This window comes from Thunnus albacares, chromosome 2, assembly GCF_914725855.1.
Source record: "Thunnus albacares chromosome 2, fThuAlb1.1, whole genome shotgun sequence".
In the NCBI taxonomy this organism is placed as follows: domain Eukaryota; kingdom Metazoa; phylum Chordata; class Actinopteri; order Scombriformes; family Scombridae; genus Thunnus; species Thunnus albacares.
In genome coordinates, this window is record NC_058107.1 from 16187009 (window position 1) to 16475366 (window position 288358).

The following is a 288358-nucleotide window of genomic DNA, read 5'->3' on the forward strand; positions in this document are numbered from 1 at the left end:
TGGTCTAACAAAACATCTGTCACAATGTTTCTGCACAGCTGTAACACACAATCAAACAGCCTACAGTACCTGTGCTGGGCTAATTGCAGATTACTGCTTTTGATAGATACTGGCAGGCAGCACTAATCTCAATTACCCAAAGATTAAAATGTGATTGGGATAAGCTCTGGCTTCTCAGCAGTGACGTAAGAAGTGGTTGGTGTAGACGTTATGCTTCAGAACAGTCACCAATTTGTTGAGTCTAATCGCCTCAGGAAAAAAAAAAACCTCAGACAATTAAACCATAAAACCTTTATTTACTGTATTGCAATGTGACAACATTTATTTCTTATTTCGCATTCATCAGTGAAAACATTGCACTACACTGTTTTTATATAAATAATGGGGCATGTGCTCTCATTTATTACAATCCCCTCACAGCAGTGATATGACAGCTTCTGAAAATGAAGCCCAACGTAAATATATGCAACGGTTTCCAACGTAATCGTCAGAGAGTCCAACAAAAGCATTTCAGCAGGGCTTTGAGAGATTGATACTCTAGACGTTAGAGCAGGATGTGTTTTATAGGATTTCCCAACAGTGACAAGACACGTATTGCACTATTATAGCTATTAAAGGCTACTTGTCTCGCAATATGAATATGAGGCAGAACAATTTGGGAAAGATGCACACACACACACACACACACACACACACACACTCGCGCACGAAAAAACCAGACCAATCCAGCTGGGCAGTACTGTGCATTCTCACTCTCAACTGCATTAGTGCTCCTTTCTCTAATTATAAATTGTATTGCATTTGATGTTTCTGTAGAAACTGCGAGTGCTTATATCATTTAACAACAATTTTTTTTAAAAATGTGATCATGCACCTAAAAAGGCATACAGAAAGGCAAATGCCCACATGTAAATACAAAACAAAATAAAAATAGCCTCTGTGATTGATTTGTCCAACTTTGTGAAATTCAAAGTACAGACGACCTACTACACACTGTATTTATTTTGGCATGAAAGATTATGTATTGAGAGAAGTTGTGTAGAAGTAGAAATAAAACTGAAGACACCTGGAGGCAGCTGCCATTTGAATATGACAAAGGAGTATGTGGCAAGCAAGAACATGATTTTGAGAAAGACATTTTCATTATTAAACAAAATAACTTAAATACAAATATTCTCATGGCTCAGTTAAGCCTGAAGACTCACATAAGATCTTCCTTATTTGTCCAAGTTTCAGTACCATCTTTCTGTTAAGTGAACTTTACCAAAACTCCGTTTTCAGGACAGCAGCCTTCAAAAGGCTCACTGAATAAGCAGAGGGCCTAAGAGAAAACAGCTGTCCAGATGTTACGTACTACAAAGTTTAGAGGTTGATAGGGATTGTGGGTGAGGCAAGGCCTTCTTCCAACCACGGTACAGAGGAGGGGGTGCAGCGCTGCGCTGTCCGCCGATGGATCCGGCGAAGACGCAGTAAGTACAGCATAATAGACAACAACACAATGAAGAAACACGCCAGGAATAAGTAGTGGTTGTTGACAAAGGAGAAGCTGTGCCGCCAGTGAGAGTGTATTCCTTTCAGGCTTTCCTGTTGGATGTCCCTGGAAGAAAAAAAAAAGATTTTTCAGTTCTTGTTTTTTTTATTTATCTCGAGCTTTCATCTAAACAAGTCCTTCAGCTCAAACCTGTAAAACGAGATCTATGAATGCAACTACGGTTCTATAAATTCTAGATGACCACAAGAGATGGCATGTAATACCTGGATCAGGATATGTCCTTCAACTCCCACATAAAACAAATTTCAAGGACTGCCTTTTTTCACTTACGTAGTATTGCAAAAATCAGGCACATCCTGTCTCAAAAAGATGAAGAAAGACTAGTCCATGCATTTGTCACTTCTAGGCTAGATTATTGTAATTCCTTATTCACAGACTGCCCTAACAAGTCCTTTAAGACTCTCCAGCTGGTCCAGAATGCAGCTGTACAAGTACTGAGAAAAACTAGAAAAGGAGATCATATTTCTCCCATTTTAGTTTCGCTGCATTGGCTTCCTGTAAAATCCAGAATAGAATTTAAAATCCTTCTCCTCAACTACAAAGCCCTTAATGGTCAGGCACCATCATCTCTTAAAGAGCTCATGTACCATATAACCCCACTATAACACTGCACTCCCAGAATGCAGGCTTAATACAAATGCACATAGATACAATGTTGATGTATTTATGTTTTTCAAAACTGTAGGTCATTAATAAATCACCTTGACTACAAGTTTGATTTTCAAAGATCACGTCTTAAAAGAATTATTGATAGAAGCCATAGATAGATTATGTTGGGAAAAAGTTGCGTTTACCAGAGATATCACCGGATGAAATAGAGGAAATCCTAACCTCATATAACAAATTATTGAAACTCCATCATTGTAAGACCTATTAAGTACTTATTCAACCCATCTCTGCAACAAGGAAAGTTTCCTACAGAGTAGAAACATGCAAAAATATGTCCTGTTCCAAAATGCTAAAACCACTTTGACTGCATGTAACAGCCATCCAATCAGCCTGCTCTGATCACCAAGTAAAATCCTGGAAAGAGTTGTGAATGATCATATATGGAAATACACTGAAAACAATCTTTTAACCTTGTCTCAGCATACATACCCTAAAAATCATTCTACTGAAACTGTGAACTATGACAGACGACTGCCCTCGATCAAGGAAAATTTGTGTCCCTTTTGATTTGATTGACCATACAATAGTGCTCAAAAAAATAAAATAACTCATTATGGTTTTAATAAACAGCCAATTAACTGGTTGACATACTACTTAAGTAAAAGAAAGCATTTACATGAATGGTTCCTACTCTTCACCACGCATGCTTACCTGTTTCATCCCACAGACTGTTGTTGTTTATTATTTATATGAATGATCTTCCTTTAGCTTTAGCTAATTCAAATGCTAGTGTGTTTGCGGATGACACAACAATTACAGCAATAGCAGATTCACAAACTTTACAGCAATTATCCACCAAAGTTAAATTTATTAAAATATTCAAATTGAAGTTAAATTATCGGGAATCAAAATACAGACCACTGTGTCATGGACAGCTCATATTAGTGACCTCATATGTCTACAGTATATGATGTGTATGTGTGCTGTAGGCCTATAGTATTCTGAAAATGTTTTATTGCAATTTTAAGATGGACTCTTAGGAGATTAGCCTTGAGCTCAAAAAGATCCAAATAAACACATAAATCCCATTTGCTGGGCTTTAAACTATGAACTTTAAATGATACTGGAATTTAACAGAAGCTGGTGATCTCTCATGTCAGAGTGTGGATAGTCTGCCATTGACAGAGTTTAATTACATAAGTGGGATACGTTTTAAGTTAAAAGTTTCTGACTCTATAAGCCTTAGCACTATGCCCTCTGTCAGCCAATTCTAAGTAGTGATGATGGTTTCAGCTCTCCATTCATTCTCAAAATTAAAGTGTACTGTTATCAAATAAAACTCTGACGGTTAATAAATGATTCCTCCACTTGCATTTGGAAAATAAAATGAGCTAGATGAGACTTAAAATGATCATTTTCAGCTGGATTAGTAAAGTGATACACTATGAACAGGTTACCTGTGAAAGAAAATCTAACTCACCTCAAAGGCAAAAACCGTGTTCTGTAAAGAATAGCTCCGAGAGTCCACTGGACCTCCTTATCGTACACCAGAAGGGCAGTCTTCAGGTTTTTGTAATTAGTTGGGAAAGAGAAGCCTGAGTGCAATACTTCATACATCCATGCTGATTTAAAACACTGGTACCTGCAGACATATACATAAAACCATTGATAAACAACCATCTTTTTTTTTTTTTACAGTATGCTCACATGGTTAAATGAGATTTACAAGGGGTTTGATCAGCCAAGACTTACTTGAGTCTGTGAAGATCAGCATGTGAGGCATACAAGCCAGAGTCAAAGCGTTCCCTCAGAGTCTTCCACTGGGTAGCACAGTAGCTCTGGAAACATCAGGAAGGTTTCAAGCATTAAGACGTCAACAAATAGTACAATGTTGCTCCCAAATATCATTATTTCAAAACTAGCAATATACTAATTAAATTCAAAGGCAAGTCAGAGCTCAATCTGCCCAGTTAAAATGTATTCACACATTCACATGTTGGACTAAAAGTTACTTTTGACAAAACTGTGATGATGATGTGATGTCAAGCCTTTTGACAGGCAACATTTGGCTGAACTTTAGTGGACTTTGACTTTCAGACTTGGTGTTTCTAACAGCTGTGATGCATTTTTTTTAACTGAGGCTAAATCATTCTGAAAAATTTAGAGATCAAAAGTTACTCATTGACGCAAAGAGATTTCATAAGGTGCCAGATTTTTCACTGTAAGATTTACCTTGGCGGCCTGGGAATATTTAGAAACATTATAATCTCCGCCCATGCGCAACACATCCTCTGTGCAGTAGTAGAACTCAGAGAAGCCATAGAACTGGCTGTTGCTGTAGTCGATGGCTGGCTGGTAGATCCCACTCAAAGAGGTTTGAGTCTCATTGGTGCGGTTGAGGAACGGCTGCAGAATCTGTCGGCACTGGTCAAAGTCCCCTGTGCCTCGCAGATACAGCTTCTGTGTAGACGGACCAATCTCATCCTGTAGGTCTGTGGGTAGACAAGGATCCAGGAGGGGAGACTCTGCTGTCTCACCAATATGCTGACCTAAGAGCCTGGTGAAATTAGAAACACGGTGTAAATACACCCAATAGTGTGTTCTGACCGGTTGGAAACATTTTAAAAAAAATGAAATCAAGCTATTAGATCTATCTGTGGCTCTCACTTATTTCGAGTGGCAGTATTTCTGATGATGCTCTCCTCGTATCTTTGGCGTGCTGCATTTCCTCCGAAACCCAGGAAGGTGGACACGTAAACACGATAAACATGCTCTGTGCGATGTGCGTCACACCCCAAGTTGAATTCTGCCAATAAATTCTTTGCAACTTCCTCCTAAAAGACAAAAAAAACCATCAGCCAGGGAAAAATGACACCTTAAAATTATAGCCTTGTTTATTTATCAATATGCGTTAAGCAGCGCTGACATGCGTCAGATATTTTAATCATCAAAGCAGGTGACCTATGTTTAAGGCCACATAAGCTCAGAGTTCAATAATGGAATGTCAAGTCTAATATATTTCAAAAGGCAGAAGCTGGAACTATCTAACAAGATGAAAATTCAATTACATATCACATGGTGTAATGGAAAAACAATGACAGCAAAAAGGGAGAGCAGCTTATATGGCACCTGCGGTACATCCATCACTAATTCTTGACAGGGATAATTTCCATTACATTCAACTGTCTACATAAAAGACATAATGTTCTCAGTCCTAAATCCTGCTATGGACTCATGCAGCAGGCTTACAGTATGCCTTCAATAGTGATGAATGGAGAGCAGATCGTCTCCACGGGACAAAAATGGTGCATACAGGTTTAACCAGGGAATGAGAGAGGTTTGGAAGAGGGAGAAGAACAAAGGGTGAGTGACAAAAAACAAAGGCAGCACAAAAACAGAATTGGTTGTGGATAATAACCTGCTGTGGAGAAGCAAAGCTTACAGTTTTGGGCACTTCGTATGCGATCTGTGTGGAGACCCCACCCATGTCCAGGACGCCAGCTGTTCTTTTCCTCACCATCGCCTCCTGCTGATCGCTGCCTGGGACATTAACCTCTACTACAGCTTCACCATCTTGAAAGATTGACAGAAGACATTATGTGATGACTGTTTTACTACAGATTTGTCTCCCTTGGAAAGGCCCCCAAAATAGCACTTTTATGGAGGCTGGTTAACATGTAACACATCAGTTATTGAATGTCCCAAAAACTTAACAAAAATTAACTTTTTCAATTGTTGAAATATTACTTGCAAGTGTCCTTACCATTGTGCACATGGTTAAACCTCCCCAGGACAAAGTTTATTCCAATCCATGCATAGACACCTAAAACCCAAGACAACAAATTTTAACATTTTATTATATATGTTTTTATCATCATCTTCATTGCTGCATACATAGGAGAATACTACAACTGCAAATTTTAAATTAATTTTTATCAAATATGTCATTACATGATCAAGATATTCTAAAAAGGCATTAAAAATACAATAAGGCTGCAACTGCAATACATTTTAGTTGAACATAATGTCTGTGTGTTCTTATTATTCCTTTTCATTTACCTTCTTGTTTTCCAGAAATCACTTCTACGTGGGAATCTGAGAAGAGGAAGTTGAAGTGGACTGGGATGTCTGTTCGCAGATCCTCTAGAAGAGCTTCCTGTTGACTGAGTAAATGAACACAGACACTTTATAAAATGTATAGCATATTAAACATTAATAGTTTTCTCTTTCAAGTGTTATGCTGTTTAAACTTGGGGTCTGAATATTTCATGCAGCTATATTTATATCCAAGGCTTCTGGATGTAGTATGAGATGATGCTCATTAGACCATATTGTACCTTTCAGGAAGGATTCTCATTCCAGCTGTGCACAGGATGTACAAGGGTGTTTCTTGGTGCTTATTTTTGGGGATGTGTTGTGCTGCAAAGCTCAGCAGTGGATAGATATAATCACTGGCCTTCTCAGGTGTTTTAGCCAATTCAGAAATGCCTGAAAACAAAAACATAAAGAAAAGAGCTCTTATACTAACAGAACTAAATGATAATCGTTTCTCATTTTATACTTAAGTCTTATAACAAACAGTACCAATTATTCAGTATTTAATGCTCATAATCAAGCTATTATTTAAATGATCTTTTATTGTGATTATGGGGAGCCAAGCACTGCATATCTTACCCGGCTTTATCTTCATGACCACTGGTTTGCGATGTTGATCTCTCATTTGCCGGATATCCAAGAGTTCATGGGGATTACCATTGTGCCGGGGCCAGCAGTACACAAACACCCTGGAGCCGCTGCTGCCACAGTCCACCACCAGGCCATAGTTCAGGTTGGGGTTGCTTGTATCTGTTGCATCCACATCAGTCACCCTCGCCAAGTGCCTTTTGAAGAGCAAAGTATTGTTCACATTAAGATAATAGTGCCTGTGTCAATAATAATAACACATGCACTTAGGTAAAAGCTATTAGTTTACCTGTGAAAGTGGTTTTCTTTTCTGATCCAGCTGGCGTGCCCCTTTCCAGTGACAAGCAGCAGATAGAGGAGTCCTATGAGGCAGAGCACCAGGCCGATGAAGAGCAGCTGTCTGAGGGAAGGTATCAGGAGCCGAGGAAGAACCTGGGACGACAGGCTAAAATGCCATGAGGCGGGGAAAAGGCACGAGAAGCTGATCCTGTCGAAAGATAGAAGAGAGGAGAGCCTGAGCAAAGTGTGCCTAAGATGTCAAAGATATGACAAGGTTCATGAACTGCATCCCCTCCACATATGACAACAAACCAACCTTCCCATGATGCAGATTGTCTTCAACTTATTGGTTTATTTAATATGAATCATCAATCAGTCAGCTGAAGGAGGGAGGTTTTGTATAATCCACGGCTCCATCCCGTTTTCATTCCTTACCGCCATGACCTGTTAAGGGAAAATATTGGACATTTTAACGTCACTCGGCTAACATTTGCTTGTTAGCTCTCGTATGAGAAAGGCCTAACGATATCGTGGTCTGACTGGTGGACATACTCGGTACACTTCGTTGTTATATTCGTGCTTAAAGGGGGGATTTAAACATATCTAAATTGTCAATGGTAATTAAACTGATTTCAATGATGGCTAAGAAATGATATTGTTAAAAAATATAGCAGACAGGGTTAGCTAACGTTAGTCTCCTTTGCGTCTGAGGAGAGTGAATATCGTATGTTTGGCAGTGGAAGACAGCTAAAAGACAAGGATTTGACATATTTTCACAACTCGTCAGCGTCAACAAAGTATACTTATACGTACGCTGCCTTTAACTGAACTGATACTTACTAACAAAAACGTAAAAGTCCCCTCCTCTGCGGTAAAATGGACATTTGTGAGCTGCCAGATGCTAACCGCTGGCTAATGTTGCGAGAGTATGTGGCAGCAAGTCTCCGGTGAGTGACGTGGTTGTCCCGATGGTGTGTTTGATTTTTGTCTCCGCGTTTCCCGGATAACTAGTAACAACATGGGTACATCCAAAACCGCCCAACATTCTTCTTCTACTAATGAATTTCCGTCAGCCTGTAACCTGAAAAGCGTAATACTGCCCTCCACAAACAGAGATTATGTATTTATCCTTTATTAGTAATGTAGCTGTAATGTAATGTAGTGTAGTGTATGTATAGTGTATTATTATGCAAAATGTCATTGTTGCTGTTGTCTTTTTTTCTTACACGCTTACTTAATGTAACTTCATGTCACATAACAGTATGCTTTGGTAAGAATGTATTTCATTATGTTCATGCCAATAAAGCAAATCTGAATTTGGTTGCTTGCCTATTAAATTTTACTTTTATTCTGTTAAGAGTGCCCAACCTCAGATATGATGTTGTCCTGTATGGTCCTTCTCCCTTTTAATATCTACTGAGCCAAAGAGTGTTAACAGTCAAGGAAAAACGTTTTCCCCTCCTTTATTGCAAATTACAAAAGTACAAGAAAAAGGGGAAATAATCAATGTATCTTCTGTTCAGTGCATATCAGTTCTGAAATATAAACTTTGATAACAAAAACAAAATAAATATATAGACTTATTTCTTATCATTTCTTGTAATACTAATAGTGTGCTTCATTAGTTGAACTGTTATATAGAGTAAATGTAACCAATATACAAACAGCTTTCTACATTAGAAATGGTGTACTCGCTCACAAATTACATATTGTCTGTTTATACACCGCACCATAACCTCAGAACAACCTGATCGTCAAAAGATGTTTTTTAAAACACAATACCATTCATTCAAGGCACTGTAGGAATAAGTCCCACATGGGACAAACTGTAACCGCAATACCAGGCAGAAAGGTCAATCTGTCTGGGAGTTTAGTTACAAAAATAACCAAATTTATAGTGTTGTAGTCATAAACTCGTAGACATTAAAACAATTGACTCTGTAAACAACATGCACTGTATTTTTATTTGAATACTTTATCCACCTTCAGCAGTGTTGCTCCTGTATCAGAGCCTGCCAGTCTCTTCACTACACCCAGACAACTTGGACTTTACTGAACTTCTTGCTGTCTAACCACTCAAGCTGACTGATTTGCCAGCAGTAACTCACATCTACATACTTAAGTCTCTTGCTCCGTTGCATTATGCTTTTCACAGTTATCATCTTCACATCTGTCCGTGGCAGGTTAAGATGTTGTACCCGTCCAAGCGGCATGGGAAGACAGTGATTCAGGTCCAAGTCGACTACGCGCAGTACATCCTGTAAAACGCAGTTCAGAGGGCATGGCAAGGACACCAGTGAGAGCTTCTCCAGTAAAGGAGAACCAGTCAGGAGACACCTGAGCGCTCTCCTCAGGGACATCCAGGACATGACGGGCTTCATTTGGCTGTGCTCATAAGAGAAACTGTAGTGACATGGGAGACACAAAGAAGATGAATTGATGAATGAAAGAAGATTAATAGGTTAAAACAGGTTATTGTTAAAGTGTCACAATGTCCTGTGCACAGCATCCTTTCATGCGAAAGGTCCAATTTAATACGCACTGTATCATCAACAGTAGACTTACTTGAGTGTGAAAGAGCAGAGGTTAGGCAGGCGTGGAAGATCCTGATCATCCCGCTCATTTTCCTCTTCCTCTTCTTCCTGTGGTGTGGTGGGAGGCTCAGCGGAGATGAGCAGGTCTCTGAGTTTGGGACAGGCCTGGACGACCTCCAGTAGAGGGGTGTGAGGGCTGGTTTTCACCCCCTCCAGGGTGAGAGAGACCAGGGAGGAGCCTGCAACTTGCAAGGCAGGAAGGAGATCCACCAGAGGGCCTGGGTAGTGTACTGAGAGGCTCCGCAGCTGGCCCGACCAAGTGTAGAGGCCTGTGGCTAACAGAGACCCCTGGCTTCTTCCTCTAGTGTCCTCATTATCATCACAGTTGACAGATAAGGAATAGATGTCTGGACATAAATGGCCTAAACTGTCCAGTGAGTCAAAAGTTAAGCCCTTGACTTCCCTCAGGCGCAGGGTCAGACGTTCGTCACCTGACTGTGACAAAACTCTTCTTCGCCTTTTTCCCTCTGCTTGGTTCTGACAGCAGCTTGGCCTTTTGTCTCTGCTTGCATCCTCCTCGCTCTCACTACTACACCCCTCCCACAATATGCTCTCCCCCTTGTCTTCATCCTCATCATCTGCTGCTCCTTCCCTCTTGTTCCTCCAACTATCCATGCCCTGCCTGTGCCTCCTCTCCCTCCACACCTCGTCCAGCCTGGAAACTCCTTCTCTATCGGTGAACTCATCTGTCTGTCCAAACTCTCCGTGCTGGATGAGACAGCATGCCCCAGAAAGGCCGTCCATGGCCACTCTCTCCAGGCAGGGCAGGGAGAGGAGCAGGTAGGCTGCAGCCGCCACAGCATCTCCCTCCTGTTCCCCAAACCCAATATGAAGAGCCAGTAGACTACCGAGGGGGAGAGGAGACAGAGGTGTGGAAACGGAGGAAGAGGGGTCAGAGCAGGAAGGGGAATTAGAGGATTTAGATGTAGAGGTGCAGCGAAAAGATGAAGGACTGCTAGAGAAGGAACAGAAGGGCCCACCTCCAAGAGGAAGCAGTGCAGCGGGGGAAAGGAAATTACAGCGGGATACATCTAGATGGCGCAGGAAAGGGCAGTGGTGGGTGATGGTCCTGATGACACATCTGTCACAGGACGTACCAGACAGGGAAAGTGAGCGCAGGGCAGGTAGATGGCGGAGGGTTTCAGACAGGATTTTTGAAGGCAGCTGCTGTGCTCCTGATAGGTCCAGACTGTGCAGAGCCTGAGACGAAAAGAAGGACACATCCAGGGTCTAAGGACAGATGATGTTGTATTGCTATACAGATTGTAAAGACTCCTGAAGCAAATTTGTGATTTGTCATATCGGGCTATACAGATAAAGTTGACTTGACTTGACACATCAAGACATTAAAGAAATACACGCTGAACTCAAGAGATCAACAGAAACAGAACCATTTTTACTATCTACATCACATCTATAAACAAACATGGCACTGGAGACTACTTTCTGTCTGACCTGGCAACGTGCAGCAATGTAGCCACAGACAGCGGAGGTGGCCAGACCAGGACACCTTTCCAGAGACAGACCTCGTAGCTGGGGGACCAGCAGGAGATGGAGGGCTGCTCTGGACAACTGCTTCCTGGTACACAGCAACCATGTCAGCTCTTCGACCAGCTCACCCGCTATAGGGAGAGATAAAGAGTAGAAAAAGAGACAGATGGGGAGATGTTGTAGCGGGATAAGAAGTAGTCAATCACTCTGTAAATCATTTAATCTGTAGACAAAATGAACACATTGGAAAGTACATTACAAATTATAAGCTCACTTTCATTTTCATTAATTATTTAGGCAATACAGTGTGTACCAGTGGATACCAGTTAATCAGTATATGGCATTTGCTAAAATTCACTTCATTGATGGACATGTTACCTGTAAGGGAGGGACAACACATGCAGTCACTTCAACTATTCACAGTAACACCTGTATGTTGGTGCCTGACAGTGGTAGTGGGAGCAGGCAGATGATTGTTTTCTAACTATCTGGTTGAGTGTTGAACAAACCCTCACTCACGCAGTAAGTTGAAAGGCCCCATGATGTGCCTGAATGAGTAATGATCCAAGTATTTGTCAGCATAATCTTTCACCCACACTTCCTTCATGTTGTCTGCGAGGCTCAGCAGACACAGCCTTGTCAATGAGGGGACAGAGCCGTCTTCATCTGTCTTCCCGTAACTCCCCGCCCACTCCGTCTTCCTCGTCCTCCTTCGTCTGGGCCGAGCCTTCACCCCACGCTCACCCGAGGCCCGAAACAAGGGCATCACTGGACAGCAATGGCTGGTTTCAGTGCTGAAGTGGGTGCTGGATCTGTGTGATGGGGTGGCGTCTCCTTGCTGCTGGAGGGCAAAGAGAACATACTGTATATTCACCAGTGTAGACCAGTAGTTCCCAGTCTAGGGCTCATGAGATTATTAGGAGGATAGGAACCATAAAGAGCATATTTCTGACTTTCTTCTAAAATTTGCAAGTTTTCTAACAAATTACTGTATGATTTCACCTCTTCATGCCTCTAAAACTAAAGTAAAATAACTTTTTGGTTGGGCTGGTCACAACCGGTAGTTATATGACAAAACTATAGATTGCTTTGTTACATAGGACAGGGAGGAAAGGTATTATGTGATTTATATGCTGATATTAAGGTTTTGGCATATTTTATTTTTGGCACATATACTCAAATGTTTTCATCGTTTTCATCAGCAATGTCACAAAAAAGTAAGTTAAACAAGGCAGTGTGTACATGTTTTACTTGTGTTGGAAGAAGGTTCAGATATAAACAGTTAGGCTAGTAGATTGTGCTTGATTTTTACTTCATTAATTTTTGTTTTATTTTAAGAAGAGAAATTAAACTGTGAGACACTAAATTGTGTAGCTACCCTCACTAATGTTTACTATTCCGAGTTGATTAGTATTAATGCCAATATCAAAACAACATCATCAAATGAATGGATAGAGAGATAGAGGTAAACTGTCAGGCGTACAGTGTCATATCGAAGAAGACTTTCTGTTGCTTTAACCCTTACCTGCCAGGTTTAATGGCGCTGGAAGTGTCTTGACGCCCAATAAGGGAATAAATGCTGGGAGCAAATGAAATTGTGCAACAATCTTTCCACTGCGTGACTCTCAACAGCACTTCCTGACTGTAGGCTAGTTGGACTGTAGCCCTGAGTTTAGTCTTTCAGGCACAACTTTCTCTCAAGTTGTAGCCAATAAATCAAAACACACAGCCTTGAACCCCAGCCACGGTCTTAATCCTAACCACACATAACCAATTTACACTTCATGAAGTGAGTGACATTGATTGATGAAGCGGCGGCCTGGGGGGTAGTGTCTCAAAGAGAGACCGAACTGAGGGCAAAAAATCACTTGAGCCTGAATCGGAGTTATGTTCAAGGCAGATATGCGGCTTCAAAACATACCTGTAAGCACCATGGTGAGAACATAGGCAGGCAAAAAAATTCCCATTTTCTTATGTAGACTATAGGTCATGTTTAAAAATAACTGTCAACCTGATTTATTTATTTATTTATATTTTCAATTATTCCCTTTAACAGAAAGTGTGCTTAACGCTAAGTGAAACCATATTTTCTCACTTACCTCTACTGGTATCAAGCCATGCCGATAGCTTCGGTTTATGTTTATGACATTAAAATAAAAACAAAAACAAAAAATAACAGTCTATGTCTCCAGGGGCAATACACAATCTCATACATAATGATGGTTGTTCACTATATGTATGAAAGGGTTACTTATAGGCTAATTAACCAATGTATCAATACTGAGTCTCAATTAGAGAGTTGATCTTTCCATATTATACGTTTGTTTTACAATTTGCAATCCACAGTTTTTGTTGGAAGCTCCTTAAATTTCCTAGTTATATTATAATGTTATTATAAATAGATTTTACTGAAACTACCATTGATCTCTAACCTGGGTTACTATCTTTATCAATAAGGTTGATTGAAGGTGATAGATTAGAGAAATGTGTAGGATTATTCCAAAAAATGTGAAAACTAGGCTATAAATAATCTGTTTATTTTAAACAATTGCCAGATTTTGGTCTGGCATATAGCAGTATTTTATCTATGGAATGATGAAAAACCTGATAAACTTCTTCCTGGACAAGTTCATAATAATCTAGTGGTTAACCATGCTTCTTCCTATGTTGGACATATATCTACATCCTTCCTCCACTCCACAGATTTGACATGTTGAATAACTCTCGGGACACTGTAAGCATTAGTTCTGTGGAGGAAAACTTTTTATGCATCATAAAAAGCTGAACTGTGCTTGTGGTGCTCACATAAAATTAATCTCAGAATCACACAACATGGCAACTTAAATGTTCTTATTACTGACTATTGGTTACATTTTTATAAATCTTTAATAAGGATACTTGATATTGATACTTGATTAGAAAACTGTCTGCATGGCTGGATATTGGAATCGTGGGAAATATATTTTTGGGTCCTGTGACATCTTGGTAACTGGAGGTATGAGATATGTGATGAATTTGAAGTTCAGTGCTCCCCTCTAGTGGCTGTGACTGTATGATCTCTTCTCAGTGCACAGGCTCTATCTGAGACGGAGCAGATGCTTTGCTGTCAGTAGGACATGACAATAGACATCCTCATGTTTCAGCTGTCTGGCGCAGGTGGTGAACATAATCTATTAACAGAGCTGTTGACTGGTCTGTTAGTGGGTTGCAGGGTCAATTCATATCTTTTGCCTACATCCTGGGTGATGATTGTTGTGGATATTTCTGAGCGATGGTCGACACTTCAGTGGAGAGAAGCACACACGAGCCTTTGATGTCTTAATGCTGAGAATGTTTATTGAAGTTACTTGATCAAGGAGAACCGTAAACAGCGAACATCCAAGCTGGTGTAACTTGGATGCTGTCTCTTCCCATTCTATCTTCTGAAAGTCTGTGTTAGTCTTTAACCCAAGCAGATTAGCCTACAATATTAGTCTAAAAATTAGTCTAATTGGTTCACTCGTTTCTAAACAAAGGACTGCACTTTACCCTTGACATCTTAAGTCACGTTGCATTGAGCTTTAGGTCATTGTCAACACATTTTGGCTACACATTCCATCTATCTGTGTTGTCTTGAAGGGTCCTCTCTGGCTTTGGCTTACCATAGCAATGCTGATCTATTCTTTGTCGGAGAGGTTTCTGCTTTCAGCAAAACATCACAGACAGCTGACGTCTCGAGGAGAGATTAAGAATTACAGCGTGACCTCAAGGCTTCGTTTTGACCCAGTATCACTCAAACCTGTAACCCCTAACGATGGACAATTGCATAACAATGATCACTCATCAATACCTGCTGCGTAAATAACAGCTGATGAAATTTGAACAACATAAAAAAAACAGACTTGGTAGTATTCTTTATTTCAATCTCACATAACATGAAACACCAAAGAGTACAAAAAGTACCTTTAACGTATAAAAAATGTACTATTACAGGATATGCTGTCGTATAAATTGGCTATAATCAGTAGAAAAGTAAACTTATCTTAAATACAGTCTAATTTATCAAGACAAACACATAATCAGCAATCAATCCATTTAATTTCCCTTAATTTCCCAACATTCATAAGACAATTTGTAATGTTTGCAATTTTGTACAGTCTATAAAATCAAAGATCTCAGTGGTAAAAAAAAACATTTTCAGTCATTAATTATTAATTAAAGATTAGTGCGAAAAAATATTACAATAGCAGCTGATTCTGATAATAAGGCACCAGGTTAAGTGCAGCATCACTTTCCACTGAGTCAAATCAAGGTGCAGATTTGAAGTGAATAAGGCAAGGGTTTGTGTGGCTAAATCTTAGATAAACATATCATTTCAGTCCGTACAGAGAACAGTCATACCACTGGAATGATACCATGAGTGTCCAGTTTCACCACACTGAGCTCTTCATTCTCAAGGACACTGTACTGCATAAAAAACTGAATGTGTTGTACTGAAGTCAAGAGAATACTATAAAATACTGTAATAGAATCAACCTTTGTATTTTAAGCACCTGAACCGAGGCATTTGAATGGAGTGTAAAGTGTAAAATGGATTTATGATTATAAGGCAAGTCCATTGCAGTCTTCTGATCATATAGCATTTTCTAGCTACGCAAGCATGAGAACGGGATCCACGGGTGCCACTGTAGATAATCAAGTCAGGCACTGCGGCTACATTTAGAACTGAGCTACTTTATGTCACCAGTACAAAGTCCTTCTGTATGTTACTATGCCAATCAAGTCTATGGACAATTGTCCTGTTCAAATTTCTTACAGTGAAGCAGTTTGATAATGACGTGGTAGAATTTATTTTTCTTAACTTATGGTAACACATCACAGAAGCTACTTGTATTTGTATATTTGTAAGTTTCTACGGAAACCTGTATAAGTAAATAGAACAAAAAGTTATAAAAAAAAGTCTACAACAACATGTACATGAACAAAGAGAACTTAAAAGTGGCTTGTTAATTATCAAGCCATTGCAGCAAATTTGGTGATTTTGAATTAAGTGTTCCTTGATAGAGAAAATGTTCCCATTTCTTAAGTTAAGTAAACAATTTCAAGCACATCTGCATTTACAGAAAAAGTGCAATGTTCACAGAACCTAATAAGTCCCTTATTTCCTTTTTAAAAGCCCTGTAATTGTATTAAAAGATGTGAAAGACAGCATGAATTTGAGCTGAGCTTCATTAAATATCATTAAAAACATGTTGCCTTTGCTGTCCTCTGAATTTAGCGGTAAAGTATTTATGTTGATGATTAATTTCCCACTTATTTGTTTTAGCAACAAATGATGAATGTGCAGCAGTGTTTCAAGCTAATCATTGTTATGCAGTACATATTGTGTCTCGTTTTACAATCTAAAGTCCTCTTCAAACTAGGGAGTTTAGATAAGTGAAGGTGTGTGCAGGATCAACAGGTTTACTCTTCTGTTAACTCTGTGAATGGTACCACCTTCTTTCCAGCCACATACACCTCCACTATATTCCGGTCGTCACCTGTAAGAGAGGAAGAAGCAGAGACGAACATAAAGTAAATGGTAGGCTGCACTCCTGAGTCTGAAAAGTCTGAAATAATCTGAATTTGACACTCACCCATATTCAAGAACTTTTCCAACAGAATCTGAAATGAGAGTGATGAGGATTTTTTTTTTTTTTTTTGCTTTATTTGATTTATGTGTAAATGTGCTTGTTTATGCCACCCAATAGATTCAGACAGTGCCCTACTACCAACCTTTGGTCCCTCAGGCTGGACCAGGTCGATGGGTCCATCAGGAGCAGATACATTCACCCTCAGGGCGTCAAAGTCTTTGCCTACTTCAAAGTTTCCTGTTTGGTTATCCAGGGACAAAGCTAGAGAAACAACATATATTCAAAGACACTGTTATATTCTTTGCCCTCCTGTAAAATTGCATCAGTCATCATTAAAAATGTCTTTTTCCCAGAGCTGCTGGTGTATTAAATCAGGCATTTCCACTGCTGCACTCTCATACAGAGTGACTTCATGTCTTTAATACAGACACTTGAGCGAGAAAATTTACTGTTGGTGTAGAATTTGTCTGACAACTGTCACTTCTACACAATGCTCCCTCTGTTTCTGAGTGACAGCTGGTTTTGCGTCTTACCTTGGCTGCCTCCCAGCGTGGCCAGCCTGAACACCTCCTCAAAGGTGAGCGTGTCATGTTTTGGGTCCTGGATGGTCAAGAGTTTGGATGTTTCCACAGCTTTCCTCACAGCATCCAGCATAGAGGCCGAGTAGCCGCCCGCCACGTCTGATGCAGGACCACAAACACATCAGATGGGTCAAACTAACACGAGCAATCACAAGCATACATGTCCATTTCAAATTTTCAGATTTTTCCTGCCTTGAGACATTTTGTTTGTTTGTTTGTTTTTTACTTTCAGACAGATATTTAAACCAACAAAATACAAATGAGGTGATCAGCTGATGGTCAGCTGACCGACCAAAACATTCAGCTGACTACACTCACTAAAACAATAAAATAGCTGCTCTGCTCCCACCTGTTCCCAGACCCAGCTTCACTTTGAGGTTCAGGACATTTCTGACATTCAACAAACCACTGCACAACCTGGGTAGATGAAGAGAGATGACTAATTATACATGGATCAATAAAGTCTCATCTGTTTATAAATGTTCAACTGCTGATTTTTGCATTCAGGCATTTAAATATGATATACATATTAGGTGCTATTCAATTGGAAAAATCTGTGTTCTACAAAGCTTCCTGAACTTTAGTTCAAGGCATTTGGCCAAACAGGCGGGACTTACGAGATGTTGGAGTTGGGGCAGTGAGACAAAGAGGCTCCTGTCTCTCTGAACAAGACCAACTCTTCATCGCTGAGGTGGCAGCCATGGGCCATCACTGTCTGTGAATCATCACCATCATGAATAATATCGACCATGTTCGGCATTTATTTCAACATTGATGTTTTTCTACAAAAATGTCTCACCTTGTCAGTGAGCAGGTTGAATTTGTGGTAGACTTCTGTGTAGGACTTTGAATCACGGAACAGATCCTTAACAAGCTTCACTTCCTCCACGTTTTCACTGATGTGACTCTGGAAATAGACAAACACACTATCATATGTCAGACACCTGACTGTAACTCTCACAGAATCTGAGGCGCCGCCTTTGTGAAAAGCTGTAACAGGATAACTAATGTCAAATGCTATTCTACAACACTTGATTTAAATTCTTTCATGTCAGCTTTCTGTTTTTGAAAATTGTACGCCTGTGTATTAATTTCATTCTTTGAAAAACCCCACAGGTCCAACGCCAAGTGGTCTCTATGGCAACTGTCCCCTGTGGACATAGCCTGGTTTGGTTGCCACGGTGAGCTCACCTGAATGTGCAGGTTGTTATTCTTAGCGATTTCTCCCAACTCTCCGAGCAAGGCTCCTGTGCAGGATAGAGCAAAGCGGGGAGTCACCACTGGTTTCACCAGAGGGTACTGCCAAAAAACCAAGAGGGAGGAGACACAGGAATGGGTAAACAGAACAACGTCCTTTGGATATTTCTTACATTTTCTGTTATTGCCATGTTTATTGAATTGATCATATCATAGAATCTTACCTTCTTTTCCAAGAGCTCTGCAATGAACCTTGAGGGGAAAAAATAATAGTTATAATTCGTCTGGGTCTGCCACATTCACAACATCTGCAGGGGATTGTGGTTGCAGAGATATTTCTCTCTGTAAAATGGATACACTCATAGTTTTAGCAACAAAAACAGGCATATGAGGCAAATATTACTTCAGGATCAGGTGCACATTCTCTGTGATGTGCACATACATGTTTAAAAAGGGAGCCTACAGATGAACTGTTACCTTACATCATGGTACCATACTGTACATCCCAACTATATGTCACATATCTGTTGTTTTTGTCGCTATCTATGACATATTCTACTAGATGCAGTGGCTTTAAGCACTCAACGGAAACTTGCCCGCCTCTGCCTTTTCTCTGAGACACATTGAATAAATTCAGCGTAACTAAAGTTGTTGCCTCTGGGAATTTCTCCTCACTGAAAACGTCTTCAGTATTCAGCATGTTCTCACTAAAGTAAAAGGCCCAGTATTGTACTGATACATTAAACAAAAATAAGACTCATATCTCCATCATATCCTTTCAAAGGGCAAAATTAAGACTCATATCCTTTCAGCACACTGATACCTACAGATCTACAATACATGGAAATTACACGGTTGATACTCACCGACGGGTTTCCTCATGAGACTCCTGAGAGGACTCTTTGTAATGTTTCACAAAATTGTTAATGTCCATACACACCTTGCCCACCAAGGCACGCTGTCCAAACTTATCTACAAGAAAAATAAGGATAACAAGACTGTGACCTTTAGTATACAATATCATGTTTATATATGCTTGGAGTATCTAGGACACATATTCAAGAGCTATAAAATCTAAAGATTAATTCTAAAGAGGGTTATAAAGTGGAGTACTATATTTCTGTGTGTGGCAGTGCCAATCGCTTATGGCCATAAAACCCTGAGCATGCTTGACCTTGTTTGAGCTCAGATGCTATGCAGGGTCTAGTCTGGTTAGTATTTGCACGGGAGACTGCCTGAGAATACTGTGTGCTTTCAACATTTGGGGCTTTTTGTTATACATTCAACAATGTGTTTCTTTCACAAGAGCAACAACTGTCCCAACTTAAGAAGAGGAACGACAGTCCAAACCCAACAAGAGCTTTGCACTCACACCTTCTTTTCTCTGTAACACTTAACGGAAGAGTTCCTCTTCTCTATGTTTCATAATGCCCAGTATGTAGTAAGTAACACCTATTTGAACACATCCCATCTGCTCTGATCTCAGATGCTAAGCAGAGTCTGGCCAGGTTAGTACTTGAATAGGAGACTTCTTGGACATTCTAGGTGCTGCAAGCTTTTACACTTTTTGTTATACATTCAACAATAAGTTTTGTCCACAAGAACAACATACCCAATAGTCCCAACCAGTTTATGATATCGCAGCTTAGATTGCCCAGGAGGTGACAAATATTTGAGAGCTCTAAATTATACATGCTAACTCTAATGAGGCTGACGAAGTGCAGAACTTTGTCAATAGTGTTTGTTAATTGCTTACTGACATAATGCCACGTCCAATAGTCTAAGAGTCCAGCCTGGTTAATAATTGGATGGGAGACTGCCTTGAAATACCAGGTGCTATAAGCTTTTAGGCTTTTTATTATTTCCTTGTCCACATGTCTGTAGCATAATACAGCATTTCAGGTCTTTTGCATGTCAGAGTTAAACTTGCTGTCACTCACAAGCCCTAATCCTTGTTATGTTGTATGAAATCACATGCAGACACACATACTATACATGAAATACAGCTAGCTAGATACATATTGCACAAGCGCATGCACAGACTCTTACACGCACAGACATGCACAATAAAACCTATCATTTAAACTCTGTAAGTCTTTAACCTCCATCCCCAGTGCAGAGTTAAGATAATGTTTTTATTTCTATCCTGTCAAATATGCAAGCCTATACTTAAAGCTAAATGTAGACAAGTAAAACTGTACATCTGGGCCTCTTTACATGAGACTTATATGTATATGCCAGAGCTCAAGAACCAGTGCATTAAAATGTTAACATGTTTTAATTTACATGTAGTCCTTTCACAAATATACTTGTTGTAATTGTGTTAGGTATACCTCTGCCCAAGTTTTTGCTTGTGCAGAAAGGAAGAGAATTATAGATATGTAAGTCATGCAGGCTACAGTTTGGGGTTTCAGTTCCTGATTGACTAAATATATAACAGGAAAATGTGTGTGTTATACGAGTTTGAACATGGTATGACAGTTATGCAAATAACAGTTGATTACAACAGGGGGATCCTGTAGTGCAGGGCCAGATTAATCCGCGAGACAGCCTGGTGTTATTCTAGCAGATTAGACAAAGTTGAGCAGAGATAATAAGGATGGTAATGTATAAACTGACCTGTCCTAACAGATGCAACAAACAATCAAGTACACTGTAGTCCTGAGAAGAGCTCAGACAAAATAAGTGAAAACACCTGTGTGGAGGTGGAGGTATAGGAGCTTTATGGAAGAATATAGACATAAACTTAATATCATCTGAAATGTCTCCAAAAATCTTGAAATACTGACAAAGGACCTCTCTATAAGAAGGCTTTCAATGATGCTGCCTTTTCATTCCAGTGGTATTTGCACTTTAGTGGAGATTAATCTTCCAATTTCCAGAGGAACCAACTAATTGACACACATTATAGAGCAGTTTTGGGATGAGGAAAAGCAGGAGAGCTCAGCATGAACTACATGATGAAGTCAACATGTAATAATGACATTTTTCACTGCAGAAATGCTGTGTCATGTTGTAGCAGAAAAACCCCAGGTGGAACTAATGTCTGTTCCATGAGGACTTCACTACCACAAGCCTAAGTGGAATGCAGTACTAATTCACACTATTAGTTATACCTGCACTTTTCCTGCTGTAACATATCAAAATGGCCTCTGTAAAAGAGGTCTGTGTCCCGTGTCCCAGTGGAACGTTTCTGGTGTCTTGTTGAATCCATAGCGAACGTGTGTTATTTGTACCAAAAAATAAATAAATAAATGCTGAGTTAACAAACAAACAAAAGATCAGACGGCTGTGTTACTGTAAGACAGAAGATATCCTGGTTTATATCATTTGACTCAACTCAAATTATTTTATTGTCACCCAAAATGCTGAGATGATGACACTATGAGTTAAATAACCATATTATTAGGTTTGCCAATGTAGTTCTGCCCAACTTCAACTTATGATCATGTCATATCAAAATTTTGATAATTAATCATTTTCAACTTGTAAATAGCATTCATGTCAACATTTACGTCACTTCTGAAGCCTCCAATATATCTGATTTGGTGGTTAATAATACATGAGCACATGAACACTTCAATTTCATACACTTCAACTAGACTTCAACTTTTGTAGGTCTTACATTTTCTCTGCTATTTCAGCTTCTTTCAGTGTTGCTATTTTGAATGCCATTTGAACTATGACTTCAACTGTTTTGGTATTTCAACTATTTTAAGTGTTTTGGGGCTTTTCAGCAGAGCCCATAAGAGTTCACTTAAATGTTATTCAGAAAATGTAGCCTTTTCTAGTTATCATTAATTCTATACATTGGTCATATTTATATGAATTTCATGTCAGATTTTGCTTGGTAGGGGGAGCATGTGAGGGTGACGTCCACCAGTTATAACATAACTCCATGAAACGAATGGTGAGTTATGTACTATATATAGCGTTCTGCTGCAACCAGTATGGTGTTACAGATATTGAACATGATCAGCAGGTCATTAAACAGTTCCAGTCAAGTACAGCAGAACATGTGCGTTTAAATCAGACTTCTCCAGGACCTTAGACTTTGGACCTTACAAGATTGTTGCATGAGAAAATTTTAAATACATGTATTAGAGCTAGAACTAGAACTACAGAAAACCAGCCTTCTTCTAGGTTTCTCTACGTCTCACTGTGATGTCTTTTACAATAAAAAGTTAACATGTACCCATGCGCACACACAAACACACACACTGAAAAACCACGATTTTCAGCAAAATGAAACAGCCGCTCAGAACAGGATGAAGGTGAAGGTTCAATGACCCTAAACACACAAAAAGACTGCGTAAAGCTTCCAAAGCCAGTGTGCAATTCAGTGTGGTTGTATTGTTACGTATTTATGTGAGTGCTCAGTAATATGTAACATGACACCAAGGTGATGAGGACGAGGCATAAAGGTGAACAAAATAAGATTGTTTCTGACCCAGCTGCAAAGGGAAACAGCCACAGTGGGTAGAAAAACATATCAGACCCATGAATCACATATTGAGCTGCTGATTTGATTATAATAATGAGTATACAGACAAGGCACAAGTGCTGACTGAGGACTCTCTCTCTGTTTCTATTGACAAAGATAACATTTACAGAACACACTTACATTACTAGTATTTTCTTCTGTTTATCATAGGAGCAGCTCCCACTTTTTACTAGTTACTAATACAAACTGGCAACTTCAAAACAATCCACTGTTCATTGTAATATACACTAATAATAATAATAATAACAATATAAATGATTGGATCAAAATGTGTGTGTGTGTGTGTGTGCGTGTGTGTTTTGATTGTGGGACTTCTTACGTGCAATGTCGCCCAGCAGGAGAGAAGCATCTGTATGTATGGTAGCAAAGTAACATGCAGTGGTTGTTCCGTTTCTCAGCGTCCTTCTCTGTAAAGCACAGGGATCATTTTACAGGATTAAGACAACATTTTTTTCTCTTCTCTATGTGTTGTTAAGACACTGAATTGTTCTCAAATCACAGGCTGTGTAACAATAGGCTGTGTCATTGAATTTTTCACTTTCCCAGTTGTTCCTGAGGCAGCTTGTAATGCCATCAGCTATAGTTTACCATCATAAACATATCAAACCTCTCGCAGTGTGCCACAGGACTCCGTTTTGGCTAACTGTATGTATTTCATTCAAAAGGCATAATGCTGGCAAACTCACCACTACTTGATTGTAAACTTTTCTGGCAAAGTCCATGTCCTTGAAGCGTGACTCCATCGGAAAGGTGTATGTATTGAGCCACTCCAGTAACGGCATGTCCAGGGCTGTGCCAATGTAGCTGTACTGGGGTGCATGGATGTGGGTGTCCACCATCCCTGGCATGAAGAACTCACTGCGGTGCAGCAAGCCATGAAAATGGTTAAAATATATTGTTTTTATGTCCTAAATTGTTCTAAATGATCCACTGTAAAAAAAAAAAATTAAAAAGTGATGCATGCTGATATTTTATAGTAGAGTAACAGATATAATATCATTGTTGATGCAGAAAATACAGGTCTTTGACTTATTGAAGTCAACAAGTATAAAGCCCTGTAAATGAAAATTATATCCAGTAAATAATTTATACATTCTACTTACTGTTGTGTCAGTTGAGTGACTTCAGATGGGCTGAATCCAAAAGCCTGAGACACTTTGTCTAGCTCTTCGCCTTTCCGAATGAAAGCAATCTAATGGCAGAAAGGAAATCAATTAATGGTTAGGCTGTATGAATAAACTACAACTACAGTGTGTGGATGAGTGTTTGGATGTTAAAAAAAAAAAAAAAAAAGAATAAGCTGTGAGAGCTGAAAACATCATACATGTGTACTTGTATCTAATTTTTATCTAAACGAACAACTTCTGTAGCAAGTTGAGTGTCTTCCTTATGTAATGTTATAAAACCTTTTTGTGTGCATGTCTCTGAGGGTGTTGATGCACAGTTCTTTTCATATCTCTATCCACTACATAATTAATTAATTCATTAATAACCAGTCTATGACTTCCTTGTGTATGAGTATGGAGCCAATACAATTTTTCTTTGGATGGCTTAACGACGTTTTTATGAATTTGAATCCCCCTTGTTGTATTTTAAGAGGCTACTTAAGATTGTAATGATAGGTTTGTGTTTAAGGGCGTAGTGTTGGCCAAAATGTGAAAGCAACAGCTGTTTTTATTATGTAACTGATTCACACATTTGATCAACTCTGACGTCTTTTATACCAAATTGTTAGTGCGCAACGTTTGGAATAACTAGATCTATAAATGTTTATCAAACTATAGCCAAAGGCATATGTAGATGAGCCCACGTTTTTTCAAACAGCCAACTTCTCAATCATACCAAAACCCGTTATTAGATTTGTTTTTAGATATTTTAGAGTCAAACCTTTCCCTCCGTATCCACTCCCAGGAGCGCATCTTCCAGGATCTGCACCGCTGTTTGCTGGGTCGCGTGGATAAATGTTCCTCTGAAGATGTGCGCAGTAGTCGTGGAGGGTCTGTTAGAGTTTGCCATCCCTTCACCAGATCAGGTCGGAGTCGGGCTGTTAGACCTGTCGCAGCAACAGCGTACCGGGGTTTTGTTTTCTGGGAACTGTGATCACCACGACACAGGGGGACGCAATGATCCACTTGACTGAAATGACAATCAACAGCCAATGGGAGCGCGCAGAAATATGGGGTGTGTGTAAGGGTTTTGCAGGATCGGTCAAGAAGATAAGTAGCCTTCTCCCTGTATCAACGCACGTCAGCGGTGTACTTGGAAACGTGTCAAGGTTTTGCTTTTGTCTTACAGCTTGTGTTCAAATGCGGATGTATCTGAGAACTGTCTGCGCCTTTGAACTGTGTCGGTTTAATAATCAATCAGAGTGACCAATTAGCCTAAATTACGTGTCAGTCAAGGTGCTGCCAAGAAACTTAATAGCTGTTGCTATTTGGTGGGAAATAACATCAGGCCAGATGCAGAGACACCAAACGCGCAAATGTTTCAAACGTTTCTTTTTTGTAGATTAAATAAATAAAGTGTGACTCCGCATCACTCTTGCTTAAATCTCAGATAAAATGAGGGCAGAGAAAACCGTGGTGTCCCCAAAATTAATCAAAAAGCTCATCTATCATTTCATAAGTAGTTTAGAGAAGGTTCAAGTTCAAGTGGATCTGCGACTTCTTTACTGTGCAGCAACTTATTATATTTATTTAATTCTTTTAGCCCTCAAAATGCATTTAAGCAGCATAGGCTATGAATAAATTACCTTAAAGCACAATATGTACCATCTGTCTTTCGGAGTGCCAACGGCAGGTTAACGTCGAAACATTCGCATATGAGCACTTCCTCTTGTGAATGAACTTGAATTTTGAAATTACTATGTGACGCAAACGCCGCTAGAAGTCTGAGCCATGTGAGGATACGTGGCAGGCAGCACACGCACGTCTCCTCTGGGTCTCTCTTTGGTTTGTTATGTGTTCCTTTTAGTCAGTTTCTCACGTGCGTCACTTCACGTTTGGGAAATGTTGTCATGATTCCGGGACTTTCCCATTAGACATAAGTGGCACCTTACTTCTTCATAATAACACAGTAATCAAGGAGGGAACAGTGTAATAATAGGGGTAAGTGCAGCGGTAAGTATTATATTGGTAATAACACTGAGAATATCCTCTCAATGTTTGGGTTAGATTTATATTATATCTTAAGGTAACAACGGGCAGGACACAGCAGTGACACCGTATAGTAATAAAACACACAGTATAGTGGGGTTAGAAAACATTTAACATAATACCTTCATAAACCACAGATGAAATTTCTCTTCCCATATCATTCCATCATTGTCTTTTGTCATGTTCATAATATTACTTTAAATGCTCTTAATTCACCTTGAAAACTGTTTGCTAACCACAAATTAGGACTGGAAAATGCAAAACCACCAAATTTATCCTTAATTTCTCTTTTTATAGTCTTTTTTCACTGATGATTTTTTACATGTCAAATATTTTTCCATATTTAGCATTCTGTAATGAACCCAATCAAGTTCACACCTCACTAAAACAGTTTCAACACAAACTGAGCACTATAACCTTCATGAATGTAAGATATATTGCAGTACTGTTATATAGGACCTAAGCTAGATACTATATCAACATTGGTAACAGGATGTAAGTTTATTGTTGGTGTGTCATTGATGTAGCAAACACCACTGGGCTTTTAGTTTTGTTATTACTCATTGGGTCTGTTCCAGACCGCAGGTTGAATGGGTATCTGGATAATTTTGACTCAAAATAACAGATACTTAAGTAAACTTGTTACTTGGAAAAAACTAGGGGATTTCCAAAACCAGGTCAATATGAGGTTGGCGTTAAGTCATGAGTGTAAAAGGAGAGCAGAGACAGAGGATCACACCAGGCACTGAACTCAAAAATTAATCCATTCATATGTCCTGATGCCACATATGAGGAAGTAAGGACTGAAATATTGTCACATTCTTTTAAATTTATCAACCATTTGATGAATGACAGCACATACTCATCTTGGTTGACACCAGCACACATGTAAGACTCATTTCTGTGAATAACTTATCAAGTGACAGGAAGTGTCAAGGGTGGCTGAGGATGAAGAAAAACGAGAACTTACACATGTCCAAAGATAACTTCCTGCCAAAAAGGTTTCCATAAAGATTTGGGATTACACACTGTTCCAGCACCAAACAGAAAAATCTCTCAGCCATGCAGTAGTGTGCAGATGGGATGAGAAAACAATACATGTGTAGGTTACAGATGGTGTGCAGAAATTTTGGTGAAATTTGAACAAATATAGCAGATTTTTAATGAACTTTCAAAGACTTCTACACCAACAGTCAACAATCAGAACTGTGCCCATATTTGATGTACATTGTCTGGAAATTACATATCAGCTTTACACACCAGTTTTAATATTAAGGAAGGAATTCAAGATATAGCCTACTTCAAAAATGCAGTTATTAGCTTTATGAGTTATTCTGAGGAAAATCAGTTGATATTTTTACTGAATTTAGTTATGTTTAGTGTAGAGGCAATGACAAAAGGGAAAAGGGGTGGGGGACAGGCCTAAAATAGTGATATTTTGCAACATTTAGTTGATCCAAAAACTTCATATGTCAGAAAATCTCATCTACCACAATAAATACACTGCTGTAGAGCTGCTGGTTGTGTGGTCAATATTTCACTGTCAGTTCTAATGTCTTCACTGTTCCTTCCTTCTTCTTCTTCACTTCTACTCTTTACAAATCCTCCACTTCTTCCTTTTAGTGACACTGATACTTGATTGCTTCTAAGTTAAAAGGGGTTCTCCCCGTATCTTCCAGTAATATGCAGGTGCTTCTCAGATCAGGGACAGCAAACATTAGAGAGAAAAGACCGGAGTAGATTAATTGATCTGCAGCCATTAACAGTGCAAACAGACTAACATTTTGAAATGACTGTCTTTATCAGAATTAAAAAAAGACTTTAAGGCTTCTGTTGGTTCAATTATTGTCAAAAGAATAAATAGCTTGGGTAAATGTATCTAAATGAATGTACACAGCGTGCAGGTTTTTATTACAGTACATTCAAATACTGAATATATATATCTAACTGGTATTGCTTGTGAACGGACTGGAGAATGTACAGTACATTATACAGCCCATTCATCACTTGACAGGCTTTCGATGGAGACCAACTCAAATAAAAAAAAGGATGTACAATCATTCAAAAGCTTTCTGAATCATCTGGGAGCTTCTGTTTGCTCAGCTGTTGTTGACATTAACTTATCATCCAGCAATGTTGTTAATTTGCTTTAGTTCATTTGAGAATGGTCACATCACGAACCACATACTGTATATAGATATGAAAACTTCTTTTGTATACACTGTATGTAAAAACAACAGAAAAAGTCCACTTGGCACATTAGCCTTTCTTTGTCTTTAGTCTTTAATCTTAACTTGGGACACATCTGGAAGTACAGCAGACTTGTTCTTCTGTGTTTTCTTTGGTCCTGAGTCACTGTCAAAGTCTTCATCATCATCTCCAAGGTCACCAAAATCATCATCATCATAATCATCATCACTGTCCAAGTTATCCGTGTCCTTCTTTCCTTGCCCACGTCCTTTCCTTTTCTGTTCTCCATCTTCTTCCTTCTCTGTGTTGTCCAGGTGTGAGTTAACTCTGCAAAGTGACATAAAAACAACATGAGGTGGTGTCAATGGCTATCTTTTTTGTGCTCTTACAAGAGACAAGAAAAAAAACATTTATGTTCTGTTATCTTGTCATCAGGCAGATAAATAAATAATGAGAATAAACGCATACAATATGTGAGAGGGGAATTAAATGAAGATGTAAAGACTGAAGGTAAAATGCTGTCAATCAGTCCAAAGTCAATTTAAAAAAAATAAATAAATAAATAAAAAATGTTGTAATGTGTCTCATGTCCACAAGATGGCAGACTTGCAATAAAATTAACTGTTTGTGCTAGTCAGTCAGGAAAATTACAATCTTTTTTTCTTTTTACTTCATAATAAAAATAATAATATTTCCAGCCAACCTATAGAAAATGAACACATGTACCATTGTGAATCATTTAATTCATATACGATTAGAAGACCAGCATGGCCACACTAAGCAGAGAAAGATTTCCTCAACAGTAAGCAGAAAAGGTGAAAATGTGTGCAAGGTCAGAACACAAAATGACTTAACATTCATTTGCACACACATATTTTTAATAATACAGCAGCGCTTACGGAATAACAATGTCCTCTTTCTTTCCACACTTGCAGCAGATGTCGAGCTGAAGAGAACAGGGCTTACAGATGATGTGATACGCATCCTTCACACTCTTCTGAGAACACTTGACACTGAAATATGAAAATATGCAAGCACACATCAATTTGCATACCAGAGACAAACTACAAACAGGCAGCTCTCTGTTGTTTGTTTCCCACAAAATAAAAACAAATAACAAATCCAAGAAGCAACACTTCACTGCACGTACACAATTGATGGACACACCTAAACATATTGTTCGGGCACCTCAGTTGAATGAGAAAGTGTGTCCAAACTTCTGACCTGTACTGTATGTTGCAGGGAAATTCATGCATGAGTCTGGTTTAAATTTACAGTGGCGTCTTTTAATCAAAGTCTGCCTCTTTGTTGGGAGTTCAAAGTATACTGTAACATTTCTTATGTCTTATACCTGACCAGTAGCTTCATGTAATAATTTATGATGGTATGAATCCGGGAAAAGTTGCAAATCTTGGCTGTTGTGAACCTGTAACTTGCTTAAATGAATGAATGCATTAACTAGTTTATTAGCATAATTATACTCCATGTTGAAGTTGCTTTGATGATTAATCAGTTCAGCAGCAATTACTTTCTTCTTTACTGTGACAGATCAAATGAGTGGGGAGCTGGGGCTGGGTGATATGGATAAAATCAAATATCACAATATTTTTTGACTAAATACCTTGATATCAATCTTGTAGGGATGACTATTTGTGCTTTCACAAAATATTTACACAACGAGATTTTTGATAAATAATCATTAGTAATCAGTTCAGAAAATTATATCACTTTACTGTAATGCAGCCTTTAAACGCACAATATGTCATTTCTACCGCTAGGAGTCTCTCAATCAAAACAATAACAAAAGGCGGAGCGTGATGACGGTGTGAAGTAGCGTGGAATCATGGGAGCTGTTGTCTTTATTGTTGAACAACCAGTTTACCCAGGATTACTTCAGTGTCCATCATTCAGGATGTTTTTACTGGGAGCCAAATTATCTGCAGAGGTCTCCTCCTCTCCAAAACAAACAGGTCCGGTGATTAAAACAGGTAAAAACACTGAATGAAGCAGTTTCACATTAAAAATCAGTGATCTCCGACGCTGTTCCGTGGACACAGGACGCCCGGTAGGGGCTGCGAGCCGAGCTGCTGTAAACGTTTGCTTAGCTTGCTTCTCTGATAACTTAAGATACAGATGTTCAGCAGGTTTTCACCGTGGGCCGAATAATCCGCAGAGGTCTCCATCTCTCCAAAACAAAAGTACACTGGGAATAAAACTGGTAAAAACAACTCGGGCTGCTAGCCGAGCTGCTGCTAACGTTTTCTCAGCTTGTTTCACTGATAATTTAAGATCCAGACGTCCAATGACTAAAATCCTTTATCAGGTTAAAAGATACAGTTAACAATGGCCAAGATCTAAAAGGTTTATCATAAAAATGTGGCTTGAAACTGAATAAAAGTTAATTTATGTCAATTTATTTATGCTTCTGGTGGGCAACCATAATACCGACGTATTATCTTGTGCAGGTATGCTCTTTCGTAGAGGGGGTATGACGCCATTGGCAGGCGACCAAATGAAACAATTGATTAGCCTAATATTACTGATTTCTCTGGGTTTGAAAATTGTTGGAAACATTTGAGATAATGTAAGCACACAACTCAACAAAATACATAACATAGGTCTAGTTGTTTTTAGACATTTTAATGCAGAATAGTTACGTATTATAGTTTCAAAACCAGGAAAAGACTACACTTATATTATATCACATATCACAATATCCAAAATCTAACACCATATATCGTCTCATATCACGATATTGATATAATATCAATATATAGCCCAGCCCTAGTGGGGATATTCATGAACAGAAATGGAAGTGCAGCTGCAATTAATTAATGGGTGTAAACCCAGGTGTACTCACCATTTTCGGGGTTGTGTTAGTGTCTTGTATTTGTTGTACTTGACTTTCCACTCAAGAATATCTTTACAGTGTTGGCAGAGCCCATCGTGGATTTTCGATTTTGCTTTCTATAATTGAGATCACATGAGCAGAAACATGATGATAAAACAACAGGTTGTGGCAGCATGGCTACTGACAAAAAACAGCTCTTTATTAACTGTGTGAAATATACAATGTAACTTTAATTTCAAAACTGCTGTCACGTAGTTGAGCCGTGTACCTCAGCAGACTGACTACACATCACATCAAGGCGGTTCACGCACCTTTACTTGCACAGTCGCTCCGTATTTGTCGTTTTTGAAGGCGACGGTGTTTTGATGCTTCTGGGCTCGCGACCGAGATGCATTACCTTTCTGAGAACTCATCCTATTTTCTGATTTCTAGTTACACATGGTACATAGGTAGAAGACTCGAACAACCATGCCAGAAGGAGCGCTAACCCGGAAAGAGATGAAACGTCATTGAGGTCAAAACACGAACCCTCCACTTTTTCTCAAAAATGGTTAAAATAAATAAAAATAAAAAACAATTCGTTAGAATAAAAAAATACACGTATTGCGCACACTGCTTCTGCATGAACAAATACCGTAAATAAAGTTGTTATTATGTCAATGACGTCACCAGTTACTGATTGAAACGCCTTGATCGGTGCTGATTGGGACGTTGTCCCGAAATAGTAATCTCTGATTGGTTTTCCTAAACGTCAATCAAAACAATTTGTTCAATTCGCTTGTTGACAGGGGCCGCCCATAAATATCCACACGTTTTACGATTGGTCGACTCGTTTCAGCAACTTCTTCGCTATTGGTCCGTAAAGCGGCCAATCACCGCCTCTCCTTCCGCAGAAGCCAAGATAACAAGCTGAGTGATATTTTCACAACGAAAGCGGTGATGTTTCAGAGGCAAAGAGATACCGCTGTGAACAGTTTTGGCAAGCCACCACGGACGTGAGACAAGAATTTAGTTTCTTTTAGACCTTTATTGAATGTATCCATGTCGCTGTACAGCTATATAGATGTTAACGTTTTGAATGAGTCGACCTCGTTATCATTCAGGACCATATGTTGAGAAAACCGAGCGGAGGAAAAAGAAACGACAGTTTGAGAGGCTGTCTGGACCTGGAGGACGAAGCAGTTAGCCTTATAGTAACTTACAACTGTGCTGCCAACAGGGATACACACACTCCAAGTGACATCGCCAACGCATAGCACACGGAACAGAGGATAATCTGGCCGAGGATAACCTTGTGAATCTCCTGGCGTCGAGAAGGAGATATATTAGTTGGCTTGGTGCGAAGATAACACCTGACTACGGCGACGTTTGCCAATACTGTCAGCTCAGAATAGATAGAAAAACAAAACAAACGTCCAGCCACCGTCCAGGTAATGTTACCGATCAGTTTTCTGCTCTGTTTTCGTAAAACACACACACACACACACACAGGCACACTTGCATGTTTAGTATTGCTGACTTATTGGCTCATCACACTTGGAAATAAACTGTATCCAACCTTAACAAACCAGCTTGGAATCAATGTGATCTCCTTAAATACACTGCTGCCTTCACCACCATTTTATAGTAAATCGATGCGTGGCACCATTCTGTCTCCATGGCTGGGAGATTATGGACTATTTTGGGAAATATGGGAAGCAAATGTATGTATTTTACTGCTGTATGCTCCTTTAGGGTTGTGACAGCACCCTGCAGAAGTAGTATTCATAGATTACAAGTGGCTATAAAAAGCAGTCACTCTAAATTATCTCAGGTACACCCAGTTGTTTACATAAGTGGCAGGTAATTAAGCTGAATTAACGTCACCTGTGTGTACTCGAGATGTGACAAGTCTTAATATACCTGTACCTGGAGGGTCTAAAAGCTGGTTAGCCAGTTTTCTTTCACTTGTCATAAAGCAATGGACCATTCCATTGAAAAACATGCATTATGAAGTTGTTGAAAAATACCACTTACAGGGATGATACACAACATTTTCAAGGCTTTGAATATCTCTCAAAGTATTGGCAATTATGAAAGATGGAAACAGCTGTAAGTCTGCTAAAGGTAGTTTAAAAAAGTGTCTGTTCATGACTACTGGTGAGGGAGGCCACCAAGAGTTCTGTGGCAACCCTGTGCCTCCTTTAGATTTACCACTTTCATGGATGAGATCAGAACCAGGCAACAGTAATCATTTATAGTCTTAAAGGGGAAAGCCAGTGTTGGAAAAAAAACTCACATGATAGTTGGACTAGTGTTTGCCAGAATGCATGTGGAAGACTCTAAAATAAAGTGGAAAACAGCTCTATAGTCTAATGAGACCAGAAATTTCGCTTGCAGGTATAGGCCAAACATCCCACATTAGCAGAAACACACTATTCCCACTTTGAGTGGACACACCATGCTGTTTGGATGCTCTTCTGCAGCTTCACCTGGGAAGCTTGTAGGGGGTATAATGAAAGTAGCAAAATGCAATTATAGCAAAAGAATAGCAATTTTGGGACAGCAATTCCTAATATTAAACCAAACCTGCACAGGAATGCCTTTTAACAGTCCTGGAGTGGCCACATCCAGCCCTCAATCTAATCAAGAATCTGTGGCAGGATTTAAAATGAGCTGTTTACTCACAGTTCCCATGAAACTTGTAAGAGCTTTAGCAGTTTAGTGACTAAAATATGGAGAAAAGGTGCTTTGCATGGATGTGTGATGGTGGGAAATATAATCCACAGCACATTGTCATAATATGACATAATGATCCATTTCTCCCTACTCAAAAAGGCTTGTGTAGTTATGCCAGGTCAAATTACAAAGTGGTTGCTAAAGAAATATGATGAATGAGAATAAATCGTTGCATTCCTGGAGGACATTTTATCATCTTGACCAACCAGTTTTGGTGTCACCAAAAAGGTGCTCTGTTGACATCTCCAGTACTGGCTGCTGCAATTCAAAGACACCTGGAATATCTAAAGGTTTGCCTTGGGTGGGGGTCCAGCTGCAGGGTAGAAGAGGGAAACCCTTTTAAGTCAATACTGTCTGAGTGGTTGTGGAGCCTCGAGGCAGGCGGGGAACAAACACTCATCAGGGTCAGGGCTATATCTTTTTTATTATCCCGGCTGGAGAGGGCCATGCGTTCCGGAGAGGGGAATTGATAGTGTTTTTTAAAAAAGGCAGCAGCCTGGCTTTTGTCCGCAGTCCCGGAAAACCCCTGCTTTTTCACTTTACAAAAGACAAGTGAATGCTTAGAGAGAACATCATTCAAGAGTGCTGTGGCATGCATCTGCTCTTGTGGTGTTTTCCGTGTGATGAATCTGCTAGTGTGGCAAATTTGTGTTTCACTTGTTTTAGAGAGCCCAGATGCTCTTTCGAGGAGGTTATTTCTGTTCTCTCGCTCACTCTCAGCTCTCAAAAGCAATATCTACAGTTGTGACATGGATTTATGTCTCTATTTTAACCATTCTCACTCTCTTATCGCAGTGTTTTAAGGATGAACCACTTATCCCTCAGCGAGCTATGTTGCCTGTTCTGCTGTCCACCGTGCCCCAGCAAGATAGCCTCAAAGCTGGCCTTCCTGCCACCAGAGCCCACTTACAGCCTCATGTGCGACGAGAGCGGCAGCCGATGGACGCTTCACCTCTCAGAGCGTGCTGACTGGCAGTACTCGGCCCGCGAGAAGGACGCCATCGAGTGTTTCATGACGCGCACCTCGAGAGGGAACCGGATTGCCTGCATGTTTGTCCGCTGCTCACCCAACGCCCGTTACACACTACTATTCTCCCACGGAAACGCAGTGGACTTGGGCCAGATGAGTAGCTTCTACATCGGCCTGGGTTCACGGATCAACTGCAACGTTTTCTCCTACGACTACTCGGGTTACGGGGCCAGTTCTGGGAAGCCCTCAGAGAAGAACTTGTACGCTGATGTCGACGCCGCCTGGCAGGCACTCCGGTCACGGTAAGAAGAGATGATGAGGATGAGGATGAGGATGGATGGATGGATGGAGGAGAGATGAGAGAACTTGTACATAGATGTTGGCAAAGCCTGTAGAGTGATTGATCTGTAGAGATAAATGCGCTGAAATAAGAGTAACCGAAAAGCACATAGACCCTGATATTGATTTACTTTGGAGTGGAGATATGAGCCTCTCAAGTGTAGCTCCTCTGTGTGAGGCACTCAGTGACAGCAGGAATACTTAAAGTCAAATAAAACGTAAATGGTGATGTAGATCAGGCTTGACAACCACCAAGCTTCGTTAACCCAGTTAAGATTATCAAATACATTGCATAATTGTAGTTTTTATGTAATCAAGTTTGTTAAAATTGGGGAAGAGGAAGTCACTCAACACAGATGTAAATAGGTGAAAATAAAAATTGTGTAAACCTTCCCGGACAATGTGTTACAATAATTTCAGTGGCTTTATAGTGTAGCAGGTTAACTCAGGCCTGTCGTAATTTTTCCTCCACATCTCATAAGCCATAAATTAAACTGTCAGCTGTGTAAACAGTGAGAAAAGATTCATATTAATAGCAGCTCCCCGTTCATGTCATTCTGGTTGACAGCTTTGCATCGGTAGCAAGAGATGATGTTATGAATAAAAACAATGGGCCAGTGTTCTTGTTTTTTCAAGCTGTGCACGTCCACAGCTACGAAGACGTTTCACTCAGTGCCAAATTAAATGGGGGACCGCTGAAATAAAAGCAGATGTGATACAAAATCAGAAGAAACCACGCTGATTCGATTGTTACAATTGAGAAATGATAGCAAGGTAGATGAACTAAATCAGAAACACAGAGAAACAGGACAAGTGAGAGTGAGAAGATGAAGCGAAGAGTCTACAGAAGGAGCCGGGCGGATGGATGAATGGATCGGACCTGATAAAATCATGGGTGGAGATGACGAAGAATGGTAGTTTAGTAGGCAAGACATGATGCTCCTGTGGGCGATAACGAGGGAGCGTGGTTTCTAGGACTATGCTGGCCGACCATGTGTAGGTGTGAGTGGGTGCTCCGCTGCATCTTATTGCTCTGTAGGCTATGAATAGACTAAAAATCAGTTCACTGATACATTTATCGTCTTCCGCTGATTGGTTATCAGTATCTGTGATTTTTGAGCTGACACACCTTCAGATTACTGCAGTTATGTATTTAGTTTTGTAGTGAACAGCTATTAAGTACTTCAATCTGGTGGTGTCTGCATTAAGTAACCTGTTTTTATAGGGCTGTAATGACAATGAAATAAGTCGATACCTGGGCTTATCAGTGGTTAAACATTGCCGTCTAACCACTGATACCAACTGTCTAAAGGAATATTTCTACAGCATTTTAATTCATATTGTTGAAAAAATGGATTTAGAGTAAACTCATAGAAAACATATGTTCTTATTCTACCTCCATGATATACCAAAATCTATAAAATTAAAAGAAATGACAACAAAAAAGACAGTATGGGTGGATAGATGTTGCGTCTTTGAAAAATCCCTTAGTCCTTTCTCCCATATAAGGGGGAAGGACCACAGGATCAGCAAAGTTCACCAGTCTGTCCGACACCATCTCCCTCACTTCCTTCCATACATGTATCAGAACCTTTGCTGTATCGACTTCCACACTCTCGTCATCTCCTTCTATTGTCCTTTGTAACTTGCCTCTTTCTATTTGTATTTCTATTTGTCTTCTGAGCTGGTTGGCCAGAAGGGCATCTATATCGGGGGTCCCACAAACCCATAATACATTCACATACAGTACTGTGCTGACATTTAAGGCACTTTTAGATGTTTAAATTCTGCAGCATGACATCAACCCCAAACATAAAGCCAGACTCATAAAGAACTTCTGCAGTGACAAGAAGAATACAGAGTCCTAATCTCAACACCATCAAGTCAGTTTGGGGTTACATGAAAAGCAACAGAGACAACCTGTCTGCCAAGTATCTTGACAAAGGTTTTTTCAGTTTATTACACTTCCTATGAAGTTAAATGATAAATAAAAACTATTCATTGCATTATGTTTGAAAACATACTCGGTTTTAGTGCCTAAAACATTTGCACAGTACTGTATGTATGCAAGACACATACGCTACACACCTATTCTGACAGGACAGGATTTGGAGGGGGAGTGGAAGGTGTGTCTGTGTGTGTGTGTGTGTGTGTGTGTGAGAGAGAGAGAGAGAGAAAATAATGTGTCCATCATGTTTGTGCCCTTTTGTTTATGTAGATGAGGGGAAAATAAAAGTTCATCCAGTAGGCCTGGTTGTTTTTGTATACTTCCTGCTGGAAGACAAACAAATGACTAGGAGGAGGAGGAGAGAGGGGGTAATATCAGCTCAAGGCAAATTAAAAAGGCTGGACAAGAAGAGCCAAAGTACTGTGAATCAATCACAAGGAGAAGTAGGCTCGTAGTGTGGAGTGCTCCTCCTGTGTCAGTGCTGACGTGGGTGTAAACTCTCTCTGTGGTAAATGCAAGTGTTGCACTGCAGAAATGTAAAAGTGGAGATAGAGAACATCGATAATCGGTAACAAAATGTTAATGTTCCTGTGTCAGCACTATTTCCAGTTTATAGAATATACCAGTTGGTCTTCTTTTTAAATAAGGAAGCTGGCAAGTTAAACAGGAAACTCTTGATCATAAAGGTACTGCATACAGGAAATAGGCCACTGCTGTGAAGAAGAACCAGCTTTTCTTGGGATCAGACATTGTCTACGTGCATTTGTATGCAGGATCCAGGACATTCCTTCGCTTCAGCGTTTAAGCCTTAATGCGTCTTGTGTTTTAATGCTTCATCGCCATGCTGCCACACAAACAGTTTTGTCAAAGCTTCAAGTTAGTTGTTGGATCTGAAAGGACAGCAGACCAAAGCATATGACAGGCCTTCAGGACAGCATGAAACCCTTCTCCTTTTTTTTTTTTTTCTTTCCATAACGTCACCACACTTCTCAAATGCAAATGGACTGCAGTGTGTGTTTAGCTACTGTGTTCTGCTCTTGGTTTTTCTCATTTTATTCTACTTTTCCAGCTTACTTTTTTTTTTTTTGGATACACCAAGGAATCTCCTGCACCCACATAGTCGTGACCACCAGTGTAGAATATTAGTTTAGAAATCTCATTTAATCTGAGCTGTGCAGAACATCCGCTTTATCAAATTATGCTTGGTGATTTGTGTGCGGGCCAGGTCATTGGTAACAGCAAATGCAAAACCTTACTGTTAGCTGTTTTAATGTTAGCTTAGGCATATAGTTTTGATAAAAATTTTGCATGTGCATGTTTGAGACAAGTTCCTCTGACTCACGTCTTGTTTGTCTGGGTAAGTGAAATTTGAATAACAGCACTAAGATCATAGTCCAGCTCCATACGGCACTACCTAATTTGCTCAGGCCAGCGTAACCTTTACACTTAGATCAGGGGTGAAACTGAAGCCTCTGCGTTCGTAATAGCTATAACACGCACTTCTGCTTCTGTTTATCAAAAGAAGCAGAGCAGGTATCGGCCCTACATCAGTCTCAGACTGTGTATCCATGCCTTTTGTAGGTTAATCTCAGGGGATACCTCTTCAGAATCAAACGAGAGGCTTCCAGGAACAGGGGAAATAACTTGATATTGAAGAAGCCTCAACATGTGTGCATGCTGTATGTCCCGTGCCTTGTGGTCTCATGGTTATCAGCCCCTCAGCGAAGTTAGACTGAGTTCCCTCTGGCTGTCACAGTAAAGACGTTGTTCCTCGTTCGCAATGCCTTGTTATGTGTTTACACAGTTGTAATTATACAGGCGTCTATCAGTCTTAATGTCACTGTCCAGGATCAGGTCAGGAGATACCGAGGCAATGCGAGGTTTTAGGATTTTGTTTCTGTAGATGATTCATCTTAGCAAAGTCAACTTATTTGTGAATATCTGATCCGAGTCTGAATCTCAACCTGTGGTGACGTTTACTTTCGGGAACCTCATCCCACTCAGTCCTTAGTGAGAGAGCTCAGAAGAATAAATGTCAGAATGATGGTGATCGGAGATCTCAAAAGAAAACTGCTTGATGTTAGACTGTACCTCGACAGAAATCCAGGCATTTGGAGACACCACAATACAGACACTTGCAATAAATTGAACTGACAGAGTATCACAGGGTTCAAAAAGGACTTTCAGCAATATTATGTAATGAGTTGATATGGCTGCTTTTATGGCACACAAGGCACTTTGGAGATGGGGCCAGGCACAAGGATATCTTGCTCTGGACATTTTATTTATCCTACTCATACCCAGAAATAGAAAATGATAAAGATAAGACCACAAGTTTGTTCTCAAAGTCCATTTTGCATACTTGTTTTGGTCTAACCAAATGATAAATGTAAAGTTTGTGGCTGGGATACATCAATCAGCAGTAACAGTCTCTTTTTCCTTTGTTGCCACATCCGTGCCACTTTATCTTTCCATGAGAGCTCTGTCTCTCCAGTTATATACTATATCAATGTCCCCGCTGTCAGAATTATCAACACTAGCTTCTTATGTTTGCCACTCATCAAACTTTTTTTAGTTGGTGATACTCTGCTAAAGTCTCCAAACACCTGACATAGTATCAGCTCAACACAGAGAGAATGAAATTAAGGATGTTTCATCAACCATTCAGGGATAATTGTCAAAATTTTAAAAAAAAAAGAGACTCATGGCTCATTCATGGACACAAAATAACAAGCTCAGAGGGATTTATTAACAGAAAATGTGAAAGTAACCTCATTAACTGTTCTTTGAATATTTAGTTTCCTTCCACACTTGGCCTCTTTTTGTATGTGGTTAATCTTTTAATTCAGAACCTACACAGCTTAGTAAAAAAAAAAAAAAAAAAGGGCCCTTGTATCATGTATTATCTGCCTTTTTGACTCAGCTGTCTGTACCAAATTCATAATTGTGTGATAGAGGGAGCAGTCTTTTGACCTTGCTGAACATGAATCAACTAGATTGTGTTTATCACATCAAAAGGTCTCCCTGCACGGCCTCGCATTAGTCGGCAGCCTACATCCCCTCGTGCAAGTCTCTCATGTTAGATCAGACGCACAGCCTGAAGAAGAGAGAGGCCCTCGCATCTCTCTCTCTCACTCTCTCTCTCTGCTTGTAGTGCTGTCTGTGTCTCTCTGTATTTTTTTTTTCTGATTATTTGACATTTTGAGCACACCAGATCTTGTTTTTTTTTTTTTTTTTTTCTGCTTCTGTTGCTGTTTTTCAATCTCTTTTTTCCCCTTATGATTCAGCTGATAGAAAGTTCACCCTCTCTTGAGTGTTGACACACTTGCGTAGGATGCTTTCGCTTTATTCCATAGTCATATGACAGCAGGCAACCACCTGTTTGACTACTGTCTATCCAGAGCTGCTCAGCCTGGCACGCAGACACACACACGCTCCTCCCGCGTTCTTTTGTTGAGGCACGGTGGATGAGGCACTCCCTTCACCTGAGCAGGGAGTGGGTCATATGATTCACTTAATGTGAGTCAGCATACCACGGATTACACATACTGACAGGGGGGATGTGTCAGGTGTGCGTGTCTGTGTGTGTGTGTGTGTGTGTGTGTGTGTGTGTGTGTGTGTGTGTGTGTCTTGGACAGAGTTTCACTGTATCATTTTCTTTGCCCTCTGCGATGGAGGCGGGCCAGCAGTCAATCCTGCAAGTCTAATATTGAGTGGTAGCCTAGCAACCGATTTCCAATGAGCTTTCAGACCAAGGTCTTCCCACACTGCAGCCAATAAAAACAAACGGGGAATACTCACTTCCTGGTCAATCATCATATTGATCCAAATCAGAACGCCATCCTTCAACTCAGGTGGTCAATGATGAAGAGAACTTCTCTCAAACATGGACAATCCATCATGTATATGAATTGTGTACTTTACTCGACTCGAAATATCTGTAGACAAAGGCTGCAGTGTCTGTTGGGTGGAGCGCCGTCGCTCACCTGATTGCCCTCTTTACCACAGAACAACAGGAGCAGAGCTTAGTAGCATTTGCAGATCATATACTGTAATTATTGTCCTCATATCTTAATATTAAATTCACTCTTACTCGCTTTTTTAATGTGTGTAAGCATCGAGTAACAAATACACTCTTAAGACAAATCTTAATGGACAAACATAGAATGGAAAGAAATGAGTAATAGGCGCTAAACAAAATAACAGATCATTGAAGGCTTCAGTGAAGGATCCCCCGCTGTAGTGCAGATGGTACACTAATCTGTGCAAAATGCCTGTACATATGTTCAGGATATCTTCAAATATCTATTAGTCATAGTGAGTGCTATGGGATGAGAATATTTTTGGTCTTCGGGGAGCAAGAGGTGGGCAGCCAAGAGGGAGCGAGAGACAGAATAGGGGAAGGAGGGAGGATGTGATGCATAATAGATTGGATTTGTGTCAGGAGACTAAATTGATGAAGGTTTGGGGGGAGGGGTGTAACCATGGAGCATGGCTGGCAATGGCTCGGCGAGGTCTATTCAAGCTGAAATGCAAAGGAGCAAATTGTAGGCTTGTGGTAGCCGGTCCGGGGGGTGGGGGGTGGGTTGGTCGTAGTGCCGTTTAAACATGAGTGCAGCTGTAGATCTGTGCTGCAGTTGTCTTCCTCCTTTGCATGGCCTTCTCTGGATGTGTGAGAGGAAAAAGCCACAATGATCTTCCAACAGTGCCAAGAGAACACAGTGGGAAAGTGCTTAGAGTGACCTTGTCATATTCATCGAGTTTCTATGTGTGTCCTCAAGCTGAACACTCCCACTCGCCCAGTTGCTCTGGATAATAACATCGGTTGTGTGCTATAAGACAACCACGCCAATGTATGTTTGGGGAAATCATGTCATGTCACCTGATGGATCAGCCTGTCAAATGGTTTCAATTTACCCTCCCTGCATAAGCCTCATATTGTTGTGACATCCATGTGGTGAGGTGTTTATGTGTCTCAGGATTGGTCAGGCTTTAGTGGCCTGATATAGTGAAGAACATTGACTAGATAAGCATAAGTTAAAGGTGATAACAGATAACATTACACTGATAAAAATATTCATAACAGTAAACAAGTGATAATCTGTAGTGACGAGAGCTCCAATCTGTGACTCTTGTTAACAGGTGACAGCCAGGAGCGTTACAGTGCTCTGTTGAGCAAATTAAACACTCTGAATGTATAATGATCGAATGCTGCCTGTGAGCAGTAAAAGGAAAGTAAACAAGCAAACAGCCCCCTAACCAAGCAATTTACTGTCATCTCTCCTGGGAGGAGTTCATATTGAAACATCTATGCCTAAACCAACAAAATGGCGGTCATCTCTCAGACTGCTTTACTTGTTCTGGTCTTTGTCTGTCTACCTCTCAGCAGAGTTCACAGCTCCCAACAGCAGGAAGTGAGATGGATTTTATCGAACATCCCCCTGTTCTTAAGCTGAGTTAGCACCTAACTTACCTGTCGCTGTCTTTTAGCTGAGCCTAAACCTTGTTATTCAGACTTCACTTTACTAAAACTCGCTAAGCCAAAGAGGAGTCAGTAACTTTTTCTTTCTGTCACTGTTTTTGTCAAATTAACACAAAAACATATAAAAGTAGGATTGAAATTATCTGCTCGTCATCAGGGAAGTGGATAATTGTTGGGATGAAGGGTTTCTACCTCTCTCCGCCTGTTTTCTAGACACTTTTGAAGCTGAATGAATTCTGCATTCACATCGGTTAGGCTTTTTTCTATGGCACCTTTTTGAAATTTCACAGTATATGGTATATTTATCTGCAAATAAAATGTTTGAATCAGTTTTTCGGGGAGTTTTTTTCCAAAGCTGTCAGGCCACATCAGAAACGACAAAGGTGTCACTTTTGAAACAGTTTGTAAAAAGACTTGAGATTTTTGGCCTCACCCCCTCTATTCTTCACCTCCCTTGAACAGCTACATTATTTTGTTTAATGAGAGATAAGCTTTCAGCCCACGAAAGCTGTGTGTATTATATTCAGTCAACCTTGAGAGTTAATGGTGCTGTTAACACAGCATCACCCAAACGTCTGCGGTAACACTTTCCCATGCCATGCCAGTATTTTCACCCCTATTTATACTCCGCGAAGGCCAACTGACACACCAACGGTAAACAAGTCCTATATTCCTACTAATGACATCTGTGAGCGAGACTGCGCCTGCGTGTGTACATTTCCATACTCCGTCTGAAGTCGATGCGCCTGTGCTTATGTTAAGTCTTTTGGCACTTTATAGTAGCAGGCCTACATTACTGCAGAGTACTTCTGCAAAGGTTGTGTATGTATAGTTCCAAATTATAATAATCCATCTCAGTTGGATGTGTCAGACTTCAGGTGCTCATGTATTGTTCATCACTGTGTATTATAAGACTGCAGCGGCAGAGGCTTTAATGTTAGGCCTGTAATGTTAGTGTTCCTAATTTTAATAATAGCGTGCAGAGGTTTTGTCAGGCTGGTTGTAGCTGTTTACTATACACTATCCAGCAGTACAGTGGTAGAGACAGTGATGCAGTGTTCTCAGACTAGGTTTCAGGTCGTCAGCTGACTAGCTGCTTGCTAGAGTGGGTCACGTTCTCTATAATCAGCTGTGGAATGTCTTCCCTTTTTATTCCTCTCTCTCTCCGTTTCTCCCTCACTCTCAATCTAGTATCAGTGTCTCTTTCGCTCTCTTTCTGCTCATTTTGCTCTCGTTCCCCTCCTCCCCTTTTGGAGTCACGGTACTACAGTGGGGGGTCTTCTATTAGACTGCTTTGAAAAGTGAGAACCTCGCCTGTATCGCATCTTTGTGCTTGTTTCAGGAGGCCGTACAATCACTGAGTCAGGCAGGATGTTTCATCCGATAATAGAGAATGAGTAAGTCTCAGTGAGCACACAGGTTTGTGTTTGCTTATAGAACAGCGTGTAGCGGAAATGAGAGAATGACTGGACACTAATTAACAGTGTGAATGTACCATGTGATGGGTAAAAAGCAGAACTGGACCATCGTGATTAAAGCGAGCAGCCGGTTTGTCCTTTTACTATGAAAATCACATTTCAGCCTTTCCTCTTTCAATTTTGCCAGCCAAGCTGCTCTTTATCATTATCAAAAAGGCCAACCTGGACGCCTGCCAGCGTCTGGTAGAGCAAACAGATTATCTAAATATGGGTGGATACTAGTAGTGTAAACATCTTGTTCCTGATCACCGAAAATGTGATATTCACATATTCTGTGTCTCTCTCTCGCAGGTATGGCATTCGGCCAGAGAACGTGATCGTGTACGGTCAGAGCATTGGCACCGTGCCCTCGGTGGACCTGGCTTCTCGCTATGAGAGCGCCGCAGTCGTCCTCCACTCCCCGCTCACCTCTGGCATGAGAGTGGCCTTCCCTGACACCAAGAAGACCTACTGCTTTGACGCCTTCCCAAAGTGAGTGCACTGTACAGACAGATGGCATGTGTGAAGGCCAGGCTAAATGTATCACATATTGCATTCGCTGAAAGGCACACAGCCTCCCTGCACAAATAAACAGAGTACACATGCTTTTAAAATACAGCGCTGTATGAATGAACTTGCATCAAGGAAAAAAACACACACACACAAAGCTTGTAAAAATGGTCCATAAATTTAGATGTCAAATCAATTCCAAGTGTTTTTTTTTTTTTCTTATTGAGTCACAGCTCTTAAAAAAAAAAAAAAAAAAAAAAATAGACTCAGTAGCTCCCTCTGGTGGGAGTTGGCGAACTAGTTCTTGGTGAATTTTAATTGATGGGGTTTATAATGACAGTACTCATTTATTTTTCTTTTATCTTCACGTGTTTCCCTACATAACCCGTCGTTTCCTTCTCTCCCCCAAAGCATCGACAAGATTTCGAAGGTGACGTCACCGGTGCTGGTGATCCACGGTACAGAGGACGAGGTCATCGACTTCTCCCACGGCCTGGCGCTGTACGAACGTTGCCAGCGCCCCGTGGAGCCGCTCTGGGTGGAGGGGGCCGGACACAATGACGTGGAGCTCTATGGACAGTACCTGGAGAGACTCAAACAGTTCGTCGCACATGAGCTGGTCAACTTGTAGAGGAGCTGGGGGGAAGGGGTGGGGAGGGAGGAAGAGAAGAAAGCATTGGTTTGTCAGGAGAGGCTGGATAATGGACAGGGGGTGCAGTTTTCTTTTTTTTTTCATGAAGTGATGCAGGTGGTGTTTGTCTGTGTAGTACTGAAGCTTTGGTGGCAGGATTCTCTCATTATCACCTCTCTCCCCCCCTCCTTGGAGCTCCAGTTCGCCCAGGACGAGAGCCTGTCAGTACCGTCCACTCCACATGCTGCAGCTGTGAACTTATTAAAAAAAAAAAACACCCATCTTTTGGAAACCCATTGTTTTGTTTTTGCTATTAGATTTTCTTTTTTTTTTTTTATCACGTTGCACAGTGCTTCAGTGTGTGAATGCAAGAGAAAGTAGACAACATACTATGTACAACCTGTGTATGGGAGAGCGTGTGTGAGTATGTGTGTCATATTTTTGCTGCCTTTTGAGAAGGACGTGGTCCACTGTTCTTAAGGGGGACCTCTGATCGGCCCTCGAAGCTTTTGAGGTTCAGAGAAACAGCCTTGCTTTAAACTGGACTGGACCAAAGTGGACCAGACTCTCTCTCCAACCCAGCTGAACTCCATCTGACTTTGAGGTCAGGTTTGGTCCTCCACACTGCAGTCACCATGAGTTTATTTTTGTTTGTTTGTTTATTATATTTTTATATATTATACATGATATTTGCACGTATCAGCTGTCACTGAAGAACTCAAGACAAACTGACTTATTATCTAGCTGTGCCAGTGTTGCCAAATGTTTAGTATAATATATTACAGAGACTTAGACTCACAAAGAAGTGTACTTTGTACAAATAAGACCCAGAAACATCTCCGAACCTCTGACAGCTGTATCCGCTCTCTACTTCTTTGTTTAGTCTTACAATTTGATGTTACAATCCGCAAGATTATGATGCAAGATGGAGCTCAGTCAGCGGCTCATGTAGCCAGTTGAAGGGCTGAAGCTTTATACCGTTGAGAAATTACATGAGGGTGTCGTTGCCACATAAAACATTTCCACAGTTCTTACTTCTGAGTTTACCTTCAACTGTGGTTACTTTAAGATCAGTATCACTAAGCTGTTTATGATGATGAACTTGATGTTTTCAGGCAAACTACCATAAATGCTGGACGGTTTTATGGACACAATATCAGACCCCTCTCTGAAAATAACAAGTATTCGCCTTGATATAGTAACTGTTCTGAAGCCCAGTTTTGACAGTGTTATTTCTGTCTTTTGGGTCTGAAGATATTGAGTTAAATAATCTAATATAGTTATTATTACAGATCTTGCTTATGTACTTGGATCAGATCTTTCTTGATGTATCTTTTTATATGATAAAAATGTAACTACTGTTTGTGCTCTGATCAAGACTTATACCACTAATGCCAATCAGGACTGAACGGTGAACATGATTAACGCGGTCCGTGTTAATATGTTTTCAGTTCAGTGAGTTGAAAAAATAAAAATAAAAATGTTTTGTTTTTGAGTTATTTAAAAGCAGTTTTGTTTTCTTTAGTATCTTTGAGCTGAGAATGAACAGACACCACTCACAACATGTGTACAGGGACAACGGGTTGTGTCAGCATACATTGCTCAGCATTTTAAGGCCTCCATCCCTGGCTGAGTGTTTCTCTTTTGTTTTTGTCTTAACTTGATCTTTCTGTCTGCATGGTATTTCTGGATCCGTTGTTGTTTTGTTGATTTGCCCTTTAAATGCTGAGTGAGGCAAAACAAAGCATTAACCAGCTGCACTTTTATTGTACTGATGACTCCATTAAGTTTCTTTCATAACCCTGAAAAGCAAATGTCAAAGTGCTACTGCATGCCACATATGGCTAGTTTCTCTTTTATTTTTGGCCAATATAACAGACAGAATTGCATAAGAAATCTCAATGAATCACTTTTACTATAGGTATTTTAAATACCTTTTATTACACTTGAGCCTGTGTTCACATAAGGGGTCTAATAATGTTAAGTGACAATTGACCAATAAGCCAATGGGTGCTACAGTAAACCTTCAGGTCTGATTACTTACAGGTTGAGAGGAAGCAATGCTCGTTTGTCAAACTGACCAAGATCCATCAGGATTGGTAGCTGTTGTTTGTCAGGTGATTGTATTTTGTCATGGAAAACTACTTTTTTTTCCACAACTCATTTCTGTCTTAAAAACAAAGTTATTCTTTCTTTCATTTTCACTTTGTAAATACTATTTGTACTGGACATGATGTTATTTTTATTTGTCTTTCACAAGCTTTTGTCATCATCTCTCAACTCTAGTTCTTTAACTCTTGATATGACAACTGTTAGACCAAGGTAGGCCATCATTTTGGCTTTTCAGATGACCTTTATAATGGTCACCTTGACTAATGTCATCTCTGATTTGATTAGATTTTTTTGTACAGCATATTTCAATACAGAAGGAACTTATATGTAATAACAATATTAATATAGTAATTCAAATGTCGATAGAGAAAATAAAAATGGTATTTGAGAAGCAACTCAATTTGTGAGTGAACGTTTGATTTTGGGGGGAAACATTTTTTTATGCTGCTTAATTTTAGGTCTGTATTATTGATGAAGATCATGGAGGGTCATCTTGTGCCATGATAACAAGGAATCACATGCTCTCACATGTGATCGAGACTGAACAATACAGTATAATGGAGTCCTCCTCCAGACATGATGGGAACTGACTCTTATTGTGATGAAGGAGAGCTGATGATCCTGGGACAAGAGTGTGCTTCTATATTGGCAGAGCTTGAATTTGGCTACATTACAGCAAAGTAGGTTGATATTTACTGTCAAGAAAACACTTCTTCTGTCCTGAGTGATGAAGGTTTTAACTCACAGGGATTACCAAGTGTTTGCCGTAACACTGAATTGTAAGATTCTACTTGGACACATTATCAAACACCTGTGCAATTTAATGAAATCCAAAACAACAGCCCTCCATCACATATTACATTTGTCAGAGGGAGGTAATATTTGAAGATGTATGCTGTGGTACTGTTATTGTTCATAACACTGTGCCATCTTCATTTAGATAATATTGTAGAAAGAAGCGTATTCTGCACAGTGTGTTTTTCTGGCTCGGAAGCACACAGTAGGGTACTTTCCCTAGGTCAAATTGAAGAGATGATATTTCAAAGCAGACTCCATTGAAGGGGAGAAATGTTAACTTGATACTGCTTCAGGTCAAGAGGTCAGCCCTGCTGCTTGGGCTCAGGGACAGTAAGAGTATTAAATAAGGAGATGAATGGGAGATTACAGAGCTTACGAGGAAGGATGTGGGGAAAATCCTGCAGTGAGACTCCAATTAAAATGAGAGATGTGAAAGGTATGGAAGAGGTTTATGACTGTCTATTTCTCACACTCATAAAACCGTTACTGTGTTTGTCATCTTACGTGTATTTAATATTTAAACTTAAACATTTTTATTCAGCCTAGGGAGAGATTTAGCTAATTTGGCAATATCAAGGTAAAGGCTCTGCTACCTGCCCCTAGTGATCTTCTCTTTCACACCAGCAGGCGGCAGTGTGGCTCAGATTTAAGCCCCTCCCCTCAATCCATGCTGCTGAAGTGCTCCTGGTGACACATTCAGTAACTCCTCGGAAATCCCTGTCTTCTTATATTAAGTCACATAATAAAAGTGGGGCCTGTCTCACCTTCAGATCCCTAAGAATAGAAAACACACAGGCCACAAACTACAAATTCAGTAGTTGCTTTATAATATGAGTAAGAATTACAGAATTACAGTGATAAAATATGCTTGTGCACATTGTACAGGAACATACCATTTCTGTTATGGTACATCCACACATTAAGCCTGTACGGTTAATTTCACAGGTTATTACTGTTCTGAGGTCATGTGTTGATAGGGAATCAATGGCATACAACAGTATACTCTAGGACTCCTCTCATTTCTATCAAGAGAGGCCTGTAGTGGTGTTGTTGGTGGTGTACCCATTCTCAAAATACTAACAGATTCCCTCACCACAGTCACCACATCACATGTGCAGCTTTTGGTGTCATGCTGTGTATACCGCAACATAATTTATTCACATAAAAATACATCAACAGATCACATTGTAGTGGTAGTCTAGATGTACTAGCCATTACCACTACAACGTTGATGGCAACAATTATTACTACTACTACCTCTACCACAACTACTACTGTTGCAGCTACCAGGACATTAGTGCTGATGTCCTCAGGATTGTGATGTCCTCAGGATTGTGCTATATTTAAATTTGACCACTAGGCCAACCAAAGACATAAATAAACCTTTTTGTTTGGAAACAGGATTACATTTTATGAGGGTGGAGGGATGAATTAGGAGGGCGGATTTAAGATTGTAGTAACAGACTTTAATAACATCCTGGAAATGCCCCTGACAACTTCTACCACCACCACCACCACCACTACTACAACCATTAATAATAATAATCATCATCATTTTGTGTTCTTCACTATCTTAGGCTACATCTGTCCCATTTGCCGCTATTTCCGACAGCCTGTGAACGCATCATCACTTCCTCTCTTCCAAGCCGCGCCTGCTTCTCCCCCTCGGTGGGACCGGAGGGGCTGACCGACGGACGGACGACAGCCCATCAGCAGAAAAAAACACCATGTGAAGAACAGGTATATAAAAAAGGGACACGGAAAGCAAACTGCGAGGGTGAGAAGTTATTCGTCTCACCACCAACACCGGGTCAACGTTTTTAACGGCTCGGCAGAGAGCGAATGGACAGAGCGGGAGAAGAGCAGGACAGTCTCACCGACGGTACGACCGTGTACATTGTGTCTGTGTCTGTCTGTCTGTCAACTGTTGGAGGTGATAAGAGGTCTCACCGGGTGAAGCCATTGATTTGTGGGTTGTTTTCTTGTGAAAAGGCTTATCAATAGGTTTTTTAAGCGAGTGAAAACAGTCTAAGTTTGTGGGAGGGTTTTGTCTGTGCCCTAATCTGGTGTCTAAAAGTTGTTTTCAGTCTGTTGCTAACTAACTAACTACGTGTCCCATCCATAACCTATCCTGTCAAAAGTGAAAAAATGTAACTTTAACGCTAGCTTGCATGAACAAAATGAAAAACAGTATAGTTTATCTATAATTCTTATATAGTTATCAGTTCGTGCGTAGCTAACTTATACTATACATTATCCCCAAGGGTTCCTCTTCTGTGGTGACATTTCTCTGATGGACTGCTTCTCAAATATGCAAGTGTTTCTTTATAGTAAAGAAAAGGTCGCGTGGAAAGAGGAACTGTGACCAAAAAAAGCCCATTAATCATCATAAGTCATGAAAACCCCCACCTTTTAACCTCTGTTTAACCTTGATATCGCTTAATGTGAGCTAACGTACTCACTACACTACTATCAGTGATGAGAAGGTGACTTTTGAATTGTAATGGGTTACAGATTGCTAGTTACCTTGTTAAAAATGCAATAAGTAATGTTTTGATTACTTCATCAAGGTAAAGTAACTTAATATATTTGATTACTTTCCGATTACTTTTCCACAACAACAACTAATGTTTTAAATTGGTTCAGTATAATTTAATTTAAGACAGGAATGCTTTGATTTTAAAACACAACCACCAAAACAAATCACAAGTATGTAGATTACAAACATTAAACTGACCGCAGTAAAGGAAAAATGTAAGCATAACCTCAAACCAAGTCCACAACTATCAACTCCATGCTCAGTGGTGACAGAACTAACAATAGGGATGCTGCTGTTCATCATTTTTTGACAATGGTTCCTGAATGACTCTTTTTCAATACCTCTTATTGATCACAGAAAATTCTGAGGTCATATACAGATTTAAAATGAGCAAAAATCTTTGCATAGCTTCTAAAACAGTGATTTTAATAAAAAGAAAATTACAAGGAAAGATGTAAAGCAACAGAATGAATGTTATATTCTACATATAAGCTTTTTACCAAAAAGAATATATTCATATAAACCCCTTTGTAATCGACAATATTTTAATTAGTAACCGTAATTTAATTACATGTTTTTTCTCAGTAACTAACAGATTACAATTACAGTAACTAGTTACTCTGACTACTGTAAGTGTGTAGTACAGTTGTGACACTGCTGCTTCAGCATATAGTTTTTTCAATGACTATAGCGAACACATGGCTTCCTGATGATTTCACTGCCAATGTCGATTTCTGAAGAAGCTAAATGATGATTTTACAGCTTAGGTATGTGTGATGGTCTGTCCCGCTTTGACTCCAGTGTTTCCCTCACATCTGTTTGATATTCAGTAGCTCTGAAATCAGAACAATATGAGAGGGAGGGAGGGAGTAATGACTCCCTGATTGTTAGGAAATACTACATGTCCACGAAGTGCTGTGCAGCCTTGTGATCGGTATAATTTCCAGACGCTGAGTAGCCCTAAGGTGAGTAAGTCCACAACTCTTTATGGTCTGACAGGTCAGTTTGTACCAGAGGAGCAGGAACGGCTTGGCCCTTTTATGGTGAGGAATGTGAATAAAAACATAGCCTGAGATAGGGTTATAAAAAATGATGCCCGAGGGTTCATCCCATCACAGCGGTCGCACTGAGTCTGTGCAATGTAGGGCACAGACTGTGAGAACATCCAGAAGAAGCTGTAAGTTGCATGCCTTTGTTGATGACATTCCAGTTTAGATTAAGATGGAAAATTATTAGTTTAACTAAAAAAAAATGGTTTAGAGACATTGTAATGGGGGAAAAACTGGCAACTCCAGTGTGAGGATTATCTGCTTTTCTGTTTTATATAATTTAAAACTGAATATTTTAGGGGTTTGCACTAAACAAAACAAGACATTGGACAAAACAAGACATCATTCTGCTCTCTGGGAAACTGGGCATTTCTTACTGTTTTGTGACTTTCAAGGTAATAGACAAAACAATTACTCAAGAAAATAATCATCAGATTAGTCCACAATGACAAGAATGGTTAGTTTCAGCCCTAAATTGGATAATTCACAAGCTTATATTGTGGCCTACATAAATGACTGAGCCCTTGTTGAGCAGTCCTTGATTGTATATTGCTTTGTTTATGAGTTGAAGAGGTTTGTTGTCCTCTGGGCTAAAATGATGACTAATTGGCTTGACAAGACAATGGTTTGTTTTCATGTTTCTGTGGGTTGGCACAGGACTGCGTGTGTGTGAAGCGTTGATACCAACCCGGGTGATCTAAAGACTTTTAACAAGACTGGGTCATTGTTGAAGTCCTATGGCTTGTACTTGCTGACGTTTTGTTTATGAAGACATAAAGTAGCAAGAGGTTATGTCACTACAGTGGTACAGGCTGTTTGTTTAAAGGAAAAATGCCATTAAAGCCCTTTTTCTGCAGTGTCATTTCCTCTACTTCTGTGTGTTTATATGTACAGGTGTGTGTCTATATGACCCTTTTTGTGCACGCGCGTGTGTGTGTGTGTGTGTCTCCATGGCTGCAGCTCAGTTAGTACTACTTTCTCTATTTGTGTGATATACAGGGAGCACAGCACACACTAGAGCTGCAGCACTCCTTCCCTACTGTAATTGGTGCCATCTGTTTTGGCTGTGTTAACATAGTCTCAGGAATGTTGCGATCCATTATTCACAAGCTCCTTCGTTACTGTGGTCAAGAGCACCCTATGTCACTCTGTTCAGACCAAAGGAGAAAGAAGTCAAAGGAGAAGTTGACTGTTTTTGGAGGATTAGATTAATAGTCTACTTAAGGCTGATTTCCAGCATTGTTACCTGGAAGTCCATGAGTAAGATGCTTGGTGGCTTATTGCCTGTTTCCACAGAATCAGTCCTTTTTTCTCTCTTCGCCTCCTACTGTTTTTACTGTCATTTTATGTGTTCTTTTAGTGTCTTCTTCCTTCTCTTTGACCTCTTCAGTCTGATCTCTTTTTCCTTCACTCCCTCGTCTCATCCCGTAAGACTTAATTTTCCTATTTTACCAACTTATGGCACCATTGTAGGAAAATACAAATGCTGTGTATGATTCAAAAACTTTTACTAACCCTAAGTCCTAGAACTTGAAAAACTGTCTAAGAAACATTTTGGATGTGATTACTACTGAGACAACTGAAAGTCTTACACTTTTTCTCATTGGCAGCAACAAATCCCAAATTTGTCTGAGGATGCCAAGAAAGAAACATCCTCAAAGACCTCATTGTTGAAACACACATTGTTAATGAATGTTTATTTTTTTCTCGACTCTTACTTTCTATCTCTCTTTAGCCCTAACCCTCTTTCATTTTTTTGTCCTCTCAGGTAGCAGACACGTATACCATGCCGACAAGTGATGGCCCTAGCCGCTTCCCAGTTTTTGTGGCTCCGCCCCACGGCAACCACCAGCGGTCTCCGGGTTATGTTCCCGGGCGAGTGGCTCCGGTCCGCTCGCCGCCACCTGCCAAAGCTCCACCGCCTCCACCGCTAAAACCTCACGGTCCGCCACCAGAGCGACAAGCCACTTTCAGCCTGTCAGAGGAGAACCAGCGCCGGGAGCGTGCTCAGAGCCTCCAGCAAAGAAAGAACACACTGATCTGTTTTGGAGTGTCGATGGGTGCTTTCTTCCTCACCCTCATTCTTGTCCTTAGTCTCACAAATGGAGACGTTTTAGACGGTTAGTGTTACAAAGCACTGATTCAAATTTTTATGATTTTTTCCACCTATCAGCTATCGTTTAAAAAAACGATTTGCATGCCAGAGAGCCTTGCCTGATCCCTTTGCTGTTCACTCTGTTGCTGTATGTGTTTGTTTCCGCTTATACTCTCTCTATATATTTATGTACAGTATATCGCTGTTTAATGACATGTACAGTATATGAGGTTGTCTGATTTGTTACTGATTGGTCATCTTTCCAGAGAATTGTCCGGATCACAATCCATCCCTGAGTAACTGGAATCCAGGCCACCAACCAGAGAAGGCTGTGGTTGTCAGGAGGGGAGACTTGTTTAGATTAGAGGCTTCGGCCACCTTCCATTCACTAACCATCCAGTCAGGAGGTAAGCGCATGAAGTGTTAAGTAGCATTTTGAGTTGTCATATTGATGGATTCACTTCATTTGTTAAACATGACATTGTTCCACAGGTTAAGTACAGTTTAACATACAGCATGCAAGAACTTATCTTTGTCTCCCTCTGACCCCTCATAGGTCGACTAGTTTTTGCAGACAATGCTGACGGCTCCAAAAACATAACATTGAAAACACGACACATTCTTATAGAAGCTGGTGGAGCCCTTCACATCGGTGCGCCCAAATGTCGCTACCGTTCTCTTGCCACCATAGGCCTCGAGGGCCGCTCCGACGACAAGGCGGTCCCTGAAATACCTGGCCTGGGCCGCAAGTTCATCGGCGTCATGAGCGGCGGAACTCTGGAGCTACATGGCACTAAGAGAGTTTCCTGGTCTCTGCTGACACGAAGTGTTCCAGCCTCTGGTCTGGCAACAGGGGGTTATGCCTTCCAGCGGAACTTCAGCCGAGGCATCAACCTGCGGGTGGTGGACCAGGACACAGCTGCTGTGCTGCTCTCTGAACGCTTTGACACACATGAGTCCCGTAATGACAGTCGACGGCTCACCCAGCTGCTTCGGTTCCTACCGGCGGGTCGCATTGTCACACTGGCTGTAGGAGACTCTGCTGTCAAAAGTCTTCTGGATGAAACCAAGAGGGCAATTGAAGAGAAGCTTGGCAGCAGCTTTGTCCATGACCTCAAATACAGGTAAATAACAGTTCCAGTTTATGAATGTAAGAGATGTACAAACTTTTATGCTAGAAACTTATTTCATTGTTACATACACTGGTTTCTCTTCAGGGTCATAAATAACATGAACTGATATCAATAGTAATTAAAAGATAAGTAATTACATATAAACTGAGTCCAACAAAACAGTGCATAATAACAGGTGTTCATATCCGATACAGATGAAAATACACCTCCATAGATTGGTGTATGCCGTTGTCCTGGCCTGCGTGTGTGTTGTTAAACTGTATTAAAATATGCATGAGTGCATCTGAGGCTCAGCTGTGTTGCAGAATGTGCCAGCTCTTTAAAAGTTTGTATTGGTTCTCCATGGTGTGTTGTCTGTTGCATGTCTTTTGGAGTGTTTTGTTTATTCCTGGTCTCCAGGGGCTGATAAAGAAGGTTTATGTGTTTCGTTTAACCACTGAAGTAAGGGCCCTCCACCTTTGAAACAGCAATACTTGGACTGACAATACAAGCTTTTTGTTCCAGGTCCATCCCCCCTGTAAAAATGTCATCTTTTATGTATCTTTCTTTTCATTTGGGATGCTCCCTCGAATTGTATCTATGTATTTCTCTTCCTGTTTCCCCTGTGTTTCCGCTGTATGCTGTTCTGCCAAGAAAGGATGTACGTATGGGATAACAGGGTTAGGGTCGATGAGTTTCCAGGATTTGTGCAAAATGTGGTGATTCAGGAGATTTTACGTCCACAGTTCTTATTCCCTCAAAGGGCAAGTACCGGAATTTTGACATAGGATGTAATCCTGTTCATGTGGGCTCACACTTTCTGTATGCTCATTAAGTGAAAAAATTGGATTATAGCTATTGGTCTTCTGTTAGGCTGCTGTCACTCAAACACATGTATAAACACGTGTTTCTTTCAATGGAAAATCTTAAGTGCAGCATTTAACTGTTATTTGTTGCTTGGCCTGGTTTGGTCCGTGGTTGGCTGAAAAGCAAAGTGCTACGCCAGATTCTCCCGTGTCACGTTTCACCTCTGGGGGTGGGTGCCAAGGCAGCACACAGTCTTCAAACAAATCCCCTACAATCCACAGCACAGTGTTTTAAATGGATCAGATGATAGAGCCCTGCGTATGTTCAGAAGTGTTTGTGTGTGTGCACCAGTAACGTAACGGTGTGCACACTCTTCTTATCCTTTCACCATTTATTGGAGGGGGGATTTTTATCTTAGCTTTCTGTGGATTTGCTTGTGGTAGGAGGAAACACATAGCACAAATTTATGAGACAGCATGCAGTTTAATGTCTCATTAAAGTCATACTAAGTTAGGCTGAGTGATTTTTAGACTGAGGCAGCTGGGTGGTAAAAGCATGTAACCATATAGGATGTAATGATGAAGCAACGGTCAAGTGATGACATGTGGCGTGTTGTGGAGAAACAACAGGGGATAGAGCTGGAACGTACTAGGAACATTTTTTTATTATTTTGCGTCAATGCCTTACACCTGGGTTCCCCTGGGGCATGATTCATGACCCTCTTTAACCCTTTTTGATCTCCAGCTCATGCTCACTTTCAAATAAACATTAACAAACTAGCACATGACCCAGATACTTAAGAGTTTCTGTAAGTTCACCTCCGTGGCGTCAGGAAGCCGTCCTTCCTGGCACAGACACAACAAGTGTGTCGGCTTCTGCCTCATGCCTGTTGACCCCTCTGTCTTTAATCTTTTGTCTCTCAGGAGAGCACTCACACACACATAAACACACGTTCACGCTGGTCTATAGTGAATTCACTTCTGGACTCCACACATTGCTATTTCCGATCAAACAATGAGGTTGTTAAAGGGCTGATGAACATCCACTTGGGGATGTGGCTCAAGGAAAAAGTACAAGTACTTCTCTTTTTCCCTTTGTGTGCCTCCAACTTTTGCTCTCATCTGTCTGTCATAGAGTGCACACTCATACAGGATGCATATCAGCAGCCTCAGGATAAAAAGGGGGCCTTCCTTGGGGTTTTTTTTTTTTTTTTTTTTCACAGAAAGCCACACAGTGGGGCTGTAATGACAGAACAGAGTGGGGCCCTAGATGGATCCTGTTTGTGTATCAGTGGGGTGCACAGTGACATGGCACAGGGGCTCTTTCATCTACAAGAAGATGTGTTTAGGTTATGAGTATGTCAGTGGGAGCATTTATTATGTGCAGGGACAGACAATAACACAGAGACAAATTGGAGTTTATAACATCACTGCTTCTAATAGTTCAGGGAGACTTTGTAGGTAATAAACGAGCATCTGAAGTTTCTCCAGTGGTCATGGTTTATTTTCCTTGATTGAATCATTACCAAGATAGAGTAAGCTGTTTATCACTTTTGTATGGTGTTAAAATGTGCCATGAGTTGACGCCTTTACTGCAGATCCATCATAGCGTTTGTTAAAACTGAGCCAGAGAGTGAAGTGTAAAGGTGAATTTGGGAAATAGCCTCTGGCATTGTTAAGTCTATGTAGAATGAGCCAAGTAATGCCTTAGTGGAAACAACAGACTTGCGTAGAGATTAATTTCCTCTTGTCCTCGTGTTATTCAGAATGTTTAAGTGCTTGTCCAGATGAGATTCCAAGGGTTTAAAAATACTGATTGCTTGCCTGTGGATATTATTATATTTGTGACCTGTGAGTCATCATTATTCCATCATGGGAATGTCAAATTACGGGCCATGAAGTTATCATTACAGTCAGAGCTGGGTAGTATCCAAAATCCTCAGCTGATGTCTGCATTGTAATGTAGAGTGAAGTGTTATGAATCGTTAAACGGTGCCAGAACGTCGTGTTGGTCAGGGGCGGTTTGTGTTGTGTTTAAAGGTCATGTAGTAACAATGGCCTAAAAATATTATGTTATATCCATGAATAGCAAGAAGTGTTTAAGCTTGTTTGCAGTCATTCAGCTAATGCAGGATGACTAAAATGCAAGAAGTTATTCCAAAGAAGTCAAGGGCTTGACATTTAATATTCAAGACAGCAGGTTCAGCACAGTATCTTGTGTTAGGTCAAACACCCTTAAACCCACGCCCAATCCCTTTCGTTGTCCACACCCTCAAGCTCCTCCGCTCAAATGATTTCAGTCTCTCCTTCATATTTAGTCATTGTAATCTCATTTTAAAATAATTTTCTTGACATTCTTGCTTTATAAGATATTGTTCAATGTAGTGAGGAAGGAGGACATGGAACAAAAGTAAAAGGCTGGATTTGAATGAAGTTTCTGATGTGGAAGGTACACCCATTATTCCTCTGAGCCATATGAACACCCTCTCTGAAATCTTCTGTCATCATTTTAATAATCACTTGACTTCTCTGATATCCTTTCTTTAGTTTCCTATCTCTCTATTACTTTTTAATTATGACATGACATTTACTCATTTATGCAGTCGTCTGTTCCTGTCTCACTTCTTATCCTGCGTCAGGCTTATTACTGGCATTTGCTCTGCCTTCAGAGCTTTACGCTAGTGACTAGTTTAATCTCTTTTTCAAATATCCTGAGTATGCACCTGTCTGTTATGATCCGTTAAATCCCTCAGTGGAAGAGGTTTGTGGTGATATCTTCAACCTGTTGCCTTTTATACACTTAACCCTGAATGATTACTGGAGTAATACACACACTCAAACACAGACAAACTTTATCATGCCACTTAGGTCACAGCCTGTATCTAACTCACTGTGCTGTCTGTAAGATGTTACATTTAACTGACATGAATGTCTTGTTTATATTTTCACTCTCCGCTCGACTAACAATGACACTGCATCTAGCTACTACATCTACGATCACTTTGATTGCGTTAAGATTTTGGTTAGCATTGTTCTTCATATTTCATGGGTCATGTACAAAGTTATATCGTCTTGAATAGCTGTGCATCTGGTGACTGGTGACTTCTCATTGGGCTTTAATTAAGTTTATTTCTGTGTGTCTGTGTGTGTGTGTGTGTGTGTGTGTGTGTGTGTGTACTTGTAGAATTGAAGGTGATTCAAACTCACAACCAAAGTTGTGAGGCAGATAAAAGATGCAACAAGTGATGTAATGTATAAATGTCGAGTGTTGAATGAGTTTGCAACAGGAGCTGCAGCTTAGCTCAACATGCGTCGAAGTTACAATCTATGAAGTTACACTCCAAGGCCATTTTCATTAATTAAAGTTGTCTGATGTGGATGTGTGAAACTAGTCTATGTAATGTCTGAAAAACACTTCCTCTCCTCTCTGTGTCTCTCCCACTTTTCTCTCTATCCCTCTGGTCTCCGCAGACAGGCGTGGGCTTTGGTCTCTGTGGTAGGCGGCGGCAACGCATCATGCTCTGAGGACGTTAGGGAACATGAAAACCATGACACTGGAGGGAGAGCTCTGGCAAGACAGAACTTCAGCACCGTGGACGGAGTGGGCTTCTCAGTCACTGCCTACAGCGAGTGGAAAAACGGTGAGAAGCAGTTTCTGGTGTAATCAATAAAAAGCAGTTGAACATATATGGTTCAGTGATGACAGCCATTAAAAATAAGATAATGATCTGCTGTTTATTTTAATGCTTGTTTGTCAGCTTCAGATCATGGAAGTAGTTCAGGTGAAATTTTTCCAGCTTTGGGGCAAAAGGTTTGGAGGAAGGTGACAGGGTGAGGAATGAGGTTTACCACATGCTAACTGCTTTGCAGATCAATCATCTCAACATGAAAGACATTCTTATGCCTATGTGGGTGATAATGTTTTTGTGACCATGTCGTTATGACAAATACCAGGTCTTGAGGCAGATGTAAGTGTTTTTGTGTATGTGTGTGGTTTGGGTGAGGCACTAGTACACACTTTGAGCTGTTTTCTTTATTTATTGCGACCATACATGCCCACACCTTGTAAAATACATTTCGACAGTGACTCAGTTTCAGTGGAAAATGATTATATTTCATGAGGTTAACACCTTAACTATTTTTTCTCCACAGAATTATTTTCAGTGATACTGCCCACCATTGAACACTATAAATAACTGCTTTTTACTGCTATTTAGTTCTCTTCCATATACCAGTGTAATAAGAGTTTGCTACTGTTGGTATGAAAACATTTAAGTCCATCTAAAGGGATGTGTTCATTACTTGAAGAGAGCCTTTAAAAGATCTTTTATGACTACTATTTCAAATTTTGTTGTATAATGTCAAAAATCATAATGACAATTATCTGTAATTTCCAGAAAAAATATGTTACCTATTAAAGATATTAACAATGCAGCATCATTTTTCACCCCGTTTTCTAATTCCTGTGTTATGCTTTGCTATGCCCTCCCAGGTTTCCCCATCTCAGGCTTCCAGGTGGATGCTGTGGACCAAGTGGTGCTGAACCTGCAGGATGAAGTGCAGCAGACCTGGAAACCTGGGAATCAGATTGTTGTTGCTAGTACAGATTACTCCATGCACCAAGCTGAAGAGTTTACCCTGCTGCCATGCCCTCACTGCACCAGCAGGCAGGTCAGGATACAAGGTGAGAGGTGTTTTCCTGGGCTGCAGAGTAAAACTGTCTTTGTCTCTGTGACTGTTTGTCCTATGTTGACCCACTCCTATCATGTGTGTAGCTGGTACTGCAGGTATCAGCTATAACTTTTTATAGCTATACTTGTAAAATAGGTAGATGAACAGAGAGGGAGATACACAGCACAGACATATAGGATGTTATATTAGGAAGCTTGTGAGAAGACTGATAACCAATGTTGTTCCAGGAGCATAAGAAGACAAGGATCTTATGCTAATTATTACTGTTGTTGTCAATAGATGCGATAAGCAGATGAACAGTAGTGTTACTAATACCCAGGTCCAGAGAGATTATAACTTCCTGCTCAGCTGTTACAGTGATGTAAGATTATTCAAGGAGGCTAAAAAGAGATTATCAGCTTATATTTTGATAGTAACTTTATCTTATAATAAGCAGAGTGCTTATTGGATTTGGATACATTGTCACTGCTTCTTCCTACTTCTGCTCCCTTCTCCCTCCCCTCATTCCTTAATCTTTGTCCATCTCTCTATCATGACATGTTTCCTGATCTCATTATTCTGTTGTCGCCAACTCCCTTCCTGGAGAGAAGAGTGTATTAGTGTGTGTGTGTGTGTGTGTGTGTGTGTGTGTGTGTGTGCGCCTAGTTTTGTGTTGCCGCTGTGAGGAAGGCCTGAGCAGCTGGAGCACTGCTGTGCGAATTTAACACTGGCAGCTGCACCCTGTGGGCAAGGGTGCTTTCCACATCGTAGAAAAGCTGATTATTTTGTGTTTCATTTGTATTTGATTTCTTTTGCTTTTACATGTCTATTATTTTAGTTGGTTGTTTTTTTGGGTGTGGGCAGTTGTTTACTTGGTGTTTCAGTGTGTGCTGCAAGGCATACTTCCTGTGGTTGACAGTTGACGGCACAGCATTTTCAGAAATAAAAAACCAAAGTTTAGATCAACTGCCACTACCTGTTTGTTTCAACATTTTCTGCTAAGTGCAATAACAAGATTTGAGTCTCAGTATGACTTGTGCCACCTGAAAAAGGTTGCGCAAGAGTTTGAAGCCAAATTGTTTTGCACTCTGCTGTTAATTTGTCTCCTCTGCTGTTATTCATTTCGACTTTTCCTTCCATGTTCATTTTCATTTCTGCTTTCTTTGGTCGAGATGGAATGCAGTGATTGACATTTGTATTTATCCAAAATAATAACTTGCACCTTTTCCAGATATTGTGCAATTGTGTTGGGGATTTTCCTTTAAAATGTTCAGCTAGTCATATTATTTTTACTCTAATGATTGAGAATCTACCTGTCTGTGCTGCACAGGGAAGCCTCAGTACAACCATGTTGGAGAGATCATAGATGGGGTCGACATGCGTGCTGAAGTGGCTCTGCTCTCTAGAAACATTCTCATCTACGGAGAAATGGAAAACTCCTGCTACGGTAACAACATGTGCCAGTTCTACAGCCACGACACCTATGGAGGCCACATCAAGGTGTGTGTTATATGTGTGTGTGTGTGTTTGTGTGTGCGTGTGTGTTTAATTTCATAGCACAGGCCCTTGTTTAGACTCTGTGCTTTATGTCTGTATTGGCTGATGTATGTGTCTGCATGTTTCAGCAACATTCTTGTTAAAGGTCACTGTGTCTGCAGGAACCTGCGTGACAGTTTCCATACTGCATAGAGCTAAAGAGTGCATACATTCTATATTTATATGCCGTCCTAAGTGAGAGGGGTTATTCATGTTCCCAGGACAGTTTGTTATGTAAAGCACTTCTTGGTTCCTCACCAACTACTTCTCTCACTCCCATCTTTTCTCTGTTTTTCTCCTCATATGTCAAGTTTTCATTTCAATGGCTGACACTAATTCCTCAGTCTTGTCCTTAAATCTGGTCCAACTTTGAAGACATAAGACAGATTAGGAGCATCATATTCTCCCTGACCTACATGGAAGTACACAATGAGTTCACTGTAATTTGATGATTGACGATCGCACAATTTCATTCACATTGATGGCAAACGCATAATAACATTCCTCAGACTCTGTGTAACTGACCCCCCTTTGAGCTAAATAAAAGAAACACTCCTTTTTTCCAACCATGTTAACTGTTTCTTTACCATTTTAACTCCAACAATTATTACACAGTCTGCCTCTAAAATCATCAACCATTCTTCCTCCATCCTCTCTGACCTTAACAATAGAGCCATCACACACATAGCGCCACCATCGTTATCCTCAATCCATCCAGACATTAACATAAGAGTTTTTGGCACTCCTCTCAGTCTTGCCAGTAAATGTATGTATGTATGTATGTATGGTATGTTTGTATATATGTATATGTATATATGCATGCAAGTACTCATACATATGTATATGCAGTAAGAATGATTATATTCAGGAATGTGCATGTGTAGAAACAAGCAAGACTATCTATCATTGCTCATCCGTGGTTATAAGTGTGCGTGCGTGTCGGTCAGAGAGAAAAGGGAGAGTGAGCTTGTCGGTATGTACAGTACGTGAATGAATGTGCGTGTTTTTGTGGGTGAGTTACAGTTAGCTGGAGAGATTGGCCAATACCTCCTTAACAGGAACCAGACCTTGCGGATTATGCCATACCCATAAAAAGACCTCCTAGAGAGCATTGTACAGTTTATTTGTATTGGATTACTTGTTGACGTTCATGTTTTCTCCATTTGTGTTTCGTGTGTGTGCATCTACTATATGTGCAAATATGTATAACACATATAAAAATAATATATGTGTTTAATTTGTGCTTCTGTAACTCCCATCTCTTATTCATCTGGAGGAATATCAGTGGTTTTGGCACAGCTTGACTCACTGGAGCCTGGTGCCAACAGTGCTATAGTACATAACCCAGTGGGATCATAGACAAATACAGAAAATCATACTGTAGACCTAAACTTTTAATTGAAAGAGTGGTTAGACAGTTAGCATGTTTTTGTGGCATAATATAAACCTCGCGTTACACTCCACAAGGCCAGTGTAATTTATTTTTGTGGTGTATAATAGCTTGTAGCTCCTGCTCGATCACTTTCCTCTCCCCCTCTCTCTTGTGACTTATCTTCAACTCTGACCCTTTTTTTGTTGCCTTTCTCCCACACGCACCATCAGATCTTTGGTAACTTCTCATCAGTGCATCTGTCCCACGTGGAGCTGAAGAACATGGGCCAGCAGGGAGAAAAAGGCCGCTACCCCCTCCACTTCCACATGTGCGGGGATGTCGACCAGAAGGGAGGCTACCGGGAGCCCACCTATGTGGACGGACTCTCCATACACCACTCCTTCTCTCGTTGTCTCACCATCCATGCCACAAACGGTTTGCTGGTGAGTAAAGTTTGTGTGCTGAGTAAGTCTAAAATGTATATGAGAAAGAAGAAAAGACAGCTGTAGGCATATTAAAACGTCTGTATGATTGGAGGATGCGTGAGACATCTTTTACTAATGAGCACCATGTGATAATGTCTGGTGCACATCAATTACAGTGTCTCTCACTGGATTACTGTAATGGCTTGTTTCCTCCTTTGTTTTTCTTCCTGTCCCGTCTCCTTTTTTCCCCTAAATCTCTCTTCAAAGCCTCCTGTCTCATCTCTTTCTCCATAATAAAGTGATCTGTATCTTTGGAAGGAGGTTTAATAGTTAAGAGTTAGTCCCCAATAATTAATATCTGACCTTGAGCAAATGTAGATGTTTTATTATACTTTTTGAAGTAAAATCACATGACATTCACACAAGTACATTTTAGTCAACTGCGTAATCACAATGTCTTAATGTGTTTCTGTGTGACCTCTCTGCCAGATTGCTTGTGTGTGCATGTGTGAGTTATGCCCTCTCTTGATGTCATTGTCAAAACGTGATGGGTTAACTTTCGTCCTTGAGGACTGAAAGCACTCGTCCAAGCTGTATCGAGGAAATGGAATTTACAAAGTTTTAGATAACATTGTTTGACTATGCTGTTTTTTCCTATTTCCCTTCTGGCAGAAAGACCAAGTGAATATTCTGTTGTTGTGTATTCTTCAACTGCTCTCTTGATACCATCATTCTCTACATAGCTTCAGATGGGTTTAATAAAAAAATGGTTGTACACTTTCAGGAATTTTAAGTCTTTAAGGAGGTAGGCACATCTAGCAGTTGGAACATGCAGATTTTTTTTTCTTCTTGTGGCTTGTTGATGATTCCAAGCTTGACTATCTAAATATTATGTTGCCTCTTGTTTACCAGAATTTTCTGCATGTTTCCATAAACGGTATCGTCCTAGGAAAGATTACCATAAATGCGATTATAGTATTGTATTTATTTTCTCCTTCTGTCAAGAACTCAGTTGTAAAAATCTTTAACTGACTCCTTCTTTTTCTTCTTGTGGTCTTCTCTCTTTTACCAGGTGAAGAACAGTGTGGGCTATGACACCTTGGGTCACTGTTTCTTCCTTGAGGATGGGATTGAGCAGCGTAACACTTTCTACCACAACCTTGGCCTGCTTACTCGACCTGGGACTCAGCTGCCCACTGACCGTAATGAGACCCTCTGCATCAGCATCAAGGACAAAGTTTACAAGGGCTACACTCCCTCACCCAGCACAGAGTGCAAGTAAGAGACTAGGAGAATGACCTGGTATGTCTCTGGTAAGAGATATGAGTACAGAGAAAACTGATAACGTGAGTTTCTGCACCAACATAAAGAACGTGGCTATAAGTAGCTACTGTTCATTGCTCAACAACCACTGCAAGTCAAGATCTTGGGATAAGGACTTGTAGTTATATCATTGGTGTCCTCTAAAGTCTGGGTATAAAAATCACCAATTTACCAGTTTATATATAAATTCACACACCCATCAAAGTTTATTTAGTAGTTTTAACAGTTTTCAACGTCCGCCACAAATGCTCTGTAGGCATACACACAGGTTTAAAATGACTTTTAACCTAATCTATCCACCCACAGCGATCAGTAACAGCTGCAACTCAGAGACTCTGGGGTCTTGTTAGTCATGAGCCTGAGGATAATTGTAATGACAGATAATAGTAGGGACGCTGCAAACGCACTTGCCAAGCCCTGAGAACTGCAAACATACCTACATCTTTACACAAAAGTAACTTTATATTCATGAGTTAAACAACACTGATCAACTATCTTGTCTTTGAAAACAGTGAACAGCAGAGTCAAATCAACACAAATGTTGCGTGCCACTTTTTAATCTGTAAGTGTGACACTGAAGTCAGTATGGGAAGTTTTTTGAGATAGTGTAGACATAAGTTGAGAGAAGACAGAACTTCGTGCTCATGTGAGAGAGATACTGTAGTTAGTAATAGTGTGTGTGAGAGATACTGGCACGGTGGTTTTATCCATGCAATAACAACCGCTCCCTCCTCTCCATGGGATGTTTTTATGTCGTAACAGGAACAAGAAAAGTGCCTCTGTGAGGGAAGCAGCAATGCCTGTTTCCAGAAGTTTCGTTGTGTGTGTGTGTGTGTGTGTGTGTGTGTGTGTTGGCAGAGCTGTCTCTGTCTAGAGTTTATGTTGGAGAGGTGGATTATTGGGGAATTTTGAAATCAGTGAATTTGTGGATCTCTTACTTCTACTTATTAGTCATGGTCTCTGATATAACAAGGTACTGCCCTTTTAATATCTTTTAATCATTGTGTGTTTGTATACGTGTATGTTTTGTAGGGCAGTTTCAACGTTCTGGATCGCCAACCCCAACAACAACCTCATCAGCAATGCAGCTGCTGGTTCTCAGGTAATAACATCAGAGGTTTATAATTAAAACTGAACTTTAAATCACTTTTTAAAAATGATGAAAAATTTATGAGCTCCTTATTGATATATTAACTGTATTGAAGCCTCACTGGCTTTGCTGTTCCTGAACTTTACATAATGAAAATTGAAGATTTTCAATCTCATAACAAAGTGATCCATCAATAAAATGGGATTTAAGAGGCTTTAGTGTCTGATAGAGGGTTGCAATAACATAGCAAGACCTCTAATATAAGAAAGTAGAAGACCTCTTTTTCATTTCAGCACTAACAGTGTGGAGGTCCACTTGGGAGGACTATGTACTATAGTACTTATTGGTATAGGGGGTATTCAGGTTGTCTGTGTATCTGATGAACTGCAAACTTTAATGAGCTGTTGAGCTTGTATGAACTCTTAGACCTGGTTTATACTTTTTTGTGAGACTTGAGCCACATGCCCTGTTCTCCTCATTGGTTTTCTCTTTTAATTCAGCCCTCCACCTATGGATGATATGTGCATGAGCCCAGATAATGAAAAATTTGCTGTTGACTAGCCATACCAACCATGAACACAACTTTTCCTTGTCTCTTCCCTTATCCTATTCCAGGATACTGGCATATGGTTTGTATTCCACAGCTCTTCAACAGGAGACTCTCATGGGCTGGTACCAGAGACCAAGGCAGAGCTCACTCCCCTGGGGATTTTCTACAATAACCGTGTACACTCCAACTTTAAGGTATCATCAGTGTTGCTTATCTTTAAGCTTTTTTTATTATCAGTGTAGGTTAAAATCAGTGTGCACTTTCTTCCCATCTACAGTTAAGTATACCAGGCTGTGCCAAGCCTTTCGGTGTTGTCTCTTCCTGCATCTGTGTTTTATACAAGCAAGAGAAATATAGTACTTATAACTAAAGAACTGCACATAATTCTCAGCTTACTCATTTGGTTCTTGCCATGAAGAGGCATACACACACACACACACACACACACACACACACACGAGTGGGCTCTACAATAGCCCTCTGTTGTGTAATGACAAGTCGAGTAGGTGAACTGTAAGTTCTTTGTCCAGTCTGACCACAGCAGGCTCTCTTATAGAGGAAGGAGCCCCAAGGTTTAAGACTATACCTCGCTTATACCACAGGACCAACTCAGAGCACAGGTTTCCATATACACAAGACATACACACACACACACACACGCAGACAGACATATTACATTTTTCCTTTAATTCATTTTTGCAGCTCAGTTTTAAGCGACACCAAACTAATCCATATGTTATGAAGTATGTAAATATACATAACATTTTCATACACATAAATGATTCACAGGAATTCTGTTTACCTCTTTCCTTACTTTCTACAGTTTCCTGTACAACACTGATTCTCTAACCTGGGATTTAAATTTAGTCCGTTTATATGCCTCAGGTCCCACACTGTAAAATATACTAGTAGTCTTGTTTATGTCAATCCAACAGAAATAGACCTGTGGCACATACTGGATCTCTAACCATAGTTTTAAAGAAAACTTTTACTGCAATCACACTTTCACCTTTCCAGGCTGGGCTGTTCATTGATAAAGGAGTGAAGACCACCAATGCTAGCGCCGCTGACCCCCGGGAATACCTTTGTCTAGATAACAATGCCAGGTGTGTATTTGTGTGCAAACGTGTTTATTAGTATTTTACTGCCAGCTTTCAGTTTGAGAAATATATAGTCATTTATACTGTGCAAAGAAATATGAATTGCTCTCAAGGGTTTTTTGTGTTTTCTTGAATTGCTGGACTTGTTAGACTTGTTAGAGTTGTTAGACTTACAACTGATTAGTCCATATGTTTTTAGCACAAAGCCTGTGCATGGTTAGAGGGTCTATGGTGGGTGACCATATGTAAACTTACCGCTACAGAGTTACAGAAAGTAAATATTAAGGTATTTGTGGCTTACTAATGTATTTATTTAATGCCACTGTCACTAACTGTGTGTGATTTAAATGATTTATAGTTCCCTACTGTACAGTATATATCTACTACGATATGGCCATTGACTGGGATAGATGGATGTCCTTATTACTACAGTGCTGCTGCATCTTAGTGGAGGGTCTGTCAGGTTTGTGTTGACAGAGTAAACAAGGCTTCACAGATAGTTTCCACTCTTTAGCTCCCTACCCAAATACAGCCCTCAAGTAGACGGAAAAAATCTTATGTGTCCACTGAGACTGCTGGCCACGCTCTCTGTGTGTATGTGAGTGTATGTATGTCTACAGAGGTTGCATGAGAGGGAGGATTTTAAATGTTAAAATGTGTGCTGTATTAATGTTACATGAGAGAAGGAGAGAGAGATGTGTCTGTGATTGTAGGAAACACAAGGAAGAGGATATTTAGGCCTCCAAGCAGCAAAGCTGCTGGAACCCTATTGTATTTGTTAGGATTATTATTATTCTTGTGTTCTAAAAGTATCTGGGTCTCAGATATCGTAACAGCTAAAGTTCCCAAACTTGGCAGATTTTTGGGTTTTTGATATTCCATATAGTTTTAAAATGACACATTTTTAAACCTGTGTCTTTAAGTCAAATTTTACGCAAACACTCATAAATCAAAATTGGTTGAAGCTATTGTAACCAACCTGGGTGCATGTGTATGGATGCTAGGTCTGAGCTTCGCTTCACAATCCAGGGATATTCTGCCACTAGGGGGCTCCACAAAAGTTCCACTGTAGTTCTTAGAGAGCTGAAATTTTTTCAGCATATCCACTGATGCGTGAAAAAACTTTGCCTCACTGCAACCTATGGTCAATTCAGAAGTCCCTCATGCTATAGTTTTCAAAATATGCAAAATCAATTAACATCAAATCTCCACAAGTTTCACTCAAATGCTACTGAAACTGACACATACATTCTTTGGATACTATATATCAAGTGTTTTAAGTAGTGTTCAGATATGTCCAATGACGAGTTCGCAGTGACATTCAGTGTTAATTAGTATTGTATGCACAACATTTTCTATTTTACCGAATGTTTGATCAAACTTCACCAAAGTATTTGACAATACAGTCGAAACCAGCAGAATGATATGATTTTTTTTTTCCTTCAGATTTTTATAACCAACATTTTGACTGTTGTAAGCATTTTAAGGTTAAATAGACAAATAGTCTTGCACAAGTGATGTCATTGCCTCAACTTGTGAGACGGTGTGAGGAAACCATGTCTCACCACTGGTGCACTCAATAAATCATATTTTCTGAGGATACAAAGGTCCAGGGTTTGAATCCCCAGGTGGCCACGTCCTACCTGCCAACAATGTAGCAATTCATGCATGTGGTATGTTCTCAAGTGCTTATAGAGGTCATATTAAGTTGATGGTTGCCTATCGTGACCCTGTGAAAATTTCTTCATATTATTATTTTTCACTGCTAAAAATGTTTTTGCAACAAAAAAATGTAAGACCTAGAAACACCAACAATTGGCAGGTGGGTTGCAAATTTCACCCACTACTCAGGCACATATGACACTCATTGACCTCAAGGTCACACTATAATAATCAAGTTTACATTTTCACAGTTATCTTGAAAACGGCTAGGCCTAGAGTCAAAATTCTTTCATCATTTTAATCTCTCAAGTCATCTGCATGATGACCACAATATTTTTTTTTCAAAGAAAATCAAGAGTTTCGCATCTTGTCAATTAAATAAGAAACAAGCATCCAAATGCTTGCAATCTGCTTGGACCCTGATCATTGCCACTTGCAGCTATATTAGATATTACTATGTCCTTACGATTGATCCCCTGACCTTTTTTTTGTAGCGTCACCAACAGGTCAAAACTTCTCCATGACCAACACTTCTGTCTTATTTTGCAAACCGACAGCCAGATATCCATGACATTTGTGGATATTCATGGTATTCAGAGTGTAAATACATAGCCTTTACCTGAAACATCAAGTCAAAAAAAAAACAAAGCCACAATTTCTTTTGCATAAAACACATCACAAACAAGACTAGGTTAAAACCAAATATATGACTGGACTGTGTATAGTCAGTGTGTGAAATTGTGGCCAATTTGTTGCAGGGATAGTCAGTGATAGTGTCTGTAATGTAAATTCCCGGATATGAAATGTTCATCTGCGATTTTCTGTAGTGGTCCCAGTCAGGGTTGGACTAGGAACAAAATTCCACCCTGGCAATTTTCATCTGAACTGGCCCCATTTTTCCCCAACATACATACTTATGAATTGCATAAAGCAATATCAGGCTATTTAGGCTATTTATAACAATATAGTATATGTTATTAAAACACCCCCTGAGGACATAATCGAAACTGTTTACACAAATTCATTTTGAAAGAGCAACAGCCAATGGGGAAACTCCAACACTGGGCTGGCCAACCAGTGGTGTAACTTTATCACTCAGGCCACAATGTCAAATTTGTACAGAATGTATTTCTTAATCTAAATGGCAGATGACCAATACAAAATTCCAAGAACATTCACCCTCCCAAGTGATGTAAACCTTTTTGTTTTTAATGACACTGTGTCTTCTCCAAAGCAACTGTCGGACACAATATGGGAGGCAATGATCGTTGCAGCCACAAGGGTCCAATTGTGGTGCTTTAAACTTTATGTCTTGTAATTATTTTTGCATGCAGATTTATAATATGATGATTATTGGCTCTATAAGTCATTCATAGGCCACCAAAAGTTAAATTTATTAAATCAATTTTGCATGTGTTTGTGTGTGTATTGTCTAGAGTAACCTTCATGAGGACCACATGTGCAGAAAAATTAGGGGAATAAATTAGTTTGACATTGGTGCGTGTGTGTGTGTGTGTGTGTGTGTGTGTGTGTGTGTGTGTGTCATGTGGGTTTTTTAGATTCCGACCACACCAGAATGCAGACCCTAGCCGCCCTCGGGTGGCGGCAGTCATTGACACACTGATCTCCTTCAAGAACAATGACTTGGGAGCGTGGATACGGGGTGGAGATATCGTCATCCAGAACTCAGGGTGAGACGGCTCACCGGCTACAATTTGACCAGAAACCAGCTTATAGTGTCTTCAAGGGAACTGTGAACAGGGATGTTTCTGATGAAAAATATAGAGGATGTTGTAATCATAGAAACATTAACTGGAAAGATGAACATTTGTGCTGGCAATATTATATAAGTCCAGCCCAATTTCCTGTGAAGACATCATCCTCTGTTTGTGATGAAATGTACTTTTCTACACCCTTATCATTTGACCCAACTTTATGTTCAACATTGGCTTGATTTCCATAGATCTTTAAGTCATAATGATGGATTGATGATTCAATATTTTTGTGAATTACCTTGCATAATTTTTAATATATTGTCAGATCTGATAGGTACTTTGATCACCTCTTTTCTGTTTTATTAATTTCCTGAATGCTAGATAACAAAATACTGTCAAGTTCTTTGACCACTTTGTTACCAGGGTAGGTTCATTGTATTTCAATAACAGACATTTTTTTTCTCTCTGAGCAGCTTTGCAGACAATGGAGTAGGATTATCCTTTGCCAGGTGTGTACTTATCTAAATCACTTTGCTCATATGAGTCTAATGATTTTATTCAGCCATATTTGCTTTTCTTCTTTCCCCGCTAGATGACCTAGCCAAGAACCACGCACTATATGATATATGCTGTATGCTGTGTACTTGAATTATGATTTTTGTACATCTTTATACCCTTGTCGCCCTCTTATTTTGCAGTGATGGCAGCTACCCTAAGGATGAAGGCTCCAGCCAGGAGGTGACACAGTCTCTCTTTGTGGGCGAAAGCCGAAACAGAGGGACCAATGGAGGACAGAATAAATACTGGGGCTTAGGAGGGACTGATGCAAAGATGAGGACGCTGCCTAGAAACAGGTGAGAGGGAGCAAACAGGAAAGAGTAAGTTGATGAAGGGAGGAAGGATAAATGTGAGGAATTTAGGGGAAAATCCAACTCAAACTGAGTTTTCTCAGGAATTTCAGGGGAGGGTGTTAGAGGAGTCGGCAAAGAAAAATATGTTGGGAAAAACAAACAAGGAAGAGAGAACCAGCAAAGCAATCAGGTAGTTGGACAGATGGACACATGAGGCTGCTACAGCTGCTTTAAGCAGTAGGTGGACTTGTGAAAGGAAGTTCTGTGTTGACTGACTTCCCTCCAGTGATATTTTAGGCAGCTTATGAAAAACTGGTGGCAACACTTCAGTGGTTTCGTAGAAAGGGATTACTCATTGTAGCATTTTGATTACTTAAGCATGTTTTTTTTCTGTTTGGGTTATCAGGCTTTTCTGACACACAGTTCTCACTGACAGTGTTTCCACTGAATTTCCCTCCCTTGGCTCTATCATTGACATCATTTGGATTTTTTCCATCATCTTTGGAGGGGAACATATGAAGATCTGACAATGCTCTCACTGATAGATAAACTAGACACTGCATGTGCCTTGAAGTCAATGCCTTAAGTTGGACTTCCATTATCAGAAAGTTTGTTGTCTCAGGGTCTCCTTACAGTTCTCTCTCTGTTTGTCTTTCTTTTTGTCTCATCACATTTTTTTTACACAGAGAGCAACATAAACAAGAGACTGACAAATAGCAGCCTTTTTTCGTTTTAAGAACTACAGCTTATGTCAGTTTGTGACCATTATCACCACTGTGTACAATTTTACAACCATTTTATAGGCTTCCTGACCGCGCTGTGACATCTGGCTCAGTCAGTTAGTCTGTCGTCATGGTGGTTACTGCCAGGACTGCCAACACTTTTTTTTCTTGCCAGAGAGAAAGGATGTGTAATTTGATAATTTAATTAAAACACAGGTCCTAAAAGGTTTCATTAATAGCAATTACATGAGACACATTTTTTATTTGTGTGACTGTTAGTTACGCCCACATAATGAAAACAAATGAAATTGACACTTTATCACTGGTTCTTCATCAGAGGGTTACAAAAAAACTAATGAAAACCTCAACAGGAAAAAAATTAAGTGATGCTGAGAATTGGTGCAGATATGATTATTATCTGAGAGTGTCAGTCTTATCTTAATTATAAATTCACTTGTCTACTTATTGTAAAGTTCTTTCATATATGAATGAAATTTATGTTAATGTACCATTTATCACATGTCCTACATTAAGCAGAATGTCTACATTATTAATGTTAACGTAGTTGGAGTCGCTAGGGAGGAACTGTAAAATTGACTCAAGGATGTATGACCAAGATTTATGGAAGATGTCATGTCTGCTCCATAGTGAGCTCATGGGCTTGCTGAATCGTTTTGGAGATTTAATAACATATTTCTCTGAAACTCCTTTAAAGTTTTGGGTTTTAGCCAGTGCATGGCTAAAGAGGCTGTCCACTTGAATTACAGTCCCTTTACTCTCTTTACTTCTCTCTTCTCATCTGTACTCTTTCTCATTTATTTATTGCTGTCAAATGTCTTTTCCAATCATGGACCATTTCTTCTCCTTCTCCACTATAGGACGTTTCCAATCCGAGGTTTCCAGATCTATGATGGTCCGGTGCGGCTCACACAGAGCACGTTCCGTGGATTTATGCCCACTCCAGAGCGTTACACCAGTGCAGTGGGATTCAGCTTGAAGAACACCTGGCAGCTCACCCCACGAAACAACCTGTCCCAGCTCAACTTCCACTCCACTGTTAGTACACATTTAGGTTTGATGTAACTTCACTTGAGACATCATAAGCACATTTTACAGTTCAGTGTATGTATGTGCACTATTCCAATATTACAATTACTTCTGCAAATTAAAATGTAGTTTGATGTGGAGCCTGTTAAGCAGTCCAACAGGGTGCTGAATGGTTTCAGGCACTATATATAGTTAATATTGTCTATATTTTGTCTTGTTTGACTGGATGACTTGAATTCATGTGACATTTCAGGGTAAAAAATTCCTAAATGTGACTAATTTGTTTGTTCGTTTTTTAACCTTGCTCTCTCTCTTCCTTCCTCTTTATGATCCTGTTGCATCATACTTTGTATCTTTCTTCTCTGCAGATTCACTGCTGTTAAAAATAGAGCAATTGTGAAAACTTTCTTAGAAAGACAAAGTTTTTATTGATCGTAGTCCTTTCTCTTTGTCTCTCTTTATATGTCCATCCTCTTGGTTCCCTTCATCCTATTTGTTTTCACCCCCTTCAACATCAACCATCCCCTCATATTGACAAGATTGCAACTCAGTCACTAAGTTAGCATTTATGTGAAGCAGTGGTTGGATAGAAGGAGAGAAGATAACAGTCAGGACTGTGGAGAAACAATAAAACACTGGTACCCTCTAGTGGCTGTATAGCACAGTGTGCTGCCTTACTTAAACCTGACACTAACAAATCCCTATTGCACTTAACTACTTTACGCATCTCTTAATTTGTATAGTGATATTCACAACACACTCTGTGTATACCATCCTCAGGTGGGTCTGCGGACGTTCTTTGGTCGCCCCGGGCAGTGGTTTGAAGAGAATGACTTGGATGGTGACAAGAACTCAATTTTCCATGATGTGGACGGGTCAGTGACAGGCTATAAAGACACCTATGTCGGCAGAGCAGACAACTTCCTGATCAAACATCCTGGCTGTGTCAACATGTCCCAGTGGAACGGAGTGATCTGTAGTGGCCGCTACTCTCAGGTACAGTGGAGAAAACGGCGTGTCAGCTTCTACACCTTAGTCGTGCTGTCCCTCCACTGTAAAATGCTTCCTTATCACCCTACACTCTTCTTCTTCTTCCTGACTTTACTGCACCCGTTTCTCCTACAGGTGTACATCCAGACCCAAGGAGCTCCCAACCTCAGTCTATCAATAAGCAGAGATGAATACCCCACAGCTCCTCTGGTGCTGAGGGGGATCAACAGCCAGGGGGCGTTGTTCCAGCCCATCCTGATGATGAGCAAGAGCTACACGCTACACTGGAGCGGACCTGCACCCAGAGAGGTCGTCCTCTCGCTCATCAACTTCGACAAGTGAGTCATCAGAGCCAGTTATGTGTAAGCAGGGTTGCTGCAAGTCAACGTATATCTGATATATCTATATCTATTTATATCTATCACTTATCACTGAGTTTAACAAGAATATATCAGAATGTATTCACATCTTCAGTTACATTGTGTGCTGTTTTTGTGTTTAGCAACATGAGAAATATCTTACCTAACCTAAGAGTGTAATAACATTTCTAAATGTTTTTAGTTATGAAGGTCCTGGGGAAACCTTGTGTGATATTAGATGTCTTTCTTTCTCTCCCTCAGAGATGACTGGGTGCTGGTTGGACTTTGTTACCCATCAGACAGCACGTTTCAGATCATAGCCGACATCAACGATAGGCAAAGCAACACTTTTGATCAAATGACAGACTATGGCACCGTGTCATCTCTCGCAGAGCTAGAAAAGAGACCGATGGAGAGGAAATACTTCTTTGACCAAACTACTGGGTGAGTGAAAACATTCCAGTCCTCTTAGTTAGTCCTCTTCTTTTACCCCTCACACACATAATTACACTTGGAAATATTGCAGCATGCTCACAAAAGCAGAAGTGGCTTAAGCTTTGAACTTTGACACAAAGCAGAGTGACTCCTGGTCCTGGTTTGCCCTGACTTACAAACCCTCTGAAATGTTTGTCACTCTGGTTTCCTAAAGTTTATTAACTCTGCCTGTTTTTCCTGTTTTCCTGCCATCACACCAGGTTGTTGTGGCTCTACCTTCGGGCCTGGCACAGTCGTGACGGTCACAGCTACTGCTCAGTGAAAGGCTGTGAAAGAGTGAAAATCATGGCTACCACGAATTCCAAACAGAGTTGTAACTGTACAGCCAAGGCGTACCCCAAGTACTCCAAGACCCCCTCTGCAGTGGTGCCTATGCCTTCCCTCAACACACAACCCTGCAAAGGCTGTGGAGCAAAACAGGTTTGTGTTGCTACATAAAAATAGCTGTACCAGTAAATAAAATTTCTGTCCAGCAGTTGATAATACAGCGTGCAAAAGCCACCCCTGCTTACTGGTGTAGAGATTCTAAGCTCTTTTTCAGATCTTTGTAACCAGTATATATTGTGTCTCAGCTTGTGTTTTCCAGTGAGCCATGGACGTCCTACCTCCAGACACAAATCAAGTCTCTGAGCAGCAAAGAGCAACAGAGAGGAAGCAAAAACATCTCCTTTATTACTGTGAGCATACCAGGCTCCAATTCAAAAAAACAAATTCTCCTTGTAGAAACTGTGTTTTCACGTGACTGGAATTTTTGGGTAATGGTTTTACCTGTCTGACCCCTCTGTTATTTCTGTTCCATGTCAGGTGAATGAGGTGACGATGCCCTTCTCTCAGTCCGGGTATTTCCTGGTGTCTGTGGATGCCTGCTCTGGGAAAGTCACCAAGAAAACCTCATTTGCCAAGATGGACACCAAGATGGCACAGTACCTAAAAACTGGAATACCAAAGAGGTAAGCCAGGGAAAATAAGATGACTCACAGCAACACACTTGCATTTGTGACAAGGACATAGAAACTTTCCTATTTCAACAAATCTTCAATTTTATTTCATTTATTTTTTGTGCCAACAGCACAGTATAGCAGAATGATGCAGATTCTTGTTTAATTTACAGATTTGTTTGTTTTCCTGAACAGGTCGATAGTGCTCATGGCAACACGAGGTCAGCCAGAAGGCCTAACTGGTGTAGCACCATATCTGGTCTCCTTTGGTGTGGCCAAAGTTGCTGATCTGCACAGTAAAGGTTAGTGGCGCCCTCACAAATTGATTCCCGCCTTTGTCTCTCTTGTTACTACATATCTGTCAGGGCAGTGTCTCCTTTTCTCATACACTTTGACTGCTGTCTCTTACCACAGAGAGTCTAGCACTCTGGGGATTCCAGGGCAGTTCTTCACCCCCTCCGTGGGTCTCGCTCCAAGCCGGGCACGATGATGAGTTCCTGGGGCTGCAGGAGCGCTACCTGCCACTTGGTCTGGAAGTATACGGCTGTTCGCCACATGCAGCTAAAACACGCAAAGACCTGGAGCTGCTAAAAAAAGCCACGGGACTACAATGACCAATGTGAACTATACAACTTACCTACCCAAAACACTCTTGCACACAGATACACAAACACACACAACCAGCTGATGAATGTGAACTGCTGAACCTTTAATTTATTAACAATGGCAAAGATGTTTACCAGTTTCAAGCGGAGAGAAGGTATTTTATTATGAGTGGGGGTGAGTATTTTTGTGATTTAGTTTGTGTGTCTGCGTGTGTATGTGTAAGTATGCCTTGGGGCCGTTGAGTCAATGCACTTTCCTTTTTAAAGACACAACTTGCCTTATCAGCAAAAATGATCAAACGGAGCTTTGCAATAACTTTATGGTTTATCTTGGACAACAGTCAAAACAAATCCAAAGCACCCATTAACATCTATTATTATTTATTATGTCATAAATGAAAACACAACACAACAATAGTTACAAACAGGCCAGAAGGAAATTATGGAAATAAATTGCATTGTCCCTGAAAAATGAGACCATGTTCAATTGGAACTGAAAATGAAACGAGATGGATTGGATGTGCTCAGGTCAAAGGGAAATAATGAAAATAAATGTCATTGCATCTGAGAATTAAACAGCTATATTTAGCCAAAACGTGTAGTGTACTAAAACAGAGCCAGGAGCCAGTTAGATATGTAAGCTGTTACCGTTATTTATTGCAAAACACCTATAATTTTTAAACCAAGCCATATTCATATTAGTATTTAAAGAGTCATATAGACATAATAGTTTGCAGTGAATTAAATCTGGTTATCTTGCCTTATTGGATTTGCGTAGCTGTGACATACAAAAAATAGCATTAAAGAGATAATTTAATCACATCTGGAGACAGTATGTAGCCCATTAATCTTTTTCCACACACACACATATTTTTAGTTGATGTCTGTAACAACTGAATCTTTAACTGGAAAACCTCCTCTGATCATCGTGCAGCTGTACAAAAAAAAATACTTTAAGCACCTTTATATGGATTCCTACCTGGATTTACTGGATCTTTTATCTCTCATATGTTTATTTATCTCTTCACAGTGATGGTGTCTCAAGTGCTGGCCACATGTACAGCACAGATATACATATACTGTAGATTACTTTTCTTTTTTTTTTTCTTTTTTTTTCTTAAACAAAATTGAATGTTTAACCTTTCATCTGCCTCATACATGATCTTTTCATGTGCATTATTGCCAAAACAGTATGTTGAGATATGATGCCAGGGTGCATTTTTAGAGGTGGCACCCTGGCTATACAGTAGTTAGCAACAAAATGCATACAGATCATATTCTAGCTGTAAGGCTTTATGTTGATACTTACAGTATATAATCTTTTTAAAGGGTGTTTGGATGTGAGCAGGGCTCCCCCACTGAGCAATGATAAGTACCTGTCTGTGACTGTGTGTGTGTGACTGTGTGAGTGTATGACTGACCATGTGAGATAGAGAGAAGACATTTACCTTGTTGCCTTTTAACCACTCTACTGTTAAAAAGAGCAAAAGAACGAGAGAGAGAAATGTTTCCGAACCTTGCCTTTTGTTCAATTGATGCTTTGAAAATGCACAACCAGAGAGTTCCTAATTTTTTTTTTTTTTTTTTTTTTTTAATTAGACGTGAGCTTTGTAAATAGTGTTCAATGTTATAACTCAAACTGTACATGTAATGGACATGTCAAACAGGTTGTCAATTTACTGTGTGTTTGTTTTTTGTCAAATAATGGAAAAATTGAAGTCAGTTCTTTCAATATGGAAACTTGGCATTTGTTATGAAATTGCCAATTAAATAAACATTTATGCTTTGTGATAAACTTCTACCTCTTCACTGTCTTACATCAGTAGCTAAAGGTGAGTATCAATCTCAGGTGACAGGTCTGACAAATGCAAATGATACCTCATATTCAGCGTGTTTGCTCTTCACCTCAGTAACTTCACCACTTGGGGGCAGCCTAGTATTTTTGAGGAATTCCTGCCTTGAACTGTGAAATTAAATGTTATTCTTAAATGAATAATGTCAGAAAATGAAATCAATACAATTAATTTGTATGTAAGTGATAGTGGAGTAGGAATAGTGTCTGAAAGATGTCAAAAAATATTTAGTGTGTAATTCCTGATCTAATGATACAAATGTTTTTCCAGCTAAGGTGACTTTAGATTTACAAAATAACCATCACTGTTTATTTCACCACATCATTCACCAACATGGGAAGTGGCAAGAGGGATATTACAGAGTTTTAATGAGCCTCTGGAAATCACAGTTAACATATTCTATCAAATATGTAAAGTATGAGATGTAAAGATTTCTATAGTAGCAAGATGGGAAGGAGCATAGGCTTTTACTACGATTAATTATGGATGAAAATTATGAATTCATTATCCACAAGGGGCAACTTGTCTCAAAGTCAACAGTTCGTGTGACAACGAACCACAAGGTACAAACTGCAGGTTACTGGATAAATAATGTATGAATTCAGGCACAGGCCTTATTAGATAAAAACACGGCATACTACTGCTGTTGAGAAACATCATTTCTGTGTGCTTGTGTATGAAAATCTTCGACAAGAAGATGATATAAAAACTGTCACTGCATAAAGACACATGGTGCAATCCTCACAGACCACAGACCACCATATGGCTCAGATAGTGAATCTTCTTGTCTATAAAAGGGCCAATGAAGACTGAGTGTTCCCACAAACTTCACACTATTCTGGAAAAGATGCGACTCAGTTTGCCAGTAAAATGATTCACATGAGGACAGTATCATCTGACTCCCAGGCATCATAAAGAGAAAAAAAAAGACAATGGTTGGATTGCACTGCATCTTTTTCATTGTCTTTCACTGATGGTCTCTGCAGGTCCCTGTTTTTTTTTGTTTGTTTGTTTTTTTAGGTTGGCCTTGACACATTCAAATGCTCACATCAGGACAGACCGTTACAATATTTCCCTCACATCTACCATTGCTGAAATGTTTTCAGTAATATTTATGCTCTTAAAAAGAAAAAAAAAACATTGATGATTGTGTTTCTGTCACATGGACGTGTGTCTTTACAGCTGAGTTTTAATTATGTAATACACAGGCTTTTGAACTGTGCAAATACAATTAGAGAAATGCCAAGGCTAAAAATATGACGCTGTGTGTGTATGTGTGTGTGCGTTGGAGTGTGGGCGGGCGGTCGCCTTTGGCAATATACTGTATATTGTTTCAATGAGAGTACAGCTATAGCAACACACGTTCTACGTTATAGTACATCAGTAACTACTGTATCTGTTCTTTTATTGTTTTTAACACTAACTACTCCTGGGATTTTTCTGCCTTCTAACCTTTCTTTTTAAGGTTAAATGAGACAGAAGAGACAAAGAACAAAAAGAAATTGTAGAAAAAGAGAAACAGGAGATAAAGCTGCCTTACCAATGCAGAGATCGGTAACAACAGTTACTCAGTAACATCAGTAACAATTGAGAAAAAACAAGAGTTTAGTGTCAAAGGATAGGGTCACAACTTTTCATGTCTGTCTTAAAACAACAGTCTGGTGCCCATAAAAACACTAAAAGAGGTTTTCCTCGCTGTAATCATTACTCCTGTTGATACTGGCTATTAAAAGATCCCCTTCAAATGTGCTTCATGATGGGGGCCAAAATCCAGTGTGTCCACACAGTCATTTTGTGCAAAAATGCATTTAAAAGTTTATCTGAGGCTTATATGAGGCTTCAGCAGTCTGAGTTAGTCATATCAAGTGGATATCTGCCACATTTACAGTCTTTTTAACATCAAATTCCCTCTTCGTGTTTCCTCAGACAGTGTTTCCCCAGACAGTGTTTCCCTGTTGAGCTGTGGTAACAATAAGAAGGACCTTGGCACCAAAAAGACTAATGTTGAAAGATATCTACTTGATTTGACTTATTTGGACAGCTGAAGCTTCATATTAGCTTCAGATAAACCTGTAAATACAGTTTTGCACAGAAGGAGGACTGTGGATTTTGTCTCCCATCACTTACATTTTAAATGTATTATGAGGGGATCTTCTAATGGTCAGTATGAACAGGAGGAATGATTATGGCAAGAAATAACAATTTCAGTAAGTAAATTTAAATTTGGCTATCTGGGCTAGCTGGTGAGATAGCTAGGCTGTCTTGCTTTGACTATTTGGCTTTGTTTTGTAGTAACTTTCTTTATGCTATATAAATTATACATTTATATAGCATAAAAATATTTTAAAATATAAATAAAACCAGAAAAGCGCATTCAGCAGAGCGCAGATCTCCACTAGGTGTGTACAATCAAAATGGCGGCAAAGATAACAAAAACGAGGATTTATTCATCTTGTATCAATGCATTATAACATGTCGTGTATGAAATTAATCTGCAGATGCTCCGGTTCAAGATAACACCAAACTTCTATGGATGTCAGTTTTTGAGACAGGACAAGGCCAAAACGAGGCTGAACCATGGCCTTGTTTCTATGCTTATTTCTAGCTAATTGCGACAGGTAGTCACCCGATTTTTCACAAAGAAAGGTGTTGTAGTCCGTGAGTGGTGGAAATTAACCTGTTAGCTTAGTCCATAGTGAAAGAGCCTGCTTTTGCTCCCCTACCATTAGTTACTTAATAACTTCATAGAGTCATTAAGTTCAGAGTGTTTACATTTAAGCCGACATTAATCAATGCAGTAAAAACATTTAGCAAGCTGTTCATACTAAATAAGCTGTCCCTGCTCCTGTCTGGTGCCAGGCCCAACAGATGCAGCTTCAGGCTCGGCAGCCCAGTCCCCCCCACCACTGAACCAGCCCCGCTCCCACGTGAAGGAGGAGGTGAGCAGCATTGTGTTGAATTACATGTCAGTTGGTATAATCGCAGGGGGTCTGTTGGATTTTCTTTTTGTTTTGTTATCATGAAAAAAAAGAAAAATGATTAAATTCTTTTCAATGATAAGTATTGTCAGTATACTGAGTTGGTATGTATACTTAGTTCAAAAATCTGCTGCTGATCATTCCATAGATGATAATGTTAATTTATTTTAGTTGAAGAGGATAATGTGTATTTAAGTTATTCATTAATGTTAGCAAAACCTTCCATCCAAGAATTTTACCATTAAATTAACATTTAGACTGTAAAGATGGCCTTATAGAGGGTGTCAGTCTTGCATCAAATAGTGAATTCCACTGTGTGCAGAATGTTGCATGCATGTCTGCACAGTGTTATATTTACATTTATTATCCCCTCCAAGCCTGGAGGGGATAATAAATGTTGACTAATTATGCAGTTGCTGCATTTTGTCTTTGTATGACAGACGGCATGAGCATCTATTTAGTGGAGGCACCTTGGCCACATGTATGTACATCTCTTGCCTCTTTAAGTCCCAGAGCCAATTTATATTCAAAGTGGTATTCACCTGTCGCAGAAACTGACATGACCACTGACAGAAAGAATAGCTTCCTGCCTGCCTTAGATTAGTGGAAGTGTGTGCAATGTGCATGTTTGCATGAAAATTAAGTAAGTAAGTAAGTAACTTTATGTATATAGCACCTTTTGAGACGTCACAAAGTGCTTCACAGAAGAAATAAAGCATAAACATACATATAGACATAAATCACAATAAAAACAATTAAATAGAGCTCTATAGGTGATCACGAGAACTTTGAATTGGATTCTGAATTTGATGGGGAGCCGGTGAAGAGCATTCAGAATCGGTGTCACATGAGACCTGGTCAACAGTTTAGCAGCAGCATTTTGGACCACTTGTAAACGATCCAGGGATGTTTTGCTGAGGCAGGTGAAAAGGGAGTTACGGGTGTCAAGGCGTGACGATATAAAAACATGAATTTTCATTTCCATCTCTGCTTGAGACACAACAGGCCTGAGCTTTGCTAGCTATGTTTCTCAGCAGGGAAAAACAAGAGCTAGACAGACACTTGACATGTTGATCCAGAGTCAGATCCTGGTCCATAGTGATACCTAGACTCTTATGGAGGATTTAACTAACGAGGTGAGACACCCAAGACCATCCCTTATCTTAGGGACGATGCTAGGAGAGGCAGAGAGAGAGAGAGAGAGAGAGAGAGAGGGGGGTGTGAGCATGGCAGCATATAGTCATTAGCTGAGTCCACACAGCAGTTTTATAGCTCAACAGTTAAGTATATTCAAGTTAAGTTTATCTGGATTCCCCAACTCACCACATCGTATCATTTTTTAATCTCAACATTCAATCGGTTCAGTGGTTCCAGTTGATGGTGGTCCTGAATAATTAAACAATTCTGACTGCCACATAGGGGTCCGTTTCCATGACAACCCTTCTCCTGGTGTCCTTGCTGCCCTGAGGAGTAATGTAAATCTCCTGTCTGCTTAATGTCACAGTAACCGCAGCAGAGTGGCACACACAAAGACGCGCCGGTTGGGGTCAGTGGGAGCTTTTGATTACATGTCCGGTCTTCCGTTTCCTCTCAGCCCAGTGTCGTCACGGAGGAAAGGTGAAGCGGAAGGATGAGTTTCATATGCTGTCATGACTCCAGAAGGTGTAGCAGCATTTTTAACACTGTTGGAAGAAGCCACACACAGTTTTTGACTTTCTCTATCATGCAGTGTTGTAACTGACCACAAACTGCTTCAGTATGTACTGATGAGTCAGTGCAGAAGTGGGTGGGATCGCTTTAAGGTCACAGAGAGAATATTTTAATGATGTCCGTAATCTTTTTCGACAGTATGTTGATACTCTCTGCACCACACACACACACACAAAGTCTCTTGATCCTCCTCACACACAACACTACTCAGACATAGTCAATTACCCTTTAACATCAAATGGTTCATCAGTTCCCCAGCCCATTAGACAGTGAATTAACCTTATCTACCTGTAGATGAAGTATGGGTGTGACGGTAATAGCCTTGTCCCAGTCAGAGCTGTTACTAGAAAATATGCCGTGTACTTTCCACGCAGCACGATACTGGCTAATCAGGCCCAAAGAAATGCAATAAAAAACGGATTATGATGCAGTTATTTATTGTCAAAAGTGCTTATACCGTATTTTAATCATTCTCTCTATTAATATGTGGCTTCGTGTCGTGGTTAAGGACTTGAAAGGGCTGCGAGATGTCTAAATGCGAAAACCCAGCATGAGATTGTTAAAGCCAAACTTTTAGTGAGTCTCGACGGATTTGTTCTCTGTGTTACATGAGTCAGTGGGTGATTCAGAGAGCAGTGAAATGAAATCGCTGTGTGTGTGTGTAAAAAACATTAGAAGGTCCTGTAGTTTGGTTAAATGTAATGATCATTTTGTTTGGCTGTAAAGAGGCCTCGCGGAGGCTGTTAAGGCTCAAATGTGTTGCTTTCAATAGATTCAACAGAGCTGTGTCATTTCCGAGGACTAAGTGAACACTTTTGCAACAAAAAACAAAAAGGCTTGCAACCTAAATGTTTATAGAAATATGAGAAAGGCCATTAGTGTTTGGCAATGATGATGACTGTGAAAATAATGATAACATTTAAGCCCGCACTGCAAGCCTCAATCCCTAAACTAACCCAATTCTTGCTGTGTGGTTACCAAACCAAAATAAGCACCGTTCCCTGGAGAAGCTGCACCAGATTTGTGTCTGCTGTGACTGACCAAACATCAGGGCTGGCTGCTCTGCTGAGAGACGCTGCTCCAGTCTGTCACTGATACATCTGATCCTGGTCAACCGCCAAGAGCCCAGGCTCAAACACAGAGGGATCACAGAGTAAATCCTCTGAGACGCCCCTCTCAGTATTTAGCCTGTTAGCCTGAAGACAGCCTAAAGACATACAGTTATCTCCCTGAAACACACTCAATCTGATAACCGGCTACCTTAATTTGTGGCGCAATTGATCGGCTCTGTGTGTCCTGTATGAAGCGTCCGTGTTGTGGAGGGAGAGCAGTGACATCAGAAAGACCCAAAAACATCACCACACTTGCTGATTAGATATAGATTTTGTGCGTCCATAGGTGAAACTAAGAGGAAGATCATGTATTTTCTGCTCTCACACAGTGTCGATTGATTGTCTATGTTCTCCTTGTTGTTCAATCTCATAACCCACAACAATATTTATTAAAACACCCTGATATAGAAAGACTTTAGCTGAATGTGTGGGTTTTTGTCACATATAAATGTAGTTCTACTCTTCATTGCTGTTTCTTCCTGAACTAATGAATCAGTTGTTAACTGCGCAGGTAAAATAAATCACAAAATCACTTTCTATCCTTTATTGAAGTTTTATAGTTTTCCATTAAAGTTAAAATCCTCATCCTCCCCCTCAGCCATAAATGACGCAAACTTAAGTTTTACAACTTAAGGTCATAATGGTGAGCAAGCTTTTTAATGTCTTCTCTGTTTCCTCACTGTACCATCCACACTGTTCCTCCTCCTCCTCCTCCTCCTCCTCCTCTTCACCCTTGTCATCCAGCCCCTTTTCCACAATTATTATTGTCTCTTCTCATTTGTGGCCTACATGCAGTATTTGTAATAATGAGTTTGTTGAATAGAACCACCCACTCAGAGCCAGTTAATTGATTACTAATTGCTAAGCTGTTGTGTGGATCTATTGTCTAAGATGCTACGCCTCCCTTAATTGCTCTCTCTTGCTCCCGCACCGTCTTCTTAGATCTGTCTCTTTCCTCTCTGATTAGAGCATCTTTAAAATTTATCTCAGAAAACCTAAAGCTCAAGGAGGCTTATTTGTGCATGTGTGTGTGTGTGGATGCGGCAGGTGTATATGACGGAGCAGTGCGGAAATGAGCGAGGCCCTGATCAGTATCAGTTTGTACCTAATGTGACAGTCCGCAATTGGATGAGCCATTTTATAATCTCAACGCTGCATCGGAGCAGACAGGCCGTGACGGGAGAGGGGACAAAGTGGTGAACGGGAGAGGAGATGGATGGAGAAACAAAGAGTAGCGAAGGAGCAGGGAAGAAAGGAAGACTGAGATTTGAAAATGAGACGAAGGATGGAAAGAAGTCAGAGAGCAAAATAAAAGGGGTGGAACTGTTACGGAGGGATTTCAGTGAGCAAAGTGAGACGATATGTCATGCTCTTGTTTCTAGACAACAGAGAGGCATCTCAGGGTACTAAAATGATCAGCGGCTTGACAGGGGCCCCTCACTGTTGTCCCAAAAGACCACTCCTCCCCTCTGTTGCTGTGGCATCCGAGTGATCTCTTCATTAATTCATGGCAGAGCGACGTACTAAATTAGCACTCGTTAGCCACCCGCTGTTTACTTTTCTTTATTTGCTATCATTAACCCTCCTCCTTTCAAACTGTGTTCTTTGTGTGTGTGTGTGTGTGTGTGATTATGTGTGCTTGTGAGGATGGGGGGAGGGATTCGGGGTGGGCATCATAACTCCCTCACCTAGCAACCTGCCCCAGGGAGATGCTCAAAGGGTCCAGGTCACTGGGGGGGCGACGCACACACTGAGCCTCCCACCCCGCAAGCCCCTCAGAGTAACTGTGACTCAGGTGGTTTTTGTGTTGATGACGTTCCACCTGCCAGATGCTCGTCAGGCCCAGACAGCAGTCAGATCTGCAAGAACAGGTCTTTCCTCACACCCCTCTTCTCATCCTCTTCCTCTCACCTCCTCTGAAGCACAAGGCCTCGCCGACGTGCCACAGGAAACGGGGTGAAGACGGGTCAGCCAATGAGAAAGAGCAGAGGAGACTGAAGAAAAAAAAAGACATCATCTTCATCACCTCGGACATTTATTTAATCTCCATGGCTGCCAGATGATCTTCTTCTTCCTTCTAACTTTTCAGGCTCAGGCTTGTCATAACAAGCATTTAAACAAATTAGCAAACACCAATCAGAGAGCAGCTGAGAGCTTCACGTCATTATAATACTTGAGATGATAACAACTGGAGGAAGGTTGATCTGGTTGTGGTGTTGAGGCTGTAAGGAGATGATCGTGGAATATCTGGATCCTAGTCTTCAGCCCAGCGTGTCTCATGGACCTACAGATGTGTTTTAATAGAGACTGACAGTGTCACACACACACACACACACACACACACACACACACGCATGCACACGTACAGAGGTTGCGTCATGCCCTGTCCTCCAACACGCCTCCACTAGCAGAGGGACGTCTTGCCCACCTGTGGCTTCTGACTCCTGGAGCCAGCCATCTTCTCTCAGCCATCGTTTCTCTCTTCTTCCTATCACCTGGTTTGTTTCCTCTTTCCTCATCTGGTTGTAAAATTACCCAGCGTTACACATTTCTGTTTAGACTTTCTTTTTTCTTAAAAAGGAAAGAAGGAGCTTCTCTCAGAAGAGGATTCAGAAGTTCAAGACTCAAGTGGAGGAAGGTGGAGAGGAAAACGATTCCCAAAGGAGCCTTAGAGACTTTCAGAGTGGTAAGACATCGGCCATTTTGAATCTGAATGCTCACTTGGAAATGAAGCTTAAGAAGTTGTTTTAAGGGCTAAATGTATTTATTTAAAAAAAAAAGACATTGAAAAAAGAGTTAACACCTGGACAGAAAGTTCTGAAATCACAAAAAAGAGGAAAAATGTTGGGTTCACTATTGTTGATACTTGTTTCTGTGTTGAACTTTTAGTAGCAGATGATTTAAACTGCATGATGCTAGTAACAGATCAACACTGAGAAGTTGTCGGCTACTGGGGTGCTAAATAAATGATTGTCGTCTCCCTATTCCCTCTCTTTCTCGCTTTGCCCCTCCATCTGTTAACTGTTGGACACTGAAGCAGCCATATGCTCTCTATGTATAAATCATCCTCCATAGCCTGCTCCCTGTTAGTCTGATAAAACATGGATTTAGCACATTTCTCCAGAAAAAAGCCTTTGAGGGATTCTCTATCCATTAACCAACGTGATTCTCTTTTCACTTATGTCTTTCCTTAAATATTGATATTAGGTTTTTGTGGGATTGGGGGGGGGGGGGGGGGGGGGGGGGGGGGGGGGACTTTGAGAGCTCCTTCCTTCCTTACACCTTTAAAGCCTCATTCCCACAACTACAGCAAACACCACTGCTAGCCACATAGCATCAGTTGTAAATGTCAAGTCTTTCTTTTCTCTTGAGTTTTATTTCTATGATGCAAAAGTGACAAAAGATCTGGTCATAACCTGCAGTTGTCCTTCACTGGAGATGGAAACAGTTTTTTTTGCTTGTGCGTATGAGTTTGCACATGCTTTAGTCTCTTCTCTATGATTCAGTGATTAGCGACTTGTCTCCGAGCCGGTCCGTGGCTGTCGTTCAGGCACAGATGAGCTGTCCCTCGTTAGTGTTTGTATGGCTTGACCAGCGAGCCAGTGAATCATTCGAACACACACACACATTACAACTGCATAATTTCGTGAGCATATTGAGGATATCATCAGTTTGCTGGCTGTCATTCAGACTGTTGTCAAATAGCCCGTGAGATGTGTAGGAGTTTCGGCAGCAGTGTGGACACTTTTGGTGACACTTCTCCACAGGAGGCTGCGTTTGCTTTTGACTAATCTGCTATTACAGCTTGACAGCTTGTTGAGTCTTTCCCAGCTGAATCACTGCCAGCTGAGGAGAAAACAACAACAAAAAACAAAATATAGCTCCAATCTTATCATGTATCTATCTTCTTTTTTTTTACACTGTCGATTTCTCTGGTTGTACCTCTGTTGCAGGAGGGTCTGCTGAGGGAAATGATAACTCGCACAGCTGCAGTGTTGATTTTGTGGATGGAAGATCCCTTTTCTGTTTGCATTATTAATACTCCACCAAAATATTGTCTGTAAATATGTACCTGATGCACAAAGCAGACATATATAAGAGAAAATTCACAAATTGTGGCATAAAGAAACACCCATATTGTGTGTGGTTACTGAGCGTGAATTATTGATGGCATCAGCCTGCTTAAAAATGCATCCCCAACCTTTCTGTCGCACAGAGAGAGGAAGCAGTAATTAGTGTTAGGATATGAGAGGAGACAGGCACTAATCATCAGTGGGGTAAACACAACAGCTTTTTTTGGAAGAAACTCTATTGCCAGACTCAGGTACACAAATCCCAAATTCTTTAAATTGCAATAAAATGAATCATAATCCCTCATTTTTGACACATGATCCAGCTGGTTTGGTTTCAGAGGGATGGGTAGAGCTGTGTGTCTTTTCCTTTTGCGCAAGTGAAGAAAAAAAAAAAAAGAGGTTATGTCTGATTATGAAAAGATAAATGCAAAGTCGGAGGAAAGACTCGGGCGAGCCACTTATCACAGACCATTTCATGTTCAAGGACAAGGCGATCCTGAATTCATTACACAAATTTACATTGATTCAAGTGAAGTGGTTACACGCCACACTCTGGCACTCAAAGATGAATAAATATAACAAACTGTGAAAAAATGGAGGGATGTGGAAAGGGGGAAGTGTTGAGAAAATGAAGAGCTGGTGGTGAAAAGTGATGGTCAAATCTTGTGAAAGAAGTGTCTGTCACACCCTGCATTAAAACCTTTGATTATTTGGTATTAATGTGGAGCTCATGGACGAATCCTATTTAAGGGTTTATTGACTGAGCAGAGACTGAAACCAAAAGTAGTATTTTTCATCTAGAAATGGAAAGTTTTTAAAAAACTAAAATATTCATTTATTTGATCATTTGTGTGTTATTATCCCTCTATTCTCTCTCAAATATATCGATATTTGCTGTCATAAATCAAAATATTCCCCACTGTGCTGTCATTATATACTGTATAGTATAGTATGGTCTGTCTAAGGATGGAAAAAAGGGACTTATGGCCGCAGTAATCTGATCATCAGCACCACAGAAGTGGATAAATATAACTGTGAAATCAGATTCGGATAAAAACTGATCTATTAAATCAAATTAAGACTGAATGAAGCTTTGTATACCCAAGACCTGCATGTACAGAGCCTTCTTCTTTTTTTCATAAATTTTTGGTCGCTTGGCACCACAACATTTGGTCTTGACTGTGGCGAGATTTCTAAAACTTTTTTTAAACGTTTTTAAACAAATTTTGTTTATAATACTCTCGCCTCTGTTGAGATGAGGCTTGTTTGATATTAAAACCACATTCTGCAGCTCGCGTCTGTGTATTTGTTTACTTCACTAGTTGGAAACATTAATTCTGTGAAGCACTTTCAATTAGCTGAGGTCGGAAACACTTTCATAACACCTGAACAAAAACCTCTTGAGAGCTAATCCTAATCAACTTTTACAATTTTTTTTCTTTTTAATGCAGTTTGTATGAGGATGAGAAATATCTAAACCCTCCTGGCAACTAAAAACTAACAAATTAGACTTTATCCTTGAAAACATTGTATGCAACAACCTTGACTTCATATCACATGTAATTTTCATGACTCCTTTTACAAAACCAATCAGTTAAGTTAATTCATGCAGTGAATATAAAACAACTGTATTCAGCTAGCAGTGAGAAAACAGAAGGTGTAGATTGAAAAAGCAATAAAAGGATGGAGCAATGGAAGGAATGTGTCAGTTTAAAGCAAATAAACTACCATGAAAAGACTTATGCAACCCATTTTTGGGTGCACGTTTTCAACAAATTGCATCATGCTTCCAGTATGAAGGCTGTAGCATCGACAGATCCTTTGCAAAAGAAAGTATATGACAAAACTAATCGACTGCAGTTTGAAAAGACATTATGCTGGTAACAAACAGTGTTAACAGTATTCACGCAAACATTATTTAAATGTTTTAAAATTATCATTATGTTGCAAATATCACAGATGTTAGTAAATTATGGAATAAAATTGTATTTGATTTCATATTTCACAGATTTGAAGACGACATCATGAAGTAATGATGAGATTTTGGATTGTGTTGATATCTTTATGTTGATGTTTTCTTACTGTCTTCTCTGCGTCTGTTCCTGATTCTGTCCTCCAGAGGAAGATGACGAGGAAATCTCACAACAGAAGAGTACTGACCCCGCTGTGCACAGAGATAAAGGTAGAAGACACACTTCCTGTTTCTTCAACATGACAGACAGATAATGTACAAAAACATGAATGTTACTTTAATAATGATTCATTTATGTAATTTTATGTATATATATATTTATCAGTTATTCATAGTGCATGTATTGACTGCATATATTTATATATACACGTCTTCATTCCTATGCGCAACATAAGCTGATTAGAATCAGAAATTATTTTAATAAGTCATCTGCAAAACTGCCTGAACAGATGCTTTTGCTAATTGACATAAGACGGATGCTGTAATCCTGTAATTAATTACTGACATTTCAGGGGTAAAAAACAAGTTTACAACATTGTACTCCATGTCCACCACTTCAGACAAGGCTAATCTTGAACAGTAAGCAAAAGTGTAAGTTTCCTTAATTTTCCCTCAAAAACACTATAAGGAAACATTCAATATTTTTTATAATTTTATTTTAAAGCCAGAGTGGCTGACTGTTTTTTTTCTTTCTTGTTTTTTTGTCTACATTTTGCAGTGGAAAGATTTTTAATTCTGATATTCATTTTCAGTAAACGTGTACTTTCAGACTGTCAAAGACATGACATTAAAGTGGGTGACAAATACTCCACAGAAGGTTTTAGAAGGCACAAATTTCCAACGCTCAGATTAAGAAAAGAGCCTTCGCTCTGGATGTATGAAAGTTGAATATAGCCGCGTTTAGCAGCAGATGAATAATTTGTTCCACAAGCTTAATTTTTGTATTTAAATACAGTCGAAATAATAAAACCTCAGATTTTGCTGTGGTTCAACGTGGTTGTGTAGTGGTGATAGTTATTACATCAGCAGCTCTGCCACCATGGTTCAGATATTGACTATAAGCCACTTCATATTCAAGCATTCTTATTTTTTGTGGGGAAAACAGATAGACTTTGATCATCAGCAAACTTCAAGATCAGAGAGTATCATCTTGTTTAGAAGGTCTGACAATTAGTATTTGTTTTGGAGATTAGAAGCAGACTGAGCAATTTTTCTCAAGTATTTTGTTATTCCCTCAGATAATGGCAGCTCCATTTGCAGGGGCATGCTTTACTCTTTTCTCTCTTCTTCTGCTGTAACTTGTTAGTCTGAGCTTGACACTCTTCACAACCCCAGAATAAATATCCAGCTAATCAGACAGACAATTAGAAAGCCCCTCCAGAGAAAAAAGTTACTTGTTTAATGAAGTGACCTGAAATTAATGGGTATAGTTTTGATCAGGCAAGCAACTTTGTAGGCCTTTTTTAAATGCATGTATTTTTTTTTACCATTTATATTTCACACTTTAATTAGTTGAAACTGAACAAGATGTCCTCTGGGAAAGTTTTTTTGGCTCAGTATTGCTTTATATTTTTTGTTGTTTTTTTGTTAAACTATTTTCATATTGCGAGCGACATATTTGCGGTCACTGTGGTCATCCAGCATCTGCAGGAAAAATGTCTGGCAACTCGAGATCAGTAAGTGATGAAGTCATGTAACATGGTTGCATGCGTACATCTGTATGAACGTGTGTAAGTGAGACACAGACAGACAGAAACATGACTATTTTTGCAGGTCATTGTGTGTGTGTGTGTGTGTGTGCGTGGGGGAACGTGTGTTTTGTGTGGATGTAATGGTGTGAAATTTTACATGGGTGCACGCGGTGATACATGGGAGGATTATAATGAAACACTGATGATGCAACATCTAATTTTTTGGGTTAGTAACCATGGCAACCACGTAACCCTGTGTAGGTGGGTCTTTGATGTGAAAGAGAGGGGGGTGGGTGGGGGGGTGGTAACTCGGGGGCATGAGGGAGGCAGATGTCAGCAAGTACAGACCGACATGTCCAAACCTTCAACACGTGTCAGATTTTCTCGGAGCTCTTTGGGTGAAATTGACAACTTTTACTTCCCTTTTATTTCAGAGTTTATGGCTTTTCTCTCTATCACAGGATTTCTTCATCTGTTTTGGCCTGTACCCCCATTTTTCCACATATTAAGAGATGTTAAGTTGTCATAAAAATTTGAGTGTGGCATGTCTTTGGCATATTTTTAAAATTACATAACATCATTGTTGTTGTCATCACACCTACTTTAATCAGTGTTTTTACATTAATCACCATTTTTACATTAATGACTAAATATAATGTCAAAGGGATCTGCTGTAGTTACAAAAGCAGCATTAGTGCTGCTTAGTAAATTAGTCTCACACCTCTAATGATTTTTTTTTGCAAATGTTATGCTAATTTCACTGTACACTAATTTTCTGAGTTGGTGGAGAACAAAACAGAGCTAAAAATGAATATAACACTATTTACAACACAATATTACCTATTGTGGATTTATGCAGCTTGGTTGTGGCTTGAGGTTCAGATTTGGTCAGAATATTTTGGCAAATATGTCTAGAATTGGGGAAAGTGTGACTCCCAGTGGTAATATCAAAGGCAAATATCAAGCTATAATCTCCTACAGCTGAGATCCCCCAGGAGGAGACAGAGCTGAAAATGTTGACTGGTCTCTTTTGGTCCCTTTGGTCCGCACATTAGCAAAGATAATGTCACTAAAGTACTTAGACACTGTGTATTCACCATAGTTATCATAATATCATTTTGTCTCATAGCTAGCTAGCTGTGATGTTTTGTTAAAGGCTAAAATTGACCTGTTATGTTAGGCCTACTGTGAGCTGCCCAGAAAAAGATTTCTATTAACTAATTCTGCCAAAGTTCCTCCAAATTCCTCTCAGGTGTTAACCTACATTGCACAATAAACAATAAAATATAATGTTGCTTATTAACAAGTTCAGGTAATATCAATTTGCATCAAGCTGCACATTAATTAAAGGGAAATTCTGGTATTTTTCAACCTGGACCCTATTATCCCATCATTCTGTGTCAAAGTGACTAATGGGGACAAAAATTTTTGGAATCAGTCCAGTATTGAGCAAGAGCACTCCAGCTGGCAGTCGTGAAACGGACAGCAATGTAAGGCTGACTTTCATCACGAGTAGAGTGTAAGAAACTAGTAAGGAAACTAAAAAAACTAAGTTCAATGACGTATTATCCTGTGGACTATTATGAAGATGATCGTGAGTCATTTCACTGGTATTTATTTGAGCTTAAGTACACAGAAAGGAGATAAACAACTGAAAGAGGAAAAACCAAGAATGGGGGCAGAAAGGCAACAGGACTTTCAGTAAGTCAACGTACAGTAACAGTTACTTAAGAGAAACTGCTTTTGTTTACTGAAGAGTGAAAACCTTTTCTGCAGAGTCAGATCTGTTGCTGCCAGACTCGGAAAATCTAGAAGTGTCCACGGATGAGAGTAATCCCAGCTGTGTAACTACTACACATGGATTTACAGCGTTTATCAACATTGTCGTCCTGGAGACTATTTCACCTCCACTGGATGAAAAGAGCAAGGCTGGCCGGATCAAACGTTCAGCTCCACACAGTAAGAAATATGTGATTACAACACGTAACTGTGTGAGAAATTACAGTATGTAAGTCTCTTATCATCCAGTGGTAGCCCATGGTGTGGATCCGGTCATTTTATCCTCGAAATTTGGAAATACATGAATCGTATTTCATCTACTAAGTTACTACTTCTCTAGCATGAACAAACGTTGAGCTATCCACGGCCTCACACGTAAAAAAAAAAAAAAAAACTGACGTGCAAAATGCCCTGGAGTTATGCAGTTAGCCATAATGCTGCTACAGGCAACTAGTTCCTGTGTTTACTTTCGCTGTCAGACACTTATCTGAGCCTGTCAGTGGCAAAAACAAGTACTTTGACTGGCATAATTGCCCCCAAAGGATTACTTTGCAGCCTGTTTCGTGGCTGCCAGCTGAATCACTCGCTCAATACTGGACCCACTCCAAAAAATTTTGTCCGCATTAGTCATTTAGACCTAAAATGATGGGAAAATAGGGTCCAGGCTGAAAAATAACATCAGTCATTGCAGCTGCTTTGTGTATAGAAGCAGTCTTGAGTTTCAAACTGTCAAAACTTTAAATCGGTCAAAAACAGTTTAAAACACTCAAAGTATTTATAACTAGAGAAGCCTTTGCACATTGCTCTTTAAAGTCTAAGTAAGTTGAGCCATATTGCTTCATCTTTTCATCTGTTTTTATCTTATTTAGATGAAAATGAAGAGATGCATTTGTATTCAAGTGCAGCAAATAACCATAATGAAAACCTTGTGCAGAGGATAGACAAATTACAATAATAATATGTAATTATTATAGAGAGCACATGTCCTACAGATAGTGTATAATTACATGCAGACTTTATTGATTAATCTACTGATTGTTCTCTCAATTCAGCAATTGTTTCACTCATAAAATGTCAGGGAATGGTGAAAAATACCATCTTAATTTCCTACAGCCTGAGTTGAAGTCTTCAAATGTCTTCCTGCTTTGTCCAACCAACAGCTCAAACCCCAAAGATATTCAGTGTACAATTACTTTAAACACATAAAAGCAGAATATATTATATATTATATAGGTGAAGCTGTAACCAGAGAACGGTTGGTATTTTTGCTTCAATTCCGTCGATCAGCTAACCGATTCATGGACTAATTGTTTCTGGTTGATCATCTGATCATGCCAGGGCTCTCCAGCAGGGCATTGCTCCTCTGCAGTCAATAAGATTAATGATGGCTGAATCCCATGTAGTTTTTTCCAGTTCCTGACCCTGCTATAGTTCCTGGGACCCCTGAACGGCACAGAGCCATCGTTAATGATATCAGTTCCACCTGTGCTTTTCACTGCTATGACAAGTCAAAACGTCTGCTGTGGTAAAAAGGTGTGTAGGGCTGACTTTAATGTCCCTGTGATGTCATTTTGTGTTTGACAAAAACTTGTGATTGTGTGTTTTTACTCCCACTGACTCACTCCTTCGTCCTACTCTCTCACTGTCACTTGTTCACTCATATTCCTCTCATCCTTCAGGGAATTTCTGTCTTGCTTTTTTACTTTCCCTCTTCTTCACTGCTCAGTCAGGCACACACACACACACACACACACACATATAAACCCACACTGGTGTGTAGTCCCAGGTGGTGAGTGGTTGCTGGGAGCGACGACAACAATGTCCCCGGTGTTCAGACACTGTCACCTCTTCTTACTTTGTCTCCCTGTCTCGATCCTGATATCTCACTTGTTCTCTCTCTGTCTGTTTCACTCCGTCTCTTTCAGTTTGTCCTCTCGTCCCAGAATCATTTTCTAATCTTCTAAGGCCAAATAAGAGTTTGAAGCATTGCAGATCCATGCATGAACAAGCATTTTTCTCACAATTGCACCTGAAGTAATTATTCAAATTCTCACCTTCTATCAACTCCACAACTCCACAGCGTTTCCAGCCTTTTTTTTAGCACATCTGAAGACTTTGAGTGAGAGGTGTGAGAGTTGAAGAAGAGGAAGAAGACCAGGACATTGAAAAAAGCAGAAAAGATCACGAGTACCAGTTTCATTTGGCATCGCCCTTTCTTTAGTCTTCAATCGCGCCAGAGAGACCGAGGCTCAGGTGGCTTAACTCATGAACTGTGAACCATGCACATCAAAGAGGAAGAGGAGAAAGAAGGGGGGGGGGGGCAGGGGGGTGTACCCCGGACAGAAAAGAGGGAAAGACTGAGATTGTGAATGAAAGCTAAGGGGAGCAAGAGGATCAGGAGAGAGGGAGGAGATGGAGGTTTAGTGGCTGTGGGTATTCAAAGCACAGTTTTCACTGTGAGAGAGTGACTTACTGAACAGGGTGTCTGTCTCTGTGCCTCTCAGTCAGCTTAAAGCAGCGCTGCGCTATGCTCAACAGGAACCCCCCTCTTCGTTTTTCTTGCCTTTTCTTTTTTCCTCTCCACTTGTCTCGCTGTCTTTTGCTCTTTTTTTTTCCTGTTCTTCCTCAGACCACTGTGTGAGCTTCTTGTTATTATTTTGTCTCTGTCTTGAAGCCCCTTTTCACCCAGATCTCAATACCGTACACTCCAACCCCCTCCTCTTCCTCTCTCCCTCCCTCTCTCTTTCCCTTGCCTTGTTTCCCTGTTTCTCTCTCTCTCTCTCTCTCTCTCTCTCTCTCACTCTCTCACTCACTGTGAGGAGGGAAAACAGCATCAACGGCCGAGCCACAGTAACAGCACATGCAACAGGGTGCATACAGCACCTTCTGCTTCGCCACCTCTCCTCTCTGACTCTCATACCTCCCAGAGGAAGGCTTACAGAGAAGAAAAGAAGAGCACAGGAGTGCAGCCGTACTGGTGAAGATCTGCTGTCCCACGTCTTATGATCAAGAGATCAGAAGAGGAGGGGGGGGGAAAGTGAAAGAAACAGGTGCAAAGGAGTCGGAAATTTCTCTCGCACCATTTCCTGAGCTGAGAAGAAGACTTAAAGACAAAGTAGAGACACAAAGATTGGAAAAAGAAAAATAGACTAGTTCAGCTGGAAGCAGAGTTTAACATGAAGTGAAGATGCCACCTGTGGCTCTAGTTTGATTAAAGAACAGCCTCCTAGACTCAGTGTGGCTGCCCTACTTCCCACATCTCTTTGACCAAATTTTAACACCAAATGGCTTCCAAGAAGAAGTGGGCTGAGCGGAGGGAGTTGCGCAGGGAGCGGCCGTTCTCCACCCGGGATGATTCATCTGTTGCGTCCGGGACATCTGGGCCGGGGCGTCCCACCACCAAGGGACGTTTCTCAGAGTCGTGGAAAAGGCTCAGCTCCAGAGGGGGGTCTACCAAGAGGGGGGTGCTCAACTCTCAGCAGCCACCGGTAAGATGTTTCGAGGATACACAGGCCCCCTCTACATGCTTCCCCAAAGATTAATCAATGACCTGAGTGCTGGGAGGGAAATAGGACAGGAAAGGCTGCTGTTGAGATAGCACTTTGCCTGGGAGGTAGTTAAGCAGTGAGGGATTAGGAGGTAAATGGGGTGGAGGAATTTGGAAGACTTAACTTCTTGGTTAATTCACCAGTTTAGTAATGTGGATTTAAACATAAAAATCCATGTGTCCTCAGTAGATTATTCACTCTACGTTGCCCCTTACTGATCTTTTTGAGTGATTGAAGGCATCTAGCTTTACCCAAAGTAAGTCTGTTTTTGCTGCTGTGCAGTTGTTTTCAGCTTTACACTGTCTCCCATCACCTGTTACCCTGGAAACCAAGTACTGTAGTTTATTTATATATAGTTTTCTTTAGTTGATATACTCTATATTGCAAACATTATTACATAAACCCACGGGATTATTTTTCATTTATATTTAAATGTGCTACATGTTTTCTTTTTCTAACTTCTGAGACACTGCTAAATAATGTCAGTATCAGTGGTGCTAGTTTCCTACTGGAGCACCACAACAGATTTTTTACCAAGGACATATGGGTGATTATGATGTTTGTGCTCCCTGTGCATAATGTGTGCACTGACCAATTGGCCAAGTTTGTCAAAAACCCACAGCACCCAGTAGATATTAAAAAAACAAGGCACAACTCCAGTGTGCAGTAATGATTCAACCTATGAAATGACCTACCTGGTGTCTGAGCCAAAACTGGACTGAAAAACAAAAACAAGATGACCTTGCACTGATTATAGATGCATCCCATTTGCAAGTTAGTTATCATTTGAAGGACAACTGGTAGTTTTATTGCTTTATAATTCATGTGTAATTTATAGTGTTAGATGTTAACATCTCTATAGACTCTTAGGGATTTGCAAAAATACTTTTGTCACAGCATTTACAAAACTTAGTCTTGGTTAAATACTGGGGGGTAATGTTTGTTTGTTGGTTTTTCCTTGTCTCAAGTGACAATACTGTGGAACATCAAAGCAATTATGTTTAAACGGAAGTGATGCCAATATCAAGCAATATAAGAATCTTGCTGATAATTATCCTCAAATAAACATAACCAGCTGCTAAGTGATAATTAAGCAACATTAATTAAATATCAACAGAACAACTGACAGCTGGGAGGCTTACAATAACTGTGCATGGTGCAAAATACCACTTGCAGACAATTTACAAAATGGAAGAGAAAGATGGATCTCTCAAAACTTGCAAATGATTTAATATGAGAAACTATTAGAAGTTATTAAGAAATTTGTGAAAAAGGAACCATTGACTATTTTGGAAACTGGTTGAACACATAAACTTAGACTCTTTCTTCCTTCTTCTCCTTCTATCAGTGACTCTTTTTTTGTTATTTCACTCCATCCCTCTCTCTGTGTGCCTCCTGTGTCTGCCTCCAGGTACTAGGGTTCTTGTAGAGCTTCAAACAGGATGTGTATGTCCTTGGGCGGCATCTGTCAGGCAAGTGGAGGAAAAATTCTCCACAGTCATTTAGGCAATGATGATACTTCTCTGTGATATGGATCTGATGGATCTGGGGTCCCATCCACTCTATTTTTGAAATGTAGAACTTAACTGATGTTTACGGATCAAGGTCAGAGTAACTAAAGCTGGCTGCTAGCTGGTGCTCATGGACTATCACACTTCGCCAATCTGTGGGGTGATATTTGGCAGAGATATCTGAGCTGGGAGATGTGTGGGAGACAGAGATATGCACAGTTGGAGACACAAGATCCATTTCTGTGTTTTTTTTTTTTTTTCAGTAGTTCTCCAGTAACCAGTGCTATTTTGTATTGCACACATAACAGTCTCAGAGGAAATGTTTTTTTAAGTAATACTTACTATGAGGTAGTGGGCTCTCAGCCAGTGTTGTCGCAGATGTAATTATGGACTCTGTGAATACAAAGACGTGTGTTTTTAAAAAACTGAATCAATATGTGCTTTTACAATAATGAGTGCTCGTGCTCCAGTCTGTGTCTCTAGCTGCATTTATGTTTTGCATGTATGTGTGTGTGTCTGCCCTCTGGGATTTGTGTTGCTTGGATATGAACCACAGAGTGATACCACCATAACACCACTGCTAGTCTCAAATCATTAGACACTTTGAACCATTAGTCTATATAATGGCCAAATGGATCTATTTATGTGTGTTTGTTCATGTGTGTGTGTTATTGAGTGAAGGAGTCAATGATCCTCCGTGTATGACTGACTGAATGAGTAAGACAAAGAGTGAAGGATAGAAATAGGAAGAGAAAGTGAGCGAGTGACGCAGGATTACACAGACGCTTTGAGAATACAGTTCTCAGTGAAAGTGCTGATTGAGTGAGATGAGGCCAAGACAGATAGGGAGAGGAGCTTTAAGAGAAAAACACCGTGGATTTAAAGTTTATCTCTTGAAACGTGTATTTTACTGTAGAGGTATTAATCTATTTCTGTCAGACAAGTCACCTAGAGACATCTTCATGTACAGTACTTGCAAAACCATCAAATACAAAAATTAACTCTAAGTTAATTTGAAATAATTTGATACTTTAAATTGTACATGAATTAAAGTTTATGGGTTTTGACTGGTAGCAGCTTAATAACAAGACAAGAGTCTCCAGCTTTGCTGGCAGCTCTGTGAGGTTGAACTTAGGTGTAGAAGTCATATGAGCTAAATGCTAATGTCAGCATGCTCACAATGACAATGCTAACAGGCTAATGTTTACCAGTTTACCATGTTCCATCTTAGTGCAGTTTGTTAGCATGCTAACATTCGCTAATTAGCAACAAACACAAAGTGCAGCTGTGGCTGATGGGAATGTGATTAGTTTTGCAGGTATTTGATCATAAACCAAAAATGAATAAATAAAAAGACCTGATGATGCACAAGATGAACAATTAAAAATCACCAAAGTCTGAACCAAATTTCATGGCAATACATCCAATAGCTGTTGAGACATTTCACAAAAAACAACAAATGTCAGCCTCAATGTGGTGCTGGAGGAATGATTAGGGGATCACAAAAGTCACAAGGATTTATCATCTTGAAACCAGGAATGTCTGTATCAAATGTCATGGCAGTCCATCCAATAGTTTTTGAGATATTCTGGACCAAAGTAGTAGCCTGACTTACAAACCGACATTGCTCCCAAGAGCCATAACGCGGATTAGACCTCTGCTCAGGTTAATTTTGGGTGGAGCTATCAGTCTTACTCTATAGGTGCAGCAAATCCAATAGTGGAGTCAGGAAAAGTCTAATACATACAGATGTGAGTGGACCATGGATGTGTTGGGAGTTAAAGAACCAAATGCTTAAAAAATTGTGCTTGCTGTGCCAGTAACAGTAGTCAACACGACCCTTTTCATGGCAAGACATATGAACACATCTTAGCAGGCAAAGCACAGATGTAACCAATGACCCTTACGAATGAAATTGTGACACTTAAATGGAGTGTAGTCGTTTAAATTTAATCGATTGCACCTGTGATTTTCCTGCTATTACATATTGAAATTGTCTGCTGAGAAAATGGGATATGGTAATAATAAGTAATACATGGAGCAACTTTTTGGTCAGTCGCCAGAGATGCATTTTCACTGAAATGCTGTTTTCAACAATGTTATTTTGGCACATGACCTTGCGATTGAAATAGTTTATTGTCCCAGTTATTTCTTTTGCCAGAGGCGAGTAGGGGCCATGATGTAGTTGCTAACATTAATGTTTTTTTTTCCATTTTGTGCTGACTGCTCCTGCAGGTAACATTAATGTCTTCTGTTACTTTGTTTGCCGCTTTCTTAAATGACTGCCACTGGTATATATCTTATTTTATGGTGCATATTCTGCGCACTGTCACTCTTTTGTTAAGATTTTCTGTTTTGTTTTTATGTAATCCTAAATTTCTCTAAATGTTGGATGTATAAGTCTTATTTGTATGTTTTACAAAGTGAAATCTGATGTTTTCCTCTGATGCGAATAACTCGGTAGGTTTGTAATTGGAGGAAATAACAGGACATATGGGTTTCTCATTCTCTCTCTTTTGACAGCCATATTGAGTCTTGACTCTTTCATCCATTTTGTAGTATTGGCTAATGTTGTTGAACCCTGCCTGACTCCGTCGCTTAAAAAGAACTTTATGGAGAACAATTTTGTGATAACACGCGCGTCTCAGTTTTAGTCATGCTTGTTTCTTTATTGCCATGTGGATGCCCTCCAGTTCATCAAGCCATCTGTGGATCATCGAGGCCGTCTGCTCAAAACAGCTATAGAAATCCCTCGTCCCTTTTACAGCAAGATGAAAATGTTACTGTGTGTGTGTGATGTCTTGTTTGTGTGTGTGTGTGTGTGTTTTTGTGTGCGTGTCTATGTGTGTATTTTCATGTGTGAACCAGTATGTCACGAGGATTGTCCCTTTGAGAATATCTCAATTTGAGATAGGATGGTAGTGTCAAAGCCCTTGCAGCTCACACCATCACCCTGATACTGTTTGGCTGTAATGAGCCTCATCTCATGTCACAGTGGGACCACAATAGTCTTGAAAACAGACATTTTTTACCCACTGTGATCACCCCTGGCACCAGGGCACGACTTCAAAAGCTCCCATAGCCCATTTATCTCCCTTCCTCAGTGGTCTTTAGTCGCTTTGATTAGGCTCACTGGTGTTCGCTGTATGTTGCTTGAGATTTCCCTCATGTTAAGAAAAAGAAATAGCCAATTATCACATGAACTTTTATCCAAATGATTTTAAAAAGTTTATGATGAAACAAATGAAACTAAAACTGTAAATGTTAAAATGTCTTCTTCTAATGACTGCTTTATTATCCCACGATAATAATGGCATAACAGTAGATATGATGCAATAAAAAATACATTTAAAGACCAAGTCAAACTGTGCAACTGCATAGTACACATACATAACAAATGGGAGGATAATGTTTTCACAAAGCAGGAATCAATCATGTACCATATTTACAGCATTGAAATGAAATGAAATGTAATCATTTTAGCTAAATTTTAGTTTTGCTTAACTAAAATAGGAAGTTATGCCAAACTGCGTAGAGCCTTTTAAATTGAAACACAGCAACTTGTACATGTGGTCCATCAATCAAATGTAAAACATCCAGAAGCTGGTCAAAGGCTGAACTGTCAAAAACAGAGAGTTAAAAAGGTGAGAGTAGATGTGCTCCAGTATCACGAGAGAGAGCATATTGCAATATTGCTGTCAATAGCAATGAGCATCAAAAAAGATAATATTTGTTTATTTATTATGCTTTGATCTGAACTATTGTATCCAACCACGTTGATCTTGGACTACGCATTATTACTAAGTACGTGTAAGTAAGTGTGACATATGTGTGGTAACTTAACAATATTCCTTCTTAATTGAATTTATACATTTATCTAACCACTTAAACATGTCCATTTGGCATCAATTACTGTTTGTCCTGCACATTTGTTAATGTTTCTAACATTGTTAGGACACTTTGTTACTGCTCCAGTATCGTCGTAACGTGCATCACTCCTAAACGAAATCTAACATTATGCTACATATTTTCAAATACAACACTCTCTACCGGAACTCTGATCTCTCTTTATGCACAATACACATTTGCATGCTTATGTAGTTTTAATGTTTCATGGCTTCAGTTTAAGAACAAGAGCTGATTCGGTTTTGTTATTGAAAATTCAATTCAGTTGTTCTTTTTGGATCTCTTGTTCCCCGAGGAGACAAAACTGAAAATGTGTGAATGCTTGTGTTGGATTCTCATTACAATGAACCCAAGTGTGATATTACTTCATGAGGCAGAGGTCGGAAAGAAGAAAAGATTTTTGTTGGTTCCTATGGAAACGATGCATGGTTCGGCGATTCATGTTGTATTTTGAGGGACGCTTTTAGAACAAAGACCAGTGGCAAGTTATCTCTGAGTTACAGTAAGAAATCTGGCATGTGCTTTTTTTTGCTGCTTGGTAGCATGAGCAACCAAATTATTATTTTTCAACACATTTTAGTTCAGAAACACTAATTTAGGTTTGGAGCCCAGTTGGATGCCTGCAAACAACTGTCTTTCCTTGATTAGGCTTGAATTTAAGCCATTTGATTTTAGCAGCAACACACATTTTCACAGTCGAAATCAAGTTTATTGGTATGCTCTCACAAACAAGGAAATCGTACATAATCTTCAACTAATTGATTAGTTGCACGGGGGGGGGGGGGGGGGGGGGGGGGTGTAATGGGACAGAGTGCACAGTAAACTCATCAGCCACACATTTCTCTGTTCTGTATTTCTCTGTTTTGTGTCTTCAGGTTATGCTAACCCATTGTTGCTAACTTTGGAGCTAACCCCCTTCACTTTTCCAGCATTTGGGGAAACGCATTTATTAACCGACACACTGTAGTCTGTACTGTACATCTACTGCCAGACTGACAACTTACTACTAACCTTTTCCTCTGCCCATCTCGCATCCACCGTCACTTCACGTTTTGAATACACCCCCGTTTTCTCCTTATGAAAATAACACAGAGATTATTCGACCAATGAGAATTTAGTCGGACGAGAGCATATCGACCAACTAAACGGCCAGTCGACCAGCAGACTACAGCCCTAAAAAACACATACAGAAAGATGACATATAGCTGTTCCACCTCAGATGCAGCCAATCTTGTTTTCCTAAAAATTTCATGACAGGAGGTCCCAGTGAAGAGTGAGAAGAGTTCCTGGGGTTTGCCAGTTCTGACTGTTGAACCATAATAGTCAGCCAACTCATGTGGAGTCGATTATTATTTAAATGTAGAATACGTACAGCATTAGTATTTGGCATCTAAGCTCTGACCCCGTCAGTCCCCACAAGGAAACATTAATCTCACACAGCAGGAAGTGGGGAGCGATGATACTAACTTTCCCCCCAGGAGACGATAGACTCAGAGCCTACAGGTGGATGCTGGGGTGGAGGCGGGGCTTTTGAAATGCTGTATGAACGGCAGCAATGGCAGCACACAAGCATGTGAGCTGTGTGGCAGCAGGCATGCAGCGAAGTGTGAGTGGAGCACTGACAGCTTACATATGCCGCCATGATTTTAACGGTGCGTTGGATATAAGTTACAGTGAGGGGAGCAGCAGCTTGAGTTGGGCTGCCTGAACTAGCTCACAGACGTTGCTTCATAAATCTTTAAAAGCTTAGCCTGTCTTTATTTGTAAGTAGCCCTCCAACATCTTTTATTGATAAGATACAATATCTGCTATATTGTATGTCTAGATTTTTTAGGGGTATCAATTAGACGGTATAGCAAAGGGAAAACATATCATGAGGATCAGACCTTTGGGAACCCCAAACGAGGATGATGAGAAAAAGTTCCGTGAGCAAGATACTAATTGAGCTGAACCATAACCTCTGATTAATAATGTCAAAGATCACACTCAAAACTTTGAGATCTGCTGCCAGTTGTGATACTATCTAGTTTGCTGCTACCATGAGGGCAGTCTTTCAAATGTATGCGTTTCAAATGTAAGGACATTTGAATTACTGTACTAGACAGACCTGGGGCAACTCAGGTTTTCATCTACATCAGAAGTTTGAGACATTCCTGTAGCTGACTGACTGAAGACTGGGTTTTTGTGTTGAGTTTCCCTGTCTGTCTTTCATTATTTCTGGTGGTACACACATTCAGAATAGTTGGATATATTCAGAGTGTTTTGTTCCCACTTACTCATTAAGTAATTTGTTACTATTTATTTTAATGGGTTCAGCTTGGTAGATAGAACTAACCGTCGAATACTGTATCTTCAAGGAAACCAGCAGGATGAGCAATGAATGAGCAACAATTGAAGCTTGTGTGTTCACAGTGCACAGAAAAAAGACATCATGTTACAAGTGGGAGGCTTTTAAAGATATTGGGCCTCTTGATTGAAAGAAGTGCTTTTTAGCTTGTGTGTTGACCGGGAAATGTTTGCTACACAGTCCATCGCTACTGGCAACTTGTTTGCGGTGGTCTTATACCTCTGTGCTATTAAAAGTGCAACCACTGGTGCATTCAGAAAACATACAAAGCAACAGATTCGGCATTTTGTGAACTTGTTTAAGTAAATGTTTTGACTGAGAGACAAGGACACTGTCCTCAAAACTGAAAACTTAGAACCACACAGCATCGCAGGAAGTCATGCTGCATACTGTAAATAATAACTGCATGACAAGAACTCCCTCTGTCTCACTCCTCATGCAACACTGTAACACTTGCAGATACATTTTTCATCCAGAGGGACGCAGCAGGTGCAGAACATCTCTCATCTCAAGATACAATAAAAATGTCTTCTTAATATCCACATGTCATGTCAAACGCTGTGATACAGTGTTGAAGAAATTATGAAACTTTCTCTCACAACTGGCTGGGGCAACACCACTCATGGTGCAAAGTACAGCACAATGTGATTTGCGTGATACTGGTTCCAAATTAGATGTAGTAACATAATTCCCCCTCATCATGTAAAATTTACTCAATGTATGTAGTATCCTCTGTATGAGTAAAAGCAGAATTGCAGGATTAATTTTACCTCTATATCTCCTTCTCTGTTCTTTCTCTCATAAGGACATAAAGTGTCATCTTCTTTTCCATACTCAGTACAGACTCAGATTTAGTTCCACTCCATTGTCTCATGAATTATGTCTTGTCTGCGAGTGAGAAAGTAGAAGCAAAACAGAACTCCTTGAGTGCTTTCCCAACCAGTATCTTCTCCACACATCTCTTTCTCTTGACAAACCAAATATAATCAGAACAAACAGACAGGAGTGAAGCACTGGTGGCAACTCTGCTTTCATCTAGTTTCATGCAAAATATGGTCTGTCTCTCACCTACTCCAAAAAAAACAACTTTCACAGCCGTAGCATCACGCAGAGTTCCCCAGGTAGTGTCTTTTGGCAGCAGGTATAATAAGTCGGCGTGGTTCTTTTGTGAAGGCAGTATGATATGAGAATAAAAAGTTGAATTCAGTTGATTGACTCTTTGAGTGAGGTTAGGTCTCTACCCTGCAGCTCTGCTTTTTCTTTACTGTGGTGAAGTTGATGTGCAGCAGCCTGGATTCATACTTGTGAATCTTAGAGCTGCCTGGAATGTGAATTTTGGAGCTTAGCCATGGTCCTTTGTCTTTTTATTATTTGTTTCTTCAACTATTGTCCGTCTTACTGTAGATATAATATAGTTCCCCAGAAGACCAGGAATAAAACTGTCAAGCTTGTGAAAAATATATTTTAGAATTTTATTTAAAAACGTTTGCTGACACGTAGCTTCCAGTGTCCCCTTGTGCTTCTACTGTGAAAGACTATGAATTAAGAAACCATTGAACTCACCATCATTTTTTTTTTTAAAAAAACAAACCAGAATGTTACATTGTGTGAGATCTCAGCTTTATTAGAAAGAGAGATTAACAATATCTAGTTAGCTGATATACGTGGGTGATGTGGCTAATCATTGCAAGTTAATGCTAAAACCAAGTGTGAAGAAAGTACAGTACAGATGGTCTGGTAATGGCATTTGCTTTTATTGCCTCAGTAAAACTTTGTGTTCTCTCTATTTATCAGGTTTTCTGCTCTCTTAACACATGTTAGAGCATGCGGAGCTCGTAACCTTTCCATTTTCATAGCAGCTTTCTTACTTTCTCTGTGTCAGCCACAGTGCACACTGCTACACCACTAATTGGCTACTTTTTGCCTGTCTGTTGGCAGCGGCTCTCACAGCATAAAAGCTGTTGTGCAACACTCAGTGCACATGATTGGAGAAGATGCACCAGGGTTACGGCTCACTTGCTATTACCAGACGACTGCAGACTACAGATTCTTCTGCCTCTGAAAAAAAATAGATAAATCAACTGTGAGAGTAACCATTTAAAGGGCAAAAACTGAAGTCAGTAAATCTCTGGACAAAATATTCCCCAAAGCGTAGGACAGGCTACCATTTGTACTTACTGTAAGTTTTGATTCGTTACGTCCTGTGGGAAGATATCTGTTCACACCACAAATAGTATGAATTTGCAAATCACTTGCCTCTCATGGTCTTGCTTAAAGGTATTGTTCAACATTTATTCCCTTTCTTGCTCAGAGTTAGATGAGAACACTGATTCCACTCATGTCTGAGGGGGGTATCAATCCTCCCATCTAACACTCAGCTATAAAGCAAACACATGTCTTTCCAAACTGTTGAATATTCCTGTCATTGGACTCCCTCTTCCTGAATGTCACTGACACCGGAGAGCTACAGTATATGAAGTTTTATCTAGTAAAGGTTATTTTAAAATACATATTCACAGTATTAGACATCATGCTCTTTTCATCCTCTACATAATCAACAACGCGGGTGGATAATAGAACCTGCGGCCTATTTGTAAATCATTAGCCTATAGTGATACACCTCATACTAATTAATGAGAATTTAAGTAGAGAAGAGAAGGGAAGAGGAAAGATGAGAGAACCATCTGGAGAAAGGCTAGGGAGCGACAGATGGACAGAGACAGATGTGTGAAAATGCGAACACATCAATCCTCACACTGCCCTGTAACCACAGTACCAAATAAATCAGGGACCACCAGCAGCAAAAAGGCAAAATGCCAGAATGTTCTTTTTCTTCCATTTGGGAGTTGCGCTGGGTCTCACTGAAAGTTTGGCACATCTCAGTAATTGGTCTCTCTCTCAGTAACTGTCATCCCACGCCCGAGACTTTCATCTGACTTTCTGTTAGCACGCCGGTGGGGCTGAGTCATAAGAAACCTGAGGCTGGGCTGCTGGCATGCCAACACAGCTAAGTCCTTAACATTTAATCTGCTTAACACACGTTTCAGTTGCAGACCGGTAGTACAAATAAGCTGGTTATGTGATGGCAGTGATGGTGTGTGTGTGTGTGTGTGTGTGTGTGTGTGTGTGTGTGTGTGTGTGTGTGTGTGTGTGTGTGTGTGTGTGTGTGTGTGTGTGTGTGTGTGTGTGTGGAGGGTGTTGACTGACATCCGTAGCAACAGTAACTTGGAAACAGCCTGAAGTATCATGTAGAGTTTGTTTAAGCAGTGAACGCGGTGGGAGGTGTTAGAAGGTGGGAGAACGTGCTGAGGAGACAAAGCATCTTTTGGGAGAACGAAAGCGCTTTGTATGTGATTGTGTGTGTGTGTGTGTGTGTGTGTGTGTGTGTGTGTGTGTGTGTGTGTGTGTGTGTGTGTGTGTGTGTGTGTGTGTACGTGAGACAGGGGAGGAGAGTTAGTGTGTGATACAGATGGAGCTTTAAGAGTGAGAGGAATAAGTAGGCATGGTAATTTTTGAGACATCTAAGAGTGTTACAAATGAAAGTGGAACATTTTATTTCTTCCTCTCTATATATTTTACACACACAAACACATTATAGGGTGTGGCACAGACCTTTTTTTGTCGTCACACTAAAGAGATCTTTCCTTTAGATACCATTCAGAGAGGTGATGTGGATGTTGAACTTTTCAAGCTGAGGGACTAAAAAGGGCAAAATGAACTCTGGCCATGAAAAAGGAAAAGGGAGGGAAAAGGAAAGCAGGAAGACGGGGCTCGATAAGGTCGTATGGCTAATTTCGTTGCTGTGGCAATGATTCCTCAACTCACCTTGCTGACGTAATGACCACAGTTGACCTGACAGACATTATCATTGTGTGTGTGTTTGTGTGTGTGAGAGAGAGAGATTATGTGTGAAGGAAACATGGATGGAAGGAGCATTTTGACCTTAAAAATACTCCAGTTGATTCAAAGTCTGTGTGTGTGTGTGTGTGTCTGTGTGTGTGTGTGTGTGTGCGGCATAGCCTGCCTAGTTCCACTGAACTACTAAAGTTTGCCTGCACCGTCTGCCTTTATCTGGTTACATAGCTAAAAATAGAAAAAAGAAGCTGGTAGTTTTAGATAAAATACCACATCCTACGCCATCAAGGGGTCGTCATTTTCCCCGTATTCTTGAAAATGCCATGCAGACAAAATGCATGCATGGGTGTCTGAAAATATATGATCCATCTTCATCAGGTTTATAGATTTAACTGGGCTTTTATTTATCATTTCCTCTTTCTCTCTGATTCATTTTACCAATCTGCAGATCCATTCATCCCCCTCTCTCTCTTTTCTCCATGTGACTTAAGAGAGAGAGAGAGGTATTATGACAGCTCTATAATCCATTCTCTCTGCAAGGCGTTTGGATAATTTGTCGAATTGAGCTGTAAAAATAACATTGCATTGGGCTAAAGAATTGAATTAAGAAGCTCTTTTTCATTCAATTGCTGTGATTGAAATGTGCTATTGTACTTAAGTTAGCTCTACCACTGTACACTTTGTGCTCATTTCCTTCCAGGCCAGTGCACTAATTCTGAGTGGCAGGAATAAATAGAAGTGAAATCACTTGCATGTGCACATTTTCACGCCAAAGTGAAAGAAACAGTGAAATCCACTCGACCTGGAGAGCCGGATTATAAAAACTAGGGGTCTACTCCACAGCTGTTTGGATGACAAACACACACACACAAACACACAAACATGAATGAATAGAGGAAGTCAAAAACCAGCCTGAAATGTTTTATTACTGAAATAAATGACCAGAAATGATATAGCGTTTAAAGATTCCAAAATGTCTAAAATAATTATTCAGAGGCACTCGTGTTCATGAGCACCAGGGCGTCACAGAGTAAACACGTATTCGTAAGGGGCACGATGACTTACCAAAGTAATATAGAGCCTCTTACAAAGGAACATGATTTGAGTTGCTCCCCTTATGGATTTGTCAGATTACTGGCATGGGTCCTGATCAAAGCTTTTTTTAAACCCTCCTCTAAGCAGCCTCGCTCTGAATTCCTTCTGCTAATTTATCCTCACTCAGACGGAGGAGGAGAGCAAAAGACGAAGAAGAGAGACACTCAGGCAGAGACTTTTTTTTTTAGAGATGCTCAGTCATGCTTCAACCCAAACAGCTTCCATTAGACAGCTCACATTAGATTACAGATTTTTAATGCAGAAAGCAATGACAAGTCTTAGTGTTTCATTTCTCTCACTCCTTTCAGAAAAATCTCTAGCTTTCGGTGCTATATGTGATCAGTGCTTGAGTATGAGCGTTCTATACTAGCCGCAGTTAACTTTTTTTTAACCCCGACACTTCAGTATTGAGCCTCAGTATTAAAGGTTTTCCCCAGGGAATCATTTAGTGAAGACGTTAAGCCCTGCTGCAAATACATTGATGCAAACAAAACAACATGAGTTACTAAAACGAGGCCAGCTGGTCAGTACAGAACTTGAAACTAACTTCAACTCGAAGCAGACACGTTGTCCAGCTGGTAATTAACTTCAACCTGATGTCTTAACGACACCACAGCTGTCAGTCTTTCCCGTTAGAGCTGTTTCCCTCTCTTTTCCCCGACTTTTAAAAATACAGAGGCTTGTCTTTTCCCTGACATTTTGACATGCCGCTCTGCCTAATTACTGCTAAGCGAACGTACCGTACATGGTGATCAGTCAATCATTGTCACCTGCTGAGCTGAACCAGGCAGATCCTGACACATCTTACTGTACAGTAGCTGACAGTTTAAACCACTCACTCATTAAATATGTGGGCTTCACGGTGTGATGTGGTGGCTCCGCTGGTTTTCCATGAAGCTACATATTAAATCTCAGAAAAGGGTCATTTCTGTGGGAAACCCTTGCCATGCCAACATTGTCGATATTTCATTCAGCATTCAGTCTCTGTTTACTCCTGGACCTCCTCAAACCTGCTGCCAAACCTGGAATTAGGAAACCCCATAACAGCGAGCTCTGTCTTTTTTTATGTAAATGGAGATATTCTTATTTATGTAAATTTAGACATTTTTGAATAGTGATCTGTTGATCTGAAAGCTGTGTTGCACCCTGTCTTTGAACTGCGGCTTTGAAGCTCTTGTGTCTGATGCCATGAGTTCTGGGCTTTTGAGGCTAAGCGTATCCTCGTATGTATTTCCTGGTGTGGCGGTGTGGCAATAATAATTGCCATAAAAGCCATTATCAGGGGCCCCGCGGCCACTGGACTGTGGGTCTGGCTTTATTACACCAAGCCGCAAGACGGTAATTACACTATGTCTACGTTGCTACGGCAACGTGGAAGTTCTCAACGGCTAATGTAGAATTTATGTCAGGGGAGTGTGGCATTTTGTTTCCATACACTGTATTGCAGGTAAGCATTCAGCATGTGTGTGTAGCTGTACATTTTGTGTGTTTGTGTGGTGCCTTCTCAAGACAGAGAGAGACGAAATGGAGAAAGTTGACCCATTAGTTGTACTATCCACTATTTCACCTCACTGGTTCCATCCACACAACTGAGCACTGACGCCTGTTTTTTTTTGTTTTTTTTTAGGACAACCTGAAACACAAGCTATGTCAAACACTCAGTATCCAGTAGCTTTCAGACACAGCTAGCCTGAACTAGCCTGATCCGAACTCTGCCTTCTAGCCACAGGGAAATTATCTCATTAAAATTGCAGGAGCCTTATGGCTTGTGCTTGTCTTATATAAGCTAACATTGGCATGTTTTACATAGTAAAGTCGGCCTTTTCTAAAAGTAGAAATGCGATGAATAAAATGACAAATTATTCTTTCCCCTATCCTCTGAAAGTCATCTCGTTTTTCCATGATAGTTTCAGTGAAAGTTTTTCAAGTTGATCCTGGATTGAATTAATGAATCAGAAGTCTAAAGCCACACAGAGGGCTGGAGAAGGAGGCTTTAGGTTTAAAGACGGCAGTCTACTCCGCGGTATTGGAGTGAAATGAGAGACTGTTCATTATAGTGGCTTCTGACACTAAGCCATGTCTGCATTGCTCTGTTGACTCAGAAGATTAGATCGGCAAGCACTAAAGCTAATCTGGCATTTATAGATTTCTGTGTGTGCATGTGTGTGTGTGTGTGTGTATGCGCTGAGCTGACAGGGACTTTGAGGTTTCAGGTATTGCCATATGGGCACTGCACTGATCTCCTGTCTCCAGAGAGGGAGAGATAATGTTATTCTAAAGGACGGGTGGCACTACCATATTGCCTCTTTTATGAAATGACTGTGCTGATGAATCTCTGACTCAAACAGAGGTACTTGCATGAAGGTGATTTCCATTTTCTTCTTCTGCTGACTGTTTGTTCTGTATTTGCTAAGAAATTGTCCAAACTACTATGCAAGACTGAGTCAAACTGTGGATGAAACTGCTCTCACATGCATGATATCACACTGATGCATCACAGACTGGACTGTGGCCAAAAGGAGATTGTTTTTTTAAAGCTACCAAGAAGATTTAGAACAGAGGTAATCAAACAATTACAATAAAACAAAGGAAAACATACAGGCTTGGATAGATTAAGTAAAGGAATACAATAAAGATAATGCAATCAACTGAATAAAATAATGCCACAATTATTATTAATTAAAACGTAGTTATAAGATGAATTTTTGCTGTTATAATGAACTAACTGGTTTCATATCTGACATTTATTGTCAAGATCTTGTAAAATATCATTTAATTTCATTTAGTTTTGTAAACTTTTTAGTCAGACCTCCAAAACAGCCACAGCACTGAACTTCACTTCTGATAGTTTAAAATGACCCCTCAATGAAGGCTGATAATGGAGGCCGCTCTCTGCTCATCGTACCAGCCATAAGGTATTTTGATAAGCAAACTCCAGCAGTGGGTTGACATGTCGGCCACAGCTTGCAGTGGTTTTCTTTCTACCTAGTGAATTTCTGTCTCCTTGAGGGACGATGTCTCCACCAGAGCGTATATAACTTCTGAAGTACCTGAGGTGTTAATTTTAGGCACTGATCTTATTGATGTTATATATGACTCTCCTGAGGCACATTATATGTAGACATTGCTTTATCTTCCATAGTAAAGCTGTTGCCTCTTGGGTATATCTTCCTGTCAAGCCCAGCAGCAGGACTCACCTGTCCTGCTCAGTTAACTGCCTAGTAGATGTGAAAGACCTGCAGCTTGTTTGTTTTATAGTTGATTATAACATTTCATTAAATACTTTTAAGGAACTTCATGACCTGAGACCTTTACCAACCTTCTAACATCCTCAGACCGGACAGGAACATGTTGACAAGATTTAGGGGAACTTTTTAAGGTAACCTGGCTCTGAAAACTGCCCGAGTATCTCCGACTGGCCAATTCACTATTTCCTTATAAATTGCTTCTTATCGAGTAGCCTCTCAATTTGATCATCCTGTTATAGACAATAATAATCTTATGAGATCAAGGTGGCTCCATTTTTCAGTGCCAGGTTCTTAACTGACTGCCAAAGGTCAGTGTTCAGTGGTGTTCCCTTAATTCTACTGCCAACTGGCTCTGAGGTTTTAAAAAGCAGCAGACGCCAGCAGGTGCACACTCACCAGCTTCTCCAAAGACAGAGAACTGTTGCTTTCTGGCCGTCCCAAACTAGAAATATGGCACCCCAAATACAATTAGGGGGGTGCTACCAAGGGCAGACTGTACATCCTTTTTATGTCTAATATAAATTTCAGGAGACACTCTCGCTTGTGTGTATTGATGCACATAAAAGTATATTAGAAGACAATATTTCTGCACTGGCTGCAACTACAGTAACATGCAGCACAGCAAAATGTTTTGCATCACTATAGTGTGTCTCCTATATTAAAAGACTTGCAATCAGTTAGTCATATCTGGGAATGTTTACATGCACACTGTACTGCCACCACTGCAAATACAATGAGATGAGCAACAATGTGGCCACTTACACAATTACATAAACTGAGAGTTCAGTATAATCTGAAAATATTCATTTTGATTGTCTACAGAAAATGGGTTTAGTTGTTTTGTTTATAGAAAAAGTATTTCAAGGTCTCAGCTCAGGCTGCAACCTGAGAGCTCTTGTACTAAGAATCTGTGCAGAATCACTCAGCAGAAATAGACCATGTACCTATTTAGTTAGATCCCAGTGCCTTATCAGAAGATTTGATTATTCAAGGCTTTTTGACCTTACATGCAGCCCATCCCTTGAAATTAAGAGTCAAAAGATCTGATCTGCTTATAGGTAAGGATAATTGTATTTGCAAGAAATGCCTGTTAATCTAACCCAGTAGAAATTCTGATTATCTGATTAAAATTTGTGTTTTGATATGGTTTTATTATTAAATTGTGTCTTGAGAGCAACACAAGTGCAGTTTCATGCTGCTGCACTATTACTGTGTTTTCATCATCATTAAAACAGCCTGCACCTAAACCAAAGAGTATGTGTGATTCACACTATGTAACGACTCATTAGTGCTAGTGCTTTCTCCTCTTTACATTTATGCTGCTAACCGGCTTAATGAGGCTCCAGATATCAAACTTGATTTTGTTTCAGAATATCCATTGTCTTAGATATACCATGAATTGCCCTGGCGGACACTTAACGTTGTTGTTAAATCTAAATAAAGCACAAACAATCTCATTTCCATTCAGAGATTTAGATGGAAAACTTAATGTGAGAGCTTTAGCCACTTTGACTGTTTTAAATGCAGTCAACATTATGCAAAAGAGCAACTCAGGGCCTAAGAAATGAGCCTGGCACTAGTTATTTTAAATGGTTGTGTCCCTTAATTTCTCTCTCTGCCCTCTGCTTCCATCTTCTCTCTTTCGTTTCTCCCAAAGTCCATTCCCCCCATCTTCTTCATTTTTGCTTTGAGTCTCTTTTCTTTATAAATCTTTCTCTAAATCTGCCCCCTCTGTCAGTATCAGGCTGGTGTGTCTCAGCGGGACTGCATGGATGTTCTCTTGTCATGGTTCTTTATCACACTTCTCTGCTTCATTGGACAGAAGATCGAAAGCCTAAGAACTCTTCCCCAAGTGCAATTCCTGAGGAACTTGTAGCTTAACACCAGACATTTTAGAGCCGGACCCCACATTTTATTTATTTTTAATCATTTAAGGATTTTAGACTCTTACAGGGGATTTACAGTAATATAGACTATTTTAATCCTGCTTGCATAGGTTTGCAGCTTTCTGTTGTTTAGTGTGAACTTCCAAAAGAACTTAAAACACTGCACCGGTTTGTTCATCCACTGGGACTGTATTAGAGTGCCATTGAAAGCAAGCTACTGTATAGTCAGTCAGAACTGAGCAGTATAACAGAAATAAATGGCAAAGTAGGTTTCAGGTTAAAACTTGACAGTAATGCTCATACAAACACACACAAACACTTAGCTGGACTAATTGCCACTGTCTCCAGGATTCATTTTACATTCTGTTTGCAGCTCTTGCTGTGTTGATGCTTTAGGTAAACCGTGAGTCAGCACAGAGGGTTTAACTAATACATCAGAGGCCCAGTGTTAATTTAGGTGTTGCTGGCGTGCTTCAAGTACCACATACCAAAAAATACTGCTGTTAAGTAACCAATTTAGTACTGATGCTGCAAATTAGTAGCTTTTTCATATACTTTCTTGTACTATATTATAAAACCAGTACTTCTTCATTTCATTAGATTTCTGCTCAAGTGTTACAATTACATTTTACATTCATATTCCATATTACATTGATGGTTGCCATTAAATCTTTAAATTACAGACTGGTTAGCGGGGTAAGTTGTTATTGCTTATTCATAATACATTATTTCATTTTTCTTTCATTTTTTTCTAGAAAAAAAAAACAGCTAATGAAAGACCACACATTAAAACAATAGTGTGCCAGTTCACCCTTGTTGCTTTTAACCCAACAACTGAACTATGGACAAAGTAAATTGTTTGTAGATGTTTTATTTGAATCTATGCATACAGTTCACAGGCTAAGTGGTACGTTACCACAAAATGATTCCTTCTCTAAGGACTGCCAGTAGTCCTTGTACATTATTCATTGCCATTTACATGGACGGAGTTCCCATAATTGCATCACGCTGTGTGCTGTTTGTGCCTTTCTCAGTTCTGGGGCAGTTTAAAGATGCTTTTCAACAACAGATGAACATGCACGAGTGCACAACCACACAAACACACTCCTGTTGTTACATACAAATAAATGCAGGGATACAAAGTGCATGTAGCTACACAGAGAGTGTACACACACTTTAGTATAAGTGCCTTATCTCTTGTGAACCCTGGTTTGATTCTCAAACAGTCGAACTTGTTGTGTTGCTAAAAGAGTTAGAGATAAGTTTGCATCCATTTGGTATATGACATGATTTTAAATAGAGAGTTAACATTCTAGTGTTCATACTAAGCATGTAATGAAAGCTGAATTAATTTGTTAACTTGTCTGATTGTCCGTCACCTGATAGTTGAGACTGAAGACTAGACTAATCCAGTGTAACCTGAACTCAGTCAGCATGGTAAACTATAAACATGCCATGTTGTTTTTTTTCCTGTTGGTGATACTGTATGTAAATGAACAGATGCATTTTATTTGGTTTTGGTAAATATAAGTTAGTGTCTCTTTATTCTACTGCAATAATGTCGTCTAGAGATATATTTGTGATTTAACTACTTTCTGATATGGAAAAAGTCAAATGCCACATAAATAATTCCTACTGCAGAGAAAAGAGGATTGACTCTTGCTGTTTCTTTGTCAGACTACCTCACAGCATGAAATAATATGTGCTCAACTTAAGGCTGAATTTTTCTGGAGGGAAGAATGACCAAGTTCTCCCTCTTTTCACCTCTCCAAACTTTCATCATTATATTTTATTTCTCTTTTCTCCTCTATATCTGCTTATTTTTTGTTTCAGTCTCATTTATCTTATATCTCATCCATTGTCTAACAAATCTTCTGTATTCATTATTTTCTTCAGCTTACCATTCTTGTCGCTTACTTATTCTGAATGTGTTTCACAGATATACCTTCACATGTCTGTATCTACCTGCCCTCAATCTTACTCATCCACCTGCCTACATAGGCTCCTATCTAACTTTCTGCCTGTCCTTTCACCTCCTTCCATCCTCTTGCATCTAATCAACTGTATCTTCTCCCGAATGTCATATGTGTGTCTCTCACCAAACCTTAAAGTCTTGGCCCAGCAGGAATGATAGACAGACATTAATATCAAGAGGCAGACAGAGATCTAACACAGAGCAGGTGTAATAGAAAGAGGGAAATAAGGGCTGCTAGTTTGAGTATGTTGAACTGACGCTGATTATGCCATAGTGATTATTTTCCTACTCAGGTGATAACAGAATCTCCTGTTAAGGCTTTATGTTAATGCCACATAAGATAAGTGCACTCCTGCTTTGTTATAAATCTATAACAAGTTTTGCATGTAATCATCACAAGTATTTCCTTATTTTTTAAAAAGATATTGAACCTTTGATCCCCTCAGATGACGCTGTGAATTTACATGAATTTAATTTCTCAGGTAAATGTGTTTTCTCAAGATTAATAGATCTCAATAGCAAACTAAAACTTTACTGATCCAAAACAACAGCATGTTCAGCTCTTATAAAGGAGATAGGTAGTTGAAGTGGCTGGTAGATGGACAACCCCTTCAGGTCATTATTTTTAATTAGTGCCGGTGTCTCTCACCGCTTGCTTAACTTCATCACACTGCTGTTTGTCAACAGCTGCTTGCACCTGCCAATAACATTTAGCGGTACTGTCACAGGCCTGAATGTCAGAGATGAAAAATGTGGACCTGGTTTCAGGAAGATACTCTGTGTGACATCTTGTGGGACACAAGTAAAACATTTTAGTTTATAAGGGCAAAAGCTTGTTACTGATTTTTAATGCTTCACAGGCATAGTAATGCAGCTCTCACAACTCATATACTGGATGATAATGAATGATGGTGAGTAGCCGAGAGTGAGTGGGCAAAAAAAAAAAAAATGCGGAGAAAACAACACAATTTGAGAGCTATAGTGTGTGTATATGTGTGCGCTTGTGGTTCCATCCCGCAGGCTAATAATCATTGCCTCTCTCCAGATGGAGGAGTGTACCCGACTCAGCAGAGGTCTTCCTGCTTCCTCAGGGCAGAAGTAGGGGGTAGTAATGTGTGAGTGTGTGTGCATATGCGTGTTTGAGTGCATATGGAGGGAGGTATTGAACTGTCACTTACCGAGAATCCTCCAGGGGATGAACATCACGCAGAGAAGACGGAGAGGAAACCAAATTAGATAGAGGTTTTTGGCACCATCCATCCACAACAGACAACTTTGTTATCACATACCCTCACTCTCTTGTTTTAGTGAAAAACTGACAGCGACCTTGTCCGTGTGTAACACTGGTCGTTCAGTGGATGCAGTCATCCGCAGCGCGCAGTACCCATAAGTCCTTACCTTTTTCCGCCATGACTGACCAGAGGAAACTGAACTAATCATAGAGAAAGCATTACAGTACGACAACAAGGGACATCCTGTTCTTGTCAGTTTGCCTAAGATGGTTTCCCTGCAGCAAATGTCATCACAGTTAGTGTATATTAACTGTTCTGAGTTACGGGGATTGCTCTCTAAGAGCTCTCTAAGGGGAATCTAAGGGGTTGCTTTTCTGTGCATACAAAACCTTCAGTTCAAACAAAACATGCTGAGGAACAGTAACGAGCATCTTGGCACATAAATAATTCAGCAAAGACTTTACAGGCAAAGTTGTCTCGATAGATCCTCACGTAGATGCCAAGTTTAAAGGCACCTGCGCTAGCGTACTCTTCTCACAGAATGAGTGGCGTTACTGTATATGTTTATCTTTCTATATTGTTGAATGGTTTGTCACAGCATAGTCCATGTGCTTATTTTCCTTCTCTTGTCTCTTTATTGACAATATTGCAAGGACTTTAAATAGAATGTTGTACGCATGAATAAGACAATAATATTCAGTGTATCTCTTTCATTCACTCCTTTTTTTCCCCACACAAACACCAGTGGAGAGGATTCACGTTTTCAATGAGCGAGCGGCTTCTCAGGAGATTCTGGCCTCGCTTGAGTGACAGGTGGAAATGGGCTTCTTTCTCACTCCTGTCACAGTGCAGATAGGCGATGTCACAAGGTCCACCTGTAACAGAGATGTCTCTGTGAAGAAATGGGCTACAGAACACCCACTCAAGTGTTATTACACATAAATATGCTCATACACACACAATGTACATACAGCAGATGATGAAATGTGCAGTTTCCTCACGACTAGTTGTTGCGTTGTGAGTAAATTACTCACTGAAGCACACACACATATACACATTTTTACACTCACATGAAACCCATATATACAGCCACGCTCATACATCATGGTACGAGTACAGGACTATGTGTGTAGCGGTTGATTCCGTTACATTTCCATGTAACAGTCCTCTCCCCACAACAAAACATTTTTGGATATTTATAGCCTTCAGGTATAAAGCTCACAGTGATGAAGCACTTAAGTAATTCACAGTAAATTGCCTCCCTCATCTGCCAAGTTAAGCTCCCAATGGAAGAAATTGATCAATTAAATGTCATCTTGTCTAGTCTTGTTCTCTGCCAGTGCTTTAATACCTTTTAAAGTTGTGATAATTAGTGTAGCCAAGAAGAGCGAGAGGACAGACTCTCTCAGTCTGCATCAGGTGTGTTGAACTGATGCCCCCTGGTGGTTGAAGTGTTACTTTTTAAGCAGGCACATAATACAGACTTCACCTCCTCCTTAACCTAATGCATCTAGTAATCAGATGGCAGTCACTCTAGTTCTAAAGTAATAAAGTAACCTGCAGTTTGATAATGATTTTGTTGTATGACTGGAGTGTAAAATATGAGTCAGGTTTGAATGCTGGAGCCCAGGCTGAGATGGTTATTGTGCATTAGAAGGTTGCCATCTAGAGTCAGGAAGGAGACAGTGCAGGGTGATTGTGATGTGTTTGCTGAACCATTTCATAGGGTGCGATGGAGAAGTGTGAAGTGAGAGGGTTAAGAGGAAAAGGCACACTCCACCCACTCCTTCCTCACACACACACACACACACACATACAGACACGTCATCTCTACAATGACTGGCTGTACAGTTGACAGACAGATCTCCCAGAGTTCTCGGAGGTCCCCGGGGGAGCCGGTGGTCAGTGAGGTGGATATTCTTAATGTCAGTCCCTGACCGTCAGGGCAAAACCCCCACTAACTGTGAGGTGGTGACTCACTCAGAGAGTAATTAGGACATTTACTAATACAGTATGTTGCTCTAAACTATCACTGATGTATTAGAATACCATACCAGCAAAGTACAGTTTGAGAGCAATATGACAGTATACAGGGAACAAAATTAGCACCAGCCACCAGCCAACTGCTGGTAAAATATGCAAGTGGCTGGTTAGATTTGCTTCACTCACCAGCCGAAAAAACAGTGGTAATCTATTGAGTGGCTGGCAAAATTTGAATATTCACTACTCATTTGGCCGGTGGACAAAAAAGTTAATTTTGCACCCTGGCAGAATCATTCATATTTTGTCATATTGTGTTGCACTGCAGCAACTCTTTCATTACAGTTCATTACATATTATTCTTTGCTCTTTATTTTGCTTTTAGGAGAACTCTGAAAGCCTGTCTTGCTTCACTGAATCAGGTTCTTTAACTACAGCTGAGCTTAATATTCCCTGAAGGTTCCCTTTTATGAAAGCGCAAATGTAAGACAAACTGCTTCCTTTATAGTTCATGTCCATATTATAAGCTCACCTTTTATTTGCACAGATATATTGCCTCAACCGAGCTGGAGCATGTGTTGCACCGGTACTTAGGCTTTATACTTCAGATATTGTGATACTCGGTGCAGCTGCATTCATTGTGACGTTAATCTGAACCTTGTTTTTCCACTGACATTGAACAGTACATCTAACAGAAGGTGTCATGAGTTGTCATCAAGACCTCTGAACCCTCAGTGCTTCTTATCTCTACACCAGAGGATCAGATCACACTGATTCCCTTCTTGACCAGTCCAAACATGCTGAATCTATCACAGAGAGAGTTGTTAATTTGTGTTTTTCATATCTTTTGTTTTGATGAGAGTTTGTGTTTTCAGTAAGTCGCTGGAGACAAAAAGTCTGATTGACTATAATTGCAAATAAAGGCACACCAAATTCACTGTGGGGCTTGAACCAGCAGCATCTACAAAATGAAATTTTCATATGGCCCTAAGACAACGAAATTATTAAATGAATCTCAGACTTTTGTAGAAATCTATGACAAAAAAGCTGCATACCTTGTGTGTCGATACATTAATGTTCAGTAAGTAGGCTGCAGGAATGAGGAGCAGCATACAACTCAAAACTTTACAGCAGTAAAAATGGGCTTTTGGTGTGAAGAACCTAATTAGATGTAGTTAATTTGTTAGTTGTAGATAATGTAAAATATCATATATATCAATATCATATTGTAAGGTGTAGGACTAATGCTGCAACAGTTAATTCATTAATGTTGCCTGGTGCCGTTAAAGATTTGCTTTGTGTATTTCTTTGTAAAGATGGGTAAAACAAGCCTGTATTTGCAGTTTGATCAAGAAATAAAGAGAAATGTGTATTTTTATCAAACTCTTCCACCGTATGTGAGTACACTTGTAAAGTTTCAGTACAAAAAATACTATTTGGGTCTTAAAGCTTGAAGTAAATCATAGAAAAAGGAGAAAATTTATTGTCTTTTCTATTAAACTTTAATTACAGCTGAACATTCATGCCAATACAGTAAACTGAATTGCATCAAATGGGGCATTTAAAATGAGTTGGTAATAAAGCAGTCACATCAACAGCCGTTTAAATGTTCTTATTTAACCCCTTTATAGCTTTTTATGCGTAAATGTGATGTCTAACGTGCAAATCAGTAAGTGGGTCGTACTCCTCTCTGCTGCCACCACACCAAATTGTTTCATGTGCTTCCATCTTCGAGGTCCATTGGAATTAACGCTATAAAACAGAGCTGTGACTCCCATTCACCCATTTCCCTTTTTACCACCATACAGTGCCTCACCAGCTCTCTTCTGTCTCTTCCCATTCTCACCATCTTGCCTTCTCTCTCTCTCTCTCTCTCTCTCTCTCTCTCTCTCTCTCTCTATCTCTCATGTGTCTCTTTTTCTATTGCTCCTTTTTTCTTCTCATGCGCAGAGACAATCTTTTTCTGTTGCATCCTTTTCCCACAGTTTCTATTTCAGCTTGTTCATCAATTGTATGTGGATCTTATTTTGTCTCCCCCTCTCTCTCTGTCTCTCTCACTCCCCCTCTCTCTCTTTCTCTCTCTCTCTCTCTCTCATCTTGGAGACAGTGGTGTACATGTAGCCTCAAATCTAAGCCACTGCCTGTCAGGCTGCTCCGTTTATGCGCTCTGCGCTGCTCTCCTTTCCTCTCCTCTCCCCTCTGCGCTATACTGCACTGCACTGCTCGTCTCTCGTCTTCTCACATCTCCACCTTTCCTCCCTCTCTTTCTCTCTTCTTTCTCCATCTCTACCTGCATCCCTCTCACACTACGCACTCTTCTCTCTGTTGTGCATTCCTGCGCTCTGCTCCTCTGTTTGGGAAAATACTGTACACTCTTGGTTTTTTCGCGCCAGAGCTGAGAACACTCAGGCTACTGGTGGAAGAGGAATCTGATGCTCTTGGTCTTCCAGCTTTGGCTTGCCTCTGTGGACTCTGTGGATCTGTGTAGGCCGGAGAGGAGGAGAGGGCAGGGAGGGAGGGGAGAGGGCGCTGAGAGCTGCCCAGGTGAGAGCTTCATCTGCTTGGGGAAGTAAAGGCTTCAAGGTGGTGGTTGATGGTTGTCCGTCGTGGGTCATGCCCTGGGACTTGTGTGGTATTTGGCAGTTGGAGTTGGAGACCCTCTCCCATTTTTGCCCCCCTAGTGGGGCAACACTGATCCTGGTGCCGGGAAAAGCTGCCAGGCACCAGTGGCCGCACCGTGAAGAGTGGGCACCATGAACCAGCTGGACGCACCACGGCCAATCAACTGGACCATCAGAAAACTGTGCCATGCAGCTTTCCTGCCATCTGTACGCCTGCTAAAGGTAAAAGAACACAGATGAAAGGAGAGTGGGAATGAACTAAAAAAATAAATGCCCTGGGGAATGTTTAGTAAAATATGTCAGGCAGCCCTTCTGGTATCCTGCTACTTCCAAAGGAAGATAAGTAGAAAAAGATGTGAGGCAAGAGGCAATGCAAAATGAACGCTGGAAAAGGTGCTCTGCCACATCTTTGGCTTCCTTCAAGTGTACTTAGTGCAGAATGGATGTACAGCAGGAATTAAGAAGGGATAGAAGGAAGGACGCTGTGAGAAATTGAGAGAAGTGTGGCAGAACACAGTCAGGGTTTGGAAGTATGGGAATGCGCAAAGAGGGGGAGGACAAAAATGGGGACAGAAAATCCATGAAGTTAGGAAATGGAAGAAGTGGTGAAAGAGAAAAAGATTATTTATAAATGATTGAAAGCAAGAAAAAAATAAAGATAAGACATGGACAACAAGAGATGGAAAGAAATCAGGGGGTGAAAGTGGATTACTGGAGCCCAGTGTTGGATATAAGAAGAGGGATGCGTAAAGGGTGAAGGTGAAAGCATGAAATGTGGACTGATAAAGAGACCAAACGAATGAAAAGAGAGAGGGAGGAAGGAAAAAGGTAGATGAGGAACGAAAGAGAAGAGAGGATTTGTACAGATGGGTGAGCAGAGATCTTAAATTGGAGCTTACGGACAGGACTGAGGAGATTTAGGAACAATGTGGATGTGCAACATCAAATCCCGGTTGACAGCTTTTTAAAATAAATTCAACAGTGCACCTCAGTGTAAAGTTCCCATGTTGGACTTGTGTATTTTGTTTGTTGAGTGAGGTTAGTGTAGTAGGCTAACCACACCTTTTCACCTCACCATATGTTTGTGTGTGTGTGTGTGCATAATGTGTGTGTGTGTGTGTGTGTGTGTGTGTGTGTGTGGACCAGGTATTCCTCACATTATGGGGACTCGCCTCCCTTATGGGGACAAAAAGCAAGTCCCCTTTATATAAATCATTAGTTTTGGGGTGAAGACTTGGTTTAAAGTTAGGGTTAGTTTAGTGTTATGTTAAGGTTAGAGTTAGACATGTATTGGTTATGGTTAAGGTTAGGATTCAGTCAATGTAATGTCCTCTGAAGTGATGGAAACACAACTATGTGTGTGTGTGTGTGTATGAATCAGTGAATATCTGTGTTCCTTAGCATGTGTGTGGGTGCATCTGTGTACTACATTCATGTTTTATAGCCTCTGTAAATCCAAAGTACTTTTATATGGCTTGTTTACAGACATTTGTAGCCTAAAACCTCATCTTTATTTATTGATTTGCTTTTATAAGCCAGTTACAGGCACGCTGTAAGGAGGGCTATTGTTGGAGGTCTTGAATGCCTCTTCTTCACTCTCCTTTGATCTGGCTTTATCAAAGTGTTTCATAGAACAGTGTCGCTGTGATGTTGAACCACACAACCAGAGTGCCTTGGCTCACATGTCATGCATTTGCATTTGTATAGCCTGGTTAAATGAATATCATTGTAATCCTTGAGTGAATGTGCATAGGGTCTATGTGCGTGTGTCTGTCTGAGGACGTACATAGCGGTGTTGCTAACACATTTTATTTTGGAACTTTAAGTGAGGATGACATTTTGTCACTTATGAATATGTTTGTTTAGACTTGACTGTTCAAAGCACCAAGGTATTGTAAAAGAAAGCAATGTATTCCTTTTGGGGAGGAAAGAGCTCCTATATCATCAAAATCATAGCTAATTTTATTCATAATTTTATCAGTAAAGACGTTAAAACCACTCCAAGCACGCCCAAAAAGTGAACTGACACAAATTAGATTAATTAGAAATTATTTTCTGGCTTAGCTGGATCCCTGAGTATTAACACTTGAATAGATGATGTTATCAAGTGAGACTTTTTGGATTTGATACATTCACACTGAATAAGCGACTCCTTTGGTGGATCCATAATTACACCAAATTATTTTTTATTTGAATTTAAAGCTCCCAGCTGTGGATCAGAAAATGTTCCCATCCTCTATTCCTTCTGTATGTCCTAGGTAATGTTTACGAAGCAGCTCCAGAATTAACGACATCATTACTACAGTGTTGTCTCTGTATTTTAGCTCAAAAGACGCTTGCTCAAATTTATAAAAAATGAGTCGTACAGTAATGTATGTCAGTGTTTTTGAATGGCTGATTTGTCACTTAAAGATTAAAGATTTAAAGACATACAGTTTCGGTGGCAGCTGAATCTGTAGCATTTGCTGTGTAAGTGCCATGGATGAAGATAGAGAGGACTGTGGTCCCTGAAACTATGTTTACTGTATGCAAATCCTTCCTGACATCAGGCTGTCAGTGTGAAAATAAACTAACAGGTCTGTCATGATTGTTGGATGTTTCTGCATGACAAGCACTTTCCTCCCATGTCCCTCTAACCTGCTCACTGCTGCCAACTGCATATGTGTGTGCACGTGAGTGTGACTACAATTTATAGGCTGTCAAGGATGTTTTCTGTCTTTCTTTGGCAGGAAAATATTGTCCAACAGATTGTGTGTGTGTGTGTGTATTTGTGTTTGTGCGTAGGTGTGTGGTTGTGATATACACGTGCTTTTCTATTATGAGTATGTGTATTTTCAATGCAGTGCTACAGGCACAGTTCATGTTGCAACATATATGTAGTTCTGGTATGTGAGCATACGATCTGCTCAGAATGAGAGGAATTGTTACAGAAAGCACACTGAAATCTTCATGTGTCATATTAAATTGCCATTGAAGATATGAATAACTAATAATGGTCTTTGCACACCTGTAGACAGACAGGTAATAATAATAGTTTAAAGAAAATCAACTCCTGCACACTGTCAGCACTTATAGTGAATGTATTAAATAGCTATGTTTTGGCCAAGTGACCTTCATCACACATTTCATCTCCTTAAAGCTAACACCAATAAATGCTAAACCAATTGCATGTCTTATACAAACACACATGATACTTGCTTGTACTGCAGCCAGTGTTTCTATATGATTCAATGCAGTTAATCAACAAGACTCAAGCTGAAAATATAGTTTCCGCGTCCGCAAGTCTGCGAGGGTCCGCTAGGGTCCGCATGACGTAAATTTTGTCATCAGAGGTTGTGCGCGTAGGCTCTGTCCGGACATCCGTGTAAGGTAAGAGTACACAGCAATGCTAGGATCTCTGTGAGACTGTACTTAGGCTATGTGGCGCTTCGAGCTAACAGCTAACATCAGCACGCTAACATGCTACTCATAATGCTAAAATGCAGATGCACATATTTTAGCATGCTAAAATTTGCTAATGTCATTATCAGTAAACACAAAGTACAGCTGAGACTGATGGGAATGTCATTAGTTTTGTGAATGTTACAATCCATCCAATAGTTGTTGTGACATTTCACAAAAAATCAATGTGAATATCATCGTGGCGTTAGAGAAAGTCAATGAGATTCATCCTCTGGGGATCATGTATGTCTGTGCAACATTTAATCACAATACATTTAATAGTTTTTGAGACGTGGACCAACAGATTGACATGGACATCCCTTTAGCCATGCTGCTAGCATAGCTTAAAAACCTATTACCAGTTGTGCCATCTTCTTAACCCACCTCCTTTACCCTTAATCTGACCAGATAGCTAATGGAGTTAGTTAGTGTTTGCGCCTGTGCGCATGAGACAAGCCTGAATGCTCAGATATTGATCATTTGCAGGTATCATTTTCACAGTGGCAAGACCCTGAGGCTCATAGTATAGGTGTGGGATTGACTCAGTTTGACATCTTGCTATTGACCTTTAAAATGGCAAGCAATTGGTCAAGTGCCACTTTACAGAAGAGTAATGTCCCTATTAGACAAGGGGGGGGAAAGAGAGGTTTCCTGAGCTATAATGTGTAAAAAATGGGAGAGAAATCACACCAGTAGGCTAGTTTCGCTCTGCTCTTATATTGTTTATCTATACAGAAAGTCATCAGAAACAGAGTCATACAGCTTTTTAGTCATCGCTCTTTTATCCGGACCTTTTCTAAAGTGTTCTTTGCAGGATATGGTTAACTGTGTATGTTTAATCAAGTTATTCTGTTACTTGAAATCTCCTCTCTGCCAGAGCCTGCATCTAGTTTCTTAAATAATTATACTGTATATTGCAACATTGACAGCAGAGATTTGTACAAGTTTAAGCCCGGGATTTTGCACGGACTCATCGGGATAAAGTGTGAAACAGGGAAAGAATACTGGACAGAGAATTAGAAATGAAAAATCTGTCATCTTCTATCCTCTCTTGGCCACTTTAATACTCTTCATATTCACTTAAATTCTATCCGTTTCAATTATGACAGTCTCTCTTATCTTTCACATTTTGATTGTGTGCTTTGTTTTATCTTACTTCTGATGACCATACTGAATTACTGCCTCTTGTCTTTCGGGTTATCTTTTAAGGAAATTTTTATTTCACATCTCCTCACTCTCTTAGGAAATCAGACATTGTTAATACCTCTGCAGTGCTTTACAGTCATTGTGTAAAGAAAATGCCACATACTGTGAATACAATAATAATCCTGTCTTTGGTTCTCTTCATGAAGTCACTCATTTTCTGCCCTCCCTCTTGTCTCTACCTTTACACCATCTTTTCTCTGTCATGTCCTGTCTGTCTTCCTGTCCTTCTCTCTTTCATCCTCTCTCTTTGCCTCCTTCTCTTTTTTGTTCCTATCTCCTCTTTCTCTCCTTTTGTCTCTCTCTTCCTTTTCCTATTCCAGTGCTCCCCATAATCATAAAGCATAGATAACGCTCTATCTTATGCAAAATACATGGGGGACGGGATGCTAAAAAAATAAATATATCTCTAATGCTAAAAATAAATTTGTGCTACATAAAAAGATACTCTGTTGCAGTTCTTTGTATCATCTCGTTGGGCTGTGAGGATGGAATATGTGTGCAAGTCCAACATAATGATATTCATATCAATTTCCTATTTTTAATGTAAATTTTAACAGCTAGAGTATACTGTATAAGCAAGGAGCAATGTACATGCTGTCACCCATAGGTGGCACCACCCATTTTTATATCTACAGTAGATACAGTAAGAGATAGATTCATTACATGAAAAGAAAACTGTTCACGGTGTGTCTTCTATATTCATCTGACCTGTTTGGGGGTGTGTGGAGTTTTAAATATGATAAATATGTTGCTCCTGTGCAGCAGCAAACATCACTGCACCCCAGTGTATCAGTTTATCTGTCGTTTAGAGTGTAATACTTCTCTATATTGCACAGAAAAGTCTGTTTAGTTTGATATGATACTGTGAAAAACATCTGTTAACTGTTTGGAACTGGTAATCATATTTAATGTGATAATCACAGCAGCGAAAGTGTTGTAACAAAAATTTTTTTCAAGCTGAGTCTTTGCATTAGACTCCTTCTTTATAATAAATGTTCTGATAAATTACTAAGATTGTGACAGCAGGGATTGTTCCAATTACAAAGCTGTCGGAAACCACTGATTATCTGATGAAATTTTCCATGTCGCATGATAATGACACCCATAATACGTACGCTACATTTGGATCTTTTTGTGCATTTTTGTTATTATTGCATTGCCGGGGCATTTAACACACATCTAAAAAAAAATACAGATGATCTGTTGTTCCCAATAATGTAACCTGTTTTTCCAGATACATCTGTAGTTCCTTTGCAGGTAAACAAAAAAATATGTCACTTACACACAGTATACAACATTACAACAAACAAAAAGGCCACAAATAAAACAATGAATTACAAACCCCAGTTTAAAAAAACACAAAAACAGCACAAAGAAAACCGGTTGCTCATCTGATATTTGTTCACTTATAGTTTTCTCTCTACACTTTTACGGTGCATTGGAGGTCACTCTTGGTTTTCCCCTCCCCTCTCTTCCACACTTACTGACAGATCCCAACGTGTTGATAACAAATGCTACTTGAGTGTTGAATGAAACTGGAGGAAACCACGCACTGTCGCGCACACGCCTGAGGGAGGGTCCTTTCCCTTTTCTCTCACTTTCACTCTTTTTCATATTCAGTGATGTGCGTACAGGCCTCAAACTCGCAGAATGTCTCTAAGCTTGCTTATTTATGACTCAATTAACCGGCAAATACCGCATTTATGAGATTTCAATTAAAACATTATCTCACTAATGAGGCAAAACGAGAACATAAGCTGCCAATTAACACCTCATTCCTTTATTCAGGCTTACAAAGACTAGATTTCCTGTTTGGCTCGCTTCCAGTGAAACAATTTGTCTTTTATGCTTTCTTAAATGTCTGGATCTTTAAACAAGAAACCAGGTTGAGGAAACAATGTGTTGTCATGCTGTTTGTACTCATAGTTTCTACTGTCGTGTAAATGCATTTGTCCCGAGTTAATGCAACAGAGAGTAAAGAATGAACCCACCTAGCAGTCAGCTGCTGAATCATTTATGAGAATCAACACTGAAAGGACCTGCAGTTTCAGAATAAATGTATAATTTGGCAAACCACTTCTAGCTTTCACTGTGGAAATTTCTCCCATGCTTATATATAAACATCAGCAGAACACACACACATCTCCATATATACAAATGCTGATTTTCATATCCATCCACCCACAGTTCCCACCTTGTCAGAACAGCTACACACGTGACACCAGCAGTAGAGTTATGAACTCTGAACACTGACCCTTGACCTATAAACTGCCACAGGGAATTTCATACTGGTGATGCAGAGCTTTTTAATTATGTACAAGGACAGTACGTCATGAATCCTCCTGATATGTTTTATGAACTCTATACCAGTATAGAAAGTGTGACACCAGTGTCGGAAGAATTTATAGTGTGCATTTATGTATGTATCGCAACTGTGTATGTGCAGCTTGTTTTTTTTTTTAGCCTGCACTTTACATTTGGTTTGGATGCAGTAGTGCAGAACCTTACCTTTGAAGTATTTCACTGCCACCTTTCCTCAGCATGTAAGCAGGGTTGATAAGAATACCAGAGAGAAGCTGACTTGAACTCAGACCACAACATTAAAAACACAGTCATGTTTTTGTTGGTGAGAATTTGTATTTACTCCTACTAGAACACGATGAGGAATATTCATTTTCCAAAAAGTTAAATAGAGGTGATTCAAATCCTTTAGAGGGAATATCAATGCAATAATGGATTAAAGGAATAGTTCAGTATTTTCAACATTTTAAGAAATACGCTCATTTACTGTTTTGTAAGAGTTAGATGAGAAGACTGATAAAACTCTCATATCTGTCTATTCAATATAAAGCTGCAGCCAGCTGCAGGTTAGCTTAGCTTGGCATAAAGACTGGAAACGGGGAAACAGCTAGCTTGACTCTGTCTAAATGTTTAAATAAATCTGCCTACCAGGACCTCCAAAACTCAATAATTAACATGTTTGTTAATTATGTCTGTACAAAAACCAAGGCGTAAAAACAACAAGTTGTGTTGTCAGGGGGTTTATGTGCCAGACTGTTTCTTGGCTGGAAGCAGTGTTGTGCTGATGTCTTGGCAAGCTCAGGCAACCAGCGGAGATTTCACGACATCCTTGCACCCGACCAAGAAATAATGCTGTTAACCCCCCTTAACACTGCTGCATATCATTTTTATACTTCTGTAAGGTTTTTTGGTATTTCGCAAAATGTGAAACTCTTCCTGTAAAACCTCAAAGTTCAAATTAAAGTACAGAAGTAGTGTGTATGTGTGTATGCAGACACAACTTATTAAATCACTCTAATCAGTTAAGGGGTTACTGTTTAGTGTGTGCTTAGAATGGGGAATGAAGCCGTTTCATATCGGATGTTGGACTTTGTGTGTGTGTGTGTGTGTAAGGAGTGGACATGGTTAATATTCATTTATGCATGGATATTTGGGAGGTAATTTACAATTAATCAATAACTCAACAATAAATCAATAAATCCACTAATCAATACATTTCCATTTAATCACTCTCACATGTAATTGTCAAGGCTGTTAAGATAATGAAAAGGCACGCTGAGGTGTGAGGGAAGGATGGGAAAAGTATTGAAATTGTATCCCCTCAGGAGTCTAAAATTAGAGGCCTCTCTAATCATCAGAGAGAGCTGAAGCCATATTGTTACGGAGGCGTGTGTAATCCATCAAGCTGCTGTTCATGTTGACATGAAGCCAGCCAATCAGTGCTACTTTGACAGTGTGCTGAAATGCAGCCAGATTAGTCCAAGTTTCAAAATCAGCACCATGGACAGTGACTGCACAGCATGTCAGGCACAGCACTAACAATGAGCACACAGAAGTAATTCAAATCCCAGCCTGAGAGTGAGATTTTATTTAGTTTTATTTCTTCCACTACATTCAGTGCTATTCATAAATCTGCCGCGGCACTGAAGTTGAAATTGGCTTTAGTAACAAAAGTGGTTTATGATGTAAAACATATTTTAAAGGGTAAGAGTTGTGGATGGTGGTATTCTATATTTTTCTTAATATCGACAAATTCCATGAAATGAACCAAATCAACAAAGTATTGACAAGTATTGCCAGTATAGCCAAATACCATATATATAATGCTATATATATATATATGCATATATCTGATATATATATTTACATATATGTATGTAAGACTTCTATTGTTGTACAAAATTTATTGAAATCATATCAGTGAGACACACCGTTGCACTGGGGGACATGCTCCTTCATTACCAGGAGCTTTGGCATTGTTGTGCATTTTGAGTTGATCCCATCTTGCTGATGTTCCCTTTTCATGAGATTTGTTGAAAATGAGAAAAATATAGAATAACACAAGCCTTATCCCTTAACAAATTTAGAACATATTATAATAATGTTTTTACATTATAATATTGTTTTATACAACCTCCATGATGTATTGCTTACATACATTGTCAAAATTTGATAGGTGACATAGATGTGTAATGTTTGAAAATAATAATTCTATGCATTTATTATGGCAGTTGATACCTGTATAAACTAAGAATATAAATAGAATATCACATTTAGCCCAGAAGTAGTGTGGGACTTTGGCTGTCTCTAGCAGAGTGTGTGTGTGTGTGTGTTTCAGTGCGTATGACATGAAATTACATACGTGCCCTTATTAGACTCTGCACTGATAGAGTTTCACCTGTTAAACCCTCAGACAGACTCAGGGGAATAGTATACCCATCTGTTGATGTCTGAACAGGTGGTAGTCTGTTAATAATTGATATGGCCTTGGTTATTGTGGTGTGTGTGAGTCTATATGTGTGTGTGTGTGTGTATAAAAGGCTGAATCATGATATCACTTCATATTCTAACCTAATATAAATGCTGTGCAAGCTTCTGGTTGACTGTGGTGTGCCAGCCTACACTACTTGTTGACCCATTTCATTGCTCAAAAACGTGGTAGAGAATTCTTATTTTTCACACCCGACCTGCCTGGTTGCTAAAATATAGGTGCTATTTATCACACAAAGAGGACAGACTGAGAAAACTGGATATTATTGTTCTCACTCTTTGCATATTGCTGATTTAATATTTTCCTCAGCGCTGAGGGATCAGAGGTTTGAAGATGCACACAGTGGTATCTGTTGTGTAAACAGTTACAGCAGTTTGGCCATTTTTAAAGGTGCGATGTGCAGGATTTAGTGGCATCGAGCAGTGAGATTGCAGATTGCAACCAACAGAATACCCCTCCCCCTCCCCTTCTAAGCGTGTAGGAGAACCTACAGTGGCTGCAAAACCCGCAAAAAACACAAAATGTTCTCTCTAGAGCCAGTGTTTGGTTTGTCCATTCTGGGCTACTGTAGAAACATGGCGGTGCAACATGGAAGAGGACCCGCTCCTTATGTAGATATAAAGGGCCCATTCTAAGGTAACAAAAACATGACAATTCTTATTTTCAGGTCATAAGAAACATACTTATGAATATCATATTACATTTCTGTTCCTCTAGATGCCACTAAATTCTACATACTGCATCTTTAAGGCATCAAAACAACTTCATTTTTGGGTATCCTGCACACATGGTGGTTTCTACCTCACAGATTTGTGGAGTACACAAGTTAAGATTTTTTTTAATTGAATTTTAACAATACACTGAAAAAAACTTAAATATGAAGTTTCTTTACACAAAAATACAGAGTGAGCTTTGTGGCTTGTTGCTAATGATCTATTCTCCATGAAAAGATAACACATCTAGCACCGTGTCTGTTGTGTTGGGAGGGCTGGTGCTGCAGTGTGACAGCCAAATGAAGGGGAGTGAATAAAATATTTTTTTAATATGAAGATTGTTGAAAGAGAATAAGATTCTTTATGACAGGAAGAGTCTTTTAACAAAATGCTTTGATCTGAGAGAGCATCGGAACAGAGCGCTCGCTCTTTCTGCCTGTCCTGCCTTATGTAATGTCTCATTTCATCACTCGCTCTCAATCTGTACTTCTCTATCTGTCCCCTCTCAGTATGTCCTCTCTGCTTCACCATCCACCACTATCAGCGTCATTCAACTTGCATATTCTCTCTCTGGATCAAGAAAAAGAAAAACTGTTGTATCTAGTATATGTAGTAACTACATGTTCGTACAAAAAACTTTTTTCCATTTTTCTCAATCTCGTTGCCATTGTTACATCTGTTCTTGTTCAAGATGATTCAAGATGATAGACAGACAGGCAGATGCTGTGGTTGAGCATCTAGACTCATCGTCCGGTATTAGAGCAGCTATAATCACTTTAAATGTATAACGTATCAAATGCTAATGTGTAATGTCAGAGGTGTCGCTCGTGGTGATGAGCCCACAGAGAATTATCATCCGACTCTGTAGCTGCCCTTGGCTTTATGGAGCTTTGCAGGGTGACTTCACTGTATTGGTTCACTCCTTTTCTGCTGCAGCAGTACCAAACTGCAAACAGACACAGTTAGCAATCAACTGGTGAACACAGTGGTTGCATTCAGCAGCTAAAGAGCAGATATTTCCCTCAGGAGTTGATAGAGACAAAAAATAATAATAAAGGAGAATGAATATCGGACTTGCAGTCACCAGGTGGACAGAAACACGACTCCAAATCAATGATTAAGTTGTTCTGTAACTGCTGGATGTGTAAATAAGCAGCTGTTTGCTAACAAGTTCAACATATCAACTCAAAAGGCAGTATGTTGGTTTTGTGTTCACAGCTTGTTTCTGCTGCCCCCAAGTGGCCAAAAAATCAGTTAATGCAGGCCTTAAGAAAAAGTTTAAATAGAGATTTTGGAAAATTAGTTCATTAGCTTTCTGGCTAAGAACTGGGTGAGAAGATCAATACAACTCTCATGTCTGTCTGTTAAGTATAAACCCAGAGCCATGGGGCAATTAGCTTAGCTTAGCATGAAGATGGGGGTTCTGCCCCTCCAGGAAGCGTTACTTATTTTCCCACCTGCATTCTGCCTCTGATTGGCTCTGACCCTGATATTTTACCCGAACCATCTCACTCCTCATGCCTCAACCTAACTAACCTAACCAACAAAGGCAATGAGTACTTTCCAATCAGAGGCAGAGTAGGGTGGGTTTTTACAAAATGCAGGTGGGAAAAAAAATAAGGCCTCTAGGAAGTTGCTGCGCCTGGCCACTGGTCACCAACAAATACTCTCCACACATAACTCCCCTTTAAACCAAAGCTTGTGTTTTTTTACATTTCTGTTTGTGTCCAGATTAAACAGACTAGATGTTAAATGTGCTTTGCAGGTGCCGATAGGTGTGTTTTTTATCTTTGGAGAACGCCAGACTAGCTGTTTCCCTCTGCCTCCAGTCTTTATGCTAAGCTAAGCTAATTTGTCCCCAGGCCATAGCCTTAGATCAGTATTGATCTTCTCGTTGAATTCTCAGCAAGAAAGCGAATAAGCACGTTGAGCTATTTTTGAACATTGTCCTGGTCCAACATATTCTGGATGAAAAGAGCTTGGCTGATCGCCAAGCCCACAAAATTCCCGTTTTTCAAATGATTTATCTAATTCTGACTCTGGCACGTGGAACTAATTACACTCCGATGTTGTCATGTTGCCCAGCCGCCCAACACTCTGCTGCACTGCACAGTAAATTGAAAGTGGGACAGGTTGTTGGTCATGTTTTATGGTGCACACGCACACACACACACACGCACGCACGCACGCACACACTTTTGTCAATACCTTAATGATCTCCTCGGTCTCCTTATATACTTCTTTATTTACTGCCTTCAACACTTTTCCTATTGACATCCAATATATCTGGAAGTGTTTTAACCACTCAAAAGTACACACAGGAATTGGAGTATTTTTCTCCCTGCCCCTGTTTTCTTTAATGTCGCTCCAGAGGATTTCACACCTGGCTGTTTCCTCTCCATGTTTCCTCTTCATAACATTTTCCAGTTTTTCTCTATAACTTCCCACTGTCTTTGTACACTATTTCATTTCTCTCCTCCCCACTGTTCTCAGCTCTTTGTCAGCATCTGTATCTCACTCCTTATCCATCTCCCTCCTACCGCTGTTTCCTGCAGCTCTCGCGGTGTATTGTTTCAGTGGTAGTGATCTCACTCAGATCATTAGCTCTGAGTGGTGGCATCTTAAATCATGCTGGGGCAGCTTTAGTTTTCCCAAGTGCCTCCTACAAATTGTTTCCCTGTGCTTGCACTCGTGAATTAACACAAATATACACCAGAACCTCAAAACACAAAACTGAACGCTGCAAACACCATGCACACACGATGCACACACATACGCTTGCACACAACAGCTAATTCCCAGCACAACCCCCTACACACAAGCACACGCATACAAGCTCTAAAAACAAGTAAACCAGAGACAATGCTGTTTTATTGCGCGTGTGTGATTAGCCTGCTTCCTCTCTGAGTTGTAATGATACTTTTAGTAGAAGTGAATTTCCTCTCCAGCGAAATGGAGGAAATGGATGAGAAGTCTGTACCCCAGTGGAGGCATTAGGGTCTTTTCCTCGGCTGAAATGACGCACACACGCGCTCGTGTGCGTACTCATACACATGCATGTGGTTCATGAAGAGCGTGAAGGGTCTTTGAAGATCAGCTGTAACATTAAGCCTCAATTTTTTAAAGCAGATGAAAAATAGGCTGGATTCCTGCGTGTCACTACTGGCCTCATAGGAATTAAGACCACATGTATGCAAATGGATTTCTCCGTTTCAGTTTCCCTCTCCATCTTTCCTTCCCTGCACGTTAGACTTTATCCCAATGTTCTTTCACTCTCTGTATCTCCTCCCAACTATCCATCACTCCAACTTTTGTCCCGTTTTAATGGGATGAGCAGCTCTAAATCTCATGGCACAGCTATAGGACAGCACCCCTGGGAGTGGTACCAGCTGCAGTCAGTATCTGTGTGTGTGCCAGCATGTGTGTGTGTGTGTGTACATGTGTATGCATAAGTGTGCCTATGTTTCAGTATAGGTTTGTTCCCAATCCATGGCCATGTACACTTTACCATCTGTTTGAAATATACAAGTTGGAGGAGGGAATAGGGCTGAGAAAATGAGCGAGTGTGGAGGTGTAAAAGAATGTGAGAATAGACCAGTTTTATCACCAAGGTAAATTAGATTGTGTGTGCGTGCGTGTGTGTGTGTGTGTGTTTGTGTGCATGCCTTTATATGTGCCTTTGTGCATTCATGTGTGAGAGTGATTATGTGTAAAGTTGTGTATGTGAGATACATTAGAGGGAAATGTGTGTGAGTGAGAATGTGTATATGTGTGCATTTGTGCTTTCGTGTGTGTGTGTGTGTGTGTGTGTGTGTGTGTGTGTGTGTGGCTGTAAATTGGATATTGGGACATGGAAAATGAAAGTGAACAGCATGGCCACACAGGGCTATTTTTGTCCTTCCATCCATCTCTCAGTCCTTCACACACTCTCTCAGTTCTGGATCCCTCCCCCCCCCTCCTTCTCCCCAACTTTCCGTCACCTTTTTTCGCTCTCTCTGTCATTTCTCCCTCTCTCCTTCTGCCTGATATATCTGTGGACATATCAGTCCGGTTAGACCAGTCCCCTCTCTCTCTCTCTCTCTCTCCCATCTCATCGACTAGTCACACTTCCATCTTAGACTGTGGTTAGAGCCCCCTACCCTGAAGGGATGACTGTCATTTTACATCTAAGAGGTTATTATAGCAGTGCTCCACTTCAGCTTCCAAAGCGCAGATTTTTACACCAGTCAGTCTAAAATTATCTCTGCTATCCTCTCATAAAACATTTCATATGCTCAGCCTTTTAAATGTCCTGCAAAATTCTACAACTTAAAGCCAGATTGTCAGTCTTTCTCAAATTCATTGCATAATATTTAGTTATGTAGTCAGGTTTTTTTGTACTGTATATACAGTATGGTTGCACTGCACTGAACTAGCACTGTTGTTATGCCCCCGAGGAGAATTCTTTGGAAAATTCTGCAATAGTTATGCAGGATTTCCCCTTCATTCCTTTTCATCTTTTTCTTAGCTGTTTCTACAGTAGACAGCTCAGCTATGGTACATTAATCTGTATCTATAAAAATTCAATTTCTGCCTCAGCTACAGTAAAAGATGATTTTCATACAAGCGGAAATGAGGGTAACTCCGGTTGACCGGTTGGGTAGCAGGTTGTAGATTAGTGGACAGGAAAGATAAAGAATGAGATCAAACAGGTCATTTTTATTAGGAGTTACTGTGTGAAGTGTATTGAGTAAAGAACAAATAAATGTTTCACAGAGCAGCTCGCTGGCATTTCAGCATGAATTCTTCTGAATGGTTGTTCTCATGTGTGCACAGACGGCACAGAAAATGCAAAAGAAAGCACGGATTGTCATTTGTACAAACAATTCTCTACCTCCTAAACTTGCTTTTATATACATACACGTACATTACTGTATATTCTGCACGGTTATTGTTTTGATATTCGTGCGAATACGTCCACGTTAGCTTCTTTCTGCTCTGAAATTCTTTGCAAAGCATTTACGGTATGGATGTTCCAACGCTGTGCCTCCATATAGAGTGTGCAACAACAGTGGCAGAACATCAAGAGGATTATACACTGTGAGGACAACTAGAGACTTAGACAGCGCTTCCCTCTCTGCTTGCCTTTCAGCCTGATCCCAAAAGGCAGGAGGAAACTAGGATGTATCACTTTTCTGGAGAGAAAGAGAGAGCAGGGGATGACGGGGTAGGCGGAAAAATAGGAAAGAAAAAAGAAAAGAAACAACAATAGAGGGAATACGGATAAGTGAGGAGGAATGAATGAATGAGCAGACAGAAAGAGGTACAAAAAAATAGGATGCAGGGAGTCTGTTTAATGATGAATGTGTGCCCGTTGCCCTGTGAGATTGTTGGCAGGTGCTGCGCCTCTGAGCACCAGCTCCGGTCCTGCCAGCAACCTTATGTAATGAAGCTTTATAACTGTCACTCCTGAGATACCGCGGCACTTTGCCTTCGGTCTGTATAAGTGGCGTAAAGCAATATCGAGCTGGAGATCATTAATGGGGAACATGAATGGGACTTGCTTGCTCAGCTTCTCATTTTTTTGGTCTTTAACAGATTGCATCTTGTGCTGTGACTCAATTAATTGTGTTAAAATGGGTTCATTTTACAAGAAACTAATTCAGATGTGATTGAAGTGTGATTTTTATGCATTTGAGATCAAGCAAATGGAAATTTCCTTTGCATTTGGATCAGCTGCTGAATAATTAATATGCTAATCAGTGTTAAGTGCTGACCACTGCGGCTTACAACAGATTGGACATAAAATTACAGATTTCATATATTTTTACAGGTACTTTGAGTGGGTTTTCTTGGCTCCTCCTAGCAGTACAGTGCCAATTACCTCAGTGACATGACTGAACAAAGTTGGCCTGATGGATAGGTGCAAAAGTTGGCTGCTTAGGGCCCTACAGCCACCAGGAGGCCCCCAAACCATGAAATTACAAATGTGAAATCTTCTTCTCATTAGTATTTATTCAAGATATTATTTACTTTCTTTTGAAAGACTTAAACTGTAATTAATCTAGTTAAAAAAAAAAAGACGATCTGAACTAATACAGTAAATTATAAACTATACTGATAACTAAAGTTAATGAGAATGTGCTTGGAACGAAACATGCATAACATCTGTTCTGCTCTTTCTAACATGACACACTCTGTTCACCCATCCAGATTGTGTACAAAAATGCAGATATGATCTGAATACAAGGTTCTCGGCATGCTCTCCATTTGTTGCTGCATTTGTCGCTTCATTCTACATGTTTCCCTGCAATTATCACCACAGTTCTTACTCAAATTCTGACAGTCCTTTTCAGGTCCAAGTCACAGGGTCAGGAGGACAGGCAAACATTGCACGGTCCAGTGATCTGGGTTGAAACAGAAAAAAAACAACCCTTGTTGTTACTTGTCGATCAGGAAAGGTCAAAATTGGGTCAACAGTGTGTAACACGTATGGAGGCTTGTGAAAAGCCAGTAATGCACTGTGTTGATCTCTTACCTACCATGCCTTATGGTCCCTTTTATGCTTTTATCTAGGGCTACTCATTGCCCCATGAGACCACATCCATATTGTGTGTTTTTTAGAGCAAACCTCACGTTCCAATGTTAACCATGACCTTGGCTGTTTTCATGACATACTCAAGTTTTACAAGCTCTTCAGAACCACGTTTCTTTTCCTGAACTGCATGCGTATTACATATGTGTATATATGCTTGTGTGAGCGCATGTCTGGTTAAGAGGGTCAGGTGCTGAACAGTAGCTGCTGCCAAGGGAGGCAGACAAAGAAAGCCGAGACCACAGAGAGGCTGTAAATGAGAGTAGCTATTTGGGGAAACCTCACACTCCACAGCTCTGCACCACAGGTGCAGAAAGAAGCACACATGAGTCATTTCATGGGCAGACACCAGCTCATGAGTACGCATTAGGATGCAAAGTGCACATCCACTGGGATGTGTGCATGTTAAAATTGTGTGCATTCACCCTGCTTGCTCAAACATGCATGGGCACACATGCGCAAACACACATGCTCACACACACACACACGCTATCTCTCTATCACTCCCATATTTGCATGTTTGTAAGGAGGAATTTCGCCCCATGGAATTGAATAGATTGACAGAGCAGGCCAGGCGAGTGAGGTGGGAATAGGGGGAAGAAAAGCAATTAAAATGGCAGTCAAATGGTAGCGGTGCAGCAGAGCATCGGATGGAGTCAGTCCCTGGCTTAATTACGATTAGCCCTCACCACAAGATGTGTCATGACGACACACCAAGAGCAAGGAACATGTGGTCAGGCTTCATGTTAATGTGCAATCTGAGACTGCTGTCATCCGTCTGATATTGGAAGAAAGGAAAGAAACTGTCAAGCCTATAAATATTTGGTGTGTTTGGAACGTCGCTGTATGAGAGGAAGCTAAAAACACACGCTGTTAGGTGCTGACTGACAGACATTGTGAAGAACAGCTGACTCAAAGATAATGTGGGATAATTTTAGCAGCTGTTTATTTTCAGATAGAGGAATCAAAATTTATTTATTTGTCTATTCTTCTTCATCTGCCGCAATGATGTAAAGCTAAAATCTTTCAGCAGCACAACTAACATGCAAAATTACATGTATGCATCTTGAGTATATATATTGTTGGAAAATAGGCTGATTTTATCATGCATGTACTGTAGTCCCAACCACTGTCGTATCTTAGCAATCTAAATTGAATGGAAGTGTGAGATCCCCGGAGATTTCCAGCTGCAGTTCATACCCTCCGTCCTTATTCGTTTCAATTGCCACCACCCCCAAGTCCCCACTTCTCAGTGTTTGTCTTACAGGAACATGTCTGTGAGCTGACAGCCTGACAGCTCGAGAGGAGAGGAAAGAGAAAGCCAAAGAAAGGGAGAGGGAAGAGTTTAGAGCTGGAAGGTGATGAGGTGTTTCAACAGTGGAAAGAAGTGAAAAAAATCCCATTTGCAGAAAGTCGGAGACACAGAGAGCGGATGAGGACTGAAAGCAGTAATGAGTTGCTGAGAGAATGAGACAGCAAGTCAGGAAAAGGAAAGGAGTGAAGAGGTCCAATGTAAAGCAGATACAACAGGAATAGAGCGAGAAAACAGTGGGATTAGTGAGAAAGGTTGAGCACAGGAGAGGACAGCGAATAAGAGAGGGAGAAGTGTCAAAAATGGAGAATGAAAACCTGGTAATGAATGAGGGCGTGAAAGAGCCAGGCAGCGAAAAAGAGAAGGACAGAGGTTGCACTCGCCCTGATCCTTAGCCAGCTCTTTTTGCCTTATCAGGCTAGTCCAGACATGGGAGAGAAACATGTATCCACAATGCACTGTGGCTCTTGCCCATCCGTCTGAAAAGAACCCCTAACCCCATCCTATCAGCTCAGAGGTCAGCTGCCAGTGCCAGTGGCTCTTCATCTCTGGATTCAGGGAAAGATTTTTGTGCTTGGCAGACAGGCGAACACACACAAACATGCAGAAACACATGTATGCTCCAGACACGGCCATCGGCACTCAAAAGTTAAGTCCGGGTCACATCATAGTCTGCATCTTTATCTAAGGTGACATGTATGAACATTACATGCAAACACACGCTTGGAAACAAACGCGCATGTAAACCAACCATAAAGATGATGTTCTGCTGTTCGTGAATTATTGATTAGCATGTTTCATCTTTGTGTCACGGTAATAATGACTGTCTAAGTTGATTTCAAGCAAAAGGAAGGCACTACAGCGTCTCTCCAGTGGAGGAATTGGAGGTTTTATTACAGTCAAAGTGGCTTTTTTAAAGTTTTGCACTCATTTCTGCATGCACACACACGTGCGCATGTGCACCAGTCTGTCAGAACCAGAGCTCAGTCGCACTGAGCTGCAACTCCTGGCAATACTGAGGGAAGCTGATGAGTATGCTGTCTATGTTCACACATTACTTATTGCCACTACATTTATCACAGGGCTTGTTTAGTGACACGTAATTTGCAATGAAATGTCCACACTTACCTTATGTGCATTTAGAGACCAGTCAGACGTGTATTTTCCTTTGCAGGTCACTTCTAAAGGCCACCCCAATGCGTGTGTGTGCATGTGTGTTTGCTCCCACGTGAGCACCACCCTTTGTGTGGGATCAGGGTAGGTGTTAGTAAGTGTGACTCTCATTGATAGACATTGATGAGGTGGTTGATGAGTTTGCGAAGCCATTTCCTCAGCCGAAGGGTAAAAGCCAGCGGACTATGTGATGTCATTTCAACTTGACACAGGCGTGAAAAATCACCATAGAAGCCTTTCGAATCATTCCTCTTCCATTTGAAATTAGATATTGTGCACGGTATGAAAAAGAGAAACAGAGAGAGAGAAGGAGGGAGGAAGAAAGAGACTTATGCAGTGTGTGTGTGTAGGGGTGTGAATGCAGTGTCTTAAAACTCCCCGTGGAAATTACATTGAGATGAGATGAGATTCCCCATCCGCAGCATGCAGAAAAATTGTTATGCAAAAGTGAAAAATCTAATGCAAACACATAACAGGAGGAGCAATGTGACTCTTTGCTTCCACAGTCTCACTATCTGTCATCTCCTTTACCTTTTACATGATTAAAATATTTACCTCAAGACACATAAGTGTTTAGTGCAGGGTGACATTGTGTGTGTTTTTGCTCTCTGTCCCGTTGTTTCTGTCCATCTGTTGTAGATTAACCTGCGTCTCACATTCCTACAAACCACGTTACTGTTCTCAAGTTGCTGACTGAACCACACCTGTTTAATACACCACTACATGACAAATAGAGTTGATCAAACTAGAGTAGCAAAGGTTAAAGGTTCTATATGTATATGACTTTGTTGGTTGGGTATATCAGCCTGTGGACTGATTTCTATGTGAAGGACCTGTGCCGGATTTCCTGCACTGACTGGCTGGGAGTGAGAGATGCTTTGCAGAAACATGGTGCACAACACAGTGTTCCAGATCTTTTGTGTTATTATGGAACCTGCAATAGTCTCGCTCCGCAAGCAAGTATGCGAGCTCGACCAACTCTGCAGGATGCTGACTGCAGCTCACTTAATGGCCACCGGTGTCACTAATGAGAAGGAATTTCAGATTTTTACATATAGGACCTTTAAATAATGGAGAAACAGAAAAGTTCACTGATATTCATTTGTTGGTTATATTGTGGTGATTTTGCAGGAAGTTGAAAAACGGAGCAGCACTTCAGATATCTGTAGACTCTTTTAAAAAGTACTGCTTCATTTGTTTAAGATACTGCCTACATTGAAAAGATTGTGATATTTATTTTTTCTGTGTTATCGTTTATGATGTTTTGAATTCTTGAAGCCCTTGACTGATTGAGTTGAAATGCATAAATCCGACAAGACAACATAGCAAAACACCAAACGCTTTTGGGAAGGAAGAAAATTGCTGTGATTTGATTTGAGAACAAATGATTACTATGTAATTATGCATGAAAATAAGGTGCACTTGTGGGAGTAAATGTGTAGTTTTGGCATGGTTTTACTCAACATTTAAACACCCAAACTCACTTAATGGCACTGCTTTTTTTAACATCAGAGACTTTCAATCAGTAATATTGTATCCGTACCACTGCCTTCATTCATTATTGGAATTTTAGGAATAAGTAGAGCACATTTTGCCATTATCAACCTAATATCTCTTCTATATCTTTGAGTGTCAATAAATGACTACTAATAGTTCATTGTATTTTTTTCTCAGAAATGAAAACAGACAAACTTCTCTTATTTACAGTGCTTGATTATGGAGCATGTAGAACTTGAAGTGAGATCACTTTCTACAGTAACATAGCTAGCTGCGTGGGAAGCTGTGAATGAGTGTGAAGGTATTACTGTGAGTCTTGCTTGAAAATGAGACACTTTATCTAAAAAGAGATGTGTTGTCTGTGAAAGATATCTCTCTACTAAAGGAAGGAATCTCTGTATGTATGTAGGTATGTATGTATGTCCCTCTTGTATCTCTTGAACCATTCCACGGGCAGTTCAAAACCAGTTTGTCTCATATGCTCTGAGACCATGGCAATTGTGAAGCACCACTACAGAGACAAAACAAACATACCCACTTCAATCTGACCTGAAGGCACAGAAAATAGGAACGATCTAAGAGCTCAATATGATCGATCCACTTTATTTTAGGATGCACATTATTTTATTTTTATATGCAGCCCTTACTTTACTTGAAATGAGAAAAGAACGTGCATTTACTATCAGAGTACTTGTTGTTGGTGTATATACTCATTCACACCTCACATCAACTTTATTAATGTTTCTATGTATCGGAGTAGCAGCTGGAGGCCAAACAATCAGCATGTTCCGAACAGGCACATTTTGAACGGGCACTGCACTAGTGTAGATAAATCTGTGAGTACAAGATTGGACATAAGGGGCACCTATTTACATATTCATGAGTGTGTAAGGTGTTGCAGCCGTCCTCACAAGACAGTATAGGCTGAAAATTCAGTCGGCAAAAACAACCTATAGTTATGTTTGAGTGACAGACGCGATCTAGCAGCCATAGTTATTATCTTCAGATGACGTCAATATAAAGTGACATATTTTCATATAGGAGGTGGCGGGTGGGTGGATGGCAAAAAGTGGACTTAGCTGTATAAGATTGCCTTTCGCTTCCCGTTTCTAACCACGAGCGTCATTTTTCCAATTGCGAGTTGGGACAGTCTTTTAAAAACCATGACTACGATTGTCGTGGTGTTTACTGTTGCCATGACAGAAAGAAAGAGTAACATTAATCCACACCACATTTCAAGTGATTACTTTAACCCAAACCATGATCTTTCCCCAACCCTAACCAAGTGGTTTTTGTGCCTGAACCTAACCAGACCTTAACCACAGCGTTGTCACACCATAAAACCAAATTATTTTTTATGATTACTGCCTATAGAGGCGGCATATTAGAAAACACTCCAATGGGTCGTTCTGGTGTGCATATACAATCGACCTATATGGTTGTTTCATTATGAGGATGTGTTGGTGTGTGTGTGTGTGTGTGTATTCAGGGGCCTATGGAGCTCAGCTGGCAGACAACCAGGTTAACTATAGTGACATTTACAGTAGCTCCCACTGCGAATGTGAGCACTTTAACAATTATGAATGTGTTGACCTAAAATGTAAAGCCAAGTCACTTAACATGGAATCAGGCGGCGACATGCACCTGCTTTTTGAAACAAACGAGGTAAGGTCAACTGGAAAGTAAGCGAGAGAAAGCGTACAATAACACACCAGCTGCACTGTGATTTCTCTGTTGAGAGTGTGTTTGTGTGTATGTGTGAGTGGAGGCAGTGCTGATTGTCTTATTATGTAGGTAATGGTGCTGTCCTCTGAGACCCAGCTGGCCTGACAGTTCATTTCACTGGACATAGCGTTAATTCGACAAGTTGACAGTTGTGTGCCACACAAAACACAAATGCTAATGAATGAATGCTGCTTTTTCAGCTTTACTTTTTTAAAATTAGATATTTAAAACAAACAAAAGCATGATCTTGCCTGCAGTGTCTACAGTTTAAAGCTCATCTGCCTGATTTGGCTAAAAACGTGCAAATATCCTCACTCATGAGGCTGAACTGTCAAAGATATTTTTATTGCTTTTTTTTAGTTCATATACAGATGACAGTTATTGCTCACTCATGAGATAAAGTGAACAAACTTTTATACCGCACTGACCTGCTAATCCCTTCATTACAACTTGAACTGAGCCATGGTAATGAGAATGGGTCCATCTGGGCTGCATAATCAACTCTGTTTCCTCACTCAGATCTGTTAAAAAGGTTTATGATGGTTATTCTTGCTTTATTTGTCAGAGGATGGCATTCATTTGTGTTAATGTTGCATTACACTGCTAACTCTCCATTCAACACTTCATCTACTAGACAGCTCCAATACTCATCTGAGTTCCCTGAGATCATTACATGGCATCTCCAGATCTTTGTATGTGTATGCAAATCAACGCACAAATTGTATTCAGTATCTCTCCCTTAATTGCAGAGATGTCTCAACTTATTTCTGTCTCTTTTTCCTCTCGCTCCCTCTCTTTCTCCTCGCCATGAATAGAGTAGAATAGAATATCTTTATCGAAATTGTACAAGTGCAACAAGATTAAGTTTGTGAGTTCTGTACCGATGCAATAAATACAAATAAATAAGGTAAAAATAGAACAACAAATACAATAAAATAGTAATAAAGTGGCAATAAGGTGACGAACAGTATGAACAGTGACTGGCAGTAGTGAGTAGTAACAACTCAGATGTGCAATGCAGCAACAGAACCTATACAGTACGTAAAAGTAGCAAAGCAACAATTAAGTAACAAACAGTCTAAACAGTGTGTGCAGTATAAATAGTATATGACTGCAAATTGCTCAGATGTGCAATGCAGCACCAAAACCAAAACAGAACAGAAATGTAGATATAGAGTCTTCACAAAATGTGGGTGAATGTATTAGTCCCTGTACACTGAGGTTATTAATTACAGCAGCTGTCTTGCCTCACTAATTAATATCAGTTTGTATGTTTTCACTGCAGGAGATTTTTCTTGCTGAAGTAATGATGTGTAAATACAGGCCATTCACTGTACCATCCACTTCCTCTTTGTCCAATTAGAGGGCACGACAGAAATCCCCGCTGAGTGAGGACAAATAGCACGTTAACTGATAATTAGCTGAGAAAGCAGGCAAGATGCTGTCGGCTGAGCGATCGTGATTGTTTGAAGAAGATGGAGATAAGAAGCCTGGACAACTGATGTCAAAACCACAGAACCTTCTCCACACCCCTCTTACTTCAACCCACTCTCCCACACAACACATACAGTATACACATATGTCGTGAATAGAATCGTACCATTTGCTTCTGCAGAAATTCACTTTAACCTACCTTGACAGAGTGATGTCATGCCTGAGTCAAATCGAGGCAGACAGAGACAGAGAGATAAAGAGAGAGGATAACAGATACAAGAGGAACAAGGCAGAATAAAGATTTTGACATTTGACATGTGTCAAAAATCATTATGGTCTGTCAAAACAAGTGGAGCTTCATCCACAAACTGAACTCAACAAATGAGGATGTGTGTGTTTGTGTGAGAGAGAGAGACAGAGAGAGAGAGAGAGAGAGACATCTGTTCATGTATGGTAAATTTTCTGGAGTGCACTGTTGGTTGGTCATCAGTCAGAGATAAACTCAAATATAATTAACGATGAGACTTAAAGAACAAAATAAAGAATAAAAAGTAGACACAGTGATCAGAAACATAGTTTACTTGTCTGTATGCATGATTGTCTGTGTGTGTTTGTACTCCGCCTGTGCAGGCATGTATGTCATTATGTGTATGTATCACAGAGAAGATACAAGGTCATTTTATGCCAGGGTTTTTGTCCTCATTATCCTGTCATGTCTGTGGTTAAACAAACCATTGCCCCTGCCCATCCAATTAGACTCAGACTCCCACAGCACACCACCAATGACACATGAACAGACACTCCATTAACAGTGATAGAGATAGATTCAGGGGAGGGGGGGGGCGGGGGCAGAGACAGGGGATGGGATAGACATTTGTCCTTCCTCTAGCTTATTTTCAAAAAGCTGCCTTTCAAGGCCTCATTAGGAGACACAAAGTCGATCAAGTCGTGAATCTGCGGAGTGCAGAGATCTGAATATCGCCACAAGGATTTGGCCAAGGCCTGCTGGCACTTTACATAATGTTTCATGTCTCACTTGATTGGTTTTCATTGTTGCTTATAATAGTAGCCTACAGGAGCTGCAAAGCAATAATATCCAGCACGTTCTCACTCCTAACTCGTCACATAAGGAAACTTGGTCAGGACCATTTGGCATCACTTTTTAACGCACTTGGTGCCCATTTAGCACCATTTTTCAACAAGTAGTATCACAGCAGTTTATGAAATAGTCACAAAAATCACAGTATAATTATCTTTTATGGAGTGACAGTGTGGTTAAGGCCTGGTTACGTTTAGACACAAAAACCACTAGGTTAGGGTAATGGAAAGATCATGGTTTGGGTCAAAATGATCATTTGAAATGTGGTGTTAGGCAACCTTTGTTGTCATGGCAACAGTAAACACCACAACAATCATAGTTAAAAAATTTTAAAAACTGTCCCGACTCACTGTTCGACATTCACAGTTAGAAGTGGGAAGTGAACAGCTAAGTCCATCTATTTATTTAGCCATCCACCCAACCCGCCACCTCCGAATAAGGAAATTTGTCACCTTATTTATATAGATGTCATCGGTCTCATGTTGTCTATTTCAGACATTGTGGGAGTTCTATAGAAGTCTATCAGACTACCCCGCACATGACGCTAAAGCAGAACCCAGTGTGTTAAAAAGTGACGCCGAGGGCTCCTGACCAAGCTTCCATGTGTGAAGTGTTGGGAGTTAGAACAGGCTGTAATACCAGCACACAAACATGCACTCACTTTCACAGTCTCTCACACACACGCACACACACACACACACACACACACAGCCTGTAATGATTCATAATAGAGCTGATGAAGCTGTGCAGTGCAATTAAACTTCTGTCATTTGCTTAGATGCGACTGACACTGAAGCTGTCATGACTAGTCTGGTTGCAAGATTCAAAAGTCTAACTCCTAATTTTGGTGTCAATTTGGTGTACTTCGAATATTCCACCTATTAAAATGAGTCCAATTAACATGATGCTCTGGCATTCATGGGTAACCACGCAGTAATGTAAAAGTGCTGCTCAAGTGAGGTCCTGTGTGTGGGAGTTGTGATGCATTCATTCTGTTTGAAACCTACTATACAAAGGTTAGAGGATTGTGGTTTATTCTTTGTTTTGCAGAGAAAACTGAGCAGAGTGATTTGAATGAGAGCTTCACTGCCAGCTATTGTTATTTCTTGAAAATAGAAAGAGAAAATGTGTTAAAAACATCTGTAATAAATGGAAAATGCACAGAGAACACACAGTTGCAGCGCTGGGTTATGGTGTTCAGATGCGTTTGGACTGACAAGAGTTCCTGATGACTCGAACCGCTAACTGAAAGTGATTTTGTGAATATAGGAAGGTCATGCTTCGCTTTAGGGACAAAATTTGGGTCGCAAGGCATGTGACTTGGACTCAAGTCTAATGTCACAACTATTCTTGACATACTGTAGCTGAGGGGAGTATAACTTAGTTTTCACACTGCTTTGACCTTAACTGGTGAAAGGATAACTGACAAAACATGAAAATGGTAATTTCATGTTGCTGACATGCAAGCGATGAGGCAAAAAACCATCAAAACCCCGTTTTACTGCTAAATATTTTTTTCATTCTATTTAAGTTTTCCTCCTTCAGCTCATTTCCAACAATATCGCATCTCAGCATCCTTAAATGGCGCCATGTTCAAAGTGTAGGAGGGACAAATCATTTTAATGAGCCTTGCTGTTCTTCCTCCTCCCACCTCTGAGCCTGTCTTTAAGGCCAGGGTTCGTCTTGATTTAGCTGACAGCCTCTTGTCGTGAGTGTGTGTGGGAAAAGCTGAACACAGAGCGGTTGGTTCACTGATTCACACTGAAAGGAAATCCACCCACACTTCATACAGTGTACACTGGACTGAGCTTGTGAACCTGCTAATAGAAGCTTTGACTGTTGATATTCTGTAATGAAACATATGTTACAGCAAAGCAGAGAAGAAAGACAGTAAAATAGCACTGAAAACTCCTCAATTTTTACACAAACATGCAGGTCAAAATATAATAAATAGACAGAAACTTTTTGACATAATAAATCCAGTGCAACACCATCATTAACTACAACCTCAAAATAATCAGCCTGCATATTGATGTGGCACAAAATGGATGGACATAATGATGAGGACATGTTGTCTAGAAATGTTGTCATGTTGTCTGGTCCAGTACAATCCATGATGACATGGATGTTTATAATGTTTAAATGGTTCACCAGATGCTGAAATCTGATGTAGCAGCATCCTTGAGACCTGATTATTTTGGCATTAACAACAAAATTTGGCAAAGTTTGATTTTAAGCCAGTCCAAAACCAAACATGCAGTCCAGATTTCAACATAAGACAGCGGGAGAGATGAATAGTGTGGTGAGGTGTGCATAAATTGCTTATCTAATGCAACATACTAGGATATAAAACCCACCGCTATGGGTAATTGAGTGTTTTACACCAGGATCACAGAATTTTAACTGGCACCTGGTTCGTTTTATGGTCTGTCTAGAATTCAAATCCTTGGGTCAAGAATGGCTTAAAAGCATCATCATTTTGATGTTAGATTCAGACATATGATCTGGGTCAACGGTGACAGACTTGCTTTGAATAAGACTTACAGCAGGTGGGCGTAGACAGCTGTTTTTTACTTGATGGATGAACAAGTGTCAGTGAGGTGGCCAGGTTAATGCCAGTAAAAATGATTGTGTCAGTGGCGCTGTAACTGTTTTGGGAGATTTGAGTTTTCTCTCGCTGAAGACAGGCTGGTCACGACATACCAGGGAGAAAAATACATTCTTACCATATATGTCAGAGAGAACTCATCAGCTTGTATGCCAGCCTGTAAAAAAAGGGTTGCAACTTTCTATCATTAAATCATTCAATTCCTCCTGAAGAATTACCTCATGAATCTGCTCAAAGTTTGAGACTTTGCTGGGTTTGTCACACCACTTGTCAAAACGCACACTTTTTTTCCTGTGTGAACTCCACACGCTGTGTTTTTCACAATTTCAAGGTTTTTTTGCCTATAAACATCGAGAAATAACTCGATGAGCCTCCAACACCTTTCCAGAATCCCGGTGAAATGGAGCGAGCGGCACCTATCTTTCACCCACAATGCATAATATTCATAAATTAGATGATACCATTAGTAATAGAAAAAGGTTTGTAAAGTGCGTACACAGTAGATGAACCATATCAGCCATTTCAGCCTTGGAACAGGATTAGTGTAAACTCAATTTGTCACTTTTATTTTTTTATCCTGGATGTACTTAGTGCAATTGAATAGACAGAGTTCACAGACAAATAAAAAAGACCTCTATAATACAGAAAGTCAGCCTGACTTTCTGTATGACAGAGAGGATTTGTGTGTGTGTATGTGTGTGTTTGAATGTCACCTCTCAAGTATTAGGGCCAACCAGAACTAGAACTATTTTCCTACTGCAGGGACAGATTTGTAGATTGTTATCCAGCTCCTCAGATAAAAGCTGACGGTCCAGTCCACCTGCTTCTGGATTAGTGCCAGAAATCTGCCAGAGGGTTTACTTAACAGGCGCAAAACTAGTCATTAATTATCAGCGCTCTTCCTCTGTATGACATCTGAGCGAGCGCACACTTCTACTCAGACAATCTTGCCCCAGTTGTTTAAGACACACGCTCCACATCCTAGAGACCCATCTCTCTGAACTCAGGTATAACCCAATCAATCCAAGCCTCAGCTCAGCTGCACTTATCCCCTCCAACTTCCTCCTCATTAGAGACAGCAGTGGTGACACAGGTGTAACGTTGGCCTGAAACTGAATCGTCTCCAGTTCCCTGCAATCATCCATCCCCCATACACATTATGTCTCAATATGAGGCAATGTTGTGCAACATTTGAACAAATTACATAAAAGTCAGTGCATAACAGATTTTCAGGTGTTTTCCCCAGCCACCACAGCTATTACAAACCAGATCCTGGAAGGTCAGAGTCAAATCTCGCTACAACTGTGTTTGGAGGTTATATTCAAATAGCCAACATTTATGTGCTTCCTTTGGTGAGAAGGACATTAAGAAGAAAGGAGGTCAGCCTCAGCAACAAAACTTTTCTGCCTGCTTTGCAACTTCTGTTTCATCCTGTACGTATCTGGCTCCAGAGACTCAAGGTGCAAGATCTTCTCGTTGGATGAAAAAAACATTAGTTCAAAAAGTCAGAGTCCCATTTCCAACTTTATGCAATGAAACCTGCACAGCTTCACTCAGCACCAGTCCGTCTAACTCAGAGATATCTAAAAAAAAGTCTGACAGGCATACATTAATATTATTCTCTTAGTGCACAACTCATTTTCCTCTTCAACCCCTTTCCCACAAGCTCTATCATGTCTTCTTCCTCCTGCTGCCCTTTCGTCTACACTACGCTTCCATCTGCACCCATCTTGCCAATGGAAGAACCACTTATGCTTTCTTTCTGTCCAGTCTTGATACTCCCACACCTTCTTACAAATTCCTGCTTACTTGTTTCCTCATAACTCCCTTTCAGAAATGCTGCCTGCTCCCACCTCAACCCCCTACATATCCAAATCTGCAACCTGGCCTTGCTGTGGTCCAGCCTTTACAAACTAATCAGTTTTTTTTGCTCTTCTATCCCTCTCCTCATTAGCTCTCCTTATTATCCCTCAGTTTGACATCTTGCCATCCTTTTTCAGCCTCACCAGCCTCCTCTCATGTCTTCTCCCGTACCCGTTGCTCTGGTCCATCTGCTTTACAATGATCACTCCTCTGTGTATCTTTTGTTCTCAGTCTGCTTCAAATTCTGACAAGAAAACTTACGCCCAGGGTTTCCCCTCTCAGTGCTGCCATGAACTGCATAGGGGCTATTGTCAAATGTATTTTGACCAAGTTTGATCAGCTCTTGTCACGTACATTAATACCTGTCTACCGACTGACAAACACTATTTTACTCTGAGCCTCTGCGGAGAGCTACTATACAGTCAGAGCTTCATATTTAATGGATTGACACACACATGAAAGTCTGGTCACTAGTGCAGCTAAAGGTGAGACCAGCACCCGTTCACCCGAGGTCTTCATGACCTCATGGACCAGACTGTTATTAGAAACATCATCACAGCTTTTATTCATCCCAAAAGCATAGCCACAGTCTTCACAACCTGCCTGCTGGCAAAACATCAAAACATCTTCCACTGTGGCGCTACAATCAGGCACACTCAGCAGACAACTTTTCAAAAGCCCCCCAACTAACAGGTCATGCTGATCTGCCATGTCAGACGCAGGAGAATGGACTTATTAATACACTTTAGATGTTAAAAGACAAAGAGAGAGAGATACACTTTCCTATAGCTTTCCTTTTGGCAGATTCCCCCTCACTGTGATTTAAGAAAAAGTTACACTTCATTAAGTTTTGAAGCAAAGTTCAAAGCCGTTTGGCTGCTAGAAACACAGTGGACTTCTTTTTTTTAGATTTTCTGCCAACTTTCTGGCAATAGGAAGAGAGAGACGCACATAGGGAGCAAGCTAAACTGGGAGGTAGGGAGAGTGGTTCTGTGGTGAAAAGTACTCTTGACATGTTTTGTTGCTGGACGCTGGTGTATCTTTTCCAGAATTTCCATATAGTTCAGACAGTTACATTATTCTTTACCATGAGCTGCTGTTACCAGAGCAAAGCCTCTTGTATTACACTAATTAATTCTTTACCATGTTGTTACACTGCTTCACTCTCTTCGTCTGTCTTTGTGTCTCTATCCCATCCTATCACTCTATGGAACATTTATGGATGCCTCTGGACAAATTTTAGTTACCTACGTATCTTATAATTTATTTATATTATGTACGCCCTTCTAATGCACAAACAAACTGGCATACACAAAATGCAGGGTTAGACAAGGGGTAATGTGCACTCAGAGAGACATAGAGAGATTGGGAGACTGCCAATAGGATTAAGGCTCAGGTCTCGGTAAAGAGCTTTGTGTCAGAGTAGCTTTGACCACAGATACATTACCGAGTCTCTGTGCAAACACAGACAAAGTAGATCTGATTCACACGGATGAGTTTCTGGCTACAGTCCCTCCACAAGGAAAATTGAGATATTTTACTGTCTTTTTCTGCACTCTTTAATCTCCCAACATGTATTTTTGGGAATACATGAAATGAACAAGATGTCTATAAATCATCTGTGGGATAAGGCTTCACTGGTTTTAGCTGGATCATTTATGGAAGTATGTGTGTGAGTGTTTCGGGATTCTTCTGCTCCTAGGCTTTATGCACAAAACAAAAAAATTGTATTTTATGAACATACTGATACTGATGATAAAACAGCGTTATGGAGGCGGAGCAGCAGGAGTACATGTGAAGGTCGTTCTAAAGATCATCTAACATGTTATCTAGGATATTAAACACCATTTGTATTTGATAAAAAATATTTTCAATAGGCACAGTTGTGACAGGCATTTGATAAAGCAGTGATACGGCCATATTCACGCTGATTTGCCCACACCTGTGACAGACAGCACCATTACTGGTCAGACAGCTAAATCGACAGGCTGATAACAAACCGCCATACGGTGCCTCTTCCCAGGAAAAGAGCATGTCTCCCAAATGTCAGCATACAATAACTTGTGCAGCATATGCAAGACACCTCCATTCTCATAAAACTGTATTACACAGCACTTTTTAGGTGATAGAAGAAAACATTAAGATATCTTTATAGTTCCTGCTTGTACTATAAAGTTCACATAATCCAACAACTTCTAGCCTCAATGATTAATGTTACAAATAAACAGAACAAGCAATGCAAGGAAATGAACTAGAAATATGAGACTCAACGGAAACTTGTAAAAAAAAAAAGTGGCTTCCTTTTCTTGTGCTCCAAAGAGCCACCTTTAAAAATGTATTTTCCACAAATGATGAAGACGCCCCCTAGGCCACTGAGTAACAAGAGTGAGCGGTTTATCATCAGTGGTTTCTGAGATATCACATGTGAGTTAAATGTTTTAACCTTTAATTCAAGCCCCTGCTCCCTTGATGCAAATCAGTGTCATTTTATAAACACTGGTACACAGTGTGATGGGGCGCTGTCCCTCCCAGGCTCGTCATGTATCACCTGACATTTAGAATCATGTTTGATAGACAGAAGAACAGATAAACACTAAAGACCTGATCCCATAGTCGCAGCGCCTCATTTCCTTCCATTAGTATTCTCATGATTTATGATTCATGTATTTCCATAAGCCTGTCATGGAAATATTGTAATATGTAATTATTTTTTGTTACCTTATTCTATGTGTGTGTGTCTGTGTGTGTGTGTGTGTGAGTGCGCACACGCTGACGCACATGGGCATGCTCCAGAGATCACCACTCCAGTTCCCAGCCATGCCTGGGGGGCTACGGGAGGGGGCCACAGGAAGCAAGGAGGGGGGTTCCTCCTAGTGTTCAGTATCCATGGTAACACCGTCCTGCCCTGCCAGCAGGATCTGTGTCAGTGGTGCTGAGATGGGCTGCCGAGAGGGAGAGCAAGGGATGGAGAGAAGGAGAGAAAAGAAAAGAGAATGACGGTGGGATGAGAGGGATTGAACGGATGTGGAAAAAGGAGGGAAAATCAAGAGTGGATCATGGAGTTCACAGGAGTGCGGTCACTGCCAAATAAAAAGAGAGTGGGAGGGATATTGAGGAGGAAAAACTGATGAGGTTCAGTGACTTGAGTACCTGCTAGTTCGTTGGACAATAACATAATGCCTCATACCGACCCGCACAGCCAACGCACAACCCCCCACCCCTCTCTCTCTTTCTCTCTGGCAGCACATCACTGGCACTATGCGTTTTGGCCGGAGGGGACGAGCTGCGACTTCCTTCCTCTCCCCATTGCTCTTCCTGTCTACCTATCTGTGGGTCCAGTCTCTCTGTCTGTCTCAATTGTTGGAGTCAGATTGAAAACGGCCTATTGATCGAAAAAAATGTTCCAGAGAGAGTCAGATGAAGGAGGAGGTCTATAATTCAATAGAGGCCTAATGATTTGATTCTAATATGGCAGAGGGTTGAATTTGTGTTGATGTAATTGGATGGCCTGAGTGCGCTATGGGTTTGGTAGATGGTTGTTTTATATATATGTGTGTGTGTGTGTGTGTGTGTGTGTTTGTGTGAAATAATACTGATGGGGTTGTGCCAGAAGAGGAAACTTGTCAGCTGTTCCCGCTGTGCTGGAAACAACAGGGAGACAGACAGAGAAAGAACAAGAGACAGATAATGTGTGTGTGTTAGTGTGTGTGTGTGTGTGTGTGTGCCTGTCTGTGATTGTGATAATGGATTTAACTGTTCATTTCTGCTTCAGGTCAGTAAGCATAAATACAAGTTCTGTTCTGTTCAAAAACACTGAGATTGTGTTGCCAAAATGAGATGTTGAATGGAGGAAATAATGTGTCTTTTTTTCTTTTCTTTTTTTTTTTTTTCTTTTGCGTGATTAGACACAGACGCACTCCGCTACGCTGAAAAATAACTAATTTCTCCTCCATTTAGTCCTTTCTTTTCCCTCGGTGCCGTCAATTATTCCAATTACATTAAACATTTCCATCAGAGCTATTGATCAAACAACTATACAGCGTTCAATAGATTTCAAACAGCCATAGATGTGGAAGTAGTCTCTGTTTTAGAGATTTCAGAAAGCCATTTTAAAATATCTGACTGCTGCTGAGCGTGAGCCGCGTTAATGAAACCACATCTCACTGTGTGACCACTGCGCAGGTTGTGATATTAGAAATTCCATTATTGGCCATGTACACTTGTCCTGAGAAATACATCCATCATAAATTGATGAAAGAGACAAGAAAGAATGAGAACTTGCACTGCCAAAGTGAGGCGAAGTCAGAGATACGGTGGAGAACAGACAAGGTCAAAGTCTGTCGATATGAGCCTTTACGGCACAGATCATTTTATTGCTGCTCTTTCCAAAATCTGCAGAATATGGCTTCTTTTTTTTCTCCCTCTCTCCCTCTCTGTCTGTCTCTACACACACTCAAAATCCCCATCGACCAGGGCATAGTGGTTGCATGAGAGGCAATTTCACAGCCCTTGGCCTGAACCACCTCAGCATCTGCAACTTCATTACAGTACCCCAGTGCTGATCTGCTGCACACACTCAGACACAAACACGGCTCAGCAGAGTGGAGTGCAACAGCTCTTGTTGTAGCCGTGAATGTGGCACTTCATGATAATGGTGGTAACATGCAGAGTGTTCAAGTCATATTGCCAGTGGTCTGGTAAACAGCATATCACTTTGTGGAACAGCGAATAATGAGCAGTATAGCAGTGCCAGGCTGGTACAGATACAATATGAAGCAACAGAGAACACAAAAAATAACTTTATATGAACAGCACTGGCTGTAACAGTACAGTGGGTTATACAGTACAGCCTGCCCACATTCAAATAGGTCTGGTGTTGTGACCATTGATGACTGTTCTCAGCAAGTCAAAAGGATTAAAATGGTGACACACCTCATAGCTACCGAGCTGAAATAGTAATAGAAATAGTGACAGAAAAATGGCCACCAAGTGCGGGTGACATTGATAAAGCTTTACTATATAGGTCGTCATAAGTCAACCAATGGAAATCTCTCCAATCAATTTCTTTGATCTTCATGAAAAATGCCAGATTGAATGAATGAAGCAGAAGAAAATGGCACTTCAGTCCGATTATCAGACGATGGGTTACACATAACACACAAAATGAATTCAGCAAAACATGACAAAACAAAAGAGCCTGGCACAACACAACAAAACATAACTATACATGACAATGTAAGAGTACCACACAAAACTGCAGAGCACAGCTTAACGCTGACACACATAACATCACAGTACTGTACCTCTCTACCGTACATCATCTCTTCCCCCTATATCTTTCCTCCTGCGCCCGACTATTACAACGTCCTCTCACCTCTTACCAGCTACTCGACAGGTGTCAATCACAGTTAACTAAAACACCACGTGATCATTAGACTGACTGCAGTTCGCTGGCCTGTTGCTCTCCCTGTCATTCAGTGTGGCTCTTCCTTTCATGGCTCTTCTTCTTTGTGGGCGTCACATTTTTACTGATCTTGGCTTTCTCACTTATCTGCCCGTCTCTCGACAGTCTAAAAGGATGTGGTTTCTCTCCTCTCTCTCTGTAGTTCCATTTTCTACAGTGTTTCTATCACTGTCTGCTTTGCCTCTACCTTTTCCTCCTCTTTCTCTTCTTTTTCGTCTCTCTTTGGTCAAGTCAACTTCATCTGACTCAAAAATTGCTCTTTGCTCACTCCTTCTCTTTCTCACCTGCCATTTTGACTTTCACATCTTACACTCAAACTCACTGATACAACAATTCCTTGTCATATGTTCTATGTTCCCAATTTCCTACCCCCACCCCCGCCTTTCCTGCTCCTCACCTTTCTTCACCTCTCACTCACCTCTTATCTCTCCCTTCACCTACTTCTGCCTCCATCTTCTAACCCCGTCCTCCCACCCCCCTCACCCCCCCCACATGCTGACACCAGCTTCAAATGCTCCCCTTCACCACCACCACCACCACCACCTACCCCCAGAGTGTGAACCTGTCTCCCCCCTTTCCCCCTCTGTCACAGACAGAATGGCCATGCCAGTGTTGATTAGAGTCCGCATGGCCAGATGCTCAGCCAGGCTTAGCGGAGGCCTGTGGGAAAGAGAGCTGCTTATTCTAGCCTCAGGAGATGGATTGGAAACGACGGGGGCTAAAACAAGCAAGCATTCTCTCATTACACTCACACATTCCCGCGCATGTGCACAAATGCACAAGTTAAGCACATATCCACGCCGGTCGACTCAAGAAGAAAAAAGATGCACGTCGTAAAAAACACACATTTAAAGAAATTCTTTCCTCATGCAGTTTTGCATTTGATATAGTGTGGCGAATAATAAGAAGAATCAGCTGGTGGTATAATCATCCATTCTTTCTGAGGATTGATCTTGTTTGAAGAATGGTGTGACGCATGCATGCATTAATATATTCAGTGTAAAGTGATTAACTTCCATATCTTGCTTTTCCTTCCAGGAATTGAGGCAAAAAGGACTTTTTCTATCAAAATTTTCTCTTAAAATGTCTTTTTTTTCCAACAGTCTTTGTTAGTTTCAAACTATCTACATGACAAGACAAACGCCCTGCTGTAAATGATCATAAGAATAGTTAAAAGTAGAAATTAGCATCAGAATATTATTGTAGAGCTATAATGCAACGATACAGTTTGTTTCTGTAGCGCTGTTTTTTTAACTTTCTGGTTTCCTTGCTGTAACCATGCTGTTCCTTTTCTCATCCTCTCACTGTTGATCTCCCCTTCTCTCTTACATTTTATCCACCACTCTCACATTACCTCACCACAGGATCTCTGACAGTCTCTATTTATCCTTTTTACATCGCGCTCTGATTTACAATTACTTGCCAGGGACATGCCTCACAGTGGTGAAGTGCACTTTGGTCTATTTTATAGAAAGCCATTAATATATGAAATGTTGAAGGCGGATGATTTATTTTTTTGAGGGGTATCGAAAATTCCAATTGAGTTTAAAATAAATCAACACATGTAGCAATGGATGAAATAGAAATGCTTCTTTAAGGGTTTTACTCTATCTACGGTCTTGTGTTTTATAGAACGTTATATAGCTGCAGAGAGCTCCATAAATTACATATAAGTCACTGCATAAACCTGAGTGCAACCTGCCGTAAAGTCTTCCATCAGGATAACAGAAATCCCATTTCAGGTAATTTCAATGAAGGTCTTCTCAAGGCCGTTGAGCTGAAGGGTCAGACACAGATAACTAACTTAACTCATTGAGTTACATAATTTAATATACACACATAATAAACATTATGAAATCTCTAACATACTCAAGCTGCAAATCAGTGTATTCGTCAATTGCTATTTAAGCTTCATCTGTTGAAACTAAAGCTAAAGATGTGAAACTATTTAAATATTTATGTAAGCTGTGCCTCCTTAAATCTGCTAAACGGATTTCTTTGAAAGTAAAACACAGCAGAGAAAATAAGAGCCAATCTTACATGTGCAAAGTGCTTTGTTTGCCATTTTTGGCAGGTGGATTGCACAAAGCGTGTAGTTAAGCACTGAAGAAAAACATTGACAGGCTTTTTTATTTAGCAGCTTGAATTTGCACTGGGTGGATTTGTGCATTGTTTGTGATTAAAACAAAGAATCCCAGTGGCACTTAACAAATTATTGGATTTAAATAAATATTCCATGTGTATCTGTAGAGCTCATTAATGTTTGGGATTTAACAAAGCTTTTTTTTTTTTGGTTATTTGGTTGTTACATGGTTCTAATTGGTCAACGTAGTGAGTATGATGAAATTGTTTGAAATTGCCTCAGAAGACGCTTTTAACCTTCACTCTAAATCTTGTGTTCATGAGTCTTTCTGTTACTGGTAATATGAGAAGTGTGAATTTACTCAGTATTTGTTTTCTTGAATTTTACACTTCATTGTGAATAGAAAGGTGGGAAAGGTTGGTTTGGGCTGCACACTGTTATCTAATGTGTTGACCAATCTGTGGCTCTACCCCCGTCTACCAGACTGAAGGAGAGCTGCTGAATAGAGGTGGAAAACGTTGGTTGGGATTGAGGCTCCTCTCTGGTGTAATACACAAGAGAGGAGCCTCCAATCCTCACTTGGTTGTCTCGTGTATTGGCCATTTTGCAATTCAGCTGAATAGAGTGGTGGCAAAGATTGGTTTGGATTAAGGCAGTCTGCTCTTGGTTGCATTGTGTGTTACCCCCTTTTGGTCAACCAGACTGGGGAAGAGCTGCTGAATAGAGGTGGAAAATGTTGGTTTGGACTGAGGCAACTCAGCCTACGTCTGCACTTTGTTCTAGTAGAGCAGCAAAAAGCACACAGTGCAGTCTGGAGTGGGTTGTCTTCTATGTTGCTCAGCTGTTTGCGAACAGGGGGAAAAAAAAGCAAACTTGACACATTTACACACACATATAAAGTTGGTTCTGTAAATCAACTGTGGTACTGCATTGCCATTTGGCTTATACTTTAAATCTCTCTTAAGCTGCAAAATGCTGAAACAAGTGGAAAACTCATTTTGTGTGTGTATGTGTGTGTGTTAGAGAGCGAGAGAGAGAGAGTATTAATATGTGTGTGTGCTGGTCTATACCCATGCAAGCCAGCTACCTTCCAGGAAGATAAACCCAGTGTTGTGTGTGTGTGTGAGTGTGTTCAGGTCAGTGAATGCTATTTCACTTGCATAAGTGGTTCCTCTCCTTGATAAGATTGCATTTAAAGGCAATGACCTCATCCTTAATGCAAGCAGCAACTACATGGAGCCGGCACTGGTCTTTGTGGGTCTGGATCAAGCGTTGAGTCACAATCTAGTGCTGTTTACCAATGCATTGACTTGCTCCAACAGGCTATCATGTGAAGGTCATTCTATATAATATTGCCCATGCCTGGGGGTATGTTATGTATGAGTAGCTCCTAGCTGCTGTTGTGCAGAGTTGTCTTGATAGGAGACAAAGATGAGGAAGTAGAAGCAGTAGTAGAGCAGGAATAAACAGACAGACAGTGACACCCAGAGTGACATTAAGAGAAGATGGGTGTGGTAGAGATGGAAGGTGAAATGGCTGTGCTGAGTGTGTTTAAACTTTAGTGCAGTTCAAGTCTGCTATGGCCAGCTTAGGTCTGAAATCAAGTGCAAAACAAACTAGATATCGTAACAGTTTGCGTGATCAGTTTAATCTGCGACAGATCTAATTCCAGTGTGGAAGCTGATATGTAGAACGGTTACTTCGGTTAGTTCTGCCATCTTTAAGATTTTAAATTTGCTTTCTTCTGAACTGAGGGTACCTTGTCTCCTCTGTACAACAGTCCTGTCTTTGCTGAAAACAGCGGAATATATTTTAATATAAATTTTTTTGACCATTTCCATATTTTATACCAGTTTACACACCCTAAACTCTTCCATCTGGATTTCAGTGCATAAAAGCATCTAGATGAAATCCAGTAGACTCAATGGAAGCGAGGGGACAGATCCAACGACCTTCGGGGCAGGAGCACATCTCATCCGTTAAATGGGGAATTTGAATGGAGGGCACTGATCGAGTCCATTAGAGGCTCATTAGGGAGCAAGGCCTTCATTTGCCTGAGCAAAACCACCATTTACTGTCAAAAAGCAACATTCGTTTATTTTCAGATTTCTTCACACATGAACATGAATTTTCTTAAAGGACATCATGTTGGTAATATTGATTAACTGCACTTATTGTTGCCATGTACAGTATAATGTGATTGGATGTTAGATCTAAATCAGGTGACAAGAGTTTGGATGATGTCATATCAGTTTGTTAGACATGACATATACAGTATCAGGCTGTTTCTTTTAACCAGGCTTGTCCAACAAAGCCATGTAATGTCATTTTTCCCACTGTGATAAGCAGGTAACAGGACTAGAATGAGGCTTAGTTTTGACACTGGTAAGTGGTGTAAAATAATAATAATAATGTTTTTGACATCAGGGAGGCAGATGGTGGGTATGCTTGGTTTAAACTAGAACTGGTTTTATTGCCCAGCCTTGGTTTGAATTGCTTAAATCCAGCTTAGCCCATCATTAGCATGTGATTAAATGTGCCCAGTCTAAACTGTTACATAAGTTTTTAATTTGACAAAGTGGTGATATTCTGAAATTCATGTTATTTCACTGACTTTGTGTCAAGGAACAAAATCTGCACAAAATGATTATGCATAAGAGTCCATTTCATTATATGAGGTGCAGCCGTTCACTGCAGTGAACCTGATGGTGTCTACATAATCCTGTTATACACAAGTATCAAGAGAGACAGCATCTTTTCTTTTGTGTAAAAGCTTATACCAACAACTTGGCTCAACAGGAAATTGTGTGCAAGAGACATCTTTACACTACAAACTTTACCTTAATAGCTTATTGTTTTCTGTCACTCATACAAGTGCTTTTAGTAAGATAAGCAGCTCCTATATATGTGCATATTTAATCTGAGCAGTAAAACAACATATTACATACATACCAATGACTTTGTATGTTGTTGAACATGTGTCAAAGTATATGTTGTGCCACTCTGCTGTGTCTGCCTGATATTGTCACATGTTAGCACGTTATGTTAGCACAACACAAACACAAAGTACAGCTAAGGCTGATGGGAAAGTCATAGATGAAAGTCAGGAGATCATCGGAGTGATAACAAGCCCTTCAGAGGGAGATATGAATGTGTCATGGCAACCCTTAATTCCAGCCATAGAAAAAGTCAGGGGGTCACCAAAATCCTTAGGATATATTGTCTCAGAACCATTGATGTCTGTATGAAATGATGTGCCAATCCATCCAATAGATGTTGAGATATTTCAGTCTGAACCAAAGTGGTGGAGCGACCGACAGACATTGCCATCCCTAGAGCCGTGTCCCTAGCATGTCTAAAAACAGACTGCTGTCATGATCTGAATTTCCCTAGACTACTTTTTAACCTAATAGTTCACATTTATTTTTGCAGCCATAGAAGAAAGTGCTTTTTTTGTGTAAAATCCAAAAAACCAAAGAGTTTTTTTTCCATATAAGGCTGCTTGTATGTATCCTCAATAATGCATATTTATTGTACCACACGTTAAAGTGTGTGAACACTTTTCATCACTGACTTCATCAAGTTCATTATATAGTGAGTCTTGATACTTGGGGGCATTTGTTACTGTTAGTATGCTGTGTTTGTTCAGGCAGACATGACTGGGTGTCTTAGAGGGCAAACAGACTGTGTTTGTGTACAAATGTTGTTCATTGTTTTCTCTTTACTATGCAGGTGACATACATGTTTGTACTGTAAGCCTGTGTGTGTGTGTGTGTGTGTGTGTGTGTGTGTGTGTCCCTCCTTGGCAAAATACAAATTATGACCTTGCCATCCTCACTGCATTGCTAACAGGTGTGTGTTTGTGTGTCTATCAAAGGTGCATGCACACACACACACACACCTGCCTCTAGTGCCTGGCAGCATCTGGACTGTCTGGACTCAGGTGCACTCCTCTAAGCATTCTGAGTCTGTCATGACACTGAATATATTACAATTTCATTTCCACCTGATCAGGGGCAGAATTTTTGTTTCTGATGATTAAGCTTATATTCAAGCTTTGTGTGTGTGTTTGTGTGTGTGTGTGTGTGTGTGTGTGTGTAGGATTACAGTTTTTGGAAAGTACACTCTTTTTCCTCTCTGTATTTTCCTGCTTATGTATTGTTAGACTTCATTTAGTTCAGATTACAGTATTATGTGCATAGTTTCCCCCACTGCTACTGCTAATTAAACCCAGTTTGTATTATCTACAGGTCTGTTAATCCCCTTCATGAAAACAGGTGAGAATTGATGGGGGCTAAACCCATGAACTGTAAAAAAAAAACAACAACTACAGTTGGGACAACTACAGATGCTATGGCAAAAGCTCATATGTGTGTGTGTGTGTGTATGTGTGTGTGTCTTCTAGGACAAAAAGGATGGTGAGCAGGCTAGACGAATGTCATGTTACGCCACCTAATAGGCTCTCTCGCCATTCAGATTCCCCCCGTGGTCTTGATCTCTGACAGAAATGTGGCTGAAGGAGATGACACACTCTCTCTCACACACACGCACACTCACACATGCACACGTAGCCTGACAGTCCAACTTTAATTTGAATCTAAAACAGGTGCAGGTGAGAAGTGGAGGACAGCAGTTAATTCTGTAAGCACACTGGCTTCACACCTTATTAATATTTTGGAGATTTGTGTGGCGTTATGCATAGATAGTTAACTCGCTGTGTCATGATGTGGGATTTTTCTAACTGTATTTTTTTTTATTTGGCTCATACACACACAAAGCCAGTTTGGCTGGAGCTCGGAGCAGGGAGGAGACTGTGAGAGATGGCTAAAGGCTAGTTTAGTGGTGTTTTAGGGCTGCCTCAGTGTGTACCTTCAGCACCATGAACACACACACACACCACACACACACACACATACACACACACACTTGCACACACTTGCACACACATTCCATCAGTGCTAATAGTGCCAGAGTAGACCAGTTGCTGCCTGTGGACTGAGTGGTGGCCTGATCTGGTTTGCTCTTATCAGATTCGTTCAGTGATTTGTAGTTTTTAGGTAGAATCATGCTTCTAACACTACCTTCAACCTTGCTTATGAAAGAAAGGCCACAACAGTGCAGCCCATCACAAAATACAGGTGAGTCATTAAGACCACACACATGTGCTTCACAGTTTTGCTCTGACAAACCTTCTTGAGGAGATTTTTTTTACCATGAGTCATTTTTTTATGCGCTTGCTTTTTAACTGGGCAAACTAACTCGGCTTCTTCTCTAAATTTGAATCAGGATCTCTTAATTTGTGGAAAAATCAATCTCTTAGTTCCCTGCTTTGCATGTACTACTACAGTCATTTTTGAATGTAAAATTTGGGGGAACAAATTTGACGTCAAGTAACATTCTGTGTTTAAGATAATGAGGTCTTATTGTTTCAGCTGTAGTGTATTCAGAGTCATATGTACAATATGTATGTGTCCATTATATTTATATTCTAAAATACATGTATTATTTATATATTATTTCATCTATTTGTTTTGTTTTATTGTATGATGCATAATTTAATGTAAGGAAAAAAAATGCAATAATTTCTCCTTGATCCACAAATCAAAAAACATCACTAATAAGAGTAACAACTAAATATGCATTAAGATGTCGGTTCTGTCTTTTAACTGTTAAGCTTCCGTCTTTGCTCTTCTCTTACTCTCATGTGCCGCAGCAGGACTGTATCTTTTATGATATATTCATCCAATGAAGGTGGTGTCATCTTGGACCAACCTGATTTATCACACAGTAAAAGTGAATGTGATCACTGTTTCCTGAGACCGGTTCTTGAAAAATGTAATAGTTGTCTGATTTATGATATTAATCTTGATTAATATGAAAGTCAGCGAAAGGTAACAATGAAGATTTACTTAAAAAAGGGAAGCAGCTGTGCCTGGTTTTTTGTGTCTATCGCTGAGCTGGCAGTAAAAACCAAATTTTCCCGCAGCAGTTGAAAAGTTGCACAAAGGGAGGGAGACAAAGACTTTTGCAGTAAAAGAGGAAAAGTGATGATAAGGCTGTAATCACTTTTTTGGAATAGATGTATCTGAAAACTCTCGTCACTAATATTTAATGTTAAATAAGGCTTTATAGAAGAATGCTACAGCTACCCATGAACCATGCCCACCCATATAAAAGTTGGGTCATTCATGTTTGTTAAAAGAAAAAAAAAAGTGGAGAAGAACAGTAAGAGAGCAGAGAGATGAGGCCGTTGATTGGATATAGTTCCCAATTCAGCTCCCTGCCAGTGCCAATAACAAAAAGGAGATACAATAGTAAAGGAGGGAGGAAGAGAGCAGAGGGAGAAGAGGGTGGCGGTGGCGGAGGTTGAGTGTAATGGAGTCAGGATCCCTAACAGGCTGTCAGATGCTGCTCACTTGCCACACAGTCACTCCTCTCTCTCTCTCTCTCTCTCTCTCTCTCTCTCTCTCTCTCACACACACACACACAAGCACAAGACTCAATCTAGTGTTTTGCTGGATGGCTGGTATATTTGTGTGTGTATATGTGTGTGTGTGTGTGTGGGTGCATGTGAGTGTGCCCTAGTGATAAATCTTAATTACACCATGGAGTGCAGGCCATGTGCCATCTCATCATACCATGTCAAATCTCATAAGCAACACTAGAGAGCGTGAGAGGAAGAGCGAGAGAAAGGGATGCGACAGTATGAGACAGACACAGCGAGGAAATGTACATCCCGTATCTATACAAAAAAAAAAAAAAAAAAAGACAACTTAAAATCGAAGAAGGCAGAGTAAAGGACAGTGTGCAGAGAGAAGGAAAGCAATCTTGCTACACAAATGTCGGGGTTAAGCTACTGCGGTCAATTTTTAGGACTTTTCTTAAAGAACATAAAAGGCTTTTTGCGTTGCGTGACCGTTTGTGATTTTGCCATCAGTCCCGTCAATACTAATCAAATCTAACAACCTCAGCTTCCGTTACCACTGGAAGGGATCTAGTTTGTGTCAGGATGAGCCGGCGGATGAATACACAGTTTTAGCATGTCAGAGAAAGAATGGGGCTGGGGGTGTTGTTGTGGCCCGCTGAGTCATCGTGGCCAGGGTGCTCTCTAAAAGCAGGCCCCCAGCCCCCCAGAGTAATGGTTAATCGTGGGAAGTCTGGTGTTAGGGTAAGTGTGCCTGTGTGCAGGCCGAGCCTGTTTGTGGCCGGTTGCGGTGGGTTTTGGCGTGCCGTGGTGTGACAGGGCCAGTCAGGCGGATGGGGCGTGTTGTTGTAGCCGTGGTGGTGGGGAAAGCCCTGTACAAGCAGCTCTCAGCTCTGCTGGCTGGGAGACGAGCCGGGGCAGCTCTCCCAGAATGAAAAGTAGGAGGGGGAAAAAAAAAAAAAAAAAAAAGCTCTGTCCTTTTGTTTTCATGGCTGTTGTGTTCCCTCTGCTGTGGGTTTGGGAGTCTGCTCTGTGTGTCCTCCTGGTTGGGACATTCAGTCGCTGGTGTTGTGCTCCGTAGCCACAAAACTTCATACAGACATAGTCCACTTCCTGGAATGGCGGTGTCAATCCAGGAAGTGCAACCTTTGAACCACAAAGTGCTGAGTAGTTATACGTTTAAATGGCACAACGTAACATGCGCATTATCACAGAAACACAAATTTTTAGATCAAACAGCATGGAATAAACAACTGTTTTGAATAAACTAGACTATTTCTTTAACATAGAATAACACTCAATGAAAGCATTATAGACAGTAAAAGTCTTTCAGTCATTGTAAGGTGGGGATGCATGCTACAATGTAAATATAAATATGATGGGGCATGATGACTGGTTGTAAGAAGTTGGGTTTGTTTGTCTTTTGATCCAGTAGCTGACTGTCATTCTCATTACAGTTATTGTAAACAAGTTGGATACATACAACTTGAATTAACATTAGAAATAATTATAAAAATAAAACAGAGCACATTGCCCTCATCTCTCTTTTCCCAATTTAACATTTCTTTCCCTGTTAATCAGCTTTGGTACAGGAATGTGTGTTCTTGTGAGATGGTTTCAGTGGTTGCCTGCTGTCGCTAATCTGTTCATAGTCTACCAATCCTCAGTGTGTTTTCTCTGTATTTACTTAGTCAAGTATGTGCTCCGTTTCAGCTGCCAAGACTAAAGAATATGTAAGGTGGAAATAGTCATTTTGTGTGATGTTTCTAGTCTTTGTAGGTTTAAATAATCCTCAAATCTGTTCCCAGCTTTAGTGCACTGAACTACAGTCTAGCTTCTGTTATGTTCAATTGTAAAATAGCCGTTTAAGCAGCTCCTCCTGTGAAACCTGAAAGGACTGCTCTTAACAGGCCCACAGGTGAACTTTCAAATCTCACTTTCGAACACGGCACAAAAAAATCCATTCCCATTCTCGCCCTTTTATGTGCTCCCATTTTTAACTGCACAATAACAGAAAAGATGATCTCTTCTGTAGCAGAAACCTGCGACTGAAAGCAGACACACATACAAGCGGATGCCACCAAAACAACATAGTTTCCTGTTAGTGTTGGAGTGGGATATATAAAACAAGTGTAGTATTTCAGATTGTGACTTTTCATGGTACCTTTTTTAATGAGATCACTTTTATTTGTTGTGAGAATGCGACTTTACATGCATGTACAGGTACACCATAATCTCTACCAGAGACTGCTCATTGCTGCTACAATTCTCTGGTCGCTGATAAAGCTTTATTATCATTATTTATACTGCAGTTAAAAGATGAAACAAGCAGACTTGATATTTTTCTCAGGATACGGTGCCCTTTCTTACTAGCCCCAAGAAAGATTCCCTTCATACAGCATATTGCCTTTTGTCCTGCTTGTATGTAACAAGGATTCATGCATGCATTTGTCTCATCTATACAGATGTGTATCAGTCTCTAATCCTGTGCTGCATATGTATCTCAGGCTGGCTCTGCGGCTCAACAGTGTCTTTGTGGTCATGTGTGTAGCAGGATAATTGGCTCCAGTCAGTTGCTCTGTCATTCAGACCTGCAGCAGATGTGACTGCGCAGCATCCCAGTCTCACACATGCACCATCCAACTGGCTGTATTATGCTGAGGATGTCTTTCTATACTGTACAGTACAAGATCACACATATGACACATATAGAGCTGCATACACATACATGCATGTACAGTATGCACACACACACACACACACTCAGCTGGCTGCACATAAGAGTGACAATATTTACTGCCTCAGTGCTTTTAACACTTATCTTTCCCAGTTCATCTTATCTGGTTTGGTTTGGAGTCGCTGAATAACATAAAACATTTCTGTCAGAGTGTCTTCAGCGTGTGAATTATGTGTGAGTGAGCACATCTACTATGTGTGTGTGTGTGTGTGTGTATCCATGCCATTTCCAAAGTGCTGTGATTTTCCTTCCTAAATTTCCGATTTTTCTTTATTTCTTCATTTTTTTCTTGCACTTACCGTAAAACCGCAGCATCCTTGGTTTATATTTGGCCAGGGACCTTTGCTGCATGTCATTCCCCTCTCTCTCCCCCTCGTTTTCTGTCTGCCTCTACACTATCAACTGTCCAATAAGGCGAAATGGCCAAAAAAAAAAACTAAAGTTTCCAAGTGCTTCTGGGATTTTGGGTCCAACATCTATTAGTGTATGCTTGGTTTTCTGTCCCCGAAAACTGGGCTGCTGCTTGCAGGGAAATACTGTAGTCAATGGCAGATAAATCTCTGTACAACAAGTTAACACTGTGTCATTTTACACAGCAAACAGCCTCTAAACACAGCCCTTCTCAGTTCTTGAAGAACAAAAAAGACCTTTTCTTTTACAGGTGAACTGCTCCGTCAAACAGGAGGCTGCTCATGATGTTCTGTATGTCTGCTGTCACTCCTTCATGTTCAGGTCACAGCTCCATTATCTGACAAAGACTGACCGAGTTTTTATGTCTTTTATTTCTACAGGCACAGAAATCGTGGATAGAAAGAGCGTTCAGCAAGAGAGAATGTGTTCATATCATAGTGAGCGCCAAAGACCACCATAGGTAAGTAAGAATGTACTGTTGTCTCAGTATAGTCTCTGTCAAAGTCGGAGAATCTCTGAGTTTGAAGAAGCTGTTATATTTAGGATTCAGCTGCTTATTTATTTGCTATAAAAGTTACAGGAGCTAATGTGTGTGTCGTGAATGTGTTAGCGTACCTCTCAAACAGTAGATTAAGAGCCTTGTTTCGCTATTGACCTTTTAAATCATGCTTCTGAGTAATATCACAATGGTCTCTAGTTGCATCACAGGTACATGTTCTACACTAATCAGCCAAAATACTGACATTATATATTTTTTGACCACAAATAGCGAATTTAGCTCCTTTGGTGACATTTGCAACATTCAAGTCCAGGTCTGTGCATGAAAACAGCCAAATATTCCTCATCATTTTAAAAGGTTATTCATGTAAGCAATAGTTAAGATGTATTGCATATCCACTTTCAGTATGAGTACATTTGTAAAGTCCTTGTCCTTATAATACTAATACAATAACACTATTGTAATGATAAGAGCACTTCAGGAAAATGAAACATGGTTTTGAGAGGTACTTTCCCACTCGCTATCAAAATTTCTTTCATTCTCCTCTGCAAAGTCACTGTTACAGCGACATCATCGAAACCTGTACTACAGCTGATGCTGTTGCTCTGGGTGACAAATTGAAAAAGGCGAGTCTAATTCCTGCAGAAACGGCCTCCAGACGCACTCATACAAATACACAGGAAATGCCACAGTTTGTTTAGATAAACAGAATTATCATAACTGGAGGAAAGTGAGTGTAGGCCAGGAGCAGGGGGAGGGAAAAGAGATGTTCCCGGAGATCAAATCAGCCTTTCTCTTTTTAGTCAAAAACACTTGTGTTGATGCGTAAAGGCAGAGGAAAGCATAGTAGCTTTGGTAAGAGATGACGGAAACATGAAGTTATAATCAAAGCCTCCTGACTCCCTTTCCACCCAGGGTTCCCACTCCATCCTGCAGGGTTAAAACATAGAATATGAAAGCTGCATTGTACATCTAAATAAGCATGTACTCGTGTAGGAATGCTACAATTCATGTAACTGTCATCCTGCTGTCTCCCGTAGTTGCTGAAAGGGACAAGAGAGCAAGGGAGAGAGATAGACAGAGGTTTGTTAAGAGAAGAAAACAAAAAGACAGAGAAACAGTGCCAATAAAAGATTGCAGGGGATTTACAAATCCTACGGATCCATCTCATCCTCCCCTCCTTATCAGGAGATGAAAGTCAGATGGCAGGCTGTCACCTCACCTCTTACTGACATGCACATGACTATGTCAGCTCTCACACTTTTTCTATTCCTTTCTCAGTCACGCACACACCTATATACAGTACCATCCCCGTCTCCCACCCTCTCCTTTCTCCTTCTCTTCAAGCTCCGACGTCTCAGGATTTCAATTATTCTCTATAAAAAACTACGTAATATAGCAACCTTTCATTCACTCTTACTTCCTTCTCTCATCCAGGTGCTGTTGTGGTCGTCTGATAGGTCAGCATGTGGGCATGCCCCCAGGCATCCCATCCAGTCAGAATGACAGGGCAGAGCGTCTGGCCAAGAATGACAGCCTGTCAGAGAAGTGGTCAATCAGCAAACACACACAGCTCAGCCCCACCGATGCCTTCGGCACCATTGAGTTCCAGGGAGGAGGACACTCCAACAAAGCCATGGTGAATCCCATAACAAATCTTTTATTTAGCATGTTGTCAGTATCCTGGAGAAAGCTTGCTCCTTGAGATAGTCAATGTCTCAAGGCAAACAAGTACAGATCACCCTCACAGTGTAGTTTGCAGTTGTGGATGTCCAAAAATACACAGAAGGCAGAAAGCATTACACTAAGTGTGATTTTGAAAATCGTGGAATGTATTAGTGAGATGCATCGTTCCATCAAATTTTGTCACAATCTGATGTTCAGTGTCTGAAATAACTTGCAAGAAAGCTGGACATATAAATGTAGATTTAGACATATTTAAACATGGATGTCAAGAAGGAGACAAATAACATGAGATTTTCTATTGACATAAGTTGTGTTGTCAAAGATAAAGTATACTGAGTGTTCCTTGCTGAATATACTGTATACTGTGAGAGGATTGTAAACATTTTGGTGAAGACGGTAGCCAAAAGTTGAAAGTACATAGTAATTGAATGTTATTTGTAGATATGTTACCTCAGCTGCAGTAATCTGGTGCAGCTTGACAGCACAAAAGATGAGGAACATGTTAGATACTTGAGTAAAATGTTTTAGCCTTTTGATCTGGATGGTAGTTTACACCAGTGCTGTGAAAATGGTTGAATATACTGTGCCAATGATGGCCAGTTAATACATTTCACATATAGTCCAAATACTAAAAGGAGATTAAAGAGTCAAGAGTCAAGAGTCCTTGTGCACCTTCCTCAATCGAGCTTCTATTCAAATTACACTGTAATTTAGCCCCACAGCTAGCTACATAATCCAATTTAAGGCATCACACCTATGCAAAATGAAAAAATGCTTCATATCAGAATGACTCAAGGCAGCAAAAGCAATCAAATGTATATAATTAGGAAATAATTATATATAATTGTTGATTAAAAAGAAGTTTGTCTCTAGTGACTGCATCAGATCAAGCTTTGCCTGATGAAATGAGCCATCCCAAAAGTCCCTGTTTGTGATAACCATGGCGATGAAATCACATCACACATACTGTAGCATTCAGGGAATTCAGATGATTATGGTTGAATTATGTCTGATTTATTCCCAGTGTTAAATTATTCATCCAGACACATGTCAGGTTTGGTGTCTGAGGCTGTATGGGATAGATAAACAGATGTTCTATAATGCATGTGGTTCTCCAATCCTAGCAAACATCTGTTCAATACTTTTATAGTTAAAATAAAAGCCTCAGGCAGGTCTGCAACACTGGTCCATGTGATATTTTTACATTTCATAATTTTGTTTTCATTTCACAGATTTGTTTCACTTGTAATGCTTTTGTAACAAACAGCGTGTGTATTTGTGTATGCATGTGCGTTCTTGTCTGTATGTGTGGTCATGTGTGGTGAAGGTGATGCAGACGTGCTATTTTACGTCACTGACACATGTCCTACTGTTTGCAGTACGTGCGAGTGTCTTATGACACCAAGCCTGACCTGCTGCTCCACCTGATGACCAAGGAGTGGCAGCTGGATCTGCCCAAGCTGCTCATCTCAGTCCACGGGGGCCTGCAGAACTTTGAATTACAGCCCAAACTCAAGCAGGTCTTTGGCAAAGGGCTCATCAAGGCTGCCATGACAACCGGAGCCTGGATCTTCACTGGAGGGGTCAACACAGGTGACGTTATCTCAGGGCACTTTTGACATAGAGCAGGACTACACTGTACACTTCACCACATAATATGCAGCTTATTTTGAATACCAACATAAAGAAATAGTCTCAAAAGTGATACATTCCCTTGAGTGTTATTTTTTATGTATAATGTAGAAATGTTAAATGGGATATTTTATCAGCACTGTAGAGCCCAACTTATTTTCTTTACAAACATGGACTTGTGCTAGGGGCATGATAAGTGTGCTCAAATTTTCTTCATAAGTTATCTGCTAGTAAATTTTGATTTAAATAAATAATTTAACAAGCCCCATCAGGTTGTAAAGATGTTGAACCACTGGAGCATGGAGAAAAGGTTAATCTAAGTATATTATGAGCACTTAACTTGCTTATAGACACTCACATGTAGATGAAGTTATTTATTGAAAGTAAAGTAAGGCAAGTTTATATTCTCTTATTAGCTGCATGACAGAAATGACTGACAAGGCAATCAGGGCTTATCGTGAAATTTTACTTGAAGAAGGCATGCACCCATCCAACTTTTTCTCCCTCGATACGGATTCCGAAACCTCAGTTTAATTTAACATCTGTATACCTCTCTGCATGGAAGTGACTGCAATCATTTCTATGGAAAGTAATATGCAGCCATATTACTTTACATAGAAATTGCTGTGGCACTAAAAGCTGACTTGGCAGTCTGCCATCGCTGACTGAATGTAACAGGTAGCAGAAACATTGAATTTTATAATGACAGTGACAAACAGTTTTTATGTGCATCGGTCACGGTGTGGCAATATTTCATCTGCTTAATAAGGTCAGCATTGGGGCAGATTCTGATTTAGCATATCGGATTGGTGTATCCCTACCTTGAGGGCAATAAGGGAATTTCCCCGGTACAGTCTGGACACTGTGGGTGGAGAAGATCAGCGTAAGAGATCTCCTCCTGGATTTAGATCTTCAGCTGAAAAGCTGGATGAATTTGACCTGGAGCGGGAGGGATTATGAGGAGCTCAGTAGACTGGATCTGCAGCTATGGACTGTATGTGAGAACCATAGGAGGTGGAGGGATGGAAGTGGGCTTTAAAAACAGCTCTGAAATTATGAGAACCAGCTATGAAGTCTGACAGAGGGGATAAATAATAAGAGGCGATAAAAAATGTTTAATAGGATAGATATGAACGGATGGAATGAAGGGTACAACACTGGACGCCGTGGAATGCACACACTTGAATACAGAAAGGAATAGAAAGTAAGATTTAGTGACAGAATGGGTGCAGAGGCAAGAAAGAGGAGGAGAGGGGCCTGAATTATGGATGGAGGGATGGATTGGAGTTGAGGCTGGAGGTGGAGAAAGAATAATGTAAGCAGGAGAGATGGGATAAGATGGCCTCCAGGTCTGACTGCCACTCCCCCGAGGACAAGAACCAGAGGCCAGGAGATCCGACATGTCTGTGTTTGAAGCTGTGTGTGTGTGTGTGTGTGCGCACGTGTGTGTGCGCATTCACATTGGCTGCCACGCCGTCGTCTTCTGCGTCTAATAGAATCTGTTTATCTTTCACAGCACAGTGTATCATTATCTAAGTTTAGGTTCCGCATTGATCGTGACAAACCTGTTTTGTTATCTGTTTCTCTATCCTTCTCTCAAACACACATTCACACACACACCAACAGGGGTGATTCGCCATGTGGGTGATGCACTGAAAGACCACGCCTCTAAGTCAAGAGGGAAGATCTGCACCATTGGCATTGCTCCTTGGGGCATTGTAGAAAATCAGGAGGATCTTGTTGGCAAAGATGTAAGTAAAAAAGAGTAAGAAAGAAAGAGAGCTAGAACAATGTGAAACAGTAACAGAGTGGGCAGCGCTTGCATGCTTTAGTGCTTGTTTGCGTGTATATGTGAAAAATGCCATGTTATGTCCAGAGTTCACCAGAGCTTGAAAATTGCTGATGACAGCATATTAACTGAGATGCTGAGTAAGTCGATTTAATCAGTGATAAACACTCCTTTAAATTGAATTGGACAGCTGGAGGAACCACATGAGACCGCGTAATACACGCTGACTCATTCAAATCTCAGCAATCAATGTTATGTTATAGTTAAAATTTCATCAGAATGTGCTGCGCTCCGTCCTACTGAACAAGCCAAGCAGAGCCGATTAATACTGGTGGCTGAAATGAGATGATTAAGCGCTGAAGCTCTTTTTTATGCTTGATTGGTCTCAACTCTATGCCTCATGACCAGATGAGTTTACCCCAGCTTGTCAGGCGCTGCCCCAGTAGACCACATCAAAGCTTTTGAGACACAGTCTCAATGTAATATGAATATATATATAGTATAAATATTGGCCCAGGTTAGCGGGTGTGTAATTTAAATAAATAAGTCAATACACGTGTGACTTAAAATTAAGAATTGTGTTATTAATGCTTTTTAGTGTCTTTTTTTAGCTGCAGTCAAACCTTCAATACAACAGACAGCAGTAGCCTTTGAAAACACACGTGACATGGAAGTAAACTCACAGTATCGTCTATTTTTTGTCATCATTTATCAAGAGCCAAATGTTTCAAGAAACATTTGTCAATCTGATGCCTATGCTTGGGTGTGCACACTTTTTGATTTATGTTAAAGGAAAGGGTCACAATTTTTCAAGTGTGTCTTAAAACAACAGTCAGGTGCCCCTATGATCACTGAAAGAGGTTTTCCTCGCTGTAATCAGTCCTCCTGTTCATACTCCCTGTGAAAGTCTTGTTTGTGTCCAGCTATTTTAGGAAATTAGCGAGCCTTTGCAAAAAAAATGAAACTACATATTTGTGACCCATTTTTAAAGATTTATGACTTCATTAGGAACAAATGGGACTGAGTGCTACAGATAGGTTAGGGAAGTCTGAAAGTATTCAGACACTAATGCATTGCTGGTTTTGGTATTTTTATTGGATTTGTCAAGAATAAAAAATATAGAACAACACCAGTCATATTTTTCGTTGTCAAACTGTCACGTATCCTGGTCAGCAGAGTGCTGTCTAGCTGATCAATGTTATCTTCTCTTGGTTAGGTGGTGCGTCCATACCAGACCATGTCCAACCCAATGAGCAAGTTGACGGTTCTGAACAGTCTCCACTCCCACTTCATCCTGGCAGACAATGGCACCACAGGAAAGTACGGCGCTGAGGTCAAACTGCGACGCCAGCTGGAGAAACACATCTCCCTGCAGAAGATCAACACACGTGAGTGGAGTACACCGTATATATGCCTGACCTACTTACCCTAAACCAGAAGAGGTGTTCTTAAATGACACAGCGAGCGATAACAGCATAATGAAACTGCAGTCCTCGTTTTATCAACGACACCACTGTGGGTTAATTGGGTTCAAACTCTATTTTATAGCTGCGACCAGACTAAAATTATTATTACCTGCTTTATACCGAACACATGCTGTTAGACAGTGTATTTTTAGCAAGCTGTGATACAACTTCCACGAGTCTTTGAACCTGTCCCTCCCTTAAGGATGGGTTTATTTTTTCTTTCAAAGCTTCCTGACAGCTCAGATGAAATCTTTCCTCAAATGAACCTGCTGGATAATCTGTGTGCTCCTGTTCTGAGGTGCCACACAAAGCTACCAAAGCAGCCAACAAACAGCGACGTAATGACAAGCACAGACAACCACTGAAAAGAATGAAATGTAGATCGGATGTGTTTGTGTTTTTATAGTATTTTTACCTTGATGGTGGTATTTTAGATCTTTGGGGCAACATCACAGACAAGAAGATGCTCTGATATTTGGTCTATTTTTATAAATTCTGACAGATATGAATAACAGAGTGTTGAAGCACACTGCAGTCGAAAGTAATGTGTATTAATGTGTATTTGTGTCTGCACATGCACATATTTGCTTGCGTGTAGAGTGTTCATCCGCCGTTCAGCCCTTGTCACATTGCATTTCTCCGTTTTCAATTTCCACAATGTACCTTAGCTAGAAACCAAATGGAATTGCATGAATACAAAATGCTTTTTCTCTCACGCACAAAGTCACAAGCACACACAAACGTCCCTGATACCCTTTAAATGCATTTCTCAATAGCCTCTCGCAGCATTGTTCAGAATGTGTCAAACCTGACAGTGCAAGAGACCTGAGTCAGAGAAATGGTGTTTGCAGCTGTGTTTTATTTATGACCTTCTTTTGTCGTCAACATAAAGCCATTTTATAATATTTTCTCAAGGGTTTGGTTGACATGAATGCGATCATTTTAACATCAGTGCTTATTTCAAAACCAAGAGTGTCAGGAAATAGGTGTTACCAAATGGATACATGGTTACAGTGTCAAGAGCAATATCATGACCCAGACCTTTGTCAGTGTTATTTTTGTTCCCTGTCAGATGGGTTGCTGATGCTCTCTGATAGGGACTTTTTAAGAGTTTGTTAAATGTCACTTTCACAACGAAACTGTTTTTTTTTTTTTTTGTTTTTTTTTATGGGGGTATTACCTATATCACTGCCACATTTCTCTGAACTCCTCGGCTTCAGGGGTTTAAAAAATGGCCCTTAGGTTGACAGGTACAGAAATGTACTTCCTCTCTGCTCATCATCCAGTCATGTGACCTATGGATTTCCCTTTGTCATCCTATGCCTGGACTCATACAAAAGGGGCTGGGAAGGCAAAGGGACGCCCAGTCGTCATACAAGCATCTGACCATCCATATAATGGTAACATTCCTAATTTAAATTCATCATTTGACTTGTTTTAACCTGTATCCGCATCCAAGGTGAGGACTAATACTGCATGGGGTCTACTAATGAAACAAGGAGAGAAGTGATTATGTGTACTGTATTTCTTCTGCTGGCCATCCGTAACACAGAGCCATCACCCACAGACTCACACTAACCTTAACCTCAGCCGTGTCCGAGGTCACACTGATAAGCAGCTTCAGCTTTATAACCTGACACTCAGGTTGGCAGCAGTTACAATATGTCACAAGTGCTGTATCAGCAGAAATAGATCCATAGCCCCGATCAAAATCACTCTTATACTCATAGTATTTATATCTTTGAATCCTCTTTATTTAATCAAAGCAAGTACCTTCTTTTGTCTGGACATGTTGTAAATTAGATTGAAGACATGTAGTAAATCAAGCTATTGTGGTCAGGAATTTAAACATTTTTTAGAAATGTTTAGGTTTACAACACTATCATAAAGCTAATTTGAGATAGCCCTGTTAGTTTTAAGGTAATTGTTTCTGAACTACATCACAATGAAAAGGCAAACTTAAAATAAAATCACACTTTTGTATAGTCTACAGCAGGGATTTTCAAAGTCCCAGACAAAATTGAGACAACTGCTCCCCCACAACACCACCAACCTACCAGCATCCCCAAGCCAATTTCAGATGGTGATAATTACGTTTTTTGCCTGCATGTCAGGGTTTGTATATGAAAGGATAGAGGAGAGTGTCAACATGAAAAGAGTTTATATTGATGGATTTTGTCACTTCTGTTATTATTTTTTGCTCATTATCTTACTTTGATTTAGGGGATTGTCATGCTCTCAGTTTTGGAACTACAGTTCCCATAATGCTTTGGGGGATGTAAACAACATTGCTGTGGATTCACTGATGTAGCTGTGGGCTACTATTTGCGCCCCATTTTTTTAGCCTTTATTTTTTCACATTTTGACAAATTTGTGCCATTAAAAGTATGCCGAATCAGATATCAGCAGTTTCTGTCTGCAGACTAGCCAATGTACTATAAATGGCTGCACATACTGTATGTACAGATAACTGGATTACTTTAATCCTGAAGAAGACTTAAAAATGTGATGATTCTCAGTTCTAGAGTTATAGAGAGTGTCTTCCTTTTATGATTTATAGATGATACACATAAGAGGTGTAAGTCACACCGAGTCTAAAAATATGTGTATCATTTCTGTATTCAGATTTGACCGAGTCATGACTCAAAGAAGGACTACAAGTTCAACTTCAGTACTAATTTTCAAATCTTTTGGCTGTGAAGTTTGGGCCCCTTTTTAATCCCCAGGTACTAAATAAAACTTCACTAGAAAAACAGCCCTGAGCACAACTTCACCCCAAAATAGGGTAACATACACCAAAAGGACATAAACACGCCACAAATTCATTCTCTTGTACCACGGCTATTACATAGTTTTTCAAGTAAACATGCTGCTCACATGTCTAGATGTGCGATTGCTGTATGTGTATGTGCCAGTATGATGTTTTGCACATATTGCATGTGTATCCCTTACTTCCTCATTTACTGCTGTAGGGTTGGAAGACAAGGACCATTTCTTGATTTGATTACCTGTCCACGGTCAATCGAGCAGTGCATCAATTTTCCTCACAGCAGGGCCCCTGTGGGATCCAACTGTAGCCTGGAGTCCTGTCAAGGAAATGAGGATAAAGAAAGTAAAGAGGGAAAAAGCAGTTTAGTTTGAATGACCTGACATGTGGGTTGTAGACCACACATAACCACAAGCTCTTTTTTTTTCCTTTTTTTCTCTTAACACACCGTCACACACACTGCACACAAACACAAGATAAAAGAAGTGTGGTTGATAGATATGCGTAATCTCCCCCTGTGGTATTTTTGTGATGTCTAGGCAATCCTGTAGCTAATCCTACTGTGCCAGTGTGCAATTTTCTATGCAACGGCTATAACCATCTGACTGGTGGAAATGCTGTAGCAATCAAATTGGCTCCGCAATATTATTTAGTTTTTAAACATGTGAATCCATTCTATATAACAAATGTATGGATGTTTTGGTTCAGCTAGAAAAACACATAATACATTAAACATGTAATATTGCAAAAAACATCTCAACAAATCTTCTAGGGCGTGATGAATTTACTGAACCTTTGCTGCATATTGATTTCCTTTTGCCACAAGATAGCTGTGGTCATTTTGCACATTTCCATCTTAAGTTATGGTGGCAACATTGGCACTTGTCAGAACTCATCATTGGAGCACAGTTGTGCAGCCCCTAAACCTTTTAACACCACCCATGGTGACAAGGTGTGTATGTGTTTTCCTTCCACATACTTGTAGATATACTCCAGTCTCTACTGTATATTTGATGTTGTGGAGGGTGTTGACTCCTGTGGTTTTGTACCCACTTCGGTGCAAAGTGGACAAGAAATTCTAAGGCTGGGTGTAAACAAAATAAATATCTCACGACAGGCAACTGGGGTTGCAGAAACTGTAAATATGGTGGATGCAGTCAGCACATTGACACGCTAGAGTAAATGCTCAGTTCTGTGCGCTGCTTAACATGCGTGGCTCTTTCCTGATCTGTTCAACCAGGCGTGGTCTAGCGTGGTTGAACATGGACAGAGATTCAGATGCAAATGAACGTGGATTACTGTGACACAACACAGGACACTTAACATGCAGCAACAGTGATCATGAACACACATTCCATAATTATTTGCAAATGTAAGTGTTGATGAATCATTGATAAAACAAAAAAGTCTTGTATTTATAGTTCATAATGACACACTTTCATTTATGGTCTTAAAAGTCCCACACACTGGGACATTTTTTTCCTCTTTAACTACTCCTTTCCATCTCTTGAAGCTGGCAGTCAAACTCAAAGATGAAAAAAAAAAATCACAAAAATGATTGGCACCATTCAGCACAGCTCACTCAAACATTGCACAGCACTTTTGACATGTCTCTAGCAGTGGCTGTAGTGCTTTTTAATCACACACCTGCATCAGATAGAGGAAAAATAAAAGAGGAAGTGAGGAGAATGAGAAAATAAAGACAGAGAAAAGGCACTGAGGGTTTGCAAGGAGGGAAGAGAAATATATAAAGCAAGAGGAGGATGCAGGCAGTGAGACAAAATATTACCTTGAGGTGTCTTCACTGAAAAAACAGTGAGAGAATGGACGTAATGATCCTCATCCATTCATGTTTTCTTATTTTCCCTCTAAAACTGAACAAGAGCAAAATAAGCAAACCCTGCATCTTATTCACACACACTTTCGTTGTTGCGGTCTTAAATTGGATGCCTATTCCAGGCCAAACAAGAAGTAAGTTATCAATTTATGCAAGAATGAATGAGGCATCTTGAGTGCTCCCTCTTCCAGTGCACCTAAATTACTAAGAATATAAAGAAGGGTGCATAAGTACCTTGTACTGTATATTGAATACGTGCATACAGTAGGTATAAGCGTGTGTGTGTGTGTTTTTACCTGTGTGTCAACTGCGTAACCTTCACTGACCTTCCTATAGCAGTGGTTTCATTAATCACAGTATAGGTAAAAGATGAAGTAGCATGGGTAATTGAATCCAGAAGCAGTAAGGCCTCTCGTTGCAGATTAGCCATGACATTGTGACCTCCACCATGGAGCAGCCCATACAGAAGAGATTATAGTTAAGCTATGGTACTGTACATGGGAAGTCAAGAGGGTTGTAATGCTCTTCTTTCAAGCATCGTAAATGCTGTTGTTGATTTTTCAGATACTAAAATCACCCTTCTTTGTGCTGTCCAAGTGTGTGGCCAACTGGATTATTTGGCGGCTTTTGTGCTTTGACAGATATCACACAGCTGCAGTGTCACAGTCTGAATATTGCTTAGAAATGTCACCCCCTGATGAATGTAACTGTATTTAATAAAGCAGAAACACAAGGAAAATAATGATGTGCACATTGTATGTTGACATTTAAAATCCATTTACATTTAAAAAGTTAATTCAGGTCAGTTTAAAGTTAATCAAAACTATCAGTCACCTACATGAATATTAGTTTTTCATGAGCCTCCTGGGCAGCGGTTTCGGTTCATGAGGAGGTGCAGTATTGACGACTGCTTAAATCAGCGGAACTGAAGCGACACTGTGGGTGTGGATCAGTACATAAAATATTTGCAGGCACGCAAGAATAAGCGTATAGAGACAGCGTGGGGACAATTCAATTCAAGTCATCCGGGGGTAAGGTGTGCTCATGCACGAATGGCCACAAAAAACACGTCAAAATGATAAACATGACCTGCCATAGTGTTCAACCCTGTGGTGGAAAGATAAAAGAGTCAGTAGCAGGCATAGTCGGATTCAAGACTTGCTCCAGGTATAGTTCCAGGTTGAGGATGTGCATCGATGACAACTTGTTATATGGTGTGGAAAGAATTGGGTTGCATGATCGCTAGTGTGAACTGTGATGGTAAAAGCAACCATCTGACTAAGTACAACTTGTCTTAAAGGAGGCACAACAGGTGAAAGTGAAGCTTTTTCACCTATTGTTTCCTAATATGAGTGTTACAAACCCTCCAGGAATTTGATCATGATCAGAAGCTATACAATAAATTCAATTTGACTTACTGCATTCCAGCATTTCCAAAATAACACTGATTGACTGGAGTGAAAGTCAAAACAAGGTGACATATTTATGGTTGCCCAGAAGGGGAGACTGCAGCACTTGTGGTGTGATGACATGTTTACTGTTGCTTTTATGGATCCTTTAGAGGCAGTGCAGAGTAAAGATATATAAGGTATCTTATTAGTTTCTGATGCAACGTGATGTGAGCTGAATCCACATGACATCTTAGCAAAGACCAGTCAAACTTCTTTTTTGTCTTTACATAAGAAACTGATTAAAAGTTGTCATTTAATATTCTGAATCAATCGATACCAATTCAACTCATTTAGTTGCATTATTTGACTTGGTGGGATAATACTCCCAGTATCATGTGTGTGTACAACAGTACATAAACACACTGTATAACCTTCACCACCTCCCAAATGAGGCATGCATGATTATAAGATGGAGAGATGTAATTATACAAACACATATACACACACACACAGTCTCACAACACTTTGACATACGAATCAATGGGATAAAATTCCTTTAAACCCAATTTCCCTGCAGCAGTGTCTTTTCCCAGCCAGTGACACCATTCATGATTGATTCTCTTAGGCTCACTTGGCCTTGATAACACCATAATTTTGCACAAATTATCAGTGACTATGTAACACAGACCATCGGATTCAAACTGAATTCTTCTGAGTAGGTCAAAAACGACAGGATATCTTGATGTCACAACATGACAAAAAAAAAAAAGAAAAAAAAGTAAAGTTTGAGAGAAGCTTTGCCCTTTTAATGTACCGTACCCCCTGCCCTTTTGTTCTGTAGCCTGTCGAGTCATGTTGCCTTCACAGATCTGATGTTTCCTATCTGCTTTAGTAGTTGCTAGGATAATGGTGTTTGTGTCTGTGTGTGGAGGGAGGGGTGCAAAGACAACGACCCACATACTGTAGCACACCTCCTCCAGTCATGCTGATACTAATTTGACATGTACAAGGACAAACTGGCAGACACTTGCACACACTCATGCACACACAGACACACACGCAGAGGATGAGTCATTGCTGGATCCTTAATTAGGACCACTTAAGCATGTTATGTGTGTCTCGCTTACATGCAGCTCGTTCCCTCCCTAATTCCCTCTGTTCCTCGTTACTTCCGCATCCCTCAGGCCGGGTAAATATAGAAAGTTGTGGCCATTGAGTCTCATCGACCACCTCTGTCCTTTTATATCTGCCCCTGCTTTTTCTCACTTTTTCAGGCAAGTTTCCCACCCGAGAGATAAGGTGTGGGCACTGGCTTAAAACAATGGATGAGATACAGAGAGAAAGGAGAGCCAGAGAGAGAGTAGGGGGTTCTGACGATTGTGTTATCTGATGCGTTGGAGTGTGTGAATGGTGCTTCGATACTTTCAATACTGGAAGAGGGGATGGAGAGGCTGAAAGCATTGACAAGACAGTAGAGACAGACTTAAACTTGTGCATTCTTTCTAAGGCTTTTAGCCCCGAAATCTGGGATTTTATCTAACAGACGGATGAAAATCTGATTTTAAAAATATATAGTTTAAGAATAAGAAGAGTTTTGTATTATAGTGGTGCTCAGAATCAGATGGCAGAGTCACACACGACAGACAGATGTAGACAAAAGCAGTCTCATCATTTCCAGCCAGTGACCCTTCAGTCACCAAAGGTGATACATAATTTTACGCTGATAGACTGAGGCTAAAACTACATATACCTAACAAAAGTCAGGATCCTCAGTTTGACAAGGAAAAAATGTAACATCATCAATATAATATGTGTGGACAGTATGATTCAGCTTTAAAGCTACAAGAAAAAAGGCTTTGAGGACATGGACTAACTGTGTTTGGTAAACATAATACTGGGGTAATATAATATAACAGTACAGAACACCTAACATCACCTCCAGTCTGATATACAGTAGTACAATCCATGACCTGCTTCTACACAGCGGAGGTGCAGGACTTTTTAACACAGCCTGTAAACCCACAAAACTGTGTAGTTAGCTGATTATATAGTGACTCCTGCCCTTGAAAGTAATGCTGGATTAGGTTACCACTGGTTACCACTGTAGCCAAAAACCACATATGCTAACGTTATAGCAGCCAAACACACTCTCTATCCATTCCTTTGGTCTTTGGTTTTGGAAAGGCTAAAACTGCAGTCCCACACATACTGCTTTAACATGCAGAGAAATCCAAAGCTTTGCAGACCTGCTGTTTCTAGTATGGTTGCTAAATTATAATTTTAGGGAAGGATTTAGCAAATGGTCAGTTAGGGGTTTCTCTTATAAGGGCACATGTTCTTCTGCTGTTAATAAAGAGCTGAGCCCCACCGAACCTCTGGCTTAGCAAACATAAAGAAGCACACTATAGTGAGTATATATAGAAGTATAGAAGTAAGGAGTATAGAGAGAAATGGGGAGAAGAAAAGATGAATTTATCCACTGCATAACAATGTTGCAGAGTAAACACTTTGTAAACTCTGTCAAGAAGGATTGCATCTTCACTAAATACTCTCAACAGATTAGCTCTCAAGCTATGAGTTTACATTTCCATCTAGAACAATAGATATTCTTTCAAAAGTGCCGGCTCATGTTACTACAGTCCGTGTATTCAAATACGTAGTGTTTCATTCGATATAAAGGGAATGTTCAGACCATAGAATTCGCCTCCACAGAGGAAATAATTCAAAGGATTCTCAGTTTTCTAACAATCAGAGGATTATATTTTAAAAAGAGTATAAAATTGCAATTTCAGTAGAAGCAGCTGGCAGAGCATTAATATTGTTAAGTTTAAGGCTTCAATTCCCACACAAGCCTCCAGGAACAGAGTCTGGCTGTGTGGCTGTTTTTGTAGTGGTGGCCACAATCGAACACACATACATTATAATACAAATGTCTGTAAAAGTTAAAAGAGTACTTGTAAAACTAAAAAGCACAGTAAAAGAATGAGCACTTGGGTAAAATAAAATGTAAAAGCAACAAGGATTGTATCAAAAAATCAAATTTTGATGCCATTCGTGTGCACTTTGGGCACCCGCAGAATGAAATGGGAAAAACTTGTTTTAATTAGAATGAATAGGATGAATGTAGTTGTGGCTTCCTCATGTTTATGTAATCTACGTTTCCCACAAGAATACATACAGTAGCTGAGGCTAAAGCTAATTAGAAAAACTTATTGTGAAGGGGAGGTCAAATGTCACCCTAAAATGCACCTGTTGTTTTTGGGTAGTCAGGCAAAAGAGAAATGTATTTAATTTGTGGTTTCCTCACATGTGCGCATGCCTCTGTCTGTATCTGTGTGAGTATGTGTGCATGTGTGCGCGCAGGCAGAATTTTCTCCTCCCAATTAACCATGACACAGCTGTGCTTTCCCCTCCTCATCTGCTCCTCGGTGGGTTTCAGTTGAACAATAATCTGCTTTAGATACTGCAGCGTTGCCTCCAAAGCTCACCAGTCATCAATATCAATGCTTGATCCGACACAACTGCAAGCGCACACACACGTGCGCGCACACACAGGCAGGTAACAGCCAAAATAGACATCCAAAAGAAATGGAATAATCAGATACAAAACACAAGTCATTAGTCTGCTCCTTTCTCACATTCTGCGCGGTTGATGTATGGTCATGTGATGTGTTGTAGCACAGTGACGTTTTACCTCTTTGAAGTACTGTAGGCGAGGCCCCTAAAATATTCTCCTTATGTAACTGTCCCTCTTGCAAGGCTGTGCAAGGCTGTGTGGTGGGTATGCTTCTGAATGTGTGTGTGTGTGTGCTTGTGTGTGTGTGTGTGTGTGTGTGTGTGTGCACATGTGAGCAAACAGTATGTAAGCATGCATTTGCATGTGCTCGTCTGCCTGCGTGTTTAAGACACAGACCATGCTTTCTCCTCTGTGAATTATGCAGACCAAGATGAGGGTGCTGGGTGGGGAAGATACACGGCTTTTGAATTAGAAGAGTCAAAACACCCGGCAGAAAACACAACCACATGAAACAGGATGGGAGGAAGAGGAAAAGAGTGGAGTGGCTATGGAAAGAAGAACAGAGAGAGAAAGAAGGGTTTAGGAAATGGATTGGACTGAGACTACTAAAAGGGGAAAGAACACAGGGGGGTAAGGGAGGATGAGACTGGGGGGGTTTACAGGGTTTATTTCTTAAAGGGGATTTTCAGAGATATAATGAGAAATAGAGTACTGAGAGGACACCAGACGCTAAAGAGAGAGGAGCAGCCAGAAGAAGGCAGGAAATTCCTTTGAACAATTTTCATATCTACAGTACCTTCTCCTGTATGTAGTCTCACCGTGTGCAGAAAAACCCACCTGCTAATTATGAGTAATTACCGTAAATAGCCTGTGATTAGCAAGCAAGGAGCCATTTTTGTATGAAGCAGTTGGGGGATTTATCTCTAAAACTATCAAACACACACACACACACACACATACATGCCCATGTCACAGGAACAGAAAGTGGGCTGGTTATTTTTGGTGCAGGTGCTCTTTAGAAAAATCTCGACCATAATTAGGAAGCGTACAGTGTCCTGACAATAGAGTCAGGAGACATCGCAGGTGTCACATTTGCACCTTGTGCAAATTTGAAGTTTTTCTTTTCATGGATTAAGTGTTGCTGATGTAACAAACCCTCTTTATTGACTACTCTTCCTCTGTTTCTCACATTTCTATCCTTTTTTCTGTATTGTTCCTCTCTCTGTTCTTTTCTCCGATCATTCGCTCACCCCCTGTTTCTCCTGCTTCCACTCTGTATTTGTGTGCAGGTATCGGTCAGGGTGTGCCAGTGGTGGCTCTGATTGTAGAGGGAGGCCCTAACGTGATCTCCATAGTGCTGGAGTACCTCAGGGACACACCTCCAGTCCCTGTGGTGGTGTGTGATGGCAGCGGCAGAGCCTCAGACATCTTGGCCTTTGGACACAAATACTCTGAGGAGGGAGGGTATGCACTCACACGTGAACATTAAACTGTAATCCAAGGACAACCACTATAATATAGAAAAATGCACTACACACTGTGGAAGTCTTGTGTTTTCTTCGATAGATTGTTTGTAATCACAGTGATTGACAGTGTTAACATTTGAATTATTAAATGATTAAAGTGGCTTTTGACTCAGCCAGCTCACAATTTTATGTATATAGCTCTACAGCAACAGTGTAATTCTGTGCATTTTAAGGGAAAAGATATAGCATTGGTATAAAAACTGAGTGATGCAAGAACTCTCAAAAGAATGTGCTGATGCATGAATTTAATAACACACAAGTAAACATTTTCGGTTTCTCACGAGAAACATAATGAATTCTCAATAGTTTTTACCGCTTCATATATCCAGTTACAGATGACGGTAAACTTTCAGAAGACATAATAGCGCTGAGAGTCCCAGTCAACCTTGGTTCCACTTACTGACAAACAAATCTAATTTGACTGCTTCCCCCGTCACTGTCTTCCTCTCCTTCTCTCTGCCTGACCCCCTTCCTGACACTCTCCTTTCTTTTTTCTACACCTCCAGCATAATTAATGAGTCTCTAAGAGACCAGTTGCTGGTGACCATCCAGAAGACTTTCACTTACAGCCGCACACAGGCCCAACATCTGTTCATCATACTCATGGAGTGCATGAAGAAGAAGGAGCTGGTGAGTGTCTTTTACAGACACACATACACATCCCTGCAAACATCCATGTACATACACACGTTTTGTATGTGTATATTTGCAGCTGCAGAAAAGGCAATATATGCATGAAACACTCACAAAGAGAGATGCACGCACACACACACACACACGCGCGCACACCATTAAACCACTAATAACACCAATAACATCATTAACTTAAGCTTTGATGTCTCTGCTGTATAAAGAGGTCCAAAAATGAAAAATCTGTGAAGGAGGAGTAAAATGGATTTGTCAAATGAAGCTTTCTCATCATGAAACTTTTATTGAAGCAATTATTACCCCATCTTTTATGTATGACATGTAATGTTAAGTGCATGTAAATGTATTCAGATGACGTTTGGGACCAAATGGCCTCCACCTTGAGAGTCTGTACCCCTTTGGCAGTGTTTAAGTCAAGACACACATCAAGCACAGCTGTCAAACACATCCTTCTTCCCCGGAGCGGAGTCTCAGTCCCTTTAGAGCACTGTCAGTCACATGAAACCAGCCTCTTATTGATGCTGTTTAATGCCATGTGTGGAAAGGTGGTGGTGCGTGTGTGTATGTCATACCTATCTGCATTTGTATGTATATGTGTTTTTGCGCATGTGTTAATCATTACATCACAATAGCAGGGGGCATAACCGCCACTGTAACTTACACAGTCATTAATGGTATGTGGCACGCACATCGTGATTGAAAATGCGCACCACGGTATCGCATGAAGTGCTCGTACAAACACACACACACCCTCAAACACAAGATTATGAGTAACAAATCCTTAATAAAGCAGTGTGTACCAAACAGAAAGCTAGCAGTGTTTACTGTATCTTAGCTCTGCAGCAATTCTTACTTATTTACCACTTGGTGGTTCTCGCCTCAGCTCGCTTTGAACATTGTGTTCTATGTCTTTTGTAAGGAGGGGAGTGTTTGTCAGATTAGTGACTATCAGTGCTGCTGGCTGCCAGTGGTAATTTGCAAAAAAAAAAAAAAAAAATTAGAATTGGTAGCATACACACATACCTAAGCCTCATTTTATCACAACTTTTAAAATAAAATACAAAACTAGAATTCAGTTAAGCCTCTCAAAACTTGAGGGCTGGAAGGTTTAAGATGACTCGACCAGGTATTTGTCATGCGCTAGTCTTTCCTGTTAATCGTAGATAATCCTTGTAACATGTGTTTTAGTTATTACAGTAATTGTCAAGCACTGAATCATACAAATGAAATATCTAAATTACATGCACATGCAAGCCACACACACACAAACAGAAACATGCACATCCACAGGACACGTAGCATGATTCAGTGTAGTATTTTTCAGGCAGCCGAGCATTGGTCATGGTTGTGCAGCGTATAAGTGGATTGATTGCGTCCCCAGTGGGGTTCCAGTAGCTGACTGATGCTCACACTGATGGATCTTCTGAACACAATACACCAGAGCAGAACAATACGGTGTGAATCATTCAGCTAGAGCAGCTGTAGAGCTCAGATAATCTGATGCTGCCTCTGTCTGAATTTACACAACTGTTACCACTGCCATAGTGAGCAAGAATAAAACTCAAGTGTTTTCTATACAGGAAATACTATAGTCCACCAACCCCACCTCACATTTGCATAAATATATGTGTGTTTTACATACCAATTAGTTTTTTTCTCATATTACACCTACTGCCAAAGGGAAAAATAACTTTTTAGCAGGCTTCTTTATCCAGTGGGCAGTACAGCTAGTGTGTAAACTTGTGTAACTGATACATCTATATGATCAGAAAAAGCACAGTGTAGACACAATGAAAGCCAACATCGGATAGGTGTTCATATCCAGGAGTCTGTACTTCATATTTTATGTATGAATGTAAAAATAAGCAGTCATCTATGGCTCATAGTCTTAACAATGCCATAAAACATTTACCAATGACATGAAATGTTGATAGCATACTCCCTGGTAATGCATTCAGTAGAGGCAATCCTCTTCCATAAAAAGTCAGGCTTCTCTCAGCGGACACACACTGCAATCATTATGGTTGCCCGTGCACCATGCAGAGAGTCTTGAAAAGCCAAGTTGATTGTGGTTATTGTAGAATGAGAGCAGGACAGATGTGTCATCTCACTCTCTGCTGTCTGGCACCTTTATCTCTCCCTCACTGAGTTGGTTTCACCAGTCTTCTATTTATCAGGCTGATAGGCATCACAGGGGTTCCCCCTCAGAAAGCCACAGATCTGAGTGTGTCTGTGTGTGTGAGATTGGAGGGGAGTAACTGTAAGGGAGCAAGAGAAAAAAAAAAGAAATGTGAGAATGAGTAAAAGAGACAGCTCCTTATGTCCCAAAGCCCGTCAAGGACTGGCTCAAGACATTAAGAAGACGGTGGACCAAACACAGACTGGTTAACACTAAAACAGATAAGGTGCGTGTCATCATGAATGATGTGAGAAGCCAGTAACACTATGTTACTGCTGAGACAACTGCAACATAGATAACGCACCAACAGACAAAAACATAACAAACTGAAAAGTCCCACAAGTGGCATGCAACTGAAGATTATCACAAAATACTGATCAACTGAAACTTGAACGGGGTTTACGAGTTTCAGATTATTATAAGATAGATATTATAGTAATAGGGTAACATAGAAAAGTTGTTTTACCCTCGTACACCAAAGCCAACCTGTGAGAAAACCCAGGTCCGGGTCACAAAACCAGGTTGGATAACACACATTGACACTGGCAGCAAATGCAGGTTTATCCTGGGTCAGTGCTTCATACTAAGAAGGGTAAGTGTGTGTGACAGATACATTGACAGTGCGTGTTTGCCAGTGTGCCAGGGCGGCCAATTTTTACATTTATTTCTTTATTTTTTGGCTCTGCAGCAGGAAAACCATAGAGTAGGAGGAAAATAGAAAGACTAAAGGTGACTGGCTGGTATAGAGGGAGAGTGTGTGTGTGTGTGTGTGTGTGTTTCTGCTTGAGAGGGTAAGCGAGAGAAGGAGGAGGACTAAAGAGAGGCTCTGTCTTGCTTGTTCCTTAGTTTCAACATGTTGGTTGATTCATGCAGACATTTTGTGCTTCAGTTATTTCCCTAATACCCATGCTTTGTTTATCATACTGTTTACGCTTCACATCAAGAGTCAATAAACTTGCGATGCTTAATACGCGCACGCTGAGATGTTTAAGTATGTATGTATGTGCCTCTAAGCGTTTTTTTTTATAAATGTGAAATAGTTCGCTGTATAAAACCATCACTACTGCTTTAACATCCCCATTTCACAACGCAGCATGATGAATTTTGTCATTAATATATTGCTCTGAGCTTAGTTAGGCAGTGAATTATAGAACGGATAAGTGCTCTTTGCTGTTACAAACAATAGTTCCAGTTATCTGCTTTATGCTTTCATTTGGTCTAATTTAGGAGCGTGCTGGCTCATCTCCCGGTAAAAAAATCTGTTCCGATAGATGATAGATTCTTAGGTTCCAAGTCAGGAAAGGGAGGGAGGGGAAATAATTGCGAAGCTAATCAACGAGTAATATGCACGCCCTCGAGTTTTACAGAAGGGTAACAGATGTAAAGCATACATATGGTGTGTTATGAAAGTGCAATGAAAGGGAATATAGAGACTGCATGCGTATCAATCTGTCTGGATCATAAGGGCAATTGTCTTCCTCATATATGTACATCAAGTAGCTTGTTTCTTTTATTCATACAATTTCATATGAATGTCAAACAAGTACACTGAGAAGACTTTGTAAGAATCAATGCCTTTACATAATATCAGGGCTTGTTATAGCTCTTTTTTTTGCTAAAAATGAGTGAATCCAATTCTAGGTCTTATTAAATGAGAAGAGCCCCTGTCTCTCTCTCTCTCCCTCTCCCTCCATTTCGATCCCTTACTCTGCGAGAGTTAGTGCAAGATGACTGTCCTGGTATCTCCCAGCTTGGTATGAATAATTGAGTGCAGAATAGTCCTTATATGTTTAATTCGGATTAAATATTGAGGAGGAACCACCAGCCCACAATGTTCCTTCGCCTCCTTGACAAGAGAGACTAAGAATGAGTAGGAGGAAGACGAGGAGAACGACAGAGTGACTTAAATGGATCACGAGAGAGACGGAAAGAGGGTGGGAGGGACAGATGGAGAGAGAGAGAGGGAGGGTGGGAACTGAAGAAATGAGGAGAGGAAAAAGAGAGGGAAAATCAGTGGTTTTGATGGAGAGTAAATTTGAAAATGAGGCGTAATAGAGAGTTCAAGCCACAAACAAAGATAAATAGTGGAAGAAGAGAGAAAATTCCTCTCTTGATTATCAGCAGAGCAGTTTTTCAGTTAAAAATTTCATAAAAAAGAAACTTATTTCCCTCTTTTCTCTGTTTTGGCTGTTGTAAACTGTCGGTTTATTGTTTATAAAGAAAGTAATAAAACACATCATAATAGTTAATGCTCAATTTCACACAGATGAAACCGTTAGCATGGTTCTGTCTGTACTGCTACCATTGTTGACGTATGGACTGTAAAAGATGCTTTGGAAACCCATGTGGACATATGTGTGTGTGTGTGTGTGTGTGTGGTGTCTTGCCATGTGTCTTGTATGTACAGTACTTTTCACTGCCTACTATATATGTAGCAGCATCAGCAGGGTCTTTGCCTGTTAAACGAAGATGAATGTTTTCCAATCAGCTTGGCTCACTGCGGTGTGAAGAGCAGTTGTCTGATCCTCTAAGCATATAGCTTAGCGTCTGGGAAGATGCGGGAATCCTCCGACAGAACCCAGTCACACTGAGAATGATTGCACTGACTCTTCCTTTTTTTACTTCTTATATCCGTCTTCAATATGTCAACACTAAATCTCTCTCCTTCTGGCTTACTTTGCCTTTCTCACGCTTCCTCTTTCCTGCTGTCTCATGTCTATCCTCCCGATCCCTACCTCCACTCGTCACCCTCTCCTTATCGTTACGCTTGCACTCCTGCTCTTTTCCGTCTTCTCCTCCTTTCTTGTCAACAGAGAGAGAGAGAGAGTGTAACAGACACAAGTCAGTGCCCTGTCTCATGCATGTCGACCCCTGAGTTGATGAGTGTCAGTGTGGAGGCAGAGAAATGTCAAAAATACACATTCAGCTGAAATAGTTGAAGATTTAAAGATGTTTTAAGATATTAACCAAGCGCTGCTATAATCTGCACATTGAAAATGTAATGTACAACAGATGGGAGAGTTTATGTCTTGAGTAAAAAACAATGAAGCTGTTTCTACCCTTTTGTTTTCTCACCTTAAGCACTGAAGAGCACTTTTGCTTGTACAAGAGGATAAAAACAGAGGAGGGAGAAGCTGTCTGTTTACCTTTGCACACACTTATTGATGACCCTCCGCAGGGTCGTTGAGATTAAATTAGCAACCTCGCATTGTCATAGAGGTTCTGTTGCTTAGCCTCCGTGTTGTAGAGGCTCTATGATAACAGGTAGAGCACATCCACAGGGTCACCTTGGGGATATGATTGGAGGAAGGGAAGAAGGAGGAAGAAATGGAGAGGAAGTGGGCAAAGATGGGAGGGGAGGTGGGGGGAGGGGGTAAAGTAGCGTGACTGTGGGAGGTTGCTGTTAGATTAGCGGTAGGAAGCAGGGGAGCTGGAGGATGATGGGTGGAAGAGAGGGAATGGAGGTAAAGGTGGAGAGGCCTGGAGGGGCAAAACAAAGGCGAACATCTCCCATTATCATCATCTTTCCTCTATCACACCGTCATCCATCTTTAGTCCTGAAGGCAGCCGAGAAGCCTCTGTGTGTGTGTGTGTGTGTGTGTGTGTGTGTGTGTGTGTGTGTGTGTGTGTGTGTGTGTAAGGGAATGCATGTAACTCTTCATTGTGCTTTAATGATAACTACAGGATAATGAGCAAGTGGCCAGGATAGAAACCTGTACTGATTGGGTAAAATTAACCTCACACATAAAACATCCTTAAAAATTATAGGTGACTGCCCTCTTCCTCCCTCTCTCTCTCTCTCTCTTTCTCTCTCTCTCTCTCTCTCTCTCTCTGTCTCTCTCTGTCTCTCTCTCTCTCTCACCCTCATTCCTGATTGGGTGTTTCTAAAACTGATCCAGTTAGAAGAAAATCACAGCTTTGCATACATATAGTTTGACCTTTTAGAGTCACCATGTAAGCACACACACACACACACACACACTCATGCATTGCGCGTGTGTTCAACAGATGGCTCCATAAATGTGTTGTTAATATCAATTAGAGTGAAGGCGGAGATGCATTCTAGCAAATAATAATCTAGCCACTGGCCATACCATTCAAACACAAACACACACACACACACACACTAAGCTAACTAACCAGGTTAAGCTCGTAAAATTACACAGTGTCAACAACTCACTGGCGCCTCCGCTCATGAAGAACTCAATCGATACCTTCACATCCTATTGCACTCTCATTTCACCTGGAGAAAGACCTCTTGATTACACAGGCATGTGACCACCACACACACACACACACACACACACACGTTAGCACAAACACACACTTAGATGCTTCCCTTATTAGTGATTGCATGACACAAGTTAAAGGCATTAGATGATGTCTCCTCATTTCTCTCTCTGTAAGGAGCCAACATTTCATCGGCATCTGCTGTACAAATGATGAATGAGCCAACATACTAGATACTGTAAATCTTCAATGTGAATTGAATTACTTTTGTGCATTTAGATTGTGTGAAAAGAGAGAAGGAGAGAGAAGATGGTTAGCCTACAACACTGCAGCATTGCCCAAGGGAAAGCAGCAGCAGCAGCAGCAGCGGCAACAACAGCAGCAGCAGCAGCACAGCCCGCAGATTCCTGGAGCTCTACGAAATGAAGCCATTTAGAGGGGGGGAGATGGGAAGGGAGATGGGCTGCAGGGAAGAGAGGGAGGTGGGAGGAGATGGATGGGTGAATGGAAGGATTAGAGGAATAGCTCGTCAGGCATTCAGAACACGCATTCCCCCGTACATGGCTCCCACAAGGTGCCCTTCATGCATGTACACATGTGAGCATGTGTGCACACACACGCTAGCACCGGCATGCATACACGTGCAGGCTATATGTGACAGGAAAAAAAATCCAGAAAATCTGCCCCATTTCTCAGATTTCCCTCTTACTTTGGACTTTGGCTTTTATCCATCGTACCATTAGTTCATTGCATGCAGGATATAAAAAAATGCAGCTAAAAGGCATGTCAGACTGCACAGACGAAGACATAAACTGGCCTCAGAGTAAAATATTTCCCTTAAAGCCTAATCCAAAAAATGTTAAGACACAGCAAAAGAAAGAGAACAGAATGATCTTTGGTAATGGAGAGCGCTATTAGTATATTCATTTGATCTCCCCTCCTTTGTCATGTTTTTACTGTCGTTCTCCTCAGTTGCCTTCTCAGCGAATCCCTTCATTCCCTCCCTACAGTGAACAAGCTATATATGTGAGTTTTGTGGTATTCTCTGCTCAAGAGACAAGAGAGGAAACAGGAGAGTCTGGAGAGGAGAACACACAGTCTATTACATCAGAGAAATACCTCCTCTCATCTCCTCTCCTCTCCTCTCCTCTCCTTCTCACTGTGTGCACCTCAGCAGCAGTGTTTTTTGAAACAGTTTAATTCAAATCCTGAGTGAGAGCACTCTCACTCAGGATGTGACTGAATTTCTTTATGCCATAAGCCTTGATACATTCAATCGAACAACAAAAGAATGACTCATGAGTAAAGTCACTTTCAAACAGTTTGACTTGTATAGAATTAATGCACCTCTCCCTCACACTCTTTCTCTCTGCCTGTCTGTCTCTCTCATTTTCTCCTAGATAACAGTTTTCCGGATGGGGTCAGAGGGTCATCAGGACATTGACCTTGCTATCCTCACTGCATTACTCAAAGGTGGGTGTTTTAGTACAGAAATGTGTGTGTGCTGGAGTATGAATGTACAGTGAGTGGCTTCCATTTCACTGTCACCCTCCAGGGATGTTGTTATTTGGAAACTTCTGTTCATAAAAGGGGGACGATATTGCAGAAAGAATTCCTCTCACTGTCCCAGTTTAGGGGTATGTTCAAAGCACGCCATGTTGTTACTTTTACAGTTCATAGCTCAGGAATAAATCAGAGATATCCGTGCCTATTTTTATTTCTCTTAAAGCTCCATTTAGCAATTTTCGATCACTGTAGGGCAAGAAGGCAAAACAGCATTAAGCCATGATAATCAGTTTATAACAGTTGCTTACTTACAGATCTAGTCCTCTGTTTCTCCAATTATCCAACAGAGGTCCAATAAATAACTCGTTTTGCCCACCAGCTAGTTGGTTAAATATTCAACTCTCTCCAATCAGCCACTCATTTATTTTGGTTCGGTTTGTTTTCTGACTGAGCAAGTAGTGTGAGCTTACATGTTCAGGACGGCTATCCCCAGGGTTGTATGGGGGGCTGGTGAGAGCCACTAAGATTCAACCATACAGACTGTTGAACTAAAACAGTGAGCTGTAATTGACAGAAAGGTGTATAAAGCAGCAGAGTGGGTGTTGATTCTCAGTGGGATCAGCAGTACTCACCGCCCTTTTATATCACAGAAGTCATTTCATTTTTTTGCAAATATTTCTGTAAAAGGGTACTTCTGTGATTTTGTATTGTACTTTCATGAAATACATAAGAGGGTACTATGTTTACAACTCCACATGACCTGTCAACTAACTTTGATGTGTAAAATCCACTCACAGCCTCTTTAAAAGAGCTGTGTGAAATGTGAGGAGATTGTGGCTCTAGTACCAGCTGTTTGTTTCAGACAAGCTTGCCGTTGTTCAGGTTTCCTACTTTATATGCTAATAAAACCCTGATATCACAACAACAACTGCGGAATAATCAATTAGCACGAACACAGCTGCTCATTAACTCTGTGGCCAGATAGAAATAATTATAGAAAGACACTTACAGTCACCAGAAAATAGTGAAAAGTATTGTCTTTTATTCATCTCTTTTGAAGTGTATATTTCAATTTAATTTGTATTTATCAAATTAATTTCCCATGAGGTCAATTACTACTTTGAAAATGGATGCATGGCCTAAGCACACACTATTATTCTTAGAACTATGCACCTATTGTGTGTCCAGCGTTCACACAGTCAGAGCATCTTATCTTTACACATATACAACTGTATGCAGGTAATGTTACACAGCCATTCAGTGTCGTTGTCTGCACATATCACACTGTAACACATGTTAAATCAGCATGGCAACAGTAGCACAGATTTAAGGTATGACACAGTAAGATATACTAGAAGATATACAGTTAGCAGAAGCAGAAGCAGTGATCCTTATACTTCAACAAATTGTTATGCAATTGCCAATACAAGCAATGAACTGGACAAAATTGGGTTACAAAATTGAAAATTTGTCAAGTGCAGACAGTGCAATTAAACTCAACCACCATTGTTCCTCCACCCTATTTCCCACTTCGCTGTTTCCCATGCTCCCACCCTTCCATACCCTCCCTTCTACACACACACACACACACACAGAGGATTCATAGATCCATACTTTCGATTGGTTGTTCAGTAGCTTGTATTGATCATGGCTGCTCTTGCCTCTTCAAAGAATATAACACTAGCCAGGCTGGAGCAAGGATGCATGCTCTCTCCCACATACACACCTGTGTACACAAGTGTACGAAGAAACAGTGAGTCCTGTGGGACTGCTTAGCAATTCAGAGCATATGATTGACTATCTCAGGAATTGTTCCTCAGAGAAACATTTCATTCCACAGAGACTGAGAGTGAGACTAAACTACAGAGTTTGGCAAGGAAGAGAGTGAAAGAGAAATGTGTTTTACATAATTTATGTGTAGCAGTCAAGATTCATGATTTCTCTGGCCCATGAATCTCTCCCTGATCTTTGACTTCATTGCTCTACTACTAGTTACTTTCCCTGTGTACAAGTCTCACTCATCTATTCTGCTGATACCATCTGTTGATCTCTTTCATTTCTATTCACTTTTTTAGCCGTTTTATTCATTTCTTTTCACGTTGTGATAGGAATGGCATTTAGAAGAATGAGTGAAAGAGGGAATTGAAATCAAAGAAAGAGAGGAGACAAAATAAGAACATGGAAATGAAAAGGAGTAGATCAGAGAACTAAAAGGATGAGAGAGGAACACCGGGAAAAAGGGCAAAAAATCCTTTATGATAAACAGCATGAGGGTCATTTTACATGCAAGTCTTATTCTGCAGCTGAGTGAATGGGACGCGTTAAGGCTTTTAGTGTAAAATGAAATCAGTCACATCCTGCCTGAGAGCTTTTTAAAACACTGGATTAGACTCCTTTGCTGGAGAACTAAGCTACTGCCTGAAGCTCAACAAAACACAGCAGAGTCAGGAATACACAGTGAGGAGAGAACAGAGCAAGAGCAAGAAAAAAGGATAAAAGGAGCAAGTGAAAGAGAAAGATTTAGAGAAGTGGTAACAGACAGAGCAGGAAGGAAAGGCCAGCTAAGACACATGGAGTAACAGGGGGAGTTTAGAGTAATTGATGGTCTGCCGTCAGAGGTAGTCAATATCCTGAGGACTGTGTCCATAAAGTCAGTTAGCTACAGTTCAGCCTCCCTGCAGGCAGACAGTGAAGCCACAGGCCTTTGATAAAGCAAGGCCACCCTACCTTTTAATATACATATATATCCACTAAAGCTGTTATTAGGGAGCTCTGCATCTTATTACAGTAGCAGGGCTCTGTCTGAAATCACGCCATTAATCTCCAGTAATGCTGTATGGGCCTTTAAGTCGGAGAGAGAGCACCGTGTAAAGTGATGATGCTGGTGTGCTTATTAAAAATTGCAGTCTTTTCTACACACAAGGGATTATTATACCTTATAATAAGCTGGATTTCCCTAAAGGCTTAGATGAATTGTTACCTTGTCTTTCTCATTTTGGGTGCTTCGTCCAAGTGTCCAGGTAAATTATTAATGTGAACACCAGACTGTTGTTTTCTGCTATATCTCACTGGTCAGCACCAAAGTGCGCCACTACAAAAGTTACCAGCTACTTTTAGAGGCCGGAGTGAGTGCTTTTTTTACTAGGTTTAATCAGGACTGCCAAGTGCACTTCAGTAGTACTTATTGTTGTTCATAAAAAAAAGAACATTATTCATGGTCAACTGACCCACCTGACCTCTCTCTGGCCTTATGAACCAACACCTTTTTCAGAAGACTTTTTCTTTTTGCTAATTTGTGTTTTATTGGTAGCATTTTTGATATACACTCCAGATATTACACATATTTTTCTTCAAAACATAGGATAAGATCTATGCTCCTTACCATGCTCACCTGTTTATGTTTTGGAACAATACACACTTGTTGGGAGGGTCTGGGGGTCCTCCCCCATAAAAAATTGTAATTTAAAAAAAATGTCCTGCATGTCTACACCACCTTCCCTCTTGGATTAGGTCAAGAAACAGCCACCTGCACTAGTCTAGATTAGTTAGATTGAGGGTGCTATGAAAACTGAGAATGCATCAAGAACAGTGTCTAATCGGGTGGATCAGGACAGGAAATAATTATCAGACAAATTGCTATTTCATTTTTAAAATTATATTATAAAAACATTATGTAGCCCTAAAATGGTAGAAGGTTGCAGGCTACTAGGCCATCTTCAAGGGTAAACAAGGACAAACAATTTATATAAATGAAATAGCCTTACAACACATCATAATATGATTAAGATAACTAAACCTGGTTAAACCTGAGGGTTGCTATTCTCAATACTCACAAGGCCATCTTCAAAGTCTAACAATTGCAATAGAGTACAAAGTGAGATGAGAGGGAGAGATGCTGTGCTGCTGCCAGAAGAGCCACTGACTGAGATTACTCAGAGCAGCATGCATGGGAATAAATTATAATATAATAGATTTGTGTTTATTTCTTGCTGAACAACCCGCTGCTGCACGGTGCTGCTTTTGCGCTGTGCTGCTCTGTCTTGTCTGTCTGTGCGCTGTCAGTGTCATCTTTTCACGCTGTGACATTATCCGTTATGAATTTGTTTTTCACTGCATGAGAAAATGGCCTTGTGGCGTGAGAGCATGTGAAAAGTGTCAATTGAGTCTCATTGTCAGTGCATGAGTCTTGGCAGCCCTGCTTTTTTGTTTTTACACTCAAGATATTTTATATTGGAGTTTACTAATCAATTCTGAATAGTAAAGTTGAAGTTTGATTTTATATTTACAGTCCCTCTGTGTCTCACATACTGTTTTTTCACCAGCACATTTTCTATTGCTTCTGAGTTTTCTCCGTTGGATTAAGTGTTGAAGACTTATTCACACAACTACAACAAATTACTGTATCACTGTTGCCTAAGCTCCTGCAAGAAATACCTATATAAGCAATTACTGAACACCCACTACCTGAAACTTACAACTGCATAATCTTCTGCTTAAATTTTGTGTATTTCCCTGAAACTGTTTTGGGCAGATTTACATCCACCACTTGGCCCTTACCCAAACAGCAAGGACATGCAGCAAAAGCTGTCACAGTGATGAAAGAAGTGCTGTTTTTCAGCAATGTCATTTTATTTTTTATTTATCCTTATTTGTCAGTGTGCCCTTGAATCTAGTGAACAATATATTTTTTTCATGCCTCCGCTTCTTCTCGTATAACATTAAGCAGATCTGATGTGTGCAGAATGCCACGTTTTTGATCATTTGTTCTGTGTTTCAATTTCCTTTTTGGCTGTCATGTATGTATGTATAGTTCATTTTCTTCTTCTGCTGATTATGTTACAGATATGTTGATGTTACCTGAGTAACAGAATACTGTAAACGATGAAGTTCACTGACATAGAAAACCAAAGGAACACAGTTATATTCCATATTATATGCAGGGATGAGATGGGGCGTTAAATTAGGTGATACATCAAAGAAGGACCGCCTGTCAGCCTCCAATAGGAAGACATCTCTTGTCTACAGACTTGCATAACAGGCACAGGCAAAGGCAGGAACAGAGGACAAAAGTTGTCAGCAGACAGGCAGTCCACCAAGCCTGCAGTTATAGTAGATGAAGCTACTGCAGCCTAAAGATGAAGCCCCAATACTTCAACGGGAGAGGTAGTAGCTATTAGTCAACAGCTATAGGAGCTGCAATTGCTCTACAATTGCAGGTCAGAGCAGTACGACTACAGTGCAATACAAATCAGATTAAAACTAGAAAAAGCTGAAAAATCAATAAATAAACAACATTTTGATTTGAAATAATGCTACATACGTGGAGAAGCCGCAACTCTGTCTATACAGGAACACTAAAACAATATAAAATAACACAAAAAAGGTCCCTCCAGAGCTGTCTTTGACTTAAGATAAAAATGTATCAATACCTTTTTAGCAGCAGCAAAAGGAATAGCATTCAGCAAGGGTAAATGAGAATATCAGCACATTAAGAAAAAATCAAATGAACAGCAGATCAAAGTTGCAGCAATGAAAGTATTAAACCAACAAATGATGAACAACTGCATGATTATACTGTGATCCATATTATCATGGACTATGTATCACTATCAGCGCTTAAAAAACCCTGATAGCCAAACATACGACATTTTCTCTCACCCATCAGGTGCCAACGCGTCAGCTCCTGACCAGCTGAGTTTGGCTCTGGCATGGAACAGAGTCGACATTGCCCGCAGTCAGATCTTCATCTACGGACAGCAGTGGCCTGTAAGAAACATACACAGTACAACAGACATACAACTGCAATATTGATTTTATACACAGCACTTGTTTGAAAGTTTGCCCTTGCTTCATCCTCAACAAAACTGATAATATAGCGTTGAAGCTATGCAGCTCAAAGTACTTTACATTAAGATAAAATACTTAAAAATAATTAGAAAGACAAAGTCAATATCATCAGATAAAAGGATACTTAAAACTTTAAGGATACATTTATTGGTTGCAGAAAGCAACTCAAAATCAGCCATGGAAAGGGTTCAACAACTGACAAATGGTTGCAAATGATGGATTTCTGGGGTTATTTGTGAACATAATTGAAAGGTATGCATTTCTTGCAGTTTTCAGTTGTGTAATGACAAGATGTCTTTCAAAATGTTCAACTGTGTAAATTAAACTGACTTTATTTTGGACATGTGGTCCATAGCAGGAAAAAATCTAAAGGATAACATGAGGTTAAAATAAGAAAAATAGATATTTATACATTTTTTTGTCATGTGAAATCTGTGGCACATAAAGCACTAAAACATTGATCTGGACTGTGAGAACACATCTAAAAATAGCACATATACACTTGATCTGTGCTTACTTGTCCATACTCTACTATATATATGTAGTGTGTGTAGTATCATAAGTATGTACTATATACTCTCAATCTCATGTGCCTTAGGTTGGTTCCCTGGAGCAGGCAATGCTGGATGCCTTAGTTCTGGACAGAGTGGATTTTGTCAAGCTGCTGATTGAAAATGGAGTCAGTATGCACCGTTTCCTGACACTCTCCAGACTGGAGGAGCTTTACAACACGGTATAACAAATGCACATAACAGCGATGACAACATTGCTTAGTAAACACATGCTGTATCATCTTTATATAACAAAATCTCCACTGGCAGATCATTTGTAGGTGGTGATAGTGTACAGCATATCCTGACATGCTCTGTTTGATTTTTATTCAACAGAGACATGGACCGTCCAACACGCTGTACCACCTTGTCAGAGATGTCAAAAAGGTAAGACCATCACTACCGCCACTTTAGCTGTGTGGCTGTTCAGGCACACCGTATGGGAATGTTGGCTTGAATGTGTATATTAAAGAAGACATGTCTGAGTTCATAGAGTTTCAGTTGCTTTTTTTTTTTTTTTTTGGCGATGTGTTCCGTTACTCTGTTTGCATCTATTTGTTTGTTTTCATCTCGGTAGCCCTAGTTGCTGTTAACTGCAAATAGAGGCCGGCTTTTCTCTTTCAGCTGGAGTTAAAGGCTGCAGTGGCTGTGTAGAGCTATGCACGACTCTCATCCCCCTCAGGACTCTTAAGCAATGTACTCTGTTCCTTCTCTAAGGCACACAGTACCACGGCAAACAAACACTACATCTATTAAACATTGTTTTATCCACAGAACTTGAATTTAAGCAAACTGAAGCCGCATTGGAACTGCTGTGAGGCTGAGAAGGAATAACTCAGTAAACACCCAATTAATTCATTTGTTTTTATTTGTATTATTAATATAATTATTACGTGTGGTCTTTTTATATGCAGTTCCAACTAGAGTAGTGAAATTGTGCATCCCCATACATGAAAAACATATTTATTTTTGCATCGCCACTGTGTTATTTTCATGGTGAAGATGATGAAACAGCCGGATTATTTAACCCAGGTTTACACTATGCAGTTTGCATTATTTTTGCTGCATTTCTCCTATAACATCTTGATTATTACCGGTGGTAAAAGACAGCAACCTAGACTTTTACATTCAGCCCATGTCCAATTAGGAGTGATCCCACTGTTGAGAGATAATAGAGGGGTCAGTAACACCAGCATTAGCACTGAGAGGTGTTCGTTAATTAAAGTGTTACTGATTACAGTAATGCCGCATGCATCACTCCTTTAACTCCGCTCTGTCTTTAAGCACAACTCTGATCTGAAGTTGGCGCAGAGAGTGTATGTAGTTTGTATGATACAACACCTCACAACACTTCGGACATGTGCAAAACACACTCTGTAGTGCATGGCATAACATCAACATCTACTTTTTGCAGAGCTGCTTGTTATAGTATAGTTGAGTGTTTGTGTGTTGTTGTTGTATCATAGTATGATGCTAATTAGATTTTACTGCTATCCCTCAGGTCGAATCACCATGTCATCGCCGTTTCCTTTCTCATTAATATATTGGCCGTACCGTCAGCAATTTTCAGTTATCGGTGTTGTTCTAATAACTGCTGTAACGCCCGCTCTCAGATTTAATCTGGTCCGTTCATTAGACTGTGTGAAAGTTGAGTCAGAAAACAGGAAGAATCGCAGAGATTGGCTTATGGACTACAGCTGCAAAGGCAGAAATTGGTTTTCCTGCAGAGCAAATGAACAACACAGTTTTGCGGCCAAAGGTTGGTAGCAATACACCTCGTGCCTTGAGTCTCACATATCAGGTAATGTTGGGAGAAAATCTAAATTTAACCTGACAGTTTTACTTCTCAGTTTTCTTTGCTAAATGACTGTAAGAATGAGCCAGAATATTTGGGTAGTTGATTAGTAATGTAGGTCATCAGCTGACATGAAACACTGACCTAGTGTACATTGCATTACATATGTTATCTGTATTGTGATTATCTGACTTTCTGTAAGTTCAGCAAGAAATTACACCTTAAAAAGGGTTTCGGTGTAGTGTTTAGATTTTAAAGATTTTTCAACTGGTAAAATACTCGCTGTTAATGCCAGGGACGTGCCTCAGGACTCAAAGCTCACTAACTACGCTGGAGAATTTAAGAAATAAGAGAGAGAGAGAGAGAGTGTGTGTATTTACACAAGGTATAAACAAGCTATTATTAGCTTCAGCTTCACCACCCCAGGGAATTAAAAGAGGGCTCTGCTGACCGCTGACTGGTGCATTTGAACTATATCAGTAGGACGAGGAGGTGATTCTTTGTGTGCTCACTTTGAACTCCAGTATGTATTAAAAGACAAGCAGTATCTGTGGCTCTCTTTACTTCAAAGTGTTAGCAGTTGGCCTACAGGGGTTTGGTAGCAGTGCTTCCTGGCTTTACTGTGCTGCAGCCAATAGAATTGAATCTTCGGATATGAGGGCATGCTGGGGATGAGGAGGACAGAGATCTAGGATCTCACATCTGATTGCTGATTAAGTGGAGATGGTATCAGCATAGGTCTAAAGATGTGTAAGGTAATTGGTGCAGCTCAAAGAAACAGTAGGGGTCAGGATAATGACTGCAGGATTGAGGGGTGACGTTGAGGGCAAAGTGTTGACATGGTTATAGTGCTCATGTGAAAAGACTTGCTTTTCAATAATGATTCTCCCATCCAGCATTAATAGTTATCTGTCTGTCTCTCCATGCTATTACCCCTCTCTTCCAGGCTAATGAGTCATTACCACTTTCTCTTTCTTTTCTTCTCTTCCAGACTGTGTTGAACCTCTCTGAGGATATCTTATTATTTCCCTAAATGCAAATTATGACAGATCATTCAATTTTTTACATCCTTTTTAACTGTCCTCAGCAATTATATTCTCTCTATAAATCATTCTGCACCTAAGTTTTCATTCTCCCTTCATTTTCTGCTCTTGTATTGGATCTAAGAGAACAAAGCCCAGGAAATACCTTACCTGAAACAATTACGATATTGAGGGAATAGCTTCAAGTTTCTACATTGAAACGATTATCCACGTAGTTTAAAAAAAATAAAAAAACCTAAACTAAACGACGGCGATAAGATAACAGTTTATTTAAGAGGCTGGAAGAGAGATCTCGCCTGAGAGTTTTTGTGTTTCTCATTTCCCCTGCTCATGCTTATCGTGCGGTATACTCACTGACATTATGTGTTCTTTCCAAGCGAGAATATCCAGGGTTCAGTTGGATCTACTTCAAGGTGAATCCGATAATCACGTTTTTGTTTTTTTTTGTTTTCATAGCCAAAAACAGTTTGATATGGATTTTGTGAAGTGAGTGTGTATGACTGCGTGATTTGTTTTGTACTATTGCTTCCCTCTTGTTTACTTTTCTTTTATCAGTCATTTGGAATGACTTGTTGGCTGTTAACACCGTCTGGTTTTTCTAGGGAAACCTGCCCCCGGACTACCGCATCAGCCTCATCGACATTGGACTGGTCATTGAATACCTTATGGGCGGAGCATACCGTTGTAACTACACCAGGAAGAGATTCAGGACTCTATACCACAACCTCTTCGGACCAAAGAGGGTGAGTGACTTATTCTCACCTGCAGTAGCATCTCACCAGTTAATGCAGTTCAACACTAATACTTACGTGTAGATGTAAATGTCATTAATCAAAGGAAGACTATCAGTGAAATTAGCCTCATGATCAAATTAGGCCTGATAAGGACAAGTTGGATAATGTAGGCAAATTATGTTTTAATAATAAAATGTTAATCAGGGATTGTGCACTCAGGGGTAAATTTCACCTTGCTACAAGTAGTAAATTAGAGTGTACATTTAAATCTGGTTCATTGTGACATGAAGCAAAGACGACCTTAGCCTGCAGTTTCCTGTAGGTACTTGATGTTTAAAGCAAGGATGACAGAAATGACATGAGCAATATACTGGATTTTATCTGCCGTTTTTAGACAGCAGTGTATTATGATCTGTCCTTTGCACAGATGATAACGTTTTCATACATATTGGGGAAATGATTGGCTTAAATGGCAGGACAGAATGACCTTTCCAATATATAGTATAAGCTTGAAACTGTAAATTTCAGCTGTTTTACTTCAAGGTGCGACTTATAGCTAGTGTAGCCCTGGATTGGAATGTGGAAATGTTTTTTAGAAAACCTCAACATGATGTGATGTGATGTGATGTGTTTCAAGTCATTATCCCAAGTAATCAAGGTGTTGTTCATCAACAGAGGTCAAACATAAGAGTGGTCCTCCCCTTATTCTTTATTTTCACCTCTAGTAGAGTGGCAGCACAGCACCTATTATTAGCTCGATGCGACAAATCATCCATCTATAGCAGTGGCCCTCCATCATGTGCCATCATAACCCCAAGAAAATACACACTTCATACCAACCACTACAGAAACTCATCTCACTGATAAGCACACCTTTAACCAACTGATCATTGAGATCATGTGCTATACCATTTCAACACATTTTGCATGAAATGGTATACGCTCATGTTCCGTTCTGATGTATAATTCTCTCATTCAGCCTCAATACCTTACACACTGCCGCAGGTGTGATGCAAATGGAAATATACAGTACACAGCTGTGTCTGAAACACCTTGTTTCTGCTTGATGGTGCGCCTTTGTGTTTGTATATTTGAGTGTTTGTGAGTGTGTGTGTGTGTGTGTATGTGTGTTGTCATGTGCCTGTTTATCTCATTGTATGTCTGCCATGGCAGCAACAAAGCAGCTGGAAAGACGCAGATACAGCGAAAGCAAAGAAACGGGACAGAGAGTGAGCAAAGAGGCAAAATGAGAGAGAGAGAGAGATAGGGAATGGATTCCAATGGAACTGTGATTTTCTAGATGAAATGAATGTGCGATCACATAGTCACGTGCAAGCACGTTCACAAGCACACACACACACACAAACACATGTTAACAAAGAACAAAGCCTTGAAATAGATGCAGATATCAAAATCCCCACAGGAGACCTGGGCTATTTTTACCAACTCAGATGATGGCTCATGAATACATAATTCATACATGCCCTGTTTTAATACGGATACACAGTACTGTACCAAATGCACAAATACGTTCAGCTTTAACACATGCAAACACACAGCCGGAGGTTGTTACTGTATGTATAGTGTACTGTCAGTCACACCAGCACAAAATTTTGTCCCTCATTGTTCAAGAAATCTGCTAAACTGAAAATGAGTGACCTACCATATTAAATAATATATCTGGTCTCATGTGAGTGAGTCTGTCATTCTGCGTTGTGTTGTGCTTATAGAGTAAATTGCTCTATAAAATACATTCGACAAGGTGTTGTTCTGTTTGTTTATGTTCTTGTTGCTTTTCTAGCCCAAAGCCCTGAAACTGCTGGGGATGGAGGTGAGTGTTGATCTCATCAAGGTTGTTATTCAGTCATTACTTCACTGTTCTTCTCCCTTGTCTGAAAAAACAGTCTTTTCTCTCAAAACTGTTGGCTGTATAGTCGGTCTGTAGAAAACCCTCTCAGCAAAAAAAAAAAAAAAAAAAGATAATAATAAAGTGTGTTGTGTGCCTCGTAGTCTTTTAAAGGAAGAACTTGAGGCATATTTAATTTATAATGCTGGCTATCTGTATTCACTTTTAAGCCAGTTAAAGGCTTGTTTTCAAAAAAATAAAAATAACATTATACACTGCCTTATACGTTATTTTACGTTACGTTTTATAACATTTTTGTAAGATTTATGAAAGAAAAAAATACTTATGACCACATACATGTTTACCAGCTCCAGACGGTGTAAATGTATGTATATAACTCACATTATGATACATGTCAGAACGGCCCAGTTACATTGAACTGAATAGGTAATGGCTGACCGAACAGGATTACGTAATACATGGTTTGTGTACTCACATGCATCCATGGTGTACACACCATGAGATATCCACATTATGAAACTTTTATCACAGTATGTGTCTACAGTTCCCTCAGAGGTATTTATATCTAACGTGCATGGCTGTCCGTTCCTTTGTAAGTCTACCTGTTTGAAATCTGTCTCCCTGTCAGTGTGTGTTCTGTCTTTGTTTGTGCCTGTTTTAATCTACTTCATCTTGTTCTGTTTTTTTTCATAAGCCAATTTATCATTCAATCAGTGTGGCGACCTGGCCATGAAACAGAATATGTCAAATTTACTGCTGTTAACTCCTGACACCCGTTATTGTTGAAAATTTAAATTTATGATGCTGCAATCATTTCTTAATGTCCATAAAATTACAAGCTTATTCTTATTCTTTTATAAATAGACAAGGAGCGCCCCTGTCTAAGATTACTGAATAATTTAGTGAGATAGTATTGTCATATATTTCTTTGTCCAGATAATCTGTCTCAAAGCAAGCAGCTATTCTAGGGGCACTGAAAGTCATTTCTCAGATGTCTATAATTGACCAACCATCAGTGGTCCTCAACTGTGAAATTATTTGAGATCAATACCTCCCTGCTGGCATGCTATTTTAGGCACTAACTGGCAGTGTCAGTCTCTCCAGAGACAATGAGTGAATGGTTATGTCTGGTGGAGTTATTTTTTTTTAACTCAAAAGAAAAAGTTAAAAAAAAAAAAAAGAGAAAACTATTGAAAAGTGTATAAGATCATGCCTGCCGTGTGTATTTTGTGTGCAGCACATTGTCCTTCCACCTGTCTCCTCCAAACTCTGACTTTCCCTCTGCATTCAACTAACTCTCATCACATGGAGGGTGAACAGCTTTGAAAAAATCTGCACTGGATGATATGACCATTCTAGACATATTGTATGTCTAATGTGGCTAAACCCAAGAAAAGTCTGTCATAGGATAAACTTTTCTCAGCTTTAAAGTTTCTTCAGTTTGACACGCAGTTGCCATTTAGACCCTAAGCTTTGAGCTAATTTAAAAAGTTCAGAATCAACCTAAAACACTTAAATGTTGTCCCGTTGTACTGGATTTGAATATCCAAAACAAATTGTCCCCAGAAAATATCTACGTAGCTGTGTCTCTTTTCCTTCCCCTCTCACTTGCCATTGGATCTCCACCAGGATGACATGCCAATCCGCAGAGGCCGTCAAAAAACGACACGTAAACGAGAAGAGGAGGTGGACATCGATTTGGACGACCCAGAAATCAACCACTTCCCCTTCCCCTTCCATGAGCTGATGGTGTGGGCTGTGCTTATGAAACGTCAGAAGATGGCTCTGTTCTTTTGGCAGCACGGCGAAGAGGCCATGGCCAAGGCCTTGGTAGCCTGCAAGCTCTGCAAGGCCATGGCACATGAAGCATCTGAGAACGACATGGTGGACGATATCTCCCAGGAACTAAACCACAACTCCAGGTCGGTGACACCAACGATGCACACACACATAAGGCCGTCTCTGCTTATGTGGTCCACCATATCATCTTAACATGGCTTTGTTGAGTAGGTCTGCTCCAAACGATGAATGCAAAATTGAGTAGGGAGTCTAGACGGGAACACTAACCCCCCCCAACACTCTAGCACATATAGGCAGATGCACACATACAAACACACTAACTAACACGCCTTCTTTCCTGGAAAATGACCCGTTTCAGACTACCCCAGGCTCCCGTGGGATGTAAGTGACATACATACAGAAATCTAATGACATGCATCATCGTTAGTTAAGCGTATGCATTTGAGATGAAGGTAATCACCTAGAGATGAGAATGCTGGCTACGGAAATAACTGTTAATTAGGGGGAATTTTTCAGATACTACAAATGAAGCACAGCCACACCAATCCCCAGCTCCCCCAACACACACACACACACACAAACGCACACTCACAGTTTCAAAGAACAGCCTTAGAGCTGGCATATTTTCAGTGTACTTTCCGCTGAGAATTTGGCTGCTTTCCTTCGAAGAGCTCATTTAACTACATACATTTTTATATCTTCTTCTGTCTTCTATCTATATCTCTAATTTTTACATAATTTGTGCTCATGTGAAAATCTTTGTGTGTGTGCTTGTGTGGGAAGGGAAGGGATGTTTGTGGGAACTTGTGGGATATTTATAATATGTGGAAGTACATACAGCGATGCCTACATTATGTAGGGAGTTCCTGCTTCTCAAAGCACTTGCCAACAAATGCTGTTGGTATATACGCATTTTATATGTCATGATTTATCTTTTAAGTCATTTAAAAAAGCACTTCATAGAACCAGAAACTCATTCTCCTGTTGATATAACACAGCTGAACTGTGTCATGTGCTGTGCATCCATGACATTGTGAGTCCTTGCTTCATAAATCCTCCAAAGCCCAGCAGTGTTAGTGTTTTATTACACACATAAAACCAACAGGAGTGATTGCTTTCCGGTATGGTGTACAATATTGTGTTGTGTATTCATGAGTTTGTTTGCATGCATGTCTGTGTGGCAAAAAGTTTTTTCCAGTGTCTGAAATTAGGGTGAAACTTCATCTGATTTATGTCTTTATTGTCTGGAATGGGACATATTAAAAAGCTGGTGCAAGGGTCGGTGCTTTATGTTTGCCTGCAGTTTTGTATATTTGATAGTGCAAGATTATGTTTATGTGTGTGTGTGTTTGCGTGTATGTGAGTGTGTTGGCCATACTACTATTCCCATTTTTCCCATATTTTATTATGTTTCTGCCTCATTTATGGAAGGAATATTTCACACCAGCTCTGTTATCCTGTAATTGTAACTTTGAATGAAATCTCAGAATACATTCTGCACACAGTGTTTCTTGTTTATGCAGAATACATACAGTATGTTATAAACTGGAAGAACAAGCATTACAAACCCCTTCACCTTAGACAAATACAGACATAATTACCAGTGAGAATTTGGGCACTCTTTGCTGTATCCTTGTGTGTGCATCTACTAAAGACATTTGATATGCTTGTCATGTAATGCCTCAGTCATGCCTGTGTGCTGTGTTGATATGCAGAATGTTTCTGGCCAGATGGTTAGCGATGTCTGGACCAGTTTAATTTCATTTTTACATGTATAGAGTATATTACTGTCTCTCTTCATGTCTCTGTGTGCCTGTATATGTCCTGCATATAATTCCCTAGAGAGTTTGGCCAGCTGGCAGTGGAGCTCCTAGACCAGTCCTATAAACAGGACGAGCAGATGGCCATGAAGCTGCTGACTTACGAGCTGAAGAACTGGAGCAACGCCACCTGTCTGCAGCTGGCGGTAGCGGCCAAACATAGAGATTTCATCGCTCACACCTGCAGTCAGATGCTCTTGACCGACATGTGGATGGGACGCCTGCGCATGCGCAAGAATTCAGGCCTGAAGGTAGTGGAAGTGGGGCAGATGTTTGGGATAACCTGTGGGTAAAGAAAACAAAAATTACACTTAACAGTTGTTCACTTCACAATGACTTTAGGCTTTCGGTGTTTGGGTTGTATTGGAATGATTGCATCCCATCAGACTGCCTGGGAAAAGTTGTGTAAAAAGTAATCCCCTCACGTCTAGGTGTCCCAAATTGTGCCTGTCCTGCTGCTGAGTAGCTAACACTAACATGAGAATTACCAGATGTGATGCATGAAAACATTTCTGTAGATGACTTCTGAATATCATAAGCTGCTTCAGACACAATAAACCATGATTTTATGTAAAGCCTGCCTGATATTAGCATATTACAAATATGTCGTTACATATACAGTAACAGCTTGGATGTAACAAGACATTGCCAAATACAAGTTTGAGTTCATTTAGTTTTTAGTTTTTCCACCAGAGAGTACTAACAAGTTTAATTTTCAGCTGTAAATTGATTTAGTCTCAAAAATCCAGTATTAGTCTGATTGCTATTAGAAGTAATGCGGCGTGGTTTGCAGTGAATTGTTCTGTATACAGAACAATAGTTATGTCCTTGATGAATCTCAGACACCATCAGTCTAGTACTGAAAAAATATACTTTCATTGTCCATCCACACTGTGTGTCTATTCATCTTCACTAAATACATAAGACCTAAACTATTCAGCACAGGTGAAAAATTAGCTCTTAACCATACAAAGTCTTTGTAATAAGGAATTTATAACCTACAGCTAGAAGTGCATGTGTGTGTCTGGTTATAACTGTGGTTTGACCATGATGACTCATCGCCAACGATGTGGAGAGAGTGCACTGGACTGTGAAAAGTACTGTAGACGGGTCACCACTGACAGTTAAAGCACTTTATCTTGAGGTTTTTGTGAGGGCAGGACTCAACGTGCTTGCCTCACATCAGTCAGACTGTTTCCAATCACATCACATCAACCTTTGATTTTTACACTGAATTCTCGTCACATCTATTCATAATCTTGTAGTTTGGTTAACAACAGAAATCAGAAATGAGATGACTAATCTGTTAAAGTCAGTCCTTCAACGTATGATGGGTGTTTTGTTCTGATATGATTTCACAAGTGCATGTATACATAGTTCAACCATAAGAAACCAGCAAGTGAAGAGCGAGTAATTTATGTATTTTTTTTATTTAACTCGGAGTAAACTAGTTCAAGTATTTTAAAAGGAATGACACCATCCTATAGACTGATGATATAGATGAGTTCCTCAAGGTGAAATGATGTACTAGAAGACTATGAACCCCAAAGCTCATCCAGTCAGGGTTACTTGTGATGGTGGGGAGGAGGATGATCAGCCAGGAGAGAGAGATTTATAGGAGCATTGAGCTATGGAGAAACATTCATAATGTGCTGAGTGTCGGGGCCAGGTGCCCCCCCTGGTTGAACTTCCGCCATAACTTCATTAGTATAAGCCTACAACGCCTTCTCTTAAGCCAGAGGGAACAGAAGAACTGACCTTAATTACTAAAAAAAACCTTGAAATTGTGTCCCACATATTTCATATCAAGGCCTATGTGGGCGAGCATCCATTTTAGTGGAGGGGAGAGCTTTCAGTTAAGACTGATAGTTGAGTTTTAGGCAATTTTTGCTCATGTGGGTTTTTCCACACGTCTTGGGGTGAGGTGATAGGAGGCAGCTGCGCAGATCAGGGAGGTTAGAGTTATTTATAATGAAGAGTTGCCATGAGAGTTGCTGAAGGCACAGCTGGGTTCACACTCATCATACACAGAGTGAGACAGGATGATGGGTCTGGCTAGCTTCTTAGAGCAGGGCAGACTACAAGTACTTTAAGTATGGTTTGGCCTTTGCAGGAGGGATGGAGTGGGAGGTGGAGAGAAGAGAAAGTGCTCGGCTAAGTCAAGCTCACTGGAGCAGAAAGACAGAAAGGAAACCACAAGTGGAACAAACAAGATTCTGTGCCCCCTGGAGTTTATGATATTCAGTAAATAACGTTGTCAAAATAATACGTGTGCACATATGTGAGTTTCTATAATTGCGAGGACAGTCGGCTTCGACTCCCAACACTCTAACTCATATCAGAATGTTTACTGGAGGCTGTGAAGGGGACTATGAAATGCAAAGATGAGTACATTGATTTCTTCACACATCAAGTCTGACAAACTATTGACATCTTTGCCTTCAACCCCTTGAAATGACTGATGACAAGAGAAGCTGAGATATCACTTGCTATGTTGTGGTTATAATTGTATTTTGTAGTGGTCACAACCCCCATTATTTCACCCTGAAACTGTCCTTTTCATACATTCAATCAGTTTGTCTTTACTGACACCTTTGTTATTAAATTATTTTTTCAGTTTTTCAAACCTCATCTGATCAGAATTTAATATGAGTAAACTTTAATTAATTAAAGCTTACTTGAATTTTGAGCTAGTGCGTTGAACACAGTTAAAATTCTCTCTGAAAATAATTAACAGACAGCTGCTTCCAGAGATAAGGAGACACTCGATTACGCTGCTCTCCATCTTCTTCTCTTCTCCTTGTTCTTCACCTTCCCACTGTGGTTACAGCCTCACTCTTGCTTTTCTTGTTTGACTATTATTTATCTGAAGTGTTTACAGCACGCCTGCCTCCTTTATCCGCTGCTGGTGGGTGTCCATCATGGCAGCACCCTTGCTGCCTGTCTGGACTAATTCTTTTGTAATTGACCTCCTCAATGACAACCCTCATCTGACCTGTCATAAATACTAAAGCTTTGTCATTCAACCGTGTGCAGGCCGGGTATTATGGGGCGATGTTTATGAGGTTAAATTGTTATGTGAGTTCCACATGTGCATGAGGGTTATGAAGGTTAGTTTGTTCCAGACTCTCTGTGTCCTAATTTCCGCAGCGCTGCTCATGAAACTGTTCATCTTTATCACATCTGTCATTTGTCGCTTACAGCTCCTCTCCCTAACTTTCCTCCTGCTCCTCCTGCACCTTCTCTCTCCCGCACCACCCAGGTAATCTTAGGGCTTCTTCTGCCGCCATCCATCCTGAGCCTGGAGTTCAAGAACAAGGATGAGATGTCCTACATGCCCCAGGATCAGGAGGCCTACCTGCAGGAGAAGGAGGAAGAGGAGCCTGAGAAACCAGTCAAGGAGAAGGAGGAGGAAGACATGGAGTTCACAGTAAGATCTTACTGTGAGACGCAGTACAACTCCGTGGTGAGAGAACCCACCTCAGCCCCGCATCTCAGAATCTATACACATATTCAAACTTTAGGCAATACACACATGCTTTGTTCAGATTGTTAAACACATCATTGAACACATAGCCCAGATTCTGTGTTCTTCTGTAAATATCTCTTGTGGATCTAACGCAGTGTTATACAATCCACAGCAAGATGACGATATGTGCACACATATGCACACATTTCTCCACACAGACATACTTGTTTCTCTATTCTGGCCAACTGGACCCTTCCAGCCAAATCGGCCTTTCCTGTTTCTCATCGTCTCAGAAAAGACATGGTCGTGGAGTTGTAGCGTCTCAGTCTGTCGCCGCTTGTGGGTTCCCTCGTGTATGTTTCTCCTTCCATCTATCTCCTTCTCTATTTCTCTCTCTACCTTCCTTTTGGTCCCTCTTGTTCTCTGCCCAGCTCTCCCTTCTGCTTCTTTTTGTTTCTCTATTTCTTTTGCTTTCAATCTCTTTTTCTTCAACACTTCCCCCTCTTTCCAGCTCTTTCTCTCTTTCCCCCTCTCTCCAAGCTCAGTTCTGATTGAGGTACAGTACTGTATGCCAGCCGATTGCTGCCCCTCACTCTCTCCCATCAGTGATGGCTTGCTGCAGCATACCACTCAGCATGTCAGCTGCTGAGCATGGGAGGCCCAGGCTTTTGCATTATATAACCATGTCCGCCTGCTGCTGCAGAGCTTAAATCATGCAGAGTCTGAGCACCTTCTCCCGGCTCACAGTGGAAGAGTTGGTCCATCTGCATAGACGTGGATGTACAGCAGGATTCAGACTCGTTCAATTTCAATCCAATCATTTCTGGAGATGATACCAGCGTCCAGTTTGTGTACTGAAATCAAGACTGGAATTCGAAAGGCAATTTTAATACACAAACTGGATCGAAGGTTGTCCCGTTGACTGATTGAACTGGAGTTGAACGTCTTTCAGCACCACTCCACATACTCTCCATCTGCATTGAGCACAGCCAGCAAGCCAGCGCAAAGAAACGGGCCATTTTACACATGTAGTCCTCAAGGCACTGTGGTGTTAAACAAAGAACCCTGCTGCCAGCGGATGCATCTGCAATGAGCCCTTCCTATTGCCCTGGCTTCTGACTGTACAAATGCACCTTCAGATACTTGTGAATCACACCGAGATTCATACAGATACACACAGACTGCTACACCACAGAGGGAGATTGTATTGTCCCATCCTCAGATGCTTTAGATAAACCACACTGTGATGAATGTTATAGCCCGTGTGATAGCCTGTGTCCACTTGCTGATCAGATAAATGTGCATGTTCAGTACAGTAAAGGCATGGTGTGATTTACACACTGGCATCTGAATCTACTCACCTGAAAGCCCTGTCTATGTGTGCCTTAAACCCAGAAAATAGACAAAACTTTAGTGAAATGTGTTTCACTTATGTGGAAAAATTGAAATTGCTTTATTTGTTAGCGATAGTTATTTCTTCATTGATTTCTTGTTGATCTTATAGTGGCAGTGTGATCACCATTACATCTGTTTGAGCACCTGGGAACTTTTCATCAAGAAACAAATATTTGGAGCAACTTTCAAACATTTTATTTTTGCCCAGGTCTGTGATATATATCTTGACATACAATACAATTAAATGAATAACTCCCTCAGAGGTCTGGTGTTGCTCTGACATTAAGACCATGACCCATAAAAACAGTGGGCTCTGAACCCTCTCTCATGGATAAGGAAATGTGTCCCAGATGGAAATGAGATATCTATGTCTTATCTTTTTTCTTTTTCTGTCTCCTCTCTGTCATTATCTTGTCTTTCTTCTACCTCTCCCTGTTGTCTGAGACACAATCCATGAGTGTCTGTGTCTGCGTCATACTGTGTTACCAGCCTTCACCCAACACTCCACCTCAAACACGTATTTCACATTTTGGAATGATGACATTGCCTGTGCTTGCTTCTTTGATTATGATGCTAAAATTGTACAGTAGCCCATAAGGTAACCCTTTATCCTTTCTCCGTTTTTCTTCTTTTTTTTCCTCTGTTATTCGACTCTCCCCGTCCCTCCTCTTCCCTTCCACATTTGTCATCATCTCCATTCTCTCTCTGCATCTCCCCTACTCCTCTGTTTTTCCAATTCGTCACATACCTCTTCCCGCTCTCTTCATCCCTTTATCCCCTCACACCTCTCTCTCCTTCCTCCCTCGCTCCTTGTGGGGTTTGCATTCCCCCAGGCAATGCTGGGTAAAGTAACCACAGAGACATCCAGGAAGAAGGATGTCGAGGAGGTTCAGAAACGCCACCGCCTCATCCCCATGGGTCGCAAGATCTACGAGTTTTACAATGCTCCTATTGTCAAGTTCTGGTTCCATACGGTCAGTTTTTGCTTCGACAACACGTCCTACATACTCAGCTTCCTGCTGGCGCTGTCAGTTTACTGTATTTCTGCAACAGCGCCAATTGCTGCTTTCCTGCGGTTTGCTTCTACTTCCACAGTGCCTACATTATCATTAACCTCGTGTTCGACCCTGTCATTACCCAGCTTTGGGGCGGGAAGGTTTAAGAGCTGGGGAGACTGATGGAAGCAATATGCTGAGAAAAATACAGGGTAGCAAGGGAGAGAAAGAGATCAAAGATCAAATAAGGGGAATTTGCACTCACTGTGTAAACTCACACTGAATCCTCTGAGTCGTGGCATATTGCCGCTGGATTAAATATTACAATAAGTCAATATTATTTGATTTTAAGCTTAGTTTACAGTGTATACATGTGTGCGAGGGAGTGTTTGTCATTATGGCACTGTTCATCTTGATTTCATGACTCTAAGGTGTCCTTCAAGTCTGTCGCTTGTACTTTTGAATGTGTGTACAGTACATGCCTGTGAGCGTGTGTGTAATGTTTGATAAAAGCTCATCTTATGTTTCCCACAACCAATCCCGGGCTCCTTCAATTTGCTTGCCCAGTGAGAACATCTCTTTACATCACTGACAGCGATTTCACAGTTTATTTATGCTGAGAAAATATTTTACTGCCTTTCATTTCATCCCATTTTCTCTTGTCTGGCTATTTAGCCCCCTCACAGCCCCCTCCTCTCCCTGCTTTTTCTCCTTCCTGCCCTACAGGTTAAAGAAAAAGACTCTACTATGAATTTCATTATTGCACTTGTAGAATAGATGCAAGGTTTTCTTAGGGTCAAATGTGGTCTTTAACTCATTACCAGATTTGTATTCATGCTCTGTATCCACTGTAGAGCACTACCCCTATTATGGTAATATTAGTCAAACCTATCACACAAACCAACTGTGCATGTGGGACTAAATGACGACAGCCCCGGTCACACATTATTAAAATCACTTTACCTGCCTACTTCAGTGGAATGCTTGATTTACTACCCCCATTTTTTGGTTAATCTGCAATTTAAATATGTTAAAGCCTCCTTTCAAATCACTGGAAACCTCTTAAGGTTATCAAAAATGTGAAATATGTCAGAGCCTGTGAATATACTGATGTAAAAATGGATTTTATGTGCATGTTTGTCACGTCAAGCCAAGCCAATTTTTTGGTGGTAAGGTTTCCATTGTGATCGATTTTTTTTTTTTTTATCTGGATCGTGAAGAAAAATGAAAGTGGACATCTGACATGGATTTAAATAGATGCAGCCACAGGAGACACATAATAGACATTTTCAGGCCGAGCGTGGAGGTATAGCAATCAAGTGTCTTGACATCAAATCTCCATTATCAGATCTGAAAAACTGTATTAAAGGGAAAGTGTAATTAGGGTCAACCAGTCACACAAAACCCCTTTATACAGGTGCCCTTCTAGCCAATGTTTGCAGAGAATGAATTGAACATTATTGATATACAGTATGCTAATGTGGGCACAGTGCCAGATACCTACACAAACACACACACATAAATACACACAAGCATGTAACAATACATTTGGCTCTTGGCTGATTTCCCTCTGCTACTGTTGTGTTTTTATTCAGATGGCATACGTGGGCTACCTGATGTTGTTCAACTACATCGTTCTGGTCAAGATGGACCTGTGGCCTTCTCCTCAAGAGTGGATTGTCATCGCTTACATCTTCACCAATGGCATTGAGAAGATGAGAGAGGTACAAATAAATCCCAGCAGTGGTTACACGCAGATGTGCACTATACATGCAGCTCGTTGCCATAATGTCGCCCACAGTTTAATTCAGTAAATTCTGTGGTTGAGGGCAGAGGAAATGTCAACCAACAGCTCATAATAAACAGGGAGAACAGCGATGGGGTCAATGAAGATGAGGCATAGGGGAAAAAAGAAAGGAAAAGGGAGAAGGTGGTGGAAACAAAGACAGGACATAGAGATGGCAAAACAAAGACACAACATAAAATGCAGGTATGTGGCCAAATGGGACTATCTAGTTCAGCCTCACTCTGTGGCTGTGTTTGTACTGTAAACGTATGAAATGCATTAATCATTGTGTCACATCATTCTCAGCTGCAACGATGCCTCCTCAGACATCCGCTAGATGCTGATTTATGAACTCATACTGCCCTCTGATGGTGGTCATGACACAATGCATTGCTATTATTATTTTCCTCTATTTCAATCTCATATTAGTCTCACTTAGATTTTTTTCCCTTCAGTTTTTGTGTTTATGAACACCTCTTTCCAACATTCCTGTATTTGAGCATCCTCCTCTTCTTTCCTCTTTTTTTCTTTCTCTACCAATCTCCCTCCTTTCAGATCCTCATGTCAGAGCCTGGGAAGTTGTTACAGAAGGTGAAGGTGTGGCTTCAGGAGTACTGGAACATCACAGACCTCATGGCCATCCTCATATTCTCCGTCGGCATGGTTCTGCGTCTCCAGGAGCCACCGCTCATGAGCTACGGGCGGGTTATCTATTGCGTCAACATCATCTATTGGTACATCCGGCTGCTCGACATCTTTGGGGTCAACAAGTACCTGGGTCCCTATGTGATGATGATTGGCAAGATGGTGAGAGGTGGCAGGGGGGTTTATATATTTATTTATTTATTTTTTGCGTTTGTCTTTATTTCTTTTCTATCCACAGCGTCATCATATTCTCAATGCCCATTATCTTCTCTTCATTTATGACATTTTCTACCTTCTGACTTCACTCAGCATGATCTATACTGATTATGAAGGTTGACTGAGTCCCATGATTACAAAGGTTTTATTTGTATGTGGTATGCAGGTGTAATCAAGCTTCTGTGCCATTAAACCTTATTGTTTGATCTCAAAGAGCACAAGATCAGAGCCTCTGATACATACGTTTCAACATGAGACACAACTAGAGAACAGATCAAAGGCCCAAATCTGTATCTGTCTGATGTTCGACTGTCTTTGACATGGGCTGTGTACCACTGGACACAAACTCTCTTTGAAATGAAAATCAGCAATTAGTGAGAGCAAGAGAGAAGGAGAGATTTAGATTAGCATTCGGTGACTTAGTCAGGTAATTGGCATATATGTCGTGCAGCAAGGTAAGACGTTTTGAAGTCAAAGCAGTTCACAGAAATAAAGGGGGAAAAAATAAATGACACATTTAAAATGCAATAGAAAACTGAAGTAACGCCATATTTGCAGGCCACACTCTGTTCCACTAACATCTGTTATAAAATATAATTAAGAGGATGCTTTTCAGCTGTCTTTCTGAAAAACTGAAAGGGTTAATATTACCAAATGGGTACGTACTTCATGATTTTAACAAAGTGATTAGAATGACACACATAGTGTGTCTATGTCGCGTTTCAGGTTTTCATAAAGGCAGATGAATGACTCCCTTAATGCACAAATACATGTACATGTAACATGGGCTAGTGGAATATAAATTGGCCTAATGGAAGGTTGACCCCTGTTTCAGTGCTGTAACTTCCTTAATCAGTTAAGGTTTAAGTTTAATTGACAAGCCAACTAGACTCTGAAAGGGATAGGAATCACAAAATGCAAATGCAGACTGCTTCTCCAGCTGTAACAGTGTTACAGTTCTATTCTCCGGTTTCATCTCATTACTGCTTTCTTCACATTCATTTCTATAAACATCATATTCTTACTGTTTTCTTTTTGTCTCTTTTCAAACCACTTACCCCTTTCCTTCCCCTTCCTCGGCAATCCTCCTCTGCCCCCTTCTGTCTGTCAGATGATCGACATGATGTATTTTGTGATCATCATGTTGGTGGTGCTGATGAGTTTTGGGGTGGCACGGCAGGCCATCCTCAACCCTAATGAAGACCCATCCTGGATGCTAGCAAGGAACATCTTCTTCATGCCTTACTGGATGATCTACGGAGAGGTGTTTGCCGACCAGATTGACCGTAAGTTCAGGGCTAGCGTGTCAGAGCTTTTGAATAAACTTTGTTTATGTTAATTCAGAGGAGAATAGTTCCTGATTCTGAAGAGAGATGCAAGTAGTGTGACTGAATACAGACTTATCTCAGTGTAGTTACATTTAGTTTTCAGTCATTCCTCCACAGGTTGTAATATTGCTGGAAGATGCCTTTTTATAATATATTAAAACACTACAAGTAGTTCAAGTCAAATTGCATCTGCACTCTTATTGATTGAGTTATGAATTATGGAAATGTTGTTTCTGAGCCATAACATCTGCGTTATTTCAAGTTACTTAGCTTCCTACATCAGGACATTACTTTCACTGTTAGTTTGTCTTGATCTTTGGTTTTTGGTGTCTACATTATTTTATTTAATGTAGAGAAAGTGACCTTTTGACTCAATAAATCAAACATAAACTGTGAGCAGCGTCCGTGAAAAAAATGTCCTGAGAGAGAGAGAGAGAGAGAGTGTATTTGCATACTGTTCTGTTGTCCATATGTATGGTAGTATATATGATGTTGTGTACAGAATGTGAGGAGTGGCCCAAAGAGAAGAGATCTGAAATAATGTTTTCATTCTTTGTTTCAGATATGCATAGTAGGAAGTTACAGCACAGGCTGAATGAAAAACTCTGGCCGGTCGAAAATTACTTACGAACTCACGGAACCTGGCGTAGTAATGGTGCATTCCACATTGCCCAGAGCAGTCAAAATCAGAGTAAATCTATAGCTATAGACCTCAATTTAACCACATTTACCTATTCCACCTCTCCTTCATCATCCTCACATTACCACCATGTCATGCCCACTCTTACCACTAGAGGCCACTTGAGACACAAGTGTGCATGCGGCTCCACACGCTCTAAGGTTAAAGTTGCCCTTGTGTTTTGGTGTCTTGGGTCAGCTACTGTATATCATTTTCTGTGAATACCAGAAGCTAGTTTAAGAGAATTTGTAAAGTGTATGAAGTCCTGAATCAATGAGGCTGCAAATATTCTCCAAATATTTAACTGACTAAACTGTAGCTCGACCTAAGAACACATCCTGTGAGCAACTTTACCCTGACTAATTTTGGCACTGGCTGGCAAATGGCTGTTACATGGCAGTAGCACTCTTCAAATGTGTTAAATATATCTAATATTTTTATGGTCTTTGTTTGGTCAGTTGTGTTAAGTTGAAAACATCAAGAGGACCTATCAAAGTTTTAAACTTTGATATCCTTTGGATGTTCCTTTCCACCATTTTGTTTTTTTTTAACTTTCAATTAGCGTCATTTGAAGGAGTGACCCTGCCATGTCAACACCATCTGTCACATAAACCATATCACCCTCCCTGTACGCCAGCTCAGCTTCTCACTGAAGCTATTGCAACATTGCCAAAATATTTCTACCAAATATATAGCCAACATTAAGCATTAAAAGTTACATATGAATACCACACCATACAGGAATAAAATATGAACATACACACATCCAGACCAGAACATATTTATCAGCCACCTTTCATCATTTGTAATCTGTTTTTTCACGTGGTTCAGTTGTCAGAGTTTTTAATCCAAATTTTTTGAAAGGTAAAACATCTAAAATAGAAAAAATTACTTCAGTTCTCTGTCTTTGGGCTGCATTGTGTGAAACAATTGAACATCAAGCAACGATGAGCATGACTAGAATGAATCTCAAAGGCAAACAAACCAAGAACAAATGCTGAATGTTCCCCAGATAAGCCACAGCAACTGAACCATCACAGATGGAAAAAACATACTATGTATCCTAAATGCATTTCAAATGATTCAAAGCAATCAACCATTGCTGAATGAAGCTATGGCACACATATGTGACAATATATTTTAAACATTGAATACATGTTTAAATATATTGGGAGCACAACTTGTGTTGATACATGATGAACGTATTTTTTTCTGTATTTTGTTTTCAGATGCACATTTCTGAACATGAGCCCCTATCATTATAGTAACCACTCTTTCCAGTCCCTCTATAAGAAAAGATGCATAAAACTAACTTATGCTTCTTGTTTGTTTGCAAAATATGTCATTATGCATTTTGTTTGGTATTTTCAGGTCTGCTCGTCTCTTTGTTTTGTAACTTTGTGTGCAGTACATGCTTCAATGTTTTATTTTTTCTTTCTTGTAATTTGTTGGTTTTATTTTTATTTTTATATTTTTTCTTGATCATATATGTTATATATGTAATGTCTATGTTAAGCGTGTCTGCATGTCCTTCTAATTTGTTTTGCATCTACAAATATTATATATGATGGTTTCAAGTCTTTATCTGTAGGCATACTTACCTCGGATTAACTTTTGTGTGTGTGTATTTGTTTTGCGGCGTTGTGCAGCACCCTGTGGGCAGAACATCACTACAGAGGATGGGGTGGTGGTGGCCCTGCCTCCCTGTAAGACAGGTGCCTGGATTGTCCCGGCCATCATGGCCTGCTATCTGCTGGTGGCCAACATACTGCTGGTTAATCTACTCATAGCTGTGTTCAAGTACGTAACATCCAACCATTTCTCACTACTTTTCAGACACTTCAGGGCCTTAAACACACATATTTAGGCAAACATAATGACAGATCACTTCCCTCTATCCTTGTGTCCTTGTACACCATCACAAAAACAGCAGAGCCGTGCAAGTTATCACTAAGATATGCATATTACCTGTAGGGGCATCTCATTTTTACTGTTTTACACAAAGTAGACATAATTGTCTTGCAGACTTTTCTTAAGATTTGTGAGAGAAAGAGACATGACAGTAGTTACAGTTTGGGCTGCTGTTAAGCCACTCATTAGAGGCTGGTAGTAAATTATATTAACAGAACAGGATGATGTTTTTTCCACACAGATGCTAATGATCTGTTTTTGTGCCTCTGAATAATCCATGTAGCAAAGACGATTATCCTCTTCCTCACGTTTGTCAGGGTAATTACCAAAAAGTACACACTGGAATAAAACAATAGTTAAATTGAAGGTTTAATCACATTACACATTACAGCAACCATTTATTGTGTTGGCTATTGCGTTTATTTGTCTCCACATGCTCGTGGTATCTTAACTTGACTCTGCAGTATAGCAGTGTGCTATGAGTGAACAAATCAGTCCATTAACCAGTCAATTAGCATAATGTCTGGTTCACCACTGATGAGTTCATGTTGTTAATTTAAGCTATAAACAGGTGTAATCTTTTTTTGGTTGCTGTGGCATCTCTCTCTGTGATTGTCCATCATCATAGCAATACATTCTTCGAGGTGAAGTCCATCTCCAACCAGGTTTGGAAGTTCCAGCGTTACCAGCTCATTATGACCTTCCATGAGCGTCCAGTCCTTCCTCCACCCCTCATCATCTTCAGTCACATAACTATGGTCCTCAAGCACCTCTGTTGTCGCTGGCGCAAGCACGACGATGACGAGAGGGACTATGGACTGAGTGAGTGGCATGAACAAGCAAGAGTGATGAGTTGTAATGTTGCGGTAGTAAAATGACATGCAGTTTTGGTTTTAACTCAAGTTAATGACAGTATTTACAAAATTTTCTGAATAGTTAGCGTACATTTTGTAATTTGGAACATCTAATATTACAGCATTATGCTATCAGTTTTCAGCTAACAGTTTAGTATGATTCTGTAACATTATCACCCTCAAACTCTATCATCCACAGAGCTTTTCATCACGGATGATGAGCTGAAGAAAGTCCATGACTTTGAGGAGCAATGCATCGAAGAGTACTTCAGAGAGAAAGATGACCGATTCCACTCTTCTAATGATGAGAGGATCAGAGTCACTTCTGAAAGGTCAGACATGGCTACGCAGAAAAAATTGGTGTATAACTGAGTTCAATGCTCTGTCCACCAAGTACATTAGACAGAGGAAGCAACAGAAATATAACCTTCATACAATGCTGATGCAGTACACGTTTCATACAATATCATTTTCCTGTTTTCCTTTTGTCTATGATGAACGGGAGGCAAACACATTTCAACTCTAGACAAAAGCATACTGAGAAAACAGATTCACTGGCAACACATAAGCTGCATGTTTGTTTTCCTTGCAAATACAGAAATGCTTTGATATGCATCTAACTGTCTATATGGGCCACACACAGGGCAAAAGAGTGAGCGACAAATTATTAGCACCCTAGACCACAAGCTTTAATATGTACGTAGATCAATGGTGTCAGTTAACTAAGTGGAAAGTTGACTCCAGTTTTAACATTCAGATAGCACGATTAACTGTGCATTTGTTTTTCTCATGAAATACAATGCTGTTGTCATTTGTGTCTGTGGAGAAATGTATTTTGTGTTGCTTGTGTAATGCAGCATTTCTGCTTATGTTCAGTATTTCTCTGTATAATTGCTGTGCATTTTTAAATGTAGTTGATATGCTTTCAATCTGTTGAAATTGTGTTTCTCTATTTGTTTTTATTATGCTTTTTGCTTTTTTGATCGATGGGTCGCACCCTCGGCCATCATTCTCCCCCGCTATTCTTTCCTCTCCGGTGCTTTTAATGTCTTTTCTGTCCTTTCTTCTCCTTGTTGTGTCAGGGTGGAGAACATGGCAATGCGTCTGGAGGAAGTCAATGAGCGGGAACACTTCATGAAGGCCTCACTGCAGACTGTTGACATTCGTCTGGCCCAGATGGAGGAGCTGATTGGAAGAATTGCCGTAGCGCTGGAGCGTGTGACAGGTGTTGAGCGTGGGGAGGTCAACAAAGTACGTTCTCGGACGTCATCTGACTGCACAGACTCGGCATACATCCTCCGCCAGGGTGAGTGCCCCGAAGCTGCGTACATCCTTCGTCAAAGCAGCTTCAACAGCACAGAAGGGAACGCCTACCGCCTGCAGGAGGCGCTGGAGGGAACAGCTGAGGGCTCCATGTCCCCTCCTTCTCCTACTAGCATGGCTACACGGACAAGGAGTCATTCATTTTATGTTGGAGGCGGTCGTGGTGGTGAACGCGCAAGTGGAGCTGAACGAGCTGAGAGCTTCTTCAAAGAACGCTCACTTAGTCTCCACCGAGCCAACAGCTCACAATCTGTGTCCTCAGCTGCCGCCCCCAAGGAGTCTAAGCCCCTCCCCCTGGCGACGCTGTCGGTCTCCCAGCAGCACCGTCCATCATCATGCATTGATATCTATGTCTCAACTTCTGAGGAGGTGGGGCCTGCGGAGGTCTTTCTGGATCCTCTCCGTATGGTCCCACCGCTCCAGAGAGACTCCTCGCTGCAGTCAGATATCATGGAGACGGTGCTGCCAGGAGGCCGGGACTTTGGCGGCGCTGCCACCAGCGGTTTGGGCGACAGGCACTCGGAGGGCGGTGCAGGCAGCAGTGGAACAGCCGGAGCCATGTTTGACGATAGTGCAGCTGCTGACTTGTCATTGTGCTCAGCCCACCTCTTACCAGACACCACCTTACCTCCTTGGGACATGGAACCATCCCCGCCTCCCTCAGCAGGGCTGCTCGAGCGCTCCAAGAGCAGCCGCTACCTCTCTACGGCAGGCACAGCTTTCCTGGACGAGCCTCCTTTGGTCAAGTCCCACAGCCTCATGTTCACACCAAGAGGCTGCTACGGTGCACTAGGGGCAGCAGGAGTCCAGGTAAAAGCTGCAGAGTACACCAGCATCACTGACTGCATCGATACACGCTGCGTCTCAGCTCCATACACCCCTGCAGAACGCTCACACTCTCCTGGAGGATCCACCTCATTCCCCTTTGATAAGCCGTCAGACATTGGCTCCTCTCACCCAGAGAGAGAGGCAGAGCTTAGTCACACAGAGTCCGATCCAGAGGACCCTGAGGACCTGATTCCAGCCCCAGATACCCCTCGTTTAGGGGGCCTTGGCGGGCCCGGCGGGGCCCCTCTCTGCTCCCCCTTCTCCAGGCTGGAGCGAGCAAACAGCTGCTCCTCAGACGACTCCCATCCTTCCCTCACGCTGGCCCCTCCGCACCGGAAGAGCCTGTCGGTGAGTGAGAGGATGGAGAGGGGACCGGGTCTGGGGGCAGATAGGGGGCCTGGGCCGGGGGGGCGGGGTCTGGCAGGAACCAGAAACCCCTTCCTCAGGAGCAAGTCTGGTGCACGGCCTGAAACAGCCAAGACTGACAGCCTCTCCATGAGGAAGTTGGCTACTCCATCAGCTTTCCGCAGCTTTGATAGACAAAACTACACGTGACAAGGACACTGGTCAGCACACTCACACACTGACAGGACCAGGGAAGAAAAGTGAAAAAGCAATGGGCAAATAGTGAAAACAGGGTGAAGTTGCCCATAGATCTTGATCTGGACCAGATCTACGGTTTTTTCACTTACGTTTTAGGTTAGTAAAGGTGATAAAAGTTGATTCATAGTCAGTGCTGGAGGGCAACTTTACCCTGGATGAGGAGCTGGGGGATGGGGATGGGAGAGGTTGGGGTCCTACTGTACACCTGTCAAAAACAAAGAGCTATGACTCTAGACTAGTTTTTACCTCCTCTTGTAGCTAAGTAACTCTCAATGGGGTGTTCTGGCAATGGAAGGTGTATTTGTACTGTATGTCTTCCACCCACCACCTTTTACGTAGACATCTGTCACTGTGTTACATCACATATCAATCACGTTAGTCAAAGAAAGTATACTGTTACTCTTAGCTGCGTTATATGGTAGAAACTGTCAGATGTGAGAGACAAAGAGAGAGAAGAAAGAAAACATCCATCTCATTTTGTCTTAGCACAGAGATCATTAATGTCACTCAGCCTTCGCTTTATATACAATTTCCTCTCTTCATATAATCCACCCTCTAAGACCCCAGCACTAGCAAACAGAAAGAAGTTTTTATTTCTGGCTGCTTCATAAAAGAATCAGTCAAGTGTTTGGAACCATCGGGAACTATTTCCCCCCTTGGTTGCACTGGAAACGATTGCTGTAACATGGCAACAACTTACCTCTGGATACACAAATACACCTTTCAAATAGTCTTTTTTTTTTTCATTTTTCAAAGGAACTCTGTCTTTTGTTCACATATTTTATCATAGATATTTGTCTGTAAACTAAAACATCTACAAAACTTTTTAAAACATTTTTTATTATTCAGCTCAGCTAGAAACAGAAAGCAGTGTTTAAACAAACAGTGAAAAGGTCATTTCTTTATCATGTGTCTCCAGTCATGGCTGTCGACTGTCAGCAACCTGTACCTGCAGTAACTGGAGCAGTAAACACTTGGGTTAATTAGCCACGTGATAAGAGTGAGGAGCAGTTATCAGGAGAAAATGAGAGAAAATGTGACATGACAGTATCCAGTGTTTTACAGCTCATGCTCAGGGCATAGCACTGCGTCGAGGCATGGCTCTGTAACAGGAAACGATGCTTTGAGAGCCAATGCATAAGGAAGGAAAGGAGGTAGAAGAGTTATATAAAGTGCATGTAGACATTCACATCCATATTTACATGTTGACACACACACACACACACACACACACACACACACACACACCAGGAAATAAACTCAAGTTCAGACCCGATCCCAGAGAGGTTTATCAAGTGCAATTGCAAAAAATGGGGGCAAGAGGGCGCTGTGAGCCTATTTCAGAAGCAACGCTTGCTGGGTGAACCTGATGTGAACCTTCTTTGCCTGCACCTGACACCAAAAATCATTCCACTCAACGAATTGTTGCTCTCTTGCAACCCAGGTCTCCTCCTTCAGGTTGAAATGGTTTTACATCCACCTACAACTAATGGATCCGTCCTTCATTTATTCCTTAACTGTCATTCATTTGCTTTTCACCTTTATTTATTTTTTTTAGATTGTTTTCAAAGCCAGCCACTGCAAAAGGAGACTTTTAAAAAAAAGCAATTGCCTGATGACTCTATGTCATGACTCTAAATCATACACAGGTCAATAAGAGGATGCTGAACATTTTCAGTTAAGAGCTAATTTACATTTTTAAAAAGCTTGAAAATAAGCTGTCGAGTATATGCATTCTAGCCGAGATATAGGAAAGGCATGGATTTTAAGTGACATAAAGGAGGAAACATGAGGTCATTATGAGTATAAGATGAAAGCCAGATCAGTGTTTTTAAAAAAATTCTCTTTTTTTAATTTTTATTTTAATGAAAGAAGTCTGGGGGGAAGAAGATGCCCTTCTCTGATAGCTTTTTAAAGATAAGAAGTTGAAATTAATAGAATTCTTACTGATTTTTTTTTTTATGTTTGTTTTATATTTCATCACTATTACAATTCAGTTTAATCATGTTGCAATTATTTTGAGATTGATTCTATTTATTGACATTTTCTCGCTCATTACTGATAATTACAGTAAATGCCTGTTTGAATTACAAGATTAATATTTATATCTTCTCAGTGATATTTTTGTCGAATTTTAAGTATTTTCTAATTAAGCTTTTAAATTGAATAAAAGATGACCATCTACATGCACTAAATGCTGATGTATTATATTATTTATTAAATATAGAACTGTCTGATATACTGTACATTTCAATCATATTTAAAGTATTTACAGTTGTTTTTATTGTATGTTTTATCAAGCAGCTTATGAGAATTTTCTAATGTAAAGTTGACACGGCAATACACGGTTGCCAGTATACCAAACTTAGGGTGCCTTCTGGGCATGGATGGAGTATGTGAGGACTGAAGTGATTCAGATATCTGTGAAATTTCTCTTTTTTTGTTTTTTCACTAATCATAGAGCCCATATATCAGTGATTATTTTCAACATGTTGCATAAACATTTGTTTTTCTCTTCAAACACATCTGATGTACAGAGTGGGGGGTTGTTGTTGTTGTAATTAGCAAACTGTATTGTTGCTTGTATGAATATTTGAATCCACCAAAACACATAAACGATCTGAATGAGGAAAATAGTTTCATAGCTGAAGAAAATAACTATTTGCACATGAAACTGAGAGATAACCGTGAGGATACAGCATCACCATAAGGTTGATACTGTTGCAGTAACTGAACGATTTAACTTATTTCTGTGTCACAACCCAATCTGTCTGACAATCCAGTCTCTGCATATGTCTGCTATCTCTGACCCAAACTTTAACCTGAGCCCACTAATCACAACTCCAAAATAAACTACATTGTACATTGTGGCTACACGCGCTATAGATTGGGAAGTAATTTAAAGTACCTGTGAGATGACAAGTTGGGTGTTGAAGCCCTGAAAAGGATCAGATTTTTTAGTTTTCCTCACCAAATATATAGGTTACAGTACGTTTTGGTAAGAAAAGGTTGACCCCAAGTCAATGCTCAGGGACAACACCAGTGATGCAAGGCAGTAAGTATATTGTGGAATCATTGTGAAAGGAAAGAAAGATGCAAAGAGAAAGAGAGATCTGAATTTGTCTTCAGAAGAAGGTTTCTAGTATAATCACTGTGCTTTACAAGTCTAACCTAGAATCTTTGGGAAATGTAGGGAAATCTGTATATTTTTGCTTTATGGCTTCAGAAATGGCAATAGAATATGAATGAATGTCTTCATACCTGATCGACAGGCTCCTAATTCAGTCACAGGAGTTTCAGCTCCAAACAACAAGGAGGGATTTTTTAAAATAGAGAATTATGTATTGAAAGAGAGGGCTGTGGTCACTCACACTTGAACCAAACCAAACTTTGCCAAAGCAAATGGAAAGAAGCTAAGTTGTGCTCTACTGACCTGTTGTCTACACAGCGGTGGCAGACAAGGGTTAACCAAGCAAGGGTCGTATAGCTCGACTCAGTTTTGTACGGCTAAGTATGAAAACAGATGACTGTGTCGGGGTTGTAGGTTTAGGCCCTCCTATTTGATCTATTGAAGTAGGAAAATTCAAGTTCATTTAATCCTTATAGTAAGGTACATGATATTGCATACATGTTCGTGGCACTTCTAAATTCATGTGTACATGATTCTATAAATGGTTTTGTGATATGTTGACATGGCTGTTGTGCAAGGTATTGATAGCTCAAATCTAAAGATGGAGGTGTGTGTGTGCGTGTGTGTGTGTGCATGTGTGTGTGTGCGTGCGTGCGTGTGTGTACATTAACTGCGTGTGGACCCCAACATGTGGACGATATTAATAACAGGGAGGCATGCCAACACAACACAATCCAACAGAATCTCAGTGTACAGTATTTTTACAATATTTTCGTATACTGTAGCTTACAGTTTTGTGGAACCATGAGCATATGACGATAATCAATAATAAATAAATAATAACAGATCTGCTTCCCTTCTATGACAACCTGTGACTCGTAAGTTAGAGAAGTTCATGCACATGTTGTTTTGTTTTTTTTTCTGCAATAATTGCTAATGTTGTGCTTTTACAACTGAAAGGGACTTACCCCCCTGCTGGTCACACTTTATTTAATGTTGTTTAAATGCATGCAGTTCTTCCACTCAGAGTGTACAGAGACGACCTGTAAAGATGACAGAGAGAAAGATAGAGAGAGATTATAATATGAAATCAAAGTAGTGAGTATTTGGATGCAAATACAAATCTGTATTCTTCAATGTGAATAGGATCATGTCTGGCATGCATTGTTAAATAAACAATTAAATAGATTGGTATACCGTGTCTTGACTGTTCTTATCTGACAAAAAGACAGTTGTTCATCACGTGTGTTGCAGATGTGATGACAGCTTTAGCAGGCTGATAAAAAAAAGACAAGTAGAGAGGAATAACAGACACAAACAGACACACAACCATGCACATTGGTGGGAGAGAAAGACTTATCATGGTGCTTAAATTGTTAACTGGCTCACTGATGGAAAACGTGTAGAACTAAACATTGACATCTGCATTTATTTGACTCCTTTTATGATGTGTGCTACAAACTAGGACCGAGACCTGTTAACCTCATCATTGTAAAGTCACACAGTGTGTAAACCACGAAAATGAGGTGCATCACACATGCTGTTGTGCATTTACGGCAGGAAGACAGGCTCCTCCTGCCTCCCTATGGCTGCTGGTGAGATCCGTGGGACAGGTGCTGCTTGGTGGACTGACAGTTTTAAATCCTGTCTCGCTGCCATGTGACACCATCACACTCAGCCTTAAATGGATGCCATATGAGAAAAAGTCTATCAGGATCAGATATAAACATTTTCTGACCACTTTTTCAGCTATATCCTTTGCACATTTTACAACACATCATTCGTAAAGGGTTTTTTTTCCCTTCAAGGTGTAGTTCTGAATGGCTGAGTAGCCTGTGTAAAACTCAGATACATATTTTTGACTGAATAAAATTCAAATTCACAAACTAAAAGTCACCATTTATCAGCAGCACCTACCACCTGTACCATAATACAGTCCAAGCAATATCCATGTATTTAAAGATCTCCAGTCAAGTTTTATGACATATAAAAATAATCTGCTTTGAATAATGAATTGTGTCTGACATGTTTTTTTCTCCTAAACTAGTTGTGATTGTCACAAATCATGCTGATAAGTGCAAGTCTTGAACTCAGATTCAAGGTCAAAACAGAAATTTTCCCCCCTCAGTAGATGAATGTGAAAACAGATTTCTAGTGTCTAAGTCAGCACATACATCATTCTGCAGTGAGGGAGCAAGAAGAAAAACACATTTTTGAATAGAGGGGGGCTTTAATGATTCCTTTGTACAGCTGACAATGTACCAATTTGTATTGATACAGTGCCAAAATGATGTTTATTCACCTTTAATGTAATTTTAAGGCCATAGCGAATATAATAATATACATATGGCCAAAAAATGCCCCTTATGAGTTGAATCCACACTTCTTTGACACCCTTGACAAGATTTTTAACCCTGTGCAGGCTGTGACTGTTGTGTCGTCATTGTGCAGCACTGACTGCCTTCAGCAGCTCTCTGCATGAATAAACGCACAGCGAGGAGGCCACTGGACTGGTCTATCCGCCTGTGTGTGTGTGTGTGTGTGTGAGTACAGCGGGACAACAGTGGTGCGTCAGCTCTCTACTCGTTCACGAGGAAGGGAACATTCTGTTCTGAGGTTGCGCACGTGCCCCCTCCTTTTCAGTTAAACACACGCGCGCGCGCGCGCACGAATAGAAAAAACAACTTCATCTTTGACACGATCACCATATCATGTCATCTCAACAACATGACCCAGATGCGCCGTGCACTCTTGAACCCATGCACTCTTGTGAGAGGGGAAGTGGGGAGCAGCTAGAAGCGCCTCCTCTTCCAGGGAAATGTTTACGGCCCTGCTGAAGGAGGAGCAGGAGGGCGGCTGCAGGCAATACCCGTTCATAGGCGCTGGTCCCAACAAGATTTTTTTTCCTGGAAATTTGGGGGTTCTGCCACCGAATCGAGCAAACTGGAGGCGGAGTTCAAGTACGAGACGATCCGAGGAGGGTGAAAAGTGCCCGCAATGTTTCCATCTGTGGTGCTCAATTACTGACTTTATGATCATACTCCTGCATTGCTCTCGAACTTTCCTCCAGTGCATTTCCTCTGGTTTTGCATATCGTGTAAGCACTGGGCATATAAATCAAGGGATCACGATAAATCTGCGTTTAAACAAATGACTCACTGTTGCAGTGCAAACAGGATCAAGTGAACAGGTTATTATTTAGTTTTTAGGAGAGGCGTGGCACTCTTCCCTGCCTGTTGTGAAATCTTTCTAGGTTTAGACATTTCCACTTAACATATGTCATTATGTATCTTTGGGGGCAGCTCAGTGGCACATGTTGGGGCATTTTACTTCAGCATTACTAGGATCATGTGTTTGTAATGCAGGAAAACACTTCTGTGTATGGGCGTTATTACTTGATCTGAGTCACTTTATACTCATAAACAGCCGCAGGGAAGAGAATGTATCCAAAATGTCTGCACAGCTCAGGCCAGAAACAACATTGCTCAATCCCAACACCCCCAAAAGTAGGAGTAAGATTTTCTAGGAACTTTGCTCATGAATGAACCTCCCACTGCACTGGGAGCACTCCTTTTTTTTCTTTTTTTTTTTTTTTTTAACGGAGGAGGGTCCTGTTACATTTTCAAATGTACTGGTTGCATTACAGTCTGTCTTGCTCAGTGTGACCTATATATAGCTTCCTGAATGTACATGTATTGTCTGTCAAACACAAAATTAACTGATCCACTTAACACTTGTCACTGGTCTGCAGTTATGAGTTTTGAACAGCTGGGATTAATGAATGAGTAAAAAAAAGATTGGCCTAAATGTTTTTTTTTTTGTTTGTTTGTTTGTTTGTAAATGGTTGTGTTGAATTCAATATCTAACTTGCTGTATACGCCTTCACAGAGCTCTACACAAAATATTCACCACAATAACTTAATGTACATACAATACACATGTATTTCAAAAACTCATGTAAATAAAACTATAGTAACACTTTCTATAAAGCCCACATCTATAATGTTTAATATGTTATATATGTGGATGACGCTTCATACATTATTGTAATTGATGTGTTAACACTAGACCTATAAGGTAAATTCAATCCTAAAACTAACTCTACAATCAAGTAGGCATATCACAATTACTCAGTCACTTGACCCACTTTCCATAAAAGGTTATAAGGCGTTGTGAATTTTTTTGCTCTGTGTATATTCAACAAAGAGTGTGGTTACAGCTTATAATAGATCTGATACTGAGTGAACACATTACATCGCTCAGACAAAGGAAGGATATGACCAACATACTGTTTGTTGATTGTGACACAAAACTCCACTTTAACACCTTGAAAGAGCCCTGCAGGCATTCAGGATGCTGGTACAGAGGCACAGATGAAACACTGTGACATAGAACTTTGTTGAAAGTATATCTCTAAGTAAATTTATTAAAGGAAAAGTAAATGAGTGGGAATACGGGCATGACAGCACTAAGAAACACATGCTGGGGCAGCTCATACATCAGCAGTATGATTAGTTTCAGAACTCGTCATACCTGTCTCGCTTTCTGCAGCTCTCAAACTATGAAAAATTAAAATCATATTCATGAAGCTATTTTGATGTGTCACTATATACTAAAAATTGTGAATAGAGGAAAAGCTTCTCCTTATAAAACAAACAACCATTTCTAAGTATTTACACCTTATAAAAACATAACTAACACATACCTGTAAATATATCATAGATAATAATAGACCTTTGCTCTACTTGAAGCAGATACAGATCAAAACCACACTCTCCTATCTGTTTACATAAAGAACACCTCACCACATTTAATACATATTGGTTAGATTGCGATACATATGATTATACAGTAGTCTTTTGTCCCATTTATATTTGTAATGCTTCATGACTTAGCAGACACCATAATGCATTATGAAGGTCTACATCACCACTTGCAAAGAAATGGGTTATAATGTGTTAATCAAGTATCTATTGTATGGATATGGGTCTGTAGGAACTGGTAATAAAATATCTTAAATCTATTATTATTTTGGACAAATAGATTGAAAGTGTGACAGCATAGATTGGTAACATACTCAAAAACAAATGGACAGTGTACTCACCAGTGAGGGAAATAAAAGAAAAGCTCTATTTATTACAGGACCAGCCCACATGGTGACATACTGCATCTAATCATTTCTTGTCCACATTTTATGGCTGTTTGTCTTTCTGACAACATAAAACCAACCATATGGACAGTATCAAGTGAGTTTACATTGGCGTTGAGGAGGTTAAGTGTAGCTTTGGGGACAGTTGAGGACTGCGCTAAATTAGGATGAGGCTGTGGTTGTGAAACTGGGACACAAAAGTGAGACCTGTCCACAGCTAAAGCATTATGGGCCACAGCGGCTGGGTTGGTTTACACTTAAGAAAACAAGACACATATCTCTTTTTTTTACGTGACAGATGTATTTGTTGTCCCCTAAATAATGATTTTCCAGCTCTGGTCGGACGCCACTGCAGCTGCTAATATGTGGATGTTGCTAAAGCAAATCTGTATTTCCTAACAGGGAGGTAACATCAACTTCCACTAAGCTGTTTTATGATAGTAGTCTAACAATAAAGCTAGGAGCGCTGTAATGCCAAAACTTTTAAGATCTTGCTCTTAGAATAAAATGAACTCCTGCTTAAAGGGCAAAGAACATAAAGAAGGATTGGTGTGAATAATTGCAGCCTTATGCCTGCATGCTTTCTGCACTGAACATGAACTGCTTGCCCTGAATGTATGACCTTCATTGATTGATAACGGCAGAGCAAATAGTTTGCAGCTGTAGGCGGGACTTCTAGCAACGCCAGCTGCCACTGGCTACTTAATAAAGATATATATCATGCATCAACATGTGCACGCAAACCAGCAACATATCGTATAGTAATTGCTGCCAGTAATATATGATGTTGCAATGCGTCTAATTTCTAGTCGTGAAACAATGTAAATGAGTTTGTGGCCAATGGTTTCTCAGGTTGCTGATTGTCCAATCCATGTTTTTTGCCTTTTCTCTTTTTTTCTCGCACAAAATGAAATGTCCTTCCCGTGTAGACCCTGCTTTTACAGTTGCTTTACAAATACCACAGTAAAACATATGTTATTATACGAATACTAAATGAATAGGCTTCCTCAAATGACACCCCCCTCCACTCTAGCATGGGGCGTTTGAGGCAACAGAGTAGGTGGGGGGTGGGGGCGGGGGGTATGATGAAGCTATGTCCCCAGCCCCCCTGCTGAGTATGTTGCATTCAAGTTCCCCTTCACAGCATGTCGTAAATATGAGTTGTGTGAAACGGCAAAATGGGCCAGATAACAGAAGTGTTAAGTAGCGTAAAAGCATGCATGCTGAGTGTTACAGATGAAGCATTAACAGAAGGCAGTGTGAACAGTCATTTTATACTTTTATGGCTTTCTTGCTTTCTTGCAAGGTCACATTTCAGCAGTTTGGCTGTCATATTATTTTGCCTTTTCCAGTGGAATCAACAAATTATGATAACAAAAGTGTAGATGTTATGTATATTCTGTATACAAAACATCTAGCCTATTGCATGTCTGTCTGTCCTGGTTTCTCTTCCTGAAGGTTATTCCACTTTTTCCCAGTTAAAGGGTTTTTTGGGGTGTGAGTTTTTCCCCGTATCTGTATCAAGGATCTAAGGATAGAGGGTGTTGTATTGCTATACAGATTGTAAAGGCCCCCCTGGGGTAAATTTGTGATTTATGATATTGGGCTATACAAATAAAAGTTGGCTTGACTCGATCCCACCATTAAAATTTCAGAACAGGTGAGTGAACCCAATCACTCTCAAAACTGATTGACAAGGTGCCCTAGTTTATTTAGTGGGCTGGCCAACATACATCAACACTAAACTCAGACAAATACATCTCTCAGTCTTAATATTTTCCGATGCTACTCTCTAGATCACTTTTAAAATCTGGATTATATTTTAATTTTGATGAAGCAGACAGAATTCTCTTTTAAATCTGTCACTCAAACTATGTATTATTATGAATTTAGGTTGAATTTATGTGGCCCTAGAAATGGAGGAATGTGGCTTTGAATGAGACAAAGTCTCCCAGTGTTTCTCATTTTATTTTCAACCAGAAAATTAAAACATGGAAAACTATTATTTGGATTTTTTCCTGATTGGAGTATTCATTTATATTTTAGCTAGATTTATTCCCATGTCTAAGTGCATAGCAATTGAAGCTAAAACTTCAAAATCAATTTTACACTGTGACGCCCATATTTCCCAGTCGGATTAACTTTCTGAAGGCATCATCAGTCTGGTCCATCCCTCTTTTCATCCATTCCGCCCTGTGATTGGCCAACTGACTCGCCACTCACTCCCGTGAATAGACAATTCCAAAAAAACGAATCACGTTTCCTCTCAGCCAATCGCAGTCCTGTTTTATTATGACACCGTGGGATTCCGCGAAATTGTTTCTTGGAGTTGAGAGAAGTGCTGCTCACAGTAAAATAGGACAAGTTGACGCATGTGTGGGAGCGCACAGGAAGGCGGAATAAACGCAGACACAATAGCTCAGTCCTTAAACGCTGTGTTTTATTGATCCGATTATTAGAAAAAAATGATCCATCGGTAGAAGGAGAGAGGGAGAGCCGGGGACTGTTCAGACTGCTATCTTTACTGAGGGGGGTGTTTATTTATCCGCCCTGCAACCTCCACAAGAAAACGCAGCCTTTGCGGAATGGTCACATTGAAGACGACACGTGTGGGTGGTTAACCACATGTTTACTGGCAGGACTGCGGTCTGATTACTTTATTGTGTCATTTTTTCCCGGATTGTTTTTCAATACATAGCCTACATTGTTTCTTGTCTCTATTATCCGGATCCGCTGCGGTGATGTCGGAGGTTGATGTCCCTGCAGACTGCGTCCCCAGCAGACCACCGGGGCGCACAGAGGACATGTTGAAAGAGAACCAAGAGAACGGGACTTTACTGATGGTGGCGATGATTTTACTGGACTTGAACAAATGCAATCCCAACGCTATCAGCGCGGGAGGCAGCAGATGTGTCGGGGCCAGCGAGGCCGGCGCGCAGGAGAAGGTGGAGCGGGGGAGCCGCTGGCTCAACGCCGGGGACAGCCGGGGCTCGGCGGCACCCAAACAGTCCCGGAACCAGAAGCCGGCGGCTGCGGCGGCGAGACAGGACTCCCCCGAAAAAAGGCACTGCTGCCCTTTCGCCGGCTGTGGGAAGATGTACGGCAAGTCGTCCCACCTCAAAGCCCACCTGAGGGTCCATACCGGTGAGTGGTGGATTGGGTGACACGCCTACGAAACTCGCCTACTGGTTCGGTTCTGTTGACGACAGCGAAACCGCTCTGCGTCACTTCTGCCATCATTTTAATATCAGACGCAGGTTGACATCACAGTTAAACCTCTAATGGTTATGTCTAAGACGTCATATGTCTAGAAAAAAAATGATTATGGACGCAAAAACACAGTCTGTGAATAGTCTAATGTCAGAGATGAAACGTGCCAAATACTGATGTCATTTAAAGTCATGATCTAATACTATGGCATGTGCGTTAGGCCTATACAGTCCATGGTGTGCCTGTAATGTGAGATGAGAGGTGTCAGTGAGAGCCCACATGTTCCTGCAAATGAATAACAGATTATAGGAATGGTGGTCCCATGAATTTGCCCCTGCTGGGGGTGTGACTGACCGGCCCATAGAGGGCCAGAGGCTGGCTGAGAGGGGAGGGGAGGTGTGCGAGAGACAGAGACGGGAGAAGGGAGGGGAGGTGTGTGTGGGGGGTATTTTAATGTTCTGTTGACACGCATCCAAACTGCGATCTGGGAACGCCGCGTGCCGCCGCGTTGTAATGCATGGTAAATTGTTCAAGTGCTATAAGTCATCCTGGACCACCATAAGACAGGATGTCATCTAAGTAATGTCTCAAATGATTATCAGTGTTACTCACCTTGTAAAAGATAAATCTGTCTTTCTAAAACAAATACAACTGCTTTTGTGTTAACATGCATCGCTCATACTAATAATAACGAGTAACTGTGTACTAAAATGGCAACGTATTGGCTTATGGTTCACATGGTAGGTCACTGCGACACTGTTGTCCCCACATGTTCTTGTCCGGAGGTAACCCTCCCTGCACCACCATTTCCTCATACGTCATCCCCCTCCTGCTCCACTCACGTCGGGTTGTAAACAAGAGCAGACATGTGGTTATGTGGTTCAATGGAGCACGTGCAGGAGGAGGAGGAGGAGGAAGAGGAGGGGGTGTGGGTATCCATGGATTTTTCTCTCTCTCGCCCCCCACCCCCTTCTCTCTTTTTTCTTTTTTTCTTACTCAGGAGGCTCTTATCATTTCTATATCAATATGTTCTGTGTTTGTTCTGAGAAAATACTGTTCATGCAGTTCTGCTTCCCAAAATTTGGATTGGCCTCAGACAAAAAACAGCTGTTAGATGAAGCTTGTACCCTCTTCTTCTGACTTGATTCATTTTTACTTTTCATATTCTTAATGCTTATTTTTTTTACTGCATTTTAAACAACCTACATGGTAGTAGAACATAAAACAAACAAAATAAATAAACATATAACAGAACAAACTTGGTCGTCAGGGTGGGTTCACTGTATGTCAAGGGTTACTTCCCCAATTTTCTCCTTCCTCTCCTCTCAGATAAACATGGCACTAAATGATCTGTACAATATAGTTACCTAAGACAAAAATAGAATAGGATAAAATAACAAAAGTGGGTTGGGTGTTATATTAAACCCATTCCTAATCCATTACACCCACTTACGGTCCCCAAATCAAAAGAGAGAACTGGCCTTGCAGAAACACCCATTTTTCGCATGTCTATGCATACGATTCCTACAACAATCCAACATTTACACAGTATAGAAGAAAAAAATACATAAAATAATAATAAGAGGCTAAACTACAATTTTGATTAATAATGCTATGTGTTTATGTTTTGTCTCCCCCTAATGTCCAAAAGGCAAGTTTAGAATTTGTTGGGTTTTGAATTAAAGTGTGTATGCACACGGATTAGTTTTAGTTTAGAGTAAATATTAAAGTTAAATAAGGTGTGTAGTGACGAGGATTGATGTCGGAGCTTTAGCAATAAATGCAGTCTTTTAAAGTTTAATATTTACAGAGGTGTGTGTGTGTTTCCTCAGGTGAGCGCCCGTTCGAGTGTACCTGGCCAGACTGTGGCAAGAAGTTCTCCCGCTCAGACGAGCTGACACGTCACTACCGCACGCACACGGGCGAGAAGCGTTTCAACTGTCCAATGTGTGACAAGTGCTTCATGAGGAGTGACCACCTGACTAAACATGCCCGAAGACACGCAGGCTTCCATCCCAGCATGCTCCAGGGCGCCAGCGCAGCCAAGAGACGCCGTTGCTCTGTGTCCATGTCGTCCTCTGACTCTGGAGACCAAAGCCCTGTCGGGGTGTGAGACACACCCTCATGCTGTACATATATACATAAAGGTACATGCAGTCCATAACAGAGGCATACACAAACACGGACACACCCGTGTACCTTTTATACAAATCCGGTCAAGTCAGACAACTCAACCAGCTATACCACTATCAGAGTTTTTCTACGCATGTAACATTGTGCAACAAACAGAAACATACTTCTGAACCTGGCTGTAATCAAATTAGAGCTTCCCTCCCTTCTTCCCTGAGGTGATTGGTATTTATTAAAGATTATTCAGAGTCTGTCTATAGGCAGGTGTAGTTGCTTTGCAGCTTGTAATTATTTTACTTCATGTTGTGTGAGGTTTTTTTTTTCTTCTGGATGTATATGTATAGTTTTCATAAACACTACATGTGTTCATTCTCAATCACAGACTTCATTTGCAGGTGAAAAAACAAGAAAACAAAATGTCATGAGTGAGATATTCCCAGTGAGTTAAGAGGATTTAGTGAATATTATTATTGCACACATAAACACACATTTACCTGTGTACAGTTACTCTCCAGTCCAGGACAAAGCGAATGTACAGTATAGCAGTATTATCATGTATATAGATTAAACTACCTTTCAGATGGATGATTTACTCAATATACTGTAGTTAAGTGTTATTAGAAAGTAATAAAACAAAGCTATAATATAGAGAATTAAAGAGCTTGGGTATTTAATTTCATATATTTTACTCTGGGCTTAGTAAATCAGGTAAACTGTGAGCTTTTAGGTATAAGCGGTGTGTTTCCTGTGTTGATACATAAATGTTTTCACATCATGATAAACTTGCAAATAATTGCACCAAAATACCTTTACAGTACTTTGACAAGACCATAACACATAAGCAAACCTCATGGTAAGATGAATTTCAGCAACTGTATCGCTTTCCACGCTTGAATTGTGTCAACAGTGCAGGAAAAACATAACAGGGTAAAGCCTTTAAAAGCTACAGTGGGAGACTTTACTTTTTCCACTTGCAGTTGAAACACTTTTCAGAGTTTAAGACCACAACGAGTCATATTTATTAAAAGTGTGTAAACTGTAAACAAGGAGCTCTGTGCCTTTTAAGGGTTTTGTAGCAGAGAGGATTTCTACATTTTCAGCTTTTGGAATTAAACTACCTGAATGAACATCGTCAAGACTCTTTATGTTGATATTCAACAATCATTTGAATATCAATGACTGTCTCTTATGCCAACAGTGCCAGCTGCTTGAAACTAACTTCTGTTTACTCAGTATCTGGACTGCATTTTATCAGGGAATAATGTGATGCATGGTCATTTCAATCAATATTACACCCCCTGGTGGTGATGTTGAAGCACAACATTTCTCGCAACAGAAAGTCATAAAACCTCTTTTTTTTCTTTTTTTTTCTGTCTGAGCATTTTAAGGCACACTCTCTTGTTTTAGTTTGTGAATCAATCAATTCCATCATGTAGCATGTTTGTATGTATTTGTTTGGTACAGTGTATTTTTTATTTGACTGGTAATCTTTTATAATAATATTAATGGGATGACAGGTGTTATTTGTCCACTACCGGAGCCAGAAACACTTTTGATGTCATTAGTTTTCTTTTTATACTTGCCATATGATGCATCATCAAATGTCCAGATAGAGTGTAAAGTTAGGTTTAGATTAGCTCTTAGGACACAAACCTACATACATTTGTAAAGTGAAATGCTGTTTTTCTTTTGTTCTGGCATTATGACAACTGTGATTGTGTCATCACCCTTTCAGGTTGAAGCCCTTACTTCTGATGCTACTGTACTGTAATCAGGGACTGTCAGTCCAGACCCTATGTTATCGCATTATACATAGCCATGTAATAATTGTTGCTCAAAAGTTTTAACATTAAAATTATTTTTCTTTCTAAGCATTTGCTCATGACCTCTCTCCCACACCACGCAAGCATATCTGACACTATATTTCACTGTATTTCATCCTCTTCTTTAAGGTCGTAACTGATGAAACAGAGCAAAGATAAATTACAGTAAAAATGAATAAAGGAAGGTAGAACAGGGAGTGCTCCATTAGCTTTGTGTTTATTTACTGTTTTCATACACCGCACATAACAATAACATTGTTAAATACTGTAATGAAAGGTGTTTACCATACAAGTAAATCATTTAAAAAAAGGAAAAAACCAAAGAAAAATAAGCATCACCTGTGTCTAAATGTAAAAAAAAAACACCTTAAAAGACAGCAAATGTTCTTTCAAATAAACTAAATCATCAAGATGGCAATAAATACACACGTCTTTTAAACTTCTCCGTACTTAAGGCATACTCTAATTGCAAATAATCAACTGATTTAAGGGAGTCAGAGGTTGTAAATGAAGGAATATTAGTGCTCCAAGTCAACGATCCTTGATGTTGTAATTACAAAACGATTTCCGACCTATTATTCAAATAAGACAAATAAGATGCCACCTCACTCTTTATGTTGGCATTGTTATGTCTGTATGCATGCATATGCATATGTGAGAAGAAAGGGTAAATCTTTGTGGTGTCTGAACCTGTGTGCTCCTTGATGATCTGTAGTGTGAAAGTAGAAATGGGAAGGAAGGAGTGTCTGGTGATCGTCAGGTTCTGTGACACAGAAAAAATATATAGTGGAGGTAACAACAGAATGCACTGAAAAAACTATCCTACGTGCCCCATAATCCCTTTGGCCTTGATAAGACATGTGAGCATCATGTGTTAGAGGGTCGGTGCAACGATATGTAATCTTCCCTTTTGACACAGTTCATTTCAGATAAGACACTGTCACTGCTATGCAGGAAAGAGTACAAAGACATGGCCCCAAAATAAATAAATACATGTCAAGCTAGAGCCACAACAGTAGCATGTGATTGCACAGTAGAAATGGGGGAAAAAAATCAAATGTGCAACAGGCTATTTATTTATTATTTTCCATTCAATTATTTAGTCTGGTGCTCTTCATGCAATTTGTTCCTCAGCCATTCATTTTCATACATTCATCCCTAAACTCTGTACTGAAACATCTCAAACCAGTACTGCAAAGAAAGCCAAAGGCGGGGAGTGTTGAAGGTGGCGTGAATGAGTGTAACGACCTGGCCTGTGCTACATAACAACCCTGTACAGTACGATGATTACCGCACCAGAACCAAGACCGCAGTCCACACTTTTCAAATATCTCTTCAACACATACTTTGATATTGATGCCTCAGGAATAAAAAAGTAAGCTTTCAAATAAAAACTTGAATAAAAATTGCAAAAATGGAACCCAGAATTCAGGCAAGCAGAGCAGTTGAGTCAGCGGTAATGATAATGTTTCTTGTTCTTTAGGGAAATGGAAATCACTTTATAGCATCAATTGACCTTTTGTTTCCTGTCTACTATTATCAGTGTGTTATGTTACATCATGTTCACCAGGAGAAAGGCTCTCAAACACAAGTGCACGTCCTACCATAGGAGGAAACCACCACTTTAACTCATATTTTAAATACATATTGAATATTTTCACATTTTCCTTCTCCTAGTTTTAAACCAAACTCTCTACATGTTAATTTGATTATTTGTCATTGTCATTATCGTCATAGCACTTAACTGTCATTACAATATTCTACCAATGCTTAACTGTCGCCGCTCTGGCGGCGAAGTAAACTCACAGCAGATGAAGATCAGGGGTTATGTTGTGTGGAAAGGGAAGGGGTAAAGGGGTCGGAGCGGGGTAGGGTTACTGTATTTGACAGGTGGTGGAGGAGGTTGCCTGGCAGCACATGCAGGTGGGGTTGACTGATTTGGGCGGGATCAGATCCAGGTCCTCATCATCCGGGATCTCGTCTAGGCGGTAACCATCCTTCAGCAGCTGGATGTTCAGATCCTGGTTGATTTGCTGAGGAAAGAAGGAGAGGCAGAAGAAGTTGTTGGGCTGGAGAAGCTCTTCTCAATCTCCGACCTGCGGACCAGTACTGGCCCAGAGAACCATTGCTAATACTCAGGGTGTGTAGAGTTTGACCAGACGTTTTGTTGCTTGGGTTTCAGGTTTGATATTTCCACACAACATATCTTCAAATGTAACTTAATCAGAAATTCCTCTGCATCCACGTGTGAATGTGTTGCAGGTAGATACACAAGGCCCAAAGCAGAAAGCTAACAAATGTGTTGCATTAGCCTGATGAGCTAACAGTCAGTAACAGATGAAATATAGAAAAAATACTAAAAATAATCAGGTCTCGGTTCAAATTTGGGTCTCAAATTTGGCAGGACAAGTAAAGTTTAAGCAGTTTGAGGCCAAAACTCTGGTAGTGTGTTCCTGTTACTGTTGCAAATAGCTAGCTAACGTGACTAAAACAGGAACATTTTAAGACAATTTGAGAGAGCTTGAGAGTTTTTTGAGTGTGTTGTAATTTTGCAAGAAGTCCTAAACAAGCTGAACGTTTGCTCTGGCCATAATACAACCACCCCCCCCCCATCGTCCAGTCCGCAACAACGTTGTCAATATAAAAAAAGGTATGATGATAAAAAGGTAGGGAATCCCTTGGTTAAAGGAAGGTAAAATAACACTGAACACAGAGAGACAGGTAGGTATATAAAGGCAGATACAAAAAAACAAGGATGCTGATTGTGATGAAATGAATAATTTATGATTAGACCATCTGTGGAAGTCTTCATGTACCGAGCCCACCATCCAAACTAATAAATGACTTCTGTCACTACTTCACGGCAACAAAAACATCTTTTTATATAAAATACAACTTAACAATATCAAGATTTCCTATGCTCATGACTTCTACTGTAGTAACCATGGCAAACTGATTTGAGGCACTTTCACAGATGGCTGTAAGGATCATCACTTGGAGCTTTGTCATCACCGTGATGTGTCCTTCCCTGTTGAGATTTTTTTCATCAGGACAATGCCTTTGTTTGCAGGAAAAATAGGACATTGTCTAAAATCCGGTTTCTTTGTCCTTTTCTTAAATTGTAGCCTTTACTTTTTTATGTATTAACAGTCTAGTCTATTAAAATGAACTTACACATTATTGTACTGCATTACAAACAACAATCTTTGCCCTCCTTCCTCAAGCTACAGTACAATCATACTGTTGCCATGGTTTGCCCCTCGCTTACAACTTGGCATTATCTAATGCTGAGACTGAGGAGATGATGGCTAAACAGGGTTACAGCATTTACTGTACATCAGCTAGATATTTCTGACATCACGGTAGCATTAAGATCTGACCACTGTTAGACTGCAACATTCTTACAAGAGTCGACCACTCAGAGACAGAAAAATGACGGAGGGTGGGAATGAGTACTCCTCTGAGGAATAAAAATGATGATGTGGCTGTGATTTGCAATTTTATTGGCAGCAACATTTAGAACAGGATTTGCCGGCGCAGACACCCGGAGATGACATTTAATTTGTTTCCTGCTTCATGTCTCATACACATTTGTGTGCAGGTGTGTCTGCAATGCAAACATGCACTTGTGGTGGGAGCACATGCCTATAAAATTAACATGGATGAGCAGGACGGATATAAATGGGTTTACTTCAAGACCGGCTTAAAAAGACCTGGCTCTTGGCCTCTTAACAATCAGAGAAAATGGTGGAAAAAAGGCGAGGGAGTGACTGAATGAGAGTAAACGTGAAGCATTACAGAGTGCACAGATATCTGCTCCATCACTAACTCACCTCAGCAGAGGAGTATCCCGACGATGAATATCTAGACATGTCAAAGTCATCATCGCTGAAACAGAAAAACACAACATTGTGTGTTTACGTGTTTCTCCATCAACAAAAGAGAGGAAAGACATTTTTGAGGATTAGTGTCTGTGGTTGTGTGTGTGTTTGTGTGTTCACCTGTCTGTGTCTAGGGCCACTAAGGGCTTCTCATCTGGGCTCTGGTCTAAAGAGGAATAGCCTTTATTGGGCACTACCAACCTGTGGGGAGAGAACAGAGAGAAAGAGGCAGCAGCAAGAGAGAGAGAGGACAGAGGAGGAATGATCAGAAGAGTAGAAGAGGGTGTAACAGAATGTGACAGGAAGGGAGGAGGAGGGGAAACGGGAAGATGTGAGTAAGACAACGATTGGCAGAGATGTTAAGAGAAAAGGAAAGCGGGCCTAGAGGCAACATCACAGCTCAACGAAAGTAACAACAGAAGCACGAAGGAGGTCTAATTTCTAACTCGGACATCTTACAAACCCTGAATCAATAAAACTATTTTTCTCTTCAGAGCTCATATGGCAGACAAAGATGATGGATATGAGATAAAAATCCATCTATTCAAGTCCATGAAATCAAGTCCATGATCTTATATAATAAATCTACACACAGTACAAGGTAAGATGAATGAAATTAATCTTTTTCTTTGAGTATTGTTGGTTTGACACTGGCTCTGATTCACTGTTTCATTGTGCTTTGATTTGATTGATACAGTGACACGAAACAATTGCAAATTCCATCATGACAGACTCTACAGTATCTCTAGACAGTAATCAAGTACAGAGCAACACAACAACTTTATGATCATCATTTTAGTGAACTAAAATACCAAAATCTAACATATTGCACTGGAATGAAGACTTCATTTAACACTAAAAGAAAAAGACATTTCGATTCAACTCTCAGAAAGACAGCAGCACCCAACAAAAGATGAAAGTCCCTCATTTTCTCCTCCAAAGCGAGACCACAGCGCTTGTTTCTCACCGTGTTCTGGCCATGACGTTGTTCTTCTTGGGCTGCTGGTTGACTGGACTACCTACAGTGTTGCCGTTCTTCAATGAGCCCTTCCTAGCCAGCTCTCTCTGTTTCTCTGCACAACAAACACACACACAAACAAGAACACACACCATGGTTCATCTCCAAAACATGGTCAATATCCCTGACTAGTAAGACTTACAAATCACACACACTTAAAATGTTGCAAATGTTGCAGTTTGTATAAAAACATAGTACAAACAAACTAAATAATCTTGGGAACCTTTGTAATTGGCAAATGTAAAGCATGGTATTGTTGACAGAAAAGTTTTGATTTCTCAACTTTCTGTTGCATATCATTTTGTCACATTTGCCTCTTCAGACCAGATAAGAAATTAAATGACATATTTGTCTTGCACACAGCCTTGAGTACTGAAGTTTCACTAGAGGAAATAAGCATAATTTAAAACACACACTCATCAGGAAGTGTGATCATCAGGGAAGGGAACTGGGTTTAATTATATCTGAAGTCAATTTTCACTTTGAGAGAACTATGCCATCTTTTTTCTGAACTGTAAGTTTTCACATCTGAAAGCAGCACAGTGCAAAACATGACATGAGTGCAGATCAGTTTCTGCTCTCAGGAGGGATTTATGGTCAGCTGACCAGGAAGTGAGGGCATTGTTGTCATCAGGAGTCTTTTTTTTTCAACTGATAAACAACTCAATACTAAATCCTAAAAGCACTCATTCCTCATGTGACCCGAATGCTTTCCCCTCCATTTTCTTCCTTGTTCGATTCTCATCACTGATCAGATGACAAATGATGAACCCTGTCAGTCTAGTCTGAGTCAGTGATGAACTGAAATACATTAGTGACACTACAAATGTAACTATTTATTCTATATATGATGTATTTAATTTATGTTGTGTCACCAGTTAAAGACATTCAATTTTTAATCGAGAAAGGACTTTTAAAAAGTCATTATATGTAGATTAGAGCCTTATGCATCTCAAGGTCACAGTTACAAAGTGACTAGTTTAACAAGCATGCATAATTGAAGGGATGTGTTGAGACTGTAGTTTCATATAAGATATTTTAAGATGATCTTTGAATAATATTAAGCAGGACTGTAGCCTTCATTGTGGTCTCACTTTCAACATTACAACACTGCAGGTTTGTTGCACTTAAGACCTGTCGTGCAGTGCTAATGTAGAATGAAAAGAACCTCTACAGAGGCTTAAAAAATACACTTTTAGCATTCCTGACACTAAATGGTTTACCTGTTTTAATTTTGGTTTACCTGTTATTGTCAGTTCTTAAAGGCTTTGGCTTACTGAAGTATTTCTGTAGGAGTAAGGAAATAAAGAAGCTCGGCTGCTCACCACTGGACTCTGTCCAAGGTGCTGAAATGAGTCTTTAAGGACTGTCGCTATTCATAAACACGAGAGCCTCAGTTTCCCCAAACATTTAAAAATACTTTTGCTGTTAATATCCATAAACCAAACAATTTAATGGATTATTGCTAAATATAAACAATAACTGACAACAACTTTGATGATTTACCGCATCTTTTAAGCCACATTTTCTAGTTACAAATGTGAGGATTACATGCTTTTCTTTGTGCTATAACGTGATAAACTAAATGTTTTTTTGGATATTGAACTGCTGGCTGGACAAAACAAGCAACTTTAAGACTTCAGTTTGGGCTCTGGGAACTTGTGATTACCATTTTTGACTAAATTATTACAGGATTAATCAAAAAAATAATTGACAGATTAATCAATAATATAAAAAAGGTTAGTTATAGTCCTAAAACAGAGAGTGGATCATGTGCCTAAACAATGCTACTTGTTACTGATAACTTAGCACCATAACAAGGATGAAGCCACTGTATATCACCACAGTGTTTGGTTTGCCTTGTAATAGAAAATTGATCTTCACTGCTGAGACATCATCACACTGTGAATTAAAATGCTACATAGTCTGCACACACACTCCTCTAAGCCTGTGTCCTGAGTAGATATTATGCCAGATACAGCAGCAGATCCTGTCTGAACCCACATCTTTACATTACAAGGTGTCACTCTTAACACACCCTTAAAGTCACAGTAGATTACAAGATATCCTGATTCCCACAGACAGACACTTGCCAGACAGTAGCACCTACTCACCTATTTTCATCTGCAGGGGGGAGGGCTTGTAGTTGATAGTGACGGGTTCCCCCTCTCTGGTGTCTGAGTCCGCTTCTGAGGCTGTGGATGAGGCAGGGTCCTGGAGACACACACAGGAACACAGCATGGACAGAAATATGAGTGGAAAACCCCACAATGCCCAGACAATGTGGATAAAACAGTTCATAAATAGATGAAACAGGAGGAAGACTCCACTCCTCTGTGTGATGAACATCATTGTATGAAGCATTGGACACACACCTAGATTGCTTGTTTCAAAAAGACACTGCTTGAGAATTGGATTACCTAAACCTTAATTGGCAAACCATTAGATTATGTTGTGGTTGCATCCAACTGACAAGATAAAGATGGAGACATTGAATCAAAATAGCAATTACACAAAATTTAAGTGACCGTAAAATATCGAACTTTAAGTGATCCTTGATTTTTTTTTTTTCATGTCGCTCTGGGACCATGTGGAGGACTCCTGGAAGTCCCAGTTTTGGAACCACTCCTGAAAAACGCACCTCTTATATCCTCAGGGCAAAGATAAGTAGAAAGAAAGACCTTATTGATCAGTGGCTTCATCAAGCAAAGGGGTGAACGGGGGTTATGCTGACGCCTGTAGATGGCAGGTCAGACAGCTTTGGGTCTAGTCTGGCTCTCTAGATGCCGGCCGTGGGCAGCAGAGGCCGCCCTGCAGGCTGCAATAACCCTGGGCCCCGCTACAGGCCACGGAGCGCACCGTCACATCATGTACACTGATTTAATCAAGGGACGGTGGTTTAATGGCACATACACGCACATATTAACGAGTGAGGGCCGCCCGTTCATCACTTCAGGGCGAAACAAGTGGCGTCGAAGCCGGAGCAACTTGCTGCATGGATGCTGAGGATGTAGCAGCAGTGCTGGGATGGGATGCTTGTTTTCGCCAGACATGACGGATGCTGCTCACTACGCAGCAGACCGGACGCTGCATGTAGCCTATTACACAGAGGAACCAATACGCCTGATTAGAAGCAAACAAACCATTATCTGACGGGTTATGATGTCATTTTCACATTTTGATGTCTGATAGCTGCCGATAAAAACTTAGGAAATGCTCTAATAGTACATCAGCTAGTATTACGCATGGCAGGTGATGGATTTGTCGGAATCCCAAAGCATAGCATAATATGAATGACAGGCCTCACACAAACATCCCGGATTGGTACAAGTGTTATTTTTAAAGAACAAAACAAGACCAAAACACTGATTAATCATCTCCAATAGATAATATAAGCCTACAAATCTGACTTACCAGCGGCTGCATCTCAGCCTGCATCTCCGCCTCCTGCACGGCACTCGGCACTTGAAATCTATCTATTTCTTCCATCATTTTGGCAGCGCGCCTCTGTCCTCCCTGCTCCTACTAACTGAATGTTGGTTACTGGTCGTTTCGCCGATTTATCGCTGAGATTGTGATTGATCTCAGATTTGTAACAATCTCTGTGGTTCTCCGGTGGCGAGCTTCATCCCAGCAGGCAGTATGTCGACGGTGGTGTGACCAGTTTGGGTGACGGTGACTCCACCACCCACTTCCGGGTAGGGTGTCCCAAGCTGTGGTTCGGGGACCCAGTAGGGGCCTTTTGAAGAGGATAAAGGTGGTCCCCAGCAAAGTGAGTGTTAGATTAATGTCAGAATAATTTAATTGGAAGATATTACAGTTAGGGAATCGCTGTAATATCAATATGATTTTGTTTTTTAATTTTTAATTTTAAGGAATTTGCTCTAATTGTTTCTTTTATTTGTTTTTTCTTTCTCTCTCTTGGAGTTCTAGATGAGTCTAAAATCAAATTTAAGTGACTAATCAAAGCCAAGAGGATCAGAGGATTAACCCTCTCCATCGTTAGCTCTTCAAAATACATCTTCTTTAAAAGGAGTCTCTTCTCTGGCAATCCTGGCATGAAATTGTTCAGAAACTGCAGTTTAAAAATGCAACCAGTGAACACTGAAGACATTACTTTATTAAAAAAAAAAAACACTTGGCCAGCAGCAGACTGCTTAAAACCCCATCTCTCAGAAAGTCAATTAGCAATTTAATTAATTAAGACTGAATAAATTATTCAATCAAATGAACAGCTTGGATGGAATTAATTATGGTGCCAGAAATTCTCAGTTGATCAGGAACAAAACATAAGTCTAATGAATAAAAAGAAAAAAAACAACCTAATAACAATAAAACCCCAAAACAACCAAAGAAAAATATTTGTAATGGGGGCTTGATTGATAGTGAGTATAGGTCAAATTATATAGGTAAAAAATCCTGTGTCTTGCAGCCTGAATTTATTTAAAGTTCCAGCAGGGTATTGTTGAGGTTGAATATCTTTGGTTTCCTAATTACATGACCAATAAGGATCAGTTATCAGTGTATAAGACTTAAATCGACCTCATTGGCCAATGAGGGAAATTCAGTACAGCCATGACAGCTTTGACTCAGCATCAGGTATGCTGTGAACGGTGGAAAAGTAGCTTAATTTGCTCAGATACTGTATGTAAGAACAAATTTGAGGTACTGTTACTTTACTTCAGTAATTCCATTTGATGTTACTTAATACATCTTCTCCACTACATTTCAGAGGGTAATTTTGTACTTCTAGCTACATCAATCTATTGTCTTTATCCAACATCTATTTTTCTAGATTCTTCCAGAAGTTTTACATACAAACATAGAATCAGTTTATAAAATATGATGCATTATCCCAGATTAAACTACCAAACAGTGAAGCGAAAGCTAGTTCCAACTCAACCAGCTATGACTTTAAAGTGCTTCTTTAATATAAATGCGTCAACAGAAATAATCTGGCAACATGATACAGTATATATATATCAATATAGCACTCTGAACTGGGTCATTTTGCTTAATGAAAACTTTTGCTTTTGATAAATTAAGTACATTTTATTTATAATACTTCTGTGCTTTCACTTGTAACAGAGTATTTTTACATTGAAATGAGTCTTACCCACTCAGTCATCTAAGTGGATGTAAAAAAAAATAAACAGATACAATAATAAACCAAGAGCTACAGTATGAATGTTGATAAGAACATTATCAGCATCACAATATGATTAATTGCAGGGTTATTGCATAATTTTGTCCATTTCCTGTATTTGCCTGTAGGGTTTCCAACCTAGGTAACAATTACCCTCTATATTATAGTTCTGTAAATTAATTATAAAACTAATCAAACCTTCTATTATAAATTATAGTTTTGTATATGCCTCTAAGTATTATTGGATGACTACAGGTTTTGGCTAGAGGAATGAACAGCTGCTGTCCTCATACAAATCTAAACAAACACCAAATTAGAGAATCAAATGAATGTCATGGAGCACATTAATTATAAACTCTTAAGAAAATAACACAACCTCTGACTGATGATGGCCTGCCAGAAGAACATCCGCAGAGTTGTGAGTCGTGCTCGTTGAAAGTCACTGACACGTCTTGCTGCACATTGTCCTTACCTGGAAATACCAGCAGAGAGCAGCAACAGCACGCTCTGCTGCACAATAGTGGAGAGGCGCTCTTGGCAGCAATCAGCCACTACTGCAGCCAACAGCAGGTTGTTTCAAGCAGCAGACATGAATGTTTGAGCCAGGAGGTGGCAGTCTAATTCTACACAAGAGGAGGGCCAGTGGATTGAGACAGGATGAATGTCAATGAGATGTGTGCAGGGTCAAGTAGGTCGTAGTGTTTCAGTCTGCAAAATGCAAGCAGTTCACCATACATCTGGTGATGCATATGCATTAGATCTAACCATAGCAGCATATGTGGAGGTCAGACACTGGTCTTTTTCTCATATAATGATATGAAATAAGAGAAATATACATTTACAGATTAAAGAAGTTCATTTAATTGAATTCTCTTGCTCTTCTCTCTCTGTATATGTCACATACGTTCTCTATATTTCATGTTTTTTTTCTGCTCTGTCTTGCATACTGATTCTTTTCCTATTATTTCAGCTTGTTTCATGCTATAATTAGACCTAGTTAACAGAATAAACACTCATACAGATGAAATTAAACTGAATTATAAGCATTTCAATATCAGGGCTGCGCTGTTGTTGAAATCGATGTAATGACTGTGCGTGCATGCATGTGATTGTGATGAGTGTTGGTGACTCCATAGGGGTCCTGTTATAAAGATCTGATTGAGTGTAATTAGAATTCAGTCATCAATTATTCATAGACAAGGACAGTAAGGTAGCAACACACACATGTATCCCATCTATACACATTTTTGTGATAGTCTTTAGCAGATATCACTGCAGAGTGCATCATCATGATATTGCACATTTAACCACAGAGAAACACCTAGAAAAGCAGCCTAAAATCTGTTTCTCTTTATTTCACACACGCTCAGACAATGCTTTATTTGGAGCCACTAAATGAAATTATTGATTACATAAGATTCAAATATTGCAGAGATCCCACGCAACGTCTCAGCATGTAGTGTCCAAAACATAGATTAACATTTGATCCCTTTGTAATTGCATTAAACACAGACACACACACACACATACAAACACTGCCCATGACTCAGTCTGGGCTTATGTGGGTTATGCAACCCCTCCAGCGGTGCAGATGGAACTGCAGATTACTGGCCCCTTGAATGTTTATTAGTAATCTCTCTGTCTGTAATATTTGTCCTGATCATTATATAACACCACGTTGAGATCAGCGACCCTCTTCCATGTCAACTACCTCTCAACGACCCTGGAAATTGCCTTGCCGCCATGTAGTTTGGCCCCTGAGATGTAGGGAAGTAGTGACTGATGCTGAGTTCAGCAGCCATGTCTAATCGCAACTGGATGAAGTCGCAGTAAACATCATCTAAACTGTAATACTCTCTACTGAGATGGAGGGATCAATGGAAGCATGGCGGGCAGCAGAACAGACGGATGACTAGATGGAGGTTTATATAGTGTTTTCTTCATTAGTATCACACAGGATCGATTAAAGAACTCCTTCAGCTGTCTTGAATAGAAGATCTATTATCAGCAAGGCTTACTTGAAAACCAGGGAAGATCATAAACTGTGTGACCTTCACACAGTTTCCACACAGCTCAATATGGAGTAGATCACTGGATCAGTGCTGGCCATTTTACAAAGGCCTGGCACTGGTCTGGTTAGGTGGGAATAGAGAAACAAATAAGAGGAAGACAGACAACGAGAGAGGAACAAGCAGGGAGATAAATAGAGGAGAAGCATATAAATACCGGACAGCTGTAGAGCCGCCTTTCTGAAGAGCAATTTCAAATCAACAGCCCACCAAAGGCTCCAACCATCTGTCTTATATGTGCTATAAAACACTGTTTTACTCATGTGCATACATGTTTTCATACTCTGTCTCTTAGTCTTTTTCTCATTCACACATATTCATTGGACATTAAGCTGATACATCTCTTATGTAAGCAAATTGCACAGTTCCTCATCTGTGATCCTATCCATGATAAATTAATGAATCTCACTGGTACAGTTGTTTACCTCCATGGGACCCTAATACTCACATCCACACAATAAGTTATATACTGTTAGGTAGTTTAATCTACAAAGTATGATATTTTATAAGATAATCACATGTTTTGCATATAAGTAAATATACAACTATGTTGTCAAATAAATGTAGTAGAGTAAAAATTACAATATGTGCCTCTGAAATGAAGTGGAATGGAAGTTTAAGAAGGCATAAAATACTCAAGTAAAGTGCAAGTTCTTCAAAATTGTACCTCAGAAAGAGCAGTATGTTTTATCGCTGCCTTTATGTGTGGTGAAGACAGCCAAAGAGAACATGTTACAGTGAGGAAACAATACTGAGACATACCTCCAGACCTGTAAGCAGGTTTTGACAGTGCATGAACTGTAAGTCAGAGAAAAGTCTTCAGTAAACAGCAAAACAGAAAGCAAGAGTGTGAAGAAGCAAAGGCGGAGAAATGATGACTCATCTCTGCCGGGTGTCACTAAATGAAAACAATAGCAGCAGTTATCACTCGGAAGTTTCCTCCCTTCCACCCTGATAATGATGCTGGGTCGTGGTTAGATAAGGTTTAAGGGAGAGCGGGGTAAATAGAGCCAGTGGGTAAAATGAGCCACCCCCTTTATCAAGGTGACCATAAGCAAAAGTAATCATGTGATCACAAATTAAGAAAGTATAGTTCACATTACTCAATCCATCTTGGACTCAAGCACATGGAGAGAGTGGTCAGCAAAACAGAGCAAAAAAAAAAAAATTTTTGTCATGCCAAGTGAATTCATCATGTTACTAAAGTTATGAATCTTGTATCTTAATTAAAAAAGATACATCTTGGACATTATTACATGTTAATTTAAGTCAATGTAAGCTACAAAACAAGGTCATAAACTTAGCATAACTGTGGATCTGAGCCACTGTGTGAAACAGTTTTGTCAAAATGGAGGTTGTGGGGTAAAACGTGCCAGTGATGTTGGGGCAAGATGAGTCAATGGCTCAATTTACCCCCAAAAATTATTTTCTGATATTCTAGAGACTAGAGACCCTGTTCATGTTAATGTTTGATCACTGTTACAAGTATTACAATGTTGATGAATAAATACCTAATTGTTGACTAATGTTTAAGCCACACACAAACATGCTGTACATACAGACAGGTGACAAATGAAAGGAAAAGCCAACATAAAGTGTCTTAGTAAGGTGTTGGGCCACCAGAACAGCATCAATACACCTTGGCATTGATTCTACAAGTCTCTGAACTCTTCTAGAGGGATGAACACCATTCATCTGAAAGATATTCCCTCATTTGGTGTTTTGATGATGGTGGTGCAGAACGCTGTCTAACACATAGGTTCAAAATCTCCCATATGTGTTCAAATAGGTTGAGATCTGGTGACTGTGAAGGCCACAGCATATGATTCACATCATTTTCATACTCATCAAACCATTCAGTGACCCCTTGTGGCCTGTGAATGGGGGCATTGTCATTGAAATGGAAACATATACACTTATGTTATCGTTTTAAGATTATGTTACACTGCCTTATAGTCAAAAGCTCATTGTAAGACTTTATGATCTCTGCTTCCCGTGTGAAAATGTTCCTAACAGGTACTATCAAAGGTGAGGTGTGGGACTCAGTCACTGTAACTTTAGAGGGAATGTACAGGAAGGAAAGGCAGATAAGGATTTGGCCTTCAACTCTTAATCCTCAGCAGAGACTGAAAGAAACTCCCTAGAGATACGGTGAATTAATTAAAAATAACTGTCAGGGTGATGAATATGGGATGATTGTGATGCATGTGGCTGTATATGCAAGTACCAACACTGAACTTCATTCAAAAACTCTGAAAGACAACTTGCTCTCTGTGAATTCATCTTAAATTTCCACTACAGTCATCCTAGAAGAAACAACTCCCATCAAGGTAGAAATGTTTGATCATAGGATAAAGGTGATCACCCAGAACAACTTTGTATTAATTCACAGTGATCCTTCCCTCTGAGGGGACAAGTGGACCCAAACCATGCCAGCAAAATGCCCCCCAAAGCATAACAGACCCACCAGATCCCCTCACTGTAGGGGTCAAGCATTCAGACCTGGACCAGTTTTTCCTTTAATTTGTCACCTGTTTGTATACACAAAAGCACATTTACACACACATTCTTTCTGTAGCTAACACACAAGGATCACAGTTTTATCTTGACTGAAAGTGTTTCGGTAACATGTTGAACAATAGGACACAAACATATCGTTTTACTGAAAAGTATGAGTTTTTGCCTTTGTTAAATTGATGGCATTAATAAAGTTCAAAATTATCTCCAATTTGTTTGATTTTGTGTAATTTTTATATCAGTATTTAATGGTAACACTATTTACTCATAGAGCGCTTAATTTACCCCATCCCCATGCTCATTTTACCCCTACCTTGGGGTAGGTTGTGCCATAGGACTAACTTTTTTTGATGGGTCATTGTTCTAAAACCATAATAATTAGATAACTTGTTTTAATTTCCATGAATACACAACAAACTGAGGTATATATAGTAACTATTATATGAAACAAATATACTTTCATTTTGCAGTAAAATCATCAAATGTTAAAAATGACTCATGTTACCCTGTTCTCCCCCATATATTGTAGTTGAAAAACAACAGGATGTGGGTTACTGTTGAGGTCAATGTGTTCCAGGAACTCCCACAAGCTCATATTAAATAGTTAGACATAAAAATAGATGAAATGTTTTTCATTTCAGTTTACCTACAAGCTATCTTTTGTAATTGCTTTTTGATTGTAATTTGAATCACCATTAGCCATAATAAACACCAAAATGACAGGGGCACAGTGACAAACTGTAAACAACATTAGTTATAAACAAGAGTAAATCATTTTATTATATCAGTATAAAATAAACTGAACCAGAGGTATGGAGCAAAACTGCAATTACCACAGGTAAACAATAACTATTCTATACAGTGCAGAGCTACAATTAATAATTATTATTCATGATCAATTAAACTATTATATTTGATTGATCATTTAATCCATCGAAATGTTAAAAACACAGACATGACCTCCACAAGTTTGCTAGAGACCAGATGAACAATTAAGTTTGTATTAATTTCAGCACTTTTTATGATCATCAGTCCATGAGTATTTTTATAGAAATATCCTGTAAATGAAGCAGAACATTAAGTTGTAGCCGCAGAGGAGAAAAAAAAATCATTGTATTCCCACTCCATCGGAATAAAAGCAAATTCATTCATACCTGAGGTTAGATTTCAACTGATGTTTCTCACTAATTAACACATTGCCATACAGAGCCCTTTCATTAGTAAAAAATACACCTACTATACGAGACAAAAATGCAGCACTTTTTATTCTAATTCTGTGAAAATAAAATGATGATTGGCTTGTCACTTTGTAGGTAAATTTGTTCTCCCATCTCTTCTCCATCATTAAGACAATTTTGATATTAGACAATTAGTGGCTGCTGCACATTCACTACAGTAACTACAATGAATTCACTCATTACTACGAAACTGTGAGTGTTCAGTCCGTCTGTCGTTTCTGATGAAGGTTGTCTATAAATATCTTATTCAGAGGAGCTCATAAAATGAGAGGGAGGCACTGGTATCACTTTTTAATCCCCATGGGAGTCAGATCGGTGGAAGCAGAGACTTTAAATATGTCAAATGGGGGAGAATGTCAAACAGGTGCCTCGAGCTCCCTTTTCTGTAAACAACACATCAAAGCATCCTCTCTGTGATTCTTCACTTGCACTTTATCATCCCCACCAAATATCTGCCCTTTATCTCCCTCTCTGCCCTTGTCTCTAGCACTTTTTCCTCCAGTCGCATCTCCTTTCTTTCTGACACTTTTGGGTTCTTCCTGGCATCTGCTTGCTGCTCTGCTGTTGCCATCATTAGTGCAGGCAAACACTGAGCTGCTTGTGTGCTACAGAGCTAATCTTCACCTCTAACACGTGACTCTCATCCAACCCCATCACTCGTAACTCTCCTATTCCAGTTTGTTGTGCTGCTGCTCTTTCTCCACCACATCCTCTTAGTTGTCTCAAATGGAGGGATGAAAAATTATGAGGCGGACATCATGGTCTGCCAGTGTAGAGAAAAGCAAACAGACTGACAGATGGACAGTCCCAGCGACGCACAACAGAGATAAGAGGATTGGGCCTGCTTGTTGTTGTTGTCTTGCCACAACTCTTAACACAGTTAGCTCACTCTGAGCTCTGCTGAATAGCTCAGAGATGAGATGGGGCTGATGGCGGAGAAATGTGCACAGTATGGAAGACAAAAGGAGGTACTGAGTGAAAATAATGACAAGAGTGGTTGAAGAGGAAGCAAGACACAGATAATAACTCAAAGATCACAGTCCAGCAGGTCTTCTAACCCTCTACGGCTGAACTTTGGACCTCCAGTAGATCGACAAAGTTGACTTTTTTTCTCCATCTCCGGTCTGTTGTCAAGTCATGATCAGGCTGCAGACAGCAGGTATTTCTGTTCGGCCTTCTTCTGCTCTGGCACTGCTATGAAAACGGGCACTTTTTCTTGGTGTGAAGGCACCTTGCAGGCCTTGTAGAGGATGACGAAGAGGATGAGGATGAGCACGCCCACCGCAGAGTTACAAATAATGGCCGCAATGGCCCACACAGACAGGCCCATCCTCAGTTCATGCTCCATGGTCGACTGGACAGTCGATTCCAGACTCATTATGGTCACACCAGAGTTCAGAAGCAGGTCTGAGGTCAGTTAATGGCTCCACAGCGTTCACTTCAGTTGCATAATTTATCCCTGAAAGAAAACAAAATGCATCACATGAACATACTGAGTTTAATTTCCAGGCACATGCATACATGCCCTGTACACACACACACATATTAGCATACTCGGCCACAGTTAACCTGTTTGTCACATGGGCCTGCTTAGTCTGCTGGGGAGGTCAGCTCAGTAAAGATTACTTTCTCTCTGACAACCTAGTCACTGGGCCAAGGTGGCTTTATCCCGGGAGACGCTATATATGGATCAAACTGCGTACATTCAGCACCTGCATGAGAGGTTTTCCTTTAGTTGTGTCACATAAAGTGCGTTTAAGGGTTTCCAATGAAGCTACACGATGTAGTATTTAAATGATTTAGCACTTGTCATGTACAAAAAAAGGTCAGACAGGTGCAGAGTAATAGTAATTCTGAGGACTTAGCTATGTATAATAACTGTGGATGATAAGAGAGTATTACAGGACAAGAAAGTGCCCTTTGGCTGCAGTTCCCTGTTGAAACATTCTTTTTTATTCTCGTTTCCTTATATAGGCAGAGAGCAATGAAGTTATTAGACTGATAAAGACGGTGCCAGTAAGCACTTTTTCTTGCTGAATTATTTTGAATGAATTTCAACAGTAATGTATTTTCAGGGGGAACATGTGAGAATAAAGTTGCCAGTTTTGTGTCTAATATTAAATGGGTCACTGAGGTGTACTGGCGTGTGTGTGTGTGTGTGTGTGTGTGTGTGAGTGTGAGAGAGAGAGAGAGAGAGAGAGAGAGAGAGAGAGAGAGAGAGAGAGAGAGAGAGAGAGAGAGAGAGACACTAATACAGAGAGAGAGAAGAAGCATAGTCGGTCCAAGCATGAGCTGGAGAATGAACTCGCTCAGACTTGAACAGATAAAAACTCAAGCTCATCTCCTTGCTTCGATACCTCTCTCCCTTCCCCTAATGCATTTCTAATGAGACCACATATTTTCTCCTCCCTCCAACAGTCCAAGTCTGCTGTTGTGAACTCATTTCAAAATTATCCTTCCCTCTATAGACATTTTATGACCAAGCCGAATAAAGATGGATCGCTCCAAGTCAGAGTAGTTGGCAGTGACGCATTTGATCTACATTCAAACACATGAAGTCGGCCTCTGTTTGCACCAGATGGGTCCCTCTCAGGATGCTGGTGGCATCACTGAGGGAATAAAATACCCTCATAATCACTAACTGGGATCACTGTCAATATAATTGCCTCCACAGTTTTGCAGAGTATTTCCAAAACATCCTAAGGAACTTTTTCTCAGAAGCCAAGTGACACTAAATGAAGTGCTTCCAGTTTACTGTTCCAATTAGAACAAAAGCGAGGAATGTGCAAGCTATTAGATGACATAGAGATGTGACAGTGATGAGTGTTTGTGTGTGCCAGAGAGAGAGAGAGAGAGAGAGAAAAACCAAATGAATGTGAGCAACATATTGGAGCAGGGACTGCTTGTGTGCGTATATTGATTTCAGACAATCAGTGGTGCATATAACAAGAAAACACAAAGCAGTCACCCTAGTTATTCATTATCACCAATTATAACACATTTTCACAACTCACACTTCCCAAAGTAGACGATCGTGGTTCACGTCTTAATAACTACAAGGATAATTTGTTCTCATTTGCAAGATAAATACATTCGCTCTGAACGCCAGATAGCTCTGTTTCAATTAGTGACCGCACTGGAGGAAAACAAATTAATTCAAAAATAAACAGATGTTGCACAAAGAGAATGGAATAGACTGCCGTGACTGCTCTGAAGTTGCACACAACACCTCATTCATCAAATAATGCTTCACTAAGTTAGTTTACTGAATCAGAGGTTTGAGGGATCAAATGTTTGTTTTGTTCAAAGGTTCAAAGATCAGAACAGCATTAGTCTGGCTCACCAAACACATGTACATAAACACACATGCACACTCCCTGAGGCTACAATCAATACACAGATAACTACAGTCTATCTGTTATGCAATGACTGTGCTCTGTGACTGTGGCAGGAAGCTTTAGGTCTGAAACTGGAGTCTAGCAACAGCAAAATACAGCTGGAGTGTATTCTTGTGCTCGCATAATTATATTTTTGAATGGTGCCATTGACCAACATAAAGGCCTTTTGTGTACACATGCAAACAATCCAATGTAAATGTATGCAAATGCTACATGCACCAAAGAATGCTTGTTTACAGAGGCAGCCAAATGGGCATGTAAGCAACAGCCACATTCACAGACCTGTGCCTGCAGTGACCACAAGGTAATCAAGCAAATGCTTGTGTATAATGCATCACCTTGCAGTGGACTATCAGCATGAGTGGCCTCCATCTCATGTGACTCAACTCCCTGGCTTTCCTCCCAGCTCATTTGAGAATACCAGCTGCATGAACTAAACTTTTCTAAGCTACAAGTCATTGAATCACCAGTTTTGAATGCAGACACTATTAATAACACTTGAGTGTAGATCTGGGTATGATCAAAGGTTGTCCTTACAAGGGAGATAAACCATAGAAGCCTAATATAGACGGATCATTTACAATTGTTATATATTGCATATGAATGTAAAACACATCCAATCCCTTTTAGTTAAAGAAGAAAAATGACTTTTATGTAACAAAAACATTTTAGTAATATTTTGGAAAAGTGAGTGTTACAGTAAGATAAACGCTAAAATAATTGGGTGGCGTGTTCTTCTTACTTTTTACACTTGCACTCCACGCACATCAACATTTAATACAACAACAGCATACCGCATGCTTGCCTCTGGTGTCCGGTGTCCATGCGTTTCTAGTTTTATTTCCTCTCCTTTGCGCGCCTCGGCTGCAAGAACAGCTTGAGATACAGTTTCAAAATGAACACAGATCTTTAGCAACTTCCTCCAGATCGTTTTAGAGGCGGGAACTTTTGTGCGGAAGTAGGTCACCAAATCCTGACCGTCCGCTTGGCGATATGTCTGCGCAGCACTGGACTGTTAGGTCAGGCTGGCGAAGTCCCGGCCGGTTCCCGGTGACTGCTGTGCTGACAGGCGCAGGGCGACAGAGCGGGGATGCTGCTGTCAGTGTGGCTGCTCATCATCCCCTGGTCCCTCCCCCATCCGCCACCCATCCTTCTCTTACTCTCTCTCCGCCACTACTGAGCTATTTTTGTAAAGACGCTCTTGGAACATCCCATCAAGGGCTTTTCCTCTCATACCTTTGTGAAGATCCCACGGTCAAAACTTCTGCTCGGCGCGAGAGGTTATTATGACAACCCCGACAGTCTTATGATCCATAGCCAGCCGTTAATGCATAGAGTATTTAGAGCTTTATAAAGGAGATGTATGATGCACTAGTCAAATGCTAACACTAATGTGATCCTTCATTTATCCTTGAAGAGATATTTGGGATTCAGCGAGGCACTTACCATAGACTACTACTCTTCCATGTGCATCAAAATATATTTTATAAATATGTTTCAAAATATGCTAAATGTGAAAAAAAAAGAAAAGATTTTGGATGGTCATTTTCACTCAGAGAGTTCAACAGTTACACAGGTTTTTGTCAGTATAGGAAATTTTAGTATTTTTTAAGAACTAGTCAAACCAAATGATCTATTTTTAAAAACTACACATGCCTCATAATTATTTTGAGCTTAGAGCTGCAGTGAATCACAAGTACCCTATTTCTTGCTTAGCACACTTAAGGCAAGTAGCATAAAGCTGAACAGCAGCTGCGCAAACTTCAAACTTGTTGCCTCTTCTTTTCTTCATTGGTATTCAGGACAACAGCAGGTGGTGTCCCTGGGGGATTCTGCCAGCTCTCTCTGTCTCCCTCCCTTTGTGTGTGTGTGTGTGTGTGTGTGTGTCTGGGAGTGGTACCCTGACCCACAGAGTTCAGACATAGACAAAGCATTCTTTTGAGGCCCCACTCACACCCTCACCACTGGCTTCAGACAAAAGTTTTGCAGAAGAACACATCCAGATCAGCAGTCCAAAGTGTTGAATGCACTGGTGCACATGAGAGCAATACTTCAAGGACATCATCTACATTGAATATGAATGTAGTGACTGACAACGTAATAACCGCCAGATGATGTAGTAACTTGATAAATGCAATTAATTGCATGAAATGAGCCAAAAATGTAATTAAACATAAAACAGTTGATCATTGCTGGTTATTACATGGCTGTAAAAATTTTTTTATCAATAACAGTGAAAATAATGTAATAACTTAAGTTATTGTATTCATTTCATTGCTACAAGTTATTAAATGATAAGTCAGTGTAGCAATTTCAGTTAAACTTCTCATATTTTACTCCTCTCTCTCATAACATTATCCAGCAATTTACATGACCAAGTTTCAACCTCATTATCTAATTTCTTTTTGATAAGTTAATGCATCAATATTCATTCAGTATTACACTTTCACTTGCTACAGTGAAGATGCACAGTAACAAGACAAAAAGTTTGTAAAGAAAGTGCAAGTTTATTTCTTAATTGATGCAGTTCAAATGAAGACAGGCTGTATTTTTCATCAAAATCAGACTGAATTAGTGAACGAGCGGCACTTTTGTTGAAGCTTACATAAGAGCTTAGATGGGAAAGTTATTACTGATCACAGGCTGATACTCCAGAGAACGCTGCTCCAAAAGTGTGATTGATCATATCAAATATAGCCTAAGAAAATCATGGACACAAACTGAAACTCCTTGAATATCCCTCCCTGCCTCTCCTTCTTACTGCTCTTAATATATATATATGTATATATATATATATATATATATATATATATATATATATATATATATATATACACACAGAGTAGTAATTATTTCTTGCTCTTGCTGGACGTGTCATGTTTGATCACTGCTTCATGTCAATGAAGAAGCTCGCACACCTCCATTATTCTGTCAAAACTTATCAGTGTGTGTGTCTCCATGTGTGTCTTGCAAATGTAACGGAGAGAAAGGAGCAAGAGTGAGATAGGAAAGAAAAGAAGAGGCAATTTAATTCCCTTCTTAATTTGTCCCCCTTACTCCCTCATCCTCATCTCATCATAGTGAGAAAAAGAAGAGAAAAAAACGACAGAAGCGTTAATCTCAACTTTGCCATTCTAGCCTTCTTCATTTTCAGAGTGCTGTTATCATGAGGAAAGATAGACTCCTCAGCTGAGTATTATGGTTTTCATAAAGCCCTCCTGTTGAGAGGGCATAGAGACAAACCAGGTCAGTTTCAAGCAGGGATATTAGATTCATGTTTTATATAAAGGGTCTTTTCCATAACCATTCACTCCGATCATCCGACTTAGTGTTATTTGACACAGTCGATGCACAATTTTTTTCTGAATCACCGCTATTTGCAGTGTATCGCATCTGTTTGTTGATGCTGTTTTCCGGGCAGGAACATTGAGCATTCTGCACAATATCCTTCTTTAGAAAGCTGTCAGAACCAGTTCCCTATCATGAGTGTATGAGGACACCTGCTGGACATTTGTTCACATTGTTTCAATTCCCAGCCCACCTCAGAAGACTAAAAAGAATCAGCTAATGTGACCAAATAAGTCCTAGAATTCCTACCCTATTCATGTGGATGTAAATTTATCAGATGAGAGAGTTTTCTGTAATCTGATGGGAACATACACATCACACACAACACAAATGCAGTTTTCTTGGTCTTTTTTATTGACACTTCATCTTCTTTAGTTGTTCATCATAACCTGAAAAGACAAAGATTTAGTCATTAGATGAAAAATGAAACAGCTGCAAGTCAACTGGCGGTGCTACTTCATTTAATTAATTCTATTCATGTTTCTCCTTTACCTGATCGATCCAGTCATTAAAAGCGGAGACACGAGTGAAGACAGTGGGTTTCTTTGGATAGTTGCAGCCAAGGCCAGAGACGAAGCTGGCAATGCCGTGGACCTCCCAGACACCCGCCTCATTCTTACAGTTCAGAGGGCCACCGGAGTCACCCTGGACACAGGAAGAGAGGAGTTATGTTTTATTCATTTGGTGGAGCCACTGGTAGACTGACAGGGCACAACTATGAGAATCACAATCAGAATCATTGTTTCACCAAGTTTAATGGGGACAAGAGGAACATTTGTCATTCTGTAAGTGTTATGCAAAAGAAATCTACTCTAATTCCTTGGACATGCTTTAATTTGAACACATTTGCTGCATTAACATTCAAAATTTGCTTTATTAGCATGACATACAGTTGTGGCATGGCAGGTAGAACAAGGTGTACTATGTGTGTCTGGCAATTTAGATTTTTTAAAAGAAAAAAAGAAAAAGCAATAGCTGAAAGCACATAATTGAAAATAATCTCCTAATGCACACACAGAGGACAAACTTACGTTGCATCCAGCCACAATTCCATCCCCACCGGCACACACCATTGTGGTCCTGACAGCGATACCCCACCAGTCAGGCTGGGAGCAGGTGGCATGGTCAGCCACAGGCATCAAAGCCTGCTGCAGCTTATCAGCTATGGGGCCTCCGGCTAAAACACACAGACAGAGTCTATTACCATCATCCACATACACGAGCCGTCTATCAAATCTGCTTCACAACATTTCCCCAAGCACCAAACTCACAGTCCAACCCAAATTTTCAATTTAGGAGTAATCCCTCCCTGAAAAGTTTCTGCTAAAACCTCCTGCACAAGATTTTCATCCCAGCTCTGGAGGTTTCCCTGGGTAGCCCCAATCACACACAACACACACACACAACTTCTTATAAATCCAAACATCCTACTTGCACACCCTAAAGGATAGTTTACAAGAAACACATTTCAGAGATACTCAGCTGAAAAAGAAAAAAATAAACTCAAACACAGTGACTTACTGTACACTCTGCCCCATCCGGTGATGTAGCAGGGGTAGAGGTTGGTCAGCACAGTGCCGGCAGGAGGGATACATCCCAGCTGCACCTGATCACTCAAAGTCACAGACTCTGACAGCTTGATCAGGGCAACGTCGTTACTGCACGAGACACAGAGAAAGAGAGACTGAGAGACTGGTTGTACTGGCAGGCAATTTAAAATCTTCCTCCAGAGCCGGAGAGAAAAGGAGAGAAACAGAAATAAATAAGGTAATGACAACAAGTTCATTCTGTATTTTTGCCTTTTTTCCTGTGTTTCATTATGTCATTAAATACAAATAAATCAACTCAATTGATGTCACCCTCCTATTTCCCACTGTGGATATTGCATATTTGAGAGTGAGCAATACACATTTTATTGGTTCTATCATCTGTGTGCTGCGGAGAAATATGAGATAAATGAAGATGGAGAACATGTGTCAAAGGTCTGAGCAGGATTGAAGTTAAGAAATGGAATTTTAGCCTCAGTCTACTTTGTCACCTCGATACAGAACAGATGAGATTATGATGTACTGTATGTCATAGCAGGAGACATAGCGGAGCTCGTCTTACCCGAGGGCCACAAAGATGGGGTTCCATTTCTCATGGACAATAATCTTCTCAGGCAGGATGGCCTTGGAGCCAGCCTCCTCCTCAACCAGGTTGTATTTGCCCACAAACACCCTGTAGGAGAGCTTGGTGCTGGGGGAGAGAACAGATAGAAGATTTGCTGCGCAGTTGAATGATATGATGAGTTCAAAGTGATGATTAGTGGGCAAAGAGGGGATTTGAACTGGGCAGCAGACCAGATGACCTTGAATATTATTTTGGCCTTCATGCAAAGTGTATTTGACTTGCCCAGTCCTAATTCTATAAGGGCTAAGTGGAGTTTAGAGTTGAAGGCAGTATTAGGAAAGTAGTTTGGTGCAGAATAACCACAATGCAGTTAACAGGAGATGCGTGTAGATGTGTGTTTGTGTGTGTATGTTCCTCTGCTGCTCATACTTGATGCAGTGAGCGGCAGTCATGACCCAGTTGGCAGCAATCAGAGATCCTCCACAAGTGTGCCTCCACACACCGCTCCTCTCATACTGCAGAGAGATCTGGAGACCGAAAAAGAAAACAAAAAAAACAAACCCAAAAAACAAAAAAAACAAACCATGAAGGATACATTAAGGTGCAGGTTGTGGATGTATAGATGGATGGCATAGTTTGCTGATTTAATTCAAAAACAGTAATTTAATCACAGAATTTTCAATAGCCACCATGTCCAACAGCTAATAAGCAGATGCCAGACCCATAAGGTGTGCCACTTAATATAAAAACATTGACAGATGTGTACATATTGGCATACCTGCCAGGGCCAGCTGTGGGGCTTGGCATCCACTCCATTGACCACACGGGAAGTCAGGGGCTCAATGGGTGGGGTGCCGCACCCGAGGGCTGGACAAAGAAGAGGAGGAGTACATGTGATGGACATGAGAGAGGGAGTGCTCATGAGGCAGGAAAACAATGGAATTACTTTTAAATCCCAGATCAGACACAAACTGCAACATTTCTTTTTCCAATAGAGAATTGCAGAGTGCTGGCTCCATGGTGCTTGAAGCACTTGAATGCACACACACAAACTTGCAAACACACAGAAACAGTAACACACAGAATTAGAGAATGCCAGATGTTCTTACCGCTAGCAATGAGCACTGAGACCAGCACAATGGGGATCATGTTGATTGATGCTTCTGCTGAGGGACAGCAGGACACATAGTCTCTTTTAAACTGTCTAAACTGGCAACACCCTGCCCCAAATGTGGTAACACACGCTCCTATTGGTTCTACATGGCCTTCAGGGACGAAGGTGGGCCAATGGCAACGAGGGTGAGTGGCTGACGAATCATACAGGTGTATTGTCTGGAACATTTCCCATGACCTTGATGTGGAGCTACAACATACTGTATGTTCAGTCACCATGCATAAGACGTGTGTTCAAGATGGTATCTATATGTACATGCGCAGTATGTATATGTTAGCAAATGCTGAAGACAAGTACTAAACAACCTCCACATCATATTTTGTATTTTAACTCACCTTTATTCCTTTCCATTTCAATATCTCTTGCCTGGAACCTGGAATTAAATGCTTGCATAACAGCATGGGAAGCCAACATCTGGATTACTGGCACTGGCTTGTTTTCTTCGAAATGTAAAAGGAAAATCAAACTAAGAGGCATTACTATGATAAATAACCAAGACAACGAGAAACAGATGGTGTCACTGGTGCAGAAAATATCGACAGCTACACTACATTCTTTTTGACATCTTACAGTGTATGCAGTTCTGCAGTAAATTCTGCAGTGCTTTGGATGTGAGACATATTGTATGACTGTATGATCAAACATATCACTCAACAGACATTCAGACATTCAGTTGATATTTTTCTCTGCGTTATATTCGCTGTTTTATAGTCAAATATGCTATTCAGTACACTAACCCAGTGTATCACGAGGCTGTTATAATGACTTGAATAGAACTTGAATAAGTTATGAGCCTTGGAGGACACAAACACAACTCCTAAGGTATGAAAGTGTCACAGTGTGCAGGCCTAAGGTGCCTGTGCATGCAGACACTGTAAATCTGTAACAAGCTGCTTGGGTGATATTACATGGCACAATAAAGGTTAGGTGTTACAGTGCAGTAAGCAGGTAGAGTCAGTAGAAGTGGTAGTAAGGAGAAGTCAGTACAAAATGCTCATATGGAAGAATCTAAAAGACTTACCTGAGGAGACATCTTACATTGAGTCAGGTTGTTTTAGGTCAAAATCTGTTACAAAGGAGCATTACGTCTGATCTGTGACTTCTTTAGAATGAACTGTGTGCGTCAATACAAAGTATATCAAAGATAAAAAAAAAAGCATTTGCATCAGAATATATCAAACAGCAACTAGACCTTTTGTTCATGAATCATTTAGTTTCCCAGCTCACCACTAGATGGGACAATTTATCTGTTTAGACACTAAAGTAAGTTATATTCTTTTGTAGAAGGGAAAAATTCATTGCTGTATTTTTTCCGTCTTTGCTGTAAGAAACTACATCCAAGCTTTGTAAAGTGAGTCATTTAGAAAATCAATCGTCAATCTAAACTGGGTTGCGGCATCTGAAAAGGAGGTCAGACAAAAACTTGGACATTGAAAATGATAGTAGCAGACCTGCATGCACCTCAGAGAATGACTTCACAACTTAACAGCTGAATCTAAAAAGCAGTTTTGTTTTCAAAGTTTGGTTTCAAAGTTTGGCTGGAGCCACTCGTCCATTAACACGCAGGAGAAAATACCGGATGGGATGAAAAACACTTGAAAGGCTTCTATAGCAACATAACAGGCTTAGACACAATTGGCCTATGTGTGTGTGTTTGTGTCTGAGTGAAACTGTGTGCGTGTGCATGCATCCCTGTGCCTGCACGTGTGAGCTTCTCTACAGCTGCGATATGCAATTAATTGAAAGCTAATTAAAATTACTCTTCAAATCTGTAAAACATTGTTGAACTAATTACAGGCCAGTGTCCAGAATAGATGCCTCCCTTTCCCATTTTCTGATTAAACCTCTTATATTCATTAATTTGATAGTGTCCAGATGACACAGGATAATGAACCGTGGTGTGCGCTGAATTTACAGCAAAACAACCCGACCAGAAATATCACCCAACTTGAGTTCAACACCTCTGATCTCAAAAATCTGCTTCTCACCACTGAAATATGTTTATTTTCAGGTAGATGAAGTCTGTCATGTTCTGAGATGAGGCCTATTAGTTTCATGGCTGAGCAAAGCATTTCACCTCATCGACTGAAACCCCCCCAGGGGTTTGTAACAGGTACACTTCAGCCTGTTTTCCCTATCAGAACAGCAGCTGAACTCCGAATGACACTCTGTGTGAGGTTTATGGTGGGTTTATATCACTTTGGGGCAGTAAACACTGTGCTGGCCATCGCCATTCCCCATGTGGAGCAAAGGAGAAAGATTTTGCAATAATGTATAAATATTATTGTGGCAGGTCGGTGCTATTGGCAGCAGCCAGCTGTGTGATTTTTTAACCTGTTCCCCCTGCATGCCTCTTTGTTCCAACAATACCACCACTGATATTCATATGCACAGTGAGCTAGCTTGTGCTGGATCTTTTGGTTTGTAACAATAGTCTAATAATAATAATCTAATATGGTTTTATATAACAATATTTAATATGTATATTTCATACTTTTTTTTGTCTTTAAAAAAATATACAGCTGTATTTTCCAGTGGCTGCCTTATTTGCCACAGGCGGTGTGTTTTGAGCCGGAGGGCTGAAAAGTAAATCCAAACATTGGCTGTCTGCTGCTGATTTGCTTTTATCATTATCCTTCATACTAATGTTAACAGAGGGCTTTCTTATTGCATTTAAATGTTTTTCTTTACTGCAATCTTAATTCACTGCTTCTTAACATTTTTGGCTTATCCCTTAGAAACTCCCAGGTTGGGAACTACTGATTCAATTAAATCTCCTAAGCGCATCATGACCCAACTGGTCTTCCTACAGGTCTTGTACAAACTTGCCAGGTTTTCATTTCTTTCACGCTGAGTGGGAAAGAGTAGCAGGGGAGCAGTGGGACTGGGTGCATGCTGTCTCACCACACACAGTGCTATAGTGAGTTGAGAAGTGCTTACTGCTTGAATTTGTCCTTTTTACTGATTAAGCCACTGATTTGTGCCAGTATTTCCAGTAACTTAATATTTCTATTTTCACTGGATATTATCCTCTCTGCTTTTTCTGTGACAAATGAATTAACAATCAGTGACCTCAACGTAGCAGCCACTCTCTTATTTTTACCTTGTTTGGTCTTGGCTGTATCATTTTTCTGTTTTAATTCCCCACAATAAACATCAGATTGTCCACAGCTGTCCATTCTATTACTGTTTATATACAAAGCCGTTTGCTAAGGTACTTCTTAAATATTCTATCTTTTTACAGATTTCACACTTTTACACATGTACCTGCAGAATTATTCATAGTAATTTGGTTTTGGAACCACCTCAACTATTTCAGGCCTGTTTTTCCAATGCAGGGTTACTTAGGGTGAAGGGAAGGATGCAATGTCATGCAATACGGCATGGCCACTTAACACTGAGTAGTCTTTTGGAGTAATTCTTTTTACCTTCCCTTATTAACAGCAATTAATTCTATTGCATTGCTTTCCTTCAACCACTCCATCTAAATGATCGATTTCCAGACTGTACAAGGCTGAAATATTGTTGTTGTCAAAGCTGTTCAAAGACATTGCAACAGCTTTGGCACAGAAATTCTTCTGCAACATGTTGTAACATTTACAATAATTATGGACGTTTTATGTAATTTGATTCAGTAAGGAACCCTGATTGCAGTGTGACACACACAAATCTTAAACTGTATGTGACCAGACAATGTATAGTGAGATTAGATAAAAGCAGCAAACTTGCACTTGACTACGTGGACCATAGTTCTATATATAATCTAAAGGTCATTTGCAGAGACATAATTGTATACAAAATGTAACAACAGCAATAAAGACTACTACTACTATTTATAATATAACATAATAGGATAACCTTGACTGTATGGCGCTGATTTTGGGCCCTTGTGTATGAACTGGTAATTAATCAATTCATTTGTTTTCTTCCAGAATAGATTTGTATGGGAGAAATAATCAAAAATGCAGTTTATCATATGTTATGCTTCAGAAACATTATTATAAATAATATTATGTCACATTATGCAAACAGTGACCTGCATCATGAAGTAATGACCCATTGTCTCTTACCACATTTTTATTGGCAGTTTAATGATATAGTCAACATTGCACCAGTGTTGTTTAGTGCCAGGGTTCACTTCCTGAACTTGGCAAGGGTCCAAGGGTTCAAAGGTTTTCCTTGGGGCGTGTATAAATCCTTTGCGTTTGTCTGATCAAATCCGCAGAACAACCAGCCATGTCCAAGACCACAGAGCCCCAGACACACAGCAGTGAGTAGATGCCACTTTCAGATGTTTAGCCAGATGGTGTGCACATATGCTCCTGTGTAGATACTGCAAACACAAAACATTTGAAGAATGAATCAGGACTGAGCTAAAGATTACATTTTTATTCTAGCAGATTGATTTCATTCAGTCTATTTTAAAATATGAATGTGAGGCAAAAGTCAAGGTGTTTGGTATTTGGTGGTATTTAGGATAAATGAAATGTGACTGTGCGTACTGGTCATAAGGTTTAAAAGACGGGTACCTTTTGCTTTTAATGTTATTTGACATTATTACATGGCTACAAAAATACCAAATTATTATGAGTTAACCCTCCTGCTGTGTTCATTTCATGCTTGCTAACTTTGGGCTCCCAGTCAAAACTGACCGATCTGTTATAGTTGCTTATAAATCTACCACCATCCTTATATTATAATCTATGACTATGTACTAATATTTTTATTAACTTAATTTCTATTGATTATCACAAGATTTGCATTTATATTTTGCACTTTATGGCCTGTAGACCTTATCTACCTGAGCTAATACAACTCATTTTGAGTAAAATGAATGTAATTTATGGATTATTTGAGCTATAGTAATTGTCATCAACCCGGAATAGGGTGTATCTCGTTGGCCCTGGGGTCATCCCGATAACATTTTCAGCCGACAGCTGACCTCTCCTCTCAGGTGGGGATGAAGACCAGGTCAAATTCTCATTCTTTGACCAGAATGTAACAACAGCATCAGGGCCCTCTTCCTCATCACTGGATTGTTCCAAATTGGTTGTTTCTTGGTCTGGATCATATTCTGTGTTATCTTCAACTTCTGACATTTATTCCTTTAATCCATCTTCACTATCAATTTCCTGGCCTCTCTCTTCCTCACCACTGTCCTGATCAAAGATATGATCACATACAGTATATCGTGTGTTCATTGTGCTGCCTCAGAATGAATTGTGAGCAAGGCCCCAAAAAAGCTTTATATACCAGAGCTTCGAGAAAAGTTCTATATATTATTGAAACAATGTTGTGATTGTTTGTGAGAATTGCTAACGTCTGTGGTTCCTGAGTGTGTGTGTGTGTGTTCAAACACACATGCATGTGAAGGTCCAGGAGAGGAGGTGTGTCCATCTGATGAATGGGCATGGGCCTGAATTCAATTTTACACACTAATTGTAGTCTCACCCATTAATTTCTAATGACAGGTAATTTTTGACTGGGATCAAAATGTATTTTGTGTGTTCAGATGTCCTATGTGGACAAAGTCATGGAACCTTATGACAATCAGACTAAATGAACTACATTTTTCAGAGAGAAAACTTGTTGATTGGTCCAATTTGACCGGAACACAACAGGAAGGTTAAGTAACTGACTGACTTCACACTTGTCCTGTTTCCTCTGTTTCTATATTGAAACTAAATCTGAATCTGTTTTTTGTAATCATTGATTTTGGGGAAAGGACATGGCTAACTGACTTAATAGTTCATTTATAACTAAAGCATTGGGACTTATATACTTCTCCACCTCTTTGAGATCTACACAAAAAAAAACATGCACACATAGATATGTATCTAGATACTGTGGGTTATGTAGCTTTTGTTTTAGTCATAATGGTATTTTGTTGCATTTCATAATCAGAGCTGCGGTTACAATAAGACATGTTGGCATTTTCTTTTGTTCCTGCTCCAAGGTCTCCTGTTGAATCAGAGCTGGTGAAAGAATATGCACAATATCTCATTAACAGTTTAGTTGTTCCCAGCTGTCAACAAAAAACTGACTGGCAGGTTCCTGCATGTTAAAAATAAAAAGAACAAAAATTAAAACAACATGTTCCAACAAGGTCATTTACTTGTACACTGACGTACCATCGACACCATGAGAGAAAACAATATGTTAAAGCAATAGCTGTTACAAATAAACTACTGTTGCACTTGTGATTATCAAAAAAATGAAAGATAAAAAACAATACCTGAAGCTATTATTCACAACAGTTCTGAGCTCGTCAGTGTCGCTGTTATGTTTTCAAGAGGCTTGATTTTGAATGCAGCCTAAACTACATGAAATACCCGCCCCAAAAAATGACAGCACACATTCAGGCATCATTTGCAATGCTGCAGTAATCACAATCAAAACTCACAAAGTCAACACTGCAAGAGACTGTTAAAGCCTACAGCAGTTATCTCTCTATTGCACATTCTCTTTTTTATTGTCTATTGTACTAGAGTCATGGGAATGAACAAAATTCTGGCTCTTCTGATTGGTTGCAATATCAATCCACATTGTAAAAAAACTGCTTTGTAACCTAAGCTCAGCATGTGGCTCAGTATTGAACTGCAATGATTTGGTTTTGCTAATCACGTAACTCTTGTATATATTTTACTATCTCCATTACGTGTGGAGATATGAGGTAATGAACAGGAATTGGTTATTGGATAACAGATAAGGCCATAGATAGTGTAGGTGTCATTCACAGTGCATGACCCCAGAGAGTCATGAGTTCACACAAGCGGGAGCTGTTACATTGCATAATGTCTTATACCGTCTTACAACAGCATTTTATAATCACTTATTGTGTTTGATGTCAGTGCTGATAGCTTTAAATACAGCCAAGGAGGTTTGAAGAATCATAAAATGGTACATACAGTAGAAGGTGTGAAAGTGTGAAATTTAAAAAATAAGACTGCTTTGAATTGATTTATGAAGATAAAGCTGCTAACTCCTTGCTTATTAATGATTGTCTTGATAGTAGGCAACACTGACAATGCCAGCTGTGAATTATAATTTAATGAATCACATCTATGATCATCCTTTTTCTGCTAAATGTGGTTTTCTATATGATATGACTTCACTTCCTCATTCACACTCATTCAAAGTTCCTAAGCTGTAAGTGGCTCACAACACCACACCTACATATTGGTGCTGATATATACCTGCGTGTGTGAGCACATGTGGGTGTGTGTGTGTTTATGTGCATGTGCTAGAGAGAGAGAGAGAAATAATTATAGAGACAGGTGGGTAAGGGGTGGGGTTGTGGGACCAAGAGTTCAGCTGCTGTTCAAGTACAGCATGCTATCATGCTGTACTTGAGATAGATTTTACACTTTACTCCATAGATTTTACAGTGTACTTTAAACAAAATTCATCCATTCAATGACCCTCTTCTCCTCTCCTCTCCTCTCCTTTTTCAGTATCCAGCCGGGAAAAATGTCCACGGGCCGTTGGGCTGGAGAGCGTGGCGCCTCTGGTGCACTCTGTAGAGGAAACTCCTGATCCCATCCCCACCTACATCAAGGGCACAGTTCCATCCTGGATCAATGGGAGCTTCCTGAGGAATGGCCCTGGAAAGTTTGAGTTTGGGAAAGACAGGTATTTGAGGAACATTGAAAAAACAAGAGTTAGAGTTTACAGCCATGCAAGCAACTCTAGCTGTCGAGTGTGTATAGCTGTCGAGACCTTTCACACAAAAGTCGGGGAAACACCAAAAGTCAGTAGGATTCATCCTCTGGGCACCATGAATATCTGTACAGAATTTCATGGAAATCTATTAAATAGTCACTGAGATATTTATGTCTGGACATAATTAATAAATGATTTAAATTCAGTGAGCTTTATAGTCATGATAGTTTAAAAAAAACATTTACAAAAAAAAAGAAGTACAGCATAGAGTACGAAAATTCAAAGAACAAGACTGAAATCTGCTCACTCCCAAATCCCTCCTGAATTGATGGACAGCATGACAATACATGACAACGACTAAAACAGTGTTAATCAAACTGGATAAGATCATGAGATAAATCTGAAGAGTCACATGAACATTAATTCCTCAGAAATGTTCTTGGTTCTTGAAAAATAAGGAATACTCTCCCCTCTGTAGGCCTCTAAAGATCTCTCAAATGAAACAATCTGAAAAAAAAAAATTGGTTGAACAGCTCACAACTCAAGAGATAAGACTAGGGCAGCAGAAGAAACAGTGTGAGTCAGCAGGTTAACACTGTAGCCATGCAGTATGAGACAGCTGTACTGTAATTGTTGGAATAATCATTGGAAATATTCATCGCATTATCTGACAATTCAAACCCTATAGTTCTGTGACAGGTTTTCACCACCGGGGCTATTCCAGATTAGGATTTTTGTCACCATGTGAGGAGGAGTATTTCTCACTGTCTCTATTGTCTTCCAGTGATCACCTCATGCTCTTCACTTTGTGTTACACAAATACCCTGGTGAGCAATCTACTGTCTTTTTATTTCTCTCAGATATACCCACTGGTTTGATGGCATGGCCATGATGCACCGATTCCACATATGTGAGGGCGAAGTCACCTACAGCAGCCGCTTCCTGCGAAGCGACTCATACGTCCAAAACGCAGAGAAGAACCGCATTGTGGTGTCAGAATTCGGGACGTTAGCCATGCCTGATCCATGCAAGAACATCTTTGCACGCTTCTTTTCACGCTTTCAAATTCCTAGTATGTGTGTCTTCTTTACATATTGCATATTCCAATGTTTAAAATGACCTCACTGCAGCATAATGAAACACTGGCAGTGCCAAATGATTATTAAACTATTCAATTCATTTCTGCATATAGGTAACAAGGCCAGATTACTAGAGGCAAAGTAAAAAATCTAACAAATAAGAAAAAAGTAGAAAGGAAAAAATATTTTTTGCCCATCCGCATGGCAGTATGTGCTGTATTGTGCATTGCTTTTCCAGCCTACTGATAGCTGGTGTTACATTATATTGTGTTTTTATTGAGGTAAAGGGAGCATAACTCAATATTGGTGTGTGTGCATGAGTGTGTATACTTGTCTGTGAGGGGTAAAAGCATGACATAAAACCTCTGAAAAATTAAGGAGGAAGAAATTGATTTAAAAAGTAAGTTACCAGTGATATCAATGAGAGCAAGTTTCGCTGGAGTGCTATATTTTAATATGATCCTGACATCTGTATGTGTGAACAGAGGCCACAGATAACGCCAGTGTGAACTTTGTCAAGTACAAGGGAGACTATTACGTCAGCACAGAAACCAACTACATGAGACGAATAGATCCACAAACTCTGGATACAAAGGAGAAGGTAAGTCGGTAACACTAAAAGTCTCTTTTCAATGCTGAATGCTAATAGAGAGTCAGAGGGTAAAGATGAGGAAGATGTTGATGATGATGACAAGGGCAACAAACATGATGATACCATTTTTCTATCAATTTAAGGTGGACTGGAGTCAGTACATTGCTGTCAACTCAGCCACAGCTCACCCACACTATGACCGTGAAGGGGCCACGTACAACATGGGCAACTCCTACGGCAAAAGCGGTAACATCCCTGCAATGCTTCCTACCTGTCTACCTACAGTACATATTATATGTCTGTTTGCTCAGTGATCACAGGCCAATGAAACTCTCAGATCAAACTAAGTTTAGCTAGAATAAGATCCAGCTTTCCAGTGAGATCAAAAAACCTTCTGATGACCAGAAATATGTCACAACTGTGTCTACTTTCAAATTGAAAACATTTGTATCTTCTCAGGCTAATGATGTGTATCTTTGCATGTTTGTGGTTCATGTCTGTGGTGGATGTGGGCTTCTTCACTGTCTTTGGATAGGTGGGTGTTTTTTTGTTGTTGTTTTTTTTTGTAGTCGTTCTTCTTTTGTGATGTGTGTTTGTATTTTATTTTTCCTTTTCTTACCTTGTATTTAAGTGATTATCCCTGTGTTTTCCATCCTAATAAATATAGTTCTACAACATATGTTTGTGGGCCTCCTCAGGCTTTTTCTACAACATCATCCGTGTGCCTCCTCCTGAGGAGAGAGGGGCAAGGGACGACTCTGCAGAGCTGAATGGAGCCAAAGTGATCTGCTCCATCCGTGCAGCTGAACCCAGGAAACCCTCTTATTATCACAGCTTTGGTGAGATACACAGCATAGCAAACAGGATACACCCTCCATAGGTCGTCTGTATGCTGGATGTATACTGAATTAATGAATTCTATGATTCTTTGTTTTGGTTTTTTTTGCCCACTCTGACAGCGTGAGTCTACTTCTCTGAAAGAGGGAGAGTTTTTTGTGCTCTCATTAATTACTAAATTCAATTCTAGTCTCGTCCTGCTTCTTTTTGTCAATCACAGCTCCTTTGTCTTTCTGTTCAGCTCTCACTATCTGTCTCTGTCTATAGCTCTGACTCACACATAAAAGTACACACTTTCTCTGCAGTTATGATCAACTTTTTAATGTTGTTTTCCATGTTTAAGCCCACTTACTTTTTGTGAAGAATTGACCATTTACAGCAAATTGTTATACAGCTTTGGTGGAAAAGGCTCTGCTCTGTGTTGCTCAAAGAAGCTCTCAAAGAATCTGAGCAGCAACAAGGATTTTGTTGGGAGAGCTAACACCTCGTTAACATACATGAACATTTAATCGGTGGTCAAAAGATTGGTGCAAGGGTCATCAGTATTAAAATTCTAGCACATAAGGAGGAGGTCTTGGCATCAGCAGAAAAGTGAGAAGAGTCAGGGTATAATTGCGCATTACACATGTATGATTATGGTGAATATGATTGGATGTTACCAGCCAGCTGATAGACAAGAAGTCAATGAAGGAGAGAGAGACTTGGGAATATTTTTTGACCTGTGGCAGGTCAGTGCGTGGGCACAGTAGATGGCACTGTTTTCTGCCCTTCCAGTGACTCATGAGTCACAAAAACTGACCCACATGCAACACAAAGAATAGTCTTTTATTCATAAAGTATCTATTTCGTCCCCATTCTGTGTAGCGCAGCTTATGAGTGTGGGTACAGGCATGTAATTATTAATTTCCATTTTTGTTTTTCTTTACACTGCCTTTTGGATTAGGCACTGTAGATTTGTTGGCGCTTTAAGAGTGATTTCTTTTACTTCTCTTGCTCAACTTCAACCATGACTCCACCCCCTGCATGGCACAGGTCAAAAAATATTCCCAAGCCTTACAGATGAATGCTGAATGACGCTAATGTCAATTTACTAACACAGTTTAGTCTAAACTAAACCTATTCTCCAGTTTGTTTTTGTACTGCACCAGCTCCCTGATTACATCCACAGTGTAGGAGTCTGGGAGGACCACCCTTGCTCTGCCAGACTGTTTGGCACCAAGGAATCTCACAAGTGATGGAGCATTGTACTGTTATACAAGGCATCACATAATTACTTCTGTCAGCAGAGTTACAGGGGATAGGGGTTTATGTTTATTCCCCATTTCATGTGTTTATGTGCAAGGTTGGTCCTGTGGCAAAGAACATTTACTTTGTACACTGATTGGCCTCAGGGGGAGTAGCAGTGAGTGTGGCCTTCTGCAAAAAGGCACACAAACGAGCCTCATAGCATCATTAGAGCTTGTTTATAATCCCTCTATTATTGGTTCCCTCAAAAAACATGAGAACACTCATTTTCATGCACTCGTTTACATGCAGATAACACCATTATTTCTAAAATTTTCCACATTTGGTTCACACCCAAATCCCCACTGAAAACCTGTTGACTGGTCATGTACAGTATACGATACTTGCAGTAATTATCCAAAATGCTAAATTGTGGCAAGAAGTGCAACAACCATGACCATGATTTACATATGGTCATGAAAATATTAATGGGGCTATTGGCTATTACAGAAAATTATGAAAATCCGACATTAAACTAGTATACAGCATCAGTTATACACGCTCTCAGACCAAATATGTTAATGTTAATACATATATTTCCTCCCGTTTGTGCCCTGCCTCTCCAGTCATGTCAGAGAACTACATTGTGTTCATTGAGCAACCAATCAAGCTGGACCTGCTGAAGTTCATGCTGTACAGAATTCAGGGAAAGAGCTTTCATAAAGTCATGACCTGGGAGCCCAAGTATGAGACCATCTTCCACGTGGTCAACAGGCACACTGGCAAGGTGAGTTAAAATGAGTGGAACACACACACAAACACACAGAGCTGCTGAACAGTCTGAACATGTAAGGAGAGTTTCAAGCTAATCTTTTCACACATGATGTAATGTTTCCTTATTTATTTTGATGAAGTCACACTCTGATGGTGTAGCCTTTTCTCATACATTCTTACTCTCAATTTTCTCATCTCATTACACAGCATACCCATTATCACACCCAATATCAAACTTAATATCATTATCATAATGTGAAGGTATAACATAATAACAGCGGCACCAAGGAGGGAGCTTGTCCCGAAACCCTTTGTTCTTTGACCAAAAGCTTTCATAAACCTTTATTCTTGTATAAATATCTTATATTTATGAGTCCTGATTGGTTGATGTGACTGGTCCAACAGCTGAGTGAAGTGAAATACCGCGCGGCACCCATGTTCACACTGCATCAGATCAACGCTTTTGAGGACAATGGGTTCTTGGTTATGGACATGTGCTGTGGGGACGATGGTGAGGTCATCGGAGACTTCACACTTGAAAACCTCCGCAGAGGCTCAGGGGAGGAAATGGACAAGGTGAATATGTGGACAGTTTGACCCAAATCAATCCATTCCATTTTTTACTTTAAACATGTCCATAAAACATTAATCAGCAAGCATTAAGAGAGCTATTTGCGATTCTTTGTGTAAGGGCCATCTTTTTATCACCAAGGTCATCTCTCTGTCTCTACAATTTTTAGTAAAGTCTCTCTCTTTTTGTCACATTTGAATCTAAACAGACAGAGACAGTTGAAGTGTGTCTGATATTCTCTTATTTTTCCTTGTACTTTCTCTGATCATTCAAAAACTGGACAATTTCTGACGCAATGCAGAAAGCTTTCAAAACCTTTTCAATACAATCTCTTTCAAATGTGGCAAAGAGTCTTTGATCAAAATATTCTTACATAAAAATAATATAAAAATGTTTCAAACAATATCCCTGCCATGTGCATACAGAATTTTGTTTGGGTCTGATTTTTCCTGAGGTTGAGTTGCACCTTTCAGTCAAATTCAGTCAAACTCACAATTTCTCATGTCTCTCTGATTTCCTTTGTCAGTTTTACAACTCATTGTGCAGAAACCTCCCGAGGAGATACGTCCTACCTCTGACTGTGGATGAACAAAGTCCTCTGGACCAAAACCTAGTCACCCTGTGTAAATATAAAGCCACAGCGAAGAAGACAAAATCTGGAGAGGTAGGATAAAACATGATGAAGCATGTTCATTGTGCATGTAAAGTGATATGTTTAACTGTACATTACCCTCGATTTGGTTTTACCAGAATCAACTAAAGAATGAGGCCTATAATCATAATCCACTGCCACGCTCTCTTTTCAATTATCCAGCATGATGAGACACTGAAGGTAGTTTCCGCACAATAGTAATTTCATGACTTATAGCAGATACAAATTATGTCAAAATGAGAGTCCACCGTGCGACTGAACAATTGCAGTTTAACGAATTATGTGTGGCCCACTCACACTCTCTCTCACAAACACACACACAAACTGTCAAACATTTTCTTATGGCAGAATAAAGCTGAAACACTGAAAGAAAAGGTGATGCTTTAGTTGTCATGACTACCTCAGCGACACTGTCCTCAGTCTTAGTTCTCAGTGGTGTTATGTACACGTAACAGCTGAAAACAGCTGTGAAAGTACTACTGGCTATTTTATTGGGCAACTGAACACAAATATCAAGATGTGAGTATATAATTGCAGTTTAAGGCACACGTATTTTCATTAAGTAAAATCAAAAGAAATTGAGATATTCTTAATAAAAATAAATTTTAGAATGAATGACCAAGATCTTGTTAAAGTATCCATTTGACGGTTTTGGGGAATAATACAATATTGATTCAAGCACTCGCAGCAAAAAAAAAACCTGGAGATGCAGTGTACAATGAATCAGGTCTGTTGGTGTGCAATAACTGGGCAAATTTTTCAATTGAAAAATAAAAGTTACACTGATCTGAGTAAAATCCTGACTTTTTCCTGCGACCCTCCAGGTTTACATGATCCACGAGGAGCTTTATGATGACGAGCTGCTGCAGTATGGTGGCCTTGAGTTCCCACAGATCAACTACGACCAGTACAATGGCAGACCTTACCGCTACTTCTACTCCTGCGGCTTTGGACACGTCTTCAGTGACTCCCTGCTCAAGATGGATGTCCACACCAAGGAGCTTAAGGTCTCTATCAATCAAAGACTACTTAGACAGACCTCATTGTTAACTGGGATGGGTATTATCACATCAAAGTTATTTCTACTGCCGCCTCCCTATCACTTGGAGCAGTAGGTCGGGAGTTGGTTTTATGACATGAAACAGCTCCGAGTAAAGGGGATGTTTATATAATCTTCCCTGTCTAGGTGTGGCGTTATCCCGGCTTGTACCCGTCTGAGCCTGTCTTTGTTGCTTCGCCCAAAGCTACTGAGGAAGATGATGGAGTGGTCCTGTCAGTCATCATCACACCCAGACAAGTAAGTGAACAACTACAAAAAACAAAAAACAATCCACAACAACAGACGTTTCTGTGATTAATGTTGACACTAGATTGTAACTGTATGCTCTACTGGATCCTGTGAGAAATAACCACAATCAATTCTCAACATGAAGCAGACTTTGAATATATTTTTGTGTGACTTTACCATCCATATATTTTAACTATGCATGGAGGAGACAAATGCTTTGGTACTTTCACTATCATTATTGTGAAAGAGGTGTTCTGTGACCTTTTTCTTTACATAGCATGTTTAATCTCTTCCATTCCTGTTTCCAGGAGAAGAGTACTTTCCTACTCATTCTGGATGCCAAGACCTTCACTGAGCTGGGCAGAGCGGAGGTCCCTGTCAATATCCCATATGGGACCCATGGTGTGTTTAATGAGATGGGCTAGATGTGCCACTGTTTGTACCTCTGTAGCAAATTGCTGAAATTGAACCAGCAACCAGTCACTTTATCCACAGAACAGAGTATCTTTGTTGATGTCCTTACCTGTAAAACTCCTGAACTGTAAAAAAACAACAAAAGCCGGGAAAAAAAACTGCAGACTCATGCTATCTGTTTGTGCCTCCTTGATAGGAGTAGGTGCATGTCTTCGCTTTGCTGCCATTACAGTTAGAGAGATGGCAATCTTTTGGAGACTAACAAGACAGTAAGCCCAGCATGGCGTCAGCCCACTGATAAAATGCATCCTCTGTATGTTCTTATTGAGCCCTTGTAAAATTTTGAAACAGCCTTTGGACAATTGCCTGAATACCATGTGGATGGTTCTCATTTGGAAGGATGGATACTTTAACTGGGAAACATTTTGGAATAAAATACATGAAAGTCAATAAACACATTAAAATAAAATCCATTTCCATTTTTTTTTTTTTTTGTGGTTTAAAACCAAAGTGTTTTTGCATCATCGCGTAACTGGAAACACTATACTCCCAGTGAGAACAAAGCAGCACTTAGGAAACATAAAAATGCATCAGAGGAAATTCAATTTCTGTCAAAGTAATGTGATAGAAATGGACAACGTCTGAAATGCCTGGAAAACAAATGGATCTAACTGGTCGATAGCCTCCAGAGAGTCTAGCAGAGGTCACATCAGAAATTTAGTGCTGTTCATACGCTCAAAACAACCCAAAACAAAGATGACATACACATAAACGCTGACATGTCGGACCTTCTGTGGGAACAAGAGTGGTTTGTTGTTGCAATAGCCAAAAAGCTAAACAGAATAATGTAGAAAATAACACACAGGCACTACCCAGAATGTGTAGCCTACAGCTGCACTTGTCACTCCACCATCTCCACGATTGACTTTACTGATGCTTATTTCATCGGCTATTTTCACTCTCACATTGATTTGAACAGATTGATTTGAACTGACTCCGGGCTCTGCACCTGATACATGCACTACGGCTGTGTGAAAGTCTCAAATATATCATGACCCAGTATGTTGTGCTTTTTTAATATTTCAAAATTGACTTTTAGTCAAGAGTAAGAGGGAAAGTTTTAAAGATATTTTGCCAGAGCAAATCCCAACCTTCAATAAATTATGATTATACAGTATGCCCAGGCAGAGGTTTCATCTTTACCGCTGTTTTTACACAAACTGAATAAAACTGGAATGAGTAGGCAGCGCTACAGTGTAGTGTTTTAATTAATTTAACACTGGGAATTAACAACACTTATGTTTTTGTCATGTTCTCTGCTCAACTCGGGCTCTGCCTCCTAATAAGCATGCTGTACAGGTCTCCCAAGATGCACATTAATTAGCCCATAATTCCTAATCTAATCAGTCATGCTTAACCCGTGTGTGTGTGTGTGTGTGTGTGTGTGTGTGTGTGTGCCTGTTTATGCACATACTGTGTTCAGGTTAATACTCTCTCCAGTGGGCATGACCAGCAGAGAGAGATACAGCGACCTTTGCCCTCAGATAAATCTTAAGCTAAATATTGTGTTTGCAAAGCTGTGAGGTGAAGCAAAACCTTATCAATGGAGCCCAACACATTTCTAATTTAAAGTATTATTGGATAAGACATTAAACAATGAGGATCAATGGTCCATTGAAGGTGTTATTCTAGATAATTAACACTTTGGCAGCTAAATGTGCTGGACTCTCTTGGGTCAAATTTAAGTGACACACAAGCACCCTAACTACAGCCATATGCACACACACCTTAATACAGATATACTTGCATAAACATATTTGTATGCAAGTGTGCCTGTCCTGATTTCAAGGTGACAGTTTCAGACTGTCTAAGCTCTTATTTGACCCATGAGAGTTCACTCTCAAACCCCCCTGCTGTCTCACTAAGCACAAGTTATTGCACAAAGTCTTAACTGTGACTCTTATCTGTATCATTATTTCATATCCCATGAATTCATAATGATATCATCTATGTTCACCATATTAGACACACTTCTCAAAGGCAGGGACTGGTTTCCCCTCAATAGTATGACCAATGTCTTCAACATCCAGATTTGTCATCCCTTATCTTCATGGTCTTGAGCCATCTTGTGGAAGTATGATTATCTGACATACAGATTATGTGCATCTGAGTGCATGTGTGTCTGCAAGTGCTTTCTTTCATGATTATGAATGTATGCTTATTTATAAAAAAAAAAGGGTGTATGTGTACGGAGCCATGCGTGCATGTGTGTTTCTCTGTTGGCTCTCTCTAATTGTACACACACAAAAAATGCAGATGCTTTATGAAGTCAGAACGGAGCAATTAAATACCCACAGAGGGGGGTGAATCGTGCAACGTCAACTAGAATAAACCCAAACCTGAGCAGCCTGGTTCAAGAAAAAAATGTGAGGAGAGGATTTATCCATATTGCACTATCATGGATGGAAATAATGTGATGCCTGAACAAGAATTCACAATTCAAATTTTGCTCTTTTATTCACTGTGTTAGCAACTAATGTCTCTGTTTGATTTCATGCTTTTTTGTGTTATTAGAAATTTCTTCTCCCTCCTGAGCCTACTGCTCAGGCAACTGTAAACTTTATACAGTTTATGCAACCGCTCCTCAGTGAAAAATTACTTGAATAACTAAATGGCTTCTTTGTTATCTGCTAAAATAAAATAAGAAAATTGGTCTGGTTCTGGAAATGGTTGCTTGAAGGCATAGGGTTGGTTTTCTGTGATGGAAAAAGGCATTTCCACTTAAAAACTGTTGAAGGATAGGCTGAATCAGCCTCTACAGTACTGATGCAGGACAGATGCAGGATACAGGCATGGTGGTGGATGATGCTTTACAGTGTCCTCATAATGACAGAGACTACAAACTCTGGGGGGAGATGAGAATAAGCCCGGGCCAATATAGGCAGAATGAGGCTGATTTTGCCATTATAACGGCGAGCTCTTTTCCCTCTTGGATGGAAGCCTGGGCTGACAGTCAAACATCATTATGAGCCAGTGGCCTTGCAGTTTGTCACTGTCAGAGCCTCTAAATAGAGACTTTGTTTTCAAGATTTGTAAAGATTTATGACATTCCGGGCACTATTTAAGCGATGATGCACAACAAAGTCATTTTGTTTAATGTGAAGCCACTTTGAGATATGGCAGATTCTGCAGGGTTGTTGGCTTATTTCCTCCGAGCACAAATATAATACGAGGCATTGTGCCATTTTTTAAAATCTTTCTTTCGATCAGAGGAAACACAGATGTCATGTGATCAAGTGTTGGGATATTGCTGAGAAGAATTATGACATTTTCATCATCATTGTTGAGTCCACCTTTGAACCCTGCCCCTAAAAACCTTTTGCAAATTTCTATGAGTTCTGTTGTGGATCCAAAATGGATGTGGCCCTGATGTCAGCCAGACAATGAATGGTTTTTAATGGCTTCACTAAATACTTGAATAAAGGACGTACTATGTACTGGCTGACTAGATATCCTT

At 40.2% G+C, this 288358-nt stretch overlaps 11 protein-coding genes and 1 long non-coding RNA gene across 24 annotated transcripts; 5 read left to right on the top strand and 7 right to left on the bottom strand.

Annotated features, from left to right (window-relative positions):
• Window positions 1-276: 276 nt before the first annotated feature.
• Window positions 277-8111, bottom strand: entpd4 (ectonucleoside triphosphate diphosphohydrolase 4). Of its 2 annotated transcripts, none has more exons than XM_044368730.1 (13): window positions 7964-8111; window positions 7440-7567; window positions 7134-7331; window positions 6836-7041; window positions 6499-6649; window positions 6221-6324; window positions 5925-5984; window positions 5604-5734; window positions 4829-4995; window positions 4394-4718; window positions 3914-3999; window positions 3642-3803; window positions 277-1597 (listed from the first exon to the last, which is right to left on the bottom strand). In XM_044368730.1, the coding sequence occupies exons 2-13, from the start codon at window positions 7445-7447 to the stop codon at window positions 1363-1365; spliced, it is 1833 nt and encodes a 610-aa protein (XP_044224665.1). In that variant the 5' UTR covers window positions 7448-7567; window positions 7964-8111; the 3' UTR covers window positions 277-1362. The 2 variants fall into 2 exon arrangements, with proteins under 2 accessions (XP_044224665.1, XP_044224657.1); XM_044368722.1 differs by having other exon boundaries at window positions 5580-5734.
• Window positions 8112-8552: 441 nt separating this feature from the next.
• On the bottom strand, window positions 8553-13366 carry si:ch211-214j8.12 (uncharacterized protein LOC100000539 homolog). 4 transcript variants are annotated; one of them, XM_044368767.1, is made up of 5 exons: window positions 13308-13366; window positions 11728-12046; window positions 11173-11339; window positions 9689-10917; window positions 8553-9526 (listed from the first exon to the last, which is right to left on the bottom strand). In XM_044368767.1, the coding sequence occupies exons 2-5, from the start codon at window positions 11972-11974 to the stop codon at window positions 9151-9153; spliced, it is 2019 nt and encodes a 672-aa protein (XP_044224702.1). In that variant the 5' UTR covers window positions 11975-12046; window positions 13308-13366; the 3' UTR covers window positions 8553-9150. The 4 variants fall into 4 exon arrangements, with proteins under 4 accessions (XP_044224702.1, XP_044224685.1, XP_044224693.1 ...); XM_044368750.1 differs by having other exon boundaries at window positions 11728-12049; window positions 13308-13349; XM_044368758.1 differs by lacking the exon at window positions 13308-13366 and adding an exon at window positions 12734-12930.
• Window positions 13367-15089: 1723 nt separating this feature from the next.
• On the bottom strand, window positions 15090-25476 carry gda (guanine deaminase). The gene is made up of 14 exons (XM_044368780.1): window positions 24990-25476; window positions 24206-24294; window positions 23789-23960; window positions 23422-23509; window positions 19465-19570; window positions 18823-18850; window positions 18593-18700; window positions 18201-18308; window positions 18019-18116; window positions 17751-17818; window positions 17354-17500; window positions 16963-17081; window positions 16824-16851; window positions 15090-16727 (listed from the first exon to the last, which is right to left on the bottom strand). The coding sequence occupies exons 1-14, from the start codon at window positions 25116-25118 to the stop codon at window positions 16651-16653; spliced, it is 1365 nt and encodes a 454-aa protein (XP_044224715.1). The 5' UTR covers window positions 25119-25476; the 3' UTR covers window positions 15090-16650.
• Window positions 25477-28135: 2659 nt separating this feature from the next.
• Window positions 28136-31843, bottom strand: c2h9orf85 (chromosome 2 C9orf85 homolog). The gene is made up of 4 exons (XM_044368802.1): window positions 31610-31843; window positions 31308-31414; window positions 29347-29460; window positions 28136-28774 (listed from the first exon to the last, which is right to left on the bottom strand). Exons 1-4 carry the CDS (start codon window positions 31709-31711, stop codon window positions 28534-28536), a joined length of 564 nt encoding a protein of 187 aa, XP_044224737.1. The 5' UTR covers window positions 31712-31843; the 3' UTR covers window positions 28136-28533.
• A 328-nt stretch (window positions 31844-32171) lies between these two features.
• On the top strand, window positions 32172-46859 carry abhd17b (abhydrolase domain containing 17B, depalmitoylase). Its single transcript, XM_044368791.1, has 4 exons — window positions 32172-32728; window positions 34812-35288; window positions 44525-44704; window positions 45134-46859. The coding sequence occupies exons 2-4, from the start codon at window positions 34822-34824 to the stop codon at window positions 45351-45353; spliced, it is 867 nt and encodes a 288-aa protein (XP_044224726.1). The 5' UTR covers window positions 32172-32728; window positions 34812-34821; the 3' UTR covers window positions 45354-46859.
• Window positions 46860-49904: 3045 nt separating this feature from the next.
• Window positions 49905-79110, top strand: cemip2 (cell migration inducing hyaluronidase 2). The gene is made up of 24 exons (XM_044368813.1): window positions 49905-50145; window positions 53620-53971; window positions 54213-54353; window positions 54503-55070; window positions 59336-59505; window positions 60357-60548; window positions 61866-62035; window positions 63674-63886; window positions 64941-65146; window positions 66224-66293; window positions 66897-67025; window positions 67849-67937; window positions 71153-71284; window positions 71782-71817; window positions 72007-72162; window positions 73760-73937; window positions 74709-74924; window positions 75054-75256; window positions 75539-75721; window positions 75973-76192; window positions 76345-76449; window positions 76577-76722; window positions 76906-77012; window positions 77125-79110. Exons 2-24 carry the CDS (start codon window positions 53638-53640, stop codon window positions 77322-77324), a joined length of 4164 nt encoding a protein of 1387 aa, XP_044224748.1. The 5' UTR covers window positions 49905-50145; window positions 53620-53637; the 3' UTR covers window positions 77325-79110.
• A 2701-nt stretch (window positions 79111-81811) lies between these two features.
• trpm3 (transient receptor potential cation channel, subfamily M, member 3) lies at window positions 81812-232729 on the top strand. Of its 9 annotated transcripts, XM_044368883.1 has the most exons (30): window positions 81814-82107; window positions 87549-87654; window positions 91161-91223; window positions 95887-96016; window positions 96564-97971; window positions 170624-170703; window positions 172180-172381; window positions 173808-174021; window positions 175687-175811; window positions 177066-177237; window positions 188117-188291; window positions 188860-188983; window positions 196811-196883; window positions 202582-202682; window positions 203362-203496; window positions 203651-203701; window positions 206755-206895; window positions 208688-208717; window positions 210383-210675; window positions 212396-212624; window positions 215636-215839; window positions 218071-218211; window positions 219828-219956; window positions 220574-220825; window positions 221991-222165; window positions 222770-222898; window positions 224536-224686; window positions 225426-225619; window positions 225851-225983; window positions 226734-232729. In XM_044368883.1, the coding sequence occupies exons 5-30, from the start codon at window positions 97768-97770 to the stop codon at window positions 228355-228357; spliced, it is 5481 nt and encodes a 1826-aa protein (XP_044224818.1). In that variant the 5' UTR covers window positions 81814-82107; window positions 87549-87654; window positions 91161-91223; window positions 95887-96016; window positions 96564-97767; the 3' UTR covers window positions 228358-232729. The 9 variants fall into 9 exon arrangements, with proteins under 9 accessions (XP_044224805.1, XP_044224809.1, XP_044224818.1 ...); XM_044368825.1 differs by lacking the exon at window positions 222770-222898 and having other exon boundaries at window positions 81815-82107; XM_044368847.1 differs by lacking the exons at window positions 208688-208717; window positions 222770-222898 and having other exon boundaries at window positions 81815-82107.
• A 6281-nt stretch (window positions 232730-239010) lies between these two features.
• On the top strand, window positions 239011-243895 carry klf9 (Kruppel-like factor 9). Its single transcript, XM_044368895.1, has 2 exons — window positions 239011-239828; window positions 241727-243895. Exons 1-2 carry the CDS (start codon window positions 239426-239428, stop codon window positions 242005-242007), a joined length of 684 nt encoding a protein of 227 aa, XP_044224830.1. The 5' UTR covers window positions 239011-239425; the 3' UTR covers window positions 242008-243895.
• Window positions 243896-244048: 153 nt separating this feature from the next.
• fam219ab (family with sequence similarity 219 member Ab) lies at window positions 244049-252449 on the bottom strand. The gene is made up of 6 exons (XM_044368905.1): window positions 252161-252449; window positions 250861-250960; window positions 248696-248801; window positions 247849-247929; window positions 247681-247735; window positions 244049-245880 (listed from the first exon to the last, which is right to left on the bottom strand). The coding sequence occupies exons 1-6, from the start codon at window positions 252236-252238 to the stop codon at window positions 245722-245724; spliced, it is 579 nt and encodes a 192-aa protein (XP_044224840.1). The 5' UTR covers window positions 252239-252449; the 3' UTR covers window positions 244049-245721.
• A 6779-nt stretch (window positions 252450-259228) lies between these two features.
• On the bottom strand, window positions 259229-264388 carry LOC122994301. Its single transcript, XR_006406563.1, has 2 exons — window positions 263909-264388; window positions 259229-261175 (listed from the first exon to the last, which is right to left on the bottom strand). It is a non-coding gene; the product is annotated as an uncharacterized LOC122994301 (long non-coding RNA).
• Window positions 264389-266793: 2405 nt separating this feature from the next.
• On the bottom strand, window positions 266794-269769 carry ela3l (elastase 3 like). Its single transcript, XM_044336781.1, has 8 exons — window positions 269684-269769; window positions 269353-269441; window positions 269004-269101; window positions 268572-268700; window positions 267984-268120; window positions 267494-267639; window positions 266955-267107; window positions 266794-266851 (listed from the first exon to the last, which is right to left on the bottom strand). Exons 1-8 carry the CDS (start codon window positions 269721-269723, stop codon window positions 266834-266836), a joined length of 810 nt encoding a protein of 269 aa, XP_044192716.1. The 5' UTR covers window positions 269724-269769; the 3' UTR covers window positions 266794-266833.
• A 4205-nt stretch (window positions 269770-273974) lies between these two features.
• bco2l (beta-carotene 15, 15-dioxygenase 2, like) lies at window positions 273975-285305 on the top strand. Its single transcript, XM_044336794.1, has 12 exons — window positions 273975-274018; window positions 277203-277380; window positions 278271-278482; window positions 278975-279090; window positions 279225-279327; window positions 279780-279920; window positions 281769-281929; window positions 282322-282492; window positions 283014-283151; window positions 283964-284146; window positions 284326-284436; window positions 284736-285305. Exons 1-12 carry the CDS (start codon window positions 273985-273987, stop codon window positions 284850-284852), a joined length of 1665 nt encoding a protein of 554 aa, XP_044192729.1. The 5' UTR covers window positions 273975-273984; the 3' UTR covers window positions 284853-285305.
• The last annotated feature ends 3053 nt before the right edge of the window (window positions 285306-288358 follow it).

What these genes read in the sequence shown, in the direction of transcription:
- entpd4 (XM_044368722.1), bottom strand. An exon ending in GATTTCTGGAAAACAAGAAG is followed by an intron (nt 5,985 to 6,220) that starts GTAAATGAAAAG and finishes CTTGGGTTTTAG; the next exon opens with GTGTCTATGCATGGATTGGA. An exon ending in AATACTGCCACTCGAAATAA is followed by an intron (nt 4,719 to 4,828) that starts GTGAGAGCCACA and finishes TAATTTCACCAG; the next exon opens with GCTCTTAGGTCAGCATATTG.
- si:ch211-214j8.12 (XM_044368767.1), bottom strand. Translation starts at nt 11,974, where the DNA reads ATGCCCTTGTTTCGGGCCTCGGGTGAGCGTGGGGTGAAGGCTCGGCCC. An exon ending in GGGGCCTTTCAACTTACTGC is followed by an intron (nt 11,340 to 11,727) that starts GTGAGTGAGGGT and finishes CTCTCCCTATAG; the next exon opens with CGGGTGAGCTGGTCGAAGAG. An exon ending in CTCTGCTCTTTCACACTCAA is followed by an intron (nt 9,527 to 9,688) that starts GTAAGTCTACTG and finishes ATGTCACTACAG; the next exon opens with TTTCTCTTATGAGCACAGCC.
- gda (XM_044368780.1), bottom strand. Translation starts at nt 25,118, where the DNA reads ATGGCAAACTCTAACAGACCCTCCACGACTACTGCGCACATCTTCAGA. An exon ending in GAGTGGATACGGAGGGAAAG is followed by an intron (nt 24,295 to 24,989) that starts GTTTGACTCTAA and finishes TTCTGCCATTAG; the next exon opens with ATTGCTTTCATTCGGAAAGG. An exon ending in CCTGCTGGGCGACATTGCAC is followed by an intron (nt 19,571 to 23,421) that starts GTAAGAAGTCCC and finishes TTTTTCTTGTAG; the next exon opens with ATAAGTTTGGACAGCGTGCC.
- c2h9orf85 (XM_044368802.1), bottom strand. Translation starts at nt 31,711, where the DNA reads ATGAGTTCTCAGAAAGGTAATGCATCTCGGTCGCGAGCCCAGAAGCAT. An exon ending in GAGCGACTGTGCAAGTAAAG is followed by an intron (nt 31,415 to 31,609) that starts GTGCGTGAACCG and finishes TCTCAATTATAG; the next exon opens with AAAGCAAAATCGAAAATCCA. An exon ending in CTAACACAACCCCGAAAATG is followed by an intron (nt 29,461 to 31,307) that starts GTGAGTACACCT and finishes TTCATATTTCAG; the next exon opens with TGTCAAGTGTTCTCAGAAGA.
- abhd17b (XM_044368791.1), top strand. Translation starts at nt 34,822, where the DNA reads ATGAACCACTTATCCCTCAGCGAGCTATGTTGCCTGTTCTGCTGTCCA. An exon ending in TGGCAGGCACTCCGGTCACG is followed by an intron (nt 35,289 to 44,524) that starts GTAAGAAGAGAT and finishes TCTCTCTCGCAG; the next exon opens with GTATGGCATTCGGCCAGAGA. An exon ending in TGCTTTGACGCCTTCCCAAA is followed by an intron (nt 44,705 to 45,133) that starts GTGAGTGCACTG and finishes TCTCCCCCAAAG; the next exon opens with CATCGACAAGATTTCGAAGG.
- cemip2 (XM_044368813.1), top strand. Translation starts at nt 53,638, where the DNA reads ATGCCGACAAGTGATGGCCCTAGCCGCTTCCCAGTTTTTGTGGCTCCG. An exon ending in TCACCCAGCACAGAGTGCAA is followed by an intron (nt 65,147 to 66,223) that starts GTAAGAGACTAG and finishes TATGTTTTGTAG; the next exon opens with GGCAGTTTCAACGTTCTGGA. An exon ending in AAAACATCTCCTTTATTACT is followed by an intron (nt 76,450 to 76,576) that starts GTGAGCATACCA and finishes GTTCCATGTCAG; the next exon opens with GTGAATGAGGTGACGATGCC.
- trpm3 (XM_044368883.1), top strand. Translation starts at nt 97,768, where the DNA reads ATGGCTTCCAAGAAGAAGTGGGCTGAGCGGAGGGAGTTGCGCAGGGAG. An exon ending in AAATACTCTGAGGAGGGAGG is followed by an intron (nt 188,292 to 188,859) that starts GTATGCACTCAC and finishes CTACACCTCCAG; the next exon opens with CATAATTAATGAGTCTCTAA. An exon ending in GCATGAAGAAGAAGGAGCTG is followed by an intron (nt 188,984 to 196,810) that starts GTGAGTGTCTTT and finishes ATTTTCTCCTAG; the next exon opens with ATAACAGTTTTCCGGATGGG.
- klf9 (XM_044368895.1), top strand. Translation starts at nt 239,426, where the DNA reads ATGTCGGAGGTTGATGTCCCTGCAGACTGCGTCCCCAGCAGACCACCG. An exon ending in CCACCTGAGGGTCCATACCG is followed by an intron (nt 239,829 to 241,726) that starts GTGAGTGGTGGA and finishes GTGTTTCCTCAG; the next exon opens with GTGAGCGCCCGTTCGAGTGT.
- fam219ab (XM_044368905.1), bottom strand. Translation starts at nt 252,238, where the DNA reads ATGATGGAAGAAATAGATAGATTTCAAGTGCCGAGTGCCGTGCAGGAG. An exon ending in AGGCTGAGATGCAGCCGCTG is followed by an intron (nt 250,961 to 252,160) that starts GTAAGTCAGATT and finishes GTGTGTCTCCAG; the next exon opens with GACCCTGCCTCATCCACAGC. An exon ending in CGGGATACTCCTCTGCTGAG is followed by an intron (nt 245,881 to 247,680) that starts GTGAGTTAGTGA and finishes TTCTTTCCTCAG; the next exon opens with CAAATCAACCAGGATCTGAA.
- ela3l (XM_044336781.1), bottom strand. Translation starts at nt 269,723, where the DNA reads ATGATCCCCATTGTGCTGGTCTCAGTGCTCATTGCTAGCG. An exon ending in CCCACAGCTGGCCCTGGCAG is followed by an intron (nt 269,102 to 269,352) that starts GTATGCCAATAT and finishes TTCGGTCTCCAG; the next exon opens with ATCTCTCTGCAGTATGAGAG. An exon ending in GAATTGTGGCTGGATGCAAC is followed by an intron (nt 267,108 to 267,493) that starts GTAAGTTTGTCC and finishes TCCTGTGTCCAG; the next exon opens with GGTGACTCCGGTGGCCCTCT.
- bco2l (XM_044336794.1), top strand. Translation starts at nt 273,985, where the DNA reads ATGTCCAAGACCACAGAGCCCCAGACACACAGCA. An exon ending in TTTGAGTTTGGGAAAGACAG is followed by an intron (nt 277,381 to 278,270) that starts GTATTTGAGGAA and finishes TATTTCTCTCAG; the next exon opens with ATATACCCACTGGTTTGATG. An exon ending in CTCTGGATACAAAGGAGAAG is followed by an intron (nt 279,091 to 279,224) that starts GTAAGTCGGTAA and finishes TATCAATTTAAG; the next exon opens with GTGGACTGGAGTCAGTACAT.